This window comes from Triturus cristatus, chromosome 1_1, assembly GCF_964204655.1.
Source record: "Triturus cristatus chromosome 1_1, aTriCri1.1, whole genome shotgun sequence".
NCBI lineage: Eukaryota > Metazoa > Chordata > Amphibia > Caudata > Salamandridae > Triturus > Triturus cristatus.
Genome location: NC_140579.1, coordinates 305354989 through 305643346, shown reverse-complemented (window position 1 = coordinate 305643346; position 288358 = coordinate 305354989).

Genomic DNA, 288358 nt, shown 5'->3' with positions numbered 1-288358 from the left:
TATTCATACAATAATTTTGAAAACACATTATTAGAAAAATCTGTTATTGACCTGTCTTTATGCAAATAATTATTATCTATTCTAGTTGGAACTACCTTTGGAATTTTCCCTATATTAGTTTTGTTTTCACTATGTCTTTCTAATGTATCTATAGTGACCTTAAAAGAAATGACAAGAGCAAGGATGCTCCATAAGAGCATTAATAATCCTGTACAACAACAACACATTTTACACCATCTTTTCATGAATGTACATCTACCTTTGCTACTATCTATGTTAGCCATCTTTGTTGAAATGGACCGTGTCTTTTGACTTAGCCTCTTTCACTTCACAACTAGTTTTCTAACCTAAGGTTCTAACACCTATTTGGTTCTACCAGTCTCTATCTTTTGATTCAATATCTTCTTCTCTTCATCAATAGTTTTCTTGATTTATTCAGTTTGGCATCTCATCATTCTTCACTTTCCTCTCGTCATCCAAATACAGATTTTCCTGAACTTCCGTTTCTTCTTCTCCAATGTCGGACAAGAGAACTCTCAGGATTTCCGATTCTACTTCGTCCTCAACCACTTTCAGTACAGCCTCCTCTGGATTTCCTTGACTATCTGCCTCTTCTCCTTTTTCAGGCAGAGCCACGTACGGCCATTTGGTGACTTATACTTCTGGTTAGGTTTCCTTGTTCTTTTACCCTCTTTATCTTCAGTTATTTCGTCTTCTTTTGATTTTTCTTGACTTGTCACTTCATTCACCTGTTCAGCTCTCGGTGAATTCACTTGTGTCAGTCGATATCTCAGTTTCCTTATTTTATTGGGCCAAACATCAACTCTCGCAACTCTTTTTACTTTACTCCCTTTGTCATTCTTTTCATTCCTCCAAGCTCTCTTTCTTAGAATTCGACCTTCAGGTATTTCATTTTCACTCTGTTCAGACTCTGTCTCAACTTGCTTTGTCTTTTCAACGACTTCTTCTTCCACCACTTGCTTCGCTTTCCCCACTTCTGTCCCTCCTCGGATGTCTGACACGCAATCTTCCTGCTGGCTACTTGTCCCTTCACCTAACTAGATGTTGCAGTTCCCTACACCTCCTCGGGGGTCTTCCGCAGAAATCTGTCCCTCTCTCTCTGTACCTGTCCCTTGTTCACTTAAATTTGTTATTTCAGGTGGAATTTCTCTCAGTCTCTCGTCTGGTACTTCCTTTTCATAAATTTCTCTTATTATATCTTCAGAACTCTTTCCTTTTTTCTTTCTGTGTTCTTTTTTAGAACCCTGCGCTTCTTGCTCGTTTCCAGAATCGCTGGATTCAGAAATCTGCAATCTTCTTCTCAGAGAGCTACTTCTGGGGACCAAAGCTGGACTTGGTTCTGTTTCCCGCCTTTCAGAGTTTTGTCGTGTCTTTGACCCTTCGTCATCTGACTCAGTACTTGATGCTGATTCATCAAAATATTCATTTCCTGTTCTGTCCACCGGATTCGGAATTCTCAAGGTATGACTTGCATGGATCCAGTTTTTCAGTCCAGCACACTTCACAGCCGTTGTCGTGGTCAGAATGACTTGTCGTGGTTTTCCCCACCTTGGAACCAAACAATTTCTTCTTCTGTGGACCTTTATCCTTACCCAGTCACCTGGGCTCAGATCATGGGCTGGCTTCTTTTCAAGTGTGGTGGCATCTGCTCAAATCTGATGAAACACAGAATGAACTGCATCAGCCAAGCCTTTACAGTATTCCAACACCATGTCATCAGTTATAGTCATCAGCTTGTTGACTGGTATAAACACATGCCTCATAGCACGTCCCATGATTATTTCATGAGGACTCATTCCTGTAGTTCTGTCTGGAAATGACCTAATTGTCATGAGAACCAGAGGCAAGACATCAGGCCATTTCATACCTGTGACCAAACACATTTTCCCTATTCTATTTTTGATAGTACCATTCATCTGTTCAACCACACCGCCTCTGGTCGGTAGGCACAATGTAGTTTTTGTTGTACATTCAATGCTTCACAAATTAATTCTACAATCTCATAATGGAAATGTCCTCCTCGGTCTGATTCAATTGTCACTGGGAACCCGAACCTAGGGATGAACTCTCTCAGCAGTAGCTTGGCTACTGTCAACCCATCATTTCTTCTTGTTGGGAATGCTTCCACCCACCTAGAGAATAGGCAGACCACAACCAAAACATACCTCAGTCTGTTACAGGGAGGCATCTCAATGAAATCTACTTGCATTCTGGTGAAAGGCCCTCCTTCTCGACCTATCGTTCCCAGACTCACTACTGTCTTCCTTCCAGGATTGTATTGCTGACATATTAAGCACCTTTGACAAAGACTTTCTGCTACAAGTCTGAATTTTGCATTGTACCAGGTCTGCTTAAATGACCCGATCATGGCATCTCTCCCATAACTGGTCTTCCATCTCGATAGACTAACACATGATCCTTTTCCCTTGGGGCACATCCTGCTTTTACCCACTGTCTCATTTCCTCATCTCCTGCCTCTTCTTGCAACTGCCTTACCTCTTCCCAAGTCCCTACAATGTTAGTAAACATCAATGAGCAAGAAGACATTTCTCTTTCCTTAGCCCGATTGACCGAATTCTGATTTCGTGCACAATACTGTGCCATGTCATTGGTGTACCTGATCCCGGTGGCGATATAATCACCACCTTGACCATGAGCCGCACATTTTACAACAGCCAATTGTCTAGGCAGCTGTATCGCCTCAAGCAACTTTTCAACCACTTCTGCATTCTTAATAGGAGTTCCACTCGAGGTCAGGAAACCTCTTTGTAGCCATAATTGGCCAAAGTCATGGACCACTCCAAAGCCATACTGGCTGTCAGTTATCACAGTCGCTCTCACACTCTTCCCAATCTTGCATGCTCTAATGACAACTCTCGGTTTTTTGCTTCATTTTACGTCTCCCTCTGATCTAGTCAGCGCCAGGATGCCTGCAATGGTGACAGTGCGCTTTAAAAATGCTTAAAATAAATAAATAAATAAATAGTCAAAGCTACAAGTTCTGCTACTTGGGCTGATTTCACTCCTTTCAGATATGATGCTTCTATTACTGCTGCGACTGTGCATACTGCAAACGCTGCACTCAGCACTCCTTCATCTGTTCTCAAACATGACCCATCAACAAACATCACAAAATCACTTTCTGGCAAAGGTACATCTTTTATATCTGGTCGTGGTTTTGTACAAAAATCAAGTACATCCAAACAATCATGATCTACTTCATCCCTTACTTCCACAATCTCAGCATCAGGCAACAAAGTTGCAGGATTCACATTCAAACATCTTGCAAGGCTCACATTAGTTGCACCCAATTTGACCTTCTCATATTTAGTCACCCGACTGTGTGTCATATACTGAGTACGACTCTTTGTCAACAGAATCGCTACATCATGAGGTACAAACACTTTCAATGGATATCCCATCACAATTCCTTCACTCTGCTCCAAACTACGACATGTTGCAGCCACCACTTTCAAACATCCAGGTAAAGCTACAGCTACTGGATCAAGCATCGATGAAAAATATGCAATTGGTCTTCTCAGTTTTCCATGCTTCTGGATCAACACAGAAAGTGCACATCCATTTCTCTCACTGCAATACAACTCGATACCTAATGCAGGTGCTTCACACAAACCATCTCTCAATTTTCTGAATGCTGCCAATTCCTTTTTATTCAATTCAATGGGATCTTTCACATCACTTCTCGTTAATCGCACCAAAGGTTTTGCGATCAAGGAAAAGTTGCTTATCCACTGACGACAGTATCCAATCATTCCCAAAAACATTCTCACTTCTCTTTGAGTCATGGGAGCTCTCATTTCTTTTATTATTCTGATTCTGTCTATGGTTATTTTCCTTAGTCCTTTCTCAATGTTACGTCCCAAATACTGCACTTCCTTCTTGCAAAACTGTAGTTTCACTGGTGACATTTTAAGTCCTCCATCTGCCAAATGATTGAGCAAGGCTATCGTGTCTACCTCACAAGCTTAACGTGTTTTTGACGCCACCAAAAGGTCGTCAATGTATTGGTCTAAAACAGAGCTTTCAGGCATTTCTAGACTCTCCAGAGACTTCTTTAATAGCTGATTGAATATTGAGGGGCTTTCTGTATACCCCTGTGGGATTCGGCACCATGCCAAAATACGCTCACCAAAACGAAATGCAAAAATTAGCTGACTGTCGTGGTGCAATGGGATAGAAAAGAAAGCATGACACAGATCAATTACTATATATCATTCTGCATCATGGGGAATCTTATATAAAATCACTGATGGATTTGGTACAATGGGACAACATGATACCACAATTTTATTCACCTTTCTCAGATCTTGCACTATCCTGAATTTCCCATTAGGCTTTTTCAGTCCCATTATCGGTGAATTACATGGACTACTCATTATTTCTCTTAAAATTCCTTGCCTGATCATTTTCTCTATTACAGGAGTTACACCTTCAATTATTTCAGGTGTCAGTTTGTATTGCGGAACATTTAGATATGTTACTCCTTCCTTTTTGGTTATTTTGATTGGATCTACACTTCTCATTAGCCCTACATCTTCTCCAGTGAAATCCCAAGCTTTTACAGATTGTCTCAATCCTTTAGGTAATTCATCAGGGTTGAATACAGCATATGTTTCGGTATCTTCATTTTCTCTATTAGCTATGGTCATCTTGTACAATACATCATCATCTGGTGTTTCAAAAGCTATTCCATCCGGAGTACAGAATATAGTGCAATTAATTTTCCATAACAAGTCCCTACCTAATAAATTTACAGGACTGGTGTCACACACCACTGAGCGGTGCATTTCTGAAAATTTCCCTATGCTAACTTTCACTGGGTCTGTAAGATATGTTTTAATCTGTCTGTTGGACACACCAACTACTTGGATCGTTTCATCCGAGAGAGGAAGATTATTAACATCATGCTGATCTAACAGTTGATCGAGTAGCATCAGTATCCACTAGGAAAGTAATATTTTCATAATTAACCTTCCCATCAACAAAAGGTCCTGTCTGGTCTACTTCTAGAGTTATGCCAAGTACGCACTCTCCTTCCTCCCTTCGGCACCGTCAATAGCTCTCTTCGGAGTCACTCTCATTGCGTTGCAGCCAATACTGCGAGACAGCGCTAACGCGTGGCGGCTTATTTACCTGTTCTTCATTGTAGAATCCCGATTCACTACTATACTTCTGTGTGTTTCTGCTCTGTGGAAAAGGCGGTTTTGGCACCTGATTCTGTGGGGAACAACTTGCTGCTGTTGCTGCAGTTGTCCACTCACCTCATGCTGCACCTGTGGGTTCAATGATGGATTTTCATTATTAGTACTCGGGGGAAACTTACACTCGGATTTCCAATGCCATATCCTGCCGCAATGATGACACGGAAATTTCTTTTTAGCTTCTTCAATATTCCCTTTATACTTCCCATTATTAAATTTCGGCTTTGATCCTGCTTGTTCCACTAACTGTGCTTCTTGTCTCTCTGCTAACTTTACCTGTGCCCACATTGCCTTCTCTTTTAGCTTCCGCTGTTTTGCTTCAATTTCATCACTGAAGTATTTAGCATGTCTAAATACTTCATCTATTTTCTTGTTCTGCCAATCTACTGTATGCTGTTTAATCATCTCACCAATTTCTGGACCTAAACCATATACAAATCTGTACACAAAATGACTCAAATCCTTTTCACTCAGATTCTCATCTCCGCTAAACTGCTTAAAAGCTAGTATTAGCCTCTCGTAATATGCATGTACTGACTCTTTACTTTCCTGGTGTGTTCGATCAATTTTTACCCAATCTGTTTCTTTAGGGGGCACTTTATTTTTCAGAAATACCATAAACTGCTCATATTTCTTCATTACTTCGGGGTCTGGAGCTCCTGTTTTAGGATCCCTAGGATATTCCTGGGTTGGCCAATTAATCATTAATTTGCACTCTGTCCATAGATCGGCTGGTACAATTATGTCAAACAGACTATTCAAATCAATCCATAATACTTTAGACAATTTCACAAATCTGTCTACCTGCCTGTACCACTCGACGGGCTTTTCACGTAGTCGAGGGAAATCATTCGTAAAAGACAAAATATCCTGTCTTGTCCATGGGACATGTACATATCCTCCTCCTGGAATCTCTCTCATAGGGCATTCTGTCACTACCTTCTCCTTTTCTCTTACAGGAAAGGTCTTATCCGAGGCATCATCGCGTTTTCTATACCACCTGCTTCTCCATTTATCCACGTCTCCCCATTTTCTCAACAAAATGATTATGTCCTTAATTTGACCTATTCGTCCTGTGGTGTTCATATTCTCAATGTCCTTTTCAGTGAAATCTACTCGATATGGTTTCTGTAAGGCTTTTACCTTTTCAATATCAATGCCCATCTCATTTGCTACTTCTTCTAACCATTCATGTAAGTTTTTTGCTCTCCAGGTCACACTCTTGAACAAAAATAATAATTCTTCATCCTGATAGGTTTTCAATTTTTCCTACTATTAATACTTCCAATACCATTCGTAACTTGGCCACATCAATTGATTGGGATTCTTTGTCTTTCCTCTGCAAGCTCCTTAACCATTCACTTAACTCTTCTGTCGATGGTCCTACTGGTTTTTCTATACTTCCGTGTTCAAAATCTTTTTGTGTTTCTGACACTGTCTCTATCATTGTCATACGTCTTTCTGCACAATTCTGATCTATAAATGGATTATTTGTAAAATTTGGTTCCATTACACTCATAGTCTGCCAACATGGATTCTCATTCTGACTCACTCTCGGTTGTTCTACGGGTTTAATACTTCTGTAAGGGACTGTTAAACAAAGCTCACTGTCCTTCTGTTTGTCAAAAATAGGCATTACTGGACCTATCGTTACTGGAACAGTTACCGCTTCTAGATTCTTAGTCAATTCTCTTATTTTCTCAGTTAATTCCAGGGTCATTTTCGCTAATTCTACAGACTTTTCTCCATCTGTTTTTTCTTCCGACCTCTTTTCTACTTCCCTAGTAGCACTGTTTTTACTCAAACTTAGGGATTCTGGTTCCAATTTTATAATTCGCATCGTTTCTCTCATTGGGGCACTTGGAGTTAATATTTCTGGTTCTGGTCGATACGGTGGTGGATTTTTATAGAACATATCATCAAGAACATCATTCTCGGACTCATTCACTCCATACCCTCTGGACTCCACATTATGCCTCTTTTCTACACACTTTCGTTGTTCATTCTCTCCAATAGTTCTTACAGGGAACACACCCTCAGTCATACTCACATCCCGTCATCTTTTCATTCGATCATTATGCGTTTCATGTCCGTATGGTCTTCCAAACAGGTAGCTATACCCTCTACCATTTCTTTGTCTCTCTCGTTCATGCATTTCGTCTTCCCATTCCGTCAAAGCCTCAAACTGCGTCGGTCTAGGTCTTGGTTCTAAATTCATCATTTTTTCTCTCAAGTTTCTCAAAACAGCCAAATTAAATGAACCATGCTCTGGAAAAGCTAATACTTCGTCTTTCTTCATATATCTAACCCAGTTATCTAACCAAATACAAGTATGATACCCATATTTTTCAATCATAAAAGATGCAGGGGTTTCCGGTGGAGGAAGTAACTGTCCTTCCCTAGTTTTAACTGGTTTGTCCTTCTTAAACCACTTCTTCATTCTTCCCAGCCATGTTTTTCTCTCTTTTTCTGGTGGATCATAATACATTTTCTTGTCTTTCGCGTATCACTAGTCTCTCTTTACGTTTGTGCCGCTAGTCTATCCAATCACAGCGCGACTCACTCTAACGCACCAATTCAGAGCGTCTACGTCACTGTCACAATCCTCAAATCCCAGCGCAACTTACACTAACGCACCAATAAAGAGCGTCCACGTCACCCTGTATTTCTCCACTCCTAGCACGGCGTACACTAACGCACCAATCCGGAGCGTTTCACAGTTCTGACCGACTGTCCAATCCCAGCGCGGTTGTTCTGACGGCAGCTCCTGCTCCTGCTCCTGCTTCTGTCTACCCCTCCTTTACAAATCTGCTCAGTAAGTTTTTGTTTCAAGTTCTACACTTCTGTTAGTAACAACATAGAAACATCTCCATTGTCCGCTTCGCTAACCAAAGAACAGCAAAAAGACCTTTCTCACGAGAATTCCGTCTTTCCCGAGAACAGCGCTTACCTCTGACCTACTACGGAATCATTACTTCTGTTGATAAAGTAGCACATCCCTCTACTTCACCCTTCTAACAAGCATTAGCTAATTGTTTCTCTAGTATTTAAGACACGTAGTTGGAGACCCAATGCTCCTGAGAAATAAACCCAGAGTTTTGCAATTAACCCGAATGCCTTTACATTCACGCTCGTTCATACAAGAAAATGTAGTACATTCACACAGAATCCTGTTTTTCCCGAGAACAGCGAACAGTCTGTTCTACTACAGAATTATGACATACGTTAACAAAGCAGCGCTTACCTCTCCTTTGTCCTTCTAACAAGCTCAGAGAGTACCTATTACCGTTCCAGTGATAAACGTTATCGGAATGCCAGTTGGATCCCTGGTACCTAAGACCAGAACTTCACAGGTAACCTTCGCTTTCATACACTCTTCACTCACACTATAAATGTCTCTGATGGCAACACACGACAATGCCACCAAATCAAACCCAGACAATGCGTAGTGCAACTTCAATTGTCACACGTTTTCCCTGTGTACCTACAGGGCAACAACAATTCCGTCTTTCCCGAGAGCAGCGCTTACCTCTGCCCTACTACGGAACCGTTACAAACTTCCGACTTCCTACACCCCAGAAGCCGTACCAACAACATTAAACTCGACGCAACTCAACATAGAGTGTTAGTACATAAATCAATACCAATCAATAATCAATAAGCTATATACAAGCAATAATCATCAAACCAAAACAATAACAAACCCTCATTCTGCTACCAGAAAAACTGCTCCAGCGTGGAGTGCAAAATCTCTCCCTCTATCACAGACCACAAGATCTCACATACACACATTATCCATACATTCGCTGGTGGGGCCCATAACACCAACATTCACTCACCATTAATCCGTGTGGGAGGCGATTATCTTCCAGACACTGGTATGAGAAGGAAGTACCACTTTTACCCTAATGAGTGTCAAATCTACACCACCTTCTGTTGCTCATTAGGCCCTATATTCCATCTTTGATATTCCTCCCATAATTTTGGCGGTGGATCTGCTAGTTGCTGTTTAAATGATTATCTAATTCTCTTTTCCCTTCGCATTAATACATTTTCATTAATAAACAAACCAACTCAATTTTGTAATGAATCAAATCAATTCTTTATCTAACTAATGCAAGTAAATTCATTAGTTATTCAAGTAGCTGACCATCATATTGACCTATTCTGGCTAATTATCGTCTTCTAAGTCAAATCCAGTAGTCTCGTCAATCTATGCCTGTCAAATTTGAACGTTCAGTTCATCAGGAAATTGGGCACCCGATCAGTCTGTCAAAGATTCAGGGAAACAGCTGTCCTGCAGTGTCACCGTCCTCTCCGTCAGCATAACATCAGGAAATTGGAAAAACAACTTTTTTACCTCTCTATTCTACCATAATTTATAGTAAAATCAATGTTAAAAGTATCAAAGTTTGGGCATTCGAGTTCACTGATTGGACAATCAGGGATCATCCTTTTGGTTTCTCACAAAAGTGTCTTTTGGGTTATGACCCTTGTCAGTTCCGGTTCACACAACAGTCTTTGTTCAAAATATTTGGCTGATGTCCCAAACTATCCTTGGAGGGAACATGTTCATCTGGGGTCAGACCCAGGCCACAGTTGCTAGCAGTGACGCATGCGCACTTCACCCAGAACCTTGAGCAATGGAGCCGGTTTCATCAGATACAGAAGTCAGCCATTTTGTGACCACTCAAAATGGTCAACTTAAGCAAAGAAACACAAAAACTTAATTAATACATAGAAATGGCTAATTAAATGTTATTCCCTCGCTAATACCCATATGTGTGTGTAATTATCTAGCAAAAGCATCACTCAGTGCGGTTTATACTTACTGAATAAAGCACAAATCACAATTACATCACAAAAGCGACATATATCATGCAATATTCTAATTGTCTATCATTAATATACGGACAGAATTTAGTTCATGTATTAATTAGGCCATATAGGTGCAAATCCCACGTATAATTCATGTATTAATAAGGTTGGTAAGTATTTTCTACATCACTCCAAACCATTAGTTCGATTATAATTAATTAATTAATCTAATTAGTAAAATAACATGCAAAATGGGGTGGGTATACAACATTTTTGTATTACCCGCTCCAGCATTTGCAAGTGAGGTCTCAAAAACCTGTGAAGTCCTTCTGCACTACTGTACCTCCCGTGGATCCAGGGGCTCAAGCGCCTGCGCGAGGAGGGTCTTGGACAAAGGCATCGGAATAGCCAGAAAAATTAAATACCCCCAACTTTGAACAATATCTCAAATGTCAGCGAGTGAATAAGGCGAGTGAGCCTGGTAGTTGCTCTTTTGGCTTGTTCCGCCCAATGAAATTATGAATTGCCCTCCAACCTACTTTCAGTATTTTTCCTTCTTTCACTCCCTCTCTAATTTGTTATTGCTGTCTTTTTCTATCTCTCTTTCTGTCCTAACCCCAATCCTTTTCTGTTTTCGGGCCATATTATCAAGAACGGCGATAACATTATCGCCACTTTAGCGGCAGGAAACTGCAGCTAAAAGGCGCTAAGGAGCTTGATAATATACCCTAGAGAATTCCAATAGAAGCCCAGGTTCTGGTATGAAGGACATCAAACCTGGGCTTCTATTGGAATTCTCAAGGGCATATTATCAAGCCCCTTATCGCCCTTATCGCCTTATCGCCGTTCTTGATAATATGGCCCTTTGTGTCCATTGATGCATCCATCAACCGTTCCTTCTCTCCATTTATCCATACATCCTTCGCTTCTTCCTTAGATCATTCATTATTTCTTCTCTCATCACTCCATTCTCCTGTCCATCCACCAGTCCTTCCATCAGTCCATCTCTTCTGCAATGTATCCATTGTCTCTTATCTGCCTCTATCCACTCTTCTTTCATCCATCCTTCTCTCCAGCCATCATCCACCCACCATTTACTTATCCATCTCTCACCCTCCTCTCCTTACTACCTTTTCTGCACCCATCACCCTCTCCACCCCCTCACGTTCTTCCTTCCCTTTTTTGATTTTTATTTTATAAAGTTTTACATAGCGCGAACCAGATCCCGAGGGATATCAGAGCGCTTCACAAAAGGAAGAAAGGGAGAGTACTATTCCAGTAACGATATCAAGTAAAAATGCCAACCAGTTGTAGTCACAAAAAATCACATACAAGTGATACACAACGAGAAGAGAGGGAGACTACAGCTCCAGTAACGATATCAGATAAGAATACCAAACAATTAAAGTCACAATATTCACAGACAGGTGGTACACAGCGAGTAATGAAATAAACAGGTCAATAACAGGCTGCTACAGGGGGCAAGCCTTACATCCGGAGGGGCAGAGAGCAGAACCACAGGATGGTAAAAAGGATGTAGAGTCAATCAACACCTATTGTAGGATTAATCGTTGCGCGCGAATGCACATCGCCCAAATTAAGGTAAGAATTTGTTCATTAGGAATCTTTTGGCTTCAAGTTTGAAAGCAGTTATTGATGATATTCTGTGCAAATCCGGTGGAAGAGAGTTCCAGATCTTTGGTGCAGCACCTGAAAAGGATCGACGACAAATACTCTTTTTATTCATGATACGTGGTTTCAGGAGGAAGTTTTTAGCGCTTCTTGAAGCTCTCTCGCCACATGATAATTCAAGCTTTTGTGCTAGGTACCTGGGTGTGTTGTCGTGCAAGGCTTTGTGCGCTAGAACGATAATCTTTAACTGGATCTGGGATTCATAGGGCAACCATTTAAGAGACTTTAAGACTAGGGAGATGTCCTTCCAGCCATCCATCCTGCCATCAATCCACCCTTCTCTCAACCCTCCCTCTCTCCCTTTCTTGCATGCTCTCTTGTTCAACTTACAGTAAAGCTTCTGGTTGGAAACTAGCACTCTCCATTAAAAGTCAAAGGAGGCAGAAATAAAAATGTAGATGTTTTCTGTTAAACAACTGCCAATGGCAACCCGGTTCATGATGCCCCAGCTCGAAGGGCTCCTAGCCATGGTGGAAGGTGGGGTAAGGCAATGACTATGTAAACGAAGGCAATGGAAATACATTTGCAAATGCAATGCAAAAGTGTGGCTGTTACAAGAAAGAATATCATTTTTGTAGTGATCCCTCCACTTTTGCCAGTCTGATTTATTGGCTTTACGGCTCGTCATTCTGCTTTCTCGCCACAGAATGTCCTGTGCACTGTTTTCAGGTAATTATCTTATTTAAGATTCCTCTAAAGTCGTGATAGATGGTGCAGGGAATGCACCAGTGGTGTGACAGTTATATATCATATGTGGGCTGTAGTGTATATTTACACCACCCACATACATGGCATAAATATATAGCACCAGGGATCACAATTATACTCTCAATGAACTGCAGTTTAAACGCAGTCTTGTAAAACATGGCAAGGAAAAGTACTTGAGTCATGTAGAAAAAAGATTTTGATATATTATTAAGTCATGCCTAAAATGTGCCTTGCAAGCCCACATGACTAGGTCTTTAAGATACGTAATGTTGCATACTACAGTAAGAAGTTGGGTTTTTATGTGACTGGGTTTTAAAGACCTGGTCAAGCAGCAACCACAATTCTTGTCAGGGTAAGGCATAAGCAAACACCAAATTAATCTGTGCTCAACCCTCTGGTTGCTTGGCAGAGAGCAGGCAGGCTTAACATAGACACAATTTGTAAAGTATGTGTGCAACACTTCAAACAGTAACACAGTAAGAACACTCAACAAAAGGAGCCAACAACGGAATTTGAACGATAGAGTAGAATTTAATTATTAAATCAACACCATAGTGACAAAAATCCAATCAGTAGAACAGTAATGATGACTTTTTAAACAATAAACTGCAATAAAGTGCCTAAAAACATAAGACGTTGGTCCCGTAATCACTACACCACTGGATTCAAGCTAGCCTGGCTGATGAAGGGTGATGCCCTGAAACCGGTCCCAGGATGCTTGAATCCAGTCCAGGAAGGACCTGGCTTGACAGTTCGGGCTGGACTGTTCCCACAAGGAACAGGGTCAAGACTAATTTGCATATGGCTGGGTCCAAACTGGGGTGGTGTGATGAGCAGAAGAAAGATGGATTAAACCCAGATCCTTGTGACTGGTGGTGAATGCTTGCATTGTCCAGCATTCCATCCATCAATTGTTTCTTTTGCGTATGTCGCCCTAAGGGGGAAGGGTGTGCCCAGACATCGGTCTCGTGCTCACTACACGACTGGATTCAAGCTAGCTTGGCTGATGAAGGGTGATGCCCTGAAACCAGTCCCAGGATGCTTGATTCCAGTCCAGGAAGGACCTGGCTTGGCAGTTCGGGCTGGAATGTTCCAACAAGGAACAGGGTCATGACCGATTTGCATATGGCTAGGTCTAAACTGGGGTGGTGTGTTGAGCAAAAGAATGATGGATAACACCCAGATCTTTGTGACTGGGGGTGAAAGCTTGTATTGTCCAGCATTCCATCCATCAATTGTTTCTTTTGCATATGTCGTCCTAAGTGTGAATGGTATGCCCAGCTCTGGGTCCCGTGCTCACTACACCACTGGGAGCAAACTAGCCTGGCTGATGAAGTGTGATGCCCTGAAACCGGTCCCAGGATGCTTGATTCCAGTCCAGGGAGCTCCTGACTTGGCAGTTCGGGCTGTTCCCATAAGGAACAGGGTCAAGACTGATTTGCATATGGCTGGGTCTAAACTGGGGCCGTGTGCTGAGCAAAGGAATGATGGATTAAACCCAGATCCTTGTGACTGGGGGTGAATGCTTGCATTGTCCAGCGTTCAGTTTGCCTTAAGTGGGAAGAGTATGCCCAGACGTGGGTCCCGTGCTCACTACACCACTGGATTCAAGCTAGCCTGGCTGATGAAGGGTGATGCCCTGAAACCGGTCCCAGGATGCTTGATTCCGGTCCAAGGAGGACCTGGCTTGGCAGTTCAGGCTGGACTGTTCCCACAAGGAACAGGGTCAAGACTGATTTGCATATGGCTGGGTCCAAACTGGGGTGGTGTGGTGAGCAAAAGAATGATGGATTAAACCCAGATCCTTGTTACTGGGGGTGAATGCTTGTATTGTTCAGCATTCCGTCCATCATTTGTTTCTTTTGCATATGTCGCCCTAAGTGGGAAAACTATGCCCAGAAGTGGGTCTCGTGCTCACTACACCACTGGAATCAAGCTAGCCTGGCTGATGAAGGGTGATGCCTTGAAACCGGTCCCAGGATGCTTGATTCCGGTCCAGTGAAGTACTGGGAATTTAAAGCCCAGCGGTGCAGGGGAAGACACCCTAAGACTTCGGGTTCTTCCTGTTTCAGACCTACAGAAACACAGAGTCTTCTAGGTGAAGTCAAAGATCGATTTATTGGCTGCAGACCAATTACAGGTGTCCGAGAAGTACAGCACAATGTATGTTCTCAGGAGACTGCTCAAAATTACAGAAACGGGCTTCTCCTTAAATACAAAATATCATGCTTCAGGCACACATTCCTCGTTTTACGATATGGTCATTCACATGTATTCATTACAAACGAAAAGGCAGAGTCATGATGACCATCCCACATTCCAGTTAAGCCTGAAGTACAATTATTTACCCAGCGAGGCTCAGATCCCACATCAGATATCAACAGGCCCCAATAAACACGGGCATCTCCTGTTTGTAAAACAAGCCATAAAGCAGGAAGAGTCAGGTGTGAAAGAGATTAGCCGGAGGCTTGTGTTCATGAAGAGGCTTTATGGTGTGTCAAACCCTGATGCTAATCACAGGTGGCCGTAGGACGGGGAGCTCGTGGGACTGGACTGACCTGGGGCGGCGGAGCCAAGCTGCACAGGTCACAGAGAAGTCAAATAAAAAGCACATGTGTTCTAAAGGCCCGTATTTGTTCGTAATGTGTAGCCTATGTGAGGGCAACCATAAGATGGCCACCGCTCCAAGATGGAACCCACGAAGTCAATGTGTAACATCGTATACATAGTGCATTTATCAATGAAATGTTATGCAAAGCACTTGTACATACCGCATTGGCCATTCGCGGTTCGCTAATACCGGAATAGACAGGGGTAGGGCACTGCCTCCTACGCGGTCCCAAATTTCAAAGTACCACAGACCCTCCTTTTGCCCTTACATAGGCAATAACTATACTCATTTCAATCCGAGTACAGGTCTATATTCATGAAGTCATGGAGATGTTGCTGTAGCATCATCCTATTACTTAGCTCGTCCCTCGATACAGGTTTCCTTACACATAATGTAGCACAGAGGCCACATATCGCAGGAGCGCACTGCATACACAGACAGAACAGGAAAAGAATGGCTAAGATCATTCCAATGACCATCAGAATCTTCCAACCCCAGGCAGATATCAGTTCCCAGAACCACCCCACCAGTGACCAATCTCCTTTATCCACGTGTATGGATTCAGATATTTTATGCAGTTTGGAGATGGCCTGATAAACTGTTGGAGCATTATCTGGTATGAAAATGCAACAGCTAGATTGGATAACCTTACATACCCCACCGCGGTCTGCAAGTATGACTTCTAGAACCATACGGTTCTGCAAAGTCATGAGGCGATCCGCTTGGAGCTCAGCTGTCAAATTACCAAGGGCACCAGCCGTAACATTAACAGTGGATTCAACCACACGAGTCAGTTGTCTCAGGTTCCTACTATTGACCATAGGTCCCCAAAACGGCAGGAAACCCAGAAAGAAGTCTCCCGCTTCCTGACCGGCAGAATCCTCCTTACTAATCACGCCTCTTACAACTCTGGTCTTGTGATAATCAGAGGCAGCAGTAAATGTCGGCGGTAGCAAATTTGCAATATAACATGTGCCCGAGAAATCAGGGGGCAACCATGTATATGCTCGGTCATTACAGACAAAATATGTACCCTTGGCAGCCAAAAACGCAGGGGAAAACTGTGATGGAAAAGTGTATGTTTCAGTACAGTCACTTTTCCCCAGTTGAGCTCTTGGATTCTGACCATTACCTTGTAAACAGAACCGACCTATGTGGGGTACGACCCAAATGAAATTTTCCGCTGCCTTTCACCCAGACTAATGCTATACCCCGTCGCGTTCCACCCTACATAAGCTCGCAATTCATCCTTGGGAATAGATGAGTATGCGTCGATATCTCTGCTCATATCGGCGACTCCTTTCATTAACCCCTTGCATGCCCGCCCCTTTCCCCGCCCAGTGCCGCGCTTTTTATTAGCGGGCGGAGTTCATGACGAGCTGGACTCGTCATGGGCACAGCGCCACCGCAGCCCATGACGAGTCCAGCTCGTCATGGGCACTGAAGGGGTTAAGGCTTTATTATTTGTGCTAGGTCTGATGGAACGCGGTTGTCGCGGGGAGTAGGCATCTAATGCAAAAAGAAACATGGTCTGGAATGCCCACGATGATCCATTGTAACTAAACGGCAGCACTAGATAAGGAATACTCTTATTAATGGTATGTGGCATTAACCCACACACCCAGCAATTGGTTGTATTCATGACTAGTTGGTGCTGGTGCAGGAGCTGAATAAACGAGTTGTTTACAAACTCTGATCGTCTAGCTTGTTCGTGTTCAGGCAGAGGGTGAAAGGAGTGTAAGGAGGCAGTAGGAGGAGGTATAGGCTGTTCAGTGGGTGCAAAGGGCACTTGAGAGGAGAAGAATACAAATCCTAAAGTAAACACCATCATACTACATAGTATAAACAGACATAAAAATACAAAACGTTTGCTCTTCATTATTCTACATATTTTCATTTTAAAGTTCATTTCCTCAGCGAGTCTCTCCATCTTGAAAAACTCCATCCTCTAATCGTGCCGCTCGCGGCGGGTGAGTATCTTCTGCTAAGGAGTACGCCTGTCAGTCCAGGGAATGCCCTAGACCAACCAGAACCGTTGACCTAACGTCTTCGGCCTGTACCCCAAAGTCTTGGCACCGCGACCCTGCGGCTGAACCCGGATGGTGGTTCGAAAAATCAAAATCAAAAAGTTCTTCAGATGGGAGAGCTATGATATCAAAAATAGTAAGGGAAGGGAATTTTTATTTGTCCATAGGCCTTGGTCTCAGGTTGTAGCGGTTTCTGCCAGACACCGTCTGGTCTTGAAACAAGAGTTCAGGCTCTGTGGTGTCCAATCGAATTGACGGTGGCACAGCTTCTTGCAAAATATCGTCACTCTCTTGTTCTGAAGTTGTGCCTCTTACGCGTGCATAACTAAATGGTACAAAACGAGGTACAGTGTCTGTTTCAGAATCAGCGATACCCTCCTGGACCCACTGGTCATATGGTAGAGGCAAAGGGATCCGCTTGCAGTGGGCGCCGTGAATCCAATTCTTTTTCCCTTTCACTCGAACCGCTGATCTTGTTGACAGAAGTACGAGGTGAGGGCTGATCCAACGGGGCTCGTTGTTGCTCTTCCGCTGGAAGTTCTTCACGAGAACCCACGTGCCAGGATCGATAGGGTGTCCGGGAGCTTCAGAGGCCTGGGGGAGAGTATCGTGCACCTGTTGGTGTAAAAAACGCAATTTAGCCGCCAATTCATACAGATAGTCAAGCAGTACTGGATGTTCGATTTCGCTGAATTTTGTCGGTCTTGGCACACCCCATACATTGGCCGGGCGGCCAAAAATCACCTCATATGGACTAAGTCCCACTCGTGAATGCACAGTCATTCTGGTGGATAGGAGTGCTAAAGGCAGAGCGTCAGGCCATTTAAGACCGGAGCTCGCCTGGATTTTGGCCAGCTTGAGCTTTAGAGTGCCATTGTAGCACTCTACTAATCCAGCTGATTGGGGGTGATTTGCAGCATGAAATTTCTGCTTTATACCTAATCCCTCACACACATTCTTCATCACTCGACCCACAAATTCACTCCCATTATCACTCCACACCATTCTTGGCATTCCAAACCTGGGGAAAAATTCTTTCACAAGGGCTTTGGCTGTGGATAGAGCAGTGTTGTCTTTTAGGGGATATGCTTCTATCCATTTTGAAAAAGCGCAAACAACAACCAATACATATTTCAAGTTGTTGCACCTTTCCATGTGGATAAAATCTAGCTGCAAAACCTCAAATGGATATGATGGAGGCGCAAAATAACCAGCTGGAGTTGGGGTTCCCCTACCAGGGTTGTATTTCAAACATACCATACAATTCTTGACCACATTCTCTGCACACTTGGGAATTCCAGCATTCTGCCATACTGGAGTTAACAACTTACAGATTCCTTTCATACTGATATGTGCCATTCCATGTGCCATAGTAACCACTGGAAGCACATATGCATCAGGTAGCAACCATCGCCGATGTTCTGACAAATCAACCCAACAACCATTCTCATCCAATTTACCCGTACTTTCTCTCCACTTGCTCAACTCTTTCTCTGTGGCTTCAGCTTGAAGGGACTTCACACTCTCTATCGTGTCTTCACACATTCCAGCATCACCAACCCATCTTGCAGGGCCTGCAACATACATTCGAGTCTTCACATCTTTTGCCGTTTCTTTCGCGATTTCGTCAGCAAATGCATTACCACGACCAACATCATCAGTGACTTTCTTGTGCGCACTGCATTTCATAATCGCAACTTGTAACGGTAGGGTCATTGACTCAAGGAGATCATTCACCAACTTGCCATTCTGAATTTTAGCTCCATGCGAAGTCAGGAACCCACGTTCCTTCCACAGTCGCCCAAAACTATGGGCCACACCAAAGGCGTACTGGCTGTCAGTATATATGTTCACTTTCATTTCTTCAGACAACACGCATGCTCTTGTAAGGGCAATTAATTCTGCTGCTTGAGCCGAATTATGTGGCACACGTGCAGTTTCAACAATCGTATGCAAAGTCGTGATAGCATATGCAGCAGTCGTATCACCATTCGGAAGCTTAAAGCACGAACCATCCACCCATAAGGTACCATCACACTCAGTCAGGGGAGTATCTTTAAGATCCACTCTCCCTTTCGTCTCTTCTTCTGTTCTGAACAGACAATCATGTTGCTCAATCTCATCTAGGTCTGCTGGAATCGGCAATATTGTAGCTGGATTCAACGTGTTGCATCTCTTTATGTGTATATGGTTTGCCAACAGTGTCAATTCATACCCTGACAATCGAGCACTAGTTAAGTGCTGTGTCTTGGTCCTGTTTAACAACGTGTCCACAGCATGTGGAACCATTACAATCAATGTATTATCCATTACTAGTCCAGCAGACTGTCGAATAGACATAGCTGCTGCGGCTGTGGCTCTTAAACAACTTGGCAATGCCCTCGCTACCGGGTCCAAGGTTGACGAAAAATATGCGCATGGACGCGGTCTGTCGCCAAAAGGCTGTGTTAACACTGATAATACGCAACCGTCCTTTTCATAAACATACAATGTAAAAGGCTTACTGTAGTCAGGGGTACCCAACACAGGAGCTGAACATAATGCATTACGCAATTCCCAAAAACTTTTCTGACACTCTTCAGACCATGGGATAGGATTCGGTGTATTTTTACATGTTAATGCTAACAAAGGTTTTGCCAGCAAAGAAAAATTTGGTATCCAGTGCCTACAGTATGAAGTAATGCCCAAGAAAGCATGCACTTCTCTCTGTGTTCTTGGCACACTCAATTGTGCATTGGCTTGAATTCTCTCTGGGGTCAGTTTCCTTCCCTCCTTCGACAAGAGATGACCTAAGTAGGTCACTTCTTGTCGACAATATTGCAATTCGGAGAGAGATACTTTATGATGAGAGGCAGACAAATGACGCAACAAGGACAATGTAGCTTCTTTGCAAATCTTTTCAGTATCCGCGGCGATTAGCAAATCGTCAACGTACTGAATGAGGACAGCGCCACTCGGTAAAACAAGTGCATCAAGCTGCGCTTTTAAAGCTTGACTGTATATTGATGGACTTTCACAGTAGCCCTGTGGAGCGCGTTAAAAGCGGAAGCTTCGACCTCCTAAACTGAAGCCAAAAATGTCCCTGCTCTCCTCTGCAATTGGGATGCTAAAGAAAGCATTCTTTAAATCTATCACTGAGAACCATGCAGCGGAGGCTGGAATCATAGTTAACAAGGCAGTTATATCAGGGACAACTGGAAACTGTGGCACAACAATCTTATTTACCTCTCTAAGATCAATCACAAATCTGTAAACAGGTGGCTGTGAAGGGTCCGTTCATTTTAAAACAGGACTATTGCAAACGTTGCCTCTTGTCTCTTCAATTACACCCTTTTTAATCAAATCACTGACAATTGCTAACAACGCTTTCTGACCTTCTTTGGAGATCTTGTACTGGGGAATACGTGGCAATCTGACAATGGCTTTTAAAGTGACCACATATGGCGGTATTTCCAAGAGACCCACATCATTGGGACCAGTAGCCCAAAGGACATCCGGAAGGGATGACAATTCAGGTGGCATTGTATTCTTTGACAAATACATCGGGGAAATCACTTCCTTACCCAATGTAAGTTGTACTCCTGAGGGAGAACAATATAGTGTTGCATTCAATCTTGTTAACAAATCCAACTCTAGCAGATTTTCACCACAACCTGTCGTTAGGATGAGGGGTGCTTTTAACTCACAAGGTCCAACAGAAAGTGGCATAGGACTAGAAATCGGGTTCCTAACTGGGGCGCCAGAAAAACCTACTGAAACGTTCATTTCGCCAGACAAAGGCGTGCCAGGGAGTTTTGAATGCATAATTGAACTCTTTGCAGCACCAGTGTCCAGCAGAAAGGGCTCTGTTACAACCGCTGTAGTCACTTTAACATACGGTCCACTCTGATCCACTGGTACTGAAACAACTTCCTCTCTCTGTCTATGGCTCTCCTAGTAATCATTACCTTCCACATTGTCGTCTTCTGCATAATAATCATTATTATAGTACTGAGCTGTATTACCAGTCGTGTTGGCTTGCTGATCAAAGCTATTTATCGTATTTTGAGGCGGAAGAGGACGCGCGTTCTGGGGAACATTTCCACGCCCTCTACCTCTAGGAGCTTGCTGACCACCTCTACCTCTTGCGCCATATGCATTACCAGTACGCTGCATTAATTTAGGACAGCTATACTTGAAATGACCTTCCTCTCTGCAATATGAACATTGATTGGGACCTAGAGGGATATGTGGTTGATAATACCCATTCATTTGCTGGTTATTCTGAAACTGTTGGGGTTGCTGATAGATACCTTGGGTTTGCCTATAATTATTCCGTCCTCCACGTGGCGGGTAAGCCTGCTGTAAAAGGACCTTCGTTTTCAGTTCTTTCGTTTTCTTGTCTGTTCTATCTTTCTCGTCTTTATCTCTATTTTCGTAATACTGTGCAGTAGCCAGTATTTGCGCTGAAGAGGAAACCGCCCAAGAACTTTCTGAATCTTTTAATTTCTTACACAACTCAGGAAGTAGATTCTGCACAAATTTATCCACAAATAACCGTTGGCCACCTTCAGTACTCATGTCTTGACTACTGTGGTCGATAAACGTTTCTTCAAACCTTGTAAAGAAATCGGACACTGTCTCATCTTTCTTCTGCTTACATGCGGATAGTTTATCCCAATTCACGCGCATTGCGGGCATTATAGTTTTCATGTAGGTAATAATTCTACCAGGGAGTTCTGCTACGAGGGGCTCAGGTTTTGCACCACCAACTTGTCTAGTGTCTGCGGCAACGATATTAGCCCATGTGCCCCCTAGTTCTGCAGCATGATCCGTATTACGAATGGATCCCCATAATGGCTGTGGAACAACATTCCCAAACAACATATCTATATCAGCCAGATTCATGACACACGATTCTGCAGTTTGTGATAACTCCTTATAATATCCTGCAGGGTTTTTACAGGGATCTGGCAATGTCTGCTTAAGCGCTAACACCTCAGAACGCTTCCATGGGACATGTACCCAAACACGCTGAAAATGTGCTGGAGCAGCAGCAATACCTCGAGTGGCATCAGCCGCAACGGCTTCCTTCCATACCGGAGGGACTTCTCTCATTGGGTATTGTCGCACTTTTCCCTTTTTCCCCACAGGGAATTCCTGTTCGAACAATGATTATTGACAATCATCATTCCTGAAGGACAATAAAGTCGCAACTGCTTTATCTACATCGGGACCCACAATTGTACCTGTTCCAAAATCAAACCGCACTCAACACAACTCCTGCGGGTTTGGGTTTGAACCATGATCCTCCAATTCCTCACAGAGGAATTCACACATTTTGTCAAAGACATACCTCTGTTTTGGGGCATCCCATTGGTGGAAAACGTTAACAACTGATTCCACATTATAGAGTGAAGGGAGACCAATCCACCTACGCGCCAGATGATCTAACACCTCCTTCTCTTCAGGACCAGGCAGCTGACTACGCAATTGCTTACGTTGTAAACCAGAGGTCATACTGAATGACCCAAAGAGAGGCGACATTAAACTAGTAACTACATTAGCTAGTCGTTGTCGTGCTGATGGAGAGGTTGAGGCGAAAACGGGGGGAAAGTCAGAGGGAAGAAAAGCGGATGCAGATACAGGTACCTGGGTAGTGTAAGGAAGAGTGCCAGGGGAGGCAGCTGATGTACTAGGCAAAGTCGCAGGAAGCGCAGGGGCAACAGGTAACAAAACTGGCGGCCCTTGAGAGGGCTGCACTGCAGGGATAGGAGCCAGCTGAGGAGGAGCTGGCAGTTGTGGGAAGGCTTGCGGCATATTTACTGGAGGCTGCACATTTACGAGCTGTGGAGGCGCTGTGGCATTTTGCGCATACGGGGGTGGCGAACTTAGCAAATGGGACATTAGGGAATCCTTTTTTATCTCTTTTGTCTCATCTTGTGGTAGGGGTGACAAAACTGGGTAACATTTATCGATCCCTAGTTTGCGCTGTCTATGTAACTGTTCATTCATTTGTTCCTCCTCATTATCTTCATTATATGCAATGGGGCCCACGCCATGTTTTACATAAAGCTCATAAGTTGGAGTTCCAATTGGAGGAACCGGACACGAATCCTCTAATTGGGAATCCCTTCTACAACCCAAACAAAACAAATTTCCAAATATTCTAGAACCAGGCATCTTCGCTCACTAGTCTAGTTTCAAACTTCAAAGGATTATCGAATACGATAGTCTCGTGAATACACGAGGCCTCTGCCTTTGGCACTTGCAAGCTCCAAATCAAAACGATCCCGAAGAATACCAAAAATCCCGAAGGGTACTAAACAAACTGGGAGACGCTCCACTTATACTTAACTGAATATCGATGATCGATGGCGTCACCAGAAGACTCTCTCGATTGTTTCGCTCTACCAAAATCGTCAAGGGTCCACAACAGGGCGATTAATCAGGGCAGCAGTCCTTCGTAGCCGTCGGGATGCGGAGAACCTCGCAGAAAAGACTTTCGGACCACGTCGACATGCAGGGGTCGATGAAGTGGCGGCCTTCCTCCGGAATTTCCACACGAAGCTCCTCACGAACCTCTGGCTTGGACTAGTCCGCTGAAATCGCCCCGAGTTGGGCGCCAACTGAAGTACTGGGAATTTAAAGCCCAGCGGTGCAGGGGAAGACACCCTAAGACTTCGGGTTCTTCCTGTTTCAGACCTACAGAAACACAGAGTCTTCTAGGTAAAGTCAAAGATCGATTTATTGGCTGCAGACCAATTACAGGTGTCCGAGAAGTACAGCACAATGTATGTTCTCAGGAGACTGCTCAAAATTACAGAAACGGGCTTCTCCTTATAAACAAAATATCATGCTTCAGGCACACATTCCTCGTTTTACGATATGGTCATTCACATGTATTCATTACAAACGAAAAGGCAGAGTCATGATGACCATCCCACATTCCAGTTAAGCCTGAAGTACAATTATTTACCCAGCGAGGCTCAGATCCCACAACAGATATCAACAGGCCCCAATAAACACAGGCATCTCCTGTTTGTAAAACAAGCCATAAAGCAGGAAGAGTCAGGTGTGAAAGAGATTAGCCGGAGGCTTGTGTTCATGAAGAGGCTTTATGGTGTGTCAAACCCTGATGCTAATCACAGGTGGCCGTAGGACGGGGAGCTCGTGGGACCGGACTGACCTGGGGCGGCGGAGCCAAGCTCCACAGGTCACAGAGAAGTCAAATAAAAAGCACATGTGTTCTAAAGGCCCGTATTTGTTCGTAATGTGTAGCCTATGTGAGGGCAACCATAAGATGGCCACCGCTCCAAGATGGAACCCACGAAGTCAATGTGTAACATCGTATACATAGTGCATTTATCAATGAAATGTTATGCAAAGCACTTGTACATACCGCATTGGCCATTCGCGGTTCGCTAATACCGGAATAAACAGGGGTAGGGCCCTGCCTCCTACGCGGTCCCAAATTTCAAAGTACCACACCAGGGAGAACCTGGCTTGGCAGTATGGACTGGACTGTTACCACCAGGAACAGGGTCAAGACTGATTTACATATGGCTGGGTCCAAACTGGGATGGTGTGGTGAGCAAAGGAATGATGGATTAAACCCAGATCTTTGTGACTGGGGGTGAATGCTTGCATTGTCCAGCGTTCCATTTGCCCCAAGTGGGAAGGGTATGCCCAGACATAGGTTCCATGCTCACTACACCACTGGATTCAAGCTAGCCTGGCTGATGAAGGATGATGCCCTGAAACTGTCCCAGGATGCTTGATTCCGGTCCAGGAAGGACCTGGCTTTGCAGTTCAGGCTGGAATGTTCCCACAAGGAACAGGTTCAATACTGATTTGCATATGGCTGGGTCCAAATTGGGGTGGTCTGAGGAGCAAAAGAGGGATGGATTAAACCAAGATCCTTCTTACTGGGAGTGAATGTTTGCATTGTCCAGCATTCCCCCCATCAATTGTTTCATTTGCATATGTTGCCCTAAGTGGGAAGGGTATGCCCAGACGTGGGTCCCGTGCTCACTACACCACTGGATTCAAGCTAGCCTGGCTGATGAAGGATGATGCCCTGAAACCGGTCCCAGGATGCTTGATTCCGGTCCAGGAAGGACCTGGCTTGGCAGTTCGGGCTGGAATGTTCCCACAAGGAACAGGGTCAAGACTGATTTGCATATGGCTGGGTCCAAACTGGGGTGTTGTGGTGAGCAAAAGAATGATGGATTAAACCCAGATCATTGTGACTGGGGGTGAATGCTTGTATTGTCCAGCATTCCGTCCATCAATTGTTTCTTTTGCATATGCCACCCTAAGTGGGAAAGGTATGCCCAGAAGTGGGTCCCGTGCTCACTACACCACTGGAATCAAGCTAGCATGGCTGATGAAGGGTGATGACCTGAAACCGGTCCCAGGATGATTGATTCCGGTCCAGGGAGAACCTGGCTTGGCAGTTCGCGCTGGACTGCTCCCAAAAGGAACAGGGTCAAGGCTGATTTACATATGGCTGGGTCCAAACTGGGATTGTGTGGTGAGCAAAGGAATGATGGATTTAACCCAGATCCTTGTGACTGGGGGTGAATGCTTGCATTGTCCAGCGTTCCGTTTGCCCTAAGTGGGAAGGGTATGCCCAGACGTGGGTCCCGTGCTCACTACACCACTGGATTCAAGCTAGCCTGGCTGATGAAGGGTGATGCCCTGAAACTGGTCCCAGGATGCTTGATTCCGGTCCAGGGAGGATATGGCTTGGCAGCTTGGGCAGGACTGTCCCACATGGAATAGGGTCAAGACTGATTTGCATATGGCTGGGTCCAAACTGGGGTGAAGTGGTGAGCAAAAGAATGATGAATTAATCCCAGATCCTTCTGACTGGGGATGAGTGCTTGCATTGTCCAGCATTCCGTCCATCAATTGTTTCTTTTGCATAGGTCATCCTAAGTGGGAAGGGTATGCCCAGCTCTGGGTCCCGTGCTCACTACACCACTGGAATCAAGCTAGCCTGGCTGATGAAGGGTAATGCCATGAAACCGGTCCCAGGATACTTGATTCCGGTCCAGGAAGGACCTGGCTTGGCAGTTCGGGCTGGAATGTTCCCACAAGGAACAGGGTCAAGACTGATTGGCATATGGCTGGGTCCAAACTGGGGTGTTGTGGTGAGCAAAAGAACGATGGATTAAACCCAGATCATTGTGACTGGGGGTGAATGCTTGTATTGTCCAGCATTCCGTCCATCAAGTGTTTCTTTTGCATATGTCGCCCTAAGTGGGAAAGGTATGCCCAGAAGTGGGTCCCGCGATCACTACACCACTGGAAGCAAACTAGCCTGGCTGATGAAGGGTGATGCCCTGAAACCGGTCCCAGGAGGCTTGATTCCGGTCCAGGGAGGACCTGGCTTGGCAGTCCGGGCTGGACTGTTCCCACAAGGAACAGGGTCAAGACTGTTTTGCATATGGCTGGGTCCAAACTGGGGCCGTGTGCTGAGCAAAGGAATGATGGATTAAACACAGATCCTTGTGACTGGGGGTGAATGCTTGCATTGTCCAGCGTTCAGTTTGCCCTATGTGGGAAGGGTATGGCCAGACGTGAGTCCCGTGCTCACTACACCACTGGATTCAAGCTAGCCTGGCTGTTGAAGGGTGATGCCTTGAAACCGGTCCCAGGATGCTTGATTCCGGTCCAGGGAGAACCTGGCTTGGCAGTATGGGCTGGACTGTTACCACCAGGAACAGGGTCAAGACTGATTTACATATGGCTGGGTCCAAACTGGGATGGTGTGGTGAGCAAAGGAATGATGGATTAAACCCAGATCTTTGTGACTGGGGGTGAATGCTTGCATTGTCCAGCGTTCCATTTGCCCCAAGTGGGAAGGGTATGCCCAGACATAGGTCCCATGCTCACTACACCACTGGATTCAAAATAGCCTGGCTGATGAAGGATGATGCCCTGAAACTGTCCCAGGATGCTTGATTCCGGTCCAGGAAGGACCTGGCTTTGCAGATCAGGCAGGAATGTTCCCACAAGGAACAGGTTCAATACTGATTTGCATATGGCTGGGTCCAAATTGGGGTGGTCTGAGGAGCAAAAGAGGGATGGATTAAACCCAGATCCTTCTTACTGGGAGTGAATGCTTGCATTGTCCAGCATTCCCCCCATCAATTGTTTCATTTGCATATGTTGCCCTAAGTGGGAAGGGTATGCCCAGATGTGGGTCCCTTGCTCACTACACCACTGGATTCAAGCTAGCCTGGCTGATGAAGGATGATGCCCTGAAACCGGTCCCAGAATGCTTGATTCCGGTCCAGGGAGAACCTGGCTTGGCAGTCCGGGCTGGACTGCTCCCACAAGGAACAGGGTCAAGAATGATTTACATATGGCTGGGTCCAAACTGGGGTGTTGTGGTGAGCAAAAGAACGATGGATTAAACCCAGATCATTGTGACTGGGGGTGAATGCTTGTATTGTCCAGCATTCCGTCCATCAATTGTTTCTTTTGCATATGCCGCCCTAAGTGGGAAAGGTATGCCCAGAAGTGGGTCCCGTGCTCACTGCACCACTGGAATCAAGCTAGCATGGCTGATGAAGGGTGATGAACTGAAACCGGTCCCAGGATGCTTGATTCCGGTCCAGGGAGAACCTGGCTTGGCAGTCCGGGCTGGACTGCTCCCACAAGGAACAGGGTCAAGACTGATTTACATATGGCTGGGTCCAAACTGGGATTGTGTGGTGAGCAAAGGAATGATGGATTTAACCCAGATCCTTGTGACTGGGGGTGAATGCTTGCATTGTCTAGCGTTCCGTTTGCCCTAAGTGGCAAGGGTATGCCCAGACGTGGGTCCCGTGCTCACTACACCACTGGAATCAAGCTAGCATGGCTGATGAAGGGTGATGAACTGAAACCGGTCCCAGGATGCTTGATTCCGGTCCAGGGAGAACCTGGCTTGGCAGTCCGGGCTGGACTGCTCCCACAAGGAACAGGGTCAAGACTGATTTACATATGGCTGGGTCCAAACTGGGATTGTGTGGTGAGCAAAGGAATGATGGATTTAACCCAGATCTTTGTGACTGGGGGTGAATGCTTGCATTGTCCAGCGTTCCATTTGCCCCAAGTGGGAAGGGTATGCCCAGACATAGGTCCCATGCTCACTACACCACTGGATTCAAAATAGCCTGGCTGATGAAGGATGATGCCCTGAAACTGTCCCAGGATGCTTGATTCCGGTCCAGGAAGGACCTGGCTTTGCAGATCAGGCAGGAATGTTCCCACAAGGAACAGGTTCAATACTGATTTGCATATGGCTGGGTCCAAATTGGGGTGGTCTGAGGAGCAAAAGAGGGATGGATTAAACCCAGATCCTTCTTACTGGGAGTGAATGCTGGCATTGTCCAGCATTCCCCCCATCAATTGTTTCATTTGCATATGTTGCCCTAAGTGGGAAGGGTATGCCCAGACGTGGGTCCCTTGCTCACTACACCACTGGATTCAAGCTAGCCTGGCTGATGAAGGATGATGCCCTGAAACCGGTCCCAGAATGCTTGATTCCGGTCCAGGGAGAACCTGGCTTGGCAGTCCGGGCTGGACTGCTCCCACAAGGAACAGGGTCAAGACTGATTTACATATGGCTGGGTCCAAACTGGGGTGTTGTGGTGAGCAAAAGAACGATGGATTAAACCCAGATCATTGTGACTGGGGGTGAATGCTTGTATTGTCCAGCATTCCGTCCATCAATTGTTTCTTTTGCATATGCCGCCCTAAGTGGGAAAGGTATGCCCAGAAGTGGGTCCCGTGCTCACTGCACCACTGGAATCAAGCTAGCATGGCTGATGAAGGGTGATGAACTGAAACCGGTCCCAGGATGCTTGATTCCGGTCCAGGGAGAACCTGGCTTGGCAGTCCGGGCTGGACTGCTCCCACAAGGAACAGGGTCAAGACTGATTTACATATGGCTGGGTCCAAACTGGGATTGTGTGGTGAGCAAAGGAATGATGGATTTAACCCAGATCCTTGTGACTGGGGGTGAATGCTTGCATTGTCTAGCGTTCCGTTTGCCCTAAGTGGGAAGGGTATGCCCAGACGTGGGTCCCGTGCTCACTACACCACTGGAATCAAGCTAGCATGGCTGATGAAGGGTGATGAACTGAAACCGGTCCCAGGATGCTTGATTCCGGTCCAGGGAGAACCTGGCTTGGCAGTCCGGGCTGGACTGCTCCCACAAGGCACAGGGTCAAGACTGATTTACATATGGCTGGGTCCAAACTGGGATTGTGTGGTGAGCAAAGGAATGATGGATTTAACCCAGATCCTTGTGACTGGGGGTGAATGCTTGCATTGTCTAGCGTTCCGTTTGCCCTAAGTGGGAAGGGAATGCCCAGACGTGGGTCCCGTGCTCACTACACCACTGGATTCAAGCTAGCCTGGCTGATGAAGGGTGATGCCCTGAAACTGGTCCCAGGATGCTTGATTCCGGTCCAGGGAGGACATGGCTTGGCAGCTTGGGCTGGACTGTCCAACATGGAATAGGGTCAAGACTGATTTGCATATGGCTGGGTCCAAACTGGGGTGGTGTGGTGAGCAAAAGAATGATGAATTAATCCCAGATCCTTCTGACTGGGGATGAGGGCTTGCATTGTCCAGCATTCCGTCCATCAATTGTTTCTTTTGCATAGGTCATCCTAAGTGGGAAGGGTATGCCCAGCTCTGGGTCCTGTGCTCACTACACCACTGGAATCAAGCTAGCCTGGCTGATGAAGGGTAATGCCATGAAACCGGTCCCAGGATGCTTGATTCCGGTCCAGGAAGGACCTGGCTTGGCAGTTCGGGCTAAAATGTTCCCACAAGGAACAGGGTCAAGACTGATTTGCATATGGCTGGGTCCAAACTGGGGTGGTGTGGTGAGCAAGAGAATGATGGATTAAACGCAGATCCTTGTGAATGGGGGTGAATGCTTGTATTGTCCAGCATTCCGTCCATCAAGTGTTTCTTTTGCATATGTCGCCCTAAGTGGGAAAGGTATGCCCAGAAGTGGTCCCGTGCTCACTACATCACTGGAAGCAAGCTAGCCTGGCTGAATGGGGTGATGCCCTGAAACCAGTCCCAGGATGCTTGATTCCGGTCCAGGGAGGACCTGGCTTGGCAGGTCGGGCTGGACTGTTCCCACAAGGAACAGGGTCAAGACTGATTTACATATGGCTGGGTCCAAACTGGGATGGTGTGGTGAGCAAAGGAATGATGGATTAATCCCAGATCCTTCTGACTGGGGATGAATGCTTGCATTGTCCAGCATTCCGTCCATCAATTGTTTCTTTTGCATAGGTCATCCTAAGTGGGAAGGGTATGCCCAGCTCTGGGTCCTGTGCTCACTACACCACTGGAATCAAGCTAGCCTGGCTGATGAAGGGTAATGCCATGAAACCGGTCCCAGGATGCTTGATTCCGGTCCAGGAAGGACCTGGCTTGGCAGTTCGGGCTAAAATGTTCCCACAAGGAACAGGGTCAAGACTGATTTGCATATGGCTGGGTCCAAACTGGGGTGGTGTGGTGAGCAAGAGAATGATGGATTAAACCCAGATCATTGTGACTGGGGGTGAATGCTTGTATTGTCCAGCATTCCGTCCATCAATTGTTTCTTTTGCATATGCCGCCCTTAGTGGGAAAGGTATGCCCAGAAGTGGGTCCCGTGCTCACTACACCACTGGAATCAAGCTAGCATGGCTGATGAAGGGTGATGACCTGAAACCGGTCCCAGGATGCTTGATTCCGGTCCAGGGAGAACCTGGCTTGGCAGTTCGCGCTGGACTGCTCCCAAAAGGAACAGGGTCAAGGCTGATTTACATATGGCTGGGTCCAAACTGGGATTGTGTGGTGAGCAAAGGAATGATGGATTTAACCCGGATCCTTGTGACTGGGGGTGAATGCTTGCATTGTCCAGCGTTCCGTTTGCCCTAAGTGGGAAGGGTATGCCCAGACGTGGGTCCCGTGCTCACTACACCACTGGATTCAAGCTAGCCTGGCTGATGAAGGGTGATGCCCTGAAACTGGTCCCAGGATGCTTGATTCCGGTCCAGGGAGGATATGGCTTGGCAGCTTGGGCAGGACTGTCCCACATGGAATAGGGTCAAGACTGATTTGCATATGTCTGGGTCCAAACTGGGGTGGTGTGGTGAGCAAAAGAATGATGAATTAATCCCAGATCCTTCTGACTGGGGATGAGTGCTTGCATTGTCCAGCATTCCGTCCATCAATTGTTTCTTTTGCATAGGTCATCCTAAGTGGGAAGGGTATGCCCAGCTCTGGGTCCCGTGCTCACTACACCACTGGAATCAAGCTAGCCTGGCTGATGAAGGGTAATGCCATGAAACCGGTCCCAGGATACTTGATTCCGGTCCAGGAAGGACCTGGCTTGGCAGTTCGGGCTGGAATGTTCCCACAAGGAACAGGGTCAAGACTGATTTGCATATGGCTGGGTCCAAACTGGGGTGTTGTGGTGAGCAAAAGAACGATGGATTAAACCCAGATCATTGTGACTGGGGGTGAATGCTTGTATTGTCCAGCATTCCGTCCATCAAGTGTTTCTTTTGCATATGTCGCCCTAAGTGGGAAAGGTATGCCCAGAAGTGGGTCCCGCGATCACTACACCACTGGAAGCAAACTAGCCTGGCTGATGAAGGGTGATGCCCTGAAACCGGTCCCAGGAGGCTTGATTCCGGTCCAGGGAGGACCTGGCTTGGCAGTCCGGGCTGGACTGTTCCCACAAGGAACAGGGTCAAGACTGTTTTGCATATGGCTGGGTCCAAACTGGGGCCGTGTGCTGAGCAAAGGAATGATGGATTAAACACAGATCCTTGTGACTGGGGGTGAATGCTTGCATTGTCCAGTGTTCAGTTTGCCCTATGTGGGAAGGGTATGGCCAGACGTGAGTCCCGTGCTCACTACACCACTGGATTCAAGCTAGCCTGGCTGTTGAAGGGTGATGCCTTGAAACCGGTCCCAGGATGCTTGATTCCGGTCCAGGGAGAACCTGGCTTGGCAGTATGGGCTGGACTGTTACCACCAGGAACAGGGTCAAGACTGATTTACATATGGCTGGGTCCAAACTGGGATGGTGTGGTGAGCAAAGGAATGATGGATTAAACCCAGATCTTTGTGACTGGGGGTGAATGCTTGCATTGTCCAGCGTTCCATTTGCCCCAAGTGGGAAGGGTATGCCCAGACATAGGTCCCATGCTCACTACACCACTGGATTCAAAATAGCCTGGCTGATGAAGGATGATGCCCTGAAACTGTCCCAGGATGCTTGATTCCGGTCCAGGAAGGACCTGGCTTTGCAGACCAGGCAGGAATGTTCCCACAAGGAACAGGTTCAATACTGATTTGCATATGGCTGGGTCCAAATTGGGGTGGTCTGAGGAGCAAAAGAGGGATGGATTAAACCCAGATCCTTCTTACTGGGAGTGAATGCTTGCATTGTCCAGCATTCCCCCCATCAATTGTTTCATTTGCATATGTTGCCCTAAGTGGGAAGGGTATGCCCAGACGTGGGTCACTTGCTCACTACACCACTGGATTCAAGCTAGCCTGGCTGATGAAGGATGATGCCCTGAAACCGGTCCCAGAATGCTTGATTCCGGTCCAGGGAGAACCTGGCTTGGCAGTCCGGGCTGGACTGCTCCCACAAGGAACAGGGTCAAGACTGATTTACATATGGCTGGGTCCAAACTGGGGTGTTGTGGTGAGCAAAAGAACGATGGATTAAACCCAGATCATTGTGACTGGGGGTGAATGCTTGTATTGTCCAGCATTCCGTCCATCAATTGTTTCTTTTGCATATGCCGCCCTAAGTGGGAAAGGTATGCCCAGAAGTGGGTCCCGTGCTCACTGCACCACTGGAATCAAGCTAGCATGGCTGATGAAGGGTGATGAACTGAAACCGGTCCCAGGATGCTTGATTCCGGTCCAGGGAGAACCTGGCTTGGCAGTCCGGGCTGGACTGCTCCCACAAGGAACAGGGTCAAGACTGATTTACATATGGCTGGGTCCAAACTGGGATTGTGTGGTGAGCAAAGGAATGATGGATTTAACCCAGATCCTTGTGACTGGGGGTGAATGCTTGCATTGTCTAGCGTTCCGTTTGCCCTAAGTGGCAAGGGTCTGCCCAGACGTGGGTCCCGTGCTCACTACACCACTGGAATCAAGCTAGCATGGCTGATGAAGGGTGATGAACTGAAACCGGTCCCAGGATGCTTGATTCCGGTCCAGGGAGAACCTGGCTTGGCAGTCCGGGCTGGACTGCTCCCACAAGGAACAGGGTCAAGACTGATTTACATATGGCTGGGTCCAAACTGGGATTGTGTGGTGAGCAAAGGAATGATGGATTTAACCCAGATCTTTGTGACTGGGGGTGAATGCTTGCATTGTCCAGCGTTCCATTTGCCCCAAGTGGGAAGGGTATGCCCAGACATAGGTCCCATGCTCACTACACCACTGGATTCAAAATAGCCTGGCTGATGAAGGATGATGCCCTGAAACTGTCCCAGGATGCTTGATTCCGGTCCAGGAAGGACCTGGCTTTGCAGATCAGGCAGGAATGTTCCCACAAGGAACAGGTTCAATACTGATTTGCATATGGCTGGGTCCAAATTGGGGTGGTCTGAGGAGCAAAAGAGGGATGGATTAAACCCAGATCCTTCTTACTGGGAGTGAATGCTTGCATTGTCCAGCATTCCCCCCATCAATTGTTTCATTTGCATATGTTGCCCTAAGTGGGAAGGGTATGCCCAGACGTGGGTCCCTTGCTCACTACACCACTGGATTCAAGCTAGCCTGGCTGATGAAGGATGATGCCCTGAAACCGGTCCCAGAATGCTTGATTCCGGTCCAGGGAGAACCTGGCTTGGCAGTCCGGGCTGGACTGCTCCCACAAGGAACAGGGTCAGGACTGATTTACATATGGCTGGGTCCAAACTGGGGTGTTGTGGTGAGCAAAAGAACGATGGATTAAACCCAGATCATTGTGACTGGGGGTGAATGCTTGTATTGTCCAGCATTCCGTCCATCAATTGTTTCTTTTGCATATGCCGCCCTAAGTGGGAAAGGTATGCCCAGAAGTGGGTCCCGTGCTCACTGCACCACTGGAATCAAGCTAGCATGGCTGATGAAGGGTGATGAACTGAAACCGGTCCCAGGATGCTTGATTCCGGTCCAGGGAGAACCTGGCTTGGCAGTCCGGGCTGGACTGCTCCCACAAGGAACAGGGTCAAGACTGATTTACATATGGCTGGGTCCAAACTGGGATTGTGTGGTGAGCAAAGGAATGATGGATTTAACCCAGATCCTTGTGACTGGGGGTGAATGCTTGCATTGTCTAGCGTTCCGTTTGCCCTAAGTGGGAAGGGTATGCCCAGACGTGGGTCCCGTGCTCACTACACCACTGGAATCAAGCTAGCATGGCTGATGAAGGGTGATGAACTGAAACCGGTCCCAGGATGCTTGATTCCGGTCCAGGGAGAACCTGGCTTGGCAGTCCGGGCTGGACTGCTCCCACAAGGAACAGGGTCAAGACTGATTTACATATGGCTGGGTCCAAACTGGGTTTGTGTGGTGAGCAAAGGAATGATGGATTTAACCCAGATCCTTGTGACTGGGGGTGAATGCTTGCATTGTCTAGCGTTCCGTTTGCCCTAAGTGGGAAGGGAATGCCCAGACGTGGGTCCCGTGCTCACTACACCACTGGATTCAAGCTAGCCTGGCTGATGAAGGGTGATGCCCTGAAACTGGTCCCAGGATGCTTGATTCCGGTCCAGGGAGGACATGGCTTGGCAGCTTGGGCTGGACTGTCCAACATGGAATAGGGTCAAGACTGATTTGCATATGGCTGGGTCCAAACTGGGGTGGTGTGGTGAGCAAAAGAATGATGAATTAATCCCAGATCCTTCTGACTGGGGATGAGTGCTTGCATTGTCCAGCATTCCGTCCATCAATTGTTTCTTTTGCATAGGTCATCCTAAGTGGGAAGGGTATGCCCAGCTCTGGGTCCTGTGCTCACTACACCACTGGAATCAAGCTAGCCTGGCTGATGAAGGGTAATGCCATGAAACCGGTCCCAGGATGCTTGATTCCTGTCCAGGAAGGACCTGGCTTGGCAGTTCGGGCTAAAATGTTCCCACAAGGAACAGGGTCAAGACTGATTTGCATATGGCTGGGTCCAAACTGGGGTGGTGTGGTGAGCAAGAGAATGATGGATTAAACGCAGATCCTTGTGAATGGGGGTGAATGCTTGTATTGTCCAGCATTCCGTCCATCAAGTGTTTCTTTTGCATATGTCGCCCTAAGTGGGAAAGGTATGCCCAGAAGTGGTCCCGTGCTCACTACATCACTGGAAGCAAGCTAGCCTGGCTGAATGGGGTGATGCCCTGAAACCAGTCCCAGGATGCTTGATTCCGGTCCAGGGAGGACCTGGCTTGGCAGGTCGGGCTGGACTGTTCCCACAAGGAACTGGGTCAAGACTGATTTACATATGGCTGGGTCCAAACTGGGATGGTGTGGTGAGCAAAGGAATTATGGATTAATCCCAGATCCTTCTGACTGGGGATGAGTGCTTGCATTGTCCAGCATTCCGTCCATCAATTGTTTCTTTTGCATAGGTCATCCTAAGTGGGAAGGGTATGCCCAGCTCTGGGTCCTGTGCTCACTACACCACTGGAATCAAGCTAGCCTGGCTGATGAAGGGTAATGCCATGAAACCGGTCCCAGGATGCTTGATTCCGGTCCAGGAAGGACCTGGCTTGGCAGTTCGGGCTAAAATGTTCCCACAAGGAACAGGGTCAAGACTGATTTGCATATGGCTGGGTCCAAACTGGGGTGGTGTGGTGAGCAAGAGAATGATGGATTAAACGCAGATCCTTGTGAATGGGGGTGAATGCTTGTATTGTCCAGCATTCCGTCCATCAAGTGTTTCTTTTGCATATGTCGCCCTAAGTGGGAAAGGTATGCCCAGAAGTGGTCCCGTGCTCACTACATCACTGGAAGCAAGCTAGCCTGGCTGAATGGGGTGATGCCCTGAAACCAGTCCCAGGATGCTTGATTCCGGTCCAGGGAGGACCTGGCTTGGCAGGTCGGGCTGGACTGTTCCCACAAGGAACAGGGTCAAGTCTGATTTGCATATGGCTGGGTCCAAACTGGGGCCGTGTGCTGAGCAAAGGAATGATGGATTAAACACAGATCCTTGTGACTGGGGGTGAATGCTTGCATTGTCCAGCGTTCAGTTTGCCCTATGTGGGAAGGGTATAGCCAGACATGAGTCCCGTGCTCACTACACCACTGGATTCAAGCTAGCCTGGCTGTTGAAGGGTGGTGCCCTGAAACCGGTCCGAGGATGCTTGATTCCGTTCCAGGGAGGACCTGGCTTGGCAGTTCGGGCTGGACTGTTCCCACAAGGAACAGGGTCAAGACTAATTTGCATATAGCTGGGTCCAAACTGGGGTGGTGTGGTGAACAAAAAAATGATGGATTAAACCCAGATCCTTGTGACTGGGGTGAATGCTTGCATTGTCCAACATTCCGTCCATCAATTGTTTGTTTTGCATATGTCACCCTAAGTGGGAAGGGTATGCCCAGACGTGGGTTCCGTGCTCACTACACCACTGGATTCAAGCTAGCCTAGCTGATAATGGGTGATGCCCTGAAACCGGTCCCAGGATGCTTGATTTCGGTCCAGGGAGGACCTGGCTTGGCAGTTCGGGCTGGACTGTTCCCACAAGGAACAGGGTCAAGACTGATTTGGATATGGCTGGGTCCAAAATGGGGTGGTGTGGTGAGCAAAATAATGATGGATTAAACGCAGATCCTTGTGAATGGGGGTGAATGCTTGTATTGTCCAGCATTCCGTCCATCAATTGTTTCTTTTGCATATGCGGCCCTAAGTGGGAAAGGTATGCCCAGAAGTGGGTCCCGTGATCACTACACCACTGGAAGCAAACTAGCCTTGCTGATGAAGGGTGATGCCCTGAAACCGGTCCCAGGAGGCTTGATTCCGGTCCAGGGAGGACCTGGCTTGGCAGTTCGGGCTGGACTGTTCCCACAAGGAACAGGGTCAAGACTGTTTTGCATATGGCTGGGTCCAAACTGGGGCCGTGTGCTAAGCAAAGGAATAATGGATTAAACACAGATCCTTGTGACTGGGGGTGAATGCTTGCATTGTCCAGCGTTCAGTTTGCCCTATGTGGGAAGGGTATGGCCAGACGTGAGTCCCGTGCTCACTAAACCACTGGATTCAAGCTAGCCTGGCTGTTGAAGGGTGAAGCCCTGAAACCGGTCCCAGGATGCTTGATTCCGGCCCAGGGAGAACCTGGCTTGGCAGTATGGGCTGGTCTGGTACCACCAGGAACAGGGTCAAGACTGATTTACACATGGCTGGGTCCAAACTGGGATTGTGTGGTGGGCAAAGGAATGATGGATTAAACCCAGATCTTTGTGACTGGGGGTGAATGCTTGCATTGTCCAGCGTTCCATTTGCCCCAAGTGGGAAGGGTATGCCCAGACATAGGTCCCATGCTCACTACACCACTGGATTCAAGCTAGCCTGGCTGATGAAGGGTGATGCCATGAAACCGGTCCCAGGATGCTTGATTCCGGTCCAGGAAGGACCTGGCTTGGCAGTTCGGGCTAAAATGTTCCCACAAGGAACAGGGTCAAGACTGATTTGCATATGGCTGGGTCCAAACTGGGGTGGTGTGGTGAGCAAGAGAATGATGGATTAAACGCAGATCCTTGTGAATGGGGGTGAATGCTTGTATTGTCCAGCATTCCGTCCATCAAGTGTTTCTTTTGCATGTGTCGCCCTAAGTGGGAAAGGTATGCCCAGAAGTGGGTCCCGTGCTCACTACACCACTGGAAGCAAGCTAGCCTGGCTGAATGGGGTGATGCCCTGAAACCAGTCCCAAGATGCTTGTTTCCGGTCCAGGGAGGACCTGGCTTGGCAGTTCGGGCTGGACTGTTCCCACAAGGAACAGGGTCAAGACTGATTTGCATATGGCTGGGTCCAAACTGGGGCCGTGTGCTGAGCAAAGGAATGATGGATTAAACACAGATCCTTGTGACTGGGGGTGAATGCTTGCATTGTCCATCGTTCAGTTTGCCCTATGTGGGAAGGGTATAGCCAGACATGAGTCCCGTGCTCACTACACCACTGGATTCAAGCTAGCCTGGCTGTTGAAGGGTGGTACCCTGAAACCGGTCCGAGGATGCTTGATTCCGTTCCAAGGAGGACCTGGCTTGGCAGTTCAGGCTGGACTGTTCCCACAAGGAACAGGGTCAAGACTAATTTGCATATGGCTGGGTCCAAACTGGGGTGGTGTGGTGAACAAAAAAATGATGGATTAAACCCAGATCCTTGTGACTGGGGTGAATGCTTGCGTTGTCCAACATTTCGTCCATCAATTGTTTCTTTTGCATATGTCACCCTAAGTGGGAAGGGTATGCCCAGACGTGGGTTCCGTGATCACTACACCACTGGATTCAAGCTAGCCTAGCTGATAATGGGTGATGCCCTGAAACCGGTCCCAGGATGCTTGATTCCGGTCCAGGGAGGACATGGCTTGGCAGCTTGGGCTGGACTGTCCAACATGGAATAGGGTCAAGACTGATTTGCATATGGCTGGGTCCAAACTGGGGTGGTGTGGTGAGCAAAAGAATGATGAATTAATCCCAGATCCTTCTGACTGGGGATGAGTGCTTGCATTGTCCAGCATTCCGTCCATCAATTGTTTCTTTTGCATAGGTCATCCTAAGTGGGAAGGGTATGCCCAGCTCTGGGTCCCGTGCTCACTACACCACTGGAATCAAGCTAGCCTGGCTGATGAAGGGTAATGCCATGAAACCGGTCCCAGGATGCTTGATTCCGGTCCAGGAAGGACCTGGCTTGGCAGTTCGGGCTAAAATGTTCCCACAAGGAACAGGGTCAAGACTGATTCGCATATGGCTGGGTCCAAACTGGGGTGGTGTGGTGAGCAAGAGAATGATGGATTAAACGCAGATCCTTGTGAATGGGGGTGAATGCTTATATTGTCCAGCATTCCGTCCATCAAGTGTTTCTTTTGCATATGTCGCCCTAAGTGGGAAAGGTATGCCCAGAAGTGGTCCCGTGCTCACTACATCACTGGAAGCAAGCTAGCCTGGCTGAATGGGGTGATGCCCTGAAACCAGTCCCAGGATGCTTGATTCCGGTCCAGGGAGGACCTGGCTTGGCAGGTCGGGCTGGACTGTTCCCACAAGGAACAGGGTCAAGACTGATTTGCATATGGCTGGGTCCAAACTGGGGCCGTGTGCTGAGCAAAGGAATGATGGATTAAACACAGATCCTTGTGACTGGGGGTGAATGCTTGCATTGTCCAGCGTTCAGTTTGCCCTATGTGGGAAGGGTATAGCCAGACATGAGTCCCGTGCTCACTACACCACTGGATTCAAGCTAGCCTGGCTGTTGAAGGGTGGTGCCCTGAAACCGGTCCGAGGATGCTTGATTCCGTTCCAGGGAGGACCTGGCTTGGCAGTTCGGGCTGGACTGTTCCCACAAGGAACAGGGTCAAGACTAATTTGCATATGGCTGGGTCCAAACTGGGGTGGTGTGGTGAACAAAAAAATGATGGATTAAACCCAGATCCTTGTGACTGGGGTGAATGCTTGCGTTGTCCAACATTTCGCCCATCAATTGTTTCTTTTGCATATGTCACCCTAAGTGGGAAGGGTATGCCCAGACGTGGGTTACGTGATCACTACACCACTGGATTCAAGCTAGCCTAGCTGATAATGGGTGATGCCCTGAAACCGGTCCCAGGATGCTTGATTTCGGTTCAGGGAGGACCTGGCTTGGCAGTTCGGGCTGGACTGTTCCCACAAGGAACAGGGTCAAGACTGATTTGCATATGGCTGGGTCCAAAATGGGGTGGTGTGGTGAGCAAAAGAATGATGGATTAAAAGCAGATCCTTGTGAATGGGGGTGAATGCTTGTATTGTCCAGCATTCCGTCCATCAATTGTTTCTTTTGCATATGCCGCCCTAAGTGGGAAAGGTATGCCCAGAAGTGGGTCCCGTGATCACTACACCACTGGAAGCAAACTAGCCTGGCTGATGAAGGGTGATGCCCTGAAACCGGTTCCAGGAGGCTTGATTCCGGTCCAGGGAGGACCTGGCTTGGCAGTCCGGGCTGGACTGTTCCCACAAGGAACAGGGTCAAGACTGTTTTGCATATGGCTGGGTCCAAACTGGGGCCGTGTGCTGAGCAAAGGAATGATGGATTAAACACAGATCCTTGTGACTGGGGGTGAATGCTTGCATTGTCCAGCGTTCAGTTTGCCCTATGTGGGAAGGGTATGGCCAGACGTGAGTCCCGTGCTCACTACACCACTGGATTCAAGCTAGCCTGGCTGTTGAAGGGTGATGCCTTGAAACCGGTCCCAGGATGCTTGATTCCGGTCCAGGGAGAACCTGGCTTGGCAGTATGGGCTGGACTGTTACCACCAGGAACAGGGTCAAGACTGATTTACATATGGCTGGGTCCAAACTGGGATGGTGTGGTGAGCAAAGGAATGATGGATTAAACCCAGATCTTTGTGACTGGGGGTGAATGCTTGCATTGTCCAGCGTTCCATTTGCCCCAAGTGGGAAGGGTATGCCCAGACATAGGTCCCATGCTCACTACACCACTGGATTCAAAATAGCCTGGCTGATGAAGGATGATGCCCTGAAACTGTCCCAGGATGCTTGATTCCGGTCCAGGAAGGACCTGGCTTTGCAGATCAGGCAGGAATGTTCCCACAAGGAACAGGTTCAATACTGATTTGCATATGGCTGGGTCCAAATTGGGGTGGTCTGAGGAGCAAAAGAGGGATGGATTAAACCCAGATCCTTCTTACTGGGAGTGAATGCTTGCATTGTCCAGCATTCCCCCCATCAATTGTTTCATTTGCATATGTTGCCCTAAGTGGGAAGGGTATGCCCAGACGTGGGTCCCTTGCTCACTACACCACTGGATTCAAGCTAGCCTGGCTGATGAAGGATGATGCCCTGAAACCGGTCTGAGGATGCTTGATTCCGGTCCAGGGAGAACCTGGCTTGGCAGTCCGGGCTGGACTGCTTCCACAAGGAACAGGGTCAAGACTGATTTACATATGGCTGGGTCCAAACTGGGGTGTTGTGGTGAGCAAAAGAACGATGGATTAAACCCAGATCATTGTGACTGGGGGTGAATGCTTGTATTGTCCAGCATTCCGTCCATCAATTGTTTCTTTTGCATATGCCGCCCTAAGTGGGAAAGGTATGCCCAGAAGTGGGTCCCGTGCTCACTGCACCACTGGAATCAAGCTAGCATGGCTGATGAAGGGTGATGAACTGAAACCGGTCCCAGGATGCTTGATTCCGGTCCAGGGAGAACCTGGCTTGGCAGTCCGGGCTGGACTGCTCCCACAAGGAACAGGGTCAAGACTGATTTACATATGGCTGGGTCCAAACTGGGATTGTGTGGTGAGCAAAGGAATGATGGATTTAACCCAGATCCTTGTGACTCGGGGTGAATGCTTGCATTGTCTAGCGTTCCGTTTGCCCTAAGTGGGAAGGGTATGCCCAGACGTGGGTCCCGTGCTCACTACACCACTGGATTCAAGCTAGCCTGGCTGATGAAGGGTGATGCCCTGAAACTGGTCCCAGGATGCTTGATTCTGGTCCAGGGAGGACATGGCTTGGCAGCTTGGGCTGGACTGTCCAACATGGAATAGGGTCAAGACTGATTTGCATATGGCTGGGTCCAAACTGGGGTGGTGTGGTGAGCAAAAGAATGATGAATTAATCCCAGATCCTTCTAACTGGGGATGAGTGCTTGCATTGTCCAGCATTCCGTCCATCAATTGTTTCTTTTGCATAGGTCATCCAAAGTGGGAAGGGTATGCCCAGCTCTGGGTCCCGTGCTCACTACACCACTGGAATCAAGCTAGCCTGGCTGATGAAGGGTAATGCCATGAAACCGGTCCCAGGATGCTTGATTCCGGTCCAGGAAGGACCTGGCTTGGCAGTTCGGGCTAAAATGTTCCCACAAGGAACAGGGTCAAGACTGATTTGCATATGGCTGGGTCCAAACTGGGGTGGTGTGGTGAGCAAGAGAATTATGGATTAAACGCAGATCCTTGTGAATGGGGGTGAATGCTTGTATTGTCCAGCATTCCGTCCATCAAGTGTTTCTTTTGCATATGTCGCCCTAAGTGGGAAAGGTATGCCCAGAAGTGGTCCCGTGCTCACTACATCACTGGAAGCAAGCTAGCCTGGCTGAATGGGGTGATGCCCTGAAACCAGTCCCAGGATGCTTGATTCCGGTCCAGGGAGGACCTGGCTTGGCAGGTCGGGCTGGACTGTTCCCACAAGGAACAGGGTCAAGACTGATTTGCATATGGCTGGGTCCAAACTGGGGCTGTGTGCTGAGCAAAGGAATGATGGATTAAACACAGATCCTTGTGACTGGGGGTGAATGCTTGCATTGTCCAGCGTTCAGTTTGCCCTATGTGGGAAGGGTATAGCCAGACATGAGTCCCGTGCTCACTACACCACTGGATTCAAGCTAGCCTGGCTGTTGAAGGGTGGTGCCCTGAAACCGGTCCGAGGATGCTTGATTCCGTTCCAGGGAGGACCTGGCTTGGCAGTTCGGGCTGGACTGTTCCCACAAGGAACATGGTCAAGACTAATTTGCATATGGCTGGGTCCAAACTGGGGTGGTGTGGTGAACAAAAAAATGATGGATTAAACCCAGATCCTTGTGACTGGGGTGAATGCTTGCATTGTCCAACATTCCGTCCATCAATTGTTTGTTTTGCATATGTCACCCTAAGTGGGAAGGGTATGCCCAGACGTGGGTTCCGTGCTCACTACACCACTGGATTCAAGCTAGCCTAGCTGATAATGGGTGATGCCCTGAAACCGGTCCCAGGATGCTTGATTTCGGTCCAGGGAGGACCTGGCTTGGCAGTTCGGGCTGGACTGTTCCCACAAGGTACAGGGTCAAGACTGATTTGCATATGGCTGGGTCCAAAATGGGGTGGTGTGGTGAGCAAAAGAATGATGGATTAAACGCAGATCCTTGTGAATGGGGGTGAATGCTTGTATTGTCCAGCATTCCGTCCATCAATTGTTTCTTTTGCATATGCCGCCCTAAGTGGGAAAGGTATGCCCAGAAGTGGGTCCCGTGATCACTACACCACGGGAAGCAAACTAGCCTAGCTGATGAAGGGTGATGCCCTGAAACCGGTCCCAGGAGGCTTGATTCCGGTCCAGGGAGGACCTGGCTTGGCAGTTCGGGCTGGACTGTTCCCACAAGGAACAGGGTCAAGACTGTTTTGCATATGGCTGGGTCCAAACTGGGGCCATGTGCTAAGCTAAGGAATGATGGATTAAACACAGATCCTTGTGACTGGGGGTGAATGCTTGCATTGTCCAGCGTTCAGTTTGCCCTATGTGGGAAGGGTATGGCCAGACGTGAGTCCCGTGCTCACTAAACCACTGGATTCAAGCTAGCCTGGCTGTTGAAGGGTGATGCCCTGAAACTGGTCCCAGGATGCTTGATTCCGGTCCAGGGAGAACCTGGCTTGGCAGTATGGGCTGGTCGGGTACCACTAGGAACAGGGTCAAGACTGATTTACACATGGCTGGGTCCAAACTGGGATGGTGTGGTGGGTAAAGGAATGATGGATTAAACCCAGATCTTTGTGACTGGGGGTGAATGCTTGCATTGTCCAGCGTTCCATTTGCCCCAAGTGGGAAGGATATGCCCAGACATAGGTCCCATGCTCACTACACCACTGGATTCAAAAAAGCCTGGCTGATGAAGGATGATGCCCTGAAACTGTCCCAGGATGCTTGATTCCGGTCCAGGAAGGACCTGGCTTTGCAGATCAGGCTGGAATATTCCCACAAGGAACAGGTTCAATACTGATTTGCATATGGCTGGGTCCAAATTGGGGTGGTCTGAGGAGCAAAAGAGGGATGGATTAAACCCAGATCCTTCTTACTGGGAGTGAATGCTTGCATTGTCCAGCATTCCCCCCATCAATTGTTTCATTTGCATATGTTGCCCTAAGTGGGAAGGGTATGCCCAGACGTGGGTCCCTTGCTCACTACACCACTGGATTCAAGCTAGCCTGGCTGATGAAGGATGATGCCCTGAAACCGGTACCAGGATGCTTGATTCCGGTCCAGGAAGGACCTGGCTTGGCAGTTCGGGCTGGAATGTTCCCACAAGGAACAGGGTCAAGACTGATTTGCATATGGCTGGGTCCAAACTGGGGTGTTGTGGTGAGCAAAAGAACGATGGATTAAACCCAGATCATTGTGACTGGGGGTGAATGCTTGTATTGTCCAGCATTCCGTCCATCAATTGTTTCTTTTGCATATGCCGCCCTAAGTGGGAAAGGTATGCCCAGAAGTGGGTCCCGTGCTCACTGCACCACTGGAAGCAAGCTAGCATGGCTGATGAAGGGTGATGAACTGAAACCGGTCCCAGGATGCTTGATTCCGGTCCAGGGAGAACCTGGCTTGGCAGTCCTAGCTGGACTGCTCCCACAAGGAACAGGGTCAAGACTGATTTACATATGGCTGGGTCCAAACTGGGATTGTGTGGTGAGCAAAGGAATGATGGATTTAACCCAGATCCTTGTGACTGGGTGTGAATGCTTGCATTGTCTAGCGTTCCGTTTGCCCTAAGTGGGAAGGGTATGCCCAGACGTGGGTCCCGTGCTCACTACACCACTGGATTCAAGCTAGCCTGGCTGATGAAGGGTGATGCCCTGAAACTGGTCCCAGGATGCTTGATTCCGGTCCAGGGAGGACATGGCTTGGCAGCTTGGGCTGGACTGTCCAACATGGAATAGGGTCAAGACTGATTTGCATATGGCTGGGTCCAAACTGGGGTGGTGTGTTGAGCAAAAGAATGATGAATTAATCCCAGATCCTTCTGACTGGGGATGAGTGCTTGCATTGTCCAGCATTCCGTCCATCAATTGTTTCTTTTGCATAGGTCATCCTAAGTGGGAAGGGTATGCCCAGCTCTGGGTCTCGTGCTCACTACACCACTGGAATCAAGCTAGCCTGGCTGATGAAGGGTAATGCCATGAAACCGGTCCCAGGATGCTTGATTCCGGTCCAGGAAGGACCTGGCTTGGCAGTTCGGGCTAAAATGTTCCCACAAGGAACAGGGTCAAGACTGATTTGCATATGGCTGGGTCCAAACTGGGGTGGTGTGGTGAGCAAGAGAATGATGGATTAAACGCAGATCCTTGTGAATGGGGGTGAATGCTTATATTGTCCAGCATTCCGTCCATCAAGTGTTTCTTTTGCATATGTCGCCCTAAGTGGGAAGGGTATGCCCAGACGTTGGTTCCGTGCTCACTACACCACTGGATTCAAGCTAGCCTAGCTGATAATGGGTGATGGTCTGAAACCGGTCCCAGGATGCTTGATTTCGGCCCAGGGAGGACCTGGCTTGGCAGTTCGGGCTGGACTGTTCCCACAAGGAACAGGGTCAAAACTGATTTGCATATGGCTGGGTCCAAAATGGGGTGGTGTGGTGAGCAAAAGAATGATGGATTAAACGCAGATCCTTGTGAATGGGGGTGAATGCTTGTATTGTCCAGCATTCCGTCCATCAATTGTTTCTTTTGCATATGCCGCCCTAAGTGGGAAAGGTATGCCCAGAAGTGGGTCCCGTGATCAGTACACCACTGGAAGCAAACTAGCCTAGCTGATGAAGGGTGATGCCCTGAAACCGGTCCCAGGAGGCTGGATTCCGGTCCAGGGAGGACCTGGCTTGGCAGTTCGGGCTGGACTGTTCCCACAAGGAACAGGGTCAAGACTGTTTTGCATATGGCTGGGTCCAAACTGGGGCCGTGTGCTAAGCAAAGGAATGATGGATTAAACACAGATCCTTGTGACTGGGGGTGAATGCTTGCATTGTCCAGCGTTCAGTTTGCCCTATGTGGGAAGGGTATGGCCAGACGTGAGTCCCGTGCTCACTAAACCACTGGATTCAAGCTAGCCTGGCTGTTGAAAGGTGATGCCCTGAAACCGGTCCCAGGATGCTTGATTCCGGTCCAGGGAGAACCTGGCTTGGCAGTATGGGCTGGTCTGGTACCACCAGGAACAGGGTCAAGACTGATTTACAGATGGCTGGGTCCAAACTGGGATGGTGTGGTGGGCAAAGGAATGATGGATTAAACCCAGATCTTTGTGACTGGGGGTGAATGCTTGCATTGTCCAGCGTTCCATTTGCCCCAAGTGGGAAGGGTATGCCCAGACATAGGTCCCATGCTCACTACACCACTGGATTCAAGCTAGCCTGGCTGATGAAGGGTGATGCCATGAAACCGGTCCCAGGATGCTTGATTCCGGTCCAGGAAGGACCTGGCTTGGCAGTTCGGGCTAAAATGTTCCCACAAGGAACAGGGTCAAGACTGATTTGCATATGGCTGTGTCCAAACTGGGGTGGTGTGGTGAGCAAGAGAATGATGGATTAAACGCAGATCCTTGTGAATGGGGGTGAATGCTTGTATTGTCCAGCATTCCGTCCATCAAGTGTTTCTTTTGCATATGTCGCCCTAAGTGGGAAAGGTATGCCCAGAAGTGGGTCCCGTGCTCACTACACCACTGGAAGCAAGCTAGCCTGGCTGAATGGGGTGATGCCCTGAAACCAGTCCCAGGATGCTTGTTTCCGGTCCAGGGAGGACCTGGCTTGGCAGTTCGGGCTGGACTGTTCCCACAAGGAACAGGGTCAAGACTGATTTGCATATGGCTGGGTCCAAACTGGGGCCGTGTGCTGAGCAAAGGAATGATGGATTAAACACAGATCCTTGTGACTGGGGGTGAATGCTTGCATTGTCCAGCGTTCAGTTTGCCCTATGTGGGAAGGGTATAGCCAGACATGAGTCCCGTGCTCACTACACCACTGGATTCAAGCTAGCCTGGCTGTTGAAGGTTGGTGCCCTGAAACCGGTCCGAGGATGCTTGATTCCGTTCCAGGGAGGACCTGGCTTGGCAGTTCGGGCTGGACTGTTCCCACAAGGAACATGGTCAAGACTAATTTGCATATGGCTGGGTCCAAACTGGGGTTGTGTGGTGAACAAAAAAATGATGGATTAAACCCAGATCCTTGTGACTGGGGTGAATGCTTGCATTGTCCAACATTCCGTCCATCAATTGTTTGTTTTGCATATGTCACCCTAAGTGGGAAGGGTATGCCCAGACGTGGGTTCCGTGCTCACTACACCACTGGATTCAAGCTAGCCTAGCTGATAATGGGTGATGCCCTGAAACCGGTCCCAGGATGCTTGATTTCGGTCCAGGGAGGACCTGGCTTGGCCGTTCGGGCTGGACTGTTCCCACAAGGAACAGGGTCAAGACTGATTTGCATATGGCTGGGTCCAAACTGGGGTGGTGTGGTGAACAAAAAAATGATGGATTAAACCCAGATCCTTGTGACTGGGGTGAATGCTTGCGTTGTCCAACCTTTCGTCCATCAATTGTTTCTTTTGCATATGTCACCCTAAGTGGGAAGGGTATGCCCAGACGTGGGTTCCGTGATCACTACACCACTGGATTCAAGCTAGCCTAGCTGATAATGGGTGATGCCCTGAAACCGGTCCCAGGATGCTTGATTTCGGTTCAGGGAGGACCTGGCTTGGCAGTTCGGGCTGGACTGTTCCCACAAGGAACAGGGTCAAGACTGATTTGCATATGGCTGGGTCCAAAATGGGGTGGTGTGGTGAGCAAAAGAATGATGGATTAAACGCAGATCCTTGTGAATGGGGGTGAATGCTTGTATTGTCCAGCATTCCGTCCATCAATTGTTTCTTTTGCATATGCCGCCCTAAGTGGGAAAGGTATGCCCAGAAGTGGGTCCCGTGATCACTACACCACTGGAAGCAAACTAGCCTGGCTGATGAAGGGTGATGCCCTGAAACCGGTCCCAGGAGGCTTGATTCCGGTCCAGGGAGGACCTGGCTTGGCAGTCCGGGCTGGACTGTTCCCACAAGGAACAGGGTCAAGACTGTTTTGCATATGGCTGGGTCCAAACTGGGGCCGTGTGCTGAGCAAAGGAATGATGGATTAAACACAGATCCTTGTGACTGGGGATGAATGCTTGCATTGTCCAGCGTTCAGTTTGCCCTATGTGGGAAGGGTATGGCCAGACGTGAGTCCCGTGCTCACTACACCACTGGATTCAAGCTAGCCTGGCTGTTGAAGGGTGATGCCTTGAAACCGGTCCCAGGATGATTGATTCCGGTCCAGGGAGAACCTGGCTTGGCAGTATGGGCTGGACTGTTACCACCAGGAACAGGGTCAAGACTGATTTACATATGGCTGGGTCCAAACTGGGATGGTGTGGTGAGCAAAGGAATGATGGATTAAACCCAGATCTTTGTGACTGGGGGTTAATGCTTGCATTGTCCAGCGTTCCATTTGCCCCAAGTGGGAAGGGTATGCCCAGACATAGGTCCCATGCTCACTACACCACTGGATTCAAAATAGCCTGGCTGATGAAGGATGATGCCCTGAAACTGTCCCAGGATGCTTGATTCCGGTCCAGGAAGGACCTGGCTTTGCAGATCAGGCTGGAATGTTCCAACAAGGAACAGGTTCAATACTGATTTGCATATGGCTGGGTCCAAATTGGGGTGGTCTGAGGAGCAAAAGAGGGATGGATTAAACCCAGATCCTTCTTACTGGGAGTGAATGCGTGCATTGTCCAGCATTCCCCCCATCAATTGTTTCATTTGCATATGTTGCCCTAAGTGGGAAGGGTATGCCCAGACGTGGGTCCCTTGCTCACTACACCACTGGATTCAAGCTAGCCTGGCTGATGAAGGGTGATGAACTGAAACCGGTCCCAGGATGCTTGATTCCGGTCCAGGGAGAACCTGGCTTGGCAGTCCTAGCTGGACTGCTCCCACAAGGAACAGGGTCAAGACTGATTTACATATGGCTGGGTCCAAACTGGGATTGTGTGGTGAGCAAAGGAATGATGGATTTAACCCAGATCCTTGTGACTGGGGGTGAATGCTTGCATTGTCTAGCGTTCCGTTTGCCCTAAGTGGGAAGGGTATGCCCAGACGTGGGTCCCGTGCTCACTACACCACTGGATTCAAGCTAGCCTGGCTGATGAAGGGTGATGCCCTGAAACTAGTCCCAGGATGCTTGATTCCGGTCCAGGGAGGACATGGCTTGGCAGCTTGGGCTGGACTCTCCAACATGGAATAGGGTCAAGACTGATTTGCATATGGCTGGGTCCAAACTGGGGTGGTGTGGTGAGCAAAAGAATGATGAATTAATCCCAGATCCTTCTGACTGGGGATGAGTGCTTGCATTGTCCAGCATTCCGTCCATCAATTGTTTCTTTTGCATAGGTCATCCTAAGTGGGAAGGGTATGCCCAGCTCTGGGTCCCGTGCTCACTACACCACTGGAATCAAGCTAGCCTGGCCGATGAAGGGTAATGCCATGAAACCGGTCCCAGGATGCTTGATTCCGGTCCAGGAAGGACCTGGCTTGGCAGTTCGGGCTAAAATGTTCCCACAAGGAACAGGGTCAAGACTGATTTGCATATGGCTGGGTCCAAACTGGGTTGGTGTGGTGAGCAAGAGAATGATGGATTAAACGCAGATCCTTGTGAATGGGGTGAATGCTTATATTCTCCAGCATTCCGTCCATCAAGTGTTTCTTTTGCATATGTCGCCCTAAGTGGGAAAGGTATGCCCAGAAGTGGTCCCGTGCTCACTACATCACTGGAAGCAAGCTAGCCTGGCTGAATGGGGTGATGCCCTGAAACCAGTCCCAGGATGCTTGATTCCGGTCCAGGGAGGACCTGGCTTGGCAGGTCGGGCTGGACTGTTCCCACAAGGAACAGGGTCAAGACTGATTTGCATATGGCTGGGTCCAAACTGGGGCCGTGTGCTGAGCAAAGGAATGATGGATTAAACACAGATCCTTGTGACTGGGGGTGAATGCTTGCATTGTCCAGCGTTCAGTTTGCCCTATGTGGGAAGGGTATAGCCAGACATGAGTCCCGTGCTCACTACACCACTGGATTCAAGCTAGCCTGGCTGTTGAAGGGTGGTGCCCTGAAACCGGTCCGAGGATGCTTGATTCCGTTCCAGGGAGGACCTGGCTTGGCAGTCTCGGGCTGGACTGTTCCCACAAGGAACAGGGTCAAGACTAATTTGCATATGGCTGGGTCCAATCTGGGGTGGTGTGGTGAACAAAAAAATGATGGATTAAACCCAGATCCTTGTGACTGGGGTGAATGCTTGCATTGTCCAACATTCCGTCCATCAATTGTTTGTTTTGCATATGTCACCCTAAGTGGGAAGGGTATGCCCAGACGTGGGTTCCGTGCTCACTACACCACTGGATTCAAGCTACCCTAGCTGATAATGGGTGATGCCCTGAAACCGGTCCCAGGATGCTTGATTTCGGTCCAGGGAGGACCTGGCTTGGCAGTTCGGGCTGGACTGTTCCCACAAGGAACAGGGTCAAGATTGATTTGCATATGGCTGGGTCCAAAATGGGGTGGTGTGGTGAGCAAAAGAATGATGGATTAAACGCAGATCCTTGTGAATGGGGGTGAATGCTTGTATTGTCCAGCATTCCGTCCATCAATTGTTTCTTTTGCATATGCCGCCCTAAGTGGGAAAGGTATGCCCAGAAGTGGGTCCCGTGATCACTACACCACTGGAAGCAAACTAGCCTGGCTGATGAAGGGTCATGCCCTGAAACCGGTCCCAGGAGGCTTGATTCCGGTCCAGGGAGGACCTGGCTTGGCAGTTCGGGCTGGACTGTTCCCAAAAGGAACAGGGTCAAGACTGTTTTGCATATGGCTGGGTCCAAACTGGGGCCGTGTGCTGAGCAAAGGAATGATAGATTAAACACAGATCCTTGTGACTGGGGGTGAATGCTTGCATTGTCCAGCGTTCAGTTTGCCCTATGTGGGAAGGGTATGGCCAGACGTGAGTCCCGTGCTCACTACACCACTGGATTCAAGCTAGCCTGGCTGTTGAAGGGTGATGCCCTGAAACCGGTCCCAGGATGCTTGATTCCGGTCCAGGTAGAACCTGGCTTGGCAGTATGGGCTGGTCTGGTACCACCAGGAACAGGGTCAAGACTGATTTACATATGGCTGGGTCCAAACTGGGATGGTGTGGTGGGCAAAGGAATGATGGATTAAACCCAGATCTTTGTGACTGGGGGTGAATGCTTGCATTGACCAGCGTTCCATTTGCCCCAAGTGGGAAGGATATGCCCAGACATAGGTCCCATGCTCACTACACCACTGGATTCAAGCTAGCCTGGCTGATGACGGATGATGCCCTGAAACTGTCCCAGGATGCTTGATTCCGGTCCAGGAAGGACCTGGCTTTGCAGTTCAGGCTGGAATGTTCCCACAAGGAACAGGTTCAATACTGATTTGCATATGGCTGGGTCCAAATTGGGGTGGTCTGAGGAGCAAAAGAGGGATGGATTAAACCCAGATCCTTCTTACTGGGAGTGAATGCTTGCATTGTCCAGCATTCCCCCCATCAATTCTTTCATTTGCATATGTTGCCCTAAATGGGAAGGGTATGCCCAGACGTGGGTCCCGTGCTCACTACACCACTGGATTCAAGCTAGCCTGGCTGATGAAGGATGATGCCCTGAAACCGGTCCCAGGATGCTTGATTCCGGTCCAGGAAGGACCTGGCTTGGCAGTTCGGGCTGGAATGTTCCCACAAGGAACAGGGTCAAGACTGATTTGCATATGGCTGGGTCCAAACTGGGGTGTTGTGGTGAGCAAAAGAATGATGGATTAAACCCAGATCATTGTGACTGGGGGTGAATGCTTGTATTGTCCAGCATTCCGTCCATCAATTGTTTCTTTTGCATATGCCGCCCTAAGTGGGAAAGGTATGCCCAGAAGTGGGTCCCGTGCTCACTACACCACTGGAATCAAGCTAGCATGGCTGATGAAGGGTGATGAACTGAAACCGGTCCCAGGATGCTTGATTCCGGTCCAGGGAGAACCTGGCTTGGCAGTCCTGGCTGGACTGCTCCCACAAGGAACAGGGTCAAGACTGATTTGCATATGGCTGGGTCCAAACTGGGGCCGTGTGCTGAGCAAAGGAATGATGGATTAAACACAGATCCTTGTGACTGGGGGTGAAGTCTTGCATTGTCCAGCGTTCAGTTTGCCCTATGTGGGAAGGGTATAGCCAGACATGAGTCCCGTGCTCACTACACCACTGGATTCAAGCTAGCCTGGCTGTTGAAGGGTGGTGCCCTGAAACCGGTCCGAGGATGCTTGATTCCGTTCCAGGGAGGACCTGGCTTGGCAGTTCGGGCTGGACTGTTCCCACAAGGTTAAAAACTGTCAAATTTCCCTCATGGATTTACTCAAAAGTCTCCAACTACAGGTTAAGGATCAATATATATTGAACCAAAGATAAGGAATCCATAAGACTAAACACAACAAAGATAGAATGTATTGTTATTTTATTCAATTTAAAAATTGTTGTATATCTCAAATTGGATTACAATGATTTGTCCACAATTATCAAAATACAATGGGGTAAAGCATCTTCAAAAACAACAATCATATGTAAAAAATAACTCTCAATAACAGGTGAAATCAATAATTGCACATAATTAAATCAAAAACATTTTTTAAAACATTCAATGTGGGAATCAAAAATGCATTGCATACATATAAAATTGATATAAAAACACAAATATAATTTTGTCCTCTTGTCGACGCGTTTCGGTGTGAGATATGATTTGTAACACCTTCTTCAGGACCAATGAATTAAAAACAGCTCTCTCTATCAAGTTTAAACAATCTATAAAAAGAGAATATATATAATTATAATACATACATGTACTCGTGGTGTTCAACCCTATCTTTGGTTCGACATACTTGATTGGATGACTGAAATTTTTAAGAAAGTTTTCTAGAATAATGCAAGGTCTGTTATAAATAAAAGGTGCAGAAAGCTGCACCAGAAACTGTCCCAGCCTCACGATTCTAGGACCTACATAAGGCCTATCTTCTTGTTGCCCATCAATCTGTTCAATCACTCAGGTATAGTATTATTTATTTTAATTGAGGACCTCCTGAGAATCATTACATTATGTTAGAGGCATACATTAAATAAATCCTCCCCAGCCGCAATTATTTTCTAAAATATATTGCTATTTAATTCTGTTGTTTGCTGTAATTGGGCCATAGTGAATTTTAGGCATATACTCACATAGGGATAGGACCATTTAATCGCAGTGCTTAGGTGACCAGAGTAGCGTGTTGGCTCAGTACATCACACTCCAATCTAGTTTAAAAAATATATATATATGGAGATTATGCCAAGGTACATTTTTTCAATTATGTCTCTTTAGCTCTTATTTTCATAGGTATATACTTACAAAGAAATAGGACTCTAAATCGCAGTCCTTAAATGACCAGAGTGGCGTAATTGACTTGGTACATCGTACTCCAATCTAATTTGAAGTAACATGGAGATTATTTTTCAGTTATATCTATTTCTCCATTAACTTCATAGTTATTTATTCTGAAGAGATTGTTGTATCAATTAGTTTAGAGTTAGTGGGTACTACTCACCCTAGTTCAGCGGGTATCTCTTCTAAAACCGCTCGTCAGCGTTATAGGTAGCTTTTCATGTTCAGGCTCGGTTAATTCTATTTAGGCATAAACCAGATATGGACTTAATTAGTATCCAAATGGATGGTACACCCTAATAGCTAATGTTTCTATTGCGCAATGATTTGGCTTACCATAGATTCAGCAACGGTATATTCATTACTTTCTTGTCTTTGGGTACGCTGAATAACCGGTCATTCCGCTAAGCACCAAGGTGTCTGTGCATGTGACCCTCGTGTTTCGTTTTGGCGGGACCGATTTCTAGAAATTTAAGGAAAAGATCGCACTAGTTTATACGATGCTAGAGATTGGTCTATGTCGACTAATGGGGCCATTATGGATATTATTGTGAGTTAAGTATTCACGCCATATAAGTTATCTAGTGATTAAACTCTATATATCACTGGAACTAAACCGCTAGACATTTAAATAAGCGCAGTGCTCACTCATAGGGAGTGCATAGTGCCACGACTGACACTATCCATGCGCTATGTGTCTTAACGTGATGCTACGTCACAAATTATTCCTGTTAACAAACAGACGGTTTAACCGCTTGTTACACTAAATTTGGTGGTACCACCTCTAAACTTATCAATCATGGACCTCAGATTCTTACCTTTCAAGGAGCGTAACGTCACCTCGTATCGGTATCTCTGGTCTGGCTCACCTACTTAGTCTTTGTTGTCCTTCTTTTTATACGTATCTGCGTTTCCGGCAATTACTTGATTACGTGTATACGTATAGTGGGGCCATATTGGTAGTTCCTAGTAGTTTTTTTTCTTCTTATTTTTTCGCGATTGGTTCTAGGTTTGCGCAAGCTTTATAAAAACAAAGGAACCACCACAAATTGGTCAAACTAAAGTTTTGACGTCCGCCATTTCGGCATTCGTTTGTTTACGTGTTTTACGTGCCGTGCAGCCATCTTGGTAGTTCCTTGCTCTATTTCTTGCGATAAAAGACACATTGGATAACTTTATTGAATCTAAGCCGCCGCGTCTGTTTCGGCATTCGTTTATTTACATGTTTACGTGCCGTGCAGCCATCTTGGTAGTTCCTTGCTCTATTTCTTGCGATAAAAGACACATTGGAAAACTTTATTGAATCCAAGCCGCCGCGTCTATTGGGTCTTAACTGTATCTCTTATAAAAAACCTCGCAGTGGATATCGATTTTTAAAAAAAAACGTTTTATGTGTATCAATATTATTAATTTTTTCTGTATTTACTTTGCCTTAAATCTAAGGGAGTGCTTTAATAACAGCTGCATATTTTACCTTCTTATTAATGGCAATGAAGTATTATACATCCTGCTAACATTAGCATTCGTGATCGCGTTTACTGCAAACTAGGAGGACTCATGGGCCATATTTTCCATGTAAATAGAGTGAGTTAGAAATGAATTTGTAGTACCATATAAGGGACACAAAAATACAGGGCTAAGCAAAAAATAAAAAGCCCTTTAAGAACGATAACAACAATTAATGTTGTGAATGATATGATTCAGTTACCTGACGATTCTTTCCCACTCTTCTCTATTGTTGAGGCCCTGGTAGTAAGTCTTAAATTTAGACATGAAAAATTGTTCTCTTTGTTTTCTTCTTTTATCCGTATCACCGCCTCTCGCTGAAATTTTTATTTTTTCAAGAATGAACCATTTGAGATCATCTTCCTTATGTTTCATTTCTTGCCAATGATCAACCAACGGGGCATTCTTTTTGCCATTTTTCAAGGCTGACCTATGCTCTGTAAGGCGAGACCGCATCTCCCTGCTTGTCTCACCTACGTATCCCTTTTGACAGGGACAGATTAGAAGGTATACCACATTTTTGGTTCGGCAGTTGACCATTTCGTTTATCCAATGAGATATGTTAGTTAGTACAATCTTCTGTTCTTTAACAATGGTCTTACAGTGTGTGCATGAACTACACGGAAAATTGCCTTTTAGCTTCGTTCCATCATGGATACTGGTTTGTATACTCATTTTAGGTTCACTGAAGGTTCTTACTAGCTCGTTTCGAATAGTTTTATTCCTTCTGTAGGAAAATATGGGTTTACTGAGTGGACACTGGCCTGGTTTATTCAGTAGATACCAATTTTTATTTATCAAATTTTTAAGTTTATTGCTCAAGCCATTAAAATTAGTCACCATGACAATTTCTTGTAGGGCTTTTTGGGGCTTACCATTGGGTTCAAAGATGCTGTCCCTATTATAGTATTTCGCTCTTTTGTGCGCTTCTTTAATGAGTCGCTTGGGATATCCTCGTTGTAGGAGTTTTTGTTGCAAGACCAGTGCATGATGTTCGAAATCTTTATTTTCACTGCAATTTCGTCTAATCCTTAAGAACTGACTAAAAGGAATACTGTCCTTCTGGCACTTGGGATGATGACTCGTGTGATGTAATAATGTATTCCTATCTGATGGTTTAGTGTAGAGTTCAACTTTTAGTTTATCATCCTTTACTTTTATGGTAATGTCCAGAAAATCTACTGATTCTTTACTTCTACTTCCCGTGAATTTCAAATTGGCATCACCACAATTGAGCCAATCTAAAAAAGAAACCAGTTCTACCTCATCTCCTTGCCAGATAAAGAACACATCATCTATAAATCTAGACCACTGCTTGATGTTTTCAAAATAAGGAGTGACTTCATTATAGATGTGGCGGTCCTCAAATTTTCCCACATAAAGGCATGCCAGGCTGGGAGCACATGTGGCTCCCATACTGGTGCCTTTGATTTGGCAATAGTATGTGTTAATGAATAGAAAGATGTTGTTCATAAGAATGAATTCTATGCATTCCACAATGAACACTTCCAAGGGTGAGAGATCTCTTCCTTCTTCACTAAGTATCTCTTTTATCATCTCTACTGTATCGTGTTGGGGTATGTTGGTGTATAGGGACTCAATGTCCAAACATACCAACCATTCAGTCTCTGGATTAAAACTAAGTCCCTGTTCCCACAAGGAACAGGGTCAAGACTAATTTGCATATGGCTGGGTCCAAACTGGGGTGGTGTGGTGAACAAAAAAATGATGGATTAAACCCAGATCCTTGTGATTGGGGTGAATGCTTGCATTGTCCAACATTCCGTCCATCAATTGTTTGTTTTGCATATGTCACCCTAAGTGGGAAGGGTATGCCCAGACGTGGGTTCCGTGCTCACTACACCACTGGATTCAAGCTAGCCTAGCTGATAATGGGTGATGCCCTGAAACCGGTCCCAGGATGCTTGATTTCGGTCCAGGGAGGACCTGGCTTGGCAGTTCGGGCTGGACTGTTCCCACAAGGAACAGGGTCAAGACTGATTTGCATATGGCTGGGTCCAAAATGGGGTGGTGTGGTGAGCAAAAGAATGATGGATTAAACGCAGATCCTTGTGAATGGGGGTGAATGCTTGTATTGTCCAGCATTCCGTCCATCAATTGTTTCTTTTGCATATGCCGCCCTAAGTGGGAAAGGTATGCCCAGAAGTGGGTCCCGTGATCACTACACCACTGGAAGCAAATTAGCCTGGCTGATGAAGGGTGATGCCCTGAAACCGGTCCCAGGAGGCTTGATTCCGGTCCAGGGAGGGCCTGGCTTGGCAGTTCGGGCTGGACTGTTCCCACAAGGAACAGGGTCAAGACTGTTTTGCATATGGCTGGGTCCAAACTGGAGCCGTGTGCTGAGCAAAGGAATGATGGATTAAACACATATCCTTGTGACTGGGGTGAATGCTTGCATTGTCCAGCGTTCAGTTTGCCCTATGTGGGAAGGGTATGGCCAGACGTGAGTCCCGTGCTCACTACACCACTGGATTCAAGCTAGCCTGGCTGTTGAAGGGTGATGCCCTGAAACCGGTCCCAGGATGCTTGATTTCGGTCCAGGGAGAACCTGGCTTGGCAGTATGGGCTGGTCTGTTACCACCAGGAACAGGGTCAAGACTGATTTACATATGGCTGGGTCCAAACTGGGATGGTGTGGTGAGCAAAGGAATGATGGATTAAACCCAGATCTTTGTGACTGGGGGTGAATGCTTGCATTGTCCAGCGTTCCATTTGCCCCAAGTGGGAAGGGTATGCCCAGACATAGGTCCCATGCTCACTACACCACTGGATTCAAGCTAGCCTGGCTGATGAAGGATGATGCCCTGAAACTGTCCCAGGATGCTTGATTCCGGTCCAGGAAGGACCTGGCTTTGCAGTTCAGGCTGGAATGTTCCCACAAGGAACAGGTTCAATACTGATTTGCATATGGCTGGGTCCAAATTGGGGTGGTCTGAGGAGCAAAAGAGGGATGGATTAAACCCAGATCCTTCTTACTGGGAGTGAATGCTTGCATTGTCCAGCATTCCCCCCATCAATTGTTTCATTTGCATATGTTGCCCTAAGTGGGAAGGGTATGCCCAGACGTGGGTCCCGTGCTCACTACACCACTGGATTCAAGATAGCCTGGCTGATGAAGGATGATGCCCTGAAACCGGTCCCAGGATGCTTGATTCTGGTCCAGGAAGGACCTGGCTTGGCAGTTCGGGCTGGAATGTTCCCACAAGGAACAGGGTCAAGACTGATTTGCATATGGCTGGGTCCAAACTGGGGTGTTGTTGTGAGCAAAAGAATGATGGATTAAACCCAGATCATTGTGACTCGGGGTGAATGCTTGTATTGTCCAGTATTCCGTCCATCAATTGTTTCTCTTGCATATGCCGCCCTAAGTGGGAAAGGTATGCCCAGAAGTGGGTCCCGTGCTCACTGCACCACTGGAATCAAGCTAGCATGGCTGATGAAGGGTGATGACCTGAAACCGGTCCCAGGATGCTTGATTCCGGTCCAGGGAGAACCTGGCTTGGCAGTTCGAGCTGGACTGCTCCCACAAGGAACAGGTTCAAGACTGATTTACATATGGCTGGGTCCAAACTGGGATTGTGTGGTGAGCAAAGGAATGATGGATTTAACCCAGATCCTTGTGACTGGGGGTGAATGCTTGCATTGTCCAGCGTTCCGTTTGCCCTAAGTGGGAAGGGTATGCCCAGACGTGGGTCCTGTGCTCACTACACCACTGGATTCAAGCTAGCCTGGCTGATGAAGGGTGATGCCCTGAAACTGGTCCCAGGATGCTTGATTCCGGTCTTGGGAGGACATGGCTTGGCAGCTTGGGCTGGACTGTCCAACATGGAATAGGGTCAAGACTGATTTGCATATGGCTGGGTCCAAACTGGGGTGGTGTGGTGAGCAAAAGAATGATGAATTAATCCCAGATCCTTCTGACTGGGGAAGAGTGCTTGCATTGTCCAGCATTCCGTCCATCAATTGTTTCTTTTGCATAGGTCATCCTAAGTGGGAAGGGTATGCCCAGCTCTGGGTCCCGTGCTCACTACACCACTGGAATCAAGCTAGCCTGGCTGATGAAGGGTAATGCCATGAAACCGGTCCCAGGATGCTTGATTCCGGTCCAGGAAGGACCTGGCTTGGCAGTTCGGGCTAAAATGTTCCCACAAGGAACAGGGTCAAGACTGATTTGCATATGGCTGGGTCCAAACTGGGGTGATGTGGTGAGCAAGAGAATGATGGATTAAACGCAGATCCTTGTGAATGGGGGTGAATGCTTGTATTGTCCAGCATTCCGTCCATCAAGTGTTTCTTTTGCATATGTCGCCCTAAGTGGGAAAGGTATGCCCAGAAGTGGGTCCCGTGCTCACTACACCACTGGAAGCAAGCTAGCCTGGCTGAATTGGGAGATGCCCTGAAACCAGTCCCAGGATGCTTGATTCCGGTCCAGGGAGGACCTGGCTTGGCAGTTCGGGCTGGACTGTTCCCACAAGGAACAGGGTCAAGACTGATTTGCATATGGCTGGGTCCAAACTGGGGCCGTGTGCTGAGCAAAGGAATGATGGATTAAACCGAGATCCTTTTGACTGGGGTGAATGCTTGCATTGTCCAATATTCCGTCCATCAATTGTTTCTTTTGCATATGTCTCCCTAAGTGGGAAGGGTATGCCCAGACGTGGGTTCCGTGCTCACTACACCACTGGATTCAAGCTAGCCTAGCTGATAATGGGTGATGCCCTGAAACCGGTCCCAGGATGCTTGATTTCGGTCCAGGGAGGACCTGGCTGGGCAGTTCGGGCTGGACTGTTCCCACAAGGAACAGGGTCAAGACTGATTTGCATATGGCTGGGTATAAAATGGGGTGGTGTGGTGAGCAAAAGAATGATGGATTAAACGCAGATCCTTGTGAATGGGGGTGAATGCTTGTATTGTCCAGCATTCCGTCCATCAATTGTTTCTTTTGCATATGCCGCCCTACGTGGGAAAGGTATGCCCAGAAGTGGGTCCCATGCTCACTACACCACTGGAAGCAAACTAGCCTGGCTGATGAAGGGTGATGCCCTGAAACTGGTCCCAGGAGGCTTGATTCCGGTCCAGGGAGGACCTGGCTTGGCAGTTCGGGCTGGACTGTTCCCACAAGGAACAGGGTCAAGACTGTTTTGCATATGGCTGGGTCCAAACTGGGGCCGTGTGCTGAGCAAAGGAATGATTGATTAAACACAGATCCTTGTGACTGGGGGTGAATGCTTGCATTGTACAGCGTTCAGTTTGCCCTATGTGGGAAGGGTATGGCCAGACGTGAGTCCCGTGCTCACTACACCACTGGATTCAAGCTAGCCTTCTCTTGAAGGGTGATGCCCTGAAACCGGTCCCAGGATGCTTGATTCCGTTCCAGGGAGGACCTGGCTTGGCAGTTCGGACTGGACTGTTCCCACAAGGAACAGGGTCCAGATTAATTTGCATATGGCTGGGTCCAAACTGGGGTGGTGTGGTGAACAAAAAAATAATGGATTAAACCCAGATCCTTGTGACTGGGGTGAATGCTTGCATTGTCCAACATTCCGCCCATCAATTGTTTCTTTTGCATATGTCACCCTAAGTGGGAAGGGTATGCCCAGACGTGGGTTCCGTGCTCACTACACCACTGGATTCAAGCTAGCCTGGCTGATAAAGGGTGATGCTCTGAAACCGGTCCCAGGATGCTTGATTTCGGTCCAGGGAGGACCTGGCTTGGTAGTTCGGGCTGGACTGTTCCCACAAGGAACAGGGTCTAGACTAATTTGCATTTGGCTGGGTCCAAACTGGGGTGGTGTGGTGAACAAAAGAATGATGGATTAAACCCATATCCTTGTGACCTGGGGGTCAATGCTTGCATTGTCCAGCATTCCGTCCATCAATTGTTTCTTTTGCATAAAAACATAAAGCGCCAACCGCGGCTATCTGGTCATGCTGGACAACACCAAAAGTCAAAAGTTAAAGTCCCGCTGAATGTTTACCTTCTCAAGTTTTATGCCAAGAGTCCTCTTTGCGTGGAAGAAAGTCACTGGGAGCAAGGAGAGTGTAGCTGGTGGTGTTCATCGTGGTGCGAAGAGCAGGCGAGGTGTCATGGACAATCGGGCTGATACCTCACATTGGTGAACCTCTGCGGTGATTGATGCTTGCTTGGCAAAGAGAGTGGCTGGTGGAGGCTCACTGTGATTTTGGTGTGAGCTGCAGGGTTCCAGTGCAAATGGGCCCATTTGAGCCACACCAAGGGTCCAGGAACTGAGAGGCACCTCTTGGGGGTAAGGAACTTGCTGAAGATGGGTCACACCTAAGCTCCCATTGTGTGTGACTGTCTAGGAGGAATACACAAAGTCCACCTGCCAACTACACACAGTCATGTGACCAGAGACAAACTGCAGGCATCAAATGGCTAAGGCAAGAAAATGCCAATTTTCTATAAGTTCAGGAGATGACATGCAGTAATTAGAAGCTGACAGGCTACCAAAGAGATACAAATATTTGCATCCCTTTGTTACTGAGATGAATCGGGAGACCAAAAGAAAAGTCAAATTCAACTTTTGGCTGAAGGAGGAATCCATTCAAGGAATTCCCCCCTTACATTCAGGGAGAAGACTGCCTTTGCATCAGGTTCATTGTGGGGTTTTTTTTGTCTGAAACCCACCGCCATTTTGAGAGTTTTTCAGTAACACAAAAAATAATGCCAAGCAGATGATTTTCGTTCAATGAAAGTTACATTTCAGCCAAAGGCTGTGATTATGTTCTTTGTTCTCCATTGCAAATCACCTTTTGGGTGTTTTATATTTTGTTCTTTGGGTGTGCTTCCAGTCAGATTGGGGAAATCTAAATTTGTCCAATACCTTTGTCAATGTACAACTGTGCCATTGGGTTATATGTGCCTTCAATGGCAATTTGTTGAAGGTTAATTCCAGTAATCGGTTGCCTAGGTGAGCATGGGTATGCAAATATGATAGTAATCACAGGACTGTATCTCAGATTAGTTATGATGAAGAAGGTTTTAAAAGATGGACCTGATGATGCGGAATTGAGCTGTGGGAAGCCTGCAGAGGGACTCATATCATCCGGTGCAGCTGAAGGAGTGAACTGGATAAAATTAACCCTAAGTGGCAACTGGCACGCTGACTGGCAGCCGTATGCGAGTGAGGAGGAAGACGGTGGCTGGGAAGACCTGAACGAGTGCCAAAGGATGAGCAGTGATGAAATCTGCCACCCAAAGTCAGAGGGAAGGAGATCAGGAATGACTCTGCATACACTCCTACTCCTTTTTATGCGTGAAATACACTGGGTAATAACTGTTGCACAATTGCCTTCAGTTTTAATATATGAATTAACAACTTTGAAAGTAAAGAAATATATTAGATTCATTAGAAAAGTAGATTGTACCTATTATTGGACTTTGTCCCATGTACACGCAAAACAATGACAAATTATTGAAGATAAATAACAAGTGAGACTGTTGTCTGAGACCGAGTCAGGGAGTGCACAGGAGAACCTGCAAGTTTCTACCAGCTCTTTCTCTACAATATTATGGTGCTGCATGCCAGGGCGTATGTCGCTGCATGCCGGGGTATTGGTGCTGCATGCTAGAGCATATGGTGCTGCATGCCAGGGTATTGGCACTGCATGTCAAGGCATATGGTGCTGCATGCAGGGGTACTGGTGCTGCTTTCCGGGGAATATGGCGCTGCATACCGGGGCATATGCCGCAGCATGCCGAGGCACTCTTGCGTCCATGCAAAAATTACAAATATAGAAGACAATTAATTGGAAAACAAAAAACATATGGTAGGGAAGGGTAAGTTGAAGGGGCGTCACACTGAAACAGGCGTAATCGTCACCTCCTGGTCACTTTGCTAGGTGTGATGATGACTCTCCACAGGCTTTTTGAGGCAATGTCCATCGAGACAAATCCAGCGCCTGGATTTTTACAATTACCCCTTTCTCGACCGGCCAAAATCTTATTAAATGAAATCACATAAAGGCTTCATATATGTGACAGATAAGAAAGGAGGAAGAAATGGTCCCCGAGAGGCCATGTAGGCCACATCAACTAAATATGCAAATACTTGCCCCTTCTATTTACTGTCACTAGACAAAACTGCAAACCGTTTACACAGCATGGCACGTACTCTACATTGACCCCGGTGTCCAAGTCTGCTCTGAGAAACAACAAGGATTTCATTCCACCCCCATGGAGGCACTCAGAAAAAACATTTACATGATTAAATATGCCTATTCTAGAAAGGTGGCAGAAACTGGATTCACAATGAGTTTAGAATCATTGACTGTTCCTGGTTGGTTGGTTTGTTTGTATGACAGTGTCGAGTACTTTATTTTTTAGGGATTATTTTGACTGCAAAAAAAAAGATTTAAAATGAGCATAAAATGACATCATTCAAATTATTTAATAGCAAGTATTACATTGGAACAAGTGTCTTGTTGTAAAACTACCAAACACCCGCCAGTGCTGTAGGGCATTTTTAGGTTGAGCCTAGCGGCAGCGTGCATACACTGCTCTCTCTGCGAGACTGCTGTAGTAGAGTATGGGAGAGAAGACGCGCCCATATTTTTCATTGGATGTGTCATTGTCTTTCGTAAATACTGCCTTTGGATTCGTTAATAGGCTAGTTAGTCCCTCCTTAGTAGGACTTCTCTTCATTTGTAACCTTACTTCAGGGCCGACATGCGCTGCTTCAGCTGAAACTGCTTGTGTTTTTTTAAGCAGCAGGGCCGCGCCCGTAACACGGGCGCCTGCTATCAATCACAATAACCTGGCATTATCTTGTGTGTCTTTCAACCCCCCAAGTAAAATGGATTTAGAAATGATTAGAGAATTAAGTCATGTGAATTCCAAGTAGCACATAATTGTGTGCTAATGGGCTGAAGCTGATAACAACACATTTGTGTTACATGTCATCTGCACTAAAGCCACCTGACGGGTTGTTTTCAAAAGCCTGTATTATTAACAACAACACTACCACCACCACCAACACCACCACAATACCACCACCATCACCATTACCACCACCACCAACATCCCCAATACCACCACCAATACCACCATCTCCACCACCACCAATACCACCACCACCAATACCACCAACACAACCAATACCAATACCACCACCACCAATACCACCACCACCAATACCACCACCACCAATACCACCACCACCAATAATACCACCACCATTGCCACCAACACCATCACCAATACCATCACACCAATACCACCACCACCAATACCACCACCACCAATTTCACCACCACCAATACTACCACCACCACCAATGCCCACACCACCATCAAGACCAATACCAGTGCCAATACTAGTACCACCAATACCAATACCACCAATGCCACCACCACCAATACCACCACCACCATTACCACCACCACCAATACCACCACACCAATACCACTACCAATATAACCACCAATACCACCACCAATACCTCCGTCACCACCAATACTACCACCACCAATACCAGCACCACCACCAATACCACCACCATCAATACCACCACCACCACCACCAATCCAATACCACCATCACCAATACCACCACCAATACCAATGCCACAACCACCAATACCACCACCACCCATACCACCTCCAATACCACCACTACCACCACCACCACCAATACCACCAATACCACCACCAATACCACCATCAATACCACCACCAACACTAATACCCCCACCACCAATACCACCACCAAAACCACCAATATCACCACCACCAATACCACCACCAATACCACCACCACAAATACCACCACCAACACCAATACCACCACCACCACCACCAAAAAATGTCAATAACACCACCAATACCAATACCACCACCAATACCACCAATACCACCATCACCAATACCACCAATACCACCACCAATACCACCACCACAAATACCACCACCACCAATACAACCACCACCACCAATGCCAATACCACCACCAGCAATACCAATACCAGCACCAATACCACCAATGCCACCACCACCAATACCACCACCAATATCAATTGCCACCGCCACCAATACCACCACCGTCACCACCAATACCACCACCATCACCACCAATACCACCACCACCAATACCAATACCACCACCGCAGCACCTCTCACTCACTAGTAATAGCAGGGGCATTGTACGAGGCCGGAGCTGCAGCCGAGTCCATCTCTCCCTCCCTCCATGCCTGCCATAAAGCACAGCCCTCCCTGCACCAAGAGGTGAAGCCAGGCCTCTACTACAGCTGGAGTGTATTCTATTAGGCCAAAGATAGCAATGACATTTCGCAATGCCACACTGCACACTCAAATCACGGAGAGGGCAGGAAATAGCCGTCCCTCCTGCTCTTCCTCATGAGCTGGGACAGTGTAATCACAGAGCGAAAGGTGTTGGGCCACTTTGTTAGTGTGTATAGCTTGGATCAATCATATGTAACTCTCACTTCAAACTTTGTGTCTGTGTAATAAACAACACTTACACATCTTCAATGCACTATTTATCACTACTTATAAGACGTCACAGGCTTGTTTCTTCCTCTGATATTTACAATCTAACAAGCAGTCGAGAAGGCCCTTTATTGCAATGAAATATGTCTTGCTTTTGCAAAAGATTAAGCTATTAGTATTGTAAATGACAATGCCTTTTATTTATGTTTTAAAACCCAAAACATAAATAAAAGGCATTGTCATTTATATTTCCAATAGCTCAAACGTGCGTGAATGCGAGACCTATTGCATTGAAAATGCTTGGTTTTTTTAATTGTCCAGCCAGGAAATCTTTTTCAGATTTATGCGATCTGACATGTAGGAGTTACACAGTTTCCCCTGGAAAGATTCAGAAAATAAAACCCATTCTAGTGGTACTTAACAATGGGAGCGAAAGAACAAATAGCATCACTAAGGGAAGAGTATTACCTTGAGGGGTTTTACTTGTCTCCGAACCAGTAGAGCGCCTGCTCCTAATAAACAGTCTGCACTTGCCAAGAGTTAGTTTGTGCACATGTCATCTGGCGGCACCAGAGGGAATTTGTTCAGTAAAATATGCTGAGTCGGTTAAACATTCGACCCTCACTTTCTCTGCATAGAAAGCGGTGTTGATAAAGGCAATGCAAAATGATTTATGGATCCCCCTAACATAAGTATATGCATGTGTGCCCCAGCCTGTGTCTGCTTATGCACATAGCTGTGTGTTTTGTGATGAGGATCAACTTAAATATAAATAACAATAAGGTCCAGCCATTCTTTTTATAGAAACTACCTGCAATCTATCTGCATCTTTTTTCCAGCTCTCCTCAAGGGCATCCTTGTCTTGTATAGTTCATTTTTCCTCCAAATCTGATAATTTCACCTGTCTCAAGCCTTTGGGGTCCTGATGTGTGCAGGGTGGATCTGAGGTGATGACCGAAGGGCTAAGCCTCAGATTCAGACTACCATTAACGAGACGCTTTATTTTCATACTGGTAACAGAAACTGTATGTACTAAATTATCACACATTTTGACTACTTATTTTGTAGCAGAGAAGGATGTTTTCCACTCTCTTTCTCTGTAGCTAGACCATTTCTTGCAGGTTGTCCATATGCAAGTTCTGTTCCAGTTGACCTTGCACAAGTCCTGTGGTGGCAGAGTTAAAAACATACAACACCCTAGTTTCTACATGCTTCCTAATCAAGGAATTGGAGCATTGTCTTTAATTCTATTCTAATTTTAAACTATTCAGGCTCCAACTGAGGAGGGGAAGGGGAGGGCAGAGATCCTCACAGATCCCAATGCAGGGAGAGGGTATAAAAGAACCTAGCACTTGGGACGAGTCGAGCAGTCTAACCTGCTTAGAGAGAGATGCTGAAAACCAGATTTCAGTTTTATGGTGCACAGCACTAGCATACTGGTATGGGGGGGTTTCATAGGACTCACCAAAAATTACAATATATATTTTAGATGAATACCTTAAGCTGTATGTCCAATAAATACAATATACATACAGAACACTAGTAATTGTGCAGAGATGGGTGATGAGCAATGCTTGGAGAGCGCTCAGCCTTATTTTATTTTTTTCAATGTTTATTATTATCATAACAATATTTTGTGTTCACATTATATATATATATATATTCACTGAAAAAAACATAGGTTTCAGGCACGTTATAGTTAGGAATTAGCATTTAAAATACCTTAGAAATTCACTGAAAAAACCATAGGTTTCAGGGGCGTTATAGTTAGCTGGACATTTGCCTCGTACAAAACCCTAGAAATTCCCCTGTTATAGTTAGTTCAGCTAACTATAACTCACGCCCCCGCAATGCACTGCTGATGACGTCACATATTACATCACTCATGACATGGTCAGTGACATCACTGATGACATCACTGATGACATCTCAAATGACATCTTTGTGATTGGTTAAGAAAAAGCAGTTTCAAAGTGGAGTACATATCATAGGATAAAATTTGCTCAGCTCAACCACACCTGCTGCTTGCATTTGGAAGGCACTGTTCGAACTTAAAACAATCGTGAACTTTTAACCTGCACGTGTCGTTAAATGTTCAAGAAAATGTTGCAAAAAAATATCGTTATGTTTTTAAAAAGTTATGAACTTTTAACCAGCACGTGTTGTAGAATGTTCTAGAAAGAGTGTTGATAGAATACGTTGCACTTCTGACTTCTATGTGTTGCTGAATATTAAAAAAACGGTTCATATGGAAAATTAAAAAGAAACCAACAGAGAAGTTTTGAAACCTAAAAGAATCAAGGAACTATTCTAATTTTTTCTTTATATGTATTTATGTGTGGAGCAACAAAATTATAGACACAACAGCACCAGGAAGAGGAAGAAGCAGGGAGTGGGGGGAGGGGGGAGATGGGCAGAATGGCACACATGCACAATTAAGTACAACACACATATAGACTAACAATGGCCAAAATGAAACACACCAACAAGGAGCACAAGTCACACAACCCGCCAACACCACACCACTGAACGAGCATAGAAGTGAAAACCACACTGCATTCATACAGGATGTGTACAAAGGCCAGTCGTTGGTATTGTGGGATGTCTGCGACCGTGGTCATCATGGATGAGATGCCCAGCATGTGGCACATGGTTGAGTTCACTGTGTGTTATGTTGCCAAACGGCTGCTCCTCCCTCCCAGGAGCCCCCACACTTTTGTACGGTGCGCTGTTGTATCTCGTGCACTCGTACGGCACACCATTGTAATGCCTATTTGCGCATGTCCTGCTACATTCCAACTACACCATCACAGTTCCGTTTGGAGGTGGTGCATGCCACTTTACAACATCGACTGCTGCGGCTCTTGTAGCAGGCCACACCAGAACACAGAGACACACTTACCGCACTTCCTGTACACGGACATGTCCGAGACACCCGTTCCCCTTGCCAGATAGGCACACCCCGGCACTGACCTGTGAACTCCAGACCAGCACATGCCAGTTGTGCATGCAGGAGGATGCGTGCGTAGCTACACATCCAGGCTCACTGCCAACGCTGAGGTGACAGCACACAGTGATGTTGCAGGGCTCGTGCCTATCATGCTAAGACAATGACCACAGGGACACACTTGTTAAGATGTGGGTTTGGGGGGCATTGCCGGTCATGGAGTTGTTGAGATGAGTCTTCTGGCCCTCATGGGTATCCCTGTATCATGCTCATTGACTCTATGGCACCTGTGGGTGTTCTGGTGTGGCTCTTGGCTGTGTTCCCTTTCATGGTGCAGGTAGTTGTCCTGCTTAACACCAGCAGAAAGCAGGTGTAAAATCCCTGGTGCTAACATGTCTTATCACCAGAATTAGTTTTGCATTGCAATTGGTGTGAAAGTTGTGATGTGATTTTTTTCGTGTGCAGAACAATATACGAACTGAGCAGTGTATCTCGACAAGATCCGGCACCTGACGCACTATTCCCAATCAGTATAAATACAATGAAATTTCTTAATAGATTTTGTGTGTACACTGTAAGTGCAGCCAATACCTCAGTGCAATTCAATACAGGATTTTAGTATTTAGATCGGAAAGGTGCACCTCGTGTCTTTTTGCACGGGAATGGCTAGTCTCCATTTCATTATCAGCACTTTAACGGAAGTAAAGTTGAGATAAATCTAACACACTATTCAGAAGTTGGTGAAAACTGCAGAAATCACCAGTATTCCAGCGATAAGTGCCCCAAAATTTAACACCATTGTGGACTCCATCAAATAACAGTAATAAGAACAAGAAAGAGTCACACAGCAGTTAAGAGAACAACCAAAAACATTATTAATTTTTTTTTCAAACTTTATTTTTTTTAATCATAAATATGTAAACGATAAACTATTTTCAAACTTTATTTTTTTAGTAACATATATATCAACGATAAACTAATAAACAAAATGTATCAAAAATAATACAAAACAAAAAGGCGGAACACACCTGTTGGGACCATGGATGTCGACGACAGACCTGGAAAATCAGAAAGATTGTTAAAAAAAAACAACATGCTATTCTCAACAAAATACCACAAGAAACAAATCACAGATATATAAATTGCATACAGCTAACAAAATTTTATAAGTTTAACTTACAAAAACTGTAAATGTTGCCCCTTTAAAATATTTACCGAATCTGAGGAATTTTTTTTGCAGAAGGCACCACGCCCACAACGTTTTTCTTGAGTGGTGAGGAAATTTTTTACTTTTCCCAAGGAGCAAACCTTGGTCACGTGCAAGATTTGCAAAAGAGTTCTGTCATGAGGGGATCCTAACAAGAAATACTCGTACGGCACGGCAAGTATAATGAAACACCTAAGGACCCTTCATCCGAACAATCTTGCACGAGAAGAGTGCAAACAGATGAGAAACACTCCTATTCTGTATCTGTAAAAAAGAATCACAAATAAATGTATATTAATATCTTTCAAAATTATACTATTCCATTACTGTACAAACACATTTTATATAAATACTGACTAAGAAACTATGTCCCTGAACCACAAGTGTGACGATGGTTAAAACACTACATGCATAGTGCATACTACTTTGAAGCAGTTCATGCCCTAAAGCCTACCTCACTAAAACTCTACATGCTAACTGACTAAATGATTACAGTACTATAAGAAGACACACTGGGTGAGTGACAGGGTGTTTGCTAGAAGAGTATGAATACTATCTAGGGAATTGAAGGTGTGAAACACCACTGTGTAGGTGATTAGAGGACTGCATCCATACTGCATAGGCATTTAAAGCAGTCCATGTGCTAAGGCCTGGCTCACTTCATGTCTACTTGGGTACTGACTGAATGATTAGAGTACAGCAAGAAGAGTGCCTAGGTGAATTTATAAGTGCTCGGCTTTTCGCACAGGGAATGGATTAGTACGTGGTACTGAATGGGTCACTAGAGGAGTGCAAAGGCAGATACAAGATGTTTGCTGGACTGTATGGATACTGACTAGGAAATTGAAAGTGTGAAAGACAAGTGTCTAGGTGGTTAGAAGACTGCATGCATAGTGGATAGGGGTTTGAAGCAGTCCATGTGCTAAGGACTGGCTCAGTGCATGAATACTTAGGCACTGACTGAATGATTAGAGTACTGCAAGGAGAGTGCCTGGGTGAATTTATTAGGGTTTGGCGCAGTGAATGGATTAGTACATGATGCTTAATAAGGTCACTAGAGGAGTGCAAGGGGAGTGCCAGGGTGTTTCCTGGAAGTGTATGGATACTGACTAGGGAATTGAAGGTGCAAAAGACAAGTGTATAGTATGTTAGAACACTACATGCATACTGCATAGACTATTTGGTACTTAGAAACTGACTAAATAATCAGACTACTTCTAGGACAGTGCTTAGGTAAAACTTTTAAATTTTCAGTTCTGCCACAGTGAACAGAATAGTACATGGTACTGCACCTTAGTGTCAAACCCTGACTCATTTTGTCAATGCATAAGCAAAGACTAGCTTCTAATGCTACTAAAACTTGACAACATGACAGGTTTTAAAAGAGTTATCTGCTAAAACATACACAATGTTACCAAATGCTTCTCTCACAGTGGTTGCCAAATGCACACAAACTCACAGTGTGATTCTAGACAACAACCACTATACCTAGGAGTTTACCAAAAAACATTCACTACTGTGGAAGTGGTAAGGGAACTGCACACAATCTTCATATTTCAGGACTGCACTTTTGTGTCAAAGCCTGACTCATTTAAGCAAAGCCTAAGCAAAGACTGGCTTCTAATGCTACTAAAACTTGACAACATGACCGGTTTTAAAACAGTTATCTGTCAGCAAATACACGATGTTACCAAATGCTTCTCTCACAATCCTTAGCCAAATGCACACAGACTCACAGTGTGATTTTAGACAATCAACACTATCCTAGGAGTTTACCAAAACTCATTCACTATTCTAGAAGAGTTAATGGTACTGAACACAATCTACATATTTAAGTACAGCACATCAGTGTCAAAGCATGACTGATTTAATCAACGCATAAGCAAAGACTGGATTCTAATGCTACTAAAACTTCACAACATGACAGGTTTTAAAAAAGTTATCTGTCAGCAAATACATGATGTCACCAAATGCTTCTCTCACACTGATCCCAAATACACACTAACTCACACTATGATTCTAGACAAGCACCACTATCCCTAGGAGGTTACCAAAACTCATTCACTACAGTGCACTACACTGCACAAAATCTACATATTTCAGTACTGCACTTTTCTGTCAAAGCCTGACTCATTTAATCAAATCATAAGCCATAACTGTCTGCTGATGCTACTAAAACTTCACAACATGACAGGTTAAAACAGTTATCTGTCAGCAAATGCATAATGTTACCAAATGATTCTCTCACAGTGGTTCCCAAATGCACACAGACTCACTGTGTGATTCTAGACAAACAACACTATCCCTTGCACTATACCAAAACACATTTCTTCATCTAGAAGTAGTACTACATTTTAGTATAGAAACATAACATAACTCATTTCACAAAATCATGAACAATGACTGGTTTCTAATTCTACCAAAATATAAAAACAGCACAGTTATCTGTCTGCAAACACATGAAAAACACAAACGCTTATCACAGAATGGTTTCTACATGCACACACACTGTCAATAAGATTGTAGAGAAAAAAAGAACTCCCTACACATTAGCAGGAGAAATACATTAGTCTGATTAAAATCAAAATAGTCTACATACATCCCCTCACAATTAAATAACTCATCTTTCAAGTTCTTTTGTAGATTAAGAAGTATATCAGTCACTCACCATATTTTCTTTTACAGAATCTCTGCACCGTGCACCTCTCAGCAAAAACAAAGAATTTAAAAGTTTCTCTTTCATTTTCCACACATATACATGTAAACATTAAATCACAATCCTTCACACATAAACTCAAAAGCAAACACCCATTTCTATTGGTTAAACATTTCAACCCTTTCTAACTGAAAGACATTTCAACCCTTCCCCCAATCTGCCTTCTGCCTGTTACCACAGAAACAGGTCATGGAACACTGCACTAAGCACACAGGTCAGAAGTTCAGCACACAATGTTCCTACACAAGAGAGGAAGTGTGCTTCACTTTTCAACATATCAGCTAATCATATATAATGTTCCTTACAACCTGTTTTTGTTAACCAATAAGAATCATACCTTTAAAAAACAGAAATATACACCCTACCTTTCAGTGTACAAAGTAGTCATACAATCAATGATTTCTTGTCTTTTTTAAAAAAAAATCCGTGGATCCGCGTACCCAACGCGATAGGATGCGCGCACTGTGTGCGCATTTTGACGTGTTTTTTTTTTTAAAAGGGGACCCAGGGGGTCCTTCTGGGACCCCCTAAGCACCTCTAGAGGGTCAGAGTATTCCCACTCTGCCCCCTTTATATCTTTTACACACTTATTCCCCTTGCTTCTTCAGCCTCGCTTCTACCGAGGCAGAAAATGGCCACCAACAGTTCCTGGTTTCGAATGTAGAGAGACACTCGACAGCCAATTAGCATTCAGCGTGCGATCGGGAGGGTGCACGCTCGGTTTGGGGAGGGTGCACGTACGGTGCACGTACGGTCCGCGGATCCACCGCGGCCATAGATATTTATGTAATTTTAACTCTAATTTTCTCAGGAACTACTGAACGGATTCACACCATTTATGCAAAAGGCACGAGTCTGAACTGAGGACTACCTCTTTGCCAAATTTGGTGTCATTCCGTTCAGCGGTTTGGGCTGTAGCTGCGACAACAGATCCTATGGGAAATTGCATGGGGAAAACGCGTTTTGGGCCCCCCCCTTTTTCTCGGCCCCCGCTTGATGAATCACCACAAAACTTTAAGGGTAGGAGCCGAGTGGGGCTGGCCAAAAGTTTGGAAAATTTCGCGAGGGTTCGTCAACCGGCGCCAGACTTATCGGGAATAGAATGTTGCGGATTTCCTATGGAAAATAGGTCCTAACTATAACTACCTACTGGCGACCGCCAAGGGGGCAGAGTGGAAATCCTCTGACCCTCTAGAGGTGCTTAGGGGGTCCCAGAAGGACCCCCTGGGGCCCCCTTTTTTTTTTTTAAACAGCAAAATGCGCGTAAGATGCGCGCACCCTAATGTGTTGGGTGCACGGATTCTCTCGCGTTGGGTGCGCGGATCCAAGGAAAAAAAATATGAAATTTTTGGGAGATAAAGATCAAGCTTAAGTGTTTTGTTCTTGAGTGGCTCTAAAAAGAGCCGTTGTGTTCATTGAGAGTTTTTGGTACTTATAAGTAAGTACCTATACAGAGTCTAAAGTTGTTGAGGAAGACTCTGTTTCCTTCATCAGTAAAGTATACTCCATCTCTCCTATACATCTCTTGCATATGAAAGCGCAGATTGTTATTGTAAATGGACCCCATTCTATAGTCTCGGAGAAAAGCAGAAACAGATTTATTCACATCTTTCCTAGCTTTCTCAATTTGTGGACAGAAATGATCGGACCAGTTCCATTTCTGCCTTTGGCATATGTTAGAATACACAAAGAATACACAAAGGCAGTTTTGGGGAAAAGTGAAATCAGTTCTGCAAAGGTGTCCTTCATAAGGATTTCCAGACCTACCCCAGTCAAAGTACCTAGGACACGGCCACCACAGTGCACTATTATGAGGTCAGGGTGTTGGATATGTATGAAGGATTTCACCAATGGCATCAATTGGTGCCACTGTAACCCTCTCTGTCCAATCCATTTAATGTCTTCATTTGGAAAACCTAGGTCTTTGTGTATGCCTTTGTATTCTGCATACCTTTGCCACCAGAAAAGATAGCTGTGTCCCACAATCCACACTCTAAGCATCTTGAAAGGAGGTCTGGATGCACTCAGATGGTCTCTGTAAATGAAATGGCAGTTTGGAAAGTAAGATGTTTCTAAAATGGTGGCTAAGATGCAGTTTTGAAAAAAGACAAGAAATCATTGGTTGTTTGACAACCTTCTACACTGAAAGGTAGAGTGTATATTTCTGTTTTTTAAACACATGATTCTTATTGGTTAACAAAAACTGATTGTAAGGAACATTATATATGATAAGCTGATATGTTGAAAAGTCAAGCACACTTGCTGTCTTGATTAGCAACATTGTGTGCTGAACTTGTGACATGTGTGCTCAGTACAGTGTTCCATGATCTGTTTCTATGGTAACGGGCAGAAGGCAGATTGGGGGAAGGGTTCAAATGTATGTCATTTGGAAAGGGTTGAAATGTTTAACCAATAGAAAAGTGTGTTTGCTTTTGAATTTATGTGGGAAGGAATGTGATTTGATGTTTACATGTATATGTGTGGGAAATGAGAGGGAAACTTTGCCATTTTTTGGTTCTGCTGAGAGGTGCACAGTGCAGAGATTCTGTATAAGAAAATCTGGTGTGTGACTGATATCTGGTGTGTGACTGATATACTTCTTAATCTACAAAACAAATTGAAAGGTGAGTTATTTAATTGTAATGGGATGTATGTAGACTATTTTGATTTTAATCAGCCTAATGTATTTATCCTGCTAAAGTGTAGGGAGTACTTTTTTCTCTACAATCCTATTGACAGTGTGTGCATGTAGAAACCATTCTGTGATAAGCATTTGCGTTTTTCATATGTTTGCAGACAGATAACTGTGCTGTTTTTATATTTTGGTAGAATTAGAAACCAGTCATTGTTTATGAATTTGTGAAATGAGTTATGTTTCTACACTAAAATGTAGTACTCATTCTAGATGAAGAAATGTGTTTTGGTATAGTGCAAGGGATAGTGTTGTTTGTCTAGAATCACACAGTGAGTCTGTGTGCATTTCAGAACCACTGTGAGAGAAGCATTTGGTAACATCGTGTATTTGCTGACAGATAACTGTTTTGAAACCTGTCATGTTGTCAAGTTTGAGGAGCATTAGAAGCCAGTCTTTGCTTATGCATTGATAAAATGAGTCACGCTTTGACACTAATGTGCTGTACTTTAATATGTAGATTGTGTATAGTCTCCTTACCCCTTGCACAGTAGTGAATGAGTTTTGGTAAGCTGCTAGGGATAGTGTTGCTTGTCTAGAATCACACTGTGAGTCTGTGTGCATTTGGGAACCCCTGTGAGAGAAGTATTTGGTAACATCGTTTATTTTCTGACAGATAACTCTTTTAAAACCTGTCATGTTGTCAAGTTTTAGTAGCATTAGAAGCTAGTCTTTGCTTATGCGTTGATTAAATGAGTTAGGCTTTGACACAAAAGTGCAGTCCTGAAATATGTAGATTGTGCACAGTTCCCTTACCACTTCCACAGTAGTGAATGAGATTTGGTAAACTCCTACGGATAGTGGTTGTTGTCTAGAATCACACTGTGAGTCTGTGTGCATTTGGGAACCACTGTGAGAGAAGCATTTGGTAACATTGTGTATTTGCTGACAGATAACTGTTTTAAAACCTGTCATGTTGTCAAATTTTAGTAGCATTAGAAGCCAGTCTTTGCTTATGCATTGATAAAATGAGTCATGCTTTGACACTAATGTGCTGTACTTTAATATGTAGATTGTGTGTAGTCTCCTTACCCCTTGCACAGTAGTGAATGAGTTTTGGTAAGCTTCTAGGGATAGTGTTGCTTGTCTAGAATCACACTGTGAGTCTGTGTGCATTTGGGAACCACTGTGAGAGAAGCATTTGATAACATCGTGTATTTGCTGAGAGATAACTGTTTTAAAACCTGTCTTGTTGTCAAGTTTTAGTAGCATTAGAAGGCAGTTTTTGCTTATGGTTTGATTAAATGAGTCAGGCTTTGACACAAAAGTGCAGTCCTGAAATATGTAGATTGTGTGCAGTTCCCTTACCACTTCCACTGTAGTGAATGAGTTTTGGTAAACTCCTAGGGATAGTGGTGCGTGTCTAGAATCACACTGTGAGTCTGTGTGCATTTGGGAACCACAGTGAGAGAAGCATTTGGTAACATTGTGTATTTGCTGACAGATAACTCTTTTAAAACCTGTCATGTTGTCAAGTTTTAGTAGCATTAGAAGCCAGTTTTTGCTTATGCTTTGATTAAATGAGTTAGGCTTTGACAGAAAAGTGCAGTCCTGAAATATGTAGATTGTGTGCAGTTCCCTTACCACTTCCACAGCAGTGAATGAGTTTTGGTAAACTCAGAGGGATAGTGGTTGTTGTCTAGAATCACACTGTGAGTCTGTGTGCATTTGGGAACCACTGTGAGAGAAGCATTTGGTAACATCATGTATTTGCTGACAGATAACTGTTTTAAAACCTGTCATGTTGTCAAGTTTTAGTAGTATTAGAAGCCAGTCTTTGCTTATGCATTGATAAAATGAGTCACGCTTTGACACTAATGTGCTGTACTTTAATATGTAGATTGTGTGTAGTCTCCTTACCCCTTGCACAGTAGTGAATGAGTTTTGGTAAGCTGCTAGGGATAGTGTTGCTTGTCTAGAATCACACTGTGAGTCTGTGTGCATTTGGGAACCACAGTGAGAGAAGCATTTGGTAACATTGTGTATTTGCTGACAGATAACTCTTTTAAAACCTGTCATGTTGTCAAGTTTTAGTAGCATTAGAAGCCAGTTTTTGCTTATGCTTTGATTAAATGAGTTAGGCTTTGACAGAAAAGTGCAGTCCTGAAATATGTAGATTGTGTGCAGTTCCCTTACCACTTCCACAGCAGTGAATGAGTTTTGGTAAACTCAGAGGGATAGTGGTTGTTGTCTAGAATCACACTGTGAGTCTGTGTGCATTTGGGAACCACTGTGAGAGAAGCATTTGGTAACATCATGTATTTGCTGACAGATAACTGTTTTAAAACCTGTCATGTTGTCAAGTTTTAGTAGTATTAGAAGCCAGTCTTTGCTTATGCATTGGTAAAATGAGTCATGATTTGAGACTAATGTGCTTTACTTTAATATGTAGATTGTGTGTAGTCTCCTTTCCCCTTGCACAGTAGTGAATGAGTTTTGGTCAGTTGCTAGGGATAGTGTTGCTTGTCTAGAATCACACTGTGAGTCTGTGTGCATTTGGGAACCACTGTGAGAGAAGTATTTGGTAACATCGTTTATTTTCTGACAGATAACTCTTTTAAAACCTGTCATGTTGTCAAGTTTTAGTAGCATTAGAAGCCAGTCTTTGCTTATGCGTTGATTAAATGAGTTAGGCTTTGACACAAAAGTGCAGTCCTGAAATATGTAGATTGTGTGCAGTTCCCTTACCACTTCCACAGTAGTGAATGAGTTTTGGTAAACTCCTACGGATAGTGGTTGTTGTCTAGAATCACACTGTGAGTCTGTGTGCATTTGGGAACCACTGTGAGAGAAGCATTTAGTAACATTGTGTATTTGCTGACAGATAACTGTTTTAAAACCTGTCATGTTGTCAAGTTTTAGTAGCATTAGAAGCCAGTCTTTGCTTATGCATTGATAAAATGAGTCATGCTTTGACACTAATGTGCTGTACTTTAATATGTAGATTGTGTGTAGTCTCCTCACCCCTTGCACAGTAGTGAATGAGTTTTGGTAAGCTGCTAGGGATAGTGTTGCTTGTCTAGAATCACACTGTAAGTCTGTGTGCATTTGGGAACCACTGTGAGAGAAGCATTTGATAACATTGTGTATTTGCTGAGAGATAACTGTTTTAAAACCTGTCTTGTTGTCAAGTTTTTTTAGCATTAGAAGGCAGTTTTTGCTTATGATTTGAATAAATGAGTCAGGCTTTGACACAAAAGTGCAGTCCTGAAATATGTAGATTGTGTGCAGTTCCCTTACCACTTCCACTGTAGTGAATGAGTTTTGGTAAACTACTAGGGATAGTGGTGCGTGTCTAGAATAACACTGTGAGTCTGTGTGCGTTTGGGAACCACTGTGAGAGAAGCATTTGGTAACATTGTATATTTGCTGACAGATAACTCTTTTAAAACCTGTCATGTTGTCAAGTTTTAGTAGCATTAGAAGCCAGTTTTTGCTTATGCTTTGATTAAATGAGTTAGGCATTGACACAAAAGTGCAGTCCTGAAATATGCAGATTGTGTGCAGTTCCCTTACCACTTCCACAGTAGTGAATGAGTTTTGGTAAACTCAGAGGGATAGGGGTTGTTGTCTAGAATCACACTGTGAGTCTGTGTGCATTTGGGAACCACTGTGAGAGAAGCATTTGGTAACATCGTGTATTTGCTGACAGATAACTGTTTTAAAACCTGTCATGTTGTCAAGTTTTAGAAGCATTAGAAGCCAGTCTCTGCTTATGCATTGATAAAATGAGTCAGGCTTTGACACTAAAGTGCAGTACTTAAATATGTAGATTGTGTGCAGTACCCTTACCTCTTCTAGACTAGTGAATGAGTTTTGGTAAACTCCTAGGATAGTGTTGCTTGTCTAAAATCACACTGTGAGTCTGTGTGCATTTGGGTAAGGATTGTGAGAGAAGCATTTGGTAACATTGTGTATTTGCTGACAGATAACTGTTTTAAAACCGGTCATGTTGTCAAGTTTTAGTAGCATTAGAAGCTAGTCTTTGCTTATGCATTGATAAAATGAGTCAGGGTTTGACACTAAGGTGCAGTACCATGTACTATTCTCTTCACTGCGCCAGAACTGAAAATTTAAAAGTTTTACCTAAGCACTGTCCTAGCAGTAGTCTGATTATTTAGTCAGTTTCCAAGTACTCATGTTGTGAACCATACATTACCACATAGACTGCTTCAAATGTCTATGCAGTATGCATACAGTCTTCTAACATACTATACACTTGTCTTTCACACCTTCAATTCCCTAGTCAGTATCCATACAGTCCAGCAAACATCCTGTCACTCCCTTTGCATTCCTCTAGTGAACCATTCAGTACCAAGTACTAATCCATTCACTGTGCCAAAAGCCAACCACTTATAAATTCACCCAGGCACTCCCCTTGCTGTACTGTAATCATTCAGTCAGTACCCAAGTACTCATGCAGTGAGCCAGGCCTTAGCACATGGACTGCTTCAAACGACTATCCACTATGTATGCAGTCCTCTTAACCACCTACACAGTTGTCTTTCACACCTTCAATTCCCCAGTCAGTATTCATACAGTTCTAGCAAACACCCTGTTACTCACCCAGTGTGTCTCCTTATAGTACTGTAATCATTCAGTCAGTTAGCATGTAGTCTTTTAGTGAGGTAGGCTTCAGGGCATGAACTGCTTCAAAGTAGTATGCACTATGCATGTAGTGTTTTAACCATCGTCACACTTGTGGTTCAGGGCTATAGTTTCTTAGTCAGTTTTTATATAAAATGTGTTTGTACAGTAATGGAATAGTATAAAGTCGAAAGTTATTAATATACATTTATTTGTGATTCTTTTTTACAGATACTGTTTTTCAACGTTAAAATAGAGAAATCATGGCAGAAAAAAAAAGAAAAAGAAAAGAAACTCAGAAAGGCGCAGGAGCAGGAGTGTTTCTCATCCTTTGCACTCTTCTCGTGCAAGATTGTTCGGATGAAGGGTCCTTAGATGCTTCATCATACTTGCCGTGCCGCACGAGTATTTCTTGTTAGGATCCCCTCGCGACAGCACTCTTTTGCAAATCTTGCACGTGACCAAGGTGGCATTGGTCTTTGTTTGCCCCTCGGGAAAAGTAAAAAATGTCCACAGCACTGAAGAAAAACGTTGTGGGCGTGGTGCCTCCTCAAAAAATTAATCCTTAGATTCGGTGAATATTTTTAAGTGACAACATTTACAGTTTTTAAGTTAAACGTATAAAATTTTGTTAGCCATAAGCATGTTATATATGTGTGATTTGTATCTTGTGGTATTTTACTGAGAATAACATGTTGGTTTTTTTTAACAATCTTTCTGATTGTTTTTTTTTGCCCGCTGTTAAGTGATGAGTAAGATTGAAATCACTATTTCTAGTGAAATTCAATATATTCTGAGAACAGCAAAAAAGGCAAACAAATTACTTTGTGGAAATGATGCTGTGTTGTAAAAAATGTATTATTACATGTTATAAATTTTTTTTCTTTTCTTTCACAGATCCAAATTTTAAAATAATCTATTTATATGAATTTAGATTGCAATGAAAATCTAAAAAAAATGTATACCATTTTTTATTCCTATTATTGTGAAGGTAAGCTTAACTAAGTCTCAATATGCAGACTGAGGAGGTCTGCAAGAAGCTACAAAGTTGAAACACGTTTCTAAAAACACTCTGTTTATACCTATGTAGTTTTGAAATCTGACCATAATCAGATATCATGTCGCCTGCAAAAAAAGAGATTTGAGGGGTTCATAATATTTCCCATTGTACCTATTGAAGGACCGCAATCATTTCAAACATTCTTCTTTGAACATCTTTGCAGACAAAACTCTGTGCTTACCTTCTATCATTCGCAAGGAATTTTAAAACCGGAAATATGTCACTTTTTGTAACATAGTTATTGCGCAAGACACTCTTTCATATTTACAAAGAGAGGAAAAGGCACTCTGTGCACTTTTTATACTCCATGTAAATACAACCTCATTATGCACACCACTTTGCGTTGAAAGGGTGTTCTATAAGTGTTGTTGTGCATGATTGCACTGAATACTCATAGAACAAGACACATGTCTAGATTTATCAGAAATCATGAATCTCGATATGTGTGTAAATGCTGCACCATTCTAAAATTGGTGTCGGAAAGCACAACAAGGAGAATTGTTTTCATTTCTCCACATTTTTATATCTTCAATGCATGCTGACATGTTCAGCATACATTGAAGGAGAAAAATGCATTTTCTCATTGTTTTTGTGCAGGAAGGTGTGTCTTCCTGCAGAAAAAAACAGCATATGACACAGATATCCTTGCACTATGATGCAAGGGTGCCTGTGTCACCACAAGGCTGCAGTTTAAGCAGCCGTGCAGAGAGAAGCATAGATTTGCAACATATTTATGTACATATGTTGCATCCCTGTGCTTCGGAAGTACTACAGCACTTTGCAGTTAAAGAGGTTACTGTGTGATGCTGCAGCACTTCCTCATAGTTCTGCACTTATACATTCACCATACGCTACTAATGCATTCATTCAGTCAATTACGTACTACACATACATTCATCTAAACTTTCACACACTAACAAAGAAATTTAGCTTTTTTTTTAAACCAGGAAAGTTAGTTCTTAAAAGAACTTTTTTTTTCTTCTTCTTTTATATTTTTGTTTTGGTTTCTCTAACAATTTTGTGATTTTTGGGGTTTTTCTGGGAAAAAAAACAGGAGGAACCAGACAATGAACTTCAGGGAACAAAAAAAAACCAAAAAAAAACCTAGCAATTGTGACTTTCTTGCCGGCGGCAGATCAGATCGATCGACTGCTCACCGTAGCACAAAGTTGCATTGCACTTTTAAAAATTGAAATTGAGGACGGATGTCCAAATTTTGGGCTGATGGATGCACTCTTGAAGTGCTCGGCTGCGATGAGGTGGAAGGCGCAGGAGCAGGAGTGTCTCTCATCCGTCGGCATTCTTCTCGTGCAAGATTGTTCGGATGAAGGGTTCTCAGGTGCTTCATCATACTTGCCGTGCCGCACGAGTATTTCTTGTTAGGATCCCCTCGCGACAGCACTCTTTTGCAAATCTTGCACGTGACCAAGGTGGCATTGGTCTTCGTTTGCCCCTCGGGAAAAGTAAAAAATTTCCACAGCACAGATGAAAAACGTGGTGTGCGTGGTGTCTCCTCCAAAAATAAATCCTCAGATGTATGAGGAGATGGAGGTGATGCCTGCTGCCCTGAAGCCATTTTTGGTTGAAAAAAGTTAGAGCTAAGTGAAATCTTAGTCCCAAAAATCTTCTTCTCTGCAAAGAATGATTGAATTGAGTGGGGTCTTACAATAGTTAGAACAGGAAGTGTAATGAACCAATCAAATCTTTTTTTCCAGGTCACATGGGATCCGCACACCCTGCGCTTACGCATCACGCACCCAGCGCGCATCCGCGAAACTGAATAAAAAAAAAATATAGGATTAGATGTAAAAATATATTACTTTTAAGACTAGTTTAGAGTTTGTCTTCAATTAATATTCACATGAAATACATATATATGTTTTTTAAAATGTTAAATATTTCACGGGATCCGTGCACCTACCGCGTCATAGACGCAGATGACGCATCGCGAAAGCGCGTAAACATCGCGTTACGTACATCGAATGTGTCGCGTATAGGCTGGGAGTCGCGTACCGGTCGCATTGCGATCGCACACTAAACACGTACCCAACACATACCATGCACGGATGCTATTGCGTAGGGTTTGAGAACGGTGCGCATAGGGTGCGCGGATCCAAAAAACATGGGAAAAAATATAAAATAAAGTTTTGAACATATAGTTAAAAAAATATTTTTAAAAATATACAAAAATATGTTTGGAAAACCCAATAAAAACAAATAATATTTTTTAATTGTTAAAAGAATTAATTGAAAAAATAAGTTTAAAAAATGGTGATAAAAAAGAATTTCAAAAAAACATAATTAATGAAATTGACACACTGAATTTGAAAAATATAGAAATCCAATGAAAATCATTAAACATGATATCTTTAGAGATAAGTTATAGATATGAATTAGCATTTAAAAAACCTTTGAAATTCACTGAAAAAACCATAGGTTACATGCACGTTATAGTTAGGAATTGGCATTTAAAAAACCTTAGAAATTCACCAAAAAAACCATAGGTTTCAGGGGTGTTATAGTTAGCTGGACATTTCCCTCGTACAAAACCCTAGAAATTCCCCTGTTATAGTTAGTTCAGCTAACTATAACTCACGCCCCCGCAATGCACTGCTGATGACGTCACATATTACATCACTCATGACATGGTCAGTGACATCACTGATGACATCACTGATGACATCTCAAATGACATCACTGATGACAACACTGATGATGTCATCCATATGATAAATTAGTGCATCTTCTCACACCCTAATATAACCTTTGATACACCGACTCAACATTTCAGACGGCCATTTTGAAAACCATAGATACCTCAATACCAATGACTACATACCCACTCATTGACTCTTAGGTCTACATACACCTCCACTCACTCACCTGTACAGTCACTCATACTTACAGTCACTCAGTACAGGACAATCATATGCATTTATACACCTATATAGACACTCACACACCACCAATCATCCATGGAGGTACAGACACACCTAGTCAGTCATGCAAATAATTAATTACAGTCCATTTTACTCACCTATACAGTTAAACACACTCAAGTTCACTTACTCATAAAAATACTAACAAATTCTGACGCTCTTATACAATTACTGATACAAGCACACACTCATCCATACAGCCACTCCCAAAATCACACACTCTCACATATAAATAGTTATATACTCTTACACACATATACACTGTGTTTCACATATGTAGTTACTGACACATGTACAACTGAGATATACATTCAATCACTATCTCACTAACACACCCTTATATACAGTCACCCACCCATACAGTCCATCACAGATGCACTCTTAAAACCATGCACCCACTGAATCACCCACTCACACAGCAATGCACAGAGTCACACACACCCTACCCACACACACACTCAGGCACCCATACAGATACTCAGACAACCAATCAATAACCCATATAGACACTCATATAGCTATTCACAAAACCATGCAGCCACTTATACACCAACACACAGACACATACAGACATTCACACAGTTTAGTCACTAGTCCGCAGTAAGATACATTTAATGACTCACTTATAGAGTCAGTTACGCACCTAGAAAATCATCCATTCACACACTTGTACACCCACTCATTCTTCCACCGGCCTTTCACCATAAATATATAAAATATCTTTAAACTTTACAGAAACACACAGTCACTGGATGACGTCATCAGTGATGTCATTTGAGATGTCAACAGTGATGTCATGAGTGATGTCACTGACCATATCATGAGTGATGTAATATGTGACATCATCAGCAGTGCATTGCGGGGGCGCGAGTTATAGTTAGCTGAACTAACTATAACAGGGGAATTTCTAGGGTTTTCTACGAGGGAAATGTCCAGCTAACTATAACACCCCTGAAACCTATGGTTTTTTCAGTGAATTTCTAAGGTTTTTTAAATGCCAATTCCTAACTATAACGCCCCTGAAACCTTTGGTTTTTTCAGTGAATTTCAAAGGTTTTTTAAATGCCAATTTCTAACTATAACGTGCATGTTAGATCTGGGGGTCTCTAGTTGGCAGGGTAGGTACCACTGTCCAAGTAGGGACCCTTGCTTCTAGTCAGGGAAAGGGGGATACACTGTTAAGATAACCCCTGCTCACCCTCTAGGTAGCTTGGCCTGAGCAGTCTAGGCTATCAAAGGCAATGTGTAAAGTATTTGTACCAACACTCACAGTAACACAGTGAAAACACCACAGATTTACTCCACACCAGTTTTAGAAAAATAAGGTATCTTTACTAAAAACTTCACAAGACCAAATACTACAGACAAACCAACATATAATTCAAAAGGTTACTTTAAAGATAGTTCAAGAGTTTGCAGAAAGTACTCCAGGATGTAAAAGTCAGTGTCTTGCACAATGCGACTCTCAATGCACAAAATGCGACACTTTCGTGCCCAACAGTACCTGTAGTTGCGATAAGGTTCCCAAAAGCTATAACAAGGAAGCTTGCAAAGGCGATGCGATACTCCTGAGATCCTGGGGAGGCTTTGCAGCAGCCCTGCTTCACGCAGCAGAGGTGGATGCGCCGGCTCCGATCTGTAAGGGAAGGATGCGATGACTCTGGCTTTCGTTGCGTAGGTTTCTTAGGGGCAAGCTTCACGCACAGGTTCGATGCGACACTCTTCGATGTGGTGTGATGCGTGGCGCAGCGTTGCCTTCCGGCGCCGCAACTCTCGATGCGCCACGGAACGGGACTCTGCGTCGACGCACCCGATGTCTGGAGACTTTTCACGCACCGGCAGTGGTGCGGCTCGCAAACTGGTTCTGCGACAACCCTCGCAATGGCAGGAATCTTCACGCTTCGGGACGATGCTCGACGCACTCGGCGATGCGGGGACCCTGCGTGCTGCGATGGTGCCGCGATGAAATTTTCCACGCACTCTTGTTCTTGCGACACGCAATCGGATGATGCGTTGGGTACCAGTTACTCTTTTCACACTTCTGCTTCCCAGCTCCCAAAACACAGCAAAACGACTTCCTGAGGCCCCAAGACTGGGCAAGCACTCCAAGGCAGGTCAGAACTCCTTCAGCAGAGTTCCAGGGGAGCTGGTGGTGAAGTCCTTTTGTTCCTGGGACTTCTTAACAGGGAGCCAGCTCTGCTCAGGCCCTTGGAGATCAGAATCAAAAGAAGGGGACACAGCAAAGTCCTTCCCCTCTCCTTGGCAGCAAAGCAAAACAGCAAGCAGGCAGTCTTCTCCTCTTCAGTCCTTTTCAGCTTTCTCCTTGGCAGAGGTTTCTTCTTAGTTCCAAAGTGATCTAAAGTTTTAGGTGTCTGGGGTCCTCTTCTTATACCCCTCCAAGTCTTTGTCTCTCTTTGTTCCAGTGGGGGGATTCCCCTGCTCAAACCGGTTCCTGGGTGTGCTCTGCTCTGGAGCACCTGGTTCCTTTCAGAGTGATGGGCAGGGTCGTTAGACGCTCAGCAGGAGGTGGAGCCTTCTTTGTGCTGGCAGAGGCAGAGTCCTCAGCCTGGCCAGCAGGGGGTGGAGCCAGCATTGTGTTTGTCAGGGGCAGCCCTATTCAAACCCAGGGACTACTCCTCCCACCCATCTAAAGCAGATCTCCCTATTCACCCTGCTGCTGACTCATCCAGGCTCCTGGAGCCACCTAGCCCATCACATGACACCAGTCAGCCAACCAGCACACAGGCACACAGGAAGGTTAAACAGGAGAATAGCTACTTTCTAAAAAGTGCTATTCTCACACAGTGAATTTAAAAACCATCTTGCTAAAAAGATGTATAATTAAATTCTGAACACAGAGATACCAAACTTGGATTTTCTATCTTGCCCTTATGGGAAGATAGGCATGTAAACAGCCTTCCCCATTCTATCCTATGGGCAAGATAGCCTCTCAGCAGTGAAAAACGAAAATGGCTGTAATTCACTACCAGGGCATGTTACACACCTCAGTACATGCCCTACCTTTCAGATACACTGCACCCAGCCCAGGGGGGTACCTAGGGCCACCATAGGGATGCCTGACATGTACAGAAAGGGAAGGATAAGGCCTGGTCAGTGGGTGCACTGGCCAGGTCGACATGGCAGTCCTGGACTGCACATAGGCACTGCAAGCAGGCCTAAGACATCATTTTAGCGCTACTCCTGTGGGTGGCACAATCAGTGCTGCAGCCCACTAGTAGCATTTGAATCACCAGCCCTGGCACACTCAGGGCACTTTACTAGGGGCTAACAGGTGAAACAAATATACCAATCATGGATAACCAATTTACCAAGGGAGCACTTGCACTTTGACAATGATCAGCAGTGGCAAAGTGCCCAAAGCATCTAAACCAGCAAAAACGAAATCCAGCATAGCATCAAAAATACAGGAGGTAGAGGCAAAAAGTCAGGGGTAACCACGCCAAAGATGCCAGGTCTAACAGTGCATGAAACCTATGGTTTTTTCAGTGAATATATATATATGTGAATATCACATATTACTTTCTTCTACTTTATCAAATACCAATATTTGAATGTGATCTAATTCCGGATTTCAGGGCAGGGCTCTGCTACATCGCCAGCAGATATAAGAGATTCGCTTACAGGTTTTTCAGACTCCTAGCAACCCTTCTTCACAAGGGTATATTATAACTAAGTGGAAGGGTTGAGAGACACCTGCCAGTTTTCATTTTGTCTGAAATGAAAAAAGTTACCTTTAGGGTCAGGAAATCTACACTAGTGACCCAACACTGATCAGGATAACAGGACATCCCCAACTCGCATATCAACTGTGCAAGATGAGGCCTTAGGGCTAGGGTGTAGACCTGGAAGCGGGGGAACCAGTTTCGAGTCTCGCCAAGGACGCTCAACATCCTGTGATTCTGGCCAAATCGCTGTATTTCCCCGTTCATAACAAAAAAAAAATGTGTCGTCTGTAACGCAACTGGTGCTCATGTAAAGCCCTCTGATACCTTCGGTTCTAGTTTGCGCTATATAAACCCCCCTCCTCCCAAACAAAACTGTCATGCTTCCATTGTGTATGTAAACTGTGACATCTTTATTATTATCATCTGTAGCCTATGGGTATTATGGGTGAAAACATAAAAATCTTCTTGACCCCTTTAAAAATAAGCATTTGCAATGCAATCGGTCTCGCCTTTGGAACCTTATAAGTATTTAGTGAAACAGTACTTTATTGTGGGAACAGCAACATTAACTCTTGTACAGTGCACTAGGCAGTAAAAGTGTACAGTACCACAGCCTGTCACTAGGGGTACATTGGGATCTCTTGTGGCCTGTCTCTGGTAGTTCTCACTTCCCTGCTTCTCTGCCAGACACAGTAAGAGCAACTGGGACCGCCTTCACCTGACCCTGCTCCACTGTCCAATCTCACTGCCCACCACTGTAACCACCACATGGGACCCCCAACCTGCCTCTATTTCTGCTCGCCATTACTGTCCTATCTCACTGCTAGTCACTGTCCACTTGGCAATGCTATCTACAGTAAGTACCACCAGAGACCCTTATCCTGCCCATACTTTCTGTCACTCACTGCCCACTGCCAGCTACTGTCACCCTTAACCTGCCCCTGCTCTCACTGACAGCCCAGTCGCACTGCCAGCTACTGCCACCCTTAACCTGCCCCTGCTCTCCCTGACTGCCCTGTCCCACTTCCAGCTTATGTAGGTAAACCCGGAGCTAATAGGACCAAATGAACCATCTACCCACCAGCCATAGGCATCGTGAGTTAAGGAGGCTATGCCATCAGGAGCACCATTTCTTATCCAAACTGCATTCTGGGGGTTGTAGTTGGAGTGCATTTGAAGATAACAATAAGGCTAACAGCTGAAAAAATGCCATGCAATGAAAAAGTGCATGACAAGAACATGGTGTTCCTAATCACATAATGTCATTGCCACCTAGTCCGGTGCTCCTAGGCGTAGGCACGTCCAGAGATGTTCCAGGGAGAGAAGCAGGGTATCGACACAGACAGACCAGGGACACATGAAACAAATATATGCAGCCAGGTCTGTAAAGAAGTACTAGCAGCGAGCCAAGAAGGGGATCCCAGAAAACCGAGTAAATACTTAAACTGTAAACGGAAGAGAGAAAAACAAATCAGGGAGAACCCTAGAGTCATTGCTGTAATAGGAAATATAGAATTGCAAGTACTCCGTACCGGACGGTACCTGCCATATAAAGCACTCCCTAGTGTACAAATACACAAGAAAGAGCTCAGGGCAGTAGGGGGTCATTAGCGGGTGAAAGGGTAGTCTGGTGAAAGACTGGCACTTGCCAGGAGTTTTACCAGTGACCTACTGAAGACCCGGTGGGGGGAGAAGGCTGTTCTAGACTAGGCTTGAGACGACTTCTGCCTGGGCACAGGCACCCCGGACAGAGGCAGGACAATGCGAGCAGTAACTTTCGATATAGGGGTCCTCTCCGCTACGTCCTCCTCGGCTCCACGAGTGTCTCAAACAAGCACTGATGCATGGATGTCCCTTTCCAGCATCTATACACCCCTGCTCACCAACGCCACAACTTAATAGCGCAATGATGAGCTATTTAGCCGCAGTTTCGTTTTTCTGTAAAGGTTTGCACTGCTTATGGATAAGCCGAACATTGCCTAAATAATGACCGAGCAAAATAAATTCCGAGCCAAGACTTTAAATACATAAAAGGGGCAGAGATGTGGTACCCGCACGCATCTAATAGCTACAGAAACGACTTGGCAGACAAGAGGAACTTGGGTGCCCGACCCTTGCCAGAACAGCCCTGCCACTGTGAAGGACTATGATTTCGAGGTGCGGGTTTGTTTTAATGAGGACAGAGACCAGGTTAATGAATCGATACAGTGAAGGAAAAGGGTCGGGTGAACTAAGAGACAATAAGCCATGACCTAAATTAAACATGAAAATAGATTAAACGAAAAACTGCATAAAGGCAGAAGGTACAATGTGACGTATTAAGGACAAAGCTTCCACATGTTAAAGAAATACACTTTTTTGAATTTTGAAGAGATTTTATTATATTTTACATGATGTTTCTAGTTTGATTTATATAGCAAACATGTTCAGGGCTTGGCTCGTGCACAGGCTTTAAGAGCCGAGCCAGACCCTTGGCTCAGCTCTCCCACCTCCAGAACAAAGTGGATATTGTTGTTTACCATTGCCATCCAGGACCTAACCAGTATATCACTCCAACTGAATATCCAAGTTAGCCCCTGTGTACTCTCCAAGGATAGTAATAGCAAACTGCTTAATTGCAAATTTCACTTGTCAAGTGTTTTATACCTGTTAGCCCAGGATTGCTTTATGAGCTGTTACATTATTGCTTTTGGACCAGGATAGCAGTGCTATATGAACTGTTAAATATACTGTTGCATACTGATTTTGGTTATTTGTCAAGTAACATTTATGAAATTTTACTTTTGCGATGTTTAAACCATTAGGCAGTGCCCCCTCATGTGGATTTCCTAGATGGCTTAGGCCACATTCATTTACAGCCAGTCACCTTTTTCATCTCACTTGAAGAAATGTCTAGTCTCACAACAGTCTTTATGGTGTAGCAATCCCTATGATCACACTCTATACCTAGCACACAGTCTCTCCATCCCTGAAATGCCCTTCACTGCTGCAAAGGGCTACCATGCATGACTGGGAAAGGATGCACATGCAGAACTACAGAGAGAAAAGACAGTGATGAAGATGGAGGCAATGACAGGTGAAATATGCAGGTGGAGGATTTCAGAAAGATAGGGGAGAAAAAGGGTTGTTAAGAGAGAAAAGCTGAAGAGGAAAGTGGTATGAGGAATATAAAGGAGTGATTGAGACACCCAGAGGATAACTCTCCCCTTCCACTGACCTTAGTAATGATTAATTTGCAGTCTCACACTTTCAGAACATTTTCAATTCTGATGATTCCCAAACAAATGATTGATGTTACTCATGTAAGTGCTGCAGCTAACTATGATTGGCTAAGTCAATAGGTCTGGCTTGTTTTATACATTTTGTATAGGTCTGGGTGCAATAACAGAAAGCTCACGGAAAGGCATTCGAATATTGGTCAGGTGGCACGCTGTGTGAAAAACCGGATTTTAGCTTACATGTTTTAAGCAAAACCCTTCAGTACATACGTCTCTCCTCAGGGAAAACAAATTCTAGTTAAATGTCAATGGCAATGCTCACTTTTAGAAACTCCCACTTGTTTCATCCCACTTGGTCTCACTAAATGTATTTGTCTAATTAAATGTGTTTAGCTGTCAGATGAGGTTTATTCACCCGTACTGATCCGTTGTCTCATATATCACCAATTACCTGATATGGGACAAAATACTTTGTAATCGTAGTACATAAAACAATGTAAATAAAATATATGTAAACAATAGGGGCTCCTTTGTCAAAGTTTCCACCAAATGTTATACTTAAGAACATAGCTGCCAAGGTTTCAGATTGCTATGTGTGACATTTTTATAATTTCAATGCAATTATGTGTGACATTTCAACCACTATGAGTGACATTTCTCGCCAAGCAAAATCAAGCAATAATGACGAGGGAAATTTATAAACATTACAAATGACACACATTCGAGCAACATGAAACTCTAAGAAAAGCTTAAAACTACTCCAAATCACAGAAATGAAAGGGCACTAATCCAGTGTCATTGTAAACTGATTGTAGTTTTTGGGTGAATATGCAGTGCGTCATTGGTACAGTCAAATGCTTTCAACAGGGACATTTAACCTCTCCTCTATGCGAAATCACTGTGGTAGCGTTAATTTTATAATAAATACTTCTGTCTCTAGTAAAGTCAGAACAATACACTGGTGCACCTAGGTGGGGAAAAATAAATAATGCAGCTGCTGATGTCCTTGAGAAGTGTCTATGTCTGTTACACTCACTGGCTCAGCCAGTAGCGAAGTTAATCTGTCCGCAGTCACGACGATTGTGAGGAACTCTGAATGCAAATCTAGTCACGGTGGCACAGATCTGCCAATGTGAGAAGCGCCTGCCCTAAACACCGCCAGCTCAGGCTCTCCCGGACTCAGTGCAGAGTTCTAGAATTGCCAGGCATGTCGACAGCAACCATTAGTGAGGGCCCGGGCTGGGGCACAGGCTGATGGAGGAAATAAGAATCGGAAATACAGTACCTACTAGTACTACACTAACCTAGTCACATAGCTCAAAACTGTAACAGCAATCTATACTTGGCAGCTGCGGAGAAGTGTTTAAAAAGATGTAATTGATCGTTACAGTTTAGTTAAAACATTACCTGCTCTCTCAGGCACTTAATATTTATTCATGATCGTCACTGGGCAACAGAGCACGGCTGCGGCCCGGTAGGCTTGGTTCCATGCATGATATATAGGGCTCCTGGTTTTATGGTATTTATTTTTTTGCCATTTCCGTCTGTATTTATCCATATTTATTTTTTGGGCTTTTTTTCTGTATTTATCCATATTTATTTTTGACACTAGCAAAAGGCGACGCTACAGCTAGTATTTTTCCACATTTATTTACATTGACAAGGCACACCTGCGCCCAGTTGTTATTGTTCAACACAATACAATCAGCTGAAAACTTTGCCATTGTATTACAAGCACATGTTCAAGCTCCTAGAGTCAGAGTGCTCGGAGGACCAAATCAGCAGTTTCCCTTTGCAACCTGCCACCAGTCGTGTAGCACTTTTCATGACGTGTGTAATTATTGGTATACAAAGCAGGATCGATGACATAGGACAAGTTGTGACCCACTGTTATATGTGCTTCCTAGGAGCTCCTATACTTTAGTTTTAAAACGATCTTCAGTACAACACTGAGACGGATGTCATGTAATAGCTACAATGTACAATGTTCCAAAACAATAAAGACAAAATAGGCCACCGGTGTCTGTAAAAAGTTATATGTTCCCTATCCCGGTCAGAGAAAAGCAACCAGCAGTAATTGTTCGCCACCCACTGCACACCAGGAGTACATGCCGATCTCGCACCTCATTCTGTCCAGCTAATATTTTGTGAACTTCCCTCTACACACCCTGCTTCGCCTCCCACCCCCTGCAGCTAAAAACCTCAATTTCGAAATAGTGCACTCTGGTCACAAGGCATGCAGCACGTAGAGGGTATCTGCACTAGCCCCATCCAGCTGTAGTTTCTCCCTTAACACCAGTCAGGAATGATATCACGACACCTGCACCAGAGATAGCGCCCAAAACCTGAGTTTCAAGGTGGCGCAGAGAAGTGTGATTCAGGCGTGAAGGATCGCTCACCTCTCCACTTAAAGTGAGGTTTGCACTACAAAAGGCCATTCCCCCTCCCTCGCTCCGCGCTATTCAAATAATAAAACATTAATGAGCACCCTCCCTTTCACTTACACTAGCTTTGAAGTGGCTGGGGTGGGGGCTGTTATGCCCTCACTGACACATGGATCCGACCACGATTAGGTGAAAGAAACTAATTAGGAAATGTCAGCAGGGGTTTGGGGGGCAGGCAGAGGTCATCCAAAGATCTACATCAGGCAGAGGGGCGTGGCAACCCTGAGCTGGAGCATGGCTGCACAGCACAAATTTCTAAATCAGTTTCGGTAGTATTTTACCGGTTCTGTTTATAAATACAGACAAAGGAAAAATAGTTTCCCGTCTGTATTTATACGTAAAAATCCGTTTAAACGGAAAACCGGGAGCCTTAATGATATATTACTGCCACCGATGTGCCATCAGTCATGCTGCAACCAGTGAGCACAGCAGCTTGCTGCACCCACTCTCACTGCGGGTGACCCTGACTCGTGAGCCACCCTCTCTGGCCCTGTCTTTGGCTGACTGGTGCAGGTGGGATCCGATACCACATTGGAACCATGAGCCATGTTTGCCGCAGACGGTCGGCGGTGCGTGTCAGCAGCTTTCAGCCTGGCTTGCCCTGCATTAACAACGGTGAAAATCAGCCGCAGCAGAGAATAGGTTTAAAAAAATAAGTTGCGGAATAAACATGCGTAGAAACACAGAGGAGCAGTGCAGGGGTGTGTATACAAGCTTTCTAAGCTTCGCTCCAGTACCAACCGACTTCCACTGAGCAGCGCATATGTATTTAAAGCCCCAGCAAATGCCACAAGTTACTCGAACCCAAGGCCCTTTGCAGCTGAGCTCAGGCATTAGTGATCTCTAGTAGAATCTGAACAAACACATCGACTATAAAAGAGCACGTTCGTGCGTGCACTTGCTGGGGGTATCACTAGAAATATCTTCTGCGGTGCTAGGTGGCTGGCAGCAGCTGTCGAGAAATTTGTCAGAAAACAATGCACACCTTTGATAGCTCCCAGAAAGCACTTGCGAAGTGGTTGTCTGCAGTGCTCCAGTGACGTAGGTCACAGACACAGCATGCGCGCGCAGCTCACAGGCACAGCTGTGGCTAGCCAAGGAAACAAAAGAGGAACTTGAGGTTTCTATGAATCGAGCGGTGGATAAGGCCTTACGGGAACCTCGGGTGAATCGTGGTAGAACAGTTCCCAGGAACCAAACAAGCATTGGCAATGCAATGGGACTCGTATTTACGCGAGACCTATTGCATCGAAAACGGGAGTGTGGCGGTCACAAGCACGACTGGGAGTGCGCGGGAGGGGTGGGGGGGCTCTAAGAAGTCACGGACTGCTGGAGGTGGGGTCGCGAGGGGCTGGAAGAAAGTAGTCTGTGCAGTGAAGGGGCCAGTAGCTGTGGAAGGATACAAATGACTCACATGGCTGTCATGGGGAGGGACTAACAAGCTCAAAACCAATTGGAAGGCAGCATTTATAACCTAAGCCAATGAAGAAGATGGGCCGGAGAGTAGGCGGCGCTTCCACAAAGCTTTCACACTATAGTGTATACTGCATGCCTCGCAAAGCGATGGCAGCGCTTTCGCGCTGCAACGCTAGACGAGACCTAAAAAAAACGTTCATCGGGCATTGTAAGAATGAATGACCCCCTGCTTGAAAGCATTACTCTTCAGTGAACCATTGAGAACGAGTTGTGTTCTGGATGCTGGCTCGCGTATCTTTGTGTTCTTTCTGAAACAGCAGCTCTCAGACCGAAACACTTATGTTCACAATGATATTTGTTTGTTTCATCCCAATGGATCAGTAACAGAACCCATTGTTCCTCATTATTTCCTTGGATCACGTGTAGCATCCCTTTGGTATAAAGGGGTTTATGCTGCAATGTTTTCTAAAGCCTGGTCTTTATGAACAGCAATGAGGAAATCAATTTTGCCCACCAAAATTATTGGAGCTTGTCCAAAGAAATACTGGATGCAGAGCACACAGTAAAGCCTATAGGACTGCCCTAAGGGTGCAATGAAATGCGTTTAATAAACCATCATTAGCTGACTTCAACTGTGTAACTGAGCCTGATGTTTTAGAAAGCATGCTAAATTGTATGTAATGTTTGAAAAAATGCTGGAGGATAGATTACATGTAATAATTGTGTAACTCATGTTGCCTTCTGTGCTACCAGAGCTGTACAGTAATCAGCTGCAGATGTTAACTGGGTGTCTTGTGAAAAAAGGAAACTTTGAGATGTTGTTAGTCTTTCCCAAATAAAGCAACATAGTTGCTTCTTGTGTCTGTGGTAGTAATTCATAACCGCAACACTCACTTTGCCTGTTCACAGTGACCATATAACTACTACCTGCTTTAAAAAGATTTTACAAAATCAATTAATCATGGCCCCTGTTTCAAAAGTGTATTTACTTTAGAATAGATTCTTTTGGTGAAAAATCAAAGAGCAAATATTTTCTGGAACTGTTGAGTTCCACTCTGTGTGTATAAAAATGTGTTTCAATAATATTGAAGTTCATATTGGGCTGCTGCATTAAATATTGGCCATTAAATAAGATTACTGGAATTTCCATCATATCTCTCCAAAGAGAACAAAACTGTGATAGTTTTACGGCAACAGTATATCGCCTCCCATTTTACAGCACGATACTACAACTTGTACCATGTGTCTGCTTCTTGTCTCCTTGTTTCTATTGGTAATTCCTTTTAAGAAACAGCGGCAAGTATTAGACTTGTACTAACAACACTAATAAATGTGCCATTAGTAATTGCCTACCTATAGTGCACTCACATTTTTGGGGGAAGTGACCTCATCACACTCCACCCTGACGAAAGCTCAGGCCACTTTCTAGTCCACTATAGAGTGCTGAAACATGTTGGTGTCTAGTCTAGGGTCTTAGGAACATCACATCCTAAATACCCTTCTATAGTGTTTTTAGCTTCCCTCCCACTCCACCAATAAAGGATACTTTAGGAGTGGGTGAGGAATTTTATCTTTAAAGTTACGCCCCCATACACCTTTTTATATGTGCTCCCTGAAACACGGTTGAGCCCACCCCGACGTTTAGGAGTTAGGGTGAGCCCGATGATGAAGCATGTCACTATTATAGTGAGTGAGGGCTATATTGAGAAAAAGATTTTTTTCCCTTCCCACCCACCCACAATGAAGGGTTGGTTATAGATTGGACATAGGAACTCTCCGTGTCAGTTTCACTGAGGAGAGAACCACCATATAATAAATCAAATCCCTCCCTTGTTCCCTTTAGTTTTTGACAAAAAACGCTCTCTGTGTTTTTTCAAAAGGGACACGTATTTACTTGTGGATATACATAATAGGGAGGATGTGTCCCTTCCTTCCTCTGTTGTGAGGACCTCTCTACCCTTCCAGGGCCCTTGCGGGTCCCTAACTGTGTAATATAGATTTTTGGAGTTTGCCATATAAAATCTATAGCGCTTCTGGTAAGGATGGCAGTCGAGTAAGTCGCTCTGTTCAGAGCTCTGTACTCGGGAAGTCTCACCAAGCACGTGGCTTGGTGGGTCCCGGTGGGTTATTCTGAAGCTGGCTTGAAGCCTATAGGAGGATCTAGGTAGAGCTGGTGAAACCCATAGGCGGCAAGGCTGTCTGCAGGAGCTCAAAAGCGGAAACAATATGGCGGCAATTCTAGATGGTGAGCAGCGCAGTGGGACGCCTGAGGTTCAACACAGAGACAAAATACCAGCAGGGGTGCAATGTCCTGCATGCATACATGCATAACTCCAAAGCTTCTTCAATATACTGAAGCCCAATATTGGACCCTTGCTGGATAGTGCTGGAACCTGTGTTCCTGGTTCAAGCAGTGAAATGCGCTAAATGTGGGGGACCCACTAATGACTCATACCCTGAGAAGGCTGCCTTACTGGAAAGGGGTCTTGAGTCCCACATTCTAACAAGGTAACGAGAAGGCCAGACAAATGGGTCAATTTCTGTGGGCATAACTTTATGAATCTTAAGCTAGAGGATAACGTAAAGTCAAGGGATACTCAAGCTCATGTCGTGAGCACATAAGCACCAACAAGTTAGTCCCATCCCAGGAATTTTTCAAGAAACAATAAACAGTGGTCACTGTATCCAGAAAAATCCCAGGTGACTTGGCGCAGCTTACAAAAGGAGACTTGAAAGCCTGCCTCTCAGAAATGAAAGCAATACTGGAAAAAACATCCAAAGGTGGTCTACTCAACTTGCGCACAGACATCCGGAAAGACATTAAAAACAATATTCAACTCATGAGCCAATTCCTAGATCAAGCAGAATCATTCATACAGAAGATGAGAGATACAAAACAAGCCCTTACAAAAATTATTTGCCACCTGGGATCACAGAAGAGCTGGCTAATGGAAAACAGGTCTTAATGTGAAACTATGTACATTTGCAACCTGAAGGAAGGGACAAAAGGAGAAGAGTTGATAAAATGTGTAGTAGAACTGTTCAGAGTCACCTTACAGGAGGAAGTAAAAAAAGTACACAGAGTTGTTCGCAAAGCCGTTGATAACAAATACAAAATATAAGGCATAGTGTCAGGCTTTCTAGCTAGCATAAAAGAGTTCATCAAGAGGCAAATATGCTGCCGCTGGCCAATACAAGACAGACTACAGTTTCTGTGAAAATATCTGACAAAAGGATCAAAAACCTAGAAGAAGGCAATGCTATCCTGGGCCTGAACAAAGAGAGTGATGACGGTGAACATTAAATGGTCTGAAATCAGACACATCTAAGACTCAAAGGCAAAGCAATGATGTCTAAAGTGGCAGACCACTTCCTGCAAGATAAAACTACAATGAAAGGCTGAGAGACATGTAGAGGACTCTGGATTGGGAGGACATCATTATCGAAAAGGGAAAACAGGAATTATTAATTAAGTCTATAAACTTCAGTTCAGAAGAAAAAGGATGACATTTCAGGCTTTCTGAACAGACTCCATAACCATCCATACTCCCAGACTGGAAAGCAAAACTAGACAAGTCTATCTCCACAGAAGTGGTCCTACATTCAATTACATCTATTCAACCAAACAAAGCTCAAGGCCTGTATGGTTTCATCGGGTCTTTCTATAGAGAAATGATGCTCCGTTTGCTCAGTTTCTTGGTGCAACTGCTTATCTCTTTCTGTGTGACATGGGATAATACACCCATCCTGAAGAAAGCGGAGGTAGTGATGATCCCACAATAAAGAAAACCATTGGAAGACCACAAACTTATAAGCCAATAGTCCTTCCGAACATGGACATTAAGATCTTTACAAAAGTACTGGCATAAGCAAAGTCTTACCCGCCACGTGCTTTCGCTAAAGAAAGATGGGGAGATAATGTGAGGAAAGTAGAGCATGTGACTGAGTAATGCAAAAAGAGGGAGGTCACAGCTCTCCTGATGTCTTAAGACATGGGGAACGCATTTGAAAGGATGAGCTGGGAGTCCCTTTAGCCAGTATTAGACAAAATAGGTCTGGGTCCGAACATAAAACAGTGTATTCTGTTTCACTATGTTAAACCAGAGGACAGTGTCATAGCATGCTTCTGAAAAATTCACAGTGCATAGGGGAACCTACAAACCTGCCTCCTGTCACCTGTATTTCTTATTCTTGCGACTGAACCCCTGGCAAGGCTCATAAGAGATTGCCTTAATGAGTATCATGGAATGCCTGAGAAATGTTGAGAATTCATCACACTTTAAAATTATTAATCACAGATACTAAACATATCAATCCCAAAAGAAAAAGATGATACAACTGAGGATTCTCAGCCCAATGCAATGGGCTGAAACCTCCATCAGATATTTGGAAGTGTATGTTACAAGGGCTGTGGAAACATGGACTAATGCTAACTGGTCTTTTCTTAAAACTCAGATATTAACACCTCTACATAAATGGAAAGGCCAATACATCTCTTTGATGGGGAAAATCAATATTGTGAAAAATTAATATTGTATCTCACTTGTGCCAGGCGTTCCCCACAATTAATAGTGCTGTCAGAAAGTAAAGCCTTACAACAGAAAGTGATCACATTTGGGGGTGGGAGAGAACAAGCTAGATTAAGTAAAAAAATACGGATGGCCTATTTGATCAAGAGAGGATTGGCGCGCCTGAACATTTTCTATTACTAAATTGCTGCACAATTTAGAATCCTGGTGGAATGGTTGGTCGAGAAATCAGAAATGAGGTGGCTCTTCATAAACAGGGCAGTGGGGGGGTCATCCCTAAGGAAGCTTTGGTTTTCTCAAGACCTAAATTACTGTACATATAAGCAGATACTAGTTCAGAACTATTGCTCTGGGATCAAGATTCCCTTACACATGGCCTTTCGCCTCTTTTGGCCCCATACACACTGATCCATCTCAGACTGGCCTTTACACCAAAGTTTTATGGGGCAAGGTTTAAGAATTGGCAACAAGGGAGGTGCCTTATGATAACAGCCATGCTTGATAAGGGACATATTAAATCATTCAGTCAATGCCAAAGGGAATTCCCATTGAAGAAAACAGAATGCAGTATAACCAGACAAGACACTGGGTAATGCATCCCAACATTTAAATAACAGCTGCTAGGTCTTTAACCCCATTTGAGAAGCTATCAGCGACTTATGAAACTTCCATGGCTCTGATAGCGAAACTATATCAGCTTTTGGGAGAGTTGTGTCACAAGGACAAATGGTCCTACCAAGATCGATGCAAAACTAAATTGGAAAATGAATTTAGTGAAAATGAATGGTCCCAAAATTAGTTGAATTTCCACAAGGGATTCAAGAGTGCCCAACATTGGATGAATATAAACTGACTATGAGATAGTACTTAACCCCCAGTAGACTGAATAATACATTTCTGGGAACTTCATTTGTGTGATGGCGGTGTAATACTGAGATGGCCACTATCCCTCATATATGGCAGGAACGCAATGAGATTAAACCCTTCTGGAAGGGAATACTTAGCCATAGATATGTCATTATAGGGGAAGACACACAAGAAGACCCAGCAGTGGTGTTATTAGACATGAAAGGCGAACAGCCCAGGTTGGGGAGTGACACATTATTATATTTCTGGTTATAGAAATTCATGTCACAATCTAAATGCTATTTTTGGGACTTAGAAATATGGAAAGTTAGTTAAAAGTTGAGGTGAATCGTCCCGGGTAGAAAAAGAGAAATCCTCCCTTTCAAGGTAAGGAAACAGTACCCTTTAAGTATAAGACATAAGACAGAACCAGTATAACTACTAATTGTAAAACTCAAAATGTTTGTAGTTATCCATATTCAGATAGGATCATTATCATATAGGGAAATGTGGGTAGGACTGACAGGAGATTTGTGATTTTGTTTCTAACCTTTTTTTTAAATAAAGATCCTGGTGAGACAATCTCTTTGAGGTTGAGATGAAATTTATCATGCACTGAGAGTTTCTGTTGGTCCCAGGATCTTGTATTCTAATTCCTCCCAATAAACACTGTGTTGCAGTGGGATCGCTTTCAGGATATGAGGACATCATGGATTATACCCCTATTGGTCTGCAGAGGAAACTAAATGCTCTAGCAACTTACAGGAAGCAGAACCAGCTCCACATTAATCTGGATTTTGGTCTTTGGGAAAACATTAAAGAGTTTTAACCGACACTTACACACATGGGAGGTGGAGCAAGTCAACCAATATACATTTTTGGGCTTCACCTTCAGGAGGAATTTGAATTGGGGTATGCATTGGGATGGCATTAAGCAGAAGGCCCTATTGCATGCCAGTTGTCTATCCAGATTTAATAGTAGATTTGGGGGGCTTTCCCATATTCCATTACGAAGGGCTTACGAAGGGAAGATACTTCCGCTGGGTCGTATGGAGGAGAGGTTTTTTCCCTTTGCCAGTTACCAGACCCAGGATTGAGAAATTACATATTAAGGGTCAGGGTGGGATGTAACCCAATTTATTCATCCCACTCATACTGGACCAGGGTTCAGAATATTGGTGGTCACTGCCCCTGTCCCCTGAAAGTGAAATGCTCCCTTCTGCATATACTTATGGACTGTGTTGTTTATATTGCAAATCGAATTAAGTTTTTAAGACCTCTGTTTTTTCAATATAATGTTTTCCATATGGGGAAAGCTGAGGAGATATTTTCAGAAATGTGCTATTTAGATGTGGCAGTTGGAATTGCTTGGTTTTTACGGTCTGTTAAACCGAACTTTAATTATTAACTGTAGTGGGTATGGGGTGTTGGGTAGTAAGAGGGGGCCCTTTTAATGATTTAAATTGTCAATTGACTTTTTAGAATTTGTTATTTCCAATTGTCTAAATAAACTTGTTTTTCTACCTACCTGTTAATTCCTCCCAATAAACACTGTGTTGCAGTGGGATTGCTTTCAGGATACCAGGACACACACTCCTTGTAGACGTATTATATGAGCTTTGCTTGCCTAGCTGTACTGTATTGGACATGGTCCTACATAATCTGGCAAATATTGTCCATGCACCATTTGGATGAGAAACACTACAATTGTAATCCATATCGCAAATGTGATTAATGTTAGGATGATACAAACATAAATCCATTGGGCCTTGGGTACATAACTGACCATGTCCTATCCTTTTCACCAATTTAGGCTTTAGGATTTGACTTTGAGATAACTTAAATCTGTATGACTGAAGGTTTGTGATCTGTACCTTGGCCATGCTAAGAAAGATGTTCTTCATTCAAATAGTTATGAGTTTGAGCATGTTGGGTTTTTTGTGCATTCATGATATAATTTTTGTTTCCTACTGCATATCCAAAAATTCCAATGCAGATATTGCTGTTGTTGATGTTTGCGTGATAACATTAAAATATGTAGCCTGCTCTCTTTCACTTGTTGAGTTGCGGAAAGTGATTTCTGGCTGTGAAGCTGTCTGTGGTTTTTGTGGCACTGCACTGGATGACCATGAAGAATTGGCCACATAATATGGCTTGAATGAGTCTATTGACAAAATTACAGATAGTTTTCCTTCCATAGCTATGACTGGTGCAGGTGTCCTGTAGTCAGTCAGGTTCAAACTCTTCCTACTCATCCAATTGTGGTACACTTAGGTCACCTGCCCTTGGTAACCAGCCAACAGCAGCAGACATGGAAGGGGCAGCAGCCTGCACTTCAGATAGAAGTTGTAGGGATTGCTATAAAATTCATTAACAGATCAAGGTGTGATTGATGTTGAGGATTTTCAACCCTCTCCCCCGGAATGCTTTGCATACATGACAAATAATCTTTCATAAGGTATACTGTTATGCAAAACATGTTATGGGAATTTATTTAATGCTCTCTTTGCACTATATATACATTATTTCACCAGGATGTACCATTACTTAGGACCCTCATAACAAAGTTTTGTTTAAGCATACTATTTGTTTTCTCTATCACTGAGTGGACCACTATGTTTAACACAAAGTATGCAGAATGCTTGAGCTGCGTTTATTAGAGGCATTTGAGATGATGTGTAATAGTTGAGGGTTTATTAAAGAAGAAGATTTTACATTGTCATACACATTGCTTGGCTGCCTTGGCCATTCGCCTTTTCACTGGCACAGTATTGGCCACCTCTTTCCTGTGTTTTTTTAGCACTTTCAAGGCGATGTATTGGTGCAAACCTCAATTTCTCACTGCAGCCTGATAATACAATAAAATATTTAGAGAAATGTTCATTTGTTAACACATTTGCTCAACGTTTTGTTGCATTTCTCTAATGAACAAGCATACATTTCAGAATGCTAATGAAGGGAATGTTGCCCTGACTGATTGCAAACCTGCAATACCAGATATTAATGGGTTTTCCTGGGGAAAGTACTCTGCACAATCGATTATGTAATATTAGCACAGATAATTAAGTTGTTGCAGAATCACTACTTATGGCACACTGTTCATTTGATAACAAATATCACACTCACAAATATATGGAAAGTATAAAAACTATAGGCAGACCTTCATTGGCAAACAGGAGGCAAACCTCCATTGCCTTGATTGGCTGGCCAGTAGAAAATAATGAACATGACTTTTTAGCATTTCTTTTCTAAAACCATGGTAAGTCCATTCAGTCTACCTCATGCAGGGATTTACCCCTGCCAACACTGATCCCCACCTGTGTGTCAAAAGACAATGAACTGGGTACATGATATCTGGGGAATCTGGAGAGCAAGTGAAATGCCATTTTAGGGTAACTATGTAGTAGGCCTCAGTGGAATTTGAGTTTATAAAGACAATTCTGACATTCAGCAGAATTCTGCAAATGGGCGGAAATAGGCACGTTGCGCTGGTTGCATTGTGATTTACCACAAGGAGCTCATTCTGTACTGAAAAGCAGCACGAGCAGCACCACACAGAATGCCAGAGACCACAATTTCTCTAATTGATTTTGCTGCCACTTGAGTAGGTTTTCTACTCGAGCACCAGCTTTCTGATCACGAACAGTCGCAACCTCACGCATTGGAGAAATCTCGCCAGGTGCCCTACTAGCAACTGAAAATCACACAAAGAAACACCAAATCTTTCTTGTGCTCTCTAACTTAGGGTTGCCACTCGGACATGCGGCAGTTGGCGGAATTTGATCAGAACTCTGCATTACAAATGCAACACGGAGTGGCCAAGACTGTGCTAACTCTCCCGGCGCCCACCCATACTGTGTACCTTAACCTTCTAAGAGGAAACAATGTGTGCTTGCCCAGCCACGGTCCATGCAGTTCACAACAGTGGGGAGGTGGTGCTGCTTGGGGGGATTTCAAGGGACTATGCAGAGGGAAAAGGATTTATTTATTTAATTTTTCCTCTGCATCGTCCCTCGAAATCCTCCCCTCACGCGGCCCCCCACCCCACCACTGTTACCTGCATGGACGGCGGTTGGCTTTGCCCCAGCAAAGAGGAAGAGGCAGTTTGGCTCTTTTGCACCTAAGAAGAAATTCAGACAGTTTCTGGGTCCTTGATGTGGCACAAATGTATGGGACTTTGCTTCATAAAAGAACCAGAAACTGTTTGGATTTTTTGCTTGTGTCTAAGAAAAATTCTAAACAGAACAATCTCTGGCTCCTATTTAATTCCCTGCCACACAGCTCCTTCCTCTTACAATGTTTCTTGTGAACCGAGAGCATTCTGAGACAAAGTAGCAATGTGAGTTGAACTAGGAAGAGGAGACTGAAACAATCCAAGTCCCCCTCCTTCCAATGCCTTCCTCCTGGGTCATTGATTCTTTTAGGGTGAAATGGTGGTAGGAGAGATGTGGGACGAGCTCGTCTACTCCTTCTACCCTACCTCCCACCCTTTCCTTTCCTTCACCAGGTACAGTTGTATCTGTTCAATCGACTGTTCCTAGTGAAGGAAAGGAAGGGGTGGTATCCTTTCCCATGTCTAGCAGTGTTCTGAGGAAGTCTAGGTGAAGGACCAGGGTGAGCTTTGTAGTGTTCATCAGCCTGTGGCTGGGGGCACCCTAAGACACTCACAGTTCCTCTCTGAAAAAATGAGCAAAGGGTTCTAGAACCGACCCATTTACTTTGGTAGTAGTTCCTATTAGCGACTTCAATGGACCTGATAGCAAAACTATATCAGCTTTTGGTAGAGGTTTGTCACAAGGACAAATGGTCCAACCAAGCTCAATGGGAAACAGAATTGGAAAATGAATTCTGTGAAAGAGAATGGTCCCAAAATTTTCTGAACTTCCACAAAGGTTTCAAGAGGGCCCAACATTGGCTGAATATAAGTTAACAAAGTTGTTTCCTCCTGCATATTCCTTCTTTAAAAACTTAGCGACTTATATTTTCCTTTTGTTTGCCAGCAACCTTATGCGCACATCTACCTTGATTGGTTCCATATTAGTCCACTGCAATGCCTTTTACGTAGGTGTCCAAGCTACCCTTCTTCATCAACTTCGAATGATTCAAAATCATGCAGCACATCTTTTCAACTCTGCTTCCAAGTACAATAACACCAAACCCTTTCTCGAATCTCTTCACTAGCTTCCTATCCAAATCAGTCCCTTTCAAGGTTATCTGCCTCCTTCACCAATCCATCTACGGCAATGCTCAAGACTTTCTTTCTAAATACTTAACCACATATAGCCCTAAACAATATCTCGGGTTAGCCAATTACTGTCTTCTCCATGTGCAAGAACTGGTGGATGCTTCTTCTTAATTCTGGCCTCCAAATTGTGGAGTTCTCTTCCTTCAGCTCTCCAGAAATTTCTCCCCATTTTTACTTTTGTAAACAGCTGAAAGCCCACCTTTTTTAGCATTGCTTAGGCATGAATTTCCTGACAGTATGATATTTCAGCATCAAGAGACTGTTGGGTTCTAGCGCGCTCCAATAAATCTCTTTAACACATAACATAACCTATCACGATGCAACATCATGGAGGAAAGATGCCTTCACGACACACACAATTAAAATCTATAAACTGTTCTTTGGGTAGCTGTAACCCACTTTCAAATCACACAATGCCCTGGAATAATAACGCAGAAGGAGGAAGTAGAAGTGGAACTGTTCACATATGCTGGAAGGCGTAGGTGTAGAGTATTGGATTTGTAGAGCAGATGATTTCCCAGGGATATAAAATCAAGGGCTAAGGATTGGCATGTCATACGAGGAAAGAGAATCGCCCATGTGTAAAGTCATTTATTTCACTGGATTAATGGAGTTGTCCTTAATATTTGTTTTAAGAGATGTTAGGCTAAAAAAAGGGGTGTGGATGGAAGTCTCTTTTGCAATCTTGTAGAATAGAAATGGAAGACTTCTGAGACAGAAGATAGTTTATTCCCTGTTAAATGTAAAACTCAGAGACACAATGAACACATTTTAGAGATCATTTGAGATGAATCACACTTTGATGCTAACTCTTCCTTATGTAATGATACCTTTTTATAACATTTCAGGATATGAACTGTGATACTGTTTTTAATAAAATTGTCATTAAATAGAAATAAAAGTGTCCTTTTATTGATTTTCGCTCAGGTCACACCTACCATTTTTCCATCGCCATCCTAAAATACCTACACACAAGCAAATAAATACTTTAAATGTATGTGTTTGCATCTGTGGAAACATGTTTGGCATGTAAAGGGGAGGGGGAGGGGTGCGTGTGGGTCTATGTGTGGGTGTTATTTTATTACTTATTGACTTCTTTCCATGCATAATGAAGCAATGTAAAAGCCCTTGCAAACTTTAGATTGTATACACTCAAATTATGTAAGCCAATGAACATCTTATAAATTAATTTTTGTCCCGCTTGCTCATTTTCCTTTAGTAGTGGCTGAAATCCCTGCAACACTACTATCTGATATTGGGTAGTGTTGCATACAACATGTTTGAGTAAGTCAAATAGAAGCCTTGGTTTTAGGATTTTGTGCTTCCACCCAATATATACATTGTTAAAGAGGGGATCAAATGTAACTATCAATGAGGTAATGTACTCATCCATTCTTGATATATGTTGTTGCCTAGATGCACAGAGAGAAACGCTGAAGCCGGCTTGCATGATACTTTTTGCCAGCCAGCTTAACCAGATACCCCTTTTAACAACACAATTCTCTGTTTCAACATCTATTAGAACACAGTGTGATGTTGGGAGCATCTAATTATTTCAGAAGCAGTTTAATACCTTCCGGTAAATTGTGATTTTCAGTATAAATAAAGATGTTAACAAAAATGCTGTTGGGAGAAACAAACGGGAATGGAGTTCAGCCAGGGGTCTTTGAAGGAACAGTTGTTTTATTCCATGGAAGTGGAGAGAAGACACCAAATCTGGTGTCCAGGTGCAGCATTTTTTGTGAGAAGAAGAGACTAGAAACTTAATTCATCCACCAGAAACCTGCAGGTGCTGGAGTGGAGTGGAAGAATTGTATACCTCCTCCATTTTATCATTTAGAATAAAAATGAATAACTGAGTAATATTAATAGTATTAATGGTTTTCTGTGTGTTTAATTAATCAACATTACTAATTAGAAAATACACGTGGGAATCGCATTTGCATGGCCTGATTGATACATAAACCAATTTCGTACGCATACTAATGTCAGATATTTAGAATTTGCATGTTATATGCTGCTTTTGTGATGTGATTTGTGAATCATGCTTTAAAATTGTGAGTATAAACTGCAATGCGTGTTGCTTTTGCTAGATAAATACACACACATAGAGGGTTTAGTGAGGGAATAACATTTTGATAGTCATTTCCATGTATTAATTACGTTTTATGTTTCTTTGCTTAAGTTGACCTTTCTGGAGTGGCCACAAAATGGCTGCCATCCCTATTTTTGACGCACAGACAAGACACAGAAGTCACTGAGTGAAGTGCGCCTGCGCTAAAAGATGAGCAACAATAACCTCGTCCTGACCCCAGGCAGACTGTACTCGTGAAGGACATCCTGGGAGAAGTGCCAAGCCTCAAACAAAGGACTTTCTTAAACTATGAACTGTTATAATTGATGACACTAGGGACACAACCCCGCATGGGAATCAACATGCCCTGAATGGACTAGAAACTGTTGCTATTTTATTAATACATTGAGAGCTGCATCTAATGCAACATCTAATGCATGGGAATCAGGAAGAATGATCCTGGTTTAACCAATCAAATTTGTTCTAAAACATGTATTGAAACATTTGTTGTCAAAATGTTACTATAAAAGTAGACTAGAGAGAGTAGGACTTTGCCTTCCATTGCGAGCACACCTTCACTTTACTAGACTGCCCGACGTTATGCTGACGGAGAGGACGGTGACACTGCTAGACAGCTGCTTACCAGAGACTCTGATTGACTGATCAGATGCCCAATTAACTTACGAACTGATTCTTTGATTTATGGGCATAGAGACGAAAGATCTGAATTTGACATAGAGGACGCCATTTAGCCAGATTAGGTAAATATGCGAGCCAAACATATTGAATGCTATATGATTTCCTTATGCTTTAATTAGATAAACATATTATTTCATTTAAAGAACTGTGTCGGGTTATTATTTGAAGTATTTCAATGTATATTGTTTAGAAGAATTAAGTGTTGCTATTCCCAGCAACTGGCTGATCCATGGCCAATAGTACGGGAGGAACTGCTAGGTTATAATGTATTGAGATCCTGGTGAGGTAGGGAGGTATAGGTAAACTTGTTCTTACTCAACAGGTGATTGGTGCAATCTTTCTCCCATTTCCAGCGCATGGAAGAGAGAAAGGACTCCCCTTACTTGAGGACCATTGATCTGAGAGTAGAATGAATGATTGGTGTTATGGGCCCCATCAGTGAATGAGTGAATGAAATTTGGTCTGGTTTGTAGCGAGGGGATTTGTGGTATTCAGCGCTGGAGCACAGGCACTTAGTTCACATTTGCTGGCAGGAATAATTCTCGTCCTTTCACTAAATAGAGGCTGAGCCCACAGTCAAAGGTGGATGCCAAGGTTGACTACGATTTCAAACAGCAGATATAATATAGAGGCCTCTGAAATGTTTCCACTGAGCCTACTAATTGTAGATGAGAAAAAGAATTGCATCTCCTTTTTAACCCCTGGGAATTTTCCTCCTACTCAGTGAAGCTTTGCATGAATTTTAAGATAAGAAATCTGTGTGAATAATTATTGACATTGGCATCCCACTCTGACCACCAAAGCTCAATATTAACGGATGTAGGAGTATCGTCTCACTGACATTTCCTCTCCTTGCTGTATTACATTTCAAAAGAGTATGTCTTAATCCAAAGGTTGTTCATGCAGATATGACGACTTTTAAACAACCGTGCGTCTTGATGACCACATTTCCCAGGAATACTTGGTGAGAGCATCTGTGTTTCCCTTGTATTCAAACGGTCTTTATTTGAGTTGAACTGGGATGTGACGATTAGGATGCTTCAGGAAAAGGATATGAGAAAATTCTGGAGATTGATCCAGAGGGGATGTGGTATTGCTGCCCCTCCTGCAAGATGTATGGTGTCAGAAGCAGATTGGGTACCCTTCTTGACCAATATTTATCAGCCAAGTGGGATAGTGATGAAGAAGGACTGGCCAACTGTGGGTATGGAAGCCTTGGAGTCATTATCTATTCAATCAATAGATAAGTTGATAACTTCTATAAAACTAACAAAGGCAGTGGGACCAGAAGACCTGCCAGCAATTATAGTTAGGCCAAATCACTTGTGGTGGGCTGGATTCTTTTCCAAAGTTTTTATCTACATAACTAAGACCGGGATAATTTCTCTGAGTTGGAAGGGGGCAATAATTAAACCTATACATAAAAAAAGGTGCTAAGGAAGACACAGGGAATTACCGGTTAATAAGTCTGTTGGATGTAGGTGCAAAGCTGGACTCCAAAGTAATACTAAGGGCTTAACCACTTGTAATGCAATGGTCCCTATGCATTGTCTCTATGGGGCCTAGCTGTTAGCCGTTAGTACGGAGGGAAGTTGGGACAGGTGTGAAAACAAACGTCTGAAAAAACTGTTGGCCCTCCCTAAAGGTGCAATGTCCCAGACAATAAAATTAGAAGCAAAATTGCAAGCCTGGAATTTCCTAGTTTATAAATCAACACTGCGTTTTTGTGATAAATTATTGGTCCAAAATACTCAGAAGATATCAGCCGTAATAGAGAGAGGTGAATGACAGTGGGCAAGGAAGGTAAATAAAAGATTGGAAGACATTGCAGGAACCTTAAAACTAGAATTAAAAATAACTGAAGCCCCAATCTCGAAAGCAGAATTAAAATCAGCCTGTAAAAAAGAATCTAGATTGGCAAACTTGAAATATGTAACGAACAAACCCTCTGCAAAATATATGTTAGATTCATGGGAAAATATGAATGTATTCCCGTATTTATCGGCTTTACTAGATGCCCGGTTAGATGCCCGGTTCCGATTACTACTATTAAAGTTCCGGACAGGATTAAATGTGCGTTATGTAAGAGCTGAGAAGTTTGAAGCCCTTTTACATTAGGAGAATAACTGTACATGTGGACTGCCGTATCATAACCATAACGTGCATGTTTTAATTGATTGTCATCATTTTTATAGGCCACGCTGCTTGGTTTTAAAGCCTCTTTTTAAAAAATATAATATCAATTGTCAGAATACTGCGCTAGAACTTCTCTTAAGGATGGAATTTTTTTATGTGACTTTTTCACTGGAAAAGTTTCTTAAAAAATGTTTGGATTAGTGTTTTATACTGTAATTAGTTGGGGTTTCGGAGCTTTTAGTGCATTATGATGAATTGGTATTTATATGGTGTAATTATATAAAAAAATGTATTGCTTTTAAGGACTGTATGTTTTAAAGACAGTGCCTAAACATTAATAAAAAATGAACTGAACCTCGTATTGAAGAGTTGGAATAATTCATTTTCGATTTACACTGCTCTCCTAGAAAGAACAAGTATAATTTGGTGAGGAATTATGCAATATTGTGTATTTTCCATGCTCATGTATTCTGGAGACATCTTGAGACAAGGCAAATTTATTGAGGGTTGTCTAAAGGTAACTATAAAATTGAACCTGAAGAAAAAATAAACTCGCTGTGTTTATATCTCAATAAGGTACTTAGATAGTTAAAACACACACCCGTGGATCTACTGGGGGTTGGCTGGGGTAACTCTTCTAAATAATGATACTATTAAAGAAAGCCATCTCTGCTGTCAGAGGATATGTAGCTCCTGCAGTGCCCAGCGATTTACTGAATGACAGTGCCTAGGCTTGGAGTCGATTTTTAGAAAAGTATATATCCAATTCATTGGCGATGAATAAATTAGTTTCTGGAGGATATGTTGAAGCGTATCATGAATGTGCTAACATAGCTCTAGCTTTCTGCTTCTTTCCGTCCCATTAATTGGTATTTTATTCAGAGTTATATAAGAACTCGACACAATACTGTGACATGAGTGTCTGATAAAATCCTGTTAGAAAATCAAAATTCAAAAGAAACATGTATATGTGACTGAACTAATCACGTCTATTGAACCTTCAAAAAGAACATGATGCAAAATATATGTTCACTTGGATATTTCCCAAAGTTAGCAAGGCGGAGACAGGAAAAATGACTTTTTCCAACATGATATATATAGCTTGTTCAACAAAGAAAGGCCAATACTTCCATTAATGGCACTGGTATTTCCCACATTGCGAGAGAAACTAAGAATTACACCGCAATACAGCTTTCGATCTTTAAATATATCATTGATAAGGTAAATAGAATAACCGGGGTATTCACTCACTGAACACTCGTTATGGCAATATTTTGAGTAAAAGTGTGCAACCTTACTATGAGGCAGAAAGCTCATTCCAAGTACTGTACACATAGCCATAATGCCCCATGGCTTTACCAAGAGGAAGATGTGGAGTGTGTTAGGCATACCAAGGTACTGGAGCCTTATGGGCAACCTTACCAGCCTGTTCTTCTACCACTGGCCAGTAATGGCACTCATACCGGACAGCGAGTATTTTGTGTGAGCTTTTTGATACACGATTCTTAGTTAGAATTCAATATTTGATGCTGATCCCTACTCTCATAAGCGCCATGTACTTCTCCTAACTACTATAACCATAGTTTAGATTGCTTTCGATTTTTAACTGACACCATTTCCTGAATAGGCAACCTTTAAGCAGAATCCTCAAAATTGACTGCTGGCCACTAAAATGGTAGCTCTGATGGGTTGTCATCTTGGCAATGACATGAATCCTCCTTTTCGCTCCCTGAGGTTAATTTTTGGTGGTTTGAAACACTGCCATGTCATTGGTAGTAACTCTGGCCCGCGTGCTCGATGACACTGTCCTCTTGCACCTCCTACCACAACCTCCTAATAGTGGAGCATGAGGATTTCTTCATTGCTGATCCTATATCTCCCCTAATCCTGGCCCTTGTGCCCATGAAAGGCATCTATTTTTGGGATTGCTAAGAACTTGTGGTGCTGGCGCTGCCCTTTGCCGCTGCTACTCTTCCGTATGGGGTTCCCTGGACTAGTCAGTAGCATGGATGTTGACCAGGCCTGCAAGTTGGGGCATCTGCTTCTATACACAAGACTTTTCTGTTCTCTCTGGTTATGGAGCTACATGGCCCAGTGTTGAAGCCCCTCTTGAAGCTGGAGTTGGCGACTTCACCACTCCCAGGCTCTTGAGTGTTGGCTTTAGAGACTAAAAAGAGATGTGATCATGATTGTATTGATCTAGGGATGTAAGATTGATCCCAGTCAGGGATCTGGGGGTTGAGCTGAAATCAAGAAAGATGATGTAATGGCTCACTTGAGACCTGAAGAGATGAGCAAGAAAGTGCTGCACTTGTTCTGGACAGTGGAATGAATATGGCAGATGGGTCAGGCACCAAACCGGCAAAGCTTGATTTTTTTAGGTTTTTGAAGCTTGATAATTCTGTTATTGTGATGTGAAGCTCAGCTCTCGTGTCCTTCTGGACTTTTGTGCCTGTTTGCCTCATCTGCTGGGAGGACCCCGTTTCACTCTGCCAATAAGCTTTTATCAATATTTCATAGCAGATTTCCTCATCTTAAGTGCTTTCCAAGGTTATCCCCATCCTAGTTTATACTGTTGCCCCGGAGTTATCTCCTCATGCCAGGTTCCACTGGAGTCATTTCTGTGGTGGGTGCACCTGTCTGAGGACCATAGTTGCTTTTCTGTTCCTGGTGGGATTTGATTGCCATGGCCCCCATGTGGGCCAGCATGTAGATTCCAGCAGTTTTTCAAAACAAATAAGCACCCCAGGGCTTATATTAACTATTCATGTAAGTGGAGCATAGGAACATCTTTGAACATATCAGTGGAGGGTATGCAGCCATGGGGGTGATCAGTTTGTGGGGCAGCCTGGAGGGGTGATTTCAGATTGGGAGCAGTGAGAGTGGATTGTGGCACTTCTCAGCTGGGTAAATGGCAACAGTGCTGAATCCTGAATTTCCACGCCCTCTTACTGAAAAATGTGACTGCATGGGAGGTATAAGGCATGGGGTAGGGTGTAGGCGAACTCATTTGTCTGATGTATGGTGTGCAGATGCCCTTGTTTTTTGGAGAGACTTGTACTACTTTTTGATTGGTGCTAGGAACAAGAATTCTGAAGGACATCACTGGGCAGAATGATGGAGAGATGTGGTTTTAGTGAGGTGGCTCTAGTGCACACTCAAGAGAGCAAGGATGGAACCACGCAGTGCTAGATGAGATGTTGCTGAATTCAAAGGTGCCGAGTCTATTTAATGAAGGCAGCAACCACTATACTGTAAACACAAAAAGCAGAAAAAAAGTGTAGAAAGTTAACCACTGCTCCAAAGGCTTCAGATGGATCTCCCCCACAGAAAAGTCCTGAAAACGTGTGGCCAAACTCTGAATTTGACTGTAAACATTTACAAATATACGGTCTAAAAAAGAAAAAAAAATTCAGGGACCCTCATAATATATCCCATAATATTTCATGGTGTTCAACATCAGGACTGATTATCTGCAGGGAAGTTGAGGGATTCCCCCTAAGTCAAATTTAGTGGCGACTGGTGAACTTTTAATCTGGTCAGATGTAAATGGTGGACTTTCATTTTACGAAATGAGCCCAACTTCACAATACGAATGAAGTTTTGAAGTTTCTGCTTCCCCTACCAGAAACAAACTACCTAAACAGTGCATTTTCCACCACAATTTTCGAATAAATAGGCTATAAAGTCATGGATTTTATGGGAAATTCTAAGGTGTCATCATGAAACATTCTAATACTATCATGTGTGCCAAACAAGTATGATACCTTCCACTGTGGTGGGTAGGTCTCACCACAGGAAACCGGTTAAAAAATAGAGGCAAAAGAGTGCAATTTTCATTACATTTAAATAAAAGTAAAAAAATTGGCACAACTTCCTCATTAGGAAAATCTTCGTCCTGTGTCACGTGACTGATAGGTACATTGTTGACATCGCTAAGTCAGCATGAGCCCAGCAACCATGATGCTGCTTTTGTGCGCGTTACTACATGCCTTTATTTTTCGCAAGACTCTGTTTATGCCTTTCACATGACAACCGTCTGCTTGGTTCGTTCGCTGCCTGCCAGAGTTTAGTCTGAACACTGTGAGCAAGGTCGATAATGCCCCTTGTTATTCTGTTCTGGTCAGTCCCTAGCACCTAGACAAAACATGCTAATACAGCTGCTGCTGGAAACTCATGCTTTGATATTATAGAGATGCATGTTTAGGTAACAAGCACTTGGAGAGGGAGCTTTCCAGGGAGAAGAACTTTGCGGTTCCTATAATGTACATATACCATCTAGGCATTAAGGTATGGGGTCTGCTTACAAAGTCCAGAGATCTTCTATTATATAATAAAGCTGAGGGTGGTTAGGCCTTATGGTCCTTTAGCCACTGTCTTTATATGATGACCTCTCCCTTTATGATATATGGCCTTGCTGCAATGCTAACTGTGTTAGGTTTGTGCATTTTGCTGCTGGTTGTAGCTCATATACTGCGTTTTAGAGCAAAACATTTTAAACTATATTTGTGTTTTGGTCAGTTCTTACTGTGGACAGGTACAAGAGTGTGAGCAAAAAGGTGTGTCTTGTTACTGCGATTCCTGGGAGATCCGGGCGTGTTGTGTTCTGGGGTGTCTAATCATTTGCTTCTTCATGAGTGTGTAGAAGAGCGAGTGAGACACTATAGCTAGTCAGTCCGGGGTTTGTGGGCACTAAGGTGGTGGGAAGGCTTAGCCCCTATACACCGAGTTCCCATATTCCTGTGCTTAGTTCTGTGTATGTGCTGAATCCCTGCAACACATGTTTGTGTGTGGTGAGCGGCCGCTTGAACTTGTTTCGGATTTCCAGCAGATTTCCACCTGGTGGGGACTATGGGAAACCCAGTGGCATAGCAAGGCTGCCCAGGGCCTCACTGCAAACAAATAAAAACAACCATTGGCAAAGCTAATAGGTTTCGCCTCTGCGAAATCTATTGGTTTTGTTAATGTTTTCTCAATATGTTACACAGCAGAACCAGCTGCTGTGCAGCATGTTTTGAAGTTTAAAAAACTAGGAGTGTGACGCGGCCAATGCTGTCCACATTATAGCTCTTTCTTTAAAAAAAAACTTTAAGCTATGCTATACAGCAGACAGCGCTGCTGTGCAACTTCTTAAAAACATTGATAAAACCAACAGATTTTGCAGAGGCAAAACCTATTGGCGTTGCCAATGCTTGTTATTGGATCCGATCATTGAGATGAAGAAGGAAGTTTGGAAGCAATTTTTAGTTATTTTTAAGTTTTCCAAGATGATTTTTTGTGTCCCTGCTATTTTTTATCAGGAATAGAAAAGAGTAATTTTTTTTTTTTTTTTTGCAGTTTTACTTTTCAGCGAACCTGACTGACGGTATTGGAGCACTTTACATGAGCACCAGTTACAATACACAAGAGGACACATTCTTTTTTGTTAGGCACGGGGAGACTAAGTGATTTGCCTAGAATCACAGGATGTTGCGCAACGCTGAGACTCAAACATGGCTTTGGAGCTCTAAGGAGCTCCAAAGCCGGCAGCTCTGGTTATAACGCCACATTCAGTTAATGAAGAGTTATCCCCATTCTGATATTCTTTGTCACAGCCCCTAAGAGAATAGACTTCGGTTTTAGGAAAGATGTAAAAGTCTGTTTTCAGATTCTACCTGAATCACAAAATCGAAAAAACAGAACTGTTCTGCATGGTGAAAACAAAAGGTTTGCTGGTGAGTGTAAAGTCGGGCCTCAGGCCCACATTATGCTAATGAGAGAGAGACAGACACCAGGGTCTATGGTACAGTAACTGGCCACGAGCACGTGCACCCGGGCCTTTTTATTGGCGGGGCCACGTCACTCGTGACACCCGTGATGGATGGGTGTCGGGTGCAGTGTGTCCAGCCCTCAAGGGAGTGGCTGGAAGTGCAACTTCCTGCGGGACACTAGAACGTGTCTCGCAGGACACTACATTCCTCCCCAACTTTATTGAAGGACAAAACAAGGAGTCAAGTCCAACCTGTGGGGAAAAACACAGTTGATGAAATACCACAGGGTCCATCAGCTTCTCGAGTCAGGTGGCAGGACGACATCAGACGAGGGCTGGTGACCTTGGCTTGCAGCAGAACCTTCTCCGCGGGCACTCGTAATTTAACCTGAGGGACTCAGGGCACGACCGCTGGCTTGGAGACGTCCGCTGCATACCGTCCGTTCGCTGACCATGAAGTGTCTTGCATGGCTTCCTCTTGGCTGACGTCGGTGATGGTCTGTGGTGAGATCTAACAGTTCTTTTGGTGGGCTGCGTCATGACCATGGATGGAGTCTAACGTGAGAGTTCACAGAGGTGTTGCTGGACCGTTTGAGCCCTGTGGAACCACGTGGCTGTGACCGGTACCCTGTTGGTGGGGCAATGTCTCTTCTTGCTCTCCCGCCTGGGGAGGCCCGTCATCGGGGTTGCTGCGGGACTATAGGAAGGCTGCACCGGAGCCGCTGCTTGGGTGCCATCTGGTGGCAGCTGCAGGACCGCCGAGGAGCCGTTGCTTGGTCGCACGCACAACCCTCACGGGTGGATGATTATTGGTCAAGACTTGCACTCGCTGCCGCGGTTCCGGTGTAGGCCCAGTTCACAGGTGGTTGCTGGTTCCCTTTAGTCGGCTTGGGTGGCAACGGTTTCGGACTCCAGTCCATCGGTACTCGGGAAGTGGTGTTTGACGCATGTGCTGATGACTGGTGTGGTGATGGCTACCAGCTATGTGGTGATCGGAATGACAGGTGTTGGTGACTTGCTGGGAGAGTTTGGATGTTAGGATGGACCTGGGCAGCCACGTGCCTCCGCCTTGCTGATGTTGAGTGTCCATGGCGGCTTAACACGTGGAGTGTGTTGACCCTCTCTTGCCTGGCTTTGGTGCCACTGCCGACTCCATCTTGAGGCGGTGTGAGGACAGACACTCAGGGCAGATCTTCACCCATGGCCTCTGCGGACAGGAGCAGGGATGCCACTTGACTTGGACAGCTGACGCTTGGGGAGTGGCCGTTCACCTGAAGACGCGTTGTGGAGAGACGCGGTTTGCGACTGCTGCGGCTTACGTTCGGTTCTCTTGTGAGGCTGTGTCCAGGGACGGTTGTCCGCCTTGGTGGCTGTCAAATATCGCTCTCACAATGCACGCTGCCGCTTATCACACGCCACCTTGCCAAAGCAATTTGTCTCCTATTCCAAACCTGTTTTGTTACTTGTTATGGCTCGGATTCAATTGCAATTTCATTCAGAGAAGTAGAAGCAAGGGCGGCTCCTTCAGAAGAATCGCCCCACAAGCTGAAAAATAAAACGGTAATAAAGTTTATTTATTAGTGTTTTATTTCTCATCAAACTGTCTTGAACTAAGTGTCAAGACAGGGTGGGGCCAGAGCTGCAGAGTGGCAGCAGGGAGCTACGTGCTGTCAAATGCACATATCTCTTTGGCCAGCAGGCTTGGGGGGGACAGCATGACATGCACATTTTAAAGTTCTCTAACTTAGCTGTCTTAGACAGCTGGGTTAGAGAAAGTGCAGGCCTCCAGTGCTCTTAGGAGTGCATGGAGAGCATGCTGTAGCCAATCCTGGCGTTGCTTTCATGCTGTGAAAGCAGCGCCAGGATTGGGTAGTGCAGTTTCCTGCACTGGAAGTTTCCTGGAAGAAACCCAAGGGAGGAGGATGTTGTGCTGCCAGAAGGTAAGTGAATATATTTTTATTTTTTTGTGCCCCCATACCTCTCCCCAACTGACCACCCTAGGTCCAAGCCAGCCGCCACTGGGTAGAAGAAAGCTGGGTGCGAGACCGATCAGGGTTAATGCACCTGTAGCAGGGATAAGGCAAACGTAAGTTTAACATTTTAAATTATTTCGACAAAATGTCCCTGTGTCACGGCGAGACTCCCGCTTTTCTAGTATGCATTTTTGCCATTTAACCAAATGGCCTTTCTGACTCCAGGTTTGAAATCTACCTGGACAAAGACACTGTTAGAACTGTCAGCTCCTGTTTCTACGGAAAACAGCATTGTTTGCTGTGCTTAAGGACCAGATTCAGATAAACCTACGAGGGTGTGTAAAGCAAAGAAATCCTTTTAAACGTCTTTGTGTAATGAGGTCTAAATTCTTTCTAACCCCAGTAGAAGAGATTATTTAATAAAAACGCCAGTGAGTATAATTAGGTAAACAGCTTGTGAGAACTGGTCTAAAAAGTGCAACCTTACTTTACTAAACAAAAGAAGCTGTGTGTCGCAGAATGAAGCCAAATTCACACTTAGAAATTGGCAAATCCTCTTTGGTTTTCAAGATGTCCATAGGACCTAGTCTATTAAGCATTTTGAAGGTGATAGTAGGTAGTGTGTGTATAATATATGTATACAAATGCAGCCGAATTTGGTAATTATGAACAATGCAAGTGTCATACAAAAACAAGATGGCCATCGCTGCTTTGGAACGCTTAATGGGAATGTATTATAATTGTGCATTCCAAAGGAGTGCCAGCCATCTTATATGCTGATCTCAAGGGAAGAGAATGTGCCATAAGGGCTAGAGTGGCCGATCTTGAAGCTAGGAGACTGGGTTTGAGTCTTGGTGGGAGGCTCAATGTCCTGTGATTCTAGGCAAAACACTTAGGGCCTTATGTAGGTGGCCTGGCATTTACCACTTCATAAATACCGAATCATACCGATTCGGTATTTATGAAGTGGTAAATGCTATGTAGGTATTCATTCGGTAAAAATTACCGAATCAATGGGAAGGTATGCCTCATTACCGAATCGGTAAATACCGATTCGGTAATGGGGGGAGCACAATCAAGGGTGGCAGGGTGTCACATTGACACCCTGTTGCACCCCTGATTCCTGCATGTGTGCACATGTGGCACACATACATGCCCTAAGGGCATGTATGTCTGCCACATTGCACACTTCTAAGCGCTTGAAAATGCATTTACAGAGCCATTCTTCATTTACCACCAACTATTAGTTGGTGGTAAATACCGACTCCACACGACACCCACACACTCCCCCTACATATCATTACAGGATTCGGTATTTACCGAATCGGTAAAATTACCGATTCGGTAAAATTACCGATTCGGTAATTTTACCGATTCGGTAAATTACCGAATCCTGTAATGTGCCCCCTACATTGCAAAAGCCTAAATACCAGTCGGTAACGGTATAATTACCGAAAATCGGCCGTTACCGACCGGTATTGGGCTACCTACATGAGGCCCTTAGTCTCTTTGTATAAAGTGCTCTGATACCTTGGGGCCGATTTTGCACTATATATACTAGATTTTTTTTTTTTAAAGAACGAACAGCGGGAGAGGGCGTGGTAATCAAACACAAGGGAGAGCATTAAACAGTGGGAAGTGGAAAGACAGAACATATACACTCGTATGAAGTGCAGGTTTTAAATTAAAAATAATGTAAAAAGTATTCCAAAAGAATGGCTAGATATCGCAAAAAGCCGAGCTACGCAAATAACATGCAATCAGAGGAAAGTTCAAAGGGAGTACTTGGTCCAACCACCACTGATAAGAAAACACAAAAACATAAGGAGGAACAGAACAGGAAATAGCATGTTACAACCAACAACTCAAGGAAAAGAGAGTGATGAGCATACAGACAAATGGAAAGTAAGGGCAGGCTGTAAGCCCCTTTTAAGATTTTTTCATTACAGGAGATTTCACCAGACAAAACCTAACAATGCCCACCCTGCTGTTGATTATTCAGTAAGAGAAAGACCTAATAATTATGGGTGCAATGAGTCCCTCATGCCCTTGTGCCAATACACCTATTCAAAGGCATGTGAGTTTCTGTGTTGAAGGAGGGATTTCAAAGGCAGGGGGTATATTATGGGATTCACGTTTATCTACAATTCTAAAGAAATACATTTATAACTAATATTCATAATATGCCAATTTCCTTATCAAAGCAAATGAAACAAAGAAGGACCAATAGTAAATCAGGCAAGCTTGTGCGGGCCTGGCTGGCTATATGGGACACAGGGAAAAACTTGAAAGTCTGTGGACCACTGGGCTGCTTTCTTGGTGGAACGATGGAAACAGTTGTATGTCTGGGGTAGGCATAATACATATTCAGGGTTGATTTTTGCTGCCAGGATAGTAATGCTGAGACCAACACACCCCATCCACTGGAGAGAGGAAAAATGTGCTCGCTCTTGAAAGGGCTGGGCCCATAAGGTCTGGACCTAATCTAGTAATCTAGAATCACAATCCAATGGCTCTTTTAACAGCATGTAAGCGTAGAGGGGAGAAAAACGTTATTAATGCCAATCAACTCCACAGGAACTTTTTGGGACACATTGTAACCACAGACAACTACATAAGGTTAGTTAATTTATTACAAAGCTACAAATAACTGGACATAAAGACACCTCAAAACAAGAGTGTAAAAAGACATCAGAATTAGCATAAAGTCAACTCTGAATCATCAAGGTGAGGTGATGCAACATGCACAAAACAATTCACTCAAGAAATAGGATGCAGAGAATCAGAAACCATGAGTCCCTGCATCAAGGGTTGATGAAAATAAAACATCAATCTAACCCTACATTAGTGCTAATATGACATCTCTACTTTAGCATCTTCATGAAAAGGAATAAAAGGCGTCATCGTGTGGAGTCCTTCTAAGCAGTCTCTATACCATCAATAGGTTCAATAGCATAAAGCTATTGAGACAGAGATCATTCTGAGATGCTCTCTCTCCAAAGGAAAAAGGAGAAGTGGGCACTTTCCCTGCTTTCAACGTCCCATTATTACAGGTATCCTTCCCAAGATTCCTTGCGCATCATCCGCTCTGGATATCATCCTAAGGGTAGGTTTTCATGGGACCGTGGTGTTCTTCTTCTCACCATTTCTGTCCTTGGTTCCCAAGCCTTCTCCTGTGCGAAGGACAACGGCCTTCCCTAATCGATTCAGAGCGAACGATGTAACTTTTTCCCTTGTTGCCTAACTAGTAAAACAAAAACATTATTCTAGATAACAAGAGCGCTTCTTTCACCTGCAATACAAAACATGGAAAAGCACAAATCCCACAGCACACTTAAAATTCAGCTATTAATTCTAAAGCAAGAGCTTCCAGGGAGAAATTCATTTTAGGCTTACAAAATTCAGCTAACATAAGAAAATGGCATGCAAGCTTTACGAAATTGCTTATGAAACCAAGGCACGTTCAGTTAATACATTTACCAGGGAGGGTCAGTGAGGAATTTGCACTTAAATAAAGTCTTTAGCAAAGGTAAGTAACATGTTCTTCTGATAGAGACTTCTAACTTCAGATTCCTCATCTTGTGAATAGACACCAAAGCAGCACACCTCCCCCAGTGGTGAGTCTGTGAAAGGGCCTAGAACAGGAAATGCTGCAGAACAGTACAGCATGGACCCAGCAACACAGGCAGTAATGTTTGGTGAATGTGTGGAGGGAAGCCCACGTAGCAGCCTGGCAAATGTCCATGACTGGCAGCCCACACACCAAACACAGTGGAAGCAGCTGTGATCTGGTGGAATGAGCACACTAGTCTTCTGGGAATGCTTTCTGGGTAACCCATTTCAGACTTAAATGCATAAAAGAATCCATCTGGAGATGGTCATCCTTTGTACTGTGTTGTCTTTCTGAGCACCAGAGAAACTGACAAAAATTGTTCATCCTGTTCACAATCTCTGGTCCGATCAATGATGAAGTTGGGGGCCCTTGCTGCACATTTGATGAGAAGCCAGAGGAGTGAATCCAGGCGTGGTGCCTGAGCTCCAAGCTCATTCTGACTGCCCTATCTAAGCAGTCTGTTGTGTCCTTACTTGCTGGAACAGATGGTGTATTTCGAAGCAACTTGGCTGTTGAGTATAAAATGTTGCAAGATCTGTCTTAAATCCTACAGAAGAGCTGACAAGATATCTGCCTCTCTGTCCCACAAGGTGTACAAATATAATTCTAGGAGACATGAGGTGTTAACAAACTGCAATACAAGGCTGGCCCGGGAAAAGACGTGTTTTGGAAAAGTTTCTTTTTGATTTCCCATCTGGTGGAGTTGTAGTGAGTTCTGGAAACTGGATGATGTCTGTAACACCAAGCTCTCTGGAGTGGGATGTTGGAATAGAAAATCTGCCCCCCTGGAGCAGGCCTGTGTCGCTTTGCCACCTTTCTGTTAACTAATGGCCAAGATCCTGATTTCGCCCAGGTTCCCACAAGTACAGCTACTAAGGTCTCATTGAAAGGAAGCACAGGTTCCTGGGTGGTAGCTGCAGGGTTAGAAACCTGTCAACAGATTAGCCTTCACCCCCTGTATTGGTAGGTTGAGGTCGAGAACTTCAGCAGCCCTCCTAATGACTGTTGCAAAGGAGCCAGACTATTCAGTGGCCTTTGGTTTACATAAGTTTAAGTGAATGTCAGGGGAGGTGACCCACACACTATCCATCTTGCAGGTCCTCAAAAACATTGTCATAATCATAGCATACATCCTCTTGATCATACTGATCACAAAACTAATGCTCAGGATCAAAAAAAGTAAAGTAACGCAGTGGAGACCATGGGGAAGGAGCTTCTGAGTCTGATAACACTATTGGATGCAGGTCCAGCATCGGTGATATCGGTGACCACGTGGAGGCTCTCTAGCTTCTATCATCCGTCTCGGTGCTGGGGACAATACCATGCTTGAGGGCGGGTCTGACCTCAGGTGGAGGTCAAGTGGCACGTTTGGTGTTGCGACAGATCCGTTGACGGGCCTCAGACTGGCTGTCCGATCAAATCCTTGGGGCCAGAAGGCATTCCTCAAGTATCCAGTTGGGTAGCAAAGATGACTGCCACGGTCTCCTTTAGTCGAAGCATATCATTTCCTCTGGCTGTCTGCTGAGAGGGAAGGTGGTCAATTGGAAGCTCCTGTGGAATCCGCTCCTTGGAGCAGCTCGTGGCCTAAAGATACCCGGGGTGTCACATGACTCTGAGTAATCAGAGTAGTGGGACAACGGAGAAGTGTGCTGTGATTTCTTGTGTTTTTTGACTCACCTGAACTCCTGGATCTGGATTTGGAGATGTCTCGGGATTGGTCCTGGGAGTGGGATCGCAACGGCATTCTCAACCACGTCCGGGACCGATTACGTGACTTCTTCTTGAGTTTGGTGACTGGGAGGTTGACAATGGCCCTGCTGATGAGGAGCTTGGCAGGATGATCTTAAATGGCCTTGGTTTAATTTAGCACCACACAAGCATTATTTTGTGTCATACAAGGCACCGAGGCACCACAGACAGACATCTGACTCTGACAGTTGCAACATAGATTAAAGTTTTTAATTTAGGGGTCCATATTTGGACACTGTGAATAGTGTGGGGGACAAAACATGTTTTCCTGAGGGAAGGTTCAATTAAGATACAGCACTGCTAGCTCCCGATCCACGTCAGAAGGCCCAGAAAGGAAGAAAAACTGATGTTAGCAGCTCCTTTAATGTCTGCCTTTCTATCAAAGTTTTCAACCATAGACAAAGCTCATTGCCTTCCACTCTGAAATAGAGAGGGACAAAGTCTTTGCCATTTCTACAGCAAAGTCTTTAAGCATAGGATTAGCACAGTGCTATCCATGCATAGCTGTAAAATAAGAAAACCCTATTAACGCTCCAGGCACAGTACTGCAGCTTTTTTGCATACATGCAGCACTCTATGCATTAAAGGGTATTGCTTTGACTTCTACTGGGTGCTCCCTTGTGGCAGGACAGAGATAAACCTCTCTGAAGAGCTATAATGATATTGAAACGTGTCAGGAGTTGCTTTTTTTCATTGCAGGCTCACTTGTTATTTTACCAGTCTAAAGCTGTGATACTGTGCCTGGAGTCTGGTGCCTTAGTAAATTCACAACGTGAGGAATCTTCAGTTAGAAGTCTATATCAGGAGACCTCTTAACACATAGGGTTGCCAGACAACCAGTATTTTACCGGTTATTTCTATTCCAAGAAAGGTAAAACATTTTTAAAAACAGTATTTGTTCCCCTTTGAGATTTAAACTTTCCCCAAGAAATACAAAACAAACCCATCAAAAGTATTGTAGAACTGTATAAACTGTCACATAGTGTAAAATGCACCTTTGCATCCAAAATGCACTTGAGGATGCAGTTTGGGCTCAGTAAATAGTGCTAAATACAACGGAACACATACAGCAGCAGCCAGTATCCACTCGCACTCGCTAAGTTGGTTGTTCCTGTTCTCTTGTGATAGGATTTGTTTGCCAAATTACTCATAATTTCGTGTCATCGCATAATTTTCATCAAATGAGTAACACAAGATTACTGAAATTACTATTATTAAATTTGAATTACTCAGATTACTCCAGCCTATTTAAAATTTAACCAAGGCCTAGATATAATGCACTTGCAATACAGTGGACAGGATATATCTCATGTTTGTGATGGAGTACCCCATCTGCCAAACTCTAAATCAGGCCCTTAGTCGTCATACTAGCACACTGAATTTGTTATGTCCTATGTGCACTCTATAGAGAATATAAGCCTTTTTTTGTTACTTTTCCCCCAGCACTGGCAACACCAACAGGGCAGGGTTTAATGTGATAGTCAGCATGTGTGCATGCAATGCATGTAAGAAACATTTGTGATTGCCTCTGTTTTAATGCACTGTCATAATATAACCAAACATATTGGCTTTGCCAGAGCTTGTTTTGTCTTGGTGCTATTCTAATGTTTGCACTAAGTAGCACAATGAGACACATAGGATAACAGTTGTTATGATATTTGTCCTTAAAACAGTATACATCCCTTGTGATTTACATTTGATTCATTTAAAAAAATACATAGTTTGACTTCCAAAAAATAACTAGGAATTGTAGCTTCTTTGATTTTTCAGATGTTATTCTAAATTTTTAGCCATTTACACACAGTCATTTCGTTACTCTATATCTCAACTTAATATGGTGCAAAAATGTACTTAAATCAACTACTGCGGAATTTACAGCTGGTAAGTTCAAAAACCACAAACAACAAATATCGGCAAACCCAATAGGTTTCGTCTATGTGAGATCTACTGGATTTCTCAATGTGTGTTTTTTTTAACATGTTTCACTGCAGCACAAGTAAAAAACTGCTGTGCAACATGTAAGAAAAATAAATTACAAAGCCAATAGGTCTTGCGTAGGCAAAACCTATTGGTTATGCCAATGCTTGTTTTATAAAATATGGACTCGACCGTAAGGTATTGGAGCACTTTACATGAGCACCAGTTTCATTACAAGTGGTCACGTTTTTTCAGGCTCAGGGAGATTAAGTGATTTGCCAAGAATCACAGGATGTTGAGCCGACACCAAGACTCAAATCTGGTTTCCCAGATCCAAATTCGTCAGCTCGAGCAGTAAGGACACATCCTTTCCTACACTCTGCTCTAGCATTTACTTCATTACCAGCAACGACTGAGGTATGTATGTACACCAACCAAACATATTAAAGGTTTACTTTATCTTTGCAGTGCTGTCATGAACTAAACCTAGCGACGTTTCTAGGCATGAATTTCAAAGACTATGCAGAAGGCAGTGGAAAAGTCATATATGGGTTGAAATTCAATGCATATGTTTATAGCTATTTTTTTAAGTAGTAGGTTATAGCTCTTCCTTCCGAGTTTGCTCTGGCATTCTAATAGTTTCCCTTTCTCTGATAGTTTGTCACCTAATGAAGGTTTAGCAGGCTCCAAATGCCCCACCCCTGGTGCTCTATCACTGGCTACTTGATAGGAGCAGGGGGTTAAACAGCGCCTTGTAACATGGTATTGAAGCCTACAATGAGTGTGTTTACTATCATCTGGTGGGCGGTGATGCTGCTGGAAACGGAACATGGATGCAGTTCGAGTATGACACCACCACACCCCAAGACTCGCTTAAGACACACTAAAGCATAGGAGGCCACACCTTTCCCCAGGGAACTTCACATAATGTAAACCCCTGCCTTTGTTTACTGTTTCTCAGCTGTGCTTCCCTGCAGGTGCTCTCTCCAGAATGGAAGAGCAGGAAGAAACCTTTTTTGGAAGGAAGTGGTGGAATCCGAAGAGCGACTACAGGAGGAAGGTCCTTCTCCTACCTGGCCGCCAAGACCTGGAACTCCCTCCCTCCCGACCTGCGCCTGACCCAAGACCACCTCTCCTTCAGGAAGAAGCTGAAGACCTGGCTGTTCGAGCAGTAGCGGCACCCCCCCCTTCCCCCCCCCCCCCAGCGCCTTGAGACCCTACGGGTATGTAGCGCGCTCTATAAGTGTCATTGATTGATTGATTGATTGATTGAAGGTTATACACTATCACTGACTGCCACAGCCACCCAAATAGCTTGATTATTAAGAAGTAAACACCTTCCTAGGCAATAGGAACATGCTGTATCCACTCTGCAGGTGTTTTTATGCTCGGCTTTCAAGATATCACCCAATCGTCACTTATATGATGCACCAAGACCCTTGGGAGTAAATTTCTGGTACACCAAAATGTTTAACTTGTCACAATATTTAATTGGTTTAATCCATTCAAGCATCTGCAAGGCATCCTGGACAAGACTAGGGCTACCAGGCAGCACTTGTGGCACCAATTTGCCATGTAAGTGAGAATGTCTGATGTAATAAGACCAGAGCTGAGTGCAGATTTATAATGCAGAGCTTTATCCAGTCACGTCCGGTCTCATGGCGTGGAGGCGAACCATTACCCAACTTGGAAACACAAACCTTAAATAACTTGCCCTTATTTCTTAACTGTACACCGGCAAAATAGATTTTTTAATGTTAGAATAACATATTTGCTCCAAAATGAGGCAGTTTTCTGCTTAATTTAACTATCACCATGTAGTTTTGTTATTTGTTTAACATGGCAACAGTGTTAAAGCTGTTACATGTGAGACCACAGACACATTGTCAGTGAAATTGCTCTCCCTCGCAGCTCCACCATTAAGTGAGGCCTTCCCCCAAGGTCCTACACTCTCGAGTGATGGTGTTCGAGGCCCTCCTCCACCCGCTGGTTTCACCTGCGCCTCATCCCTGGTGGTCCATTGGTCCTCTTGCTCTGCTTTTTCTCTCCTTTTTCCCTCATTTTTTCCCTCACTTTCATCTCCCCCTTCACTCTCCTTCTGGGTCTTTCCTCTGTTTTTCACTCGTTTCTTACCCTCATCTCAATCTCCCCCTTTCACTCTCCTGTGTCCTCTGTGTCTTTCCTCCACTCATTCTTGCACTTTTTATGTCGTTTTTCCCTCATTTCAACCTCCCACTTCACTCTCCTTCTGAGTCTTTCCTTCGTTTTTCACTCGTTTTTTACCCTCATCTCAATCTCCCCTTTCACTCTCCTGTGTCCTCTGTGTCTTTCCTCCGCTCTTTCTTGCACTTTTCCTGCCTTATTTGCACTTTTCTTTCTCTTTTTGCCTTTTTCCTTCTGCCTTTTTCAGCCCGTTTTTCCCTGCTCCTACTGCCCCTGCGCCCCCCCCCCAGCACGACCAGTCCGACCGGCCCAGTCCAGCTCCCCTCCCCGCTCCCGCCTCCCAGCTGTCCAGCCCTCCCCGACCCCTACTTAATGGCGGCTGTTGCGGGGAGAGGCGAGCAAGACCACTGACTCATTGTCAGTGAAATTGCTCTCCCTCCCTCGCAGCTTCACCATTAAGTGAGGCAAGCCCGTGCACTCTCACGTATTGGTGTTCGAGGCCCTCCTCCACCCGCAAGTTTCACCTGCGCCTCATCCCTGGTGATCCAGTGAACCTCTGTCTCCATTCTTTTGCTCCGCTTTTCTCTCCTTTTTCACTTGTTTTTTCCTTCACTTTTATCTCCCCCCCGTCACTATCCTTCTGGGTCTTTCCTCCATCTTCTCCCCGCTCCCGCCTTCCAGCTGTCCAGCTCTCCCCGACTCCTACTTAATGGCGGCCAAAGGCAAGCTCGTCTGCACCCATCTGCGACCTGACTGCGACCAGCGCCAGGAACCCTGGATCTCTGCACCGCCAACGCTAAGACCCAGCGGCACTCCACGCTCTCAACCCAGGCCGCAACAACAACTGCAAGCTAGCATCACCAGCCGACATCCACGGACCCTTCAGCTGTAACTGCTGCTGGCGCACCTGCAGCACCGCCTAGACCACTGACCCAGCGCAATCCGCCCACAAGAACACAACCGAACCGAAGACCCAGCAATGCATCCTCCCCAATGTCCGATCCCTCCACAAACACGCCACTGAAATCTGGGACCTCCTCGACAGTACTATCCCGGACGTAGCATTCTTTACCAAAACCTGGACCAACACCACCTCAGGACCGGACATCGCCATTGCCATTCCCCAAGGATACAAGATCTCCAGGAAGGACCGCCCCACCCGCCCGGGAGAAGGAATCGCCATCGTCCACAATTCCACCCTCTGCCTGAGCACACTCCCCGACGAGACCACACCTTCACTTCAAGATACTGGCCAGCCCTACCTCCACCCTCCGAAGAACCCTCATCTACCGACCCCCTGGACCCCGCGGACTTTTCGCCAACTCCATCACGGACATCATCTCCCCGCATGCCATCGCATCCACCAACTACACCCTACTGGGAGACCTCAACTTCCACCTCAACAACCAACTGGACCCCAGCATGACATCCCTCCTGGACAACCTCCACAACATTGGACTCCTCCAGATCGTGACCGAAATCATGCACTCAGCAGGACACACGCTCGACTCCCTCTTCACAACAGGAAACTCCATCACCTTCAGCCACACCACCAAAATCCCATGGACTGACCATCGATGCATCCACTTACCTTCAGAACACCCACCATCCACAGACACCAGCACGAAGAAACTGGACCAGAATCACCGACGGCCAGCTAACCTCATCACTCAGCAACTCCAGCCCAACCATCGTGGAAAACGACGACGCCAACACCGCAGCCCGAACCATACACAGATGGATCTCCGACAGCGCCAACACCATAGCCCCCCTCATGAAAAACAACAGCCACGCCAAGAAAGCTAGATGGTTTACCACCGAACTTCGAGAGTCCAGACGCACTTGCCGCCTCCTCGAAAAAGCCTGGAGGAACACCAAATCCACAGAAGCCCACAATAACTTCAGAGCCGCCTACAACGCCCACCACCACCTCATCAGAAAAACGATTAAAAAAGCGATTGAAGACAGAATCTCCACTCATGCACACAACAGCAAAGAACTCTTCAACATCATCAAGGAGTTCGCCCAACCCACCAGCGAGTCCACCGACATCCCTCCCTCCCAAGACCTCTGCGACAAACTCAGCACCTTTTTCCACCACAAAATCAAGAACATCTACGACAACTTCGACGAAGACAACCAACACACTGAAACCTCACCAACCACCCCCGACACGCTGAAGCCAGCGATTGACAACTGAACAGCCCCCACCACCGAAGACACACTGAAGACGATGAAGTCAATCCACTCCGGGGCCCCCATGGACCCCTGCCCCCACCACATTTTCAACAGAGCCGCCGACACCATCACACCCATGCTCTGCCACACCATCAACCGCTCCCTGGCAACCGCCTCATTCCCTGACGACTGGAAACACGCTGAGATCAACCCCCTCCTGAAGAAACCCTCAGCAGACCCCACCAACCTCAAAAACTACAGACCCATCTCCCTGCTCCCGTTCCCAGCGAAAGTCATTGAGAAAGCCATCAGCAGCCATCTCGCCACATTCATCGAAGAGCACAACATCCTCGACTCCTCTCAATCCAGCTTCAGAAAAAACTACAGTACGGAAACCGCCCTCCTCGCCGCAACAGACGACATCCATACCTTACTGAACAAAGGAGAAACAGCAGCCCTCGTCCTCCTCGACCTCTCAGTGGCTTTCGTCACAGTCTCTTAACGCACCCTAATGCGCAGACTCCGTGACGCAGGGATCCAAGACAAGGCCCTCGACTGGATCCGCTCCTTCCTCTCCGGCAGAACGCAGCCTGTCAGACTCCCCCCTTTCCTCTCGGACCCTACACCTACCACCTGCAGAGTGCCCCAGGTGTCCTCCCTCAGCCCTACACTCTTCAACATCTACATGGCTCCACTCGCCCCCATCGTCAGAACCTACGGACTCAACATTGTGTCATACGCAGACGACACCCAACTCATCCTCTCCCTGTCCAACGAACCCAACATCGCCAGACACAACTTTCGAGAAGGCATGGAAGCCGTCGCCAAATGGATGAAAAACAGCTTCCTACAACTAAACACCAACAAAACGGAAGTACTCATCATGGGCCCAAACCCAGATGCCTGGAACGACACCTGGTGGCCCCCTGCCCTCGGAAGCCCACCCACCCCCACGGACCATGCACGTAACCTGGGAATCATCCTGGACTCAGAGCTCAAAATGGTCCACCAGATCAAATCTGTCTCATCCTCCTGCTTTCACACCATCCGCCTCCTACATAAGACCTTCAAATGGATCCCCCTCGAACACAGAAAGACCGTCACTCACGCTCTGGTCACCAGCAGGCTCGACTACGGCAACGCACTCTATGCCGGAATAAACAAAAACCTCACCCGCAAGCTACAGAACATCCAAAATGCCGCCGCAAGACTGGTCCTCAACCTGCCAAGACACTGCCACATCTCCCATCACCTGTGCACACTCCAATGTCTCCCCATCGAAGCTAGAGTCACCTTCAAGATGCTAACCCACGCTCACAAGGCCCTCCACGACACCGGACTAGCATACCTGAATAGCCAACTCAAATTCCACGAACACCAAAGGACCCTACGATCAGCCCAGCTCTCCTACGCTGTGGTCCCCCGCACCAGAAAGACCAGATCGGGAGGCCGCTCCTTCTCCTTCCGTGCAGCCAGAGCCTAGAACGACCTTCCGCTCCACCTCAGACAGATAACATCGCTCCCCATCTTCGCAAGAAACCTCACAACCTGGCTCTTCAACAGACCCACTCCTTGATGGACTGGAATCTGCGAACCCCCCCACACACTCCCCAGCACCTTGAGATCCTTACGGGTGGGTAGTTGTGCTTAACAAACACCTGATTTGAATTTTAATTTGATGTGTGAAAAGATTAACAATGTTCCACTGCTACGAGGTAGGGAGCAGCAACAGCAGGAAGAGAACTGGGCTGAAGGGGAATAGACTACAGAGACTTGCACTGAAAAAAGAGTATATGAAGGAGCCTGCATCCAGTGAAAGGAGACTAGCAGCAAACAGGAAGGTGTACTTGGTCCATGCTCCATGGCAGGGGCACACAGGAAGCCCCAGGAAAAGGCAAAGGTGAGGAGGAGGCTCTGACTAGTAAGAAACAGGGAGGCAAGAGTGACATTGGAACCAACCCGTGTTAAGTATTGGGTGGGCTCTTTGCCTGTTTTAAACTTGTTTTTTGTTGTTTACAAGAGATTTCACAAGCACAGCGCAAGCACTGTACAGGCGAAACCTAAAAAAGGTTCCGAAAGTATGACCCCAGATGTGGTACCTACTCTATGCTTAATGATGTCCTATGTCTTTTGCTATGCCCCTCACAAACTTCAGGCAGAGACTAACAGAAGACGATGAGAAGTTTCCTGCACCAGACTGAGGTAGAAAAGGAGGCAACCAGTTGCAAATGTACAGTGGGAGCTGGCAGGGAATGGAGTGGCGGGGAATGGGTTTGAAAAACAATCCACTTACCTGTAAAATGACCGCCATCTCTTCGTCGCGTTGCCGCTCTTCTTTGGTCAGGACTAGGAAGCACCCAGGATCCCAATAGTCAATCACAATGCTGCAATGCAGCATTGTGATCGGTGTGAGTGTCCCGTGGTTCATCACTCAGACTGGGACCGGGAGCCAGTGCATGTTCCTCGCCAGCCCGAGGTGGCTGGCCAAGCAGTCATGCACACTTGAAGTGTGCAAACCACTCCTTCCCCTGTGACCCCAGCCCCGCCCCACTATGCCCTAACCCAGCCCTGTAGCAAAGAAAAGTAAAATAATAATGAAGTTATTATCATTTTCTTTCTCTTTTTTTCTACTCTGCGAGCATTGTGGCGATGCTCCTCCGCCTGAGCAAAGGAGCTGCCCCTGCAAATGTATGGATCCAATTGCCATCTGCCACAAGCCAAGTCTATCTCACACCCCACTCTCCCAAAACTGATATACATTTGACTGATACAAGGAACAGTAAGGGGCAGGGATCCTCATTCTTCATGAGCAACAGTGAGGCCCCACAAAGGATACTTTAGGGAAGACCTGGGGGGTGCCTTATACGCATTAAAGGAAAGTTTAGGTGTAGCACATTTTTTTTTTTGCCACTTCTAAATAGCAGTTTAAACTGCACTACAGGCTGCAGTGGCAGGCCTGAGACATGTTTTAAAAGGCAACAATAGTGGGTGGCATAATGAGGGTTCTAGGCCCACTAGTATCATTTATTTACCGGCCCTTGGTCCATATAGTACCATCTACTAGGGACTTACAAGTAAATTAAATGGACCAATTAGATGAAAGTCAATTGTACCAAGTTTTAGGGAGTGGACACAAGCACTTTGCCATTGGTTACCAGAGAAAAAGTACACAAAGTCCTAATGTCAACAAAAATGGGTGCACCAATGGAAGGCAGCAATCTAGAAGAGACCCTGCAAAAAGGGCCAGGCACAAACAACCACAACTACAGTGAGGGATTTATTAGAATAGCAAGATTGTACGGCTCTTATAATACTCCTTTCCAGTAGTTCTGGACCAAAACCATATTAACTAATTATATTAAGGGTGTTCCCCGTTTACCCTCGTGAAAGCATTAAGAGCATAGTGAAATCCATAGTGAATGGTCTGTGGCTGTGAGAGGGGTATATCATGCAAAGGTAAATTAAATACAAATTAACTGTTAGGCCATTATATTTATGGTTTACAAATCATGCATTCGGGACCCCATAGGATTTCAATTTAATTCATTTAATTCAGGTAATATCATGCTTGACTAATCATGATATATTGTTACATCTTATAAAATGTCAAGAGCCTAGCATCATAGGTTAGCAAGATCTCTTTAGGTATTACTTAACTCAATGGACGTTTGCATATCCTCTTGGAATCCGTATTATGTTCATAACATTGTGGTTTTAAATCTGGAACAGTTGCAACCAGTCAATTACATTGATAAAAAAGGTCTGTGAAAAGGCGATTTAACTTTATTTAAGAGAATAGGATTTGGAAAAAGTATCAATTAAAATCATATCATGCTCAATTAATATCAGGTTCCCCAAAGAATAAAGGCCTCAACATTATTTGCAGATAAACCTGACCCCTGAAATCCACGGATGTTTAAAGACTTGGGCTAGTCTTGGAATTTGTGATTCAATATTAATATGTTGGGTGACTATTATTATTATTATTATTATTATTATGTGTTCTTATATAGCGCTCAACTTACCCTTGGGCATCTTGGCGCTTGCATTGGGAACCCGTCCTGGTTTTTCCCTGTGAGATAACCCGTACTGGGCATCCCCAAGGTGAAAGCCAGGCATCCCGCCGCGGGGGGGCCGTTGTGGAGATTAAGCAAGCTATTGCCCAGAGTTGCAGTGTGGGACCCATGATTAGAATAGGCACTGAGGCGAGAATATCCAGTCCGCGGAATTTATAGCCCGACACCCTGCCGCGACGGGAATCGAACCCTGGTCCCGGACCAGTGCTCTGCATCGAGGTCTGCCGCTACACCTAAACCTTCCTTTTTATATATATAAGTCACCCCCTCCAGATAGGCCCTAAAGGCTCACAGGACAGGGTGCATTTTATTTAGAAGGTAGGACACGTAGGTGTAAGGTTTACATCTCCTGGTAGTGAAAAACTCCAATTATTTTTCTTTTTCACTATTGGAACGCCTATCTCTCCCATAGACCAACATTGGGTTGCCGTATTACATTTAATATGTGCTAAATTTTGCTTGGGAGCAGGTAGAAATCTCATGTTTAGACTCAAATGAATTGTAATTTAAAATTCTCTTCAATGGTAACGTCAGATTTTAAGTCACAATTCTGAAACTGACACTTTTAGAGACCTAGCATTTTTGTGTCTTAATCATTTGTGCCTCTGCCAGTGTCCAGGGTAACATGCCTGTGAATGACTCAGCTCTTGGACTTTGTGTATTCCTCCCAGACAGTGAGACAATAGGTGAGTAGGTGTGGGCAGGATGGGCCATCCTGCCAGGATGGCTAGGAACACAGCTGTTCCATGGACATACAAAGGACACCAGCCTTTTGTCACCCCAGACAGACTTACTTTCTGGAGCCTTGGCAGGGGAGGGAGGAAATTTCCAGAACCAGGAGTGGGAGTAGTGTAACGAACGCCACCACTTAAAGGCTGGCACCAGGTATACATATTTCACCCTTAGGACACCTCTGCAGGACACTCCTAGACCTGTGGACATTGTAGAAGAAAGACTGCCTTGCTCCCCAAAACACAGCCCTACTGCTACCAGAAGGCTGCACTGCTGCTTGAGGACTGCCTTGACCCCGGAGGGTTTCCCTACTGCTTAAGGACTGCCCTGCTGATTGAGAAGTAAAACTGGACCTGCTTCCCTTCATCCGAGGCCAACTTGAGTGACTCCAAGGTTCAGTTGGCTGACTTCCTGTCTGAGCCACAGGGACACAACAAGTTCCAGAGGCCTCCCTGCAACTTCCAGCTCACCTACTGTTCTGGACCTGCCTGGACTGGCAACTGAAGCTGCTGAGCCCTGCTGGCCTGCACTGGAGTTAATTCCTGATCCCAAGGGGTGCCTCCCATGTCCCGAAAGACAACAAAACAGGTTCAGAAAATAGGAGGGTGAAGGCAATAAGTCTGGGGATGACCCAGTAGAAAGGTCGCAGTCCAACAGTCTCACTCTTTAACGCATCCTGTATTGCAGTAACAAGTATGCCTAGTGTTTGCCCCCAGGTTAACTCTTCACTACAACTTGCAATCGAGCTACTAGTCTTCTTAGCAGGGTGCATTATCTGGGCGTCTCTAGGAATTTAGACATTTCTGGGATCAACAACAACATGGGCTGTCTTCACTTGGTGCATTGGCCTTCTCTCAGCTGGTGCTCTAGATCTCTATAGCAAAGCAAGCCAAATTAGTCTAAAATGAAGAAAACTGGTAGATATCAGGTACCCAGTTTCATAGAATGATAGGGATCATCTTCATTGGCATTTCCATGGGATTCCTACATATGTGAGCAGAAAGTGTATCATTTTTTTTTGGGTTGAGCAACTACCACTTCAAGGAATAATATTAATGCTTGTCAGGGTAAAACCTTCAAGTCACTGAAATAGGTTGAGCTCAACCCCTTGGTAGCAATGGCACGGAGCAGGCAGCATTAACTGAGGGCAATGTTTAAAGTATTTAGGCAGTACCAAAATAGTATAAAAAGTCAAAATGACAAACAATAATTATCTGAAAAATAGAGTAAAATTCAATAAAGAAAATGACACCAAAATGAAAACAAATCCAATAAAGGAAACAGAAGAGGTGATTTTTTAAAGTGTTAAGTACAAATAGCACCAAGAAAATGTAAAGTCCCAATGATAGTCAGGTGAGGTGCAGTTTCAGGATGACTGAGATAGAGCCCTGGTCAGACACTCCAAGTGGGTTGGTTCCAGTGAAAGTCTGGAAGTTAGAAAGTTTAAAAACGTTTCTAAGTCCCACTGGTCTGGAGGAAACGCTTTCAAAGGTTTACAGACTTCCTTATGGTGGCCAAACAATCACAGGAGTACACTTTTAAAGCCTCCCAGGATCTCAGGGGAGTCACTAGAGACTCCTAGGATGTCAGATAAAAGACAACAGCAGGGTCCAGTCCAGGTCCAGCTGCCACTTGTCAGCTGGGTACTTCCAGGAAAATGAAGCTTGTTGTCTTCCCGTAGTGACACAGGAGGTCAGCCACCTAGCCTTTGGAGTCCACTTCTTTGTCTTGGTACAAGAGGAAGCAAGTCATCTCAGGTCACAGAAAGCACTCCCTAACCAATGGGGTAAATGTTTCTGGGGCCAGCCCTACCCACATTTTCAGTAGTTACTGTTGGCCCTATTGTTAACAGGCCCAAGATGCCATGTGTCAGGGCATATCTGAGATGGCAAAAGCCTTCGGTCACACTAAACTTGTGCTGTGAGGGCTGATGGTGTATGTAGATTTATGATAGGGAAATCACTAGTGTCCTCCCACATCAAACACTAAAATCCAGTTTGAAGCAGGCATTGTACCCATAACAAATCCAGAGACAGATTTCTGGTAGGACAAAAGCAGGGTCCTTCAGCAACCAGATAGGAGATGAATATGAATTATTTTAGCATCCTGCTCTCTCCCTTTCAAGTGTGCCCCGAGTGTTACATGTGGCTCAACAGACCTGTTATGCGGGATTTGACATTGTGGTGTCACAGAATGCCCACAGCCCCTGTTTTTAATCTATGATCTGGTTTTCTCTTTAGGACACCTGGGCCTACCACAGTGAAAATAGCTTTTAGGGCCTGTCATTGTAGGGACATGGTAACATTAATGTACTGTGTATCCCACTTTTATATGCCATGAGCCCTACCTTGTGGGCTACAAGGCTTACAAAGCAGTGACTTACTAATATTTAACCCCTTCCCCGCTCATGAGGTTTTGCGTGAGCTCATCCTTACTGCTAATGCTGTTTCATCAAGAGGTCGCCACTGTGATCCAAAGGAAGCCAGGCCTGGCTGCACATACAGCTATGACTGAGTCAGGGATGGCTGCTTATGTATCTATTAAAGGAGGGTTTTTTGGATTGCTTAGAACACAGCTCCCCCACTGACCAATTCGCATACATCTTTCCACAAAATTCAATGTGTCCATGTAGGTTTGTTACTGGAAAGATTAGTCAGAGAGTTGGGTTTTGTAAGGCAAGCCTTAAAATTGCATTTCCTGATCAAACCTCTATCGGTAGTACAGGCAAGATTCTATTGGACGATATGGTAAATAACAACATTTGCCCCTCTCTCTTTGCGAAAAGACTAGGCTTGTGACTCAACCTTGTTCCTTGATTAATGCGCGCATTTAATTAATTTATTTATTTTATTTTATTTAATGCGTTTTTATATAGCGCGGACTTTACCCGAAGGTGTCAGAGCGCTTCACAATAGCAGCAGTAATGATACATAAGGAGCAAAAATACAAGTGAGCATGTTACAAAATCAAACGGTATGTTACATGAGGCAATAGTGACAATTGTGCAAGTATCAAGGGCAAATAAAATACAAGAGGTAGCAAACGATACGTTACAAACGGAAAAAGTGATGTGTGCAGGTTACAAGAGCATACAAAGTACACGTAGAGGTAAAAAGAAAAAAAAATTGCAATAAATGGCCGACACTCAGAACACTAAAACAGAAGTTACGTTACATGAGGCAGTGGTGGCCGTAGTGCATGTATCAAAAGCAAACAAAATACAAGAGGTAGCATACGATACGTTACAAAAGGAGAAAGTGACATGTGTGCATGTTACAAAAGCGATCAAAATACAAGTAAAAGTATAATACTGCAATATATGGCAGACACTCAAAACACAAAACACACTGGGAAGGCAGTTCTATAGGCATGGAGAACAGAATTTCCTATAATGGAAGGACTTCCTTCAGAAAATATAGGGCGTGAATTAAATTTGGAAGTGTCTTTGAAGGAGGAGAGATTTGAGGTCAGTTTTGAAGGCCTGGGAAGAGGTGGTGGTCCGGAGCTGAGGCGGAAGTGAGTTCCAAATTCTCACCGCGTTGCCTGAAAAGGATTGGGCCATCGATCTTTCCTTCTTGAAAGTGGGAGGTTCAAGCAATAAATTTTCTGCATTCCGTGATGGTCTGGTGCCACCAGAGAGTTTCAGTTTATCCGCCAGGTAGCGAGGGGAGGATGAGTGCAAGGCTTTGTGGGTGATACAGGCAGTCTTGTAGATAGATCTTGCCTCTATGGGAAGCCAACGGAGGGTGGATAAAATGGGTGTGATGTGGTCGCTTCTTTTGGCCCCATGTATGAAGCGAGCTGCTGAAGAACAGACTTCAGGGGGGACAGGTGGGATTTGGGGAGGCCAGTAAGAAGAGAATTGCAGTAGTCCAATCTGGAGAGAACCAGCGATTGGACCAGGGTTTTAAGGTCGTGCTCCGGGAAGAAGCGACGAATCCCCCAAAGAAGGCGCAGTTGGTATCGAGCAGACTTTGCAATGGAATCAATGTGGGAGAGTAGATTGAGTTTTTTGTCGAGTATGACGCCAAGGGATTTTGCACTCTCGACAATGATGGGTTTATTGTTCAGTAGATTAATCTGCTCCATCCATGATTGCACTGGGGGAGTAGAAAGTGAGGAGGAGAGGAGGAGGAATTCAGTTTTGGAGGGATTCAGGACCAGTTGATGAGTTAACATCCAGTTTTGAATGGAGTCGAGAGTAGAGCTTAGGAGGGAGAGATCGTGAGTGGAGGCCACCTTAAGGTAGATTTGAGTGTCGTCCACATATAGATGATAGTGGATCCCAGATTTACTCAGGAGATTTCCCAACGGTTCTAAGTAGAGATTGAACAGTTTGGGTGCAAGTATAGAGCCTTGAGGGACACCTTGACCGACCGCTAAAGGAGATGAAAGACTGTTCGCTATTTTGATCATTTGGGATCTATCAGAGAGGAAGGAGGCAAACCATTTGAGCACAGTGCCCTCCATGCCCATTCTCTGTTGCAGAGTGTTAAGGAGAGTATTGTGATTGACAGTGTCAAAGGCTGCAGAAAGGTCAAGAAGAATTAGAAGACAAGACTCCCCTGAATCGAGTACCCGCAGTGCGTCATCAATCACTAGCAGCAGGGCTGTTTCAGTGCTGCAGTTTTGAATGATGCCGGACTGGAAGTTGTCCAGACGATCATTGTCCTTGATATGGCGAGAGAGTTGTTTCGCTACACATTTTTCTGTGATTTTCGCAAGAAAGGGTAGGTTGGTGATGGGACGGTAGTTGTTAGGGTCGTTCGCATCAGCGGTGGGTTTTTTAAGCAGAGGGGTGACCTGCCCAGTTTTGAAGGAAACAGGAAGGGAGCCTTGACTGAGGGAGAGGTTGACCAGAGTTGTCCAATAGGAGAGAGAATGGGTATAGAAGTCAATGGCAATGGCACTAGGGATGGGGTCAAGAGAATGGTTAGAGGGCTTTGTATCGAGGATGCATTTAAGGAGGGCATCATCAGAGATGGGGTCAAAGTTTTGCCAAATGGTTAAGGATTTGCGCTCCTCTGTAGGGGTAGGATGAATGGCCTGATCTACAAGTGATTTCACCTTTTCATCAAAGAATATAGCGAATTGTGGAATCCTTCAATTTGGAGGTTGGGGGAGAGCTGTTTGGGTTCTTGATGAGGTCGAATAGTTTTTTGGGTCTATTTTTGGCTGAGTCAAGGAGGGATTTGAAGTGCGACGCTTTTCCAAGGAAGATGTGCTTGTGGTACTTGGATCTTGCTGAACGAAGCGTGGCCAGATTTTCGGTGGAGGGCGCTTGTCTCCATTGTTTCTCAAGGACTCTTAGGTACTTCCTTTCTTCATAGAGGGATTTGTTGAACCAACTTGCTGAGGGAGTGGGCCTTTTCTTTTTGCTTTGGAGAGGTGCAACATTATTGATTTCGACTGCAAGGACTGTGAGGCATTGGGAGGTGAGTTCGTTAACATCTAGGTCCGGGTCTAGCCTTGGAAGTGATAGCAAAGCAGAATCACAGAGGGTACTGAGGTCAATATTTTTAGTGTCACGGAACCAGGAAGTAGCCCTCTTAGGCTGGCCGAGAGTTATAGAGTGTGATAGCTGAAGAGAGAATGGGATGAGGAGGTGGTCAGACCAGTCTACATGAATAGGGGTAGCGATGGTCAGCAAGCCTGCTTTAGAAATGACAACGTCCGGGGTTGAGCCCTTAGAGTGTGTTGTTTCAGTGCAGTGTTGGATAAGATCGTTTGCAGAGAGGAAGGTGGCCAGTAAGTTCGCATAGGTGTCTTGAGGCGAGCCCCAGTGGACATTGAAGTCACCCACAAAGATCTGATTGTCACTTTGCGAGTATTGGTCGCTGATGCAGTCCGTGAGTTCCTCCATAAACGAAAGGCTGCTTCCAGGCGGGTGGTAGATAACATGGAATCTGAGAGGTGAGCGGTGGTGCAATTGAAGCTCAAGAGATAGGCATTCAAAAGTGTGGAAGGAGCTGTTGGGAAGAGCCTTAAGTTGAAGGGAGTTTCTAAAGATGACTGCAACACCTCCCCCAACTTTGTCAATTCTGTTATTTTTAAGTATAGAATAACCTGTGGGTACAAGGAGATCAAACATAGAGTGAGAGGTATCGTTGAACCAGGTCTCAGTGAGGAAGAGCATGTCAATATTGTGCAAGTTGATGGTATCGGAGATTTCAAGTTTGTGTTTTATTGCAGATCTGCAGTTGTGGAGCATACAGCGCAGCTCTGTCGCGACTGTTTTGGTGATGGGAGCACTTGGGCTATGAGGGGTGATGGGGATATTGTACCTGTATGAGGGTGCTCTGGAGGGTTTAGGTGGACGAGTGGTTCTGACAGAGGAGATGGTCGGAATGGTGTAGATAGCAGGGTTACTGGGAAGTGAAAGTGGAAGAAGGGAGGCATTCGAGTGCTTCTGAGAATTTGCAGCTGACAGGCTATGCTTAGCTATTATGGGGTGTGGGGGTGAGGTGCATCTCGTGGGAGGGCGAGTGTTTTCCAAAGGAATTGAGGTGTATGGTAAAGTTGAGATCTTGGAGCTTAAAGCTAAAATGGCAGCTTCAAGTTGGGAGATGGAGGTGATTAGAGAGCCTAGCTTATTTTCCAGTGAGAGTAAGGCAGAGCACGGCATGTTGGGTGACTCGATGGAGACAGGAGGAGGTGCACTTGGCGGTTGAAGGCAGGGAGAGGTGGGGGAGCGGGAGGGGAGTAGGGGTATAGGGTTCAGAGCTGGGGAAGGGTGTTGGATGAGAGCAGGAGTTGGTGCACCAGGGGTGGAAGGGGAGTTGTCTTTCTTAGCGTTGCAAGACGGATAGGAATTAAGGACAAAATTAGGGGGCGATAGAAGAGGAGCGGGGCGGTGGGGCGGAGGGAGAGGGGAGGGGTGTGGGGAGTCATAGGGATGAAGGAGGTTTGGGAGGAAGAGAGGGAAGGGAGTTGGAGAGGTCCTGGCAGCTAGGTGAGGTGGTGGCTGTGAGGGTGCGGGTATCTGGCAGAGTGGGGAGGGTTGGGAGATAGGGAAGTTGAAGAAAGGAAGTGGATCTGCTTGGCCCGAGAGAGGGAAAGGATTACCAGGGGGGGAAGGGGGGTAGCACAGCGTTGCTGGAGGAGTGTGGGGAAGGGGAGAAAATGAATGTATTTGTGGGGAAATTGGGGTACATAGTGAGGGGAGGGGGAGGTAAAGCAGAGAGGAGGAGGAAATAAGGGGAACGAAAGGAAAGTTAACTAGGGGAGAAGGCTGGCGGCGAGGTGGTCTAAGGAGGGGGTGGCAGGAAGGGATAGGGGGGAGGAGATGAGAATGGAGTGCCGGGATGGTGCAGAATGGACGAGGAGCGTGTTAGCTAGAGGTAAGGCTGAAGTGAAGGGGGGGGTGGGGGGCATACTGTGAGGGGAGAAGAGTGGGAGGGGAGGGCAGAGGGTCGACCTGTGTCTCCCAAGGGTGCAGCCTATTAGAGAGTGGGGGAGACAGGGGAGGAGATAGGGAGTAATTGGTGGAGCTAGATGAAGAGTCAAGGGATAACCCGGTCGCAGGGGGGGGGATAAGGGAAGGGAAGAGGTGGTCAAAGAGAGAGAGACAGGTTTTTTTGGCTTGGATCATGACCGTACCATTGTTATAGAGTCAAATAGTGAGGGAGCCATTGAAACACGCAGAGGGGGAAATTTTTAGTTGTTTCCCATGAGGGATAGAGGAGGAGGATGTGACGTTAAGGGAATTGTACAAACTGGTGGACCAAGAGGGGATGTCGTACGTGAAAGGTCATCGATATGTCGTAGGAAGGTCATCGATATTACAGACTACATAGCTCAACTACAAGTTGACTGCTTATTTGTTACTGAAAGCTGGCTCACTCTTCCCCGCTGATTGCCTTACAAGTCTCTTTCAAAGCCTGGGGCTGTCCTCCTTCAGCAAGGGCACTGCCTCTCTACAGGCGGTGCATTGTCCACTGAGCAGCCATCATCAGGAATTTCTGGTCCAGTGAGGTGAGTATCGATAGTTGAGGTACTGCTGGTGCTCAATTGCACTGATCGTGGTGGGTGGATCTTGCTGGGTCTGTTTTTTCGGGCTGAGAAAAAATCTCATCACCCAAACTAGAAGCCCAGCCCAAATCACAGAGCTAATGGTAAGGCATTGATCAATGTATTTCACAGTGGGGAAGGTTTGGCATACTATTCTATTCCATATTGCACTTATTTGGCGCATGGCTACCCATAGGCGTCCCAGCGCTGTCAGTGCAGCAAAACCGAATAGAAGAGGGCTAGAGCGATCTGGTGTGGTAAAGCCAAGTCTTTAGGAGTTTTCTAAATGGAAGTTCCATTTTGGCCATGAGGCATAGCATCACCCTGGGTGCTTGTGTTCATTGGTTGAGCCCAGAAGATTCAGTCACAATCCTTTCTTTGCCTCACACTAATATTAATTTGCAGAAAAACTCACAGAATATGTTATTGGCCTTGCAGAAGTGCTCCACCTTCATGGGCGCTCCAGCTTTTTTAGTAAGCCACACCCGGGACTCTCAGACCTCACCGTCTGACCTGTGGGTCGTCCCCCAGTTGCGATGGCATTTTCAGTTCAACTCTTTAGCTGACTGCCACAGCTCCTTCGTTGTTCCCCTTTTCTAGGGCCCCTCCTAAGCAGTTGGTCAGCTTCTTCCTTCTTTCAAGGTAGAGCCTAAGGCAGCTTCACCTGGCAGGAACTAAAAATTCCAAGGTTTCTAATCCCCATCCTGGTACAGGGGAGTTGGTGGTCAATACCCCACACTTGCAACAACCACAAGGGGAAGAATCTCTAAATAGAGCAGGCAGTCGTCCATCAACGTGGAACAGGTCATAGCTTCTACCTCTCCTAGTGTACTGGAGGACGTTCTCCCAGGGTCTAAATGAACTCTCAAATTTTTACTGATGCAGATTTCCAGCCGGATCATCAGTGGCTATTTACCGAGATTGGCGGGGGGATTGGGAGGGTTGTAAATGAAAAACAACCAACAAAAAAAACCACTTACTTTCAGGCCGGCCACTCGGCTGGTTGCTGCATCTGGGTCTGCTCGCCGCCTCCTCTACTTCTAGCTCCTAGAACCAGGAACAGGAAGCACTCAGGCACCTGACTCCCCTAGCAAATCACACCGCTGAAATGCAGCGCTGTGATTTCTCTGCGCGCTGTGGATCAGCACTCAGGCAGGGAATGGGAGCCTGGGGCATGCTCTGCATCCAGGCTGTAATGCAGCCTGGGTGCAGAACATGCAAAGTGCGCATGACAAATTAGCTGGCCAGAGAGAGTCGGTCAAAGCATCATTGCGCACCTTGGAATGGGCAAACCACTTCTACCCTGCCCTGCTCTGGCAGTCCAGCCCTGCCCCGCACCGCACCAGGAAAGGAAAACTAAAATTATAATAAAACTTATTATCATTTTAGTTGTCTTGAACTACTGCTCACAGAGCAGTGGGTTTACGCTCCTCCGCTTTAGCAGAGGAGCCACCAGTGCAGATCATCACACATTGTTGTAGGCCTTCCTCATAAAAAATAATTAAGTAATTTATTTTGCGCAAGGCAACCAAGTTCATTAATTGCATGTATGATAATTAGTAAAATTAATATTATAAAGCACACTGCTACCCCAAAAAGCGAAGGACACCGCAGTGTTTGCAAAAGGTATGGTTTGAAAATGGAGAGACTGAATTAACCAAGGAGAGGAACCAGGAGAGAATCCCAGTGTTCAGCAGCAAGAAAAGAGAAAGGCTGGCCTCCAGAACTCATACATGGGAAAACAATATAATCTCTTAACTACTGATGCGTGCTCCTCTTGGTTTGTTCAGAATCTCCAATGCAGTACAAATCCTTAATGCCTTTGTATCAGTTCAAAAATACACTCAGTAGATGTAGTAATATATTCTCGATCCATTTACATTCTAGCAAGGGTGAATCGGAGTCTCCTTTTTACTTTCACATGGTAACCCTAACATAAACAAGCATTTGCAATGCAATCGGTCTCGCCTTTGGGAACCTATATGTATTTAGCTATGCAGCACATTAGCCTGGGTGCTAAACATCTACTGTTCTTTATAATGGAGGGAGAGTAAGCACCAAACTGCATGACACGCCAGGTATGGGAACACATTGAGAGGAAAATTGCCTTTCAGCGGGAAATGGTATAGTCCAAAGCTCTGTTTTAATATAAAATCAGGGCCTTCAGTAGCCATATCACTGAAAATACAAGATTTGAAAAAAATGTTTTTGTCTACGGGTGCTCGTGGAAAACAATTTCTATGGACTGGAATCTAGAGCATGCTAAAGTGATTCTGGTATTTTACTGACCTCTGCTGGTCTTTTTCTATCAAGACAAATAGAGGCAGTTGAACATAAAAAAAGAGACCTTAGGCGGAAGCAGACAAGTCCTAGGGCTGATCTCCAGAGCCCACATAGTACATACACATATAAGTATATATTTAGTGTATACTAAAGTATATACAAGAGGTCTCGAATGCTCAACATAAACACACAAATGGGAAAGAAGGAGGATGAGAAAGACTTAAGTATTGTCACAAAGGGAGACAGCAGGAACCAGCAAGAGGAATAAACGAGCCAAGTGTGTCAGGTACTGGATTAAAGAGGCCTGGGGTGGCTTCAATTCTAGAGAGCCCTGTTATTCGGCCCGCCGACATTTATTAATAAGGCTTCCGAGCAGAGCTTTGGGCACCGGTACTCATTATTTGACAATTTAAGCACTAACGAATCTGAAAAATACTTTTCCTTCAACGATGCACACAGCATTCATCCCACTGTGGTGCAGTGCTTTCTATTCACATTCCACTCGCAGGCTCCCGCACCCCGCGTGTGGAAGTGCTTCGGGCTCGTGCTCTGACCAACTTGCTCCTTTAATGGACTGTAATGGAAGTGAAGTTCCTTGTGCGCTGCAGGACTCTGGGGTTTACTGCTCCGGTGTCCCGGTGGGAGAAACACTGAGCAGCTGCAGCACGAGGCAGGAAACACGGAAATTACCCGAGAGCATAGCTGTCAAGGTTTTAGATTGCTATATGTGACATTTTCATAATTTCTGTGTAATTATGAGTGCCATTAGAACCACTATGAGTAACACTTTTCTCGCCAGCAAATCAACCAATAAAAGATGAGGGAAACATAAATATCAGAAATCTGACCCATTTGAGCAACGAGAAACACTAAGATCTTAAAACTGCTGCAAATTCATGAGGTAGCTGAGTCATAATTACAACGAAATTATCAAAATATCATACATAGCAATCTGAAACCTTGGCAGATATGAAAGAGGGCGAGCATCACTTCACATGACTTAGCATTGAAGACCATGCCCATACTTCTGTTCTTGACACAAAGTCTTGTTTCATAAAAGTGATAGGAAGTATATGTTTTATTCTATTGCTATTTTATTGCTTCTCTTGTACAATGCTGATCATATAATAAACTTGTGAATTGTGGTTGGCATAATGTATTGACTAATAAGAATAAAAAGGCAGAAGCAATGTCAATTAGACAAAAAGAAAAGAAAAGGAGCATCGTAAAACAAGGAGAATAAAACAAATCACTTTTACCAGGTGGTGTTTGTTGTCCAAGACGAGGCCATGCAAAAAATTAATGTGATGGGAAAAGGTTTTTCACTTGGAGTGGGGTGAACTAAGTCGGTAAAGCTGTCACTGCAGGGGCCACCTTATTCATAAGCGAATGCTGTAAGCAGGAAAGTAAGACTTCTGGAGTAACTACTAATATTAGCCTCAAATGTCACCACTAGGAAAAACAAAAAGCGGACAGCTAGAAAGTAGGTCACATGGCTCCGCTAAGAATTAACACTAAAAGGAGCAAGGACTTGCGTTTATACTGCAGAACCACCTAACAGGGTGTGAGAGGCCCTAACATAGAGCACAGTTGCCTCGGGCCTATAGCGTACATTAATTAGAGTCAGCTGACTCGCGGACTCCGGCTGGCACAGTTAGCAGTGTCATGACAGCATGGTGCTGGGCAAGCATCAGGAGAGGCTGGGAGATACACACAGCGGTCACAGCAGGCTGTATTATTTCAAAATGTAACACCACTGAAGTGAGCAGTCCACGGGTCAGGCGCACTCAGCTACACAATTCACTTACTTGAACGAGTCAATAAACTAAGAGAACTGCATGTACTCTGTAGCAAAGAGAAACCTTTTAAGTAATTTTTAAAACATACTTACTGCATATTTGCTATGCCGTGGGTTTTAGAACAAGCTGCGCACGGTTCACCCTGCAGCAGAGCCTCTCTTCCTCCTGCAGAATACATCTTCTTGCCCGCGCTGTGACCTGGGAAATGTCTGGGAGCCCCAAGAGATTGTCACATACAGGAGACTGGTCGAGCCAGGAGAGGCAGGGGACACGTTTGTAATCAGCAAGGAATGTTCGAGCACTTAAATCTCTGATTTTTTTTAATTAAATCCCGGATGTTTATTTTCCAGTGTAAAAAACACTTAAGCCGCTCTTTTTAATGAATGGAGAAACCTTTCCTCTTGAAGCAATATCGTGATCGGAACAGGAGGACAATACTCCCTGAGGCGCACAATTGAAAATGTCTGAAATCAGTTCTTAAGTGTGTTGGAGTGCTGAATTTTACTTAGCCCACATGTATGGAAATAGAGAATATTCATTTTCTGCAGCGTACATTGAAATGATGGTTCTGAGATGGACAGTTTGATTATCTTGAAAATAAATTGCTGCGAAGTCATTTTGTTTGGAGCTCTGCTGCCCTCTAGTGGGCTATGTCAGCATTGACATTGGTGCGGCTAATAAGGGAAAGCCGGAGAGCATATATTTTCTTTTGTCTAATTGCTAAACCGCAGATATTGTCTCATCTACAGGGTAGGTTATATAATGTTGTGACCCTAAAGCACTGCGTGAAACAGATTAGAGTAATACCAACAACCATTGGCAATGCAATAGGACTCGCATTTACGCGAGACCTAATGCATTGCTAATAGCAATGCGTGTGGGTGACGAGGCACGTGGGGGGGGCGGCGGAAAGAAGGCATCGAACTGCGGGAGGGGGGCCCAGGAAGAAAGTAGTCTGTGCTGTGAAGGGGCCAGTAGCCGGGGAAGGACACAAATGACTGACATGGCTGTTATGGGAGGGACTAACAAGCTTAAAACTAATCAGAAGGCAGCATTTAGAACCTAAGCCAATTAAGAAGATGGGCTGGAGAGTGGGCGGAGCTTCCACAAAGCTTCCACACTATAGTGTTTACTGCATGCCGTACAAAGCGATGGCAGCGCATTCGTGCTGCAACGCTAGGCGAGACCTAAAAAGCATCTAACGCACAAAATACTTTTTGAATGTTGTGCTGATCCAGAGTTATATATTCTTAGGGGAGCCAAGATATAAGGTGTTCCACTGGATGCATTTCAAAGACATCAATGGACTAGGCCATGGGAATAGCGATGCATAACTTGGCACAACATTCAAAAATTAATTTGCACGTTAAGTTAGTTGATGACAGTTGGGCAAGGACATCCCTGCAGGTTCACCCCTAAACATTTGGCCTTCTCCCCGGTTTTTCTAAATTTGTTTTTGTTGGCTTTAGGACTCTTTGCACTTTACCACTGGTAACCAGTGCCAAGTGCTTATGTTCACTCCCAAAAACATGGTAAAAGTGGCTTAGACCTGATTGCCGTATTTAATTTTCTTATTTGTCCCTAATAATGTCGTATAGTGGGTTGATAAATTAAATGCTACTAGTGGGCCTGCAGCACTTATTGTAATACCTACTTAAGTAGCCTTTTTAAACAAGCCTCAGGCCTGCCATTGCAGCATGTGCACAGTTCTGAACTGGCAATTCAACGTCTTTCGCCAAGCCTAAAACTCCCTTTTTAATATACATAAGTCACCCATATGGTAGGCCCTTAACAGCCCATAGGGCAGAGTGCATTGTATTAAAAAATGTTGGCAGTTTTACATGTCCTGGTGGGGAACAACTCCTAAATGTAATTCTCACTACTGTGAGGCCTACCTCTCTCATAGGATTACATTGGGTTACCTTATTACATTTGATACGTGATAACATTTGTTTTGGAGCAGGTAGAAATTTCATGTTTGCTGTCTAGGGAATTGTAATTTAAAATCCTCTTTAATCACTAAAAATAGGATTTTAAGTCACAACTCTGAAAATGCCACTTTTATAAAGTTGGCATTTTCTTGTCCAAACCATTTGGTGCCTGCATCCTGTTGTCTGGATCACATAATTAGGTGTAAGTGGCCTTTGTTTATTCCTCCCAGACAGTCACTCAGTAGGGGAATTGGGTGTTGGTAAGAGGGGCCATCCACAGCAGGATGGGGGGTGCAAAGCTGTGAACAGTCCTACTTGCACTTCAAAGACACTGTCTCAGCTCATACACAAAGAACTTTACACTAGCTTATTGTGACTGCAAACAGACTGGGACCAGGGCAGGGAGGCAGGAAATTCTAGACACGTCTGTGGGGGGAAAACTCCAGGAGTTTCTTTCACTTTAAAGGTGACATCAGGTATAGAAATAAGACCCTCAGACCCACTCTTCAGTTCACTTCTGTACTTGTGAAAGGCCTCTCAGAGGGCAGCACTGATGCCTGTGTCCTGCAGCTTACTTCAGAGGACTGTCCTGGTGCACCAAGAGGACTGCCCTGCTGTCTGAAACCTGTCCTGTGCCTTCAGAAGACTGTTCTGCAGCTTGAGACTTGATTTTCTGCTTGGACCCAAGACTTCCAGAGTGACTACAATTGCTAGTTGATTGCCCTTCTGATCAGAGCCTCAGGGACAGAAAAGGCTCCAACTATCTTAATCCCACACCTGGACCCAGCCTGAGTGGGTCCTGACCCTGCAAGTGGTGCCCATCTAGCCCTTGACCATTGGAAGTGGTGCTACAGGTGCCAAGATAACCCAAATTACAACACCGGGGACTTAAAAAATGTTCTGCAAAAAGTGCTCTCAGAACAGAGAGGAGTATGGGACCTATCTCCTTATCGATCCGCCCAAGATGCCTCACCGGTCGGCCTGGCTTCACAATAGCTCCTTCTACGTTTTTCTCTGCAGCAGCAAATCCTATTCAGCGGCTCCTAACAGAAGGAGTATACGACTTTGTACAGCCCTCGTCGGCTAAGGTCTGCAGCTTTTTGACTTCTGAAAAAGAAACAATTTCAAAATGTAAAAAACTCACCATGACTTTGTCAGTGGCTCCCTCCCAATGTGATACTGTTGTTTATTTTAATAAAGGAAAAATGAGGTTTGAGTCCAATTGTAATATTGAGATTTTGCTCTCTAATGTTGAATATTACAGTTTTATAGTCAATTACTATTTTTTAAATCAAATTTTTATATAAGTATTGCCATATTCACCTGGCAATGTTTCAAGCAATGTGTGAGCTATGTCTCTTATAACAAGTGTAAATGTTAATTCCATTTATTGGTAGGCAAAAAAATTGATTTTCTTTTAAGAAGTTTGTGTATTCCTTTTGAATAGTGCTCGTACTATTGTTAATAATATGTTCACCATCTTGAATGTGGCAGATTGGTCCATTCGGTGAATAAGGATTCAGAAGCAAGCATCATGCTCAACTTTAAATTAACCAACAAAGAAGAATCTAAATGGTAAATAAATTGATTTTCCCGATTCTCCCTAGAACTCAAAAGTAAATATCAGACTATGAGTATGGTGTATGATAATTTACTGTTCAACTCACGGCTAATAGAATATAGTATGCAGTAAAACCAAAGTAATATACTGAATACTGTATGTTGCTAATAATTAAGTATAATTTTTAATGTGTAAATGGTTTAATTTTATGCCACTTGTCAAAATAAATTGTACTGCATTTACCTAAGGTGGCTTTTTTACAGAGATCACTAAGATGAAGATATAAGGGCCATATTTACAAGGGGATTGCGCCACTGGAACATCACTATTATTGACATTCCGGTGGCGCAATACCCTGCACCATATTTACAAAGTTACGTTCAGCCACTTTTTGTGGCTAAACGCCGCTTTGTAATTTTGCCACCCTTTCACGCAATCTGCGTGAAAGGGGTGTGAAATGGGTGTTGCTGTGAGCGTTCCACCACAACACTCAATGCTTTTTTACGCTGCCCCAAATTTACAAGGATCTGTAAATCTGAGGCAGCGCCAAAAACGAACGCCATGCAATAGGAAGGAGAAATGCTTTTATTTATCCTCATTTTTGCTTTTTCCATGTGTTCTGCATTCTGCAGTGTACATAGAAAGAGAAAAATGCCATTAATGATTGTTTATGTGAAGGACGGTGTCTCTGCCTGCACATAAACAATCATTCCCTGAAATGCAGGCATCCTTACACTTTGGGGCAAGGGAGTCTGTGTTGGCTCTAGGCAGCTGTTTTTAGCGCTAGCACTAGGGAAAACAGGGGTGTTTGGTGGAGCGTGGCACTGCAAAATTTACCGCGGCTCCCCGCTCCATCATTCCCATGTAAATATGCCCATAATTTGAGATCCTGTTAATGTCAAACACGAGGCATAGTTAGATTAAGGCCACCTGCCTGCCAATGATAATCATTCGTGGTGCATACATACAGAACAGTGTTGCACCGTTACCATGCACTTTACAGTAGTAAACGAGGGATGATTAAAGTCTTCTAAATAGACTTTCAACTAACATTAAGATTCGGTGTTTGGTATTAATTAAGACTGTTGGGCTTAATACAAAGACACTGTAGTATGAAAATAACAGCATTCTATGACACGATGTACTGTATTTTTTAATACATTTCGTAATACTGTTTTATTAGCATGTGGATTTAAGACGGGACCAAGTGGTATGTTAACAACCCCTCAAAACATGTCTTTTGATAAATGGATAAAAATCAATTATACTAGAATGTTAACTCTGAAAGTGCTTAACTAATACCCAGGGGTGAATTCCTGTGAGACTAAGTAAATATGTAGTCCGGCTATGCCATGCACGCTCACTCAGTAAAGGAGTGTGGCATTCCCATAGTGCAGCTGTCGCATCCTATTACAGGGATCTATTTACTCCAAGCAGCAGAGGTGTGAGGGACAGAAAAATATCACTCTGGGATCTAAATGAGAAAATATTACGTTAAATCGTGTAACCTACAATAGTTAAGTATTGGGCATTTTTTTCTGCATTTGTCATTCAATCCAAAATTTATATAAATAAAGCAGTTTAATCCAGCATGTTTTATTTATTTATTTTGCGTGGCTGTGTTGCACTCATGCCGTCATGCACTGCTTCAGAATCTTAATGGAGTCAGAGAAGAGAGTGGGACGACGAAGATGGTGCAGCAATCATAGTAGAAAAAAAGGCATTGGCAAAGACAAAAGGTTTTGGCTTTAAATGTCTCACCAATCAGACAATACTTACTGACACCGGCATGAAGTATAGCAAACATCGCTCTTTATGCTTTGAAGTGGACCACACATTGCAGCGCTACATTGGCAGCCATCTTGAAAATATAGAAAACAATGTTTTCGAAATATTTCAGACAGCCAGCACGTTGTTGTCTATACTTGCAGAAAGATTTGTAACTGATATTGGCTTTGCTAATGTCATTGGAATGCAAAAGCATTCTCCAATGGTAAGGCCAACAGCGGCGGCCAGCAAAGATCAGGCAGGAGGGAAGGGATGTTAAAAAAGCCAAGTCCAAAAGGGACACTGAGGTGCCTGGAAAGCTACAGTTGAGCTGGGGAGGGGGGTCCAACACAGAGAGCAAAGACCAAGAGAAAGGTGGGGAAAGTGAAGGGGAAAACGGCACATGTGGGAGAGAGCAGGAGAACACATGCCAAGGGATGCCCAAAGTAGCTCCAAAGAATGCAATCAGCATCAGCAGTGGATAGATATAGGTCATGAATCAGAGCAATATGACACCAGGAAGCTAATGGGTGGGACAAACACATGAATAGGGACAACTCAAAAAGCCATACACTTGTGAGTAAGGGACTCACAAAAGCCTTCTGTATGGCCGTAGCTGAGCCTTAAAGACTGATGGGAGTGTGTTAAATTGTTTAGTGAGGTAGAAACTCTTAATGCAGGGTTGAGTGAAGGTCGGCTCTTTTCTTGAATGCTCTTGTAGGCAATGGCCCGTAAATAAAAAAATAAAGCTGGATAGGGTTGAATAAGAATAGAGCAATGTTGGAGTCAAACTGGATTTCTAGATTCTACCCAAGATTGACACCCAAGGTCATCAGTAATTGGAATGTTGAATGGGCTGATAAAGGGGTAATTGAGCAAGCTTTATTGTTGTTTATATCATGTTTCACCCAACCCTGAGCTGCTTGAAAGCGAGCAGGAGATAATCTGGAATCACTCCTCTTGCCTCCCTAGATGACACTCCCATTTATGTGTCATTAGTGTGCATTATTTGGTCAGGAGACCAAATGCGGCATCTACTGTGGTAGAAGCTGATGATAAATACACAGAAGAAACATCTACTTCTACAGCTGCAGGTGACAGGCAAATGTACCAGATGTGGCTGATCAAGCAAAACAACCTCAGCATATCTCAGGCTGACCATTGTGCATCAAGAACCAACAAAAATATGACAATATAGTAATCTTACAGAAAGTTGAGGAATATAGCAGAGCAGCTTACACAAATGTAAATAAACAGGTAGATCTGCATCAGGAGCTTTAGGAATAGCAAACACAGTAGTAACTGAGTGGTGCTGTGGGCTCTTGCAAGACCCAAAATACTGTTCTCACCTGCTGAACACTGCTGATCACAAACGCAGTGACGGCTGGATCATTGAGGACCTCAATGCCTGACCTGACTGTTCTGGACCACTTCCACATGGTCCTCCGGTTTGCCACTTCTTTAGACACATCATCAATAAATGATCATGCTTTGCCATGGATCTCATGACTGTCTAAATATCAGTAAGTGAACCATCTTTGACTGGGGTCACATTCCATATCACACAAGAAATCTATTCGAAAAAGGGTAAATATTTTTTTTAATCAAAGCTACTTAAATTGAGCATTTTTTCTATGCATTGAGAAGGACTGCCTCTGAAACAAACATCCAATATACCCAAATTATAATACCGCCTTTTGTTACATTTGAACGGAAGGTCTGCATTCATCATTTTTAATCTTTGTGAGAAATACATTTTAAAATCAAATTTCAGCTTTCATACCATATTAGAATTGCACCTTAGAATACATTTAAACCTTTGCAGAAATAGATTTGCATAGGAAAAGTAACACTTAGGGGAAATAAATAATGAGAGGAAAGATTGTAGTAGGATATCTTATTTAATGTAATTCTGTAACTAGGAGCAAACCATTTCTCTCTTGACTCTTGCTCACTAATAGACTTATTTAGAACAGCTTTGCCTGACAACAACATTCTACTAAAAAATGTGCTGACTTCAAGATTATGTCCCTTTACTTCATCCCACCATATTAGATCATCCTACTTTAATAATGAGCTTTACTGTGAAATCTTAAAGAATAGACTGTTTGTGAGAAGTTGGCCTGGCATATGCTGGTCACTAGTTATAGTGGCCACCTTTCACCAGTCAATTCGACTCTTATGGTAGATGGGTTTAAGACAACCTTTTAAAGAAAGCTATCCTAGTGGTATCTGTGGAGAGCAGCCTTCAGGCTAAATCTCAGAGGAATGCAAAGCAGCTTGTTTTACCTTATAATCTCTTGAATTACCAAATGAAAGGACACCACACAGGTATATATATCAAATATATATGTATGTATTTCTAGACACACTCTACTAATCTCTTTATGAGATTAGAAGTCAGGAACACATTCAAATATCAACGTTTCACAATAAGTTAAGCACAAATATGGCTGGCGCCCTAGGGGCGTACCAGACCATATACTAAAAAAGAAGAGGTTTAGGAAAGTCGACTTGCAAGGGGACATGGCCTAGGGCCTGTAGAATCACTGGGGCTTCACTAATCCACCCAAGGCAGGTAAGTAAAAGACCCACGGGAGACGCGTGCAGTGTGAGAACACAGCCGCGGGTTCCCTATTGATTACAATGGAGAAAGTCGCGGTTGGATTTTTAAAGTTTTAGGGTACTTCGAGGAAGTCTACAAGCAAGCCACTTATAAGGTAAGTAATTCGAGGGCCAACACACACTAGGGCACTGGAGTGCATGAGTTACCTCACCCAGGGAAGCCGGGTGCATAGGTGTCTTATGGTGTCGGGTCGCGTCGCTGTTTTCTATGGAAGCCAAAGAAGATTTGCTGCTTGCGAAGACTGAAGAAGTGTCCGGTGGAATCCAAGGCTGGATTCAAGATGAAGAAGACCTGAAAGCAGAAGGGACAGTGTTCACAGTCACTTGCCAGTGACTCGGGGCCAGGAAGATGGATGCCCACGGATGTCGGGTGATTTCAGGTGCTTGTGGGTGGTTTGACTCTTTGCTCACGAGGCCCAGGTGAAATTGACGATGACCAGCAGCTGGATTTTAAGTGCTCCATGACGTTTGCAGCTGACTGTGGTGTCGGCAACTGGATTGGAGCCAACAAGCTTTGGCAACAGCAAGTCTTGTGAAAAGTGAATAAAGTCAATGGTGCAGACCAGCAAGGTCTGAGGGACTCACTCAGCAAGGGTGAGTGAGGGCAAGCCTGGAGCAACTAGGGGAGCCCTTTGGTTTGATAAGAAAGTCTTCAGGGCACCCACAAGCCAATGGACAAGGGATCGCAAAGACGCCTCATGATGAAATACTTTACAGGAGCCCACGGTCACTAGGATGGGGTAGGCCTCTGATTTTCGGTGCACAACCTGCTGGAGGCTTGGGCCACAAATGATCTGAAGCACAAGTTCATACAATGTCATGAAGGGGTTGCACTCGACAATAGTGCACGGTACCCAGGTATTACAGTTCCTCGTCACTAGTGGGGTCCACTCGCCTCAGCTCTGCTGAGGACTCACAATGACTGTCGAGAAGTCAGGAAATCCACTTCTGGGGCTGCAGGGACTTCGGACTCCGGCGGGAAAGTTTGCGACCGTTGATTCAAGTTTTTGGTGCCTGCCAAGCAGGGGAGTCACTCCTTAACTCCAAGGGAGATTCTTCCGTCTTCCAAAGGTAGTGGAATGTCGAAGGACCAGGATTCTTCTTGTAAAGCATCGTCCAGGGTTATCTAACTTGCAATGGCAAGTGTACCTATCTTATAGTAAAAGAAAGGGAGGGATTAGCTCTATGACCACTCCTCTAGGAGGGTCAGGGGGTGGGTGGTTACACCCATTTCCCTTTGTCCAGTTTTGCACCAGAGCAGGGGCTGGTAGCCCCTGAACCGGTTTGAGCTGGCATATGCACAGAGGAGCCTACTGCTCCCCCAGTGCAGGACTTCAAAGCACTCTTAGAGTGCACCCACCCAGCTCCAATACACTAAATCCTGTTTGGAAGGTGGTGACACCTCCCTGTGACAGGATGCCTATTGTTGGGCCTCCTCCACTGCGAGTTTCAGTCAGCAGCAGGAGGGGAGCCCAGTGTCTGTGCTGGTGGCATCCATTTTGTGATGCCAGGGCTCTTTCAGATTTCTACCGTGTTTCCACAGTGGGTACATGTCGTCCCCTCTAGAAGGGTGGGATCATACTCCCACACCAGTTACTGGTGTGGGGGTATGATTCCAAGTTGTTTGACACCAAACATGATAGGTTTTGATGCAGTCTTTCCAAAGGTATCATTTACTGGTAGGTTATAATGCACTTAAGAGTATATGGTTTAACTGCATCCACAAACAGCCACAGGGAATAGACCCTGCCAGCTGCAGAGGGGCCCTGCTCAGGCAGAGGCACCCCCTCATATTGTAAACCAAGCACCCTGCCCTCAGGATTGATATGGCCTGCCTTAGGGGTTTATATGTGTGACCCTATACCTCAGTGAGGAGTGCTAACACTACCTCACCCAGGCTGCAGTAGCAGGCCTGTGGTATCAGATTTAGTCTGCTTCCCAGGGGTGGCATAATACATGCTTCAGCCCCTGGTAGGCCTGTGAAGTACCTATGCTCATGGTACCTAAGGTACCACATACTAGGGGCTCATAAGGTACCACAGAATCCAATCACTAGTGCATCTAATATGCACACCAGTCATTTAAGGGAGTAAACAGATAGGCTGGGGTCCTGGATAGCAGGATCCCAGCCAGACTAGTCAAAACCATTCAAACATGAGGAAAAAAGTGGGGGCAACCATGCAGTCAGATTCCACCTTCCTACACTGTTAGAATAAAGAATAACTTAGATATATTTTATGTATGCCTAACGAGAACATCGTCGATAGATTTGTTTCATTGTAATTGAGAAGCCCTTTGTTTTCATAACAGGACATTGAAGGCGGCTAATTGCTTAGGTAAGAAGGTTCTCATAAGAACTTTCCTCTATGTTACCATTATTGCAACCTTAGATTTACTATGTACCAGCGTGAATGTTTACAGTGGAAAACAGAAGTAGAAAAAGCGGATGCTGACGACACCATCAAATGAGCAGTTTCCATTGGCTGAAAGCATCACACATCTACCAGTTTTAGTTACATTATTGTGTATTTATACTATAATTGAGTATTCAAGAGTTTTAACATATTGCATCTTTTTCCGTCCCTTTTCCTTTTACAGATACCTCTTTTTGTCTCTATTTCCTAGATCTCTGCTGCTGAAAGCTACTGCTGACGGTGACTTTATCCTCCTTTGTCCTGACTATTCTTGATCAATGCTACTGCATGATAATTTCCTCTATCACTGATTTATTTTAACGGTTGCTACTGCAGCTGTAGGAAACTCAGCTGAGTTTCCAGAACAGCATTTTATAGTTAGTTCAAGACTTTAACAATGCTCTGAAAATATTGCTCTTTTCTAAAAGAAACTCCTCATGGGTTCTCTATTTGCGTAGGTTAGAATCCTTTTAGCTAGTTTAGTGACAACGTTCCTTTATGTAACACTCTGTTTGATTTATATTGTCACTACTCAACCTTTTCTAAATATTTCTGTAAATTTGAACTAACTGAAATAAAGATGATCAAACCATACTAATTCCTAAATGATAAATAAAGGCTTTAGAAACTTCTTCAACTTCTTATAATTTTTCGACAATACATGACCTGTTGTTGTCCTAGCTTCATTCGTAAACACAGTGGCAACGGTCCATCCAAACTGTTAAGCGCCACAGTTTTTCAAGAGTCCAAGCTGTATGTTGGGGCATCTAATTTTAAACCCGATTTTTGCCAATCCTTAGGTGTACAACAATACCAACAATAGTTTACTGGCAGGCATTATTATCATCTTATTCTAAAAGTGCATCAGGCCTTGTCTGTCTAAAACCTGACCCCTTTACAAAACTGGGATTTGGCACCCTCATCGTCTCACCTGTGTGCATCAGTATTTGCTCTAAAAACAGATTCTCAATGCAAGCAGTGAGCAATGCGTGGACATCAAAGAGACTGGAGTACCCCCCTTCCTATGAAAGCGGCTGGATGTGTCTGTTCTCTCCTCCAGTGTGAGTCTGATCTGCCCTAATCCGCTCTACTGTGCTCTGACGTACCCTCGAGAATGTGCCTCATTGGTGAGAGTGCAGCAGATTTCAGACATTGGCAATACCTCCCAAAGAGGGATATAGTGTGCAACCTCTCACGTTTATGGCTGATCAATGAAGATTCACCCTGAGTAGTTGAGCTGAAAGAGTGGAGGTGGAGGTGAAGGAAGGGGGCTGAGAGCATGGTAATTCCAGAAGGGCCTGACAACCAATGATAAAAAAAGCGTAAAAGTAGAGAGGCAGTTAAAAGAGTCATTGGCCAGTTGAAGCCTGAGTGAACCATGAACAATATCATTAGAACTGCATTTAATCCACACAGCCCTGTTCAATCAAGGGTTGATTAGAGATATTTACTTGGAACCTCCCTAAGGCTCTTTAAGGCTTACTGGTGCCTCAGTGAACAGAAGCACTCTAAGCATAAGTAGTTTTAAGCTCTTTTAGGTGTGTTTTTAGGACTTTTTAAGATTAAGAAAAGGGACTTGTTCTCTGGGCGTGTGATTTCGGAGGCATTAAAGCTTGAAAAGATCTAACACTAAAGAAAGGACAGATATCTGGCCTAGTTCAAAAAAGTTCAGAAAAAGTATTAAGTGGTCTGGGGCTTATTTACAAGCCCCTTGTGCCACTTTTGCGTCATTTTGAAAAAGTGCTGTACGGGTGGTGCAAGAGGCTTGTAAATAAGCCCCTCTATGTTTTACCTGGAGATACAGTGTCCTGTGCACTTCTGTATTTTTAATTACACTTTCTTTGGATTTTCTCCAGAGCAATGTGGGTCCGTTTTGATTTGCTGTGGTTGGAGTCGTGGAGGGGTATGGCTTTGATTTATACAGTTTGTCACTCCTCCTGAAGTCGACTGACTGACACCCATATTTCCACTATCACCTGTTTCCCCATGGGGTTAAAATCTTCACATGCTGATGCAGGAGGTTGAACAGTTGAGTGAACTGTGTTTACTTGGAAGTGCAGTGTACTACACACTATTGCCCTTTATTCAAGTTTTTTCCAAAGCATGTGGCACCATTTTATCGCTCACATTTGTCATTGATGATGGGGATCGTTTTTATACTTGATGTTAAATTTGGGGGATTTTCAATGTTGCCAACTCTAAAAGGCGATAAAGGAAGGACGAAAATGATGTCCTTAAATAGGGAACATGGTCTTTCTCTTCTCCGTTTCCATATTAATAAGAGTTTTTACCATGTGCCAAGAAAAATCGTGTGAAAGGCAAATCTACATTGGTTTCAGGAAAAAGTTGTGCAGAATGGGAATCGATGAAACACCTTTGGCCAGTTCAAGAAAGTTTTGGACCAATTAGAAGCTCCTACTCTGTCTTTCTTCTCAGATGCTTCCAGCCTTATATTTACAATGAAGATGACAAATTACTAAAAACATCATAGAGGCCGGCTGAAAAGCTGCGCTGTGTGAAGGGATTGTAGCTTTAAGCAACAAAAGGTGTTTACAGCTGCTGGATGACCCTTACACTTGAATCCCTGGAGAAACATTCCCCTCTATCAAATAATGTTTTATTTCAGTTTACATACTGCATCTACACGTTGTTGAACATCTTGAGAATAACCAATTAATAATGAAGTCTGTTGTGTCTTACCAGACGTAGCTGAGAAGTGTATTCAGTATTTCTTTATTGACTCCAAGTTGCAGGCAGGGCCGGACTGGCTACCGGGCGTTTTGGTGTGCTGCTAAACTGGGGGCTGATTTCACTGTGGTGGGGGCTGATTTTGTTGATGGGGACCTGTGTGTGCTTCTAAATAAACAAAGCGAAACAAATGGTTTTGAGCACACGCAGGTCCCCATCAATGAAATCAGCCCCCAGCTTGGCAGCACACCAAAACGCCCGGTAGCCAGTCCGGCCCTGGTTGCAGGTAAGTAAAAATATACATCAGAGTTTAAGCCAGGTAAACGCATTGTGCCAGCCCCACCAGCAGCAGCCTGCCTGCTGCTCAGCCCATCTCCAACTGTCACCACTCATCCACAGAGGCATCCAAGCATTCCATTCATCACAGTCACACCAACATTCCAATACCAACTCTCACTCTAGCTGAGCAGCCAGGAGGCAGCTAGGCTGGGAAGCATACATAAATACAATCAGGATATAACATTATCACCCTCCTTTTAAATGAAAAATAACAATGAGATAAAACATGGGAGTAACTATAAACCGAAATGTAAACAAGCAGAGGAAAGGTCCAAGATTCAGGGAAGCAAACTAAAATACAACTACCCACGAGTCTGAACACAAATGAATCAAAAAGGAAAGGTTAACATATTGACAAGCAATAATGAACCCATCCTCCCCAACAAAACATTTCAGAGAAATGTAAGAGAAAGGGTATACCCACCCTTAGACAAACACCCACGACCAAAACTGTAGGGAGAAAACAAACGTAAGGGACAAAACCCAAAAGACCAACCCTGTGTGAGGGTGTGAAACTGTAGGAGGATATAACAAAGTGCCTCTAGCCTTTCACCTAAATTGCTTTTGGTTAAAGACAATAAATGAGAAATAAATCAAGATATCAATTTCTATAAAATCTTGTTCATTATTTTAATAGAATGACAAAAATAATTCAAGTTACGCTAAAATAAAACATGAAAATATTCAACCAAGCTGAATCGTGTAGCAATGAATCAAATACTTTAAAGACATTGGCATTTGTGCACTTGCATTTAAAAAACACACATATACAATCAAAGGGGGTTACCTGAAAATAAAAAATACAAGAAGATTGCTTGCACAATGATGAAAGAAAAAGCTAGGCTATAATCCTATTTCAATCCTGATTATTCTGCCTTGGTACAAAGAGTTAAAAAATTAATCCAATTAGGCATGAAAAAGCACAAAGCTGATCAAAAAACGATCATATGATCACACTATATCAGCTTTTTGTTTTGTTTTAATCCATATTGATATGAAAGTGCACTAACATTTTCAAAGGAGAAAAAAAAACAGAAGTGAAAAATGATGGTTCTTCGGTAATGAAAAAATTCAAAAGCCTCAGCCTTTATTGAAGATTTATGAATTTTCTCCAGATGTCAATACATTGGTGAGTAAAGCTATAAGTCTCTCAAAGAAGGATCATGCTGAAACCACAGGTAAATAAGGTGTCAGTGGAGATGTCAAAGACAAAGTTGAGGCATTTTTAAAAACATCATCAATTGAACCTGATGCAGCGGAGGCGGTGGTGGGGCATATAATATCCCACACAAACTTTCACAATATCCAAGGAAGCGTAAATACTATTATGACGGCTCATGAGCCATTATCATCTTTGTTAGCAATATCAAAGGTCCTCCAATGGATCTTTGGTACACGCCAAAAGGGACTAAGTAGAGAAATCAGAGAACTATTTCTTCATGAGGACCTGTAATGAAGAAACAGCTATTCATAGATTACACAACAAATTCATCAACATTATAGCAAATGATACCCTAAAATAAATCATGACACATGAAATAATGACAGACACTATTCTTTCTAAGTACCCTTTAGTATCATTTCAGAAAATATGAATGGTCATATACAAATACAAATCATAAGTAAACATTGCTCATAGTACCACAGGCAAAATATCAGTTATCGCAAGTACAGAATCTCGGAACTGAGAAATAAGGGAGGAAGAGTAGGAACACAAGGATACATCAAGGGAATCACAGTACTGTTACCTCACGGTAATTTTAGAGAATACTAATGAACAGCGTGCAATTAGTCTAGAAAACTCTCTCCACGGCCATAGGAGAATAGTGTGGGCAGCATCACCAGCCAATGATGTGCAAAGTCTCTAGGGAAAAGTTCTCTGCAGTCAGAATTGCCAGTCAGTTCAGGAATTAGCACAGCACAGCATACAGCATACCACGGATGCAGGACAGGTCACCAGAATGTGAACGAGCCGAAGATCATTTTCCCACCAGCATTTTTATATTGATTTTGCAACTTTGTTACTCTAAGTTGAAAATTTTCCTAAACCCTACAAGCCATTCTCATTGGTCGGTAAGTAGGAAAGGAAAACATCTCCTAATGATGACTCTACAATTTCTTTAAGCAGTCTTTGTCTAAAATTGTATAACTTCCTAGAGAGGAAGAAGAAAACTACAATTACATATATTGTAACTACATAGCAACAGTTTCCTTCTAAATCCTCACCTAGACAGGAAAGAGTCATACTATTCTCCACTCTCTAAGGATGTAAATGTCATTCTTCACAAGGACATTATGAAACAACGTAAAAAAAACAAAACAAAGGAGCACGTAAGCACATCCCCTAACCAATACATTTGCTAAGGCCCACACGTTTTTAGCAAGGAAAGACAGCAAGAAAATAAAAATAATTTCTCCATTTCTAAACCTGCACTACTTTCATGAAGAATAAAAGAGCTTTTTTGTGTTTGTGCTTGAATATTCCTGCAGTTCAGGAAACATAAGAACATTAATATTAGACACACAAATTAATAATTCAGAACCCTATAAAGAAATCTTCCATTCTACCAGTGTTATCCTGACTCTTAAAAATACGTGCATCTTTGCACATTTTCTGTCGTACCTTTCAAATCTTCACATTTTAGTAATTTCGGTTTTCACACACAGTAATTTGTTAAAACACACACATGGGTAAATTTTCCCAAGAAGATTTTATTAACAAAAATCTTGCTCCATCAATCCCTCATTTGATGATATCCCAAACCATTGTTGCAGCACAGAATGTCAAACTCCCCCCTTCGGCACAGACCAACTACCTCGGCATCCAATTCACTCACATACATTCATTGGTGGGGCCCATAACACCAATATACTTACACTCAGTTGACCTGTTTTCTGAGGGAAAATACGTTTCTCAACGCTGACATGAGAGGAACACCTTTACTTTACACTAAACACATTGACATTAAACCTAAGATATCCCTCCCATACGGAAATAGATCATTTAGGTAAATTGGTAATTGATGATTAACTCGTCTACCTTTTCTCTATTACTTTTCTCTTAATATTCTTCTTCAAATAATCCACACAATACATTTGTCAAATAATCAATTATTCTTTATCTAAGAAATATTGAAAGAAATGTTAGAAATCATCATTAGCATTTCAGAGCATCATATTTACCTATTCTGGCTAAAGTCGTCCTCTAAGTCAGTCAGTCAAAGAGAATTTATTCAGCAAAGTTGGGCCGCAATTCAGTCTCTCATAGATTCAGGATAACAGCTGTCCAGCGGTGTCACCGTTCTCTCCATCAGCATAACGTCAGGAAATCGAGTTCGTCAAAGTAGAGCGGGCCGGTCGTAGCGTTACTACCCTAGTTCCCTACCTACTTTTATAATGAAAATAATAACAAAATGTATCAAGATCGGGGTTTAGAGAGTCCTCATTGGTCACGTTTAACGTCTCGTTCAGCCATCTTGTATAGGCCGAAATGGTCCACTTAAGCAAAAGAAACACAAAAACATAATTAAAAGATAGAAATGACTTATAACATGTTATCCCCTTACTAATACCCATATGTGTGTGTAATTATCTAGCAGAAGCAACACTCAGAGCGGTTTATACTTACTGAATAAAGCACAAATCACAAATACATCACTGAAAGCAACATAAAACATATAATATTCTAATTTTCTACTATTAATATGCGTACACAAGTTAATTCACAATTAATATAGCCATGCAAAGTGCAATTCCCACGTGTAAATCTTCTGTTAATATAGTTGGTGAGTTATCACTTCAAACAAATTAATAATATTACAATTAATTGATTATTCGGATTAATATAAACATGCAGAATGGGGGGATACAAAATTTTGTACCACCCGCTCCAACAATCCCCCCATTGGTGATTATATCACCACACTAATATAAAATTTTGTATTCTTTTTACGGAAATTTCGAATTGATTTCTTGTTTCATTCATATTTCAGTTTCCCCTCTTTCTTCTCTTTTCGCTGTTTTATACATGCTATCCTTTAACTCTTCCGGTTCTATTTCTTCAAATTATCTTTCTTGTTTCTTATCCCTTCTCCTTAAGTTTTCTCTTTTTATTCTTTTCTGATTTCTATTCTTTCTACAACAAATACAACCTAGTCTAATTATTAGTACTAAGAAATCACACAAAATAATGGAAATAATATCTTACCTATATATGTACTAACTAGTTTTACTACAAAGTCTTTAATAGCTGATATTTTCTTACCAATCTTCTCCCAGACACCTTCAACCTCCAGTGGTACAATTTCGTCATGCAATTCTGTAATGTTTTTAATATAAATTTTCAAATCTTTACTTTCGTCAGGAATGTAAGTACAACAATGTTGAACTTTCAGCATTCCACAGACTCCACCCTCTTTTGCCAATAAAATATCAAGGGCAAGTCGATTTTGCATTACCATAGCACGCATGGCAACCATTTCAGTATTTACCAATAAGAATCCTCCAGCGGTGCTTGTTGACAAGCGATCCACTACTGTTGAAAGTTTTCTAATTTCGTTCGCATTCAGAGATATTCCCACTGCGGGTATCAGTGATCCAAAAATGTCACCCACAATTTCAGTCCAAGATTCTCTCTTACTACGTGCTAAATGACTACCTAAACTATGTACACCATCTTCTCCTCTATCCATGTGAAAAATCTTTGGAAAAACCAGACCAACATAACATGTGCCATACCAATGATCTGGCAAACGATAATATGCCCTGTTCTCACAAATGAAAGACAGTCCTGGAAAGACTGGATCTCTTCCACCTTTAAATCCCCATCCTCCCATGATTCGGTATGTATCATGGCACTCACTATTCCCTAGAAAATAATTGTCATACGCCGTCTGATTCCTTCTTAGACACAATTTCCCTTTCTGAGGCCAATCTAAAGCCATAGTTGGACTTGATTCTCCTCTTAAATGTTTCTCCGTTTCTACATCCCAAACCGTTTTCTCCACTTTCCCTTCTGGAACCTTCCTTTGCATTTTCAATCTCCTTTCTTCAACCATATCCAAAAATGTCTTCTCTTTCTTTAAACTGCAAGTCAAGTTATTTCTAAATATATATTCTAAGGTTAGTTCATTTGTCTCTAAGAAAAATTCACCTAATACCTTTGCAGGTTTTACCTTGTTTTGTTTGTTAATTGCTGGTACTTGTGAAAATATTATTATTATTATTATTATGGAATTTTGTAAAGCGCATGGTTACACACCCCGGCGTGTCCCCGCGCTGAGAGGAGAGATAGAGGCGAATCAAGCAAGGGGTCATATCAGTGCGGAGCGATAGAGGTGAGTTTTTAGTGCTTTACGAAATTTAGTCTCTGAGGGTTCGAGGCGCAGCTCTATCGGGAGTAAATTCCAGTTTTTGGCCGCAAGAAACCTGAAAGATCTCCCTCCCATTCGAGCTTTTCGAATTTTGGGGATGACGACTAGTCCAGTGCCCGAGGATCTGAGCAGCCGCTCCGATCTATAGGGGGTAATAAGATTACAGAGGGGTGTAGGCGCCCTGCTCATAATGATGCGATGGCACAAGCAGAGTGCCTTGAAGATAATCCTCTCCCTGACGGGCAGCCAGTGGAGGGACTTCAAGGCAGCTTTAGATGGCGTTCTTCTAGGAAGCCTCAGTACCAATCGAGCTGTGGCGTTTTGAAGAACCTGGAGACGATTAAGGCATTTTGCTGTCACGCCCAGATACAGAAGATTGGAATAATCGAGTCTAGATGTAACCAAGGCATGAACAAGGGTCTGCCTAGCACTGACTGGAGGTAGATCGAGAGTTTTCCTTAGACTTTTAAGCATGCCAAAGCAAGTTCCAACCACCCGATTAATCTGGGCAGTAAAAGAGAGATCAGTATCACACAACACTCCCAGATTTTTTGCCTGCTGACAGGGCACAGGGGTGGGTCCCAGGCAGTCTGGCCACCATGCCGATGACCACACATTCGGTGCACCTCCCACCACGAGCACTTCAGTTTTAGACGCATTCAGCTTCAGGCAGTTATTAGACATCCAGGACGCAAGCTCCTGCATGCAGGCACTGAAGCTGGATGCTGCAACATCAGGTGCTCGTGACAGCGAGATGACTAGCTGTGTATCATCGGCGTATGACACTAGTTGGAGGTCGTGGCTTTCCACAATGGTGGCAACAGGGGAGACATAAAGGTTAAACAGGGTTGGGCTCAGGGCAGAGCCCTGGGGAACCCCTTGATTAAGAGGGAACATACAAGAGTATTCTTCTCCCTGTCTAACCTGAAAGCTCCTGTCAGTGAGAAAAGATTGAATCCACCTGAGTGCTGAGCCTGTGACTCCTCCTTTATTAAGACACTGTAGCAAGATGAAATGTGCTACAGTGTCGAAGGCTGCACTAAGGTCCAATAAAATGAGGGCCATAGTATGCCCCTCATCAACCCCTTTCCTAATGGTCTCAGTGGCCAAGAGTAGCGCAAACTCCGTAGAGTGGTGGGCCCGGAAACCAAACTGAGTAGTATGAAGCAAGTTGGCTTTCTTCACAAAGGCCATAAGTTGAAGATTAGCTACCTTTTCTGCCACTTTAGCCATATAGGGGAGGAGTGAGATGGGTCGGAGATTATCCATCCTGTCCCAACTGAGGTTGGGTTTCTTTTGAAGCGGAAGTACCACAGCCTGTTTCCAGCTTTGAGGTACGCTACTGGAACTAAAAGAGAGATCCAAAACATCTCTAATATAAGGTTCAAGAGTCTCAATACTCTCTGCCAAAAGCTTAGGAGATGCAGGGTCTCGTGGGGATCCTGACGTAATCGAACGGCAGATCCGCTGGAGCTCGTTCGAGGAAGGAACAAGGAAGTTAGTCAAGCTGTTCGTACCTATATCGACTGATTTGCTCTCATTGAAAGCTGTTCCCTTTTTCTTCCCTCCCGAGAAAGTGGAGTAGATGGTATCCACTTTATCCGAAAAGAAGGCAGAGATGCGATTGCAGGAATCTTCTGAGACCAGGGACGGGTCAGCCGAAGCACTACAAACGGCGATTTCCTTATAGATATTAAAAAGCTCCTTGGTAGAATTATTAGCTTCATCTATCCTACCGGAAAAATACTTAGTTTTGGCACGCCTGATTTGGGTATGGTATTCTCTGCGTTTATCTATATATCTTAGTTTTGGTTGATCGAGATAGGCCAGTCTCCACTGTCTTTCAAGTTGTTTACATTCTGCTTTCATTGAGCGTAGTTCTTTACTGTACCAAGGGGCGGATGTCTGATGCCTGCTATGCGGATTTTTATGGCAAAGAGGGGCAGTGTCATCCAGAGCCTTGTTTATGCGAGCTTCTAATCTCTCAGATGCAGATGTCGCATCCTCACCTCCTGGTTTGCCGCCTATGGTCAGAGCAATATCAAACTTAGATTTAGAAAAAGCAGTCCATTTGCGACTCATAAATTTAGAGTTGGTCCTCTTATGGCTATTGCTAAGAGGGATGATTAATGTGAACAGCACAAGAAAGTGGTCAGACCAGGAAACAGGAACGGGGGCCTTAATTTCAATATCTTCCCAATTCGCAAAGATAGGATCCAATAAGTGTCCCTTTTGATGGGTGGGGGCTTTGGATTTAATCTCTAATTGGAGGGAATGTAGTTGCTGACAGAGATCAGTTGCTCCTTTGTCCAATAGGTCATCCCAATGGATGTTAAGATCGCCTAGGAGCATAAATTTATCTCTGCGTAGAGCGGTCTCAGTTAGGCCATCAATAAGGCTGTTAGAGAAATGAGTAAAAGGACCCGGGGCACGATAGATCAAAAAGCCCTTCAGTGTGTTTCCCTCATTGACCTTAATGGAGAAGGCACCCGTCTCACTATCAGCAATTGCAATATAGTATCTACATCTGAGAAATAATACTCTAATTTACCTGTTTGATAAAATAAACTAGCTATTACACTACATGGTATTCCATATGTTACAGGAAGGTGATGATAAGTCACTCCTTCTGATACAGATGCAGGTAATTGCATACAAACGTAGCAATCCCTTACGTCCATTGTTTTTACATATTCATACAACAACTTTGAAAACACATTGTTAGAAAAATCTGTTATTGACCTGTCTTTATGCAAATAGTTTGTATCTATTCTAGTTGGAACTACCTTTTGAACTTTCCCTATATTAGTTATGTTATCACTATGTCCTTCTAATGTATCTACAGTAACTTTAAATGAAATTAATAGAGCAAGAATACTCCAAAGAAGCATTAATAATCAGGGGTGGGCGACAATTTCCGTTCCGCTCCCGGAAATTGCGACAATTCGACATTTACGCGTTCTGACCGGAACGCAGAAATGCCGAATTGTCGCAATTTCCAGGAGGGAACGGAAATTGTTGCCTGGCCAACCACAACAGGAAGCACTTACAGATATTAATAAAGCAGGGGCCCGAGTGGAAGCTCAAATTCAGTAACGCTTCAATCAGCACAAAACATTCGGGAGCTAGGTCGAGGCTGGGCAGGTGTGCTTTTCCCCCAGGTCGTTGTCACTTACCCGATCCGTGATGGAGCTCTGTGCATCCATGACTCTCGACTCGAGCGCAATCCCCGCGTAGTCTCCAGGATGTTCAGTCTCCTCATCTGCTGCTCTGCTCGGTCTCTGGCCCATAAACAGAAGGCATGTGAACTGCATGGAAGCCCCGCCCCACACACCAGCGGTGGGCAACGTCTTCTGCCCTTTCCCCCACTGATAGACAGCTGACTCGAGGGACCCCAGGAACGTCGGCGCCGTGTCAACGTTACAGACACACATGGTCACTGTAACGGCAGCGGCAGGCCGGAAGCACCAATTTCCGCGATCACGGAAATATCGCGTGATCGCGGAAATTGCGTGCATTCTCGCGAGAATTGGCGGAAGTGCCTTCCGCCAATTCCGCCCACCCCTAATAATAATCCTGTACAACAACAACACATTTTGCACCATCTTCTAAGAAAAGTACATCTACTTTTACTACTTTCTATGTTTGCCATCTTTCTAAAATGAGCCGTGTCTTTTGACTTAGCCTCTTGTATTTCACAACTAGTTTCTAACCCTAGGCTTCTAAGCACCTACGTGGTTCTACCAGTTTTTGTCTTTTCCAGTATTTTATTGTTTTTCCATCAGTAATTTTCTTGTCTCATTCAGTTTGGCATCTCATCATCTTTCACCTTCCCTTCGTTTTCAACATACAGGTTGTCCTGAACATCCGCTTCTTCTCCAATATCGGACAAGATAACTCTCAGGATTTCCGATTCTTCATCTTCCTCAACCACTTCCGGTACAACCACCTCTGGATTTCCTTGGCTATCTGCCTCTTCCTTTACTTCAGGCAGGGCCACATATGTCCATTCCGGTCTTCTGGTTAGGCTTTCTTGTTCTTTTGTTTTCTTTGACTACTGTCTGTTCTTCTTCTTTCAATTTTTCCTGACTCGTTACTTCATTCACCTATTCAGCTCTTGGCGAATTTACACATGTCAGCCGATATCTCAATCTCTTTATTTTGTTTGGCCACACCTCGTCTTTGGCCGCTCTTTTCAATTTACTCCCTTTATCATTCTCTTCAGTTCTCCAAGCTCTCTTTCTCAGGACTCGGCCTTCTGGTATCTCATCTTCGCCTTCTTCAGATTCTGTTTCAACTTGCTTTTTACCTTCAACAAGTTCTTTTTCCACCTCTTTTGTTTTCCCTACTTCTGTCCCTCCTCGAATCTCCATCACACAATATTCCTGCTCACTACTTGTCCCTGCTTCTAACTGGATGTTGGAGTTCCCTACACCTCCTCGGGGGTCTTCCGCAATAATCTTTCCCTCTCTCTCTGTATCTGGCACCTGTCCATCTAAAGGTGTTGTTTCAGGTGGAATTTTTCTCAATCTTTCATCTGGTACTTCCTTCTCACAGATTTCTTTTATTGTCTCTCCACTGTTATTTTCTTTTTTCTTCCTTTGTTCTTTCTTGGATGAATGGGCTCTTTGTTCTGTCTCTGAGTCTGAACTGGATTCAGAAATCTGCAATCTTTTCCTTAGGGAGTTACTTCTGGGGACCCAAGTTAACCTTGGATCTGTCTCCCCCCTTTCAGAGTTTTCTTTATCTTTTGTCTCTCCGTCATCTGACTCAGTACTGGATTCTGACTCTTCAAAATACTCTTTCTCTTTACAATCCACTGGATTTGGAATTCTCAAAGTATGACTTGCATGGATCCAGTTCTTCAATCCAGCACACTTCACAGCTGTTGTCGTAGTCAAGATGACTTGCCTTGGTTTTCCCCTCCTGGGAACCAAACAGTTTCTTCTTCTGTGTACTTTTATCCTTACCCAGTCCCCTGGGCTCAGATCATGAGCTGGCTTCTTTTCAAGAGTAGTGGCATCCGCTCCAACCTGATGAAACACATAATGGACTGCGTCAGCCAGGCTTTTACAATATTCCAATACCATGTCATCAGTTATTGTCATCAGCTTGTTGACTGGTATAAATACATGTCTCATTGCGCGTCCCATGAGGATTTCATGAGGACTCAAACCAGTAGTTCTGTCTGGTATTGATCTAATAGTCATGAGTACTAGAGGCAAGACATCGGGCCATTTCATACCTATGGCTAAACACATTTTCCCTATTCTGTTTTTGATAGTACCATTCATTTGTTCTACTACACCAGAAGCCTCTGGTCGGTAGGCACAATGCAGTTTTTGTCGTACATTCAATGCTTCACAAATCAATTTTATGATCTCATTATGAAAATGTCCTCCTCTGTCTGATTCAATTGTTATTGGAAACCCAAACCTAGGTATAAATTCCCTCAACAATAATTTTGCCACCGTCATTCCATCATTTCTTCTTGTTGGGAACGCTTCTACCCACCTGGAGAATAGGCATACCATTACCAAAACATACCTCAACCTGTTACAAGGAGGCATCTCAATGAAATCTACTTGCATTCTGGTGAAAGGTCCTCCTTCACGGCCTATTGTTCCTAGACTCGCCACTGTTTTTCTTCCTGGATTGTACTGCTGACAAATTAGACATCTTTGACAAATACTTTCTGCCACAAGCCTAAACTTGGCATTATACCAAGAATGTTTAAAAGACCTAATCATGGCGTCTCTCCCTATGTGTCCCTGTCCATGATACATCTGTGCCATGGCAGACATCATGCTATCAGGCATAACTGGTCTTCCATCTCTATAGACCCACACATGATCTTTCTCTCTTGGTGCACATTCTGCTTTTACCCACTGTTTTACTTCTTCCTCTCCTGCTTCTTCCTGCAATTGTCTTACCTCATCCCATGTTCCCACAGTGTTAGTAAACATTGGGAAACAAGAAACCAATTCCTTTTCCTTTGCCCGATTGATTGAATTCTGATTTTGTGCACAATACTGTGCCATGTTATTGGCAAATTTGTTTCCAGTGGCAATATAATCACCACTGCGACTATGAGCAGCACATTTTACCACAGCCAATTGCCTGGGCAGCTGTATTGCTTCAAGGAACCTTTCAACTACTTCAGCATTCTTAATGGGAGTCCCACTTGAGGTCAGGAAACCTCTTTGCAGCCAAATTTGGCCGAAATCATGGACCACCCCGTAGCCATACTGGCTATCAGTTATCACAGTCACTCTCACACTTTTCCCAATCTTACATGCTCTGGTCAGGGCGATACGTTCAACTACTTGGGCCGACCTTACTCGTTTCAAATAGGATGCTTCCATCACTGCTGCAACTGTACATACTGCATATGCTGCACTTAGCACTCCATCATCTGTTCTCAAACAAGATCCATCAACAAACATGACATAGTCACTTTCTGGTAAAGGGTCATCTTTTATGTCAGGCCTTGGTTTTGTACAAAAATCAAGTACATCCAAACAATCATGATCTGCTTCATCTCTTACCTCCACATGCTCTACATCAGGCAACAATGTTGAAGGATTCACATTCACGCATCTCACAAGACTCACGTTTGTTGCGCCCAAAATGACCTTTTCATACTTAGTCAGTGGGCTGTGCGTCATATACTGAGTACAACTCCTTGTTAAAAGAATCGCCACATCATGAGGCACAAACACTTTCACAGGATATCCCATCACAATTCCTTCGCTCTGTTCCAAACTTCGACATGTAGCAGCTACTGCTTTCAGACACCCAGGAAGGGCTACAGCTACTGGGTCCAACATAGATGAAAAATATGCAATTGGTTTCCTCAGTTTTCCATGCTTCTGTACTAGAACAGAGAGTGCACATCCATTTCTCTCACTGCAATACAATTTGAACTCCTTATCATAGTCAAGCATACCTAATGCTGGCGCTTCACACAATCCTTCTCTCAACTTCTTAAACGCTGCCAACTCCTCTTTGTTCAGGTCAATCGGATCTCTCACATCACTTCTTGTCAGACGTACCAAAGGTTTTGCAATCAAGGAAAAATTTCCTATCCATTGACGACAATACCCAACCATTCCCAGAAACATTCTCACTTCTCTTTTGGTCATTGGTGGACTCAATCTTTTTATGATCCTGATCCTATCTATAGAGTTTTTCCTGTGTCCTTTCTCAATGCTGTGTCCCAAATATTGGACTTCTCTTTTACAAAATTGTAATTTTGATGGTGACACTTTTAGTCCTCCATCTGCCAAATGATTTAACAAAGCTACCGTGTCTACCTCACAAGCTTCCCGAGTTTTCGATGCCACAAGTAGGTCATCGATATACTGGACCAGTACTGAATTTTCAGGCATTTCTAGACTCTCCAAAGACTTGTCAATAGCTGATTGAATATTGAGGGGCTTTCTGTATACCCCTGTGGAATTCGGCACCACGCCAAAATACGCTCACCGAAACGAAATGCAAACATTTGCTAACTGTCATGGTGCAATGGGATGGAAAAGAAGGCAAGGCACAAATCAATCACTGTGTACCATTCTGCGTCATGAGGGATCTGATATAAAATCACAGACGGATTCGGTACAATGGGACAACATGGTACAACAATTTTGTTTATCTTTCTCAGATCTTGCACTATTCTGAACTTCCCACTAGGCCTTTTTTAGTCCCATTATCGGTGAATTACATGGGCTACTCATTATTTCTCTCAAAACTCCTTGTTTTATCATTTTCTCAATCACAGGAGTAATTCCTTCAATTATTTCTGGAGTCAATTTATATTGTGGAACATTTGGATAACTTACTCCTTCTTTTACAGTTATCTTTACTGGATCTATATTCCTCATTAATCCTACATCTTCTCCTGTGAAGTCCCAAACTTCTGCTTTTACTGATTGTTTCAATTCTTTTGGTAGTTTGTCAGGGTTGAATACAGCATATGTTCCTGTAACCTCTTTCTCTCTGTTAGCCAATGTCATTTTATACAGCACATAATCATCTGGTGTTTCAAAGGCTATTCCATCTGGAGTACAAAATATAGTGCAATTCATCTTGCACAATAAATACCTACCTAACAAGTTCAAAGGACTAGTGTCACACACTACGTATCTGTGCATTTCAGAAAATTTCCCTATACTAACTTTCACTGGTTCCATAAGATAAGTTTTAATCTGTCTGTTGGAGACCCCAACTACGTGGATCGTTTCATCTGAGAGAGGAAGATTCTTAACATCAGCTGATCTAACAGTTGATAGAGTAGCATCAGTATCAACTAGGAAAGTTATATTTACATTCTTAACTTTTTCATCTACAAATGGGCCTGTCTGGTCTACTTCTAGAGTTGCGCCAAGTATGCACTCTTCTTCCTCCCTTCGGCACCGTCAATAACCCTCTTCTGAAACGCTTTCATCGCGTTGCAGCCAATACTGCGAAGCAGCGCTAGTGCGTTGCGGCTTATTAACTGTTCTTCGTTGTAGAATCCATTCTCCTTACTATACTTCTGGAAATTTTTGTTCTGTGGAAAAGGTAGTTTTGGCACCTGATTCTGTTGTGTTACACCCTGCTGTTGTCATTGCTGTTGACCACTCACCTCATTCTGCACCTGTGGATTCAAGGATGAATTTTCATCATTAGTACTTGGTGGATTCTTACACTCGGATTTCCAATGCCCTATCCTACCGCAATTATGACACGGAAATTTCTTTTTAGCTTCCTCAATATTCGCTTTATTTTTCCCAGGATTAAATCTTTGTTTTGACCCAGCTTGTTCCACTAATTGTGCTTCCTGTCTCTCTGTTACTTTTACCTGTGCCCACATTGCCTTCTCTTTTAGATTTCACTGTTTTGCTTCAATTTCATCACTGAAATATTTAGCATGTCTCAATACTTCGTCTATTTTCTTGTTTTGCCAATCTACCGTATGCTGTTTGATCATTTCACTAATTTCTGGATGAAGACCATATACAAACCTGTATACGAAATGACTCAAATCCTTGTCACTCAAGTTTTCATCTCCACTGAATTGTTTAAAGGCTAAAATTAACCTCTCATAATAGGCATGTACTGATTCTTTGCTTTCTTGATGTGTTCTGTCAATTTTCACCCAATCTGTCTCTTTGGGGGTACTTTGTTCTTCAAGAATGCCATAACCTGTTCGTATTTCTTCATTACCTCAGGGTCTGGAGCTCCTGTCTTTGGATCCCTTGGGTATTCCTGTGTCGGTCAATCTATTACTATTTTGCATTCTGTCCATAGATCTGCTGGTACAATTATATCAAACAGGCTATTCAAATCAATCCACAGTACTTTGGATAATTTCACAAATCTGTCTACCTGTCTATACCACTCGATGGGCTTTTGACGTAATCGAGGGAAGTCATTCGTAAATGACAGAATATCCTGTCTAGTCCATGGGACATGCACATATCCTCCTCCTGGAATCTCTCTCCTAGGATATTCTGTCACAACCTTCTCTTTTTCTCTCATAGGATAGGCTGAAAACGTTTTGTCTGAAACTTCGTCTCGCTTACGATACCATCTGCTTTTCCATTTGTCCACATCACCCCATTTTCTCAACAAAATAATTATATCCTTAATCTGACCTGTTTGTCCTGTGGTATTCATGTTTTCAATGTCTTTTTCAGTGAAATCTACTCGATAGGGTTTCTGTAAGGCTTTTACCTTTTCAATATCAATACCCATCTCATTTGCCACTTCTTCTAATCTTTCATGAAGATTTTTCGCTCTCCATGTTACACTTTTGCACAGAAATAACAACTCCTCATCTTGGTAAGTTTTTAACTTCTCTGTTGGGATAGTTCCTACTATTAATTCTTCCAGTACCATTCGTAATTTAGCTACATCTATTGACTGGGATTCCTTGTCTTTCTTTTGCAAGCTTCTCAACCATTCACTCAACTCCTCTGTAGACGGTCCTACTGGCTTTTCTACATTTCCTTGTCCAAAATATTTTTGAGTTTCTGACATTGTCTCTATCATTGTCATACGTTTCTCTGCACAGTTCTGACCTACAAACGGATTATTTGAAAAACTCGGTTCAATCATACTCATAGTCTGTCTCCATGGATTCTCACTCTGACTCATTCTTGGTTGTTCAACCAGCTTATTACTTTGATAAGGAACTGTCAAACAATGTTCGCTGTCTTTCTGTTTGTCAAAAATAGGCATTACTGGACCTATCGTTACTGGTACAGTTACCGCTTCCAGATTCTTAGTCAATTCTCTTATTTTCTCCGTTAATTCTAGGGTTGATTTGGCTAATTCTGCAGAATTTTCTCCATCCAATTTTCCTCCAGACTTTTTCTACCTCTCTAATAGGATTGTTTCTTCCCAAATCTTGGAACTCTGGTTTCGATTTTATGATTCATACTGTTTCTTTCATTGGGGCACTTGGAGTTAATATTTCTGGTTCTGGTCTTTGTGGTGGTGGATTCTTATAGAACATATCATCAAGAACATCATCCTCGGACTCATTCACTCCATACCCTTTCGTCTCCACATTATGCCTCTTTTCTACACACTTTCGTCCTTCATTCTCTCCTGTACTTCTTACGGGAAACAAACCCTCAGTCATACTCGCATTCCGCCACCTTCTCATTCGATCATCATGCGTCTCATGTCCGTATGATCTGCCAAACAAGTACCTATATCCTCTACCATTTCTCTGCCTTTCTCAGTCATGCATTTCGTCTTCCCACTCCCTCAAAGCCTCAAATTGAGTCAGTCTAGGTCCTAAATTCATCATTTTCTCTCTCAAATTTCTCAAAACGGCCAAATTAAATGAACCATGCTCTGGAAAAGCCAATACTCCGTCCTTCTCTGTATACTCAACCCAGTTATCTAACCAAATACCGGTGTGATATCCATATTTCGCAATCATTAAGGATGCAGGGGTTTTCGGTGGAGGAAGTAACTGTCCTTCCCTAGTTTTGATCGGTTTGTCCTTCTTAAACCAGTTCTTAATTTTACCAACCCATGACTTTTTCTCTTTTTCTGGTGGATTGTAATACATTTTCCTTTCTTTTTATGTCTCACTAGTTTCTCCCTACAACTGTACCGCTACTCTGTCCAATCGCAGCGCGACTCACACTAACGCACCAATTCGGAGCGTCTACGTCACTGTCACAATCCTCAAATCCCAGCGCAACTCACACTAACGCACCAATAGGGAGCGTTTTACGTCACTCTGTATTTCTCCAATCCTAGCGTGGCGCACACTATCTTTTTTTTTTTTTTTTTAATTTTTATTTGTTGACAGGCTGACAAGTAAAACATACATTAATACATGTATTGACGGACATATGTATATGATCAAACACAGATAAAAATAGAAAGACAAAGTATAAATTCTCTGATAGATTATAACATTCTTTCAACACAAGACCGAAATAAATAGCCCTGGAAACGAGTTTATAAAAGGAAAAAAAAGGAAAAAAAGAAAAAGGTCGTTGTTAAGCGCAATTGAAGCTCGATATTTGATTGTACTAAACAGATGGAGAGAGCCACATTATTCCACAAAGGTTCCCCAATTCTTTTCATATTTGCTCAAGGAGCCACATTATTCCCCTAAGGTTCGCTAATGCTAGCTCCATCGAGTGTATCTCCATTACAAGTGCCCACCAATCCCAGACCGTAGGTGGTTCGCAGCAGGTCCAGGCTCTGGCCAGAGTTAATTTGGCACAAGACATAAGTATAGTAACCAGGGCAGCCTGTGGGAAAGAGATAGGATAGATATCTAACAAAACCGAAGCAGCAGTAAATGTGGGTAGCTGGATCAGCTTAATTTTCAGAACCTTCTGAATGTCCCCCCAAAAGGCCTTAAGGCTAGGGCAAGAAAACAACATATGTACCAGGTCGACTGCCTCGGCGGAGCATTTGGGGCATTTCGTGCGATCGCTGTAGGAGTTGTTAGAGGACCATTTAGAGATTCTTTCGGGCGTATAGTATAGCATGCAGCTTGTTCTAAATTGTTGTAGCCTTAAACTGGATGATCGTATACGCTTGTTGATATTTGACAGGGAACACTCTATCTCTCTTGATGTTATATTTAAGCCTAATAACCTACCCCACTTATCAGCAAGTTTAAGGCAGTCGTTTGATTTAAGACCGTTTAAGAGACTGTAAGTATTACTTATTACTGATTTGTTTTTTAAAGAGTATAGACAGGTCCATATGTCACTATCTGAAACCTCCAGAACCTGTTTTTTGTTGATCAGATAGTCGTGCATCTGTATATGTTTGTACCTCATTGTTTTGGGTAGATCGTATAACAATTTAAGAGTGTTAAAATCTAAAAACCCTTGTGTACCATATAAATCCCCTAAGACACTGATGCCTAACCTAGACCAACTATGAGCGTTGTTATCGTTGAAGATTCCCGGAAGGCCCGGATTGCCCCACAGCTGCAGCTTTGAGTGGAAGAAGGTAGTTTTGCAGAAAGTTAATAAATTGCCCCAGATCTTTATTAGGTCTTTTGCGGTCTTAAATTTGACTCTTTTGAAGTAATTAGGGTCATTTGCTCGTAGCAAGAACATATTTGAATCATGTTTTAACATGAAAGAGTGAAAGAAAAGTGCCCCCCCTCTGTTAAGTAAAGAGCGGAAGCGCATAACAAAAGCAGACCAAAAATACAGCTTAAAATCAGGAAAATTGAGCCCTCCCACATTCGTGTTGTTTTTCAAAAAAATTCAGCGACCTTCTCGCTTTTTTGTAGCCCCAGATAAATCTTCTGAGTGCTCCATCTAGTTGCTTAAAAAAAATATTATTTAGAGCCAGTGGGATAGAACGAAATTGGTACACAAATTTAGGCAGTACCTTCATCTTAATTAGATTAATTCTGCCAATTAGATTCAAAGGCAGTTTATGCCACTTTTTTAATAGTAGAATAGTAGATTTAGTTAATTCATTGTAATTTATGTTATTAATTTCCTGTAGTTTGGCCGTTAATTTGACCCCTAAATATGTAGCAACTTTACAAATCTCAGGAACCGCCACGGCTGGGGTATAATTAGCTATGATTTGCGTCTTTTGTAGATTAAGTTTATACCCAGACACATTCCCGAATTTACCTGCCTCTAAGACAATACCTTGTAGTGCCTCCACAATATCTTGTGAGTAGACCGCAATGTCACCAGCATATGCTGTTATTTTGAGCACCTGTGAACCGAACCTAAAAGGTGCAATCTGGGTTTGGGACTGAAGAGCAAACAAAAAAGGTTCCAATGAAAGGGCAAATAAGAGGGGTGATAGGGGGCATCCATGACGGGTGCCACGTAAAATTAAAACTTCTGAAGAGGTCAGGCCCCCGTAGCTGATACAGGCCGTTGGATTATCATACAAAGCCTGAATACCCCGCAGAAATTGCCCCCCAAACCCCATTTTAGACAGGACGCACCAGAGATAGTCCCACCCCACTCGGTCAAAAGCCTTCTCGGCGTCTAACAAGATCATGCGGAGTGGGGTGGACTCTACCTCTGCTACATCAAATGCCGTAATAGCCATGTTTACATGCGTTGTAGTGTCTCTCCCAGTTATAAATCCATGTTGCTGTGGGTTAATAATTTGAGGAAGGATAGGGGACAATCTTAATGCTGAAATTTTTGCAAATATTTTTGCGTCAGTATTTATCAATGATATGGGTCGGTATGAACCTCTCTCCTCCTTCGGCTTGTCTTTCTTCAGAAAAAAGACTATTTTCGCCCTGTTCCATGATTTAGGAGCTTTTCTATTTAGCCCAACAGATAGCAATACCTTCAATAACAGAGATTCCAATTCTGCTAAACACGCTTTATATATCTCCAAAGGTATTGTATCCTCCCCCGTCGCTTTTCCTGCGGGTAGTAAGGCTATGGCCTGATGTAATTCTGTCATGATAATATTGTCAGAATGTGAGTCCATTCCTGAGATATTCTGTAAGTCTATTAAATGCTCATCAACATAGTCCCGAATTGTATCTAGATTAGGTGAGCTTTCTGGGGTATATAATGTTCTATAGAAATCTGCAAATTGTTCTAGTATGTCTGGTGGCTGATTATACATTTTATTGCCGTCCCCCCGGATACTTGTAATCAAAGTACATGCTCTGTCCTCAGCAACTTTATAGGCCAAAATTTTACCAATTTTATCCCCCCCCTCATATTGTGCTATTTTAAGTTTATGAATGCTAGTACTCCTCTTCTGAATAAACGTAGTCTTTGCTTCATTTTTTAATAGTCCAAGTTTAAGGCCGATTTCGGTAGTCGTTAATGAGTTTAATCGGAGTGCTGAGGCCAGTATTTCTTCTTGGGTGGTTATTTTTTAAATGAACAGGGCGTTGCGCTTTCTACTTTCCAAATTTTGTCTAATCACGTAGGCCTGAGTAAAACCCCTAATACTTGCTTTGCAAGCGTCCCAAACCGTGCAGCATGCGGCTGAATCCATGTTGATGTCTATGAATTCAATAAGGTGCGATTTAAGTTGCATCATATAGTGTGAGTCTGAAACTAAATATCTTGGAAAGGAGAATGGTCTAGGAAAAGTCCTAGTGTGTGCTATGGTAAATAACAGTATTATTGCGTTATGATCCGAAGAGATTCGGGGGCATAAAACCATGGAGCTGACCTTTAATAGGTTATCGCTTATTAATGCCATATCCAGTCTTGAACAAAGTTTATGAGGCGCTGAGTAATATGTGTATCCCGGTATTTTTGGATATAAATGCCGCCATGCGTCTTTGATATTATGGATACGGCATAGGTCAGAAATAGACGACCTGGTTTTGCGCATCCTTTGGAAGCTACCAGGCCTAGTTGTGTCTATGTTATAATCCATAATACAATTGAAGTCCCCCATAATGATAAGTTCTCCCTCCCAATCCAAAAGTTTAATATTCAGCTGGTCAAAGAGCAACGGTTCGTCTGTATTAGAGCCATACACCACACATAGAACAAATTTATGGTTCTCAAGGCTAATCTGAGCAACCGCCCATCTGCCATCCTTATCGCAAGAGGTCTGTAATATTTCAATCCTAAATCATTTATCCTTGAGAATGGCCACCCCCCTGATGGAGTACCCGAGGGTAGAGCATACCACAATATCATATCCCAGTTGATTAAGTAGTTTCTTATCCTTCCCAGCGATATGTGTCTCAGAGAGAAGAGCAATATGAGGGTTATGTAGTTTTAGTTCTTCTGTAATCAGAAATCTCTTGTTTTTGCTATTTAGCCTCGCTACGTTCCAAGCTAGGCACTTTATTTCATACATTTGTAAGTGATAAAAAACCTTAAACCCATCTCCAGATATCCTGATATGTTTCCTGTTTCTTTACGTGTAGACCAAACAAATAAAACTAATATGTCCTCACCACAGTCTTCCCCATCAGCCTGAAAACAATTTTTACTAGATTTTCCTCCCCCCCAACCCTCCCTCCCTTCACCCCCCTGGCTTTCACCCCAGAGCCACCCTTCATTAATGGCTGCCGCTGGAAAGGCAGCGCACGTAGCAAGTCACCTAAGAGGCATCATTCCTCCCTCTTCTTTAAGAAAACATTAAGACAAAAAAAACAAAACTTAATAGACGCTTTTCGTAACCATAATAAACGAGAAGACCCCCATAATCAACCAATGTTTCTAAGTGGAAGGCCCGGCAAACACATGCCATTTATGAATTATATTTACACATTTTAATTAGAACTAAATCTTCAGGTTAATTTTGAGTCTAGCTCTTGCCTGCATTAATACTAGAGATATACGCTTCAGCTTCTTTTGCGTCATTAAAGAAATGGGTACGTCCGTTTTTGATGACCTTGAGACGGGCGGGTTCCTGAAGAAACGCCTGTCCGCCACTGGATTTAATAGGGTCAATCAATTTACGGAGCATCCAGCGTCTGTCCATTGTTTCCTTACTTAGATCAGAGCGAGCAAAAATTGAAAACTCACCTATAACTATAGGGGCGTTAGGACGTGCTCTCTGCCAAACTGCTTGGCGCAGTAAAAAGTTACCGAAAAAAATTAGGAAGGGGCGTGGAAACTGATTTTCCCTATTTCTCAGAACCAATGGTAGGCGATGAGCACGCTGAATTTGTGAGTCCCAGTCCCAATCTGCAAGGTCTGGGAAAGCTTTCTGAAGCAACCCCACTAAGTAAGCCCTCGAATCAGAGGCCTCAGACCCTTCTGGTATCCCAAAGAGTCTCAAATTGGATCGTCTCTGTGGGTTTTCCAGATCTTCGACCTTTAGTTGGAGCGCTGACAGCTGGGTATCATGTTTGTCAAATGCAGCTGTCGTTTTTGTGCCTGTTTCCTCGATCTCGACCACCCGTTGTTGAAGTCCGACAATATCCTGCGAGATCCCCCCCAGTTTAGTAGTAAGCTCTTGCAGAGAAAATTGTACTTTGCTTTTGTTCTCCCTCAGTTGAAGATAACGCTCCTGAGCTTCAACCCGTTGGTCACTCAGGATCTGGAGTATGGTATCTAATGAAGAGAGGTCAGTCGCTTCTTGCCCTGATCCATTTTTAACAGTACGTTGGTGTTGACCCATAGCTGGATTAGCCAGAGGAGATATCATTGCAAAAGAAAGGCTCCCAGTAGAGGGGAGGAAGGCATTGCTCGTCGATGAAAAAGTTGTGATTGCATTAGATTGTAAATTTTCACCTGCCCGTACTAGGGGATCGCCCACATGTTCTTGAGTCAGGAGCTGTTCTTAATCAATTGGCCCGTCCGGTGACAGGTTAAGTGGGGCAGTTAGGGCATTATTTTCCAGTATAGTGGGACTGCCGGCAGGATGAAACGTTTCTATAGTAGGCAGAACCTCTGTAGGTTCTGTGGATTCTATAGGGCTTGCCCCTGACAATCTCAGCGTCATATTTTTAACCAAGCCTTTTGCTTCAATCCATTTTCTTAAAGGACTTTTGTCCAGATAAATCTTCTTTGAATTTTGATTGTTGTTTATGATAGGCCGATTTGATAGAGCAACAGCCTTGCCTCCTCTTTTGGCCCTGGACTTGCTTTTGAGTTTGCGTCCTCTTACTGCACGAGATTTTGCCTTGCTATCTGTATGATAGTACTTCTCTCCCCTCTCCCCCACCTCATCCTCTGTCCCGGTCTCTACATCATAATCCTCAAAGGAATCTGGCTCAATAGGTTCAGTAAGCTCAGTATGCTCCGTATGTTCGGTATGTTCAGTGGACTCAGTGAGCGCCACGAACCCCCCTGCTATCTCTCCTTTCCCGGAGATATGAGCCGCTACTTAAAATGTCCCAGTATCTCGCAACATATATTGAGAGCCTCTAATAGATTTGGCGATAGATATTGAATCCAAAGTGACGGTGCTCACCCCTGCGGCCGAAATCTGTACAGCCGTGTTTAAGCTGAAACACGGAGTTTCGGCAGCTTCAGCCGTTGTGGTAATAATTGGCTCTTCAACCCGTGTCTGTTCCGTTGAGGGGCCAGTAAGTATCCCTTCAGGCTCCACGAGAGGAGTGTTACAGCTAGATGAATTTAATTGTTTAAGCACCTGTACATCGCATGTTTTTGTATTATCCAAGAGTACCCCCTTAGAAGCGGGAGTAGTTTTTAGAAGGATAGCTTCTAAGGCATCAGAAACACAGTCTGCTTCACCCCCTGCCGGCCCCCCCCTTCTTGCCGAAGGTTTAACCGCCGTCTTGGCAACATTTCTACCAGAATTCTTTATATGCGAGCCCGCAAGTAAAATAGGTGGTCTCAATACCTGTTTGCTGGTATTTCCTCTTTCCTGCTGCAATGGCCCGGCTGACGGTAATGGTACTGACAGTATTTCGAAATCCGTCTGCTCCCCTTCCATAGCAAGACGTCCGTCATTCAGTAGTGCGGGAGTTCCAGCAGCTCCGGTAACCAGAACGATTGGGGGAAGCACAGCTGCCACTGCCGCTCGGACAGCTACAGCCAGAGGGGCCGGAGGGGCCGCTGCTCCCGTTGTTTGCTTGCTATTCCGCGTTGTTCGTGGCGGATTTTTTGGAGACATTCTCCTTAGCCCCCAGGTATGAGAGACAGCACGGAGATTAAGGCTAAGCCAGCCGAGTCCCGAGCTCTCAAGCAGACCTCGAATCGTCCGCCGAAAAAGCCAAACAGTGTCCGAGAGCCTTAGCATCAGTGAGAGCTACCACCGCCGCTGCCACTCCCAGATTCAAAAGAGCTCCAAAGCCGGTTCGATTTCTTTTTTCTCCTCAAAAAAGCCCCGCTGTCTTCCTGAGTATGAGCGTTACATACGATTTACAGCTTCTCAGATCGCAGACATTTCGCCAGAGGAGGGAGAGAAAGGAACCTCCAGGTGAGCTACTCGGCACAGATCCTCACTCCGCCATCTTGGATCCTCTTAATTCTTAATTGGCGCACACTATCGTACCAATCCGGAGCGTTTTGCAGTTCTGATCGACTGTCCAATCCCAGCGCGGTCATTCTGACGTCAGCAGCCACTGCGGCAGCTCCTGCTCCTGTCTACCCCTCCTTTACAAATCTGCTCAGTAGGTTTTGTTTCAATTTCTACAATTCTGTTAGTAACAACATAAAAACGTCTCCATAGTCCGCTTCGCTAACCAAAGAATAGCAATAGACCTTTCTCACAAGAATTACGTCTTTCCTGAGAGCAGCGCTTACCTCTGCCCTACTACGGAATTGTTACTTCCGTTGATAAAGTAGCGCATCCCTCTACTTCACCCTTCTAACAAGGATTATCTAACTGTTTCTCTAGTATTTAAGACACATAGTTGGAGACCCAATGCTCCTGAGAAATAAACCCAGTGTTTCGCAATTAACCCAAATGCTATTTCGTTCGCGCACTTTCACACTAGAAAATGTAGTACAATCACGCAGAATCCTGTCTTTCCCGAGAACAGCGAACAGTCTGTTCTACTACAGAATTATAACACACGTTAACAAAGCAGTGCTTCCCTCTACTTTGTCCTTCTAGCAGGCTCAGAGAATCCCTATTACCTTTCCAGTGATAAGCATTATCGGAATGCCAGTTGGATCCCTGGTACCTAAGACCAGAATTTCACAGGTAACCTTCGCTATCATACACACTTCTTTCGCACAGAAAATGTCTCTAATGGCAACACACAGCGATGTCACCGAATCGAACCCAGACAATGCGTTGTGCAACTTCAATCGTTACACGTTTTCCCTGTGTACCTACAGGGCAACAACAATTCCGTCTTTCCCGAGAACAGCGCTTACCTCTGCTCTACTACGGAACCGTTACAAACTTCCGACTTCCTACATCCCAGAAGTCATGCAAACAACATAAAACTCAACACGACTCAACATAGAGTGTTAGTACATAAATCTATATCAATAACCAATAATCAATAAGCTATTTACAAGCAATAATCACCAAACCAAAACAATAAAACCATCGTCTTGCTACCAGAAAATTGCTGCAGCGCAGAACGTCAAATTCCCCCCTTCAGCACAGACCAACTACCTCGGCATCCAATTCACTCACATACATTCATTGGTGGGGCCCATAACACCAATATACTTACACTCGGTTGACCTGTTTTCTGAGGGAAAATACGTTTCTCAACGCTGACATGAGAGGAATACCTTTACTTTACCCTAAACACATTGACATTAAACCTATGATATCCCTCCCATACGGAGATAGATCATTTAGTTGAATTGGTAATTGATGATTAACTTGTCTACCTTTGCTCTATTACTTTTCTCTTAATCTTCTTCAAATAATCGACACAACACATTTGTCAATTAATCAATTATTCTTTATCTAAGAAATATTGAAAGAAATGTTAGAAATCATCATTAGCATTTCAGAGCATCATATTTACCTATTCTGGCTAAAGTCATCCTCTAAGTCAGTCAGTCAAAGAGAATTTATTCAGCAAAGATAGGCCGCAATTCAGTCTCTCATAGATTCAGGATAACAGCTGTCTAGCAGTGTCACCGTCCTCTCCGTCAGCATAACGTCAGGAAATCCAGTTTGTCAAAGAAGAGCGGGCCGGTCGTAGCGTTACTACCCTAATTCCCTACCTACTTTTATAATGAAAATAATAACAAAATGTATCAAGATCGGGGTTTAGAGAGTCCTCATTGGGCAACTTTGACTTGCGGGGTACAGTTCTCAGGGTGTCGGATAATGAAGTCATCCAACTTGCTTGTTCCGGCTTTTAAATCAAGCATTGTCCTTTCTTTTGGATGGGTTCCCGGAACGACCTTGGAGGGTACATGTTTCCCCGGGGTCAGGTCCAGGCCCCTGTTGCTGGTGGTGATGCATGCGCACTTCACCCAGAACCTCGTGTTGTCAGGGCAGTCATGTTTAAAGTCTCGTTCAGCCATCTTGTATAGGCCGAAATGGTCAACTTAAGCAAAAGAAACACAAAAACGTAATTAAAAGATAGAAATGACTAATAAAATGTTATCCCCTTACTAATACCCATATGTGTGTGTATTTATCTAGCAGAAGCAACACTCAGAGCGGTTTATACTTACTGAATAAAGCACAAATCACAAATACATCACTGAAAGCAACATATAACATATAATATTCTCATTTTCTACTATTAATATGCATACACAAGTTAATTCACAATTAATATAGCCATGCAAAGTGCAATTCCCACGTGTAATTCTTCTGTTAATATAGTTGGTGAGTTATCACTTCAAACAAATTACTAATATTACAATTAATTGATTATTCGGATTAATATAAACATGCAGAATGGGGGGTATACAACATTTTGTACTACCCGCTCCAGCACCATCACACCAACCCATATCAGATTACTATCTGATGATGAACAATCAGAATGCAGTAGTTCTCATCTGTTTCAGCCTTACACCCGCTATGTCCTTCCAGGCATCACAATAAATTCCCCTTTGATCTTCCATTTCTATTTCTTCTCTTTTCCTTTTTCATGCTCGTTGTTTTCCCTCAGTAGGCTTACTCTGCGACATTTATAAAGCAGTATTATCATTAGTACGCTTATAGCAATAACAATTATTGGTGTTAATATTCTCCCTAATAAGCTGTCAGAAAACTTAGACAACCAGTTACCTATGGAAGAAATAATCTTACCACTTTTCTCCCATGCACCATCAGCCTTCAGTTTTGACAAATCACCATGCAAATGAGTAATGTTGCTAATATATCCCTCTCAATCCTTACTCTTATCAGGGATATAAGTGCAACACTGTTGAATCTTTAGCGTACTACAGACTCCGCCTTCTTTTGCCAATAATATGTGTAAGGCAAGTATATTTTGTAAAACCATGGTCCTCATAGCAACCATTTCAGTACCAACCATCAAAAACCCTCTAGTGGTATCCGTTGATAAACGATCAACCACTGTAGACAATTTTTGAATTTTCTGTGAATTTAGAATAACCCCAACTGAAGGTATCAATGCACCAAATATATCCACAATTATATCAGTAGCACTCAAACCCCTTCTACTCTGAGTTAGTTGCTTTTTATTGGTTCCTTAATTTATCATTTATGTGGTAAATATTTGAAAAGACAATTCCCATATAACAGCATCCATACCAATGTGGTGGCAACCTATAGTAGGCATTTTTACCACAAATGAAATACACCCCAGGGTAATCAGGATCTGTACCACCCTTTAATCCCCAACCACCAGTAACTAAGAAAGTTTTTTCACATTCACTGGAACCAACAAAGTGATTACTATAATCTGTTTCTGCTTTAGTATGCAAAGTTTTCCCCTATGAGGCCAAACTAGAGATATTGTGGCATAAAGAGGAGTCCTCCTGAGGCTTGAGCCGGGAGTGACGTAGGTGGGGTCAGACAGATTGGATCTTCTCGCAATATAACGGTTAGAACTGCTACTATCACTGTCCATATCTGAATATATTTTCGTTCTACATTTGCCTATGTTGCACGTACATTGCGTATATTTGCACAAATTGTGAGGGGGCATTTTTTAAGAATCAATTTTACTGTTTTAAAGTGGGAGCTCAAGGTACACATTGTTTTTATTAAAACTGTGGCATTATTTTGGGTTTTAAAAATACTCGGCACCAAAGTACCCTTACCTGCTCCTCGCTCTTGGGAGGTTGACGCATTTGCGTCGTAGGGCTTCCAGGCAGGGGGCAGACATCTTGGGAGGGTAAGGTTAGCGGACTAGGCCTCATGCCCCGGACATCACTAAAGGGGGCACTGGCGCGTGCGTGCAGCGGACGCGCGCTGAATGCATGCCAAAAGCCAGCCCGCCTGCGACCGTCCGCGCTGGTTCCGTGCGCAGCGCCAGCCCCCCTGGTCGAACCATGAGAGATAGGGACACTAGCTATTACTCTAGTGAATGCCTAAAACGCCTTAATCCTGGTGTTTCAGAGCGAAAATGTCATAAATTCTGTATACATCCTCAGGAGATAGAGCTCTGTCTAGGCTGTAACTCTTGGTTGCCAGAACTTCTGATAAAACCTATAAAGACCACATGGGCACAGAATTTAATAACCCTAGCTGATGGTTCTCATTCCGCTCGGAAACTTGCCCTATTAAATGCTAGATCATTGGTCAAATGCGCTTCCCTTATCGAAGATGAAGGGATTTTGGTCGCATTCATAACAGAATCCTGGACGGATGATGCTACTGGACCTGACCTGGTCAAAGCAACACTTCTCAACTACCAATGCTATACATTAAATAGATGCCACAAAAAAGGGGGAGGTCTGGCCATTATTTATCATAACTCAATTTCGGCTTCTTTCACCCCTATATTGATAGAAGAATGTGAAGTCCTAGAGTTTTGTCTCAATCTATCACATCACTGCTCCTTCAGAGGCTCTCTCATCTATAGGCCCCCGGGTCCCAGAGGATGCTTCCTTACCCAAGTTGGTAATATAATTGAAAGAGGTATTAGCCTTGACTCCTATACCATCCTAGGAGACTTCAATTACCATCTAGAATCCTCTTCGACTGAATCAATTCAGCTAATAGAGCTAATGAAAAGTGCCAAAGTAGAACAATTTGTGAGTGAGGCAACTCACAAAGCAGGCCACACATTAGATGGTATTTTTTCGAACAATCCGAACCTAACCGTGCTAAACACTCTACCTCTGGCATGGTCAGACCACTCAGCAGTTATTAGTGAATTTAACCTGCCCGCCCATAGGGCCCCAAAATCATGGAGAAAAAAAAAGTTCAGTAATCAGAGCCTGGAATAAGATAAAGTCAAAAGAAATACAACAACACCTTACCTCAACACTACCATCGGTGCCAAGAAATTTAGATGAGGCTACCAATATTTATATAAATTGGTTTACAGCTGCAGGAAATAATTTGGCACCTTTGAAACCTCTTCGCCTAAATAGACAACAGCCTTCGGCCCCCTGGTATTCTTCTGAACTTAGAGACCAGAAACTGGTGTGTAAGTACTTGGAAAGAAAATGGAGGGCGGGCTATAAGGAAAAGGACAAATCAATTTATAAAGCTAGCCTGTCAACATATAAACACTTACTGCAGAAAACAAAACAAAACTATTTTACAGACAAATTTAACACAGCTAAAAACTCCTCCAAAGAGATTTTTTAAAATAGTAAAAACCCTAGCCCACCCGCGTGCCCCATCAATTCAGGCCAGTCAAGAACTGTGTAACAAAATAGCCAAAAAACTCTTTGAAAAGGTAAATATTTTTGTCTCATTTTCTAACTCCGTTAAGGAAAATACTCAGAGCTTAGCCTCTTCCCAATTTGATTCCATGGCTAATAGTCCTCTCTTACAGAATGTTGTCCCTCTAACAGAATCCGATACATCTAAGCTAATGCTGAAGATAAAATCAGGTTCCCCCTATGACCCATGTCCAAGTAGGGTTTTCTTATTAGCAGTAGAACCTAGCTCAAAAATATTGACCCCCATTTTTAACAACATGTATTTAGATGGATACTTCCCAAAAGGCTGGAAACATGAGTCTATCTTGCCACTTTAAAAAAAACCCAGTTTAGATGTCAATGATCCAAACAATTTTAGACCCATATCAAGAATTCCATTTCCAGCAAAGGTCATAGAGAGGAATATTAATGCCCAACTAAACAAATTCCTTCAAGACCATCAAGTCCTGGACCCTACACAGTTTGGATTTAGAGGGGGTCACAGTACCGAAACTGCGTTGCTAAAATCCACTGGAGAGATCAGGAACATCTTGGACCAGGGAGGGAATGCCGCCCTGATCATGTTAGATCTTTCAGCGGCATTCGATACCATTCATCACGGTATATTGATGAAACCCCTCATGGAGATAGGAGTTAAGGGTTCGGCTTGGAATCTCCTCCAATCCTTTCTTACCGATAGAGTACAAACTGTAACATTGGAGGAGTTCCAGGCAGAATCATTTTCACTGCCTTGTGGAGTTCCCCAGGGATCTTCACTGAGCCCGACTCTTTTTAACGTATATGTTTCCTCTTTGGCACCACTTGTGGAATTATTTGGGTTCACTCTAACCTCCTATGCTGATGATACCCAAATAGTGGTCAACCTGCTCCCAGGAAACTCCATGCATACACCGCCAAAACTACAAAACTGTATGTCCGCTGGATGGCAAAAAACTGCCTAAAGCTTAACTCCAACAAAACAGAGGTTATTCTTTTTGGCAATAACCCTAACTTATGGTCTCCAGGCTGCTGGCCGACAGATCTTGGCCAACTCCCTACTCCGGTAGGGAAAGTAAAAAATCTCGGAGTATGGCTGGATGACAAACAGAGTGGCAGGGATCAAGTGAATAAAGTTGTCTCCACAACTACCTATATCCTCAAATCTTGTAAAAAAATTATGCCACTACTCCCAAAAGAAGTACAGCAAACTGTTATCACTGCTCTCATTCTGCCAAGATTGGACTATTGTAATAGTCTATATTTGAGGATACATGAAGGATCCCTAAATAAATTACAGATTCTGCAGAATGCGGCCGCCAGACTGCTCACAGGCACACCTAGGACTGGATCTATTTCTATCCAAATCAAGGCCCTTCACTGGCTGCCAGTGAGGCAACATATTCAATTTAAAGCTCTGACACTGGTCTTCAGGGCCCTTCATGGAATAGGACCTAATTTCTTAATACAACAACTCCATTGGTATTCTTCTACCAGAACCCTACGATCCTCGGACGCCAAATTGGCTATAGTTCCTAGGGTAAAAAAGGCCAATTGGGGTGGTAGAGGCTTTACGGCCTATGCAGCTAAAGCCTGGAATGCTCTTCCTCTATCTTTGAGAAGTATGACTGATCTCCTCCCGTTTCGAAAGTCATTAAAAACATTTCTTTTCAAATATTGATCGTTCTTATTTTTAATCTTTTACTCACCAGTCTCCCCGCAGGTCTTCTCTAAGCGCCAGGACACCTTTTTGGTAACAGTTGCGCTCTATAAATGCCAATAACATAACATAACATTGTTAGACCTGGCACCTTGGCGTGAGTCTCCCTTCCTCTTTTTGTCGCTGTGCCTCATGTGTTTTTATGGTGTTGGCCGCTCAGCGCGCTGTGCCACTGCCAACCAGTGTCGCGGTGCGAGTGCTCCCTATGTAAATTGTATATGTTGGTTGGATTCCATGATTGGATTGTTTGATTTACTGTCAGACCCCAGTAAAGTGTGCCAGGGGCGCCAGGGCATGTAAATGCGAACACCGCTGGTGGGCTTGCAGCACTGGTTGTGCCACCCACAGGAGCGGCCGGTAAAATATGTCTGAGGTCTGCCACCGCAGAACCTGCGTGCAGTCTGGTACTGACATGCTGACCGGCAAGTGCCCACACTTGCCAGTCCCTAAAGCCTTCCCTTAGCTGCATGTTAGTCACCCCTCTGGTAGGCCCACGGGCAGGGTGCGTTGTAAGCCTAAGGTAGGACAAGCCCGGATGCGTGGCATGTCCTAGTAGTGAATTACCGCCATCTTGTTGTTCACTACTGCAAGGCTACCCTGTTCTCATAGGCCAGTATGGGCGGCCTGGATTATTACACCCTATGATCCTAACCGACCCAGGGAACATGGTAGAAGATCGAGTTTAGTATGCCTGAACTCGGAATAATAAGGTACATCTTTTCGCAAGGTTTATTTTAATATTCCGGGTTTGCAAATGCCGCTTTTAGAAAGTCGGCCTTTGCTTGCCTAAACATTTCAGCCGCCTCTGCGTGATGTGTATCTGATGTCTGGCTGGTGTGAGTGACAGGGCTGGGGGAACCCAGATGGGCAGGGCCAGGTAGCCTTGTATGAATAGGACGATCGACAGGTAGATGGGTGGGAGGAGTGCTCCTAGGTTCTGAATAGGACAGTGCTCCGCTACCTCGATGCCGGCTCCACCCCCTGTGGAGCGTCTGATGACTCTGCCCTGCACTCTGAAAGAAGAAGCCTGCATCACGTAAACAAAGTGCTCAGAAACCGGACTGAACTAGGCAAGGGCCCCCCTGGCCTGGGAGAACAAAAGATTTGTGGTATAAATGGAGGAGCCCTGCTCCTAAGAAACTAGATCCGCTTTTGACCAAGAAGAATCTCTGCCTGAGGAGGAGGCACCGGGAAAGCTGTAGGAGGAAGACTGTCCCTATCCTGGGGGATTGGCCTGCAGTGGTGACCTTGCTGCCAAAGGAGAGAAGAGAAACTGTTGCTGAAAACTTTACTTTACTTTTACTTTCAAGACTTGTGCTTTTCCAAAACGATCTCCAAGGGCTTGGAACTGAGCTTGCCCCCTGAACTGAGCCCAGTACCATTGGGCTCTACCTGATCTTCACTCGCCTGCTGCTGGACTGTGGTGTCCTTTCCCTCGCCGGAGCTGTGACCCTCGTGCCCAGTCCCTCCCTGAGCCGTGACCAGGACTGCTTAGCCGCCCCCGCCTTGGGAAGAGCCTCGCTCGATCGGAGCCGCTCCCCCTACGCTGTGCAGGGCTGCCCCGTCACCTCGCTCGTGGAGGCTCGCTGTGCACCTTCACCCTCCCGCCGGAATCGGCGTGTGAGCATCTCCAAGCCTCGGACGGCCCGGACGCATCTGCGTGCCCGGCTGCCCCGCTTTGTTCACCCGCCACCTACAACACCCCGCTCTTGTCGTGAGCCTGAGGATCAGACACCCTCGTGAAGTGTGGGAGCCCCGGACGCCGCCTCGCTCTTCTGTCGAAGAGCCGCTGAAATCCCGCACCCGCCTTTGCGTCAAGAAACAAGGTACTGTACTTACGAACTCGACCGCGAGCTCGCATCGGATCCAGGGTCCGCAACGTTCTTATTTCCCTGTCATCTGCTGTGTGCTTCCGGGGCGCTGCCTCAGCACAAAGTACGCTGAGGCCTACAGTTACCTTGTGCCCGCCTAAAGAACTTTACGTAAAACAAAGAGAACTTTACCGTATTTCCAAGAATTGTGGCCCCATCAGTTCAACGTTACTGGGCCTTGTATTTGAATCTGCTGAATCTACATAAAAGCTTATTTTTATATACTTCCTGATTGGTGTCCATTTGTGGTGCATGCAAGGGGTTTACTGTATGTGTAATTGCATTTGCTTAACCGTGTACGCCTGAGACTTAGCCTAGACTGCTCGCGCCACGCACCTAGAGGGTGAGCAGGGGTTATTCTGGGGAGTCATCCTTCGCCCTGACAAGAAGTAAAGGGTCCCTGCTTGTTGTGGGTTCACACCTGCGTCAACCAGAGCCCCCTCATTTCTAACATTGGTGGCAGCGGTGGGGATTTACGGATTTGCATTTGTGGTTTGCGTATAGTGAATCACTGATCACCACGTAGTGAGAGCAGACCAGTAACACAGCCACAAGGCTAGCATTTGTTTTTGTTTTGCCAAGAGTCTCCGTTGTTAGAGCCATGCCTGGTTCACTTTCCGCCGGAAGGGCGGCTTCCATAATCTCTGGATTTGAAGACGTAGATTGGGAAGAAGACGCGCTTCTGAATCGTACCAATGAAGACTTGAAAGGTCTTTGCTCCAAGTTCAGGATTGCCCAAACTGGATTGAAAAACAAGACCCAATTCGTGAAGGCGCTGAGGGCCTGGTATGAGTCAAAGGCACCAGAGAATCAGGTGGAAGTGGTTCCACCAGAAAGTGTCCATGAGTTTGGCAGAGGCCTGTCGCCAGAAGAATTGGCAGACAGGGCAGCAACCCGGGCACACGAGGTGGAGATGGCAAAACTTCATGGGCAGATGGATATGGAAAAACAAAGACTAGCCATGGAAGAAAAGAAACTACAATTAGAGCATGACATGAAGCTGAGGGAGCTGGAGCTGAAAGCAAAAAGTTTGGAGCTTAATCCCTCTGGTGGCAGCACACCGCCAGTACCGGCGGAACCAAGAGTTTATATTCCCAAGGATGTGGTGAAGGAGTTCTTCAAGAATGACGACATCGGGCAGTGGTTCAGAGCCTACGAGGTAGCCATGTCTTCCCACCGGGTCCCTGAGAAAGATTGGGGAGCGGGGTTGTGGGGACGGTTCCTGAGTGAAGGGCGGGACACACTGTTAGATTTACCTGCTGATGTTCATAATTCTTATGCCCATATGAAGGAAGCATTGATGGCTAGGTATGGGTTGACCCCTGAGTTATATAGACAGAGGTTCAGGGGTTGCACTAAGATTCCCAATAGTACGTATGTGGAGTATGTGACTTTCTTTTGCAGAGCGCTGGATGGTTGGGTAAAGGGTAGTAAGGTGAAAGATTATCAAGGGCTTCTTGATTTAATGGCATGGGAGCACTTGTCCAGTAATTGTTTTCCTGAGCTACGCCAGCACCTGATCGATAGTAGGCTGACTAACCCTAGGAAGCTTGCTGAGGAGGCGGACCGCTGGGTCAGTACCAGGGTCCACAAGGGTACCGTGGGAGATTCCGCCAAAGGTGGGCAGGGTCCCCAGCAGAAGAGTGGGGGGGACAGGGGTAAACAGAAGCAGTTCCAAAAAGGGCCCCAAAATAGTCCCCAAGGGAACCAAGGGAAGGGTTCTCAGCCTCCCCCACCCCAGAAACTGACCGGGGCCCCGACAGGTCCTCCTGTTCAAAAGGGGCCCGTAAGATGTTACAGGTGTAACAATTTGGGGCATTTTGCCTCTGATGTAAAGTGTCCATTGTTTGGTAAACCAGCACCCACTGGTGCTCCATCCCGGCAGGTGACTAGTGTAGCCTTGGGGGAGGAGAGGGATGTCCAAGGTGGGTGGGGTCCCGCAGAGATGTCCCTGGTCTCGCTAGGAGACCGTGAAGTGGTCCCTCCAACCCAGCTGCCTGAGAACACTAAGAAGTACAGGCAGTGGGTGACCATAAATGGCCATAGAGTGGAAGCTCTTAGGGATACAGGAGCCAGGGTGACAGCTGTCAGGTGTCACCTGGTGTCTCAGGAGCAGGTGGTCCCCAATGCATTCTATCCCGTTGTTGCCGCTGACAACACAGAGAGACACTGCAAGGTGGCTCAGGTTCCCTTTGAGTGGGGGGGGTCTCTGGTACTCTTCAGGTAGCTGTGAGGCCCGCCATGCCTGTAGACTGTTTGTTAGGGAACGATTTGGAGAGCTCACCTTGGGCTAAGGTGGAGTGGAGTGCTCACCTGGAGATGTTGGGTATGCCGGATTGGGCGTGTGTCACCACACGGTCCATGGCAGCCAGTAGAGGTACTCAAGAGGTCCTGGAGCCTGAGAGGGAGGCCCAGGAACCGGCCTCAGAGAGAAGGAGCAAGGGGCGCGGGAAGCCGGCCCCTGAAGTTCCCACGGTCCAGGAGGGAGCAGACCTTGAGGGGGATGCCCTGGAGCCTACAGGGGAGCAGATAGCTGAACTGGGAGACCTGCCGGAGCTGACCCATTGGCAGCAGGAAGGGGGTCCCACCAGGGAGGACTTTTGCAAGGCACAGAAGGAGTGCCCTTCTCTCGTGGGTATGCGGCAGCAGGCTGCAGACCAGGCCGCAGGTGATCAGTCAGGATCACATTTCGTTTACTGGGAGAACGACCTCCTATATACAGAGCCTAAGGTTGCTGAGCCTGGGTCAGCCCGTGCGCTGGTGGTACCCCAGGACTTCAGAGCCTTCCTACTGGGGCTGGCTCACGATGTGCCATTGGCAGGGCATTTGGGGCAGGACAAGACCTTTGAAAGGCTTGTCACCCACTTTTATTGGCCTCAAATGCGCAGGAGTTCAGATACTCACTGCAGGACATGCCAGACTTGCCAGGCCAGTGGAAAGAGTGGAAGGAAGCAGAAGGCTCCACTCCAGCCATTCCCTGTGGTCGGTACCCCATTCCAGCGAGTGGGGATTGACATTGTAGGGCCACTGGACCCCAGGACAGCGATGGGCAATAGGTTCATCCTGGTCCTGGTGGACCATGCCACCCGGTACCCGGAAGCCATTCCTCTAAGGACAGTGACGGCCCCCGTGGTGGGACGGGCACTGATGGGAATTTTCTCCCGAGTGGGATTCCCTCTAGAAGTGGTGTCTGACCGAGGTACCAATTTCATGTCCAAGTACATGAAATCTCTTTGGCAAGAGTGTGGTGTAACCTACAAGTTCACCACCCCTTACCACCCCCAAGGAAACGGGTTGGTTGAGAGATTCAAGCGAACCCTCAAAGGCATGATAATGGGCCTAGAAGGAGCCATGAGGCGTAAGTGGGACGTCCTCTTACCATGCCTTCTCTTTGCTTACCGTGAGGTGCCACAGAAGTCTCTGGGGTTCAGTCCCTTTGAGCTTCTGTATGGCCACCCAGTCAGAGGACCTCTAAGTCTGGTCAAAGAAGGGAGCAATCTCCCAGGAAGCCTCCCCAGAATGTATATAGTTACATGCTGGCCTTCAGGAATCAGACTAGGCGATTCAGGCAACTTGCTGAGGCAAATCTGGAAGCCAGCCAGGAGGAGATGAAGCGGTGGTACGACCAGAATGCCACTCTGGTAGAGCTTCAGCCTGGACAGAAAGTATGGGTCTTGGCCCCCGTGGAGCCGTGTGCGCTCCAGGATAAGTGGACCGGTCCCTTTGAGGTGGTGGAGCGCAAGAGTCCTGTTACCTACGTGGTGGACCTGAAGTCTCCTAGGAACCCCTTAAGGGTCCTACATGTCAACCGCCTCAAGCCCCACTTGGAGAGGTCCCAAGTGGGCATGCTCTTGGCAACAGATGCTGGAATGGAAGAGGAGACAGAACCTCTTCCTGACCTCCTGTCAGCCAAGGAGCAAGATGGGTCAGTGGATGGTGTCATCCTCTCTTCCACCCTGACCCCTGAGCAACAGAATGATTGTCGCCAGTTGCTGGGACAGTTTTCTGACCTGTTTTCCCTGGTCCCTGGTGTCACTGATTGGTGCGTCCATGATGTGGACACTGGGGATAGTCCACCTGTGCGGCACAAGGCCTACAGGGTGACTGACAGGGTGAGGACATGCATCAAGGAGGAGGTCTCCAAGATGTTTGCACTCGGGGTAATTGAGCCTTCTAGCAGTCCTTGGGCCAGCCCCGTGGTCTTGGTCCCAAAGGCTGCAGCGCCGGGAGCCACACCCGAACTCCGGTTCTGTGTGGACTACAGAGGACTCAATTCGGTCACTAGGACAGACGCCCACCCCATCCCCAGAGCTGATGAGCTCATCGATCGGCTAGGGGCTGCCAACTACCTCAGGACGTTTGATTTAACGTCTGGGTATTGGCAGATCGCCTTGACCGAGGGGGCCAAAGAGAGGTCAGCATTTTCCACCCCAGATGGGCACTACCAGTTCCGGGTTATGCCATTTGGGATGAAGAATGCCCCTGCCACCTTCCAGAGATTGGTCAACCAGGTGTTGGCTGGGCTGGATTCGTTCAGTGCAGCCTACCTGGATGACATCGCAGTGTTCAGCTCCACTTGGGAGGAACACTTGCGTCACCTCTGGGAAGTGTTGATGGCGCTGCGCAAGGCAGGCCTCACGATCAAGGCGAGTAAGTGCCAGATCGGGCAGGGTTCCGTGGTGTACTTGGGACACCAAGTTGGGAGTGGCCAGGTGGCACCCCTTCAGCCCAAGATAGAAACCATCCTGAATTGGGAGGCGCCCAAAACCCAGACGGAGGTGAGAGCCTTCCTAGGTCTCACCGGGTACTACAGGAGGTTTGTCAAGGGGTATGGCAACATGGTTGCCCCCTTGACAGCGCTGACTTCGAAGAAGCAGCCCAGGAAAGTGATTTGGACTGACACCTGTCAGAAAGCTTTTGAGGCCTTGAAAACTGCTATGTGCACGGCGCCCGTGCTCTTGGCTCCCAACTTCTCCAAAGAGTTTATCGTTCAGACAGACGCTTCAGAGCATGGTGTGGGGGCTGTTCTTTCACAGATTAATGAGGAGGGCCTAGATCAACCCGTAGCCTTTCTTAGCAGGAGGTTACTTCCACGGGAACAAAGGTGGAGTGCTATTGAGCGTGAGGCATTTGCTGTGGTCTGGGCGCTGAAGAAGCTAAGACCCTACTTGTTTGGGTCTCACTTCCGGGTTCAGACGGACCACAGGCCCCTCAGATGGTTGATGCATATGAGGGGTGAGAATCCAAAGCTGTTGAGGTGGTCCATTTCCCTACAGGGTATGGATTTCACGGTGGAACATCGCCCTGGTACAGATCACGCCAATGCTGACGGTCTGTCCAGATTTTTCCGCCTTAGTGATGAGGAACTCCCTGGGGTAGGGTAGTTCTCCCCACTTTTCAGCTGGAGGGGACACGTGTTAGACCTGGCACCTTGGCGTGAGTCTCCCTTCCTCTTTTTGTCGCTGTGCCTCATGTGTTTTTATGGTATTGGCCGCTCAGCGCGCTGTGCCACTGCCAACCAGTGTCGCGGTGCGAGTGCTCCCTATGTAAATTGTATATGTTGGTTGGATTCCATGATTGGATTGTTTGATTTACTGTCAGACCCCAGTAAAGTGCGCCAGGGGCGCCAGGGCATGTAAATGCGAACACCGCTGGTGGGCTTGCAGCACTGGTTGTGCCACCCACAGGAGCGGCCGGTAAAATATGTCTGAGGTCTGCCACCGCAGAACCTGCGTGCAGTCTGTTACTGACATGCTGACCGGCAAGTGCCCACACTTGCCAGTCCCTAAAACCTTCCCTTAGCTGCATGTTAGTCACCCCTCTGGTAGGCCCACGGGCAGGGTGCGTTGTAAGCCTAAGGTAGGACAAGCCCGGATGCGTGGCATGTCCTAGTAGTGAATTACCGCCATCTTGTTGTTCACTACTGCAAGGCTACCCTGTTCTCATAGGCCAGTATGGGCGGCCTGGATTATTACACCCTATGATCCTAACCGACCCAGGGAACATGGTAGAAGATCGAGTTTAGTATGCCTGAACTCGGAATAATAAGGTACATCTTTTCGCAAGGTTTATTTTAATATTCCGGGTTTGCAAATGCCGCTTTTAGAAAGTCGGCCTTTGCTTGCCTAAACATTTCAGCCGCCTCTGCGTGATGTGTATCTGATGTCTGGCTGGTGTGAGTGACAGGGCTGGGGGAACCCAGATGGGCAGGGCCAGGTAGCCTGGTATGAATAGGACGATCGACAGGTAGATGGGTGGGAGGAGTGCTCCTAGGTTCTGAATAGGACAGTGCTCCGCTACCTCGATGCCGGCTCCACCCCCTGTGGAGCGTCTGATGACTCTGCCCTGCACTCTGAAAGAAGAAGCCTGCATCACGTAAACAAAGTGCTCAGAAACCGGACTGAACTAGGCAAGGGCCCCCCTGGCCTGGGAGAACAAAAGATTTGTGGTATAAATGGAGGAGCCCTGCTCCTAAGAAACTAGATCCGCTTTTGACCAAGAAGAATCTCTGCCTGAGGAGGAGGCACCGGGAAAGCTGTAGGAGGAAGACTGTCCCTATCCTGGGGGATTGGCCTGCAGTGGTGACCTTGCTGCCAAAGGAGAGAAGAGAAACTGTTGCTGAAAACTTTACTTTACTTTTACTTTCAAGACTTGTGCTTTTCCAAAACGATCTCCAAGGGCTTGGAACTGAGCTTGCCCCCTGAACTGAGCCCCAGTACCATTGGGCTCTACCTGATCTTCACTCGCCTGCTGCTGGACTGTGGTGTCCTTTCCCTCGCCGGAGCTGTGACCCTCGTGCCCAGTCCCTCCCTGAGCCGTGACCAGGACTGCTTAGCCGCCCCCGCCTTGGGAAGAGCCTCGCTCGATCGGAGCCGCTCCCCCTACGCTGTGCAGGGCTGCCCCGTCACCTCGCTCGTGGAGGCTCGCTGTGCACCTTCACCCTCCCGCCGGAATCGGCGTGTGAGCATCTCCAAGCCTCGGACGGCCCGGACGCATCTGCGTGCCCGGCTGCCCCGCTTTGTTCACCCGCCACCTACAACACCCCGCTCTTGTCGTGAGCCTGAGGATCAGACACCCTCGTGAAGTGTGGGAGCCCCGGACGCCGCCTCGCTCTTCTGTCGAAGAGCCGCTGAAATCCCGCACCCGCCTTTGCGTCAAGAAACAAGGTACTGTACTTACGAACTCGACCGCGAGCTCGCATCGGATCCAGGGTCCGCAACGTTCTTATTTCCCTGTCATCTGCTGTGTGCTTCCGGGGCGCTGCCTCAGCACAAAGTACGCTGAGGCCTACAGTTACCTTGTGCCCGCCTAAAGAACTTTACGTAAAACAAAGAGAACTTTACCGTATTTCCAAGAATTGTGGCCCCATCAGTTCAACGTTACTGGGCCTTGTATTTGAATCTGCTGAATCTACATAAAAGCTTATTTTTATATACTTCCTGATTGGTGTCCATTTGTGGTGCATGCAAGGGGTTTACTGTATGTGTAATTGCATTTGCTTAACCGTGTACGCCTGAGACTTAGCCTAGACTGCTCGCGCCACGCACCTAGAGGGTGAGCAGGGGTTATTCTGGGGAGTCATCCTTCGCCCTGACAAGAAGTAAAGGGTCCCTGCTTGTTGTGGGTTCACACCTGCGTCAACCAGAGCCCCCTCATTTCTAACAAACATAAATCTCAGTCTTCTGATAATTTCCTTCCTTATGTGCCCATGGAGGCTCTATACTCTTCTGTTCAGCAGCCCTGCGTTTAAACTCTCTACGTCTATCTTCTACAGAATTTATTTAATCTATCCCTATATTGTGTAATCTACATGTTAAATTATGCCTATGTGCATATACTGTATCTATGGTTTTAATAGTGTGAAAACAACTCTCCCAAATATTCTGCATCCTTAGCAATATATACTATATTCATATTCTTTCCAATAGGAATTTCTGAAAATTCTAAGTCATAATTTGAATAGAAATACTGGAATACCCCTTTAGCATAAAACAAACTAGTTAATACACTACACAATATTCCATATGTTAGTGGTAAATAGTGATATGTTACACCCTCAGACACAGACGTAGGTAACTGCATGGGCACATAACAATCCTTCGGATCCATTGTGTCTACATACTCATAAAGCAATTTCGTAAAAACATTTAACGAATAGTCAATAATAGATTTATCCAAATGTAAGGCACTACCAGTTATTTCTTTCATATTAGTCTCTGATTCTTCTTTCAGATCACTTTTAGTAACCAAAGTCACATACTAATTATTAGTAGTAGTAGTATTTACTACATTAATAAACATAAAGGTGCCGATTCCGATCCTGGAAAAACCGGGTACGAACCGTTGGTCGGAGGGTTTTCTCCGTCCGACTCGTACCCGGTAAAATAACCCTACAAACTTGCAAGTACGATTCGTACGGAAACACTATTTCCGTACGAGTCGGAAAAAACACCGACCGACTGTAAAAACACATACCAATGTGATCCGGGACAGCGCCGACGTGACGTCGGGACGCATGCAGGCTGCATTTCACGAACCAGGAAGTACGAATCGTACCAACACCAGTCCGGACGGCAATATTTTTACGGCACCCAAAAAGTGCCGGAAAAGCGAAGTGCGGCGCGATGCGAGCGGAATTGGGGGCCCGGTACGCGCCGAACCCCCCCCAGACCCCGCGGATGTACGTGCCATACCCCCACCCGTGTATGTACGAGACGTAACCCCACCCGTGTATGTACGAGACGTACCCCCACCCGTGTATGTACAAAACATACCCCCACCCATGTATGTACGATTCGTACGGGGAAAATTTTTCCAGGATCGGAATCGGCACCATAGTGTGGTATCACAAAGGTTAAAAACGACCATACAGACATTGTTAATAAAACACAGAAGGCACAAACATGGAAACATTTCTGCCTACACATTTCCTAATTCTGTTTACCAGTCTCAGTTCTAATCATCTTCAAAGTTCATGTAAAAAGAAAAAAATTGTTAAAAGGTCTCTAAAAACTTCACTACAAATAATTAGTAAATTTACTATGCTATTTTTAGTTTGTGTACTCCACTCCAAAGACTTGAGCCTTGAGCTCTTGAGCTCTTGAGCTTTTTTTTCAAATACACAGCTTTTAAAACTTCTGGAAAGTCATCACATAAATCTCCACGCACTTTTTGAACACCCTCTCAAATTAGCAGTTCCATTATGGCGGCTTAAAAGAGTTGTCTTTCTTTTCACAAAAACTAATTTTTCCCAATCATTGTTGTAAATACTTTCACTTGCACCTATAACCACATAAGTCCATTCTGGTGCTGAGTATTTCTTGTTTGCTACTTTTACTCTTTTTGTTCTTCGTACTTCATTCTCTTCTTCTACTTCACTTTGTTCTGATTGACTCAATACTTCAAGTATTGTTTCAGAAACTTTGCTATTGACAGTGTATTCCAGCTTTTTTACTCCTTTTGGCCACTTGTCTCCCTTGTTTGCCCTCTTTCCATTTTCATTTTCAACTGTAGTTTCTGAACTCTCTTTAGATGAGTTCCTCTTTCATTTGTCTTTGACAACTGCAGGAGCTGAAAGAATCACTCTGTTCTCACATTGACAGCGACAGTGTTATCTTCACTGGCCCCAGTAACTTGTGCCCACTCTACTCTAACTTCAACCTGCAGTTTCTTCTTTTTCAAGTGGACTTGGGACTTTTCTCATATGATTTGCGTGAATCCAATCTGGCAGACCGCCACACTTGACAGCTGTTGTAGTCACTAGTATGATCTGGAAGGGCCATGCCAGCGAGGTTCTAAAGAGGAGTTTATGACATGTTTCTTCACCACAACCCAGTCTCCCGGAGTTAAATCCTGTCCTTGTTCAGTTGTTGTTGCAACTTCTCCAACCTTTTGAGACACAGAACATACCACAACAGACAATCATTTACAATAATCCAGTACCAAGTCATCAGTAATGTTCATTAGTTGATTTGCTGGAACTGTTGGCTGTCTCAATAGCCCTGCCCATAATGATTTTGTGAGGGGACAATCCAGTTTTCTTGTCTGGGATACTTCTTAAGCTCATTAAAACTAATGGCAATGCATCAGGCCATTTTAGTGTTGTGGAAGCACAAACCTTTGCCAACCTTGATTTTATTGTGCCATTGACCTGTTCAACTACAGCTGAAGCCTCAGGTCTATAAGCACAGTGCAAATTTTGCTCAATCTGTAATGCTGCACAAAGCATCTGCATTAGTTCATTATTAAAATGTATCTCTCTATCCGATTCCAGCGAGACTGGAAAACCAAATCTAGGAATAATCTCTCTAAGAAGCAATTTAGCAACTGTTGGACTCTCCTTTCGTCTTGTTGGACATGCTTCCGCCGAACAAGAAAACAAACAGACAACCACAAGGACATATTTTAATCCATTGAAAGGGGGCTTCTCAATATAATCCAACTGCATTTTGGTAAATGGACCAGCTGCTTTCCTAATTCATCCCATGCTAACCACTGTTTTCCCTCTGGGTTTTGCTGCTGACAAATTGTGCATCTCTGACAGAGACTCTCTGCAATCACTCTGAACTTGGGATTAAACCATGTCTGTTGAAACAATCTAATCATTACATCTCTTCCAATATGTGTTGTCCCTTGATGAACTCTAGCCATCTGAGAAAGAAGACTGTCTGGCATTACTAGTCTCCCATCAGTGTACACCTAGACTTCATCATCTGATCTGAGAGTGCACCCCAATTTAATCCACCCTTCTTTTTCAGAGTCACTTGCCTCTTCTTGTAAATCTCTTACATCATCCCAAGTCTCAACAGATGTGAACAATCATTTGCATTCTGTTTGTTCAATCTGCTCATTTACTGATAGTTCCACATTAATCGAGTATGCATACATAGCACAGAATTTAGCAATTTCATCCGCGTATCAGTTGCCCAGTGTGATGTACTCACAACCAGATCTATGTGCAGTGCACCTCACCCCCCCCAATTTGTGCTGGCAACTGTAATTCCATCAGCAAATCTTTTACACTCTCTCCGTTTCTGATCGGTGGACCCGAAGAGGTCAAAAATCCATGTTGGGACCACAACTGCCCAAAGTCATGTACGACACCGAAGCCGTATTGGCTATCCATAAAAATTGTAATCCTCAATTGTCTTGACAAGATACAAGCTCGGATGAGCGCTTTTTGTTTAACCACTTGTGCAGAGCTCACTCTTTTCATCCGCGATGCTTGAATGACATTTGGTACTGTGCAAATTGCATAAACAGCTCTCAAACAACCCTCTGAATCTCTCAAACATGAACCATCCACAAACAGAACACCATCAGATTCAGGTAGATGTGTATCCTTGATATCAGGCTTTGGTTTTGTGCACAACTCTGTCACATCCAGGAAATCATGATCTACTTTATCAAAAACTTCCTCACAGTCTGAAGTTGGCAATAATGTGGCTGGATTCAGGCTAGTACATCGTGTTATTGTCACATTTTCAGCACCCAGACTCACTTGCTCATATTTTGTTAAACGGCTATTCTTTAAATGTTGTGTCTGAGTGCGCGTCAACACAATCTCAACTGAATGCGGAACAAACTGTCTCAATGGATGACCCATAACAGTCAACATTGTTCAAGACTCACACAAGTAGCAGCAACTGTTTTCAAACATCCTGGTAATGCTGCAGCGACGGGATCCAAAGTAGCAGAAAAATATGCCACTGGTCTACATGCGGTTCCGTGTGTTTGCGTTAGAACTGAGAATGCACAACCCTTCAGACAACACGCATGCTCTTGTAAGGGCAATTAATTCTGCTGCTTGAGCCGAATTATGTGGCACACGTGCAGTTTCAACAATCGTATGCAAAGTCGTGATAGCATATGCAGCAGTCGTATCACCATTCGGAAGCTTAAAGCACGAACCATCCACCCATAAGGTACCATCACACTCAGTCAGGGGAGTATCTTTAAGATCCACTCTCCCTTTCGTCTCTTCTTCTGTTCTGAACAGACAATCATGTTGCTCAATCGCATCTAGGTCTGCTGTAATCGGCAATAATGTAGCTGGATTCAACGTGTTGCATCTCTTTATGTGTATATGGTTTGCCAACAGTGTCAATTCATACCCTGACAATCGAGCACTAGTTAAGTGCTGTGTCTTGGTCCTGTTTAACAACTTGTCCACAGCATGTGGAACCATTACAATCAATGTATTATCCATTACTAGTCCAGCAGACTGTCGAATAGACATAGCTGCTGCGGCTGTGGCTCTTAAACAACTTGGCAATGCCCTCGCTACCGGGTCCAAGGTTGACGAAAAATATGCGCATCGACGCGGTCTGTCGCCAAAAGGCTGTGTTAACACTGATAATGCGCAACCGTCCTTTTCATAAACATACAATGTAAAAGGCTTACTGTAGTCAGGGGTACCCAACACAGGAGCTGAACATAATGCATTACGCAATTCCCAAAAACTTTTCTGACACTCTTCAGACCATGGGATAGGATTCGGTGTATTTTTACATGTTAATGCTAACAAAGGTTTTGCCAGCAAAGAAAAATTTGGTATCCAGTGCCTACAGTATGAAGTAATGCCCAAGAAAGCACGCACTTCTCTCTGTGTTCTTGGCACACTCAATTGTGCAATGGCTTGAATTCTCTCTGGGGTCAGTTTCCTTCCCTCCTTCGACAAGAGATGACCTAAGTAGGTCACTTCTTGTCGACAATATTGCAATTCGGAGAGAGATACTTTATGATGAGAGGCAGACAAATGACGCAACAAGGAAAATGTAGCTTCTTTGCAAATCTTTTCAGTATCCGCGGCGATTAGCAAATTGTCAACGTACTGAATGAGGACAGCGCCACTCGGTAAAACAAGTGCATCAAGCTGCGCTTTTAAAGCTTGACTGTATATTGATGGACTTTCACAGTAGCCCTGTGGAGCGCGTTTAAAGCGGAAGCTTCGACCTCCTAAACTGAAGCCAAAAATGTCCCTGCTCTCCTCTGCAATTGGGATGCTAAAGAAAGCATTCTTTAAATCTATCACTGAGAACCATGCAGCGGAGGCTGGAATCATAGTTAACAAGGCAGTTATATCAGGGACAACTGGAAACTGTGGCACAACAATTTTATTTACCTCTGTAATATCAATCACAAATCTGTAAACAGGTGGCTGTGAAGGGTCCGTTCATTTTAAAACAGGACTATTGCAAACGTTGCCTCTTGTCTCTTCAATTACACCCTTTTAAATCAAATCACTGACAATTGCTAACAATGCTTTCGGCCTTCATTGGAGATCTTGTACTGGGGAATACGTGGCAATCTGACATTGGCTTTTAAAGTGAGCACATATGGCCGTATTTCCAAGAGACCCACATCATTGGGACCAGTAGCCCAAAGGACATCCGGAAGGGATGACAATTCAGGTGGCATTGTATTCTTTGACAAATACATCAGGGAAATCACTTCCTTACCCAATGTAAGTTGTACTCCTGAGGGAGAACAATATAGTGTTGCATGCAATCTTGTTAACAAATCCAACTCTAGCAGATTTTCACCACAACCTGTCGTTAGGATGAGGGGTGCTTTTACTCAAGGTCCAACAGAAAGTGGCATAGGACTAGAAATCGGGTTCCTAACTGGGGCGCCAGAAAAACCTACTGAGACATTCATTTCGCCAGACAAAGGCGCGCCAGGGAGTTTCGAATGCATAATTGAACTCTTTGCAGCACCAGTGTCCAGCAGAAAGGGCTCTGTTACACCCGCTGTAGTCACTTTAACATACGGTCCACTCTGATCCACTGGTACTGAAACAACTCCCTCTCTCTGTCTATGGCTCTCCTAGTAATCATTACCTTCCACATTGTCGTCTTCTGCATAATAATCATTATTATAGTACTGAGCTGTATTACCAGTCGCGTTGGCTTGCTGATCAAAGCTATTTATCGTATTTTGAGGCGGAAGAGGACGCGCGTTCTGGGGAACATTTCCACGCCCTCTACCTCTAGGAGCTTGCTGACCACCTCTACCTCTTGCGCCATATGCATTACTAGTACGCTGCATTAATTTAGGACAGCTATACTTGAAATGACCTTCCTCTCTGCAATATGAACATTGATTGGGACCTAGAGGGATACGTGGTTGATAATACCCATTCATTTGCTGGTTATTCTGAAACTGTTGGGGTTGCTGATAGATACCTTGGGTTTGCCTATAATTATTCTGTCCTCCACGTGGCGGGTAAGTCTGCTGTAAAAGGACCTTCGTTTTCAGTTCTTTCGTTTTCTTGTCTGTTCTATCTTTCTCATCTTTATCTCTATTTTCGTAATACTGTGCAGTAGCCAGTATTTGCGCTGAAGAGGAAACCGCCCAAGAACTTTCTGAATCTTTTAATTTCTTACACAACTCGGGAAGTAGATTCTGCACAAATTTATCCACAAATAACCGTTGGCCACCTTCAGTACTCATGTCTTGACCACTGTGGTCGATAAACGTTTCTTCAAACCTTGTAAAGAAATCGGACACTGTCTCATCTTTCTTCTGCTTACATGCGGATAGTTTATCCCAATTCACGCGCATTGCGGGCATTATAGTTTTCATGTAGGTAATAATTCTACCAGGGAGTTCTGCTACGAGGGGCTCAGGTTTTGCACCACCAACTTGTCTAGTGTCTGCGGCAACGATATTAGCCCATGTGCCCCCTAGTTCTGCAGTATGATCCGTATTACGAATTGATCCCCATAAAGGCTGTGGAACAACATTCCCAAACAACATTTCTATATCAGCCAGATTCATGACACACGATTCTGCAGTTTGTGATAACTCCTTATAATATCCTGCAGGGTTTTTACGGGGGTCAGGCAATGTCTGCTTAAGCGCTAACACCTCAGAATGCTTCCATGGGACATGTACCCAAACACGCTGAAAATGTGCTGGAGCAGCAGCAATACCTCGAGCAGCATCAGCCGCAACGGCTTCCTTCCATACCGGAGGGACTTCTCTCATAGGGTATTGTCGCACTTTTCCCTTTTTCCCCACAGGGAATTCCTGTTCGAACAATGATTGTTGACAATCATCATTCCTGAAGGACAATAAAGTCGCAACTGCTTTATCTACATCGGGACCCACAATTGTACCTGTTCCAAAATCAAACCGCCCTCAACACAACTCCTGCGGGTTTGGGTTTTAACCATGATCCTCCAATTCCTCACAGAGGAATTCACACATTTTGTCAAAGACATACCTCTGTTTTGGGGCATCCCATTGGTGGAAAACGTTAACAACTGATTCCACATTATAGAGTGAAGGGAGACCAATCCACCTACGCGCCAGATGATCTAACACCTCCTTCTCTTCAGGACCAGGCAGCTGACTACGCAATTGCTTACGTTGTAAACCAGGGGTCATACTGAATGACCCAAAGAGAGGCGACATTAAACTAGTAACTACATTAGCTAGTCGTTGTCGTGCTGATGGAGAAGTTGAGGCGAAAACGGGGGGAAAGACAGAGGGAAGAAAAGCGGATGCAGATACAGGTACCTGGGTAGTGTAAGGAAGAGCGCCAGGGGAGGCAGCTGATGTACTAGGCAAAGTCGCAGGAAGCGCAGGGGCAACAGGTAACAAAACTGGCGACCCTTGAGAGGGCTGCACTGCAGGGATAGGAGCCAGCTGAGGAGGAGCTGGCGGTTGTGGGAAGGCTTGCGGCATATTTACTGGAGGCTGCACATTTACGAGCTGTGGAGGCGCTGTGGCATTTTGCGCATACGGGGGTGGCGAACTTAGCAAATGGGACATTAGGGAATCCTTTTCTATCTCTTTTGTCTCATCTTGTGGTAGGGGTGACAAAAATGGGTAACATTTATCGATCCCTAGTTTGCGCTGTCTATGTAACTGTTCATTCATTTGTTCCTCCTCATTATCTTTAAATTGCACAGCTGCTTGCATCATTGACATACCTTTTTCTCTCTTATTCCTTTTCGCTAGCTCAATTTCCTTCTGTTTGGCTTCCTTTCACCATAGGCGGAAAGAATCAAACATCGCCGCCGGGCTTTCTTTTTAAACAATTTAACTTCCAAATTATCTAAGATATCTGTATCGAAACTACCATTTTGGGGCCATTTTAAAACACCGTCCTTTCTGGTGTATCGGATCCATACTTCATTATATGCAATGGGGCCCACGCCATGTTTTACATAAAGCTCATAAGTTGGAGTTCCAATTGGAGGAACCGGACACGAATCCTCTAATTGGGAATCCCTTCTACAACCCAAACAAAACAAATTTCCAAATATACTGGAACCAGGCATCTTCGCTCACTAGTCTAGTTTCAAACTTCAAAGGATTATCGAATACGATAGTCTCGTGAATACACAAGGCCTCTGCCTTTGGCACTTGCAAGCTCCAAATCAAAACGATCCCGAAGGATACCAAAAATCCCGAAGGGTACTAAACAAACTGGGAGACGCTCCACTTATACTTAACTGAATATCGATGATCGATGGCGTCACCAGAAGACTCTCTCGATTGTTTCGCTCTACCAAAATCGTCAAGGGTCCAAAACAGGGCGATTAATCAGGGCAGCAGTCCTTCGTAGCCGTCGGGACGCAGAGAACCTCGCAGAAAAGACTTTCGGACCACGTCGACATGCAGGGGTCGATGAAGTGGCGGCCTTCCTCCGGAATTTCCACACGAAGCTCCTCACGAACCTCTGGCTTGGACTGGTACCGCTGAAATCGCCCCGAGTTGGGCGCCAACTGAAGTACTGGGAATTTAAAGCCCAGCGGTGCAGGGGAACACACCCTAAGACTTCGGGTTTTTCCTGTTTCAGACCTACAGAAACACAAAGTCTTCTAGGTGAAGTCAAAGATCGATTTATTGGCTGCAGACCAATTACAGGTGTCCGAGAAGTACAGCACAATGTATGTTCTCAGGAGACTGCTCAAAATTACAGAAACAGGCTTCTCCTTAAATACAAAATATCATGCTTCAGGCACACATTCCTCGTTTTACGATATGGTCATTCACATGTATTCATTACAAACAAAAAGGCAGAGTCATGATGACCATCCCACATTCCAGTTAAGCCTGAAGTACAATTATTTACCCAGCGAGGCTCAGATCCCACATCAGATATCAACAGGCCCCAATAAACACAGGCATCTCCTGTTTGTAAAACAAGCCATAAAGCAGGAAGAGTCAGGTGTGAAAGAGATTAGCCGGAGGCTTGTGTTCATGAAGAGGCTTTATGGTGTGTCAAACCCTGATGCTAATCACAGGTGGCCGTAGGACGGGGAGCTCGTGGGACCGGACTGACCTGGGGCGGCGGAGCCAAGCTGCACAGGTCACAGAGAAGTCAAATAAAAAGCACATGTGTTCTAAAGGCCCGTATTTGTTCGTAATGTGTAGCCTATGTGAGGGCAACCATAAGATGGCCACCGCTCCAAGATGGAACCCACGAAGTCAATGTGTAACATCGTATACATAGTGCATTTATCAATGAAATGTTATGCAAAGCACTTGTACATACCGCATTGGCCATTCGCGGTTCGCTAATACCGGAATAGACAGGGGTAGAGCCCTGCCTCCTACGCGGTCCCAAATTTCAAAGTACCACACCAGGGAGAACCTGGCTTGGCAGTATGGGCTGGACTGTTACCACCAGGAACAGGGTCAAGACTGATTTACATATGGCTGGGTCCAAACTGGGATGGTGTGGTGGGCAAAGGAATGATGGATTAAACCCAGATCTTTGTGACTGGGGGTGAATGCTTGCATTGTCCAGCGTTCCATTTGCCCCATGTGGGAAGGGTATGCCCAGACATAGGTCCCATGCTCACTACACCACTGGATTCAAGCTAGCCTGGCTGATGAAGGATGATGCCCTGAAACTGTCCCAGGATGCTTGATTCCGGTCCAGGAAGGACCTGGCTTTGCAGTTCAGGATTGAATGTTCCCACAAGGAACAGGTTTAATACTGATTTGCATATGGATGGGTCCAAATTGGGGTGGTCTGAGGAGTAAAAGAGGGATGGATTAAACCCAGATCCTTCTTACTGGGAGTGAATGCTTGCATTGTCCAGCATTCCCCCCATCAATTGTTTCATTTGCATATGTTGCCCTAAGTGGGAAGGGTATGCCCAGACGTGGGTCCCATGCTCACTACACCACTGGATTCAAGCTAGCCTGGCTGATGATGGATGATGCCCTGAAACCGGTCCCAGGATGCTTGATTCCGGTCCAGGAAGGACCTGGCTTGGCAGTTCGGGCTGGAATGTTCCCACAAGGAACAGGGTCAAGACTGATTTGCATATGGCTGGGTCCAAACTGGGGTGTTGTGGTGAGCAAAAGAATGATGGATTAAACCCAGATCATTGTGACTGGGGGTGAATGCTTGTATTGTCCAGCATTCCGTCCATCAATTGTTTCTTTTGCATATGCCGCCCTAAGTGGGAAAGGTATGCCCAGAAGTGGGTCCCGTGCTCACTGCACCACTGGAATCAAGCTAGCATGGCTGATGAAGGGTGATGACCTGAAACCGGTCCCAGGATGCTTGATTCCGGTCCAGGGAGAACCTGGCTTGGCAGTTCGGGCTGGACTGCTCCCACAAGGAACAGGGTCAAGACTGATTTACATATGGCTGGGTCCAAACTGGGATTGTGTGGTGAGCAAAGGAATGATGGATTTAACCCAGATCCTTGTGACTGGGGATGAATGCTTGCATTGTCCAGCGTTCCGTTTGCCCTAAGTGTGAAGGGTATGCCCAGACGTGGGTCCCGTGCTCACTACACCACTGGATTCAAGCTAGCCTGGCTGATGAAGGGTGATGCCCTGAAACTGGTCCCAGGATGCTTGATTCCGGTCCAGGGAGGACATGGCTTGGCAGCTTGGGCTGGACTGTCCAACATGGAATAGGGTCAAGACTGATTTGCATATGGCTGGGTCCAAACTGGGGTGGTGTGGTGAGCAAAAGAATGATGAATTAATCCCAGATCCTTCTGACTGGGGATGAGTGCTTGCATTGTCCAGCATTCCGTCCATCAATTGTTTCTTTTGCATAGGTCATCGTAAGTGGGAAGGGTATGCCCAGCTCTGGGTCCCGTGCTCACTACACCACTGGAATCAAGCTAGCCTGGCTGATGAAGGGTAATGCCATGAAACCGGTCCCAGGATGCTTGCTTCCGGTCCAGGAAGGACCTGGCTTGGCAGTTCGGGCTAAAATGTTCCCACAAGGAACAGGGTCAAGACTGATTTGCATATGGCTGGGTCCAAACTGGGGTGGTGTGGTGAGCAAGAGAATGATGGATTAAATGCAGATCCTTGTGAATGGGGGTGAATGCTTATATTGTCCAGCATTCCGTCCATCAAGTGTTTCTTTTGCATATGTCGCCCTAAGTGGGAAAGGTATGCCCAGAAGTGGGTCCCGTGCTCACTACATCACTGGAAGCAAGCTAACCTGGCTGAATGGGGTGATGCCCTGAAACCAGTCCCAGGATGCTTGATTCCGGTCCAGGGAGGACCTGGCTTGGCAGTTCGGGCTGGACTGTTCCCACAAGGAACAGGGTCAAGACTGATTTGCATATGGCTGGGTCCAAACTGGGGCCGTGTGCTGAGCAAAGGAATGATGGATTAAACACAGATCCTTGTGACTGGGTGTGAATGCTTGCATTGTCCAGCGTTCAGTTTGCCCTATGTGGCAAGGGTATAGCCAGACATGAGTCCCGTGCTCACTACACCACTGGATTCAAGCTAGCTTGGCTGTTGAAGGGTGGTGCACTGAAACCGGTCCGAGGATGCTTGATTCCGTTCCAGGGAGGACCTGGCTTGGCAGTTCGGGCTGGACTGTTCCCACAAGGAACAGGGTCAAGACTAATTTGCATATGGCTGGGTCCAAACTGGGGTGGTGTGGTGAACAAAAAAATGAAGGATTAAACCCAGATCCTTGTGATTGGGGTGAATGCTTGCATTGTCCAACATTCCGTCCATCAATTGTTTCTTTTGCATATGTCACCCTAAGTGGGAAGGGTAAGCCCAGACGTGGGTTCCGTGCTCACTACACCACTGGATTCAAGCTAGCCTGGCTGATAAAGGGTGATGCTCTGAACCCGGTTCCAGGATGCTTGATTTCGGTCCAGGGAGGACCTGGCTTGGCAGTTCGGGCTGGACTGTTCCCACAAGGAACAGGGTCAAGACTGATTTGCATATGGCTGGGTCCAAAATGGGGTGGTGTGGTGAGCAAAAGAATGATGGATTAAATGCAGATCCTCGTGAATGGGGGTGAATGCTTGTATTGTCCAGCATTCCGTCCTTCAATTGTTTCTTTTGCATATGCCGCCCTAAGTGGGAAAGGTATGCCCAGAAGTGGGTCCCGTGATCACTACACCACTGGAAGCAAATTCGCCTGGCTGATGAAGGGTGATGCCCTGAAACCGGTCCCAGGAGGCTTGATTCTGGTCCAGGGAGGACCTGGCTTGGCAGTTCGGGCTGGACTGTTCCCACAAGGAACAGGGTCAAGACTGTTTTGCATATGGCTGGGTCCAAACTGGAGCCGTGTGCTGAGCAAAGGAATGATGGATTAAACACAGATCCTTGTGACTGGGGGTGAATGCTTGCATTGTCCAGCGTTCAGTTTGCCCTATGTGGGAAGGGTATGGCCAGACGTGAGTCCCGTGCTCACTACACCACTGGATTCAAGCTAGCCTGGCTGTTGAAGGGTGATGCCCTGAAACCAGTCCCAGGATGCTTGATTCCGGTCCAGGGAGAACCTGGCTTGGCAGTATGGGCTGGTCTGTTACCACCAGGAACAGGGTCAAGACTGATTTACATATGGCTGGGTCCAAACTGGGATGGTGTGGTGAGCAAAGGAATGATGGATTAAACCCAGATCTTTGTGACTGGGGGTGAATGCTTGCATTGTCCAGCGTTCCATTTGCCGCAAGTGGGAAGGGTATGCCCAGACATAGGTCCCATGCTCACTACACCACTGGATTCAAGCTAGCCTGGCTGATGAAGGATGGTGCCCTGAAACTGTCCCAGGATGCTTGATTCCGGTCCAGGAAGGACCTGGCTTTGCAGTTCAGGCTGGAATGTTCCCACAAGGAACAGGTTCAATACTGATTTGCATATGGCTGGGTCCAAATTGGGGTGGTCTGAGGAGCAAAAGAGGGATGGATTAAACCCAGATCCTTCTTACTGGGAGTGAATGCTTGCATTGTCCAGCATTCCCCCAATCAATTGTTTCGTTTGCATATGTTGCCCTAAGTGGGAAGGGTATGCCCAGACGTGGGTCCCGTGCTCACTACACCACTGTATTCAAGCTAGCCTGGCTGATGAAGGATGATGCCCTGAAACCGGTCCCAGGATGCTTGATTCCGGTCCAGGAAGGACCTGGCTTGGCAGTTCGGGCTGGAATGTTCCCACAAGGAACAGGGTCAAGACTGATTTGCATATGGCTGAGTCCAAACTTGGGTGTTGTGGTGAGCAAAAGAATGATGGATTAAACCCAGATCATTGTGACTGGGGGTGAATGCTTGTATTGTCCAGCATTCCGTCCATCAATTGTTTCTTTTGCATATGCCGCCCTAAGTGGGAAAGGTATGCCCAGAAGTGGGTCCCGTGCTCAATGCACCACTGGAATCAAGCTAGCATGGCTGATGAAGGGTGATGACCTGAAACCGGTCCCAGGATGCTTGATTCCGGTCCAGGGAGAACCTGGCTTGGCAGTTCGAGCTGGACTGCTCCCACAAGGAACAGGGTCAAGACTGATTTACATATGGCTGGGTCCAAACTGGGATTGTGTGGTGAGCAAAGGAATGATGGATTTAACCCAGATCCTTGTGACTGGGGGTGAATGCTTGCATTGTCCAGAGTTCCGTTTGCCCTAAGTGGGAAGGGTATGCCCAGACGTGGGTCCCGTGCTCACTACACCACTGGATTCAAGCTAGCCTGGCTGATGAAGGGTGATGCCCTGAAACTGGTCCCAGGATGCTTGATTCCGGTCATGGGAGGACATGGCTTGGCAGCTTGGGCTGGACTGTCCAACATGGAATAGGGTCAAGACTGATTTGCATATGGCTGGGTCCAAACTGGGGTGGTGTGGTGAGCAAAAGAATGATGAATTAATCCCAGATCCTTCTGACTGGGGATGAGTGCTTGCATTGTTCAGCATTCCGTCCATCAATTGTTTCTTTTGCATGTGCTGCCCTAAGTGGGAAAGGTATGCCCAGAAGTGGGTCCCGTGCTCACTACACCACTGGAAGCAAGCTAGCCTGGCTGAATGGGGTGATGCCCTGAAACCAGTCCCAGGATGCTTGATTCCGGTCCAGGGAGGACCTGGCTTGGCAGTTCGGGCTGGACTGTTCCCACAAGGAACAGGGTGAAGACTGATTTGCATATGGCTGGGTCCAAACTGGGGCCGTGTGCTGAGCAAAAGAATGATGGATTAAACACAGATCCTTGTGACTGGGGGTGAATGCTTGCATTGTCCAGCGTTCAGTTTGCCCTATGTGGGAAGGGTATAGCCAGACATGAGTACCGTGCTCACTACACCACTGGATTCAAGCTAGCCTGGCTGTTGAAGGGTGGTGCCCTGAAACCGGTCCGAGGATGCTTGATTCCGTTCCAGGGAGGACCTGGCTTGGCAGTTCGGGCTGGACTGTTCCCACAAGGAACAGGGTCAAGACTAATTTGCATATGGCTGGGTCCAAACTGGGGTGGTGTGGTGAACAAAAAAATGATGGATTAAACCCAGATCCTTTTGACTGGGATGAATGCTTGCATTGTCCAACATTCCGTCCATCAATTGTTTCTTTTGCATATGCCGCCCTACGTGGGAAAGGTATGCCCAGAAGTGGGTCCCGTGCTCACTACACCACTGGAAGCAAACTAGCCTGGCTGACGAAGGCTGATGCCCTGAAACCGGTCCCATGAGGCTTGATTCCGGTCCAGGGAGGACCTGGCTTGGCAGTTCGGGCTGGACTGTTCCCACAAGGAACAGGGTCAAGATTGTTTTGCATATGGCTGGGTCCAAACTGGGGCCGTGTGCTGAGCAAAGGAATGATGGATTAAACACAGATCCTTGTGACTGGGGGTGAATGCTTGCATTGTCCAGCGTTCAGTTTGCCCTATGTGGGAAGGGTATGGCCAGACGTGAGTCCCGTGCTCACTACACCACTGGATTCAAGCTAGCCTGGCTGTTGAAGGGTGATGCCCTGAAACCGGTCCCAGGATGCTTGATTCCGTTCCAGGGAGGACCTGGCTTGGCAGTTCGGACTGGAATGATCCCACAAGGAACAGGGTCAAGATTAATTTGCATATGGCTGGGTCCAAACTGGGGTGGTGTGGTGAACAAAAAAATAATGGATTAAACCCAGATCCTTGTGACTGGGGTGAATGCATGCATTGTCCAACATTCCGTCCATCAATTGTTTCTTTTGCATATGTCACCCTAAGTGGGAAGGGTATGCCCAGACATAGGTCCCATGCTCACTACACCACTGGATTCAAGCTAGCCTGGCTGATGAAGGATGGTGCCCTGAAACTGTCCCAGGATGCTTGATTCCGGTCCAGGAAGGACCTGGCTTTGCAGTTCAGGCTGGAATGTTCCCACAAGGAACAGGTTCAATACTGATTTGCATATGGCTGGGTCCAAATTGGGGTGGTCTGAGGAGCAAAAGAGGGATGGATTAAACCCAGATCCTTCTTACTGGGAGTGAATGCTTGCATTGTCCAGCATTCCCCCAATCAATTGTTTCGTTTGCATATCTTGCCCTAAGTGGGAAGGGTATGCCCAGACGTGGGTCCCGTGCTCACTACACCACTGTATTCAAGCTAGCCTGGCTGATGAAGGATGATGCCCTGAAACCGGTCCCAGGATGCTTGATTCCGGTCCAGGAAGGACCTGGCTTGGCAGTTCGGGCTGGAATGTTCCCACAAGGAACAGGGTCAAGACTGATTTGCATATGGCTGAGTCCAAACTTGGGTGTTGTGGTGAGCAAAAGAATGATGGATTAAACCCAGATCATTGTGACTGGGGGTGAATGCTTGCATTGTCCAGAGTTCCGTTTGCCCTAAGTGGGAAAGGTATGCCCAGAAGTGGGTCCCGTGCTCACTACACCACTGGAAGCAAGCTAGCCTGGCTGAATGGGGTGATGCCCTGAAACCAGTCCCAGGATGCTTGATTCCGGTCCAGGGAGGACCTGGCTTGGCAGTTCGGGCTGGACTGTTCCCACAAGGAACAGGGTGAAGACTGATTTGCATATGGCTGGGTCCAAACTGGGGCCGTGTGCTGAGCAAAAGAATGATGGATTAAACACAGATCCTTGTGACTGGGGGTGAATGCTTGCATTGTCCAGCGTTCAGTTTGCCCTATGTGGGAAGGGTATAGCCAGACATGAGTACCGTGCTCACTACACCACTGGATTCAAGCTAGCCTGGCTGTTGAAGGGTGGTGCCCTGAAACCGGTCCGAGGATGCTTGATTCCGTTCCAGGGAGGACCTGGCTTGGCAGTTCGGGCTGGACTGTTCCCACAAGGAACAGGGTCAAGACTAATTTGCATATGGCTGGGTCCAAACTGGGGTGGTGTGGTGAACAAAAAAATGATGGATTAAACCCAGATCCTTTTGACTGGGATGAATGCTTGCATTGTCCAACATTCCGTCCATCAATTGTTTCTTTTGCATATGTCACCCTAAGTGGGAAGGGTATGCCCAGGTGTGGGTTCCGTGCTCACTACACCACTGGATTCAAGATAGCCTAGCTGATAATGGGTGATGCCCTGAAACCGGTCCCAGGATGCTTGATTTCGGTCCAGGGAGGACCTGGCTGGGCAGTTCGGGCTGGACTGTTCCCACAAGGAACAGGGTCAAGACTGATTTGCATATGGCTGGGTCCAAAATGGGGTGGTGTGGTGAGCAAAAGAATGATGGATTAAACGCAGATCCTTGTGAATGGGGGTGAATGCTTGTATTGTCCAGCATTCCGTCCATCAATTGTTTCTTTTGCATATGCCGCCCTACGTGGGAAAGGTATGCCCAGAAGTGGGTCCCGTGCTCACTACACCACTGGAAGCAAACTAGCCTGGCTGACGAAGGCTGATGCCCTGAAACCGGTCCCATGAGGCTTGATTCCGGTCCAGGGAGGACCTGGCTTGGCAGTTCGGGCTGGACTGTTTCCACAAGGAACAGGGTCAAGATTGTTTTGCATATGGCTGGGTCCAAACTGGGGCCGTGTGCTGAGCAAAGGAATGATGGATTAAACACAGATCCTTGTGACTGGGGGTGAATGCTTGCATTGTCCAGCGTTCAGTTTGCCCTATGTGGGAAGGGTATGGCCAGACGTGAGTCCCGTGCTCACTACACCACTGGATTCAAGCTAGCCTGGCTGTTGAAGGGTGATGCCCTGAAACCGGTCCCAGGATGCTTGATTCCGTTCCAGGGAGGACCTGGCTTGGCAGTTCGGACTGGAATGATCCCACAAGGAACAGGGTCAAGATTAATCTGCATATGGCTGGGTCCAAACTGGGGTGGTGTGGTGAACAAAAAAATAATGGATTAAACCCAGATCCTTGTGACTGGGGTGAATGCATGCATTGTCCAACATTCCGTCCATCAATTGTTTCTTTTGCATATGTCACCCTAAGTGGGAAGGGTATGCCCAGACGTGGGTTCCGTGCTCACTACACCACTGGATTCAAGCTAGCCTGGCTGATAAAGGGTGATGCTCTGAAACCGGTCCCAGGATGCTTGATTTCGGTCCAGGGAGGACCTGGCTTGGTAGTTCGGGCTGGACTGTTCCCACAAGGAACAGGGTCAAGACTAATTTGCATTTGGCTGGGTCCAAAATGGGGTGGTGTGGTGAGCAAAAGAATGATGGATTAAACACAGATCCTTGTGAATGGGGGTGACTGCTTGTATTGTCCAGCATTCCGTCCATCAATTGTTTCTTTTGCATATGCTGCCCTAAGTGGGAAAGGTATGCCCAGAAGTGGGTCCCGTGCTCACTACACCACTGGAAGCAAACTAGCCTGGCTGATGAAGGGTGATGCCCTGAAACCGGTCCCAGGAGGCTTGATTCCGGTCCAGGGAGGACCTGGCTTGGCAGTTCGGACTGGACTGTTCCCACAAGGAACAGGGTCAAGATTGTTTTGCATATGGCTGGGTCCAAACTGGGTCGTGTGCTGAGCAAAGGAATGATGGATTAAACACAGATCCTTGTGACTGGGGGTGAATGCTTGCATTGTCCAGCGTTCAGTTTGCCCTATGTGGGAAGGGTATGGCCAGACGTGAGTCCCGTGCTCACTACACCACTGGATTCAAGCTAGCCTGGCTGTTGAAGGGTGATGCCCTGAAACCGGTCCCAGAATGCTTGATTCCGTTCCAGGGAGGACCTGGCTTGGCAGTTCAGACTGGACTGTTCCCACAAGGAACAGGGTCCAGATTAATTTGCATATGGCTGGGTCCAAACTGGGGTGGTGTGGTGAACAAAAAAATAATGGATTAAACCCAGATCCTTGTGACTGGGGTGAATGCTTGCATTGTCCAACATTCCGTCCATCAATTGTTTCTTTTGCATATGTCACCCTAAGTGGGAAGGGTATGCCCAGACGTGGGTTCCGTGCTCACTACACCACTGGATTCAAGCTAGCCTGGCTGATAAAGGGTGATGCTCTGAAACCGGTCCCAGGATGCTTGATTTCGGTCCAGGGAGGACCTGGCTTGGTAGTTCGGGCTGGACTGTTCCCACAAGGAACAGGGTCAAGACTAATTTGCATTTGGCTGGGTCCAAACTGGGGCCGTGTGGTGAACAAAAGAATGATGGATGAAACCCATATCCTTGTGACCTGGGGGTCGATGCTTGCATTGTCCAGCATTCCGTCCATCAATTGTTTCTTTTGCATAAAAACATAAAGCGCCAACCGCGGCTATCTGGTCATGCTGGACAACACCAAAAGTCAAAAGTTAAAGTCCCGCTGAATGTTTACCTTCTCAAGTTTTATGCCAAGAGTCCTCTTTGCTTGGAAGAAAGTCACTGGGAGCAAGGAGAGTGTAGCTGGTGGTGTTCATCGTGGTGCGAAGAGCAGGCGAGGTGTCATGGACAAGCGGGCTGATACCTCACATTGGTGAACCTCTGCGGTTATTGATGCTTGCTTGGCAAAGAGAGTGGCTAGTGGAGGCTCACTGTGATTTTGGTGTGAGCTGCAGGGTTCCAGTGCAAATGGGCCCATTTGAGCCACACCAAGGGTCCAGGAACTGAGAGGCACCTCTTGGGGGTAAGGAACTTGCTGAAGATGGGTCACACCTAAGCTCCCATTGTGTGTGACTGTCTAGGAGGAATACACAAAGTCCACCTGCCAACTACAAACAGTCATGTGACCAGAGACAAACTGCAGGCACCAAATGGCTAAGGCAAGAAAATGCCAATTTTCTATAAGTTTAGGAGATGACATGCAGTAATTAGAAGCTGGCAGGCTACCATCAGAGATAAAAATATTTGCATCCCTTTGTTACTGAGATGAATTGGGAGACTAAAAGAAAAGTCAAATTCAACTTTTGGCTGAAGGAGGAATCCATTCAAGGAATTCCCCCCTTACATTCAGGGAGAAGACTGCCTTTGCATCAGGTTCATTGTGGGTTTTTTTTTGTCTGAAACCCACCGCCATTTTGAGAGTTTTTCAGTAACACAAAAAATAATGCCAAGCAGATGATTTTCGTTCAATGAAAGTTACATTTCAGCCAAAGGCTGTGTGTATGTTCTTTGTTCTCCATTGCAAATCACCTTTTGGGTGTTTTATATTTTGTTCTTTGGGTGTGCTTCCAGTCAGATTGGGGAAATCTAAATTTGTCCGATACCTTTGTCAATGTACAACTGTGCCATTGGGTTATATGTGCCTTCAATGGCAATTTGTTGAAGGTTAATTCCAGTAATCGGTTGCCTAGGTGAGCATGGGTATGCAAATATGATAGTAATCACAGGACTGTATCTCAGATTAGTTATGATGAAGAAGGTTTTAAAAGATGGACCTGATGATGCGAAATTGAGCTGTGGGAAGCCTGCAGAGGGACTCATGCCATCCGGTGCAGCTGAAGGAGTGAACTGGATAAAATTAACCCTAAGTGGCAACTGGCACGCTGACTGGCAGCCGTATGCGAGTGAGGAGGAAGACGGTGGCTGGGAAGACCTGAATGAGTGCCAAAGGATGAGCAGTGATGAAATCTGCCACCCAAAGTCAGAGGGAAGGAGATCAGGAATGACTCTGCATACACTCCTACTCCTTTTTATGCGTGAAATACACTGGGTAATAACTGTTGCACAATTGCCTTCAGTTTTAATATATGAATTAACAACTTTGAAAGTAAAGAAATATATTAGATTCATTAGAAAAGTAGATTGTACCTATTATTGGACTTTGTCCCATGTACACGCAAAACAATGACAAATTATTGAAGATAAATAACAAGTGAGACTGTTGTCTGAGACCGAGTCAGGGAGTGCACAGGAGAACCTGCAAGTTTCTACCAGCTCTTTCTCTACAATATTATGGTGCTGCATGCCAGGGCGTATGTCGCTGCATGCCGGGGTATTGGTGCTGCATGCTAGAGCATATGGTGCTGCATGCCAGGGTATTGGCACTGCATGTCAAGGCATATGGTGCTGCATGCAGGGGTATTGGTGCTGCTTTCCGGGGAATATGGCGCTGCATACCGGGGCATATGCCGCAGCATGCCGGGGCACTCTTGCGTCCATGTAAAAATTACAAATATAGAAGACAATTCATTAGAAAACAAAAAACATATGGTAGGGGAGGGTAAGTTGAAGGGGCGTCACACTGAAACAGGCGTAATCGTCACCTCCTGGTCACTTTGCTAGGTGTGATGATGACTCTCCACAGGCTTTTTGAGGCAATGTCCATCGAGACAAATCCAGCGCCTGGATTTTTACAATTACCCCTTTCTCGAACGGCCAAAATCGTATTAAATTAAATCACATAAAGGCTTCATATATGTGACAGATAAGAAAGGAGGAAGAAATGGTCCCCGAGAGGCCATGTAGGCCACATCAACCAAATATGCAAATACTTGCCCCTTCTATTTACTGTCACTAGCAAAAACTGCAAACCGTTTACACAGCATGGCACGTACTCTACATTGACCCCGGTGTCCAAGTCTGCTCTGAGAAACAACAAGGATTTCATTCCACCCCCATGGAGGCACTCAGAAAAAACATTTACATGATTAAATATGCCTATTCTAGAAAGGTGGCAGAAACTGGATTCACAATGAGTTTAGAATCATTGACTGTTCCTGGTTGGTTGGTTGGTTTGTTTGTATGACAGTGTTGAGTACTTTATTTTTTAGGGATTATTTGGACTGCAAAAAAAAAGAGTTAAAATGAGCATAAAATGACATCATTCAAATTATTTAATAGCAAGTATTACATTGGAACAAGTGTCTTGTTGTAAAACTACCAAACACCCGCCAGTGCTGTAGGGCATTTTTAGGTTGAGCCTAGCGGCAGCGTGCATACACTGCTCTCTCTGCGAGACTGCTGTAGTAGAGTATAGGAGAGAAGACGCGCCCATATTTTTCATTGGATGTGTCATTGTCTTTCGTAAATACTGCCTTTGGATTCATTAATAGGCTAGTTAGTCCCTCCTTAGTAGGACTTCTCTTCAGGGCCGACATGCGCTGCTTCAGCTGAAACCGCTTGTGTTTTTTTAAGCAGCAGGGCCGCGCCCGTAACACGGGCGCCTGCTTTCAATCACAATAACCTGGCATTATCTTGTGTGTGTTTCAACCCCCCAAGTAAAATGGATTTAGAAATGATTAGAGAATTAAGTCATGTGAATTCCAAGTAGCACATAATTGTGTGCTAATGGGCTGAAGCTGATAACAACACATTTGTGTTACATGTCATCTGCACTAAAGCCACCTGACGGGTTGTTTTCAAAAGCCTGTATTATTAACAACAACACTACCACAATACCACCACCATTACCATTACCACCACCACCAACATCCCCAATACCACCACCAATACCACCACCACCAATACCACCACCACCAATACCACCAACACAACCAATACCAATACCACCACCACCAATACCACCACCACCAATACCACCACCACCAATACCACCACCACCAATACCACCACCAATAATACCACCACCATTGCCACCAACACCACCACCAATACCATCACACCAATACCACCACCACCAATACCACCACCACCAATTTCACCACCACCAATACCACCACCACCACCAATGCCCACACCACCATCAAGACCAATACCAGTGCCAATACTAGTACCACAACCACCAATACCACCAATGCCACCACCACCAATACCACCACCACCATTACCACCACCACCAATACCACCACACCAATACCACCACCAATATAACCACCAATACCACCACCAATACCATTACCACCAATACCACCGTCACCACCAATACTACCACCACCAATACCAGCACCACCACCACCACCAATCCAATACCACCATCACCAATACCACCACCAATACCAATACCACAACCACCAATACCACCACCACCCATACCACCTCCAATACCACCACTACCACCACCACCACCAATACCACCAATACCACCACCAATACCACCATCAATACCACCACCAACACCAATACCACCACCACCAATACCACCACCAAAACCACCAATATCACCACCACCAATACCACCACCACAAATACCACCACCAACACCAATACCACCACCACCACCACCAAAAAATGCCAATAACACCACCAATACCAATACCACCACCAATACCACCATCACCAATACCACCACCAATACCACCACCACAAATACCACCACCACCAATACAACCACCACCACCAATGCCAATACCACCACCAGCAATACCAATACCAGCACCAATACCACCAATGCCACCACCACCAATACCACCACCAATATCAATTGCCACCACCACCAATACCACCACCATCACCACCAATACCACCACCATCACCACCAATACCACCACCACCAATACCAATACCACCACCGCAGCACCTCTCACTCACTAGTAATAGCAGGGGCACTGTACGAGGCTGGAGCTGCAGCCGAGTCCATCTCTCCCTCCCTCCATGCCTGCCATAAAACACAGCCCTCCCTGCACCAAGAGGTGAAGCCAGGCCTCTACTACAGCTGGAGTGTATTCTATTAGGCCAAAGATAGCAATGACATTTCGCAATGCCACACTGCACACTCAAATCACGGAGAGGGCAGGAAATAGCCGTCCCTCCTGCTCTTCCTCATGAGCTGGGACAGTGTAATCACAGAGCGAAAGGTGTTGGGCCACTTTGTTAGTGTGTATAGCTTGGATCAATCATATGTAACTCTCACTTCAAACTTTGTGTCTGTGTAATATACAACACTTACACATCTTCTTCAATGCACTATTTATCACTACTTATAAGACGTCACAGGCGTGTTTCTTCCTCTGATATTTACAATCTAACAAGCAGTCGAGAAGGCCCTTTATTGCAATGAAATATGTCTTGCTTTTGCAAAAGATTAAGCTATTAGTATTGTAAATGACAATGCCTTTTATTTATGTTTTAAAACCTAAAACATAAATAAAAGGCATTGTCATTTATATTTCCAATAGCTCAAACGTGCGTGAATGCGAGACCTATTGCATTGCAAATGCTTGTTTATTTTAATTGTCCAGCCAGGAAATCTTTTTCAGATTTATGCGATCTGACATGTAGGAGTTACACAGTTTCCCCTGGAAAGATTCAGAAAATAAAACCCATTCTAGTGGTACTTAACAATGCGAGTGGAAGAACAAAGAGCATCACTAAGGGAAGAGTATTACCTTGAGGGGTTTTACTTGTCTCCGAACCAGTAGAGCTCCTGCTCCGAACAAACAGTCTGGCACTTGCCAAGAGTTAGTTTGTGCACATGTCATCTGGCGGCACCAGAGGGAATTTGTTCAGTAAAATATGCTGAGTCGGTTAAACATTCGACCCTCACTTTCTCTGCATAGAAAGCGGTGTCGATAAAGGCAATGCAAAAGGATTTATGGATCCCCCTAACATAAGTATATGCATGTGTGCCCCAGCCTGTGTCTGCTTATGCACATAGCTGTGTGTTTTGTGATGAGGATCAACTTAAATATAAATAACAATAAGGCCCAGCCATTCTTTTTATAGAAACTACCTGCAATCTATCTGCATCTTTTTTCCAGCTCTCCTCAAGGGCATCCTTGTCTTGTATAGTTCATTTTTCCTCCAAATCTGATAATTTCACCTGTCTCAAGCCTTTGGGGTCCTGATGTGTGCAGGGTGGATCTGAGGTGATGACCGAAGGGCTAAGCCTCAGATTCAGACTACCATTAACGAGACGCTTTATTTTCATACTGGTAACAGAAACTGTATGTACTAAATTATCACACATTTTGACTACTTATTTTGTAGCAGAGAAGGATGTTTTCCACTCTCTTTCTCTGTAGCTAGACCGTTTCTTGCAGGTTGTCCATATGCAAGTTCTGTTCCAGTTGACCTTGCACAAGTCCTGTGGTGGCAGAGTTAAAAACATACAACACACTAGTTTCTACATGCTTCCTAATCAAGGAATTGGAGCATTGTCTTTAATTCTATTCTAATTTTAAACTATTCAGGCTCCAACTGAGGAGGGGAAGGGGAGGGCAGAGAGCCTCACAGATCCCAATGCAGGGAGAGGGTATAAAAGAACCTAGCACTTGGGACAAGTCGAGCAGTCTAACCTGCTTAGAGAGAGATGCTGAAAACCAGATTTCAGTTTTATGGTGCACAGCACTAGCATACTGGTATGGGGGGGCTTCATAGGACTCACCAAAAATTACAATATATATTTTAGATGAATACCTTAAGCTGTATGTCCAATAAATACAATATAGATACAGAACACCAGTAATTGTGCAGAGATGGGTGATGAGCAATGCTTGGAGAGCGCTCAGCCTTATTTTATTTTTTTCAATGTTTATTATTATCATAACAATATTTTGTGTTCACATTATATATATATATATATTCACTGAAAAAAACATAGGTTTCAGGCACGTTATAGTTAGGAATTAGCATTTAAAAAACCTTAGAAATTCACTGAAAAAACCATAGGTTTCAGGGGCGTTATAGTTAGCTGGACATTTGCCTCGTACAAAACCCTAGAAATTCCCCTGTTATAGTTAGTTCAGCTAACTATAACTCACGCCCCCGCAATGCACTGCTGATGACGTCACATATTACATCACTCATGACATGGTCAGTGACATCACTGATGACATCACTGATGACATCTCAAATGACATCTTTGTGATTGGTTAAGAAAAAGCAGTTTCAACGTGGAGTACATATGATAGGATAAAATTTGCTCAGCTCAACCACACCTGCTACTTGCATTTGGAAGGCACTGTTCGAACTTAAAACAATCGTGAACTTTTAACCTGCACGTGTTGTTAAATGTTCAAGAAAATGTTGCAAAAAAATATCGTTAAGTTTTAAAAAATTGATGAACTTTTAACCAGCACGTGTTGTAGAATGTTCTAGACTTCTATGTGTTGTTGAATATTAAAAAAACGGTTCATATGGAAAATTAAAAAGAAACCAACAGAGAAGTTTTGAAACCTAAAAGAATCAAGGAACTATTCTAATTTTTTCTTTATATGTATTTATGTGTGGAGCAACAAAATTATAGACACAACAGCACCAGGAAGAGGAAGAAGCAGGGAGTGGGGGGAGGGGGGAGATGGGCAGAATGGCACACATGCACAATTAAGTACAACACACATATAGACTAACAATGGCCAAAATGAAACACACCAACAAGGAGCACAAGTCACACAACCCGCCAACACCACACCACTGAACGAGCATAGAAGTGAAAACCACGCTGCATTCATACAGGATGTGTACAAAGGCCAGTCGTTGGTATTGTGGGATTTCTGCGACCGTGGTCATCATGGATGAGATGCCCAGCATGTGGCACATGGTTGAGTTCACTGTGTGTTATGTTGCCAAACGGCTGCTCCTCCCTCCCACGAGCCCCCATACTTTTGTACGGTGCGCTGTTGTATCTCGTGCACTCGTACGGCACACCATTGTAATGCCTATTTGCGCATGTCCTGCTACATTCCAACTACACCATCACAGTGCCGTTTGGAGGTGGTGCATGCCACTTTACAACATCGACTGCTGCGGCTCTTGTAGCAGGCCACACCAGAACACAGAGACACACTTACCGCACTTCCTGTACACGGACATGTCCGAGACACCCGTTCCCCTTGCCAGATAGGCACACCCCGGCACTGACCTGTGAACTCCAGACCAGCACATGCCAGTTGTGCATGCAGGAGGATGCGTGCGTAGCTACACTTCCAGGCTCACTGCCAACGCTGAGGTGACAGCACACAGTGATGTTGCAGGGCTCGTGCCTATCATGCTAAGACAATGACCACAGGGACACACTTGTTAAGATGTGGGTTTGGGGGGCATTGCCGGTCCTGGAGTTGTTGAGATGAGTCTTCTGGCCCTCATGGGTATCCCTGTATCATGCTCATTGACTCTATGGCACCTGTGGGTGTTCTGGTGTGGCTCTTGGCTGTGTTCCCTTTCATGGTGCAGGTAGTTGTCCTGCTTAACACCAGCAGAAAGCAGGTGTAAAATCCCTGGTGCTAACGTGTCTTATCACCAGAATTAGTTTCGCATTGCAATTGGTGTGAAAGTTGTGATGTGATTTTTTTCGTGTGCAGAACAATATACGAACTGAGCAGTGTATCTCGTCAAGATCCGGCACCTGACGCACTATTCCCAATCAGTATAAATACAATGAGATTTCTTAATAGATTTTGTGTGTACACTGTAAGTGCAGCCAATACCTCAGTGCAATTCAATACAGGATTTTAGTATTTAGAATAAATCGGAAAGGTGCACCTCGTGTCTTTTTGCACGGGAACGGCTAGTCTCCATTTCATTATCAGCACTTTAACGGAAGTAAAGTTGAGATAAATCTAACACACTATTCAGAAGTTGGTGCAAACTGCAGAAATCACCAGTATTCCAGTGATAAGTGCCCCAAAATTTAACACCATGGTGGACTCCATCAAATAACATTAATAAGAACAAGAAAGAGTCACACAGCAGTTAAGAGAACAACCAAAAACGTTATTAATTTTTTTTTCAAACTTTATTTTTTATAATCATAAATATGTAAACGATAAACTATTTTCAAACTTTATTTTTTTATTAACATATATATCAACGATAAACTAATAAACAAAATGTATCAAAAATAATACAAAACAAAAAGGCGGAACACACCTGTGGGGACCATGGATGTCGACGACAGACCTGGAAAATCAGAAAGATTGTTAAAAAAAAACCAACATGCTATTCTCAACAAAATACCACAAGAAACAAATCACAGATATATAAAATGCATACAGCTAACAAAATTTTATAAGTTTAACTTACAAAAACTGTAAATTTTGCCGCTTTAAAATATTTACCTAATCTGAGGATTTTTTTTTGCAGAAGGCACCACGCCCACAACGTTTTTCTTGAGTGGTGAGGAAATTTTTTACTTTTCCCAAGGAGCAAACAAAGACCAATGCCACCTTGGTCACGTGCAAGATTTGCAAAAGAGTTCTGTCATGAGGGGATCCTAACAAGAAATACTCGTACGGCACGGCAAGTATAGTGAAACACCTAAGGACCCTTCATCCGAACAATCTTGCACGAGAAGAGTGCAAACAGATGAGAAACACTCCTATTCTGTATCTGTAAAAAAGAATCACAAATAAATGTATATTAATATCTTTCAAAATTATACTATTCCATTACTGTACAAACACATTTTATATAAATACTGACTAAGAAACTATGTCCCTGAACCACAAGTGTGACGATGGTTAAAACACTACATGCATAGTGCATACTACTTTGAAGCAGTTCATGCCCTAAAGCCTACCTCACAAAAACTCTACATGCTAACTGACTAAATGATTACAGTACTATAAGAAGACACACTGGGTGAGTGACAGGGTGTTTGCTAGAAGAGTATGAATACTAACTAGGGAATTGAAGGTGTGAAACACAACTGTGTAGGTGATTAGAGGACTGCATCCATACTGCATAGGCATTTAAAGCAGTCCATGTGCTAAGGCCTGGCTCACTGCATGTCTACTTGGGTACTGATTAGAGTACAGCAAGGAGAGTGCCTAGGTGAATTTATAAGTGCTCGGCTTTTCGCACAGGGAATGGATTAGTACTTGGTACTGAATGGGTCACTAGAGGAGTGCAAAGGCAGATACAAGATGTTTGCTGGACTGTATGGATACTGACTAGGAAATTGAAAGTGTGAAAGACAAGTGTCTAGCTGGTTAGAAGACTGCATGCATAGTGGATAGGGGTTTGAAGCAGTCCATGTGCTAAGGACTGGCTCAGTGCATGAATACTTAGGCACTGACTGAATGATTAGAGTACTGCAAGGAGAGTGCCTGGGTGAATTTATTAGGGTTTGGCGCAGTGAATGGATTAGTACATGATGCTTAATAAGGTCACTAGAGGAGTGCAAGGTGAGTGCCAGGGTGTTTCCTGGAAGTGTATGGATACTGACTAGGGAATTGAAGGTGCAAAAGACAAGTGTATAGTATGTTAGAACACTACATGCATACTGCATAGACTATTTGGTACTTAGAAACTGACTAAATAATCAGACTACTTCTAGGACAGTGCTTAGGTAATACTTTTAAATTTTCAGTTCTGCCACAGTGAACAGAATAGTACATGGTACTGCACCTTAGTGTCAACCCCTGACTCATTTTGTCAATGCATAAGCAAAGACTAGCTTCTAATGCTACTAAAACTTGACAACATGACAGGTTTTAAAAGAGTTATCTGCTAAAAAATACACAATGTTACCAAATGCTTCTCTCACAGTGGTTGCCAAATGCATACAAACTCACAGTGTGATTCTAGACAACAACCACTATACCTAGGAGTTTACCAAAAATCATTCACTACTGTGGAAGTGACAAGGAAACTGCACACAATCTTCATATTTCAGGACTGCACTTTTGTGTCAAAGCCTGACTCATTTAAGCAAAGCCTAAGCAAAGACTGGCTTCTAATGCTACTAAAACTTGACAACATGACCGGTTTTAAAACAGTTATCTGTCAGCAAATACACGATGTTACCAAATGCTTCTCTCACAATCCTTACCCAAATGCACACAGACTCACAGTGTGATTTTAGACAATCAACACTATCCTAGGAGTTTACCAAAACTTATTCACTAGTCTAGAAGAGTTAATGGTACTGAACACAATCTACATATTTAAGTACAGCACATCAGTGTCAAAGCATGACTGATTTAATCAACGCAAAAGCAAAGACTGGATTCTAATGCTACTAAAACTTCACAACATGACAGGTTTTAAAAAAGTTATCTGTCAGCAAATACATGATGTCACCAAATGCTTCTCTCACACTGATCCCAAATACACACTAACTCACACTGTGATTCTAGACAAGCACCACTATCCCTAGGAGGTTACAAAAACTCATTCACTACAGTGCAAGTGGTAAGGGAACTGCACAAAATCTACATATTTCAGTACTGCACTTTTCTGTCAAAGCCTGACTCATTTAATCAAATCATAAGCCATAACTGTCTGCTAATGCTACTAAAACTTCACAACATGACAGGTTAAAACAGTTATCTGTCAGCAAATGCACAATGTTACCAAATGCTTCTCTCACAGTGGTTCCCAAATGCACACAGACTCACTGTGTGATTCTAGACAAACAACACTATCCCTTGCACTATACCAAAACACATTTCTTCATCTAGAAGTAGTACTACATTTTAGTATAGAAACATAACATAACTCATTTCACAAAATCATGAACAATGACTGGTTTCTAATTCTACCAAAATATAAAAACAGCACAGTTATCTGTCTGCAAACACATGAAAAAGACAAACGCTTATCACAGAATGGTTTCTACATGCACACACACTGTCAATAAGATTGTAGAGAAAAAAAGTACTCCCTACACATTAGCAGGAGAAATACATTAGTCTGATTAAAATCAAAATAGTCTACATACATCCCCTCACAATTAAATAACTCATCTTTCAAGTTCTTTTGTAGATTAAGAAGTATATCAGTCACTCACCATATTTTCTTTTACAGAATCTCTGCACTGTGCACCTCTCAGCAAAAACAAAGAATGGAAAAGTTTCTCTTTCATTTTCCACACATATACATGTAAACATCAAATCACAATCCTTCACACATAAACTCAAAAGCAAACACACATTTCTATTGGTTAAACATTTCAACCCTTTCTAACTGAAAGACATTTCAACCCTTCCCCCAATCTGCCTTCTGCCTGTTACCATAGAAACAGGTCATGGAACACTGCACTAAGCACACAGGTCAGAAGTTCAGCACACAATGTTCCTACACAAGAGAGGAAGTGTGCTTCACTTTTCAACATATCAGCTAATCATATATAATGTTCCTTACAATCTGTTTTTGTTAACCAATAAGAATCATACCTTTAAAAAACAGAAATATACACCCTACCTTTCAGTGTACAAAGTAGTCATACAATCAATGATTTCTTGTCTTTTTTTTAAAAAAATCCGTGGATCCGCGTATCCAATGCGATAGGATGCGCGCACTGTGCGCGCATTTTGACGTGTTTTTTTTTAAAAAGGGGACCCAGGGGGTCCTTCTGGGACCCCCTAAGCACCTCTAGAGGGTCAGAGTATTCCCACTCTGCCCCCTTTATATCTTTTACACACTTATTCCCCTTGCTTCTTCAGCCTCGCTTCTACCGAGGCAGAAAATGGCCACCAACAGTTCCTGGTTTCGAATGTAGAGAGACACTCGACAGCCAATTAGCATTCAGCGTGCGATCGGGAGGGTGCACGCTCGGTTTGTGGAGGGTGCACGTACGGTGCGTGTACGGTCCGAGGATCCTCCGCGGCCATAGATATTTATGTACTTTTAACTCTAATTTTCTCAGGAACTAGTGAACGGATTCACACCATTTATGCAAAAGGCACGAGTCTGAACTGAGGACTACCTCTTTGCCAAATTTGGTGTCATTCCGTTCAGCGGTTTGGGCTGTAGCTGCGACAACAGATCCCATGGGAAATTGCATGGGGAAAACGCGTTTTGGGACCCCCCTTTTTTCTCGGCCCCCACTTGATGAATCACCACAAAACTTTCAGGGAAGGAGCGGAGTGGGGCTGGCCAAAAGTTTGGAAAATTTCGCGAGGGTTCGTCAACCGGCGCCAGTCTTATCGGGAATAGAATGTTGCGGATTTCCTATGGAAAATAGGTCCTAACTATAACTACCTACTGGCGACCGCCAAGGGGGCAGAGTGGAAATCCTCTGACCCTCTAGAGGTGCTTAGGGGTCCCAGAGGGACCCCCTGGGGCCCCCTTTTTTTTTTTAAACAGCGAAATGCGCGTAGGGTGCGCGCACCCTAATGCGTTGGGTGCACGGATTCTCTCGCGTTGGGTGCGCGGATCCAAGGAAAAAAAATATGAAATTTTTGGGAGATAAAGATCAAGCTTAAGTGTTTTGTTCTTGAGTGGCTCTAAAAAGAGCCGTTGTGTTGAGAGTTTTTGGTACTTATAAGTAAGTACCTATACAGAGTCTAAAGTTGTTGAGGAAGACTCTGTTTCCTTCATCAGTAAAGTATACTCCATCTCTCCTATACATCTCTTGCATATGAAAGCACAGATTGTTATTGTAAATGGACCCCATTCTATAGTCTCGGAGAAAAGCAGAAACAGATTTATTCACATCTTTCCTAGCTTTCTCAATTTGTGGACAAAAATGATCGGACCAGTTCCATTTCTGCCTTTGGCATATGTTAGAATACACAAAGAATACACAAAGGCAGTTTTGGGGAAAAGTGAAATCAGTTCTGCAAAGGTGTCCTTCATAAGGATTTCCAGACCTACCCCAGTCAAAGTACCTAGGACATTGCCACCACAGTGCACTATTATGAGGTCAGGGTGTTGGATATGTATGAAGGATTTCACCAATGGCATCAATTGGTGCCACTGTAACCCTCTCTGTCCAATCCATTTAATGTCTTCATTTGGCAAACCTAGGTCTTTGTGTATGCCTTTGTATTCTGCATACCTTTGCCACCAGAAAAGATAGCTGTGTCCCACAATCCACACTCTAAGCATCTTGAAAGGAGGTCTGGATGCACTCAGATGGTCTCTGTAAATGAAATGGCAGTTTGGAAAGTAAGATGTTTCTAAAATGGTGGCTAAGATGCAGTTTTGAAAAAAGACAAGAAATCATTGGTTGTTTGACAACCTTCTACACTGAAAGGTAGAGTGTATATTTCTGTTTTTTAAACACATGATTCTTATTGGTTAACAAAAACTGATTGTAAGGAACATTATATATGATATCAGGCTGGCTTTAGGAGGAAAGTCTCCACCATTGATCAGATTTTTAGATTAAAGTGCATTCATTGGAAAACTGTTTTAATAGAAGGTGGCACTTTGTATACTATTTTCGTTGACTTACGTGCTGCATTTGATTTAGTCCCCCGGGACAAACTTTGGGGCGTTCTGGATGAAATGGGGGTTCCCAACGATATATCAGTCATTCTAAAAAGACTCCACTCGGGGAATTATGCAAGGGTGAGGTTTGGAAGGGGGGGCACCCTGACTGACCGATTCCCCGTTGACAGGGGGGTCAGACAGGGCTGTGTGCTGGCGCCGACTCTGTTCTGCCTATTTGTCAACGGGGTGATCAGTCATTTAAATGCGCTGGAAAACATTGATGCTCCTAGACTCGGAGGCACAGGGGTACCTGCTATTCTTTTTGCGGATGACACCCTGTTGCTCTCAAAGTCTCCAATGGGCATCCAGCGGATCCTTGATGGATTCGCAAATTTCTGTTCGATCCGGGGGTTGGAGATCAATGCTTCGAAGACCAAGTACATGATCTTCAACCCCCCCAAGAAATTACGTCCCAACCCCACACTAGGACCCATCAGGCTGGTAAGGGTCTCCAAATTTGAATACCTTGGGATAACATTAAATGAGTCTATGACTTGGGACTCACATTGCACTAAGGCTAGACTCAAACTAACCCAAATGACAGGTGGTCTGGCAAGGATGTCCCGTGGTTTGACATATCAGCCACTTTCTTCTCGGCTACAGATCTACAGGATGCAAGCTAAAGGGGCAGTGAGTTATGGTGCTGAACTATGGGGGCATTCTGCCACTCATACTCTACAGGTCACTGAGAACAATTTTATCAGGCAACTAGCAGGGCTCCCGTCTAGCACCCCTCTTTTACCACTGAGATTGGACTTAGGCCTAAGACCGATTTTGGAAGAATTAAGTTTGAAACCGCTATTGTATTGGCAGAGACTATGGTCGGTACCAGAATTGTCTAATTTCAGAGCCGAGCTCCAGGAAATAATGAAACTGAGCAATCCTGTACGGTTTCCTTGGCTCAGACATGTCAAGCAATTATGTGAGTCATTGGGCAGGCAAAATCTATGGTCCGACCCAGAAAATATCTGCCCCAGAATTTCACGAAAGTCTCTCTCAAAAGTTTTTTATGAATATCAACTGCGCACTAACACAACCAATGCAGAGGAGAGATCTTTGACGGGCAAATTCTTGGGGGTAAAAGATTTATATATGCAGGAGGATGTTCTTGACAATATTGCCCCCCCAATTTCCAGGAAACTTTTTCTACAGTGGCGGAATGGCACCCTTCCTCTCAAAGCGCACACTGCACGATGGACAAATGTTGAGAGCTCACTCCAATGCCCAGCGTGCGACTATTGGAGGGAATGCGACTTACACATAATATTCTTCTGTCCAGCATACAGGAAAGCAAGAAATTACTGGATTGTTCCAATATTGAGGAACCTGGGTTTTAGGCACTATCATCCTGCCTATAGGATCTTGAAAAGTGATCTGTCTGCCCCAATTGTTTTTGCACTGGCAAAATGTTTAACTTCAATGTGGCGCAGACGCACCCAGTGTATTAAGTTATTGAACGAATGATGGTTTTACAAATTGCTGAATTATCTGTAAATTTTATCTTCCAATGATATGAATTTCTTTTAATGTTGTAATTCTTTTATGGTCCAAGTGACCGAAATAAAGAACAATTGAATTGATATATGATAAGCTGATATGTTGAAAAGTCAAGCACACTTGCTGTCTTGATTAGCAACATTGTGTGCTGAACTTGTGACCTGTGTGCTCAGTACAGTGTTCCATGATCTGTTTCTATGGTAACGGGCAGAAGGCAGATTGGGGAAGGGTTCAAATTTATGTAATTCGGAAAGGGTTGAAATGTTTAACCAATAGAAAAGTGTGTTTGCTTTTGAATTTATGTGGGAAGGAATGTGATTTGATGTTTACATGTATATGTGTGGGAAATGAGAGGGAAACTTTGCCATTTTTTGGTTCTGCTGAGAGGTGCACAGTGCAGAGATTCTGTATAAGAAAATCTGGTGTGTGACTGATATCTGGTGTGTGACTGATATACTTCTTAATCTACAAAATAAATTGAAAGGTGAGTTATTTAATTGTAAGGGGATGTATGTAGACTATTTTGATTTTAATCAGCCTAATGTATTTATCCTGCTAAAGTGTAGGGAGTACTTTTTTTCTCTACAATCTTATTGACAGTGTGTGCATGTAGAAACCATTCTGTGATAAGCATTTGCGTTTTTCATGTGTTTGCAGACAGATAACTGTGCTGTTTTTATATTTTGGTAGAATTAGAAACCAGTCATTGTTTATGAATTTGTGAAATGAGTTATGTTTCTACACTAAAATGTAGTACTCCTTCTAGATGAAGAAATGTGTTTTGGTATAGTGCAAGGGATAGTGTTGTTTGTCTAGAATCACACAGTGAGTCTGTGTGCATTTCAGAACCACTGTGAGAGAAGCATTTGGTAACATCGTGTATTTTCTGACAGATAACTGTTTTGAAACCTGTCATGTTGTCAAGTTTTAGGAGCATTAGAAGCCAGTCTTTGCTCATGCATTGATAAAATGAGTCACGCTTTGACACTAATGTGCTGTACTTTAATATGTAGATTGTGTATAGTCTCCTTATCCCTTGCACAGTAGTGAATGAGTGTTGATAAGCTGCTAGGGATAGTGTTGCTTGTCTAGAATCACGCTGTGAGTCTGTGTGCATTTGGGAACCACTGTGAGAGAAGTATTTGGTAACATCGTTTATTTTCTGACAGATAACTCTTTTAAAACCTGTCATGTTGTCAAGTTTTAGTAGCATTAGAAGCTAGTCTTTGCTTATGCGTTGATTAAATGAGTTAGGCTTTGACACAAAAGTGCAGTCCTGAAATATGTAGATTGTGTGCAGTTCCCTTACCACTTCCACAGTAGTGAATGAGTTTTGGTAAACTGCTACGGATAGTGGTTGTTGTCTAGAATCACACTGTGAGTCTGTGTGCATTTGGGAACCACTGTGAGAGAAGCATTTGGTAACATCATGTATTTGCTGACAGATAACTGTTTTAAAACCTGTCATGTTGTCAAATTTTAGTAGCATTAGAAGCCAGTCTTTGCTTATGCATTGATAAAATGAGTCATGCTTTGACACTAATGTGCTGTACTTTAATATGTAGATTGTGTGTAGTCTCCTTACCCCTTGCACAGTAGTGAATGAGTTTTGGTAAGCTGCTAGGGATAGTGTTGCTTGTCTAGAATCACACTGTGAGTCTGTGTGCATTTGGGAACCACTGTGAGAGAAGCATTTGATAACATCGTGTATTTGCTGAGAGATAACTGTTTTAAAACCTGTCTTGTTGTCAAGTTTTAGTAGCATTAGAAGGCAGTTTTTGCTTATGGTTTGATTAAATGAGTCAGGCTTTGACACAAAAGTGCAGTCCTGAAATATGTAGATTGTGTGCAGTTCCCTTACCACTTCCACTGTAGTGAATGAGTTTTGGTAAACTCCTAGGGATAGTGGTGCGTGTCTAGAATCACACTGTGAGTCTGTGTGCATTTGGGAACCACAGTGAGAGAAGCATTTGGTAACATTGTGTATTTGCTGACAGATAACTCGTTTAAAACCTGTCATGTTGTCAAGTTTTAGTAGCATTAGAAGCCAGTTTTTGCTTATGCTTTGATTAAATGAGTTAGGCTTTGACAGAAAAGTGCAGTCTTGAAATATGTAGATTGTGTGCAGTTCCCTTACCACTTCCACAGTAGTGAATGAGTTTTGGTAAACTCAGAGATATAGTGGTTGTTGTCTAGAATCACACTGTGAGTCTGTGTGCATTTGGGAACCACTGTGAGAGAAGCATTTGGTAACATCATGTATTTGCTGACAGATAACTGTTTTAAAACCTGTCATGTTGTCAAGTTTTAGTAGTATTAGAAGCCAGTCTTTGCTTATGCATTGGTAAAATGAGTCATGCTTTGAGACTAATGTGCTTTACTTTAATATGTAGATTGTGTGTAGTCTCCTTACCCCTTGCACAGTAGTGAATGAGTTTTGGTAAGTTGCTAGGGATAGTGTTGCTTGTCTAGAATCACACTGTGAGTCTGTGTGCATTTGGGAACCACTGTGAGAGAAGTATTTGGTAACATTGTTTATTTTCTGACAGATAACTCTTTTAAAACCTGTCATGTTGTCAAGTTTTAGTAGCATTAGAAGCCAGTCTTTGCTTATGTGTTGATTAAATGAGTTAGGCTTTGACACAAAAGTGCAGTCCTGAATTATGTAGATTGTGTGCAGTTCCCTTACCACTTCCACAGTAGTGAATGAGTTTTGGTAAACTCCTACGGATAGTGGTTGTTGTCTAGAATCACACTGTGAGTCTGTGTGCATTTGGGAACCACTGTGAGAGAAGCATTTAGTAACATTGTGTATTTGCTGACAGATAACTGTTTTAAAACCTGTCATGTTGTCAAGTTTTAGTAGCATTAGAAGCCAGTCTTTGCTTATGCATTGATAAAATGAGTCATGCTTTGACACTAATGTGCTGTACTTTAATATGTAGATTGTGTGTAGTCTCTTCACCCCTTGCACAGTAGTGAATGAGTTTTGGTAAGCTGCTAGGGATAGTGTTGCTTGTCTAGAATCACACTGTGAGTCTGTGTGCATTTGGGAACCACTGTGAGAGAAGCATTTGATAACATTGTGTATTTGCTGAGATAACTGTTTTAAAACCTGTCTTGTTGTCAAGTTTTAGTAGCATTAGAAGGCAGTTTTTGCTTATGGTTTGAATAAATGAGTCAGGCTTTGACACAAAAGTGCAGTCCTGAAATATGTAGATTGTGTGCAGTTCCCTTACCACTTCCACTGTAGTGAATGAGTTTTGGTAAACTCCTAGGGATAGTGGTGCGTGTCTAGAATCACACTGTGAGTCTGTGTGCATTTGGGAACCACAGTGAGAGAAGCATTTGGTAACATTGTGTATTTGCTGACAGATAACTCTTTTAAAACCTGTCATGTTGTCAAGTTTTAGTAGCATTAGAAGCCAGTTTTTGCTTATGCTTTGATTAAATGAGTTAGGCTTTGACACAAAAGTGCAGTCCTGAAATATGCAGATTGTGTGCAGTTCCCTTACCACTTCCACAGTAGTGAATGAGTTTTGGTAAACTCAGAGGGATAGTGGTTGTTGTCTAGAATCACACTGTGAGTCTGTGTGCATTTGGGAACCACTGTGAAAGAAGCTTTTGGTAACATCGTGTATTTGCTGACAGATAACTGTTTTAAAACCTGTCATGTTGTCAAGTTTTAGTAGCATTAGAAGCCAGTCTCTGCTTATGCATTGATAAAATGAGTCAGGCTTTGACACTAAAGTGCAGTACTTAAATATGTAGATTGTGTGCAGTACCCTTACCTCTTCTAGACTAGTGAATGAGTTTTGGTAAACTCCTAGGATAGTGTTGCTTGTCTAAAATCACACTGTGAGTCTGTGTGCATTTGGGTAAGGATTGTGAGAGAAGCATTTGGTAACATTGTGTATTTGCTGACAGATAACTGTTTTAAAACCGGTCATGTTGTCAAGTTTTAGTAGCATTAGAAGCTAGTCTTTGCTTATGCATTGATAAAATGAGTCAGGGTTTGACACTAAGGTGCAGTACCATGTACTATTCTCTTCACTGCGCCAGAACTGAAAATTTAAAAGTTTTACCTAAGCACTGTCCTAGCAGTAGTCTAATTATTTAGTCAGTTTCCAAGTACTCATGTTGTGAACCATACATTACCACATAGACTGCTTCAAATGTCTATGCAGTATGCATGCAGTCTTCTAACATACTATACACTTGTCTTTCACACCTTCAATTCCCTATCCATACAGTCCAGCAAACATCCTGTCACTCCCTTTGCATTCCTCTAGTGACCCATTCAGTACCACGTACTAATCCATTCACTGTGCCAAAAGCCAACCACTTATAAATTCACCCAGGCACTCTCCTTGCTGTACTGTAATCATTCAGTCAGTACCCAAGTACTCATGCAGTGAGCCAGGCCTTAGCACATGGACTGCTTCAAACGACTATCCACTATGTATGCAGTCCTCTTAACCACCAACACAGTTGTCTTTCACACCTTCAATTCCCCAGTCAGTATTCATACCCTTTAGCAAACACCCTGTTACTCACCCAGTGTGTCTCCTTATAGTACTGTAATCATTCAGTCAGTTAGCATGTAGTCTTTTAGTGAGGTAGGCTTCAGGGCATGAACTGCTTCAAAGTAGTATGCACTATGCATGTAGTGTTTTAACCATCGTCACACTTGTGGTTCAGGGCTATAGTTTCTTAGTCAGTTTTTATATAAAATGTGTTTGTACAGTAATGGAATAGTATAAAGTTGAAAGTTATTAATATACATTTATTTGTGATTCTTTTTTACAGATACTGTTTTTCAACGTTAAAATAGAGAAATCATGGCAGAAATAAAAAGAAACTCAGAAAGGCGCAGGAGCAGCAGTGTTTCTCATCCTTTGCACTCTTCTCGTGCAAGATTGTTCGGATGAAGGGTCCTTAGGTGCTTCATCATACTTGCCGTGCCGCACGAGTATTTCTTGTTAGGATCCCCTCGCGACAGCACTCTTTTGCAAATCTTGCACGTGACCAAGGTGGCATTGGTCTTTGTTTGCCGCTCGGGAAAAGTAAAAAATGTCCACACCACTGAAGAAAAACGTTGTGGGCGTGGTGCCTCCTCAAAAAATTAATCCTTAGATTCGGTGAATATTTTTAAGCGACAACATTTACAGTTTTTAAGTTAAACGTATAACATTTTGTTAGCCATAAGCATTTTATATATGTGTGATTTGTATCTTGTGGTATTTTACTGAGAATAACATGTTGGGTTTTTTTAACAATCTTTCTGATTGTTTTTTTTTTGCCCGCTGTTAAGTGATGAGTAAGATTGAAATCACTATTTCTAGTGAAATTCAATATATTCTGAGAACAGCAAAAAAGGCAAACAAATTACTTTGTGGAAATTATGCTGTGTTGTAAAAAATGTATTATTACATGTTATAAATTTTTTTTCTTTTCTTTCACAGATCCAAATTTTAAAATAATCTATTTATATGAATTTAGATTGCAATGAAAATCTAAAAAAAATGTATACCATTTTTTATTCCTATTATTGTGGAGGTAAGCTTAACTAAGTCTCAATATGCAGACTGAGGAGGTCTGCAAGAAGCTACAAAGTTGAAACACGTTTCTAAAAACACTCTGTTTATACCTATGTAGTTTTGAAATCTGACCATACTCAGATATCATGTGACCTGCAAAAAAAGAGATTTGAGGGGTTCATAATATTTCCCATTGTACCTATTGAAGGACCGCAATCATTTCAAACATTCTTCTTTGAACATCTTTGCAGACAAAACTCTGTGCTTACCTTCTATCATTCGCAAGGAATTTTAAAACCGGAAATATGTCACTTTTTGTAATATAGTTATTGCGCAAGACACCCTTTCATATTTACAAAGAGAGGAAAAGGCACTTTGTGCACTTTTTATACTCCATGTAAATACAACCTCATTATGCACACCACTTTGCGTTGAAAGGGTGTTCTATAAGTGTTGTTGTGCATGATTGCACTGAATACTCATAGAACAAGACACATGTCTAGATTTATCAGAAATCATGAATCTCGATATGTGTGTGAATGCTGCACCATTCTAAAATTGGTGTAGGAAAGCACAACAAGGAGAATTGTTTTCATTTCTCCACATTTTTATATCTTAAATGCATGCTGAAATATTCAGCATACATTGAAGGAGAAAAATGCATTTTCTCATTGTTTTTGTGCAGGAAGGTGTGTCTTCCTGCAGAAACAAACAGCATATGACACAGATATCCTTGCACTATGATGCAAGGGTGCCTGTGTCACCACAAGGCTGCAGTTTAAGCAGCCGTGCAGAGAGAAGCATAGATTTGCAACATATTTATGTACATATGTTGCATCCCTGTGCTTCGGAAGTACTACAGCACTTTGCAGTTAAAGAGGTTACTGTGTGATGCTGCAGCACTTCCTCATAGTTCTGCACTTATACATTCACCATACGCTACTAATGCATTCATTCAGTCAATTACGTACTACACATACATTCATCTAAACTTTCACACACTAACAAAGAAATTTAGCTTTTTTTTTAAACCAGGAAAGTTAGTTCTTAAAAGAACTTTTTTTTTCTTCTTTCTTCTTTTATATTTTGGTTTTGGTTTTTCTAACAATTTTGTGATTTTTGGGGTTTTTCTGGGAAAAAAAACAGGAGGAACCAGACAATGAACTTCAGGGAACAAAAAAAACCAAAAAAAAAACCTCGCAATTGTGACTTTCTTGCCGGCGGCAGATCAGATCGATCGACTGCTCACCGTAGCACAAAGTTGCATTGCACTTTTAAAAATTGAAATTGAGGACGGATGTCCAAATTTTGGGCTGATGGATGCACTCTTGAAGTGCTCGGCTGCGATGAGGTGGAAGACGCAGGAGCAGGAGTGTCTCTCATCCGTCGGCATTCTTCTCGTGCAAGATTGTTCGGCTGAAGGGTCCTCAGGTGCTTCATCATACTTGCCGTGCCGCACGAGTATTTCTTGTTAGGATCCCCTCGCGACAGCACTCTTTTGCAAATCTTGCACGTGACCAAGGTGGCATTGGTCTTCGTTTGCCCCTCGGGAAAAGTAAAAAATTTCCACAGCACAGATGAAAAACGTGGTGTGCGTGGTGTCTCCTCCAAAAATACATCCTCAGATGTATGAGGAGATGGAGGTGATGCCTGCTGCCCTGAAGCCATTTTTGGTTGAAAAAAGTTAGAGCTAAGTGAAATCTTAGTCCCAAAAATCTTCTTCTCTGCAAAGAGATGCTCCTCCGAAGAAGGTGAAAGAAGAATGATTGAATTGAGTGGGGTCTTTCAATAGTTAGAACAGGAAGTGTAATGAACCAATCAAATCTTTTTTTCCAAGTCACATGGGATCCGCGCACCCTGCGCTTACGCATCACGCACCCAGCGCGCATCCGCGAAATTGAATTAAAAAAAAATATAGGATTAGATGTAAAAATATATTACTTTTAAGACTAGTTTAGAGTTTGTCTTCAATTAATATTCACATGAAATACATATATATGTTTTTTAAAATGTTAAATATTTCACGGGATCCGTGCACCTACCGCATCATAGACGCAGATGACGCATCGCGAAAGCGCGTAAACATCGCGTTACGTACATCGAACGTGTCGCGTATAGGCTGGGAGTCGCGTACCGGTCGCATTGCGATCGTGCACTAAACACGTACCCAACACATACCATGCACGGATGCTATTGCGTAGGGTTCGAGAACGGTGCGCATAGGGTGCGTGGATCCAAAAAACATGGGAAAAAAATATAAAATAAAGTTTTGAACATATAATTAAAAAAATATTTTTAAAAATATAAAAAAATATGTTTGGAAAACCCAATAAAAACTAATAATATTTTTTAATTGTTAAAAGAATTAATTGAAAAAATAAGTTTAAAAAATGGTGATAAAAAAGAATTTCAAAAAAACATAATTAATGAAATTGACACACTGAATTTGAAAAATATAGAAATCCAATGAAAATCATTAAACATGATATCTTTAGAGATAAGTTATAGATATGAATTAGAATTTAAAAAACCTTTGAAATTCACTGAAAAAACCATAGGTTTCATGCACGTTATAGTTCGGAATTGGCATTTAAAAAACCTTAGAAATTCACCAAAAAAACCATAGGTTTCAGGGGTGTTATAGTTAGCTGGACATTTCCCTCGTACAAAACCCTAGAAATTCCCCTGTTATAGTTAGTTCAGCTAACTATAACTCGCGCCCCCGCAATGCACTGCTGATGACGTCACATATTACATCACTCATGACATGGTCAGTGACATCACTGATGACATCACTGATGACATCTCAAATGACATCACTGATGACAACACTGATGATGTCATCCATGTGATAAATTAGTGCATCTTCTCACACCCTAATATAACCTTTGATACACCGACTCAACATTTCAGACGGCCATTTTGAAAACCATAGATACCTCAATACCAATAACTACATACCCACTCATTGACTCTTAGGTCTACATACACCTCCACTCACTCACCTGTACAGTCACTCATACTTACAGTCACTTAGTACAGGACAATCATATGCATTTATACACCTATATAGACACTCACACACCACCAATCATCCATGGAGGTACAGACACACCTAGTCATTCATGCAAATAATTAATTACAGTCCAATTTACTCACCTATACAGTTAAACACACTCAAGTTCACTTACTCATAAAAATACTAACAAATTCTGACGCTCTTATACAATTACTGATACAAGCACACACTCATCCATACAGCCACTCTCAAAATCACACACTCTCACATATAAATAGTTATATACTCTTACACACATATACACTGTGTTTCACATATGTAGTTACTGACACATGTACAACTGAGATATACATTCAATCACTAACTCACTAACACACCCTTACATACAGTCACCCACCCATACAGTCCATCACAGATGCACTCTTAAAACCATGCACCCACTGAATCACCCACTCACACAGCTATGCACAGAGTCACACACACCCTACCCACACACACACTCAGGCACCCATACAGATACTCAGACAACCAATCAATAACCCATATAGACACTCATATAGCTATTCACAAAACCATGCAGCCACTTATACACCAACACACAGACACGTACAGACATTCACACAGTTTAGTCACTAGTCCGCAGTAAGATACATGTAATGACTCACTTATAGAGTCAGTTACGCACCTAGAAAATCATCCATTCACACACTTGTACACCCACTCATTCTTCCACCGGCCTTTCACCATAAATATATAAAATATCTTTAAACTTTACAGAAACACACAGTCACTGGATGACGTCATCAGTGATGTCATCAGTGATGTCATTTGAGATGTCATCAGTGATGTCATGAGTGATGTCACTGACCATGTCATGAGTGATGTAATATGTGACATCATCAGCAGTGCATTGCGGGGGTGCGAGTTATAGTTAGCTGAACTAACTATAACAGGGGAATTTCTAGGGTTTTGTACGAGGGAAATGTCCAGCTAACTATAACACCCCTGAAACCTATGGTTTTTTCAGTGAATTTCTAAGGTTTTTTAAATGCCAATTCCTAACTATAACGCCCCTGAAACCTTTGGTTTTTTCAGTGAATTTCAAAGGTTTTTTAAATGCCAATTTCTAACTATAACGTGCATGAAACCTATGTTTTTTTCAGTGAATATATATATATATGTGAATATCACATATTACTTTCTTCTACTTTATCAAATACCAATATTTGAATGTGATCTAATTCCGGATTTCAGGGCAGGGCTCTGCTACATCGCCAGAAGATATAAGAGATTCGCTTACAGGTTTTTCAGACTCCTAGCAACCCTTCTTCACAAGGGTATATTATAACTAAGTGGAAGGGTTAAGAGACACCTGCCAGTTTACATTTTGTCTGAAATGAAAAAAGTTACCTTTAGGGTCAGGAAATCTACACTAGTGACCCAACACTGATCAGGATAACAGGACATCCCCAACTCGCACATCAACTGTGCAAGATGAGGCCTTAGGGCTAGGGTGTAGACCTGGAAGCGGGGGAACCAGTTTCGAGTCTCGCCAAGGACGCTCAACATCCTGTGATTCTGGGCAAATCGCTGTATTTCCCCGTTCATAACAAAAAAAAAATGTGTCGTCTGTAACGCAACTGGTGCTCATGTAAAGCCCTCTGATACCTTCGGTTCTAGTTCGCGCTATATAAACCCCCCTCCTCCCAAACAAAACTGTCATGCTTCCATTGTGTATGTAAACTGTGACATCTTTATTATTATCATCTGTAGCCTATGGGTATTATGGGTGAAAACATAAAAATCTTCTTGACCCCTTTAAAAACAAGCATTTGCAATGCAATCGGTCTCGCCTTTGGAACCTTATAAGTATTTAGTGAAACAGCACTTTATTGTGGGAACAGCAACATTAACTCTTGTACAGTGCACTAGGCAGTAAAAGTGTACAGTACCACAGCATGTCACTAGGGGTACATTGGGATCTCTTGTGGCCTGTCTCTGGTAGTTCTCACTTCCCTGCTTCTCTGCCAGACACAGTAAGAGCAACTGGGATCGCCTTCACCTGACCCTGCTCCACTGTCCAATCTCACTGCCCACCACTGTAACCACCACATGGGACCCCCAACCTGCCTCTATTTCTGCTCGCCATTACTGTCCTATCTCACTGCTAGTCACTGTCCACTTGGCAATGCTATCTACAGTAAGTACCACCAGAGACCCTTATCCTGCCCATACTTTCTGTCACTCACTGCCCACTGCCAGCTACTGTCACCCTTAACTTGCCCCTGCTCTCACTGACAGCCCAGTCGCACTGCCAGCTACTGCCACCCTTAACCTGCCCCTGCTCTCCCTGACTGCCCTCTCCCACTTCCAGCTTATGTAGGTAAACCCGTTTATGATGCAAAAGAGGGAGCTAATAGGACCAAATGAACCATCTACCCACCAGCCATAGGCATCGTGAGTTAAGGAGGCTATGCCATCAGGAGCACCATTTCTTATCCAAACTGCATTCTGGGGGTTGTAGTTGGAGTGCATTTGAAGATAACAATAAGGCTAACAGCTGAAAAAATGCCATGCAATGAAAGAGTGCATGACAAGAACATGGTGTTCCTAATGACATAATGTCATTGCCACCTAGTCCGGTGCTCCTAGGCGTAGGCACGTCCAGAGATGTTCCAGGGAGAGAAGCAGGGTATCGACACAGACAGACCAGGGACACATGAAACAAATATATGCAGCCAGGTCTGTAAAGAAGTACTAGCAGCGAGCCAAGAAGGGGATCCCAGAAAACCGAGTAAATACTTAAACTGTAAACGGAAGAGAGAAAAACAAATCAGGGAGAACCCTAGAGTCATTGCTGTAATAGGAAATATAGAATTGCAAGTACTCCGTACCGGACGGTACCTGCCATATAAAGCACTCCCTAGTGTACAAATACACAGGAAAGAGCTCAGGGCAGTAGGGGGTCATTAGCGGGTGAAAGGGTAGTCTGGTGAAAGACTGGCACTTGCCAGGAGTTTTACCAGTGACCTACTGAAGACCCGGTGGGGGGAGAAGGCTGTTCTAGACTAGGCTTGAGACGACTTCTGCCTGGGCACAGGCACCCCGGACAGAGGCAGGACAATGCGAGCAGTAACTTTCGATATAGGGGTCCTCTCCGCTACGTCCTCCTCGGCTCCACGAGTGTCTCAAACAAGCACTGATGCATGGATGTCCCTTTCCAGCATCTATACACCCCTGCTCACCAACGCCACAACTTAATAGCGCAATGATGAGCTATTTAGCCGCAGTTTCGTTTTTCTGTAAAGGTTTGCACTGCTTATGGATAAGCCGAAGCTTGCCTAAATAATGACCGAGCAAAATAAATTCCGAGCCAAGACTTTAAATACATAAAAGGGGCAGAGATGTGGTACCTGCACGCATCTAATAGCTACAGAAACGACTTGGCAGACAAGAGGAACTTGGGTGCCCGACCCTTGCCAGAACAGCCCTGCCACTGTGAAGGACTTTGATTTCGAGGTGCGGGTTTGTTTTAATGAGGAGAGAGACCAGGTTAATGAATCGATACAGTGAAGGAAAAGGGTTGGGTAGACTAAGAGACAATAAGCCATGACCTAAATTAAACATGAAAATAGATTAAACGAAAAACTGCATAAAGGCAGAAGGTACAATGTGATGTATTAAGGACAAAGCTTCCACATGTTAAAGAAATACACTTTTTTGAATTTTGAAGAGATTTTATTATATTTTACATGATGTTTCTAGTTTGATTTATATAGCAAACATGTTCAGGGCTTGGCTCGTGCACAGGCTTTAAGAGCCGAGCCAGACCCTTGGCTCAGCTCTCCCACCTCCAGAACAAAGTGGATATTGTTGTTTACCATTGCCATACAGGACCTAACCAGTATATCACTCCAACTGAATATCCAAGTTAGCCCCTGTGTACTCTCCAAGGATAGTAATAGCAAACTGCTTAATTGCAAATTTCACTTGTCAAGTGTTTTATACCTGTTAGCCCAGGATTGCTTTATGAGCTGTTACATTATTGCTTTTGGACCAGGATAGCAGTGCTATATGAACTGTTAAATATACTGTTGCATACTGATTTTGGTTATTTGTCAAGTAACATTTATGAAATTTTACTTTTGCGATGTTTAAACCATTAGGCAGTGCCCCCTCATGTGGATTTCCTAGATGGCTTAGGCCACATTCATTTACAGCCAGTCACCTTTTTCATCTCACTTGAAGAAATGTCTAGTCTCACAACAGTCTTTATGGTGTAGCAATCCCTATGATCACACTCTATACCTAGCACACAGTCTCTCCATCCCTGAAATGCCCTTCACTGCTGCAAAGGGCTACCATGCATGACTGGGAAAGGATGCACATGCAGAACCACAGAGAGAAAAGACAGTGATGAAGATGGAGGCAATGACAGGTGAAATATGCAGGTGGAGGATTTCAGAAAGATAGGGGAGAAAAAGGGTTGTTAAGAGAGAAAAGCTGAAGAGGAAAGTGGTATGAGGAATATAAAGGAGTGATTGAGACACCCAGAGGATAACTCTCCCCTTCCACTGACCTTAGTAATGATTAATTTGCAGTCTCACACTTTCAGAACATTTTCAATTCTGATGATTCCCAAACAAATGATTGATGTTACTCATGTAAGTGCTGCAGCTAACTATGATTGGCTAAGTCAATAGGTCTGGCTTGTTTTATACATTTTGTATAGGTCTGGGTGCAATAACAGAAAGCTCACGGAAAGGCATTCGAATATTGGTCAGGTGGCACGCTGTGTGAAAAACCGGATTTTAGCTTACATGTTTTAAGCAAAACCCTTCAGTACATACGTCTCTCCTCAGGGAAAACAAATTCTAGTTAAATGTCAATGGCAATGCTCACTTTTAGAAACTCCCACTTGTTTCATCCCACTTGGTCTCACTAAATGTATTTGTCTAATTAAATGTGTTTAGCTGTCAGATGAGGTTTATTCACCCGTACTGATCCGTTGTCTCATATATCACCAATTACCTGATACGGGACAAAATACTTTGTAATCGTAGTATATAAAACAATGTAAATAAAATATATGTAAACAATGGGGGCGCCTTTGTCAAAGTTTCCACCAAATGTTATACTTAAGAACATAGCTGCCAAGGTTTCAGATTGCTATGTGTGACATTTTTATAATTTCAGTGCAATTATGTGTGACATTTCAACCACTATGAGTGACATTTCTCGCCAAGCAAAATCAAGCAATAATGACGAGGGAAATTTATAAACATTACAAATGACACACATTCGAGCAACATGAAACTCTAAGAAAAGCTTAAAACTACTCCAAATCACAGAAATGAAAGGGCACTAATCCAGTGTCATTGTAAACTGATTGTAGTTTTTGGGTGAATATGCAGTGCGTCATTGGTACAGTCAAATGCTTTCAACAGGGACATTTAACCTCTCCTCTATGCGAAATCACTGTGGTAGCGTTAATTTTATAATAAATACTTCTGTCTCTAGTAAAGTCAGAACAATACACTGGTGCACCTAGGTGGGGAAAAATAAATAATGCAGCTGCTGATGTCCTTGAGAAGTGTCTATGTCTGTTACACTCACTGGCTCAGCCAGTAGCGAAGTTAATCTGTCCGCAGTCACGACGATTGTGAGGAACTCTGAATGCAAATCTAGTCACGGTGGCACAGATCTGCCAATGTGAGAAGCGCCTGCCCTAAACACCGCCAGCTCAGGCTCTCCCGGACTCAGTGCAGAGTTCTAGAATTGCCAGGCATGTCGACAGCAACCATTAGTGAGGGCCCGGGCTGGGGCACAGGCTGATGGAGGAAATAAGAATCGGAAATACAGTACCTACTAGTACTACACTAACCTAGTCACATAGCTCAAAACTGTAACAGCAATCTATACATGGCAGCTGCGGAGAAGTGTTTAAAAAGATGTAATTGATCATTACAGTTTAGTTAAAACATTACCTGCTCTCTCAGGCACTTAATATTTATTCATGATCGTCACTGGGCAGCAGAGCACGGCTGCGGCCCGGTAGGCTTGGTTCCATGCATGATATATTACTGCCACCGATGTGCCATCAGTCATGCTGCAACCAGTGAGCACAGCAGCTTGCTGCACCCACTCTCACTGCGGGTGACCCTGACTCGTGAGCCACCCTCTCTGGCCCTGTCTTTGGCTGACTGGTGCAGGTGGGATCCGATACCACATTGGAACCATGAGCCATGTTTGCCGCAGACGGTCGGCGGTGCGTGTCAGCAGCTTTCAGCCTGGCTTGCCCTGCATTAACAACGGTGAAAATCAGCCGCAGCAGAGAATAGGTTTAAAAAAATAAGTTACGGAATAAAAATGCGTAGAAACACAGAGGAGCAGTGCAGGGGTGTGTATACAAGCTTTCTAAGCTTCGCTCCAGTACCAACCGACTTCCACTGAGCAGCGCATATGTATTTAAAGCCCCAGCAAATGCCACAAGTTACTCGAACCCAAGGCCCTTTGCATCTGAGCTCAGGCATTAGTGATCTCTAGTAGAATCTGAACAAACACATCGACTATAAAAGAGCACGTTCGTGCGTGCACTTGCTGGGGGTATCACTAGAAATATCTTCTGCGGTGCTAGGTGGCTGGCAGCAGCTGTCGAGAAATTTGTCAGAAAACAATGCACACCTTTGATAGCTCCCAGGAAGCACTTGCGAAGTGGTTGTCTGCAGTGCTCCAGTGACGTAGGTCACAGACACAGCATGCGCGCGCAGCTCACAGGCACAGCTGTGGCTAGCCAAGGAAACAAAAGAGGAACTTGAGGTTTCTATGAATCGAGCGGTGGATAAGGCCTTACGGGAACCTCGGGTGAATCGTGGTAGAACAGTTCCCAGGAACCAAACAAGCATTGGCAATGCAATGGGACTCGTATTTACGCGAGACCTATTGCATCGAAAACGGGAGTGTGGCGGTCACAAGCACGACTGGGAGTGCGCGGGAGGGGTGGGGGGGCTCTAAGAAGTCACGGACTGCTGGAGGTGGGGTCGCGAGGGGCTGGAAGAAAGTAGTCTGTGCAGTGAAGGGGCCAGTAGCTGTGGAAGGATACAAATGACTGACATGGCTGTCATGGGGAGGGACTAACAAGCTCAAAACCAATTGGAAGGCAGCATTTATAAGTTAAGCCAATGAAGAAGATGGGCCGGAGAGTAGGCGGCGCTTCCACAAAGCTTTCACACTCTAGTGTATACTGCATGCCTCGCAAAGCGATGGGTTTGCTTTCTCGCTGCAACGCTAGATGAGACCTAAAAAAAACGTTCATCGGGCATTGTAAGAATGAATGACCCCCTGCTTGAAAGCATTACTCTTCAGTGAACCATTGAGAACGAGTTGTGTTCTGGATGCTGGCTCGCGTATCTTTGTGTTCTTTCTGAAACAGCAGCTCTCAGCCCGAAACACTTATGTTCACAATGATATTTGTTTGTTTCATCCCAATGGATCAGTAACAGAACCCATTGTTCCTCATTATTTCCTTGGATCACGTGTAGCACCCCTTTGGTATAAAGGGGTTTATGCCGCAATGTTTTCTAAAGCCAGGTCTTTATGAACAGCAATGAGGAAAACAATTTTGCCCACCAAAATTATTGGAGCTTGTCCAAAGAAATACTGGATGCAGAGCACACAGTAAAGCCTATAGGACTACCCTAAGGGTGCAATGAAATGCGTTTAATAAACCATCACTAGCCGACTTCAACTGTGTAACTGAGCCTGATGTTTTAGAAAGCATGCTAAATTGTATCTAATGTTTGAACAAATGCTTGTGTCTGTGGTAGTAATTCATAACCGCAACACTCACTTTGCCTGTTCACAGTGACCATATAACTACTACCTGCTTTAACAAGATTTTACAAAATGAATTAATCATGGCCCCTGTTTCAAAAGTGTATTTACTTTAGAATAGATTCTTTTGGTGAAAAATCAAAGAACAAATATTTTCTGGAACTGTTGAGTTCCACTCTGTGTGTATAAAAATTTGTTTCAATAATATTGAAGTTCATATTGGGCTGCTGCATTAAATATTGGCCATTGAATAATGTAGATTATTGGAATTTCCATTATATCTCTCCAAAGAGAACAAAACTGTGATAGTTTTACGGCAACAGTATATCGCCTCCCATTTTACAGCACGATACTACAACTTGTACCATGTGTCTGCTTCTTGTCTCCTTGTTTCTATTGGTAATTCCTTTTAAGAAACAGCGGCAAGTATTAGACTTGTACTAACAACACTAATAAATGTGCCATTAGTAATTGCCTACCTATAGTGCACTCACATTTTTGGGGGAAGTGACCTCATCACACTCCACCCTGACGAAAGCTCAGGCCACTTTCTAGTCCACTATAGAGTGCTGAAACATGTTGGTGTCTAGTCTAGGGTCTTAGGAACATCACATCCTAAATACCCTTCTATAGTGTTTTTAGCTTCCCTCCCACTCCACCAATAAAGGATACTTTAGGAGTGGGTGAGGAATTTTATCTTTAAAGTTACGCCCCATACACCTTTTTATATGTGCTCCCTGAAACACGGTTGAGCCCACCCCGACGTTTAGGAGTTAGGGTGAGCCCGATGATGAAGCATGTCACTATTATAGTGAGTGAGGGCTATATTGAGAAAAAGATTTTTTTCCCTTCCCACCCACCCACAATGAAGGGTTGGTTATAGATTGGACATAGGAACTCTCCGTGTCAGTTTCACTGAGGAGAGAACCACCATATAATAAGTCAAATCCCTCCCTTGTTCCCTTTAGTTTTTGACAAAAAACGCTCTCTGTGTTTTTTCAAAAGGGACACGTATTTACTTGTGGATATACATAATAGGGAGGATGTGTCCCTTCCTTCCTCTGTTGTGAGGACCTCTCTACCCTTCCAGGGCCCTTGCGGGTCCCTAACTGTGTAATATAGATTTTTGGAGTTTGCCATATAAAATCTATAGCGCTTCTGGTAAGGATGGCAGTCGAGTAAGTCGCTCTGTTCAGAGCTCTGTACTCGGGAAGTCTCACCAAGCACATGGCTTGGTGGGTCCCGGTGGGTTATTCTGAAGCTGGCTTGAAGCCTATAGGAGGATCTAGATAGAGCTGGTGAAACCCATAGGCGGCAAGGCTGTCTGCAGGAGCTCAAAAGCGGAAACAATATGGCGGCAATTCTAGATGGTGAGCAGCGCAGTGGGACGCCTGAGGTTCAACACAGAGACAAAATACCAGCAGGGGTGCAATGTCCTGCATGCATACATGCATAACTCCAAAGCTTCTTCAATATACTGAAGCCCAATATTGGACCCTTGCTGGATAGTGCTGGAACCTGTGTTCCTGGTTCAAGCAGTGAAATGCGCTAAATGTGGGGGACCCACTAATGACTCATACCCTGAGAAGGCTGCTTTACTGGAAAGGGGTCTTGAGTCCCACATTCTAACAAGGTAACGAGAAGGCCAGACAAATGGGTCAATTTCTGTGGGCATAACTTTATGAATCTTAAGCTAGAGGATAACGTAAAGTCAAGGGATACTCAAGCTCATGTCGTGAGCACATAAGCACCAACAAGTTAGTCCCATCCCAGGATGTTTTCAAGAAACAATAAACAGTGGTCACTGTATCCAGAAAAATCCCAGGTGACTTGGCGCAGCTTACAAAAGGAGACTTGAAAGCCTGCCTCTCAGAAATGAAAGCCATACTGGAAAAAACATCCAAAGGTGGTCTACTCAACTTGCGCACAGACATCCGGAAAGACATTAAAAACAATATTCAACTCATGAGCCAATTCCTAGATCAAGCAGAATCATTCATACAGAAGATGAGAGATACAAAACAAGCCCTTACAAAAATTATTTGCCACCTGGGATCACAGAAGAGCTGGCTAATGGAAAACAGGTCTTAATGTGAAACTATGTACATTTGCAACCTGAAGGAAGGGACAAAAGGACAAGAGTTGATAAAATGTGTAGTAGAACTGTTCAGAGTCACCTTACAGGAGGAAGTAGAAAAAGTACACAGAGTTGATCGCAAAGCCGTTGATAACAAATACAAAATATAAGGCATAGTGTCAGGCTTTCTAGCTAGCATAAAAGAGTTCATCAAGAGGCAAATATGCTGCCGCTGGCTAATACAAGACAGACTACAGTTTCTGTGAAAATATCTGACAAAAGGATCAAAAACCTAGAAGAAGGCAATGCTATCCTGGGCCTGAACAAAGAGAGTGATGACGGTGAACATTAAATGGTCTGAAATCAGACACATCTAAGACTCAAAGGCAAAGCAATGATGTCTAAAGTGGCAGACCACTTCCTGCAAGATAAAACTACAATGAAAGGCTGAGAGACATGTAGAGGACTCTGGATTGGGAGGACATCATTATCGAAAAGGGAAAACAGGAATTATTAATTAAGTCTACAAACTTCAGTTCAGAAGAAAAAGGATGACATTTCAGGCTTTCTGAACAGACTCCATAACCATCCATACTCCCAGACTGGAAAGCAAAACTAGACAAGTCTATCTCCACAGAAGTGGTCCTACATTCAATTACATCTATTCAATCAAACAAAGCTCAAGGCCTGTATGGTCTCATCGGGTCTTTCTATAGAGAAATGATGCTCCGTTTGCTCAGTTTCTTGGTGCAACTGCTTATCTCTTTCTGTGTGACATGGGATAATACACCCATCCTGAAGAAAGCGGAGGTAGTGATGATCCCACAATAAAGAAAACCATTGGAAGACCACAAACTTACAAGCCAATAGTCCTTCCAAACATGGACATTAAGATCTTTACAAAAGTACTGGCATAAGCAAAGTCTTACCCGCCACGTGCTTTCGCTAAAGGAAGACGGGGAGATAATGTGAGGAAAGTAGACCATGTGACTGAGTAATGCAAAAAGAGGGAGGTCACAGCTCTCCTGATGTCTTAAGACATGGGGAACGCATTTGAAAGGATGAGCTGGGAGTCCCTTTAGCCAGTATTAGACAAAATAGTTCTGGGTCCGAACATAAAACAGTGTATTCTGTTTCACTATGTTAAACCAGAGGACAGTGTCATAGCATGCTTCTGAAAAATTCACAGTGCATAGGGGAACCTACAAACCTGCCTCCTGTCACCTGTATTTCTTATTCTTGCGACTGAACCCCTGGCAAGGCTCATAAGAGATTGCCTTAATGAGTATCATGGAATGCCTGAGAAATGTTGAGAATTCATGACACTTTAAAATGATTAATCACAGATACTAAACATATCAATCCCAAAAGAAAAAGAAGATACAACTGAGGATTCTCAGCCCAATGCAATGGGCTGAAACCTCCATCAGATATTTGGAAGTGTATGTTACAAGGGCTGTGGAAACATGGACTAATGCTAACTGGTCTTTTCTTAAAACTCAGATATTAACACCTCTACATAAATGGAAAGGCCAATACATCTCTTTGATGGGGAAAATCAATATTGTGAAAAATTAATATTGTATCTCACTTGCTATACTTGTGCCAGGCGTTCCCCACAATTAATAGTGCTGTCAGAAAGTAAAGCCTTACAACAGAAAGTGATCACATTTGGGGGTGGGGGAGAACAAGCTAGATTAAGTAACAAAATACGGATGGCCTATTTGATCAAGAGAGGATTGGCGCGCCTGAACATTTTCTTTTACTAAATTGCTGCACAATTTCGAATCCTGGTTGAATGGTTGGTCGAGAAATCAGAAATGAGGTGGCTCTTCATAAACAGGGCAGTGGGGGGGTCATCCCTATGGAAGCTTTGGTTTTCTCAAGACCTAAATTACTGTACATATAAGCAGATACTAGGTCAGACCTATTGCTCTGGGATCAAGATTCCCTTACACATGGCCTTTCGCCTCTTTTGGCCCCATACACACTGATCCATCTCAGACTGGCCTTTACACCAAAGTTTGATGGGGCAAGGTTTAAGAATTGGCAACAAGGGAGGTGCCTTATGATAACAGCCATGCTTGATAAGGGACGTATTAAATCATTCAGTCAATGCCAAAGGGAATTCCCATTGAAGAAAACAGAATGCAGTATAACCAGACAAGACACTGGGTAATGCATCCCAACATTTAAATAACAGCTGCTAGGTCTTTAACCCCATTTGAGAAGCTATCAGCGACTTATGAAACTTCCATGGCTCTGATAGCGAAACTATATCAGCTTTTGGTAGAGGTGTGTCACAAGGACAAATGGTCCTACCAAGATCGATGCAAAACTGAATTGGAAAATGAATTTAGTGAAAATGAATGGTCCCAAAATTAGTTGAATTTCCACAAGGGATTCAAGAGTGCCCAACATTGGATGAATATAAACTGACTATGAGATAGTACTTAACCCCCAGTAGACTGAATAATACATTTCTGGGAACTTCATTTGTGTGATGGCGGTGTAATACTGAGATGGCCACTATCGCTCATACATGGCAGGAACGCAATGAGATTAAACCCTTCTGGAAGGAAATACTTAGCCATAGATATGTCATTATAGGGGAAGACACACAAGAAGACCCAGCAGTGGTGTTATTAGACATGAAAGGCGAACAGCCCAGGTTGGGGAGTGACACATTATTATATTTCTGGTTATAGAAATTCATGTCAGAATCTAAATGCTATTTTTGGGACTTAGAAATATGGAAAGTTAGTTAAAAGTTGAGGTGAATCGTCCCGGGTAGAAAAAGAGAAATCCTCCCTTTCAAGGTAAGGAAACAGTACCCTTTAAGTATAAGACATAAGACAGAACCAGTATAACTACTAACTGTAAAACTCAAAATGTTTGTAGTTATCCATATTCAGATAGGATCATTATCATATAGGGAAATGTGGGTAGGACTGACAGGAGATTTGTGATTTTGTTTCTAACCTTTTATTTAAATAAAGATCCTGGTGAGACAATTTCTTTGAGGTTGAGATGAAATTTATCATGCACTGAGAGTTTCTGTTAGTCCCAGGATCTTGAATTCTAATTCCTCCCAATAAACACTGTGTTGCAGTGGGATCGCTTTCAGGATATGAGGACATCATGGATTATACCCCTATTGGTCTGCAGAGGAAACTAAATGCTCTAGCAACTTACAGCAAGCAGAACCAGCTCCACATTAATCTGGATTTTGGTCTTTGGGAAAACATTAAAGAGTTTTAACCGACACTTACACACATGGGAGGTGGAGCAAGTCAACCAATATACATTTTTGGGCTTCACCTTCAGGAGGAATTTGAATTGGGGTATGCATTGGGATGGCATTAAGCAGAAGGCCCTATTGCATGCCAGTTGTCTATCCAGATTTAATAGTAGATTTGGGGGGCTTTCCCATATTCCATTACGAAGGGCTTACGAAGGGAAGATACTTCCGCTGGGTCGTATGGAGGAGAGGTTTTTTCCCTTTGCCAGTTACCAGACCCAGGATTGAGAAATTACATATTAAGGGTCAGGGTGGGATGTAACCCAATTTATTCATCCCACTCATACTGGACCAGGGTTCAGAATATTGGTGGTCACTGCCCCTGTCCCCTGAAAGTGAAATGCTCCCTTCTGCATATACTTATGGACTGTGTTGTTTATATTGCAAATCGAATTAAGTTTTTAAGACCTCTGTTTTTTCAATATAATGTTTTCCATATGGGGAAAGCTGAGGAGATATTTTCAGAAATGTGCTATTTAGATGTGGCAGTTGGAATTGCTTGGTTTTTACGGTCTGTTAAACCGAACTTTAATTATTAACTGTAGTGGGTATGGGGTGTTGGGTAGTAAGAGGGGGCCCTTTTAATGATTTAAATTGTCAATTGACTTTTTAGAATTTTTTATTTCCAATTGTCTAAATAAACTTGTTTTTCTACCTACCTGTTAATTCCTCCCAATAAACACTGTGTTGCAGTGGGATTGCTTTCAGGATACCAGGACACACACTCCTTGTAGACGTATTATATGAGCTTTGCTTGCCTAGCTGTACTGTATTGGACATGGTCCTACATAATCTGGCAAATATTGTCCATGCACCATTTGGATGAGAAACACTACAATTGTAATCCATATCGCAAATGTGATTAATGTTAGGATGATACAAACATAAATCCATTGGGCCTTGGGTACATAACTGACCATGTCCTATCCTTTTCACCAATTTAGGCTTTAGGATTTGACTTTGAGATAACTTAAATCTGTATGACTGAAGGTTTGTGATCTGTACCTTGGCCATGCTAAGAAAGATGTTCTTCATTCAAATAGTTATGAGTTTGAGCATGTTGGGTTTTTTGTGCATTCATGATATAATTTTTGTTTCCTACTGCATATCCAAAAATTCCAATGCAGATATTGCTGTTGTTGATGTTTGCGTGATAACATTAAAATATGTAGCCTGCTCTCTTTCACTTGTTGAGTTGCGGAAAGTGATTTCTGGCTGTGAAGCTGTCTGTGGTTTTTGTGGCACTGCACTGGATGACCATGAAGAATTGGCCACATAATATGGCTTGAATGAGTCTATTGACAAAATTACAGATAGTTTTCCTTCCATAGCTATGACTGGTGCAGGTGTCCTGTAGTCAGTCAGGTTCAAACTCTTCCTACTCATCCAATTGTGGTACACTTAGGTCACCAGCCCTTGGTAACCAGCCAACAGCAGCAGACATGGAAGGGGCAGCAGCCTGCACTTCAGATAGAAGTTGTAGGGATTGCTATAAAATTCATTAACAGATCAAGGTGTGATTGATGTTGAGGATTTTCAACCCTCTCCCCCGGAATGCTTTGCATACATGACAAATAATCTTTCATAAGGTATACTGTTATGCAAAACATGTTATGGGAATTTATTTAATGCTCTCTTTGCACTATATATACATTATTTCACCAGGATGTACCATTACTTAGGACCCTCATAACAAAGTTTTGTTTAAGCATACTATTTGTTTTCTCTATCACTGAGTGGACCACTATGTTTAACACAAAGTATGCAGAATGCTTGAGCTGCGTTTATTAGAGGCATTTGAGATGATGTGTAATAGTTGAGGGTTTATTAAAGAAGAAGATTTTACATTGTCATACACATTGCTTGGCTGCCTTGGCCATTCGCCTTTTCACTGGCACAGTATTGGCCACCTCTTTCCTGTGTTTTTTTAGCACTTTCAAGGCGATGTATTGGTGCAAACCTCAATTTCTCACTGCAGCCTGATAATACAATAAAATATTTAGAGAAATGTTCATTTGTTAACACATTTGCTCAACGTTTTGTTGCATTTCTCAAATGAACAAGCATACATTTCAGAATGCTAATGAAGGGAATGTTGCCCTGACTGATTGCAAACCTGCAATACCAGATATTAATGGGTTTTCCTGGGGAAAGTACTCTGCACAATCGATTATGTAATATTAGCACAGATAATTAAGTTGTTGCAGAATCACTACTTATGGCACACTGTTCATTTGATAACAAATATCACACTCACAAATATATGGAAAGTATAAAAACTATAGGCAGACCTTCATTGGCAAACAGGAGGCAAACCTTCATTGCCTTGATTGGCTGGCCAGTAGAAAATACTGAACATGACTTTTAGCATTTCTTTTCTAAAACCATGGTAACTCCATTCAGTCTACCTCATGCAGGGATTTACCCCTGCCAACACTGATCCCCACCTGTGTGTCAAAAGACAATGAACTGGGTACATGATATCTGGGGAATCTGGAGAGCAAGTGAAATGCCATTTTAGGGTAACTATGTAGTAGGCCTCAGTGGAATTTGAGTTTATAAAAACAATTCTGACATTCAGCAGAATTCTGCAAATGGGCGGAAATAGGCACGTTGCGCTGGTTGCATTGTGATTTACCACAAGGAGCTCATTCTGTACTGAAAAGCAGCACGAGCAGCACCACACAGAATGCCAGAGACCACAATTTCTCTAATTGATTTTGCTGCCACTTGAGTAGGTTTTCTACTCGAGCACCAGCTTTCTGATCACGAACAGTCGCAACCTCACGCATTGGAGATATCTCGCCAGGTGCCCTACTAGCAACTGAAAATCACGCAAAGAAACGCCAAATCTTTCTTGTGCTCTCTAACTTAGGGTTGCCACTCGGACATGCGGCAGTTGGCGGAATTTGATCAGAACTCTGCATTACAAATGCAACACGGAGTGGCCAAGACTGTGCTAACTCTCCCGGCGCCCACCCATACTGTGTACCTTAACCTTCTAAGAGGAAACAATGTGTGCTTGCCCAGCCACGGTCCATGCAGTTCACTACAGTGGGGAGGTGGTGCTGCTTGGGGGGATTTCAAGGGACTATGCAGAGGGAAAATGATTTATTTATTTAATTTTTCCTCTGCATCGTCCCTCGAAATCCTCCCCTCACGCGGCCCCCCACCCCACCACTGTTACCTGCATGGACGGCGGTTGGCTTTGCCCCAGCAAAGAGTAAGAGGCAGTTTGGCTCTTTTGCACCTAAGAAGAAATTCAGACAGTTTCTGGGTCCTTGATGTGGCACAAATGTATGGGACTTTGCTTCATAAAAGAACCAGAAACTGTTTGGATTTTTTGCTTGTGTCTAAGAAAAATTCTAAACAGAACAATCTGTGGCTCCTATTTAATTCCCTGCCACACAGCTCCTTCCTCTTACAATGTTTCTTGTGAACCGAGAGCATTATGAGACAAAGTAGCAATGTGAGTTGAACTAGGAAGAGGAGACTGAAACAATCCAAGTCCCCCTCCTTCCAATGCCTTCCTCCTGGGTCATTGATTCTTTTAGGGTGAAATGGTGGTAGGAGAGATGTGGGAGGAGCTCGTCTACTCCTTCTACCCTACCTCCCACCCTTTCCTTTCCTTCACCAGGTACAGTTGTATCTGTTCAATCGACTGTTCCTAGTGAAGGAAAGGAAGGGGTGGTATCCTTTCCCATGTCTAGCAGTGTTCTGAGGAAGTCTAGGTGAAGGACCAGGGTGAGCTTTGTAGTGTTCATCAGCCTGTGGCTGGGGGCACCCTAAGACACTCACAGTTCCTCTCTGACAAAATGAGCAAAGGGTTCTAGAACCGACCCATTTACTTTGGTAGTAGTTCCTATTAGCGACTTCAATGGACCTGATAGCAAAACTATATCAGCTTTTGGTAGAGGTTTGTCACAAGGAAAAATGGTCCAACCAAGCTCAATGGGTAACAGAATTGGAAAATGAATTCTGTGAAAGAGAATGGTCCCAAAATTTTCTGAACTTCCACAAAGGTTTCAAGAGGGCCCAACATTGGCTGAATATAAGTTAACAAAGTTGTTTCCTCCTGCATGTTCCTTCTTTAAAAACTTAGCGACTTATATTTTCCTTTTGTTTGCCAGCAACCTTATGCGCACATCTACCTTGATTGGTTCCATATTAGTCCACTGCAATGCCTTTTACGTAGGTGTCCAAGCTACCCTTCTTCATCAACTTCGAATGATTCAAAATCATGCAGCACATCTTTTCAACTCTGCTTCCAAGTACAATAACACCAAACCCTTTCTCAAATCTCTTCACTAGCTTCCTATCCAAATCAGTCCCTTTCAAGGTTATCTGCCTCCTTCACCAATCCATCTACGGCAATGCTCAAGACTTTCTTTCTAAATACTTAACCACATATAGCCCTAAGCAATATCTCGGGTTAGCCAATTACTGTCTTCTCCATGTGCAAGAACTGGTGGATGCTTCTTCTTAATTCTGGCCTCCAAATTGTGGAGTTCTCTTCCTTCAGCTCTCCAGAAATTTCTCCCCATTTTTACTTTTGTAAACAGCTGAAAGCCCACCTTTTTTTAGCATTGCTTAGGCATGAATTTCCTGACAGTATGATATTTCAGCATCAAGAGACTGTTGGGTTCTAGCGCGCTCCAATAAATCTCTTTAACACATAACATAACCTATCACGATGCAACATCATAGAGGAAAGATGCCTTCACGACACACACAATTAAAATCTATAAACTGTTCTTTGGGTAGCTGTAACCCACTTTCAAATCACACAATGCCCTGGAATAATAACGCAGAAGGAGGAAGTAGAAGTGGAACTGTTCACATATGCTGGAAGGCGTAGGTGTAGAGTATAGGATTTGTAGAGCAGATGATTTCCCAGGGATATAAAATCAAGGGCTAAGGATTTGCATGTCATACGAGGAAAGAGAATCGCCCATGTGTAAAGTCATTTATTTCAGTGGATTAATGGAGTTGTCCTTAATATTTGTTTTAAGAGATGTTAGGCTAAAAAAAGGGGTGTGGATGGAAGTCTCTTTTGCAATCTTGTAGAATAGAAATGGAAGACTTCTGAGACAGAAGATAGTTTATTCCCTGTTAAATGTAAAACTCAGAGACACAATGAACAAATTTTAGAGATCATTTGAGATGAATCACACTTTGATGCTAACTCTTCCTTATGTAATGATACCTTTTTTATAACATTTCAGGATATGAACTGTGATACTGTTTTTAATAAAATTGTCATTAAATAGAAATAAAAGTGTCCTTTTATTGATTTTCGCTCAGGTCACACCTACCATTTTTCCATCGCCATCCTAAAATACCTACACACAAGCAAATAAATACTTTAAATGTATGTGTTTGCATCTGTGGAAACATGTTTGGCATGTAAAGGGGGAGGGTGAGGGGTGCGTGTGGGTCTATGTGTGGGTGTTATTTTATTACTTATTGACTTCTTTCCATGCATAATGAAGCAATGTAAAAGCCCTTGCAAACTTTAGATTGTATACACTCAAATTATGTAAGCCAATGAACATCTTATAAATTAATTTTTGTCCCGCTTGCTCATTTTCCTTTAGTAGTGGCTGAAATCCCTGCAACACTACTATCTGATATCGGGTAGTGTTGCATACAACATGTTTGAGTAAGTCAAATAGAAGCCTTGGTTTTAGGATTTTGTGCTTCCACCCAATATATACATTGTTAAAGAGGGGATCAAATGTAACTATCAATGAGGTAATGTACTCATCCATTCTTGATATATTTTGTTGCCTAGATGCACAGAGAGAAACGCTGAAGCCGGCTTGCATGATACTTTTTGCCAGCCAGCTTAACCAGATACCCCTTTTAACAACACAATTCTCTGTTTCAACATCTATTAGAACACAGTGTGATGTTGGGAGCATCTAATTATTTCAGAAGCAGTTTAATACCTTCCGGTAAATTGTGATTTTCAGTATAAATAAAGATGTTAACAAAAATGCTGTTGGGAGAAACAAACAGGTATGGAGTTCAGCCAGGGGTCTTTGAAGGAACAGTTGTTTTATTCCATGGAAGTGGAGAGAAGACACCAAATCTGGTGTCCAGGTGCAGCATTTTTTGTGAGAAGAAGAGACTAGAAACTTAATTCATCCACCAGAAACCTGCAGGTGCTGGAGTGAGGTTTTCCCTAAGAATTGTATACCTCCTCCATTTTATCATTTAGAATAAAAATGAATAACTGAGTAATATTAATAGTATTAATGGTTTGCTGTGTGTTTAATTAATCAACATTACTAATTAGAAAATACACGTGGGAATCGCATTTGCATGGCCTGATTGATACATAAACCAATTTCGTACGCATACTAATGTCAGATATTTAGAATTTGCATGTTATATGTTGCTTTTGTGATGTGATTTGTGAATCATGCTTTAAAATTGTGAGTATAAACTGCAATGCGTGTTGCTTTTGCTAGATAAATACACACACATAGAGGGTTTAGTGAGGGAATAAAATTTTGATAGTCATTTCCATGTATTAATTACGTTTTATGTTTCTTTGCTTAAGTTGACCTTTCTGGAGTGGCCACAAAATGGCTGCCATCCCTATTTTTGACGCACAGACAAGACACAGAAGTCACTGAGTGAAGTGCGCCTGCGCTAAAAGATGAGCAACAATAACCTCGTCCTGACCCCAGGCAGACTGTACTCGTGAAGGACATCCTGGGAGAAGTGCCAAGCCTCAAACAAAGGACTTTCTTAAACTATGAACTGTTATAATTGATGACACTAAGGACACAACCCCGCATGGGAATCAACATGCCCTGAATGGACTAGAAACTGTTGCTATTTTATTAATACATTGAGAGCTGCATCTAATGCAACATCTAATGCATGGGAATCAGGAAGAATGATCCTGGTTTAACCAATCAAATTTGTTCTAAAACATGTATTGAAACATTTGTTGTCAAAATGTTACTATAAAAGTAGACTAGAGAGAGTAGGACATTGCCTTCCATTGCGAGCACACCTTCACTTTACTAGACTGCCCGACGTTATGCTGACGGAGAGGACGGTGACACTGCTGGACAGCTGCTTACCAGAGACTCTGATGGACTGATCAGATGCCCAATTAACTTACGAACTGATTCTTTGATTTATGGGCATAGAGACGAAAGATCTGAATTTGACATAGAGGACGCCATTTAGCCAGATTAGGTAAATATGCGAGCCAAACATATTGAATGCTATATGATTTCCTTATGCTTTAATTAGATAAACATATTATTTCATGTAAAGAACTGTGTCGGGTTATTATTTGAAGTATTTCAATGTATATTGTTTAGAAGAATTAAGTGTTGCTATTCCCAGCAACTGGCTGATCCATGGCCAATTGTATGGGAGGAACTGCTAGGTTATAATGTATTGAGATCCTGGTGAGGTAGGGAGGTATAGGTAAACTTGTTCTTACTCAACAGGTGATTGGTGCAATCTTCCTCCCATTTCCAGCGCATGGAAGAGAGAAAGGACTCCCCTTACTCGAGGACCATTGATCTGAGAGTAGAATGAATGATTAGTGTTATGGGCCCCATCAGTGAATGAGTGAATGAAATTTGGTCTGGTTTGTAGCGAGGGGATTTGTGGTATTCAGCGCTGGAGCACAGGCACTTAGTTCACATTTGCTGGCAGGAATAATCCTCGTCCTTTCACTAAATAGAGGCTGAGCCCACAGTCAAAGGTGGATGCCAAGGTTGACTACGATTTCAAACAGCAGATATAATATAGAGGCCTCTGAAATGTTTCCACTGAGCCTACTAATTGTAGATGAGAAAAAGAATTGTATCTCCTTTTTAACCCCTGGGAATTTTCCTCCTACTCAGTGAAGCTTTGCATGAATTTTAAGATAAGAAATCTGTGTGAATAATTATTGACATTGGCATCCCACTCTGACCACCAAAGCTCAATATTAACGGATGTAGGAGTATCGTCTCACTGACATTTCCTCTCCTTGCTGTATTACATTTCAAAAGAGTATGTCTTAATCCAAAGGTTGTTCATGCAGATATGACGACTTTTAAACAACCGTGCATCTTGATGACCACATTTCCCAGGAATACTTGGTGAGAGCATCTGTGTTTCCCTTGTATTCAAGCGGTCTTTATTTGAGTTGAACTGGGATGTGACGATTAGGATGCTTCAGGAAAAGGATATGAGAAAATTCTGGAGATTGATCCAGAAGGGATGTGGTATTGCTGCCCCTCCAGCAAGATGTATGGTGTCAGAAGCAGATTGGGTACCCTTCTTGACCAATATTTATAAGCCAAGTGGGATAGTGATGAAGAAGGACTGGCCAACTGTGGGTATGGAAGCCTTGGAGTCATTATCTATTCAATCAATAGATAAGTTGATAACTTCTATAAAACTAACAAAGGCAGTGGGACCAGAAGACCTGCCAGCAATTATAGTTAGGCCAAATCACTTGTGGTGGGCTGGATTCTTTTCCAAAGTTTTTATCTACATATCTAAGACCGGGATAATTTCTCTGAGTTGGAAGGGGGCAATAATTAAACCTATACATAAAAAAAGGTGCTAAGGAAGACACAGGGAATTACCGGTTAATAAGTCTGTTGGATGTAGGTGCAAAGCTGGACTCCAAAGTAATACTAAGGGCTTAACCACTTGTAATGCAATGGTCCCCTCGCATTGTCTCTATGGGGCCTAGCTGTTAGCCGTTAGTACGGAGGGAAGTTGGGACAGGTGTGAAAACAAACGTCTGAAAAAACTGTTGGCCCTCCCTAAAGGTGCAATGTCCCAGGCAATAAAATTAGAAGCAAAATTGCAAGCCTGGAATTTCCTAGTTTATAAATCAACACTGCGTTTTTGTGATAAATTATTGGTCCAAAATACTCAGAAGATATCAGCCGTAATAGAAAGAGGTGAATGACAGTGGGCAAGGAAGGTAAAGAAAAGATTGGAAGACATTGCAGGAACCTTAAAACTAGAATTAAAAATAACTGAAGCCCCAATCTCGAAAGCAGAATTAAAATCAGCCTGTAAAAAAGAATCTAGATTGGCAAACTTGAAATATGTAACGAACAAACCCTCTGCAAAATATATGTTAGATTCATGGGAAAATATGAATGTATTCCCGTATTTATCGGCTTTACTAGATGCCCGGTTAGATGCCCGGTTCCGATTACTACTATTAAAGTTCCGGACAGGATTAAATGTGCGTTATATAAGAGCTGAGAAGTTTGAAGCCCTTTTACATTAGGAGAATAACTGCACATGTGGACTGCCGTATCATAACCATAACGTGCATGTTTTAATTGATTGTCATCATTTTTATAGGCCACGCTGCTTGGTTTTAAAGCCTCTTTTAAAAAAATATAATATCAATTGTCAGAATACTGCGCTAGAACTTCTCTTAAGGATGGAATTTTTTTATGTGACTTTTTCACTGGAAAAGTTTCTTAAAAAATGTTTGGATTAGTGTTTTATACTGTAATTAGTTGGGGTTTCGGAGCTTTTAGTGCATTATGATGAATTGGTATTTATATGGTGTAATTATATAAAAAATGTATTGCTTTTAAGGACTGTATGTTTTAAAGACAGTGCCTAAACATTAATAAAAAATGAACTGAACCTCGTATTGAAGAGTTGGAATAATTCATTTTCGATTTACACTGCTCTCCTAGAAAGAACAAGTATAATTTGGTGAGGAATTATGCAATATTGTGTATTTTCCATGCTCATGTATTCTGGAGACATCTTGAGACAAGGCAAATTTATTGAGGGTTGTCTAAAGGTAACTATAAAATTGAACCTGAAGAAAAAATAAACTCGCTGTGTTTATATCTCAATAAGGTACTTAGATAGTTAAAACACACACCCGTGGATCTATTGGGGGTTGGCTGGGGTAACTCTTCTAAATAATGATACTATTGAAGAAAGCCATCTCTGCTGTCAGAGGATATGTAGCTCCTGCAGTGCCCAGCGATTTACTGAATGACAGTGCCTAGGCTTGGAGTCGATTTTTAGAAAAGTATATATCCAATTCATTGGCGATGAATGAATTAGTTTCTGGAGGATATGTTGAAGCGTATCATGAATGTGCTAACATAGCTCTAGCTTTCTGCTTCTTTCCGTCCCATTAATTGGTATTTTATTCAGAGTTATATAAGAACTCGACACAATACTGTGACATGAGTGTCTGATAAAATCCTGTTAGAAAATCAAAATTCAAAAGAAACATGTATATGTGACTGAACTAATCACGTCTATTGAACCTTCAAAAAGAACATGATACAAAATATATGTTCACTTGGATATTTCCCAAAGTTAGCAAGGCGGAGACAGGAAAAATGACTTTTTCCAACATGATATATATAGCTTGTTCAACAAAGAAGGGCCAATACTTCCATTAATGGCACTGGTATTTCCCACATTGCGAGAGAAACTAAGAATTACACCGCAATACAGCTTTCGATCTTTAAATATATCATTGATAAGGTAAATAGAATAACCGGGGTATTCTTTCACTGAACACTCGTTATGGCAATATTTTGAGTAAAAGTGTGCAACCTTACTATGAGGCAGAAAGCTCATTCCAAGTACTGTACACATAGCCATAATGCCCCATGGCTTTACCAAGAGGAAGATGTGGAGTGTGTTAGGCATACCAAGGTACTGGAGCCTTATGGGCAACCTTACCAGCCTGTTCTTCTACCACTGGCCAGTAATGGCACTCATACCGGACAGCGAGTATTTTGTGTGAGCTTTTTGATACACGATTCTTAGTTAGAATTCAATATTTGATGCTGATCCCTACTCTCATAAGCGCCATGTACTTCTCCTAACTACTATAACCATAGTTTAGATTGCTTTCGATTTTTAACTGACACCATTTCCTGAATAGGCAACCTTTAAGCAGAATCCTCAAAATTGACTGCTGGCCACTAAAATGGTAGCTCTGATGGGTTGTCATCTTGGCAATGACATGAATCCTCCTTTTCGCTCCCTGAGGTTAATTTTTGGTGGTTTGAAACACTGCCATGTCATTGGTAGTAACTCTGGCCCGCGTGCTCGATGACACTGTCCTCTTGCACCTCCTACCACAACCTCCTAATAGTGGAGCATGAGGATTTCTTCATTGCTGATCCTATATCTCCCCTAATCCTGGCCCTTGTGCCCATGAAAGGCATCTATTTTTGGGATTGCTAAGAACTTGTGGTGCTGGCGCTGCCCTTTGCCGCTGCTACTCTTCCGTATGGGGTTCCCTGGACTAGTCAGTAGCATGGATGTTGACCAGGCCTGCAAGTTGGGGCATCTGCTTCTATACACAAGACTTTTCTGTTCTCTCTGGTTATGGAGCTACATGGCCCAGTGTTGAAGCCCCTCTTGAAGCTGGAGTTGGCGACTTCACCACTCCCAGGCTCTTGAGTGTTGGCTGTAGAGACTAAAAAGAGTTGTGATCATGATTGTATTGATCTAGGGATGTAAGATTGATCCCAGTCAGGGATCTGGGGGTTGAGCTGAAATCAAGAAAGATGATGTAATGGCTCACTTGAGACCTGAAGAGATGAGCAAGAAAGTGCTGCACTTGTTCTGGACAGTGGAATGAATATGGCAGATGGGTCAGGCACCAAACCGGCAAAGCTTGATTTTTTTAGGTTTTTGAAGCTTGATAATTCTGTTATTGTGATGTGAAGCTCAGCTCTCGTGTCCTTCTGGACTTATGTGCCTGTTTGCCTCATCTGCTGGGAGGACCCCGTTTCACTCTGCCAATAAGCTTTTATCAATATTTCATAGCAGATTTCCTCATCTTAAGTGCTTTCCAAGGTTATCCCCATCCTAGTTTATACTGTTGCCCCGGAGTTATCTCCTCATGCCAGGTTCCACTGGAGTCATTTCTGTGGTGGGTGCACCTGTCTGAGGACCATAGTTGCTTTTCTGTTCCTGGTGGGATTTGGTTGCCATGGCCCCCATGTGGGCCAGCATGTAGATTCCAGCAGTTTTTCAAAACAAATAAGCACCCCAGGGCTTATATTAACTATTCATGTAAGTGGAGCATAGGAACATCTTTGAACATATCAGTGGAGGGTATGTAGCCATGGGGGTGATCAGTTTGTGGGGCAGCCTGGAGGGGTGATTTCAGATTGGGAGCAGTGAGAGTGGATTGTGGCACTTCTCAGCTGGGTAAATGGCAACAGTGCTGAATCCTGAATTTCCACGCCCTCTTACTGAAAAATGTGACTGCATGGGAGGTATAAGGCATGGGGTAGGGTGTAGGCGAACTCATTTGTCTGATGTATGGTGTGCAGATGCCCTTGTTTTTTGGAGAGACTTGTACTACTTTTTGATTGGTGCTAGGAACAAGAATTCTGAAGGACATCACTGGGCAGAATGATGGAGAGATGTGGGTTTAGTGAGGTGGCTCTAGTGTACACTCAAGAGAGCAAGGATGGAACCACGCAGTGCTAGATGAGATGTTGCTGAATTCAAAGGTGCCGAGTCTATTTAATGAAGGCAGCAACCACTATACTGTAAACACAAAAAGCAGAAAAAAAGTGTAGAAAGTGAACCACTGCTCCAAAGGCTTCAGATGGATCTCCCCCACAGAAAAGTCCTGAAAACGTGTGGCCAAACTCTGAATTTGACTGTAAACATTTACAAATATACGGTCTAAAAAAGAAAAAAAAAATCAGGGACCCTCATAATATATCCCATAATATTTCATGGTGTTCAAAATCAGGACTGATTATCTGCAGGGAAGTTGAGGGATTCCCCCTAAGTCAAATTTAGTGGCGACTGGTGAACTTTTAATCTGGTCAGATGTAAATGGTGGACTTTCATTTTACGAAATGAGCCCAACTTCACAATACAAATGAAGTTTTGAAGTTTCTGCTTCCCCTACCAGAAACAAACTACCTAAACAGTGCATTTTCCACCACAATTTTCGAATAAATAGGCTATAAAGTCATGGATTTTACGGGAAATTCTAAGGTGTCATCATGAAACATTCTAATACTATCATGTGTGCCAAACAAGTATGATACCTTCCACTGTGGTGGGTAGGTCTCACCACCGGAAACCGGTTAAAAAATAGAGGCAAAAGAGTGCAATTTTCATTACATTTAAATAAAAGTAAAAAAATTGGCACAACTTCCTCATTAGGAAAATCTTCGTCCTGTGTCACGTGACCGATAGGTACATTGTTAACATCGCTAAGTCAGCATGAGCCCAGCAACCATGATGCTGCTTTTGTGCGCGTTACTACATGCCTTTATTTTTCGCAAGACTCTGTTTATGCCTTTCACATGACAACCGTCTGCTTGGTTCGTTCGCTGCCTGTTCCTGGAGTTTAGTCTGAACACTGTGAGCAAGGTCGATAATGCCCCTTGTTATTCTGTTCTGGTCAGTCCCTAGCACCTAGACAAAACATGCTAATACAGCTGCTGCTGGAAACTCATGCTTTGATATTATAGAGATGCATGTTTAGGTAACAAGCACTTGGAGAGGGAGCTTTCCAGGGAGAAGAACTTTGCGGTTCCTTAATGTACATATACCATCTAGGCATTAAGGTATGGGGTCTGCTTACAAAGTCCAGAGATCATCTATTATATAATAAAGCTGAGGGTGGTTAGGCCTTATGGTCCTTTAGCCACTGTCTTTATATGATGACCTCTCCCTTTATGATATATGGCCTTGCTGCAATGCTAACTGTGTTATGTTTGTGCATTTTGCTGCTGGTTGTAGCTCATATACTGCGTTTTAGAGCACAATAGTTAAAATAAACATTTTAAACTATATTTGTGTTTTGGTCAGTTCTTACTGTGGACAGGTACAAGAGTGTGAGCAAAAAGGTGTGTCTTGTTACTGCTATTCCTGGGAGATCCGGGAGTGTTGTGTTCTGGGGTGTCTAATCATTTGCTTCTTCATGAGTGTGTAGAAGAGCGAGTGAGACACTATAGCTAGTCAGTCCGGGGTTTGAGGGCACTAAGGTGGTGGGAAGGCTTAGCCCCTATACACCGAGTTCCCATATTCCTGTGCTTAGTTCTGTGTATGTGCTAAATCCCTGCAACACATGTTTGTGTGTGGTGAGCGGCCGCTTGAACTTGTTTCGGATTTCCAGCAGATTTCCACCTGGTGGGGACTATGGGAAACCCAGTGGCATAGCAAGGCTGCCCAGGGCCTCACTGCAAACAAATAAAAACAACCATTGGCAAAGCTAATAGGTTTCGCCTCTGCGAAATCTATTGGTTTTGTTAATGTTTTCTCAATGTGTTACACAGCAGAACCAGCTGCTGTGCAGCATGTTTTGAAGTTTAAAAAAATAGGAGTGTGACGCGGCCAATGCTGTCCACATTATAGCTCTTTCTTTAAAAAAAAACTTTAAGCCATGCTATACAGCAGACAGCGCTGCTGTGCAACTTCTTAAAAACATTGATAAAACCAACCGATTTTGCAGAGGCAAAACCTATTGGCGTTGCCAATGCTTGTTATTGGATCCGATCATTGAGATGAAGAAGGAAGTTTGGAAGCAATTTTTAGTTATTTTTAAGTTTTCCAAGATGATTTTTTGTGTCCCTGCTATTTTTTATCAGGAATAGAAAAGAGTAATTATTATTTTTTTTTTTTTGTAGTTTTACTTTTCAGCGAACCTGACTGACGGTATTGGAGCACTTTACATGAGCACCAGTTACAATACACAAGAGGACACATTCTTTTTTGTTAGGCACGGGGAGACTAAGTGATTTGCCTAGAATCACAGGATGTTGCGCAACGCTGAGACTCAAACATGGCTTTGGAGCTCTAAGTAGCTCCAAAGCCGGCAGCTCTGGTCATAACGCCACATTCAGTTAATGAAGCGTTATCCCCATTCTGATATTCTTTGTCACAGCCCCTAAGAGAATAGACTTCGGTTTTAGGAAAGATGTAAAAGTCTGTTTTCAGATTCTACCTGAATCACAAAATCGAAAAAACAGAACTGTTCTGCATGGTGAAAACAAAAGGTTTGCTGGTGAGTGTAAAGTCGGGCCCACATTATGCTAATGAGAGAGACACGGACACCAGGGTCTATGGTACAGTAACTGGCCACGAGCACGTGCACCCGGGCCTTTTTATTGGCGGGGCCACGTCACTCGTGACACCCGTGAGGGATGGGTGTCGGGTGCAGTGTGTCCAGCCCTCAAGGGAGTGGCTGGAAGTGCAACTTCCTGCGGGACACTAGAACGTGTCTCGCAGGACACTACATTCCTCCCCAACTTTATTGAAGGACAAAACAAGGAGTCAAGTCCAACCTGTGGGGAAAAACACAGTTGATGAAATACCACAGGGTCCATCAGCTTCTCGAGTCAGGTGGCAGGACGACATCAGACGAGGGCTGGTGACCTTGGCTTGCAGCAGAACCTTCTCCGCGGGCACTCGTAATTTAACCTGAGGGACTCAGGGCACGACCGCTGGCTTGGAGATGTCCGCTGCATACCGTCCGTTCGCTGACCATGAAGTGTCTTGCATGGCTTCCTCTTGGCTGACGTCGGTGATGGTCTGTGGTGAGATCTAACAGTTCTTTTGGTGGGCTGCGTCATGACCATGGATGGAGTCTAACGTGAGAGTTCACAGAGGTGTTGCTGGACCGACTGTCCCTGTGGAACCACGTGGCTGTTACCGGTACCCTGTTGGTGGGGCAATGTCTCTTCTCGTTCTCCCGCCTGGGGAGGCCCGTCATCGGGGTTGCTGCGGGACTATAGGAAGGCTGCACCGGAGCCGCTGCTTGGGTGCCATCTGGTGGCAGCTGCAGGACCGCCGAGGAGCCGTTGCTTGGTCGCACGCACAACCCTCACGGGTGGATGATTGTTGGTCAAGACTTGCACTCGCTGCCGCGGTTCCGGTGTAGGCCCAGTTCACAGGTGGTTGCTGGTTCCCTTTAGTCGGCTTGGGTGGCAACGGTTTCGGACTCCAGTCCATCGGTACTCGGGAAGTGGTGTTTGACGCATGTGCTGATGACTGGCGTGGTGATGGCTACCAGCTATGTGGTGATCGGAATGACAGGTGTTGGTGACTTGCTGGGAGAGTTCGGATGTTAGGATGGACCTGGGCAGCCACGTGCCTCCGCCTTGCTGATGTTGAGTGTCCATGGCGGCTTAACACGTGGAGTGTGTTGACCCTCTCTTGCCTGGCTTTGGTGCCACTGCCGACTCCATCTTGAGGCGGTGTGAGGACAGACACTCAGGGCAGATCTACACCCATGGCCTCTGCGGACAGGAGCAGGGATGCCACTTGACTTGGACAGCCGACGCTTGGGGAGTGGCCGTTCACCTGAAGACGCGTTGTGGAGAGACGCGGTTTGCGACTGCTGCGGCTTACGTTCGGTTCTCTTGTGAGGCTGTGTCCAGGGACGGTTGTCCGCCTTGGTGGCTGTCAAATATCGCTCTCACAATGCACGCTGCTGCTTATCACACGCCACCTTGCCAAAGCAATTTGTCTCCTATTCCAAACCTGTTTTGTTACTTGTTATGGCTCGGATTCAATTGCAATTTCATTCAGAGAAGTAGAAGCAAGGGCGGCTCCTTCATTTGCGTGGAGAAGAATCGCCCCACAAGCTGAAAAATAAAACGGTAATAAAGTTTATTTATTAGTGTTTTATTTCTCATCAAACTGTCTTGAACTAAGTGTCAAGACAGGGTGGGGCCAGAGCTGCAGAGTGGCAGCAGGGAGCTACGTGCTATCAAATGCACATATCTCTTTGGCCAGCAGGCTTGGGGGGGACAGCATGACATGCACATTTTAAAGTTCTCTAACTTAGCTGTCTTAGACAGCTGGGTTAGAGAAAGTGCAGGCCTCCAGTGCTCTTAGGAGTGCATGGAGAGCATGCTGTAGCCAATCCTGGCGTTGCTTTCATGCTGTGAAAGCAGCGCCAGGATTGGGTAGTGCAGTTTCCTGCACTGGAAGTTTCCTGGAAGAAACCCAAGGGAGGAGGATGTTGTGCTGCCAGAAGGTAAGTGAATATATTTTTATTTTTTTGTGCCCCCATACCTCTCCCCAACTGACCACCCTAGGTCCAAGCCAGCCGCCACTGGGTAGAAGAAAGCTGGGTGCGAGACCGCTCAGGGTTAATGCACCTGTAGCAGGGATAAGGCAAACGTAAGTTTAACATTTCAAATTATTTCGACAAAATGTCCCTGTGCCACGGCGAGACTCCCGCTTTTCTAGTATGCATTTTTGCCATTTAACCAAATGGCCTTTCTGACTCCAGGTTTGAAATCTACCTGGACAAAGACACTGTTAGAACTGTCAGCTCCTGTTTCTACGGAAAACAGCATTGTTTGCTGTGTTTAAGGACCAGATTCAGATAAACCTACGAGGGTGTGTAAAGCAAAGAAATCCTTTTAAACGTCTTTGTGTAATGAGGTCTAAATTCTTTCTAACCCCAGTAGAAGAGATTATTTAATAAAAACGCCAGTGAGTATAATTAGGTAAACAGCTTGTGAGAACTGGTCTAAAAAGTGCAACCTTACTTTACTAAACAAAACAAGCTGTGTGTCGCAGAATGAAGCCAAATTCACACTTAGAAATTGGCAAATCCTCTTTGGTTTTCAAGATGTCCATAGGACCTAGTCTATTAAGCATTTTGAAGGTGATAGTAGGTAGTGTGTGTATAATATATGTATACAAATGCAGCCGAATTTGGTAATTATGAACAATGCAAGTGTCATACAAAAACAAGATGGCCATCGCTGCTTTGGAACGCTTAATGGGAATGTATTATAATTGTGCATTCCAAAGGAGTGCCAGCCATCTTATATGCTGATCTCAAGGGAAGAGAATGTGCCATAAGGGCTAGAATGGCCGATCTTGAAGCTAGGAAACTGGGTTTGAGTCTTGGTGGGAGGCTCAATGTCCTGTGATTCTAGGCAAAACACTTAGTCTCTTTGTATAAAGTGCTCTGATACCTTGGGGCCAATTTTGCACTATATATACTAGATTTTTTTTTTTTTAAAGAACGAACAGCGGGAGAGGGCGTGGTAATCAAACACAAGGGAGAGCATTAAACAGTGGGAAGTGGAAAGACAGAACATATACACTCGTATGAAGTGCAGGTTTTAAATTAAAAATAATGTAAAAAGTATTCCAAAAGAATGGCTAGATATCGCAAAAAGCCGAGCTACGCAAATAACATGCAGTCAGAGGAAAGTTCAAAGGGAGTACTTGGTCCAACCTCCACTGATAAGAAAACACAAAAACATAAGGAGGAACATAACAGGAAATAGCATGTTACAACCAACAACTCAAGGAAAAGAGAGTGATGAGCATACAGACAAATGGAAAGTAAGGGCAGGCTGTAAGCCCCTTTTAAGATTTTTTCATTACAGGAGATTTCACCAGACAAAACCTAACAATGCCCACCCTGCTGTTGATTATTCAGTAAGAGAAAGACCTAATAATTATGGGTGCAATGAGTCCCTCGTGCCCTTGTGCCAATACACCTATTCAAAGGCATGTGAGTTTCTGTGTTGAAGGAGGGATTTCAAAGGCAGGGGGTATATTATGGGATTCACGTTTATCTACAATTCTAAAGAAATACATTTATAACTAATATTCATAATATGCCAATTTCCTTATCAAAGCAAATGAAACAAAGAAGGACCAATAGTAAATCAGGCAAGCTTGTGCGGGCCTGGCTGGCTATATGGGACACAGGGAAAAATTTGAAAGTCTGTGGACCACTGGGCTGCTTTCTTGGTGGAACGATGGAAACAGTTGTATGTCTGGGGTAGGCATAATACATATTCAGGGTTGATTTTTGCTGCCAGGATAGTAATGCTGAGACCAACACACCCCATCCACTGGAGAGAGGAAAAATGTGCTCGCTCTTGAAAGGGCTGGGCCCATAAGGTCTGGACCTAATCTAGAATCACAATCCAATGGCTCTTTTAACAGCATGTAAGCGTAGAGGGGAGAAAAACTTTATTAATGTCAATCAACTCCACAGGAACTTTTTGGGACACATAGTAACCACAGACAACTACATAAGGTTAGTTAATTTATTACAAAGCTACAAATAACTGGACATAAAGACACCTCAAAACAAGAGTGTAAAAATACATCAGAATTAGCATAAAGTCAACTCTGTGAATCAAGGTGAGGTGATGCAACATGCACAAAACAATTCACTCAAGAAATAGAATGCAGAGAATCAGAAACCATGAGTCCCTGCATCAAGGGTTGATGAAAATAAAACATCAATCTAACCCTACATTAGTGCTAATATGACATCTCTACTTAAGCATCTTCATGAAAAGGAATAAAAGGCGTCATCATGTGGGGTCTTTCTAAGCAGTCTCTATACCATCAATAGGTTCAATAGCATAAAGCTATTGAGACAGAGATCATTCTGAGATGCTCTCTCTCCAAAGGAAAAAGGAGAAGTGGGCACTTTCCCTGCTTTCAACGTCCCATTATTACAGGTATCCTTCCCAAGATTCCTTGCGCATCATCCGCTCTGGATATCATCGTAAGGGTAGGTTTTCATGGGACCGTGGTGTTCTTCTTCTCACCATTTCTGTCCTTGGTTCCCAAGCCTTCTCCTGTGCGAAGGACAACGGCCTTCCCTAATCGATTCAGAGCGAACGATGTAACTTTTTCCCTTCTTGCCTAACTAGTAAAACAAAAACATTATTCTAGATAACAAGAGCGCTTCTTTCACCTGCAATACAAAACATGGAAAAGCACAAATCCCACAGCACACTTAAAATTCAGCTATTAATTCTAAAGCAAGAGCTTCCAGGGAGAAATTCATTTTAGGCTTACAAAATTCAGCTAACATAAGAAAATGGCATGCGAGCTTTACGAAATTGCATATGAAACCAAGGCACGTTCAGTTAATACCTTTACCAGGGAGGGTCAGTGAGGAATATGCACTTAAATAAAGTCTTTAGCAAAGGTAAGTAACTTGTTCTTCTGATAGAGACTTCTAACTTCAGATTCCTCATCTTGTGAATAGACACCAAAGCAGCACACCTCCCCCAGTGGTGAGTCTGTGAAAGGGCCTAGAACAGGAAATGCTGCAGAACAGTACAGCATGGACCCAGCAACACAGGCAGTAATGTTTGGTGAATGTGTGGAGGGAAGCCCACGTAGCAGCCTGGCAAATGTCCATGACTGGCACCCCACACACCAAACACAGTGGAAGCAGCTGTGCTCTGGTGGAATGAGCACACTAGTCTTCTGGGAATGCTTTCTGGGTAACCCATTTCAGACTTAAATGCATAAAAGAATCCATCTGGAGATGGTCATCCTTTGTACTGTGTTGTCTTTCTGAGCACCTGAGAAACTGACAAAAAGTTGTTCATCCTGTTCACAATCTCTGGTCCGATCAATGTTGAAGTTGGGGGCCCTTGCTGCACATTTGATGAGAAGCCAGAGGAGTGAATCCAGGCGTGGTGCCTGAGCTCCAAGCTCATTCTGACTGCCCTATCTAAGCAGTCTGTTGTGTCCTTACTTGCTGGAACAGATGGTGTATTTCGAAGCAACTTGGCTGTTGAGTATAAAATGTTGCAAGATCTGTCTTAAATCCTACAGAAGAGCTGACAAGATATCTGCCTCTCTGTCCCACAAGGTGTACAAATATAATTCTAGGAGACATGAGGTGTTAACAAACTGCAATACAAGGCTGGCCCGGGAAAAGACGTGTTTTGGAAAAGTTTCTTTTTGATTTCCCATCTGGTGGAGTTGTAGTGAGTTCTGGAAACTGGATGATGTCTGTAACACCAAGCTCTCTGGAGTGGGATGTTGGAATAGAAAATCTGCCCCCCTGGAGCAGGCCTGTGTCGCTTTGCCACCTTTCTGTTAACTAATGGCCAAGATCCTGGTTTCGCCCAGGTTCCCACAAGTACAGCTACTAAGGTCTCATTGAAAGGAAGCACAGGTTCCTGGGTGGTAGCTGCAGGGTTAGAAACCTGTCAACAGATTAGCCTTCACCCCCTGTATTGGTAGGTTGAGGTCGAGAACTTCAGCAGCCCTCCTAATGACTGTTGCAAAGGATCCAGACTATTCAGTGGCCTTTGGTTTACATAAGTTTAAGTGAATGTCAGGGGAGGTGACCCACACACTATCCATCTTGCAGGTCCTCAAAAACATTGTCATAATCATAGCATACATCCTCTTGATCATACTGATCACAAAACTAATGCTCAGGATCAAAAAAAGTAAAGTAACGCAGTGGAGACCATGGGGAAGGAGCTTCTGAGTCTGATAACACTATTGGATGCAGGTCCAGCATCGGTGATATCGGTGACCACGTGGAGGCTCTCTAGCTTCTATCATCCGTCTCGGTGCTGGGGACAGTACCATGCTTGAGGGCGGGTCTGACCTCAGTTGGAGGTCAAGTGGCACGTTTGGTGTTGCGACAGATCCGTTGACGGGCCTCAGACTGGCTGTCCGATCAAATCCTTGGGGCCAGAAGGCATTCCACAAGTATCCAGTTGGGTAGCAAAGATGACTGCCACGGTCTCCTTTAGTCGACGCATATCATTTCCTCTGGCTGTCTGCTGAGAGGGAAGGTGGTCAATTGGAAGCTCCTGTGGAATCCGCTAGTGGGACAACGGAGAAGTGTGCTGTGATTTCTTGTGTTTTTTGACTCACCTGAACTCCTGGATCTGGATTTGGAGATGTCTCGGGATTGGTCCTGGGAGTGGGATCGCAACGGCATTCTCAACTACGTCCGGGACCGATTACGTGACTTCTTCTTGAGTTTGGTGACTGGGAGGTTGACTATGGCCTTGCTGATGGGGAGCTTGGCAGGATGATCTTAAATGGCCTTGGTTTAATTTAGCACCACACAAGCATTATTTTGTGTCATACAAGGCACCGAGGCACCACAGACAGACATCTGTCTCTGACAGTTGCAACATAGATTAAAGTTTTTAATTTAGGGGTCCATATTTGGACACTGTGAATAGTGTGGGGGACAAAACATGTTTTCCTGAGGGAAGGTTCAATTAAGATACAGCACTGCTAGCTCCCGATCCACGTCAGAAGGCCCAGAAAGGAAGAAAAACTGATGTTAGCAGCTCCTTTAATGTCTGCCTTTCTATCAAAGTTTTCAACCATAGACTAAGCTCATTGCCTTCCACTCTGAAATAGAGAGGGACAAAGTCTTTGCCATTTCTACAGCAAAGTCTTTAAGCATAGGATTAGCACAGTGCTATCCATGCATAGCTGTAAAATAAGAAAACCCTATTAACGCTCCAGGCACAGTACTACAGCTTTTTTGCATACATGCAGCACTCTATGCATTAAAGGGTATTGCTTTGACTTCTACTGGGTGCTCCCTTGTGGCAGGACAGAGATAAACCTCTCTGAAGAGCTATAATGATATTGAAACGTGTCAGGAGTTGCTTTTTTTCATTGCAGGCTCACTTGTTATTTTACCAGTCTAAAGCTGTGATACTGTGCCTGGAGTCTGGTGCCTTAGTAAGTTCACAACGTGAGGAATCTTCAGTTAGAAGTCTATATCAGGAGACCTCTTAACACATAGGGTTGCCAGACAACCAGTATTTTACCGGTTATTTCTATTCCAAGAAAGGTAAAACATTTTTAAAAACAGTATTTGTTCCCCTTTGAGATTTAAACTTTCCCCAAGAAATACAAAACAAACCCATCAAAAGTATTGTAGAACTGTATAAACTGTCACATAGTGTAAAATGCACCTTTGCATCCAAAATGCACTTGAGGATGCAGTTTGGGCTCAGTAAATAGTGCTAAATACAACGGAACACGTACAGCAGCAGCCAGTATCCACTCGCACTCGCTAAGTTGGTTGTTCCTGTTCTCTTGTGATAGGATTTGTTTTCCAAATTACTCATAATTTCGTGTCATCGCATAATTTTCATCAAATGAGTAACACAAGATTACTGAAATTACTATTATTAAATTTGAATTACTCAGATTACTCCAGCCTATTTAAAATTTAACCAAGGCCTAGATATAATGCACTTGCAATACAGTGGACAGGATATATCTCATGTTTGTGATGGAGTACCCCATCTGCCAAACTCTAAATCAGGCCCTTAGTCGTCATACTGTCACACTGAATTTGTTATGTCCTATGTGCACTCTATAGAGAATATAAGCCTTTTTTTGTTACTTTTCCCCCAGCACTGGCAACACCAACAGGGCAGGGTTTAATGTGATAGTCAACATGTGTGCATGCAATGCATGTAAGAAACATTTGTGATTGCCTCTGTTTTAATGCACTGTCATAATATAACCAAACATATTGGCTTTGCCAGAGCTTGTTTTGTCTTGGTGCTATTCTAATGTTTGCACTAAGTAGCACAATGAGACACATAGGATAACAGTTGTTATGATATTTGTCCTTAAAACAGTATATATCCCTTGTGATTTACATTTGATTCATTTAAAAAAATACATAGTTTGACTTCCAAAAAATAACTAGGAATTGTAGCTTCTTTGATTTTTCAGATGTTATTCTAAATTTTTAGCCATTTACACACAGTCATTTCGTTACTCTCTATCTCAACTTAATATGGTGCAAAAATGTACTTAAATCAACTACTGCGGAATTTACAGCTGGTAAATTCAAAAACCACAAACAACAAATATCGGCAAACCCAATAGGTTTCGTCTATGCGAGATCTACTGGATTTCTCAATGTGTGTTTTTTTAACATGTTTCACTGCAGCACAAGTAAAGAACTGCTGTGCAACATGTAAGAAAAATAAATTACAAAGCCAATAGGTCTTGCGTAGGCAAAACCTATTGGTTATGCCAATGCTTGTTTTATAAAATATGGACTCGACCGTAAGGTATTGGAGCACTTTACATGAGCACCAGTTTCATTACAAGTGGTCACGTTTTTTCAGGCTCAGGGAGTTCAAGTGATTTGCCAAGAATCACAGGATGTTGAGCCGACACCAAGACTCAAATCTGGTTTCCCAGATCCAAATTCGTCAGCTCGAGCAGTAAGGACACATCCTTTCCTACACTCTGCTCTAGCATTTACTTCATTACCAGCAACGACTGAGGTATGTATGTACACCAACCAAACATATTAAAGGTTTACTTTATCTTTGCAGTGCTGTCATGAACTAAACCTAGTGACGTTTCTAGGCATGAACTTCAAAGACTATGCAGAAGGCAGTGGAAAAGTCATATATGGGTTGAAATTCAATGCATATGTTTAAAGCTATTTTTTTAAGTAGTAGGTTATAGCTCTTCCTTCCGAGTTTGCTCTGGCATTCTAATAGTTTCCCTTTCTCTGATAGTTTGTCACCTAATGAAGGTTTAGCAGGCTCCAAATGCCCCACCCCTGGTGCTCTATCACTGGCTACTTGATAGGAGCAGGGGGTTAAACAGCGCCTTGTAACATGGTATTGAAGCCTACAATGAGTGTGTTTACTATCATCTGGTGGGCGGTGATGCTGCTGGAAACAGAACATGGATGCAGTTCGAGTATGACACCACCACACCCCAAGACTCGCTTAAGACACACTAAAGCATAGGAGGCCACACCTTTCCCCAGGGAACTTCACATAATGTAAACCCCTGCCTTTGTTTACTGTTTCTCAGCTGTGCTTCCCTGCAGGTGCTCTCTCCAGAATGGAAGAGCAGGAAGAAACCTTTTTTGGAAGGAAGTGGTGGAAGGTTATACACTATCACTGACTGCCACAGCCACCCAAATAGCTTGATTATTAAGAAGTAAACACCTTCCTAGGCAATAGGAACATGCTGTATCCACTCTGCAGGTGTTTTTATGCTCGGCTTTCACCCAATCGTCACTTATATGATGCACCAAGACCCTTGGGAGTAAATTTCTGGTACTCAGACACGTCACCAAAATGTTTAACTTGTCACAATATTTAATTGGTTTAATCCATTCAAGCATTTGCAAGGCATCCTGGACAAGACTAGGGCTACCAGGCAGCACTTGTGGCACCAATTTGCCATGTAAGTGAGAATGTCTGATGTAATAAGACCAGAGCTGAGTGCAGATTTATAATGCAGAGCTTTAGCCAGTCACGTCCGGTCTCATGGTGTGGAGGCGAATCATTACCCAACTTGGAAACACAAACCTTAAATAACTTGCCCTTATTTCTTAACTGTACACCGGCAAAATAGATTTTTTAATGTTAGAATAACATATTTGCTCCAAAATGAGGCAGTTTGCTGCTTAATTTAACTATCACCATGTAGTTTTGTTATTTGTTTAACATGGCAACAGTGTTAAAGCTGTTACATGCGAGACCACTGACTCATTGTGAGTGAAATTGCTCTCCCTCCCTCGCAGCTTCACCATTAAGTGAGGCAAGCCCCTGCACTCTCACGTATTGGTGTTCGAGGCACTCCTCCACTCGCAAGTTTCACCTGTGCCTCATCCCTGGTGATCCAGTGAACCTCTGTCTCCATTCTTTTGCTCCGCTTTTCTCTCCTTTTTCACTCGTTTTTTCCCTCACTTTTATCTCCCCCCCGTCACTATCCTTCTGGGTCTTTCCTCCATCTTCTCCCCGCTCCCGCCTTCCAGCTGTCCAGCTCTCCCCGACCCCTACTTAATGGCGGCCAAAGGCAAGCTCGTCTGCACCCATCTGCGACCCGACTGCGACCAGCGCCAGGAACCCTGGATCTCTGCACCGCCAACGCTAAGACCCAGCGGCACTCCACGCTCTCAACCCAGGCCGCAACAACAACTGCAAGCTAGCATCACCAGCCGACATCCACGGACCCTTCAGCTGTAACTGCTGCTGGCGCACCTGCAGCACCACCTAGACCACTGACCCAGCGCAATCCGCCCGCAAGAACACAACCGAACCGAAGACCCAGCAATGCATCCTCCCCAATGTCCGATCCCTCCACAAACACGCCACTGAAATCTGGGACCTCCTCGACAGTACTATCCCGGACGTAGCATTCTTTACCAAAACCTGGACTAACACCACCTCGGGTCCGGACATCGCCATTGCCATTCCCCAAGGATACAAGATCTCCAGGAAGGACCGCCCCACCACGCCCGGGAGACGGAATCGCCATCGTCCACAAATCCACCCTCTGCCTGAGCATACTCCCCGACGAGACCACACCTTCACTTCAAGATACCTCCACCCTCCGAAGAACCCTCCTCTACCGACCCCCTGGACCCCACGGACTTTTCGCCAACTCCATCACGGACATCATCTCCCCGCATGCCATCACATCCACCAACTACACCCTACTGGGAGACCTCAACTTCCACCTCAACAACCAACTGGACCCCAGCATGACATCCCTCCTGGACAACCTCCACAACATTGGACTCCTCCAGATCATGACCGAAATCATGCACTCAGCAGGACACACGCTCGACTCCCTCTTCACAACAGGAAACTCCATCACCTTCAGCCACACCACCAAAGTCCCATGGACTGACCATCGATGCATCCACTTACCTTCAGAACACCCACCATCCACAGATACCAGCACGAAGAAACTGGACCAGAATCACCGACGACCAGCTAACCTCATCACTCAGCCACTCCACCCCAACCATCGTGGAAAACGACAACGCCAACACCGCAGCCCGAACCATGCACAGATGGATCTCCGACAGTGCCAACACCATAGCCCCCCTCATGAAAAACAACAGCCACGCCAAGAAAGCTAGATGGTTTACCACCGAACTTCGAGAGTCCAGACGCACTTGCCGCCTCCTCGAAAAAGCCTGGAGGAACACCAAATCCACAGAAGCCCACAATAACTTCAGAGCCGCCTACAACGCCCACCACCACCTCATCAGAAAAACGATGAAAAAAGCGATTGAAGACAGAATCTCCACTCATGCACACAACAGCAAAGAACTCTTCAACATCATCAAGGAGTTCGCCCAACCCACCAGCGAGTCCACCGACATCCCTCCCTCCAAGACCTCTGCGACAAACTCAGCACCCTTTTCCACCACAAAATCAAGAGCATCTACGACAACTTCGACGAAGACAACCAACACACTGAAACCTCACCAACCACCCCCGACACGCTGAAGCCAGCGATTGACAACTGAACAGCCCCCACCACCGAAGACACACTGAAGACGATGAAGTCAATCCACTCCAGGGCCCCCATGTACCCCTGCCCCCACCACATTTTTAACAGAGCGGCCGACACCATCACACCCATGCTCTGCCACACCATCAAATGCTCCCTGGCAACCGCCTCATTCCCTGACGACTGGAAACACGCTGAGATCAACCCCCTCCTGAAGAAACCCTCAGCAGATCCCACCAACCTCAAAAACTACAGACCCATCTCCCTGCTCCCGTTCCCAGCGAAAGTCATTGAGAAAGCCATCAGCAGCCATCTCGCCACATTCATCGAAGAGCACAACATCCTCGACTCCTCTCAATCCGGCTTCAGAAAAAACTACAGTACGGAAACCGCCCTCCTCGCCGCAACAGACGACATCCATACCTTACTGAACAAAGGAGAAACAGCAGCCCTCGTCCTCCTCGACCTCTCAGTGGCTTTCGTCACAGTCTCTTAACGCACCCTAATACGCAGACTCCGTGACGCAGGGATCCAAGACAAGGCCCTCGACTGGATCCGCTCCTTCCTCTCCGGCAGAACGCAGCCTGTCAGACTCCCCCCTTTCCTCTCGGACCCTACACCTACCACCTGCAGAGTGCCCCAGGGGTCCTCCCTCAGCCCTACACTCTTCAACATCTACATGGCTCCACTCGCCCCCATCGTCAGAACCTACGGACTCAACATTGTGTCATACGCAGACGACACCCAACTCATCCTCTCCCTATCCAACGAACCCAACATCGCCAGACACAACTTTCGAGAAGGCATGGAAGCCGTCGCCAAATGGATGAAAAACAGCTTCCTACAACTAAACACCAACAAAACGGAAGTACTCATCATGGGCCCAAACCCAGATGCCTGGAACGACACCTGATGGCCCCCTGCCCTCGGAAGCCCACCCACCCCCACGGACCATGCACGTAACCTGGAAATCATCTTGGACTCAGAGCTCAAAATGGTCCACCAGATCAAATCTGTCTCGTCCTCCTGCTTTCACACCATCCGCCTCCTACATAAGACCTTCAAATGGATCCCCCTCGAACACAGAAAGACCGTCACTCACGCTCTGGTCACCAGCAGGCTCGACTACGGCAACGCACTCTATGCCGGAATAAACAAAAACCTCACCCGCAAGCTACAGAACATCCAAAATGCCGCCGCAAGACTGGTCCTCAACCTGCCAAGACACTGCCACATCTCCCATCACCTGTGCACACTCCACTGTCTCCCCATCGAAGCTAGAGTCACCTTCAAGATGCTAACCCACGCTCACAAGGCCCTCCACGACACCGGACTAGCATACCTGAATAGCCAACTCAAATTCCACGCACACCAAAGGACCCCACGATCAGCCCAGCTCTCCTACGCTGTGGTCCGCGCACCAGAAAGACCAGATCGGGAGGCCGCTCCTTCTCCTTCCGTGCAGCCAGAGCCTAGAACGACCTTCCGCTCCACCTCAGACAGATAACATCGCTTCCCATCTTCGCAAGAAACCTCACAACCTGGCTCTTCAACAGACCCACTCCTTGATAGACTGGAATCTGCGAACCCCCCCCACACTCCCCAGCACCTTGAGATCCTTACGGGTGGGTATTTGTGCTGAACAAACACCTGATTTGAATTTTAATTTGATGTGTGAAAAGATTAACAATGTTCCACTGCTACGAGGTAGGGAGCAGCAACAGCAGGAAGAGAGCTGGGCTGAAGGGGAATAGACTACAGAGACTTGCACTGAAAAAAGAGTATATGAAGGAGCCTGCATCCAGTGAAAGGAGACTAGCAGCAAACAGGAAGGTGTACTTGGTCCATGCTCCATGGCAGGGGCACACAGGAAGCCCCAGGAAAAGGCAAAGGTGAGGAGGAGGCTCTGACTAGTAAGAAACAGGGAGGCAAGAGTGACATTGGAACCAACCCGTGTTAAGTATTGGGTGGGCTCTTTGCCTGTTTTAAACTTGTTTTTTGTTGTTTACAAGAGATTTCACAAGCACAGCGCAAGCACTGTACAGGCGAAACCTAAAAAAGGTTCCGAAAGTATGACCCCAGATGTGGTACCTACTCTATGCTTAATGATGTCCTATGTCTTTTGCTATGCCCCTCACAAACTTCAGGCAGAGACTAACAGAAGACGATGAGAAGTTTCCTGCACCAGACTGAGGTAGAAAAGGAGGCAACCAGTTGCAAATGTACAGTGGGAGCTGGCAGGGAATGGAGTGGCGGGGAATGGGTTTGAAAAACAATCCACTTACCTGTAAAATGACCGCCATCTCTTCGTCGCGTTGCCGCTCTCCTTTGGTCAGGACTAGGAAGCACCCAGGATCCCAATAGTCAATCACAATGCTGCAATGCAGCATTGTGATTGGTCTGAGTGTCCCGTGGTTCATCACTCAGACTGGGACCTGGAGCCAGTGCATGTTCCTCGCCAGCCCGAGGCGGCTGGCCAAGCAGTCATGCACACTTGAAGTGTGCAAACCACTCCTTCCCCTGTGACCCCAGCCCCGCCCCACTATGCCCTAACCCAGCCCTGTGGCAAAGAAAAGTAAAATAATAATGAAGTTATTATCATTTTCTTTCTCTTTTTTTCTACTCTGCGAGCATTGTGGCGATGCTCCTCCGCCTGAGCAAAGGAGCTGCCCCTGCAAATGTATGGAGCCAATTGCCATCTGCCACAAGCCAAGTCTATCTCACACCCCACTCTCCCAAAACTGATATACATTTGACTGATACAAGGAACAGTAAGGGGCAGGGATCCTCATTCTTCATGAGCAACAGTGAGGCCCCACAAAGGATACTTTAGGGACGACCTGGGGGGTGCCTTATACGCATTAAAGGAAAGTTTAGGTGTAGCACATTTTTTTTTTGCCACTTCTAAATAGCAGTTTAAACTGCACTACAGGCTGCAGTGGCAGGCCTGAGACATGTTTTAAAAGGCAACAATAGTGGGTGGCATAATGAGGGTTCTAGGCCCACTAGTATCATTTATTTACCGGCCCTTGGTCCATATAGTACCATCTACTAGGGACTTACAAGTAAATTAAATGGACCAATTAGATGAAAGTCAATTGTACCAAGTTTTAGGGAGTGGACACAAGCACTTTGCCATTGGTTACCAGAGAAAAAGTACACAAAGTCCTAATGTCAACAAAAATGGGTGCACCAATGGAAGGCAGCAATCTAGAAGAGACCCTGCAAAAAGGGCCAGGCACAAACAACCACAACTACAGTGAGGGATTTATTAGAATAGCAAGATTGTACGGCTCTTATAATACTCCTTTCCAGTAGTTCTGGACCAAAACCATATTAACTAATTATATTAAGGGTGTTCCCCGTTTACCCTCGTGAAAGCATTAAGAGCATAGTGAAATCCATAGTGAATGGTCTGTGGCTGTGAGAGGGGTATATCATGCAAAGGTAAATTAAATACAAATTAACTGTTAGGCCATTATTTTTATGGTTTGCAAATCATGCATTCGGGACCCCATAGGATTTCAATTTAATTCAGGTAATATCATGCTTGACTAATCATGATATATTGTTACATCTTATAAAATGTCAAGAGCCTAGCATCATAGGTTAGCAAGATCTCTTTAGGTATTACTTAACTCAATGGACGTTTGCATATCCTCTTGGAATCCGTATTATGTTCATAACATTGTGGTTTTAAATCTGGAACAGTTGCAACCAGTCAATTACATTGATAAAAAAGGTCTGTGAAAAGGCGATTTAACTTTATTTAAGAGAATAGGATTTGGAAAAAGTATCAATTAAAATCATATCATGCTCAATTAATATCAGGTTCCCCAAAGAATAAAGGCCTCAACATTATTTGCAGATAAACCTGACCCCTGAAATCCACGGATGTTTAAAGACTTGGGCTAGCCTTGGAATTTGTGATTCAATATTAATATGTTGGGTGACTATTATGAATATATATTTGCTGAAAGGAGATCTCTGTTGAACGCTTTATGTTTAGCTTTTCATGCTTGAACGTTATGATGATCACAGATGTATGCCTTTGATAAAGATGTTATGTAATTTGTGGCAAAAGTGATGAAGAATAGTTGCTTGGTAAAACAGTCTTGGAAGAACATAAGTGTTGGACCTGGCCCTTTTTGCAGGGTCTCCTCTAGATTGCTGCCTTCCATTGCTGAACCCATTTTCGTTGGCATTAGGACTTTGTGCACTTTTTCTCTGGCAACCAATGACAAAGTGCTTGTGCCCACTACCAAAAACAAAGTACAATTGACTTTTACCTAGTTGGTCCATTTAACTTACTTGTAAGTCTCTAGTAGATGGTACTACATGTACCCAGGGTTTGTAAATAAATGCTACCAGTGGGCCTGGAACACTCATTGTGCCACCCACTAAAGTAGCCTTTTAAAACATGTCTCAGGCCTACCACTGCAGCCTGTAGGGCAGTTTTAAACTGTTATTTAGACATGGCAAAAAACCTTTTGCTACACCTAAACCTTCCTTTTTATATATATAAGTCACCCCCTCCAGATAGGCCCTAAAGGCTCACAGGACAGGGTGCATTGTATTTAGAAGGTAGAACACGTAGGTGTAAGGTTTACATCTCCTGGTAGTGAAAAACTCCAATTATTTTTCTTTTTCGCTATTGGAACGCCTATCTCTCCCATAGACCAACATTGGGTTGCCGTATTACATTTAATATGTGCTAAATTTTGCTTGGGAGCAGGTAGAAATCTCATGTTTAGACTCAAATGAATTGTAATTTAAAATTCTCTTCAATGGTAACGTCAGATTTTAAGTCACAATTCTGAAACTGACACTTTTAGAGACCTAGCATTTTTGTGTCTTAATCATTTGTGCCTCTGCCAGTGTCCAGGGTAACATGCCTGTGAATGACTCAGCTCTTGGACTTTGTGTATTCCTCCCAGACAGTGAGACAATAGGTGAGTAGGTGTGGGCAGGATGGGCCATCCTGCCAGGATGGCTAGGAACACAGCTGTTCCATGGACATACAAAGGACACCAGCCTTTTGTCACCCCAGACAGACTTACTTTCTGGAGCCTTGACAGGGGAGGGAGGAAATTTCCAGAACCAGGAGTGGGAGTAGTATAACGAACGCCACCACTTCAAAGGCTGGCACCAGGTATACATATTTGACCCTTAGGACACCTCTGCAGGACACTCCTAGACCTGTGGACATTGTAGAAGAAAGACTGCCTTGCTCCCCAAAACACAGCCCTACTGCTACC